Here is a 271,254-nt window from a genome sequence, read left to right on the forward strand (position 1 = left end):
CGGTGGCGGTCCCGGGGACGGGGACGGGCCGCGGGGCGCGCGGGGCGAGTGCGGGGGAGGCGCGCGCCCGCCGCTCGCTGCAGCACCGGGGACGCGCCCCCGCCGGCCGTGCTGCAGCGGGGGGGCGGGGCCCACCGTGACGGGCGCGGCGAGTGTCCAATCAGAGCGGCGCTGCGGGGTGACGAGAGCCAATGGGCGCCGAGGGGGCGCGGCGCGGCGCGGGGGCGGGCCGGCCCACGGCGTGCGGAGGTTGCTATGGCTGTGGCCGGAGAGCGGCCGCGGCGCGGGCCAATGGGAGCGGGCGGAGCCACTGACGGACGCGGGCGCGGGCCAATGGGCGCGCGGCGCGCAGCGCCGGGGGCGGGCGGTGCGGCGGGGGGCGGCGGGGCCGGCGCGGCGCTAAAGGAGCGCGGCGGGCGCGGGGCGGAGCGGGCGCGGCGGAGCCGGCGGGCGGCGGGCGGGCGGCGGCCGGCGCTGCACAGGTGAGACCGCGGGGCCGGCGGCGGGCCCGGGGCACCGGCGGAGGGCGGCTCGGCGGGGCCCGTCCGCGGCGGGGGTGTGGCGGGGGCGGCGGGCCCGGCACACAAAGACCCCCTTGTTGGGCCGGCCGCCCGCGCCGCCTCCCCCGCCCCCCCGCTGCCGGTCCCGGCCCCGGGAGGAGGGGGCCGTTTTCGGCCATTTTCTGCCTTCCCCGCGGGCTCCGGGCGGGGGGCGCGGGGCTGCGGCCGCTCCGGGCGCCGCCGGGCCGAGCCCGCGGCCGCCTCTTTGTCCTTCGGGCCCGGCGAGGGGCAGCGCGGCGGCGGCCCCGGGGCGCTGCTCGGGCCGCCCTGCCCCGGGGGATGCCCCGGCCCCGCCGCGCCCCCCGTCCCCCTTTTGTTCAGAACGTGTGTGGGGGATTTTTGGGATTTTTTTTGCCTTTATTCGCACGTCGTCTGTTGGGAGTGCTGGATTCCTGCATGATAAATGTGCTCATTTGTGTGTTTCATTTGAATGCCATTGTTAGCGGAGGAGCCCTGGGTAGGGTGAGCTGCAGCTTGCTTTGCTTCTGCAGAGGGTCTTTTGTGATGGGCTTTGTGGGATTGAAAGCCCGAGTGGAAGAATGACCCTGAAACTGCCTGTGGTCCCCTGATGTTTAGGTTTATCCTCAGGAACTGCTGTAAACTCAGTTATACCATTCGTATATGACTTGTGTGTGCAGTCATATAGGAATGCATTCATTTCAGTCTTCACCCTTTAATTCCGCTGGGGAACAATAATGGTTAATTTTGTCGTATGAGCTTTATTTGACCTTCAGGTTTCTCTGCCTCTTGGTGTGTAAAAACGGAGTCCTGGCTGCCTTGGGCTGTGTCACACCTGCCCGGGGAGCGCTCAGGACCCGACACCGAGGGGCATTGGCATGTGAGGGTGGCACTGGCGTTCCAGGGCTTTGTTGGAACTTGGACTGGAGTCTGGCTCAGTGGGGTCAGTCACCTTTCTCACTTGGGGTTCAAAGCTCGGTTATTTAATCTGTGGGCTTCTCGAGCCAAATGTGGCGTTCATTGACTAAACCTTCGTTTTCCTGGCGGCGGAGTCCAGCTATCACTTAAGGTGTCCCCTGAACGATTCCATCTTTGTTCATGGAAATTTTCTGTCAGAGGCTCTTCTAAAATACTTTAAATGTTGAGTCATCATATCTTGATTTGAATTAAGCCATCTGTGCTAAGGGATCTGCTCCTCGCACCTCTGAAGAGTTCAGGGACTTCACGCTTGCTTCACGCTAAAGTTGGACAACGTAACAAATCTCTCTGCCTTAGATGGAGACACAATTATCCTATTTAATTATATGCCCTTCTCGGGAGGGTTGGGTTGCAGAACTTCCATCAGGGCACGCGCCAGAGTAGAAAAGGTGACAAATGCAATTTGGGAACCTGCCTGGCTTTGTTCCCAAGCTGCCCTTTGGGTTACCTACTGGAAAAGGCTCCCATAGCCAGTGTGACGTTCTTCAGCAGAAAGATGATGTGTGTTACAAACCAAGACGTTTAAAGTCCTGAGTATGAGGGGTCAGGCTTTACCTCGGTGCTCCCAGATGGATCTGCCAGCCCCAGGAATCCTGGCTGTGATGGCAGTGCCTATGGAAGGGGCAGGAGCCTCTCTTGGCTAGAGCCAGACAGGTGAAATGAATGTGCAGGGGCTCTTGTCAGTCAGTGGTTTTTCTTTCTGCTTCAAATTACCCATGGAGCTGTTGGAAAATCCAGCATCATTCTTTGCAGTGTTTTGAGCCTTGAGGTAAACTTGAGATCTGGAGACATTTTCTGGAATCTGGTGATGTCAGCAGTCAGGACCGAGAACAGGAACAGGCTGTAGAAATGCAAAGTTTTTCAGGAAGAATATGAGCAATGTTTAGCTGCCTTGATGGCTTGCAGAAGCCCCAAGCGTCCCAAGTTCTTGTCTGTAGTTGAAAAATCCATGTTTTTAAAACACATCCTTTCCGCCTTCTGGTTTCTGCAGCAGAATCCACTGAGCAGATTTATGGGTTTGTATCTCTCTCTGTATTTTTGTTTTTCACTGTTCCATCGCAGCTGAGTTTACTGCCAAGCTCCTGCTCCGTTTGCTCTTGTTCCATATCTAAGCCCAGCACACAGGTGTGTGTTTTCCTGCTTGCAGCTCTTGCTGGGATGTCTCTCCCTTGCTGCTTCACAGTTGGAGCCAGTCCCTGCTGGCTGTGCTGTGCTGGGTTTGGGTGACACTTGACAGGTCACCGACCTTGTGTGTGAGCAGGGGCTCGGTTGTGCAGCAGCTTCTCCATGCTGGGAGAAATGCCTGATGCTGCTTCTCCCAGAGACGATGTTGCTGGTGGATCGTGTAATTGCTGTGCCACAGCTGCACGGATCAGAGCGTGGTTGGTGTGTAACGTGCTCCTTGTTTTTCCCTCTCCTGACAGGGTGACTGGGAGTGGACACCTTCTCTTGCCAGGATGGCACAGCGGTCGGGGCAGGAGGATCCGGAGCGGTACCTCTTCGTGGACAGGGCTGTCATCTACAACCCTGCCACCCAGGCTGACTGGACTGCTAAAAAGTTGGTGTGGATCCCTTCGGAGCGCCATGGCTTCGAGGCAGCCAGCATCAAGGAGGAGAAAGGGGATGAGGTGTTGGTTGAACTGGCAGAGAATGGGAAGAAAGCGCTCGTCAATAAAGATGATGTTCAGAAGATGAATCCTCCCAAGTTCTCTAAAGTGGAAGACATGGCAGAATTAACCTGTTTAAATGAAGCCTCTGTATTGCATAATTTAAAGGATCGCTATTACTCTGGGCTCATCTATGTAAGTACTAATTTTGGGATCCATTCTGGGTGCTAATTCAGCTGACCTTACCTGATTCCCAACCCTACTGTTTGGGTAGGTCTTGTCTTTGATTTTGGCAGCCTAAATGCTTTATATCCTCAGCATTTTCATTAGTCCAAAGTCTTTTTCTGTGCTGTGTACCGGTCAAGAACTCTGTCATGAAACAAATAATACAATTCTGTGAGCATCTTTTAGCCGCAGAATGTGAAACGACAGCTTGGGGGGCTCTGCTCGTGCTGCTCCTTGGAGCACTTGCCTCCTGCTGAACCAATCCAGGGAGCAGTGGCAAGTGGCTTCCTTGAGCTGAGGGAGGTGACAAACCCTCACTTTGCTGAATTGCTGTGTTTAATTGCTCATGGGAATGAGCACATCTCTTGTTTTAACTTGCTGCATGTTAAAAATGGCAATAAGAGGCTCTGCTGGTATTTAAAAGATGAAGTTTGAGAGTACTGGGAGTGCAAAATGTCTTTTTGGAACTGAGTATCAGCCTAGTGGCCAGGAAGGGATGTGTTCAAGCGCTTAAAATAAACCAAGAAGATAAAGCTTTTTTTTCCCAGTGGTTTTGAAGAACTAATTGAACATCTGGCTTATCACCATCTTGCTCTGGAGCTGGGAATCACAGCACCCTTGGTGCTGTGTCTGACCCTGCTCCTCCCTTGGGCTCTGCCCTAGGTCTGTGCCTTCAGCTGGGAGCAGCTCCTGCTCTCTTGGCAGGCTGATTGCACAGTGACTTGTAGGGTCAGGGAGTCAGGAACAGCTACAAGGAGACTTTCTGTCTCAAAAGACACTGGAACATCTGCTTAAATGTGTGGTTCACTTTATAAACACTTAAAGCTTAGTCCATTTTATTTAGGCCTGGTAGTTGGCTCGTTTTCCCCTCATTTTCTGGGGATTAGGGGTTACATTTTTAGCTTGACCCTTGGTAATATTTGGACTTATTAAAAATTGTATACAACTACAAAGTGGTTTTTTATATTTGTGTGTCCTTGTCCGTTTCCTCTTCCAAGGCCTTGCACCAAGGTGCTCACAGCAGAGCTGGGTGAAAAATACTTCTGGAATGATTCCTGCATAAGGAAGCTAATTTGGTAATTAATACGGACTGGATTGAAAACTAAAACACGTTGATAGGTCAAAAGTTTTCAGGCTGTGTATCAATCCTGATGATGGCTGTTATGAAATTCGTTACAGCTATCATAGCCCTATTTCATTATGAAGGTTAAAAACCTGCAGGCCTCAAATGTCACAGCAAGCTCTAGTGCAAGGACTGCAGCCAGCACACACAGCCCCGGATGCTTCTGGGGGATGGTGTCAGAACCTGTCCCTCGTGTACACACAGAGGCTACAGGGCTGTGTCCTGCGTGGCTGACAAACCCTCCCTCTGTGAGAGACTGGCTGCTCGTGTGTGTGCAGTTTGTGAGATCCTACAGGTGCCTTAGCTCTGTTCCCTTCCCTGAAGGATTCGTTCTTTCTCTGTTCCTTGGCTGTGTGACGCTGCTGCCGCGCAGGGCGATCGGTGCATGTGGATATTGTGACAGACCTCCCTGCCCCCAGCTGGGAGAAGTTGGTTGGGGTTAAGAAGCTCCTGGATTTGTCTTTACTGGAGGCCTGAGTTACAGGGACATTGCTGGAGGATGCTGCTTTTGCCAAGAACAGTGGTTCAGAGCAGCTGTAATAATTGGCTTCTCGGCTGAAATTAAAACCTGGCTTACTTTGTGAAGGTTTGGAGAAGAGCAGTGGTGAGAAGTGTCAAGGACTGAATGCTGCAAAGATTCACAGGCCAGAGAGGAACTGCAAGAACTCGAGCTGGTGGGGGTTTTAGGGTTGGGGTCTCTCCTGGGGATCCCCACACTTTCATGAATGTTGCTGCTGCTGGCACAGCCCAGAACCACTGCCCCCAATTCCTGGGTAAGGGAATTCTCCTGGTGGAAGGAAAAGAGCCAAAGTTACCTGAGCTGAAGGGAGTTCTGGTGGTTTGGCCATAATGACAGGAGCTGGTAAAATGCTTGATTTCCAGGTTATTTCCCCATTATAACCAAACAAATCTTCAGTGTTGGTGTTGGTCTCAAGCAGTTGAGGTGCAGGTGTGAATCCGATTTGGTGTCTTGGCATTTCCCAACAGGCAGCATGCAGTGTTGCCTTTCTAGGACGTGGAAGATGCAAGAATGTCAACTGAAGCAGACACATGTTTCCTTTCAATCCCTAGAAAGGAAACAAATGAGTTGAGGGATTTGGCCAGTGGGTCCAGTCATCTGCCTGTAATCTCCATGTCCAGATGACGCTGCTGCAGGAACTGGGAGGCTGACTAAAGCCCAAAGTGACCTGGGCACTGATGCTCACTTCCAAGAGTTTCATTTAACATCCAAGTAGGGATGGCCAGGAGTTTCTGGAACTTGCAGCATCTCTAATGCCTGCCAAGTGACATGATCTCAGGCTCTGAGCATCACTGCTGAGCTGTGGGAGATGAACACAGGTGGAGAGTATGGAAGATCAGTGGCTTGTAAAGGCATGATGTCAGTGCTTGGTCTGTCTTTTGGGGGTCTGTTCATGGCAGCACAGAACCCAAAAGGGATCCGGAATTGTACAAGAACTGCTGGGGAGGGTGGTTGGAGTGTAAATTATGGTGATCCCAGTTTTGCTTTGGAGATGAAATAACGTTAATTTCTTGTTCCACTTTTGACATCACCTATTCCATTTCTGGCCACAAGGTTTATTTGGAGTGTAAGTGCTGGTTCTGTGAAGGTGCAGCCACCACAGCAGGTGGTTTATTTATTGTTTTCTCATTACTTCTGCCTTTGCTTGGAGTTTTTACTCTCCCCTGTGTTTCACAGCTAAACTTCCCTAAATCCTGTGCTTTTCTAGGGATATCAGTGTTTTTTATGTATCATTTGAGCCATCTAAATTGATCCTTCATATCCTGCTGGAGTGGGTTTTGGTTCCTGTAAATGCTTATGAATGTTGATTCTTCAGCTTCAAAATGGAACTATTCTGCCTGCCCTGCTTTGGAGTGGCCAGCTTTAATCCTGGCTTCAGCCTGCATTAGTGACATCCTTCAGCTGCAGATCAGGAACTGGAGGTGGTTCACTGGGAGGGCACCCAGGAGGAATACCCACAGGCTTAGGAGGTCCTTTGAAGATTTGGAATAAACATGATTTTGCTCAGGCGGGTTTTGTGGTGGTTCTTGAATATCCTTATCCCATGAACTGAGTTCCAGGTGACTTTCTGGGGGTGTTGATTTAAGAAAGGAGTAGTTCTAGTCAAAGGTTTGGGTCACTGAGGTCTGTACCCTGAGTGAGGAAACATCTTTATTCGTATAAAACCTGCATGTAAAATGCCACTGTGGAGGCTTCTAGATATCAGCCCTAGAGTTTGGTTTGTGCCTGCAAAATATGATTTCATAGGGGGAAGAAGTCTTTAAATCAGATAATGAGATGGAGAAATGAAATCCACTGGTAAGAGTCCCTCAGCCCTGGATGCTGCTTTTTCAAGACCACACTTAATTCTTAGTCACAAGCTGTTACAGACAAGATTACTGCTCTGGTAATTTTCCCTTCACGAGGTTTGGGGTTTTTCAGGAGCCACCTTCCAAACTTGTCATGTTAGTCCTTCTTTTCACTTTAAGGGCAAGATGATCTTTTTTTCTTTTTGAGCTCAATACTAATTTTAACACTAACTATGCCACTTCTAGAGCTGCAAAAAGCAAAGTGGTTCCTAATCACTCCAAATAATGTTTTAGTGCTTTGTTAAGCAGCATTCTGGATGTAAGTTTTGTAGTATTGGGAATTTTGAAGTCATAAAACATCAGAGTGGATTGGGTTGGAAGGGACCTTAAAGCACATCTTGTTCCTGCCTCTGCCATGGAAGGGACATCTTCTACCACCCCAGGTGGCTCAGAGGCCTCATCCAGCCAGACTGCTCAAAAAAGTATGAAAGGCACTTCTGTTGATGAAAATGCAGGTAATTGCATGGATCAGGAATGTAAATACCTCATTCGTACTTCCATGGAAAGCAGCTTGTTCTTGATATTGCAAACCCTGGCATTGGAATGAATAAGCTACTAACTGTTAATACTTCTAAGTCAGGGCTAGGTGACACTTTCCCCAGCAATATAAAGCTCTTTTGATGGCAAGCAAGACTCTTCAATCCCACTTTTAAAGCGTATTTTAAATTTACAAACATCACCTTATGCATCTCTTGTGAACAGGAATTGTTTTGTCAGACCCAGCGGGTCTCTCATGGTTGTACAGGTTGGACACAAGGTACTGATTTTCCAGGGAAGCCCAACTTCGGAGCAGCACATGGCTGTGTTTTAATGGTCTGACTGGTGAGTGCAGGTGAACACCTGAGGAGTTCTGGGATAAATGGCACGTTTCCCACTCAGTGGGTCTAGAAACATTCGAGTCTGAGTAGCTGTTCTAAGATGGGCTGGCAGGACCAGAAGTGTGTGTGGTGCAGTCAGGAGTTCCCACTCCTGTACCCACTGCAGTAGGATGGGATGAAGGAATTGCTCGCTCAAACATAGGGTGTAATTCAGCTGCAGTAAAAACCAAGGTATTCCAAATTCAATGGGCTTTATAGTCATTTATTTTAAAAAATGTTGCTGTTGCCACATCTGCTGTAGGCCCAGCTTTCCTGGAGGAAGGCCTTTGCCCACAGCTGGCTGTGTGGCTTTCTGATACCCCCATAAATCATTGCAGCTTCTCCTTAACTGCTTCCTGACCTCATTCAGTCAGAAGGATTAAAATGAACAGAATTTCTCAAATGCTTGACTTCGATTAACACGTGCCAGTATCCAGATGGCCTCTTGTGGCTGGTGGGGGATGTGGAGGAGCCCCTGGGCTACATTTGGGGGCTCAGGTACCCAGGATGTGTGTGCTGTGGGGAAAGTCAGGTTAGAGCTCACTGGTTTTGCTGTTCCTTGAGGAAGGACAAAAAGCTGGTGAAGCTTGAGGAAAGGTTTAGATTCAGCTTCAGAGTCCCCCAAACTCCAGTGAGCTGTGCATTATCTTCCTCGCCCACTCCCCCGTGTTTTTTTAAGCCAAGACTTCTGAGAAAGCATTGGAAGCTGTTTGTGTGAGGCTGAGAGTTCCTGGAAGCCTCCTGCTGGTTCTGCTCTCCTGGCACAGGGCTGCTGGGTTTTCTTTCCACCAGTGAAGTAGAAAACGTGCTCACTATTGTGCAAGTAAAACACTGCAGCAGGTATTTGTTGCTAATTGCAAGTGTTACCTCTCTAATGGGTCTGTAGCCCTGTTATTTCATTTTTAAATGTGCTTTCCACTGTATTGGAACAGAAGAGGGAAAGAATGTGAGCTATGCCATAGTTCCCAGTTCCAGAGCCTGCTGTGGGTGGCAGCTCTTAGAGCACTGCACTGGAGGAGCCGTCTTTAAGCTGTTCCTTCTGTTAAGCTGCTGCCTCCTGTGAGGCCTGAGTGTAACCTAGAACAATCTGTGGTATTATATAAGCATCTGTGTTCTAATTGCTTTAATTTTCCTGCTGGTCCAGTTGGGAATGTTTTGCGTTACTGAGTGTCAAAGATTGGTGTTAAAAGAAACCGGCAAGAAATGGAGTTTGTTACTTAATTCCATCTTTTTTCCTAACACAAACCAGTCACTGGATCTAATACTCAGTGTGTGGCAGAAGAAACTCTGGGGTTCACGTTGGTGGAACTGCTTTGGCACAAGAACTTTTTTTTGTATTAACTCTGATTTTTGGAAGACTCCTAAATGTGATCAAGTTGAGGGAACTCAGTGCAGGACTTAAGAGAAGTGAATCAATGCCAATCAGGCAAACAGAGGTACGCAAAAGTGCTTGTTCTTGTCAAACTCAGTGCTTCTATAAAAAAGGGTGGATTAAAAGTGTAAAAAGGAGCAGCTTTGTGTTGTGGACTCCTGTCCAAGCGCTCAGGTCAGTGCACTGTGCTGCAGGACAGCCCTCCAGCCCCGTGCCTGTGGCAGAACTGTTGTAAAGCTGTCTGTGGAGCAGTGGGGCTCTGACATGCAGCTCTCCAGGAGCCTTGGGAAAGGATATTAATACTCCTCTGGCCCTGGTGCAAGCTCAGCTCATGTTTTAGCTGTGAGCAGTTGCTGCAGCTGAGGCAGTTCTGAGCCCAGGCTGTGACCCTGAGTGTGTCTGTGTGAGAGGAGGAGCTGGCAGAGCAGGGCATGGCCTGCACTGCTGGGCTAAGGGGGGTTTTTCTCTCTAAACACATCACCTGAAGGCTGTGAATGTGAAAATTCGGCACTGCTGAGCCTCTGCTCAGCTCCTGCTGTAGAGAACATTCACAGACAGGTCATCTACAGTGTGGGCTGAGCTTTTTCTTTAATAGCTGATGTATGTGTTGTGCTGCTTCCCTTTCTCATTCTCCTCCTCAGCTGCCCTGAGTAAATCCATGGCTCTCATCCCCCAGCCTCTCTGACCTGAGCTGCCCAGGCTGTTCCTTACCCATGTTGGACACTCTTTGATTCCAATGTTGTGCCCACCCCAGGGCACAGCCTCACCTTCATCCCCTCTGAGGCTGAAAGGCTGCCTGCCCTTCTTTAAAGCTTGAATTGGATAACTTCAGGGAGAAAAGGTGCTCTGTGAGAAAAACCATGTCTAGTTCAGGGAACTCAGTAGGGCTTGGAGTGTGAAAGGTGGGTCTGTAACCTCAGGAAGTGAAACCAAGCAAGAAAATGCTCTGTTGAGGCAATTTATCAACCTGGAGAGTGTGCTCCACTCAGTTAGTTGTAGGATACTGCTTAAAATGTGTGTTGCTTGCTGGGCTGGGAATGGCTGGTTTCTGTTTCAGGTAATAATGAGAGCTGTCTAGATGCTTACTTCAGCTTAATTATTTATACAGTAATAGAGTGAATCCGTCACTTTTTGTATTTGAAGACTTGGAGAGAAGTGTTGAGCCTGTGTACTTGAGTGATGCAAGCTGATTGTAACAAATGCCCAAACTGTACCTGCATCTTGCTACTGTGCTCTCAAGTGGTGCTTTAAAGAGGCCTTTGGATGTCATGGCAGAAGAGACCAACCTAAGAGCCATAACAGCTTGTTCCTGGCTACAGGAACTGGTGGTCCAAGGGATAGCACCAGGCTTTTTGCCCTTCACTCCTCCTTTTTTTTGCCCTTAACTTCCCTGTGTATGCACAGGGAAGGGGTGATGTGGTTTTAAGGGAAGACAGGCCACGAAAGCCCCCACTGCAGGTTAGGAGCCTGAACTCCCATGTGTTTTCACCTGGGAATAACACCCTCTGTTTCCCAGTTGTTCCCTTCCACCCACCTCCCTCCCAGGATGTGGGGATGGAACAGAGTTTGAAACAGGCCAGTTCCAGGATCCTGAACTCTGCAGGCTGGGACAACTTAGCAGAACCCAGATTACCACATGATAAACTACTGGATACAGGCTGTAAGCATCTGGAAACCTTCAAACTGCACATTTAGTGTCCTGGAGGGGAGCTTGTATAACAAACCTCTGTCAGAGCTCTCCTTTACTTGTCTGGAGCCCTGCCTGGAGAGTGCATTCCAGGGTGTCCTATGGCTGTGGGTTGATCCTGTCTGTTCCTGGGTAAAGCAGGAGTGTGTTCAAACAACCAGCAGCAAACAGCTGATCCATGAGCTCAAGGTGAATCAGCATCTTTGCTTGCCTTTCAATTCTTAATGTACACATCCACCTCTGTCAGCTGAAAAATGAACCAAGGCTGGTTCTCCATCCAGACTGGGCTGTTACTGGAGCTCACCAGTGCTGATCCCAGCCTTTATTCCCATCTGACAATTCCATCAGTCCACATGCTGCAGGATTGTATTCTTTAAATGGGGTGTCCATTTGTTAAGCAGATGTGTGTTCCTGATAATTCCTCCTGTGGCTGCTCACCAAGAAGCTTTTTGAGGGGTTTTAAGCAATCTCTACTTCTCGTGTGTTTGGTTTCCGTGCAAAAAGCCCTTTCCTGCTTTTTTAGGCACAGTGATGTACTGTGAGACTTGCAGTTATAAAACAGCTCTGAAAGATTTTGGTACCATTTGCCTCCCTCCCAGTTACATTTGGCTCATTAAAAGCATCCTTTCTGTGTTTCTCTGCCTACCAAGCCACAAAGACAGCCCACCAATATGTTCATATGTTGCTTCCTGCAATAGATGACAGTCAGGAAATTGGGAAAATTCAGTTCCATCTTCCTATGAATAAATTAAGGCTGTGCAGGGTGGTGCTGGTTTGAAAATGGTCTCATTTTGAAATTCTACAGGGAAACAGCAGGAGAGTGAGCTGGGTAACAAACATGCAGGAAATCAAGGTGTTGGAGTTCAAGGTGCTGCATGCAAAGAGCTGTCATGGCACAGAGGGAATGGTCTGTAATAAAAGCCTATCCTCTATATTTTGTTTCAAATAAATGAATGCCAGCACTGGCAAAATGGAGAATTTTGTGCTTCTTAACTTCTAATTTGGCCCTGTTCAATACAGAACTTCTTCAGTTGACCCTGTGCAGTTGTCCAGGACATTTGTTGGCTTTTCCTGGATTGGCCAAGTTTTGTTGGCATCATTGGGCTTTGCTTATTCTTCCTTCCAGGTTCACAGGTTCATCCAATTACTGCTTCAGGAGATAGCCAGGAAAGGCTTCCAGGTTAGGTGTTATCAACAGAGGTCTGAAGGATTGTTAAGTTTGTTTTTCTAGGTTATTAATTCTTTATGTAGCTAAATAGTAACGTTTACTCCATATCTGTGCTGGGGAAATAAACTAAAGATGCCAAAGCAACTGAGGGGAGGAGAGAAGGATAATCTTCAAAGAGCTGTTCTACCCCAGCACTTACGATTTCTTTTTTTTTTTTAATTATTTAGCAGATCGATTTATTCATGTCTAGGGAATGGCAGTGATTCTGGAGAAAAAACAACACCTTTCCTTTGGGAACATAAAATGCCAAAACAACTGGTCAAAGTTTTGGATGAACTTGCAGAGAAATTGAGGTGTTGCTGTTGAAAGAAGGTCACCAGTGTGGCTGGGTTTTGCAGTAGTTCCCTTACAGCTTAACCAGTCTCTGGTTTGGGAGTTCTGTCCTTGCTCAGGTGAACAACAGCAGCCCAGGGAGGTAAATTGCAAATCTCTGAGGCTGAGTGGGTGAAAAGCAGAGCAGGGCTCAGAGTGCTGCTGGGTGAGAGTCCAGAGCCCTCCCGGAGGGCAGAGCTCTGCTGGCCTCAGCACGTTTTGGTGCCAGGGCACTGGTCAGAGCTGTGCTGGGACAGGTCTGGAGTGGACTCTGGCTCTGGGAATTCCTTTCCCAGGCCCAGCTCTCCCCTGCAGTCAGCAAAAACCAGCTGGCTCTCCTGAGCTGTGGCTGCACTGGAGGAGCACAGGGGAAGCGCTGCTCCGTGGTTCTGAGCTGTGATTCTGTGGTGGGCTTAGTAAACATGTTCTTTCTTCTGGTTACCCTCATTTGAAGCCTAGACCAGAAACCAGGCTTGTGGCAGTTCTCAGAGCCTCCTGTCACTGGTGGTGGTGACAGATGGATGTGGGTGACCTCAGCTGAGCACAGGGAAGGTGGCTGGGAATGGGTGTCCATTGTTCAGCAGTTAATTGGCTCCTTGGATGGTTGTACCAAGCTGTTGAAATAACTGTCCTGCCTTCCCTCCCTTCCAGTATCACCAGTGACCATGAATGAGTTTGGGCAGGGAACTGCTTCTATTTCCAACCAATTCTGTTTGACATTTGTCTGCAGGAGTATCCGGGTCAGTAAGTGAGGGCAAGAGCACTGATCCTGGCAAGAGGGACAGTGGTAGAAAAGGAGGCTGGGGAGGGACTGCCCACTTGCCAACAGACCCATGTTATATTGAGTTAATGACTGATAAGTTGTTCTTTGCCCTTGGGTCAGTTGCCCTGATAAGATCTGTTTCCTTTCTCTTGAGAAAGAAATACCTTGTTTAGGTGGTAAGGCCCTGCAGTTATCATCCAGCAGATCTGACCAAAGCAGAGGGAGTATTTTCCTACAAGGACATAAGATGTCCCTATGTCAGGATATCTGGCTTGAAACCAAGTTCTTTTGCTTTGCTGATGGTGCTTCTGGACTCAGTTCAGAGAACACCTTCTGCCTGTCTTTCCAGAAGCTGGTGGAGGTGTAGAAAGGACAGGGGGCACCTTTTCCTCCAGATAAAATCTTTTATACTTAGAAAAGAAAAAAAAGGCAGATTGGGACTTTCAGCTACTGTGTTCATACCAGTGTAGCAGAAATACTTTTTAAAATGGACAAATATTTTAAGGATGCTGAGTGACCTGGTCGGTACTCTGGGCTCTCAATAGCTGTCAATGCTGTCTGCTTATTCTCCCCATTCTTTTACTCCTCTCAACCTGAAAGGTAAGAAATGTGGTTTTCCTGACCTTCAGAAAGATACCTCCCATTTCTACCAAACCTGGTCTTTATTGCTCACATTCCTGAGCTGGTAAACTGGGAATTTCAGTAATGACCAAAAAGAACACACTGTCCAAGCATGTGAGGAGATAACAGTGAATGGAGAGATTCTGCTTTCTTAGAAGCAGTCGGTTCTGGTTGCTGCTGAAAGGGCCAGAGCCAACCAGATTCCTTGGATCAGGGAACACCCCGGGAGAGCTCTGGTGTGTGCAGGGAGCAGTGTCTGTCTGAGCTCAGCCTCTTATCCCGAGCCAGACCAGGCTCGTCTGTGCCTCCCACGCAGCCGAGTGTCCGTGGCTGCCTGTGCTCCTTCCTCTGCCAGGGATGGATGTTCCTGTGCTAACTTCCTTAGGAATAGCTGCTGTGGAGCAGAGGTGGAGCTGACTGGAGGAGTCTGTGGTGCTTGGATCACAGGGAAATGCAGCCCTGTGGGCATTGCTTCAGTGTGGGCTCAATTCTGTGACACTTGAGGCATTTTGGCTGTGCAGAAATGTCTCAGTAAGAGTCAGTGAAATCAGCAATGTACAATTTGTGCTGGTTCCTTGATATTCTTGGTGTCACTTCTGTGATGGGTCAGTTCTGAAAGCAGAGTGTGAAACACCTGCAGGGCCAGGTGCCAGGGAGGGAATGACCCCTCTCTGGGATTGAGAAGGGCTGATGAGCAGGAAAGATGGACAGATATGAGAAAATAACAGGATAGCAGAAATAATGGGGGTTTGAAATAGGCGTTTCCCTCACCCAGATTATTTACTTGAGCAATGGATATTATCAGTTCCTTTAAAATGAAAATATCTTGGAATGCACATTTTACTGAAGGAGTTGAACATCAAAAGGTGTCCATAAAGCTGGAACTTGGCAAACGGAAGAGAGATTTAAATGTCTGTGGGAAAGAGATCAGATACTCCTCTTCAAATTTACCTACGCTTATTATCTTTAAATTACTTTTTATGCAGGTAATTAAAGAGCCTTTTAAGAGAACTAGAAACCAATAATTTGAATATAGCATGTACTTTGAGTCGGTCTACAAAAAGCACCTCAATTTTGTTTTAAGATAAATATTACAGAACCTGTGAAAAGGCTTTCTGTTCTTTACGACTCTATTTCAATACTGTTTACTAACAGAAATGTTTGTTATTTTTTCTTTTTCCAGACCTATTCAGGGCTGTTCTGTGTAGTCATAAATCCTTACAAGAACCTCCCAATTTATTCAGAGAACATCATTGAGATGTACAGAGGGAAGAAGCGCCACGAGATGCCACCGCACATCTACGCGATATCCGAGTCTGCCTACAGGTGCATGCTGCAAGGTAAGGACCAGTCCCTGGGGATTTAACTGGCCACTCCTTAATGTGCCTGCAGCTTGGAGTTTCCCTATTCAGCTGCATGGAATCAGAATTTTAAAGAGGGGGGGAGAGAACAGTGTTTGTGACTCGCTGAGGCGCAGCAGCAAAGTGACACCGGTGCAGCTGTGCTGGGCCTTTGGTGCGCTGAAGTTGTGACAGAAATACTTCGTTCCTAAAGAAAGAAGAGCTAAGTTTCATGTCAAAAGATGTTGTGCACTGGCTCTGGACGAAGGCAGTGAAAAAGAGTGTGATTGAAAAGGCAGTGCTATAAAAATGGTGTTTTGGCAGCTGACAAATAATCCGAGGTGACAATGGAACAATGGTGTGTTTCAGTTCAAAAAGAGGTCAGGGAAATACTTAACCTGGAGGAATTTCTTTTTTTTTTCTCCTAGCTGATGTATGTGTGTAGTAGAATAGAGTGAGTTTATGGAGGGCTCATGGTTTGAATTTTGGCTTTAAGGCTGTGCTGGACCAACACGAAAACTGAATCTGATGTGATCTGACTTGGTTGAAATGAGCGCATGCTGTTGAACTTGCACAGCTGCATTTCTGACACAGTAGTCTGGAAACGCAGCTCATTCTATCTGATACTGATTGGTATTTAGGGGGCTGTTAAAGATGTGGGGACACCAGCATGTTGCATCCAGACAAGTGGTGTGCACACCTTGGTGTGTGTTGTGCTGTAGCTGTGCATGGACTGGAAGGAGGGGAAAAGCTGTTTGACCTAATTCACACGAACTGAGGAAAAGCTGTTCCTGCTACCAGGTTAACCAACCCTTTAAATGTTAACTTTGTTTTAGACATTTGATATCTTTAAATACATCACACAAGTCTTTGTTTCTACAGTTGTGACTTTGTCTTTAGGGCTGCTTAATAATCAACTGCAGGTTGCTGAGTGTCCTTTCACCTCAGGAGAACTGTGCCAGCAGAGTGGGGTGATGCAGGGACAGGTGGGGGAAGAGCAGCAAATTGGGGCCACCAAGAGTTGTTCTGCTTCCCAATGGATATTTGGGGCTCTGTTTTCATGTGTATTTGTGAAAGAAACTCTGACTGCTTGACCAGAACAGCAGCCTCTAACAGTTCAGATCAGAGGACCCCTAATAAATCCATGTGGAGTAATAGCAGAGCAAACCTTAAGATTTATTTTAAGGAGTTTATTGTAGCAGTCTCAAGTGGTTTGTGATTAAGGGCTTCCCAATCTGAAAGCACCTCTTGAAATGGTCTCAAGAATACATTGAAAAGTTCTTGAGACAAATGTCCTCTAATAAAGTAAGTCAATGTCAGTAGTTGCCACACTCCGGGTGCTCCATATATTTGCTCACATACCCTGCTGGTACTGATTTGTATCTCTGGAGATCTTGCTACATGGACAAATGTTACTGGTTTTGGAAGGTGGAATAAAAAAAAAATGCACGTGGTGGTGTGTGTTTGGTTACAGTCCTCTTTTCTTTCCTTCTGATGCATGGGGGTTTATATTTTGTATCAGATCTCTCTGTGCTTGCTTTCTTTTTGATTTTGATCGTCTGAGTTCTCATTTGAACAAACGAAGGCATAGCTTGGAATAAGAAAAATTAAACCCATGCAGTGGGATCCATTATTTAGGGAATAACTTGTGTAAAGTTAACTAAATCTGTGTTTCTAGTGCCCTTCACCTGTATGGGAGTTGTTTATTTTAGGAAGCATTTGCAGGAGTTAATGAATTTCCCATTGATGGTTTGTCTGCACAACTGCATTGCAGGGATAAATGAAAACTCCAGGATGGGCATTAGTGCTGGTCAGGGTGAGGGTGAGCAGTGAGTGTTTGTGCCAGGTGGAGCGGGGAGCTCTGGCACTGACCCTGCTCCTTCTGTGCTTCCAGGGCCTCAGGGTGGGCCCTGATGCAGAGAGACCCTGCAGGGAACTGAGTTTGTCTCCCTGAAAATAAAACTTGCAATTACAGCAACCAAGGTTTTGTAGTCCTTAGAGCACCAAATGCTATTTGTCTTAACAGTAGCAGATTATTACATTATTCCATTTGTTTTCTGGTTATCAGTGGTGACACAAGGTCAGCTACTGAGTGTGCCCAGGATTTGGTGAGGATGAGTTTTCCCTATCAAGTATTTAACACATTGTGCAAAATGTCTTTAATCTTCTACCTCTGCCTTGTGTTTTAGCAGGCACTCAGCTTTTAACGAAACAGAAAATATGTGTCAGAAAGTTTTGGCTGGTAGAAATACGTCTCTAACCAAGAACTAGCTGGGTTAATCAAAATGCTTCAGATTAATCATCAGAGGTCTCTGCAAGCACTTATTTGCAGCAGAATCCTTGGCCAGGATGCTTTTGCTGATAAGTTACTGACACATACTTATAAAAGTGTTGTTCTGCAGTTCCTGTCTGTGTCTGTGCACGTAGCTGCTCTGAGATAGAGCTGGGATGGCAAAGAGAGGGCTGGGGAGAGGAGTTTTTCCAGTATTATTGCAAGTCATGCTACTGCTGTTACAGCATATCCATAGGTTTCTTTTGATATGAATGACTGCTGTGTGTCCAGTATTTGACGTCTGAAGTTTAATTATTAGGATTCAAACCTGAAACTGAAACCATAGGAATGCAATTCCTTTGGAGAATATGACCTTACCCTAATAGAAATATCCTGGCCACTAATTTAGATTAATGAAAGTGGTTGGCTGGATTTTCCTGGCCTGTTCAGTGGTATTTTGTGCAGTATAATCATGTTTATTTTCCTTGCAGCTAATCACAAACTACTCATTTCCAGGTGTTTGTGAGCTGTGTTTACAGTGATTAACAGGATACCTGGACCTGAGCTGGGACTCTGAGCAACCTGATTCCTTAAACCACAATTTTTCTGTGCTGAGAATTGGGCACAGTGAGTAAAGTGTTACTCACTCTCTTAATGCTTTCATGCCTCTAATTCAGAGCATGGACAGTCACAGCTCAGCTTCCAGTTTCTGCTGTTCTGAGGTTTTGTATGTTTAAATTAATATTTGTGCTTAAATAAGAAAATGGAGATTTCTATTTAGATTATGAAAGCAGAAGATTTTCTGGTCAGCAGAACTGGTGCATGTGCATCTCCGTAGTTATTCCTTGTCTTAAACATTGCTGGAACATTTTCCTAAGCTGGGGATACAAACAGATCCCTGCAGTTGTCCGTGTGTGCTGTGGTAGGAAAAGTCTGTGTGGAAGCATTGCCTGCCAGCCATCAAACCCTGCTCTGTTCTTGGCCCCCTGAAGAATTTCCTGTTTGGGGGGACCTCCTGCCCCTCTGGCTGCCCAGGTCAGCCCTCACCCTGCCCTTTGGGAAGGGAAGAATGGGCTGGAGTTGTGGGTCAGTGCCTGCCAAACACAGAGGGCAGAGGGGTGGGGAAGAGCTCTGACACACAGAATAGATCCAAGAACCCAGTTTGGAGAGGGAGTGGTATTGGAATGAGTTCTGGAAGCTGCCACAGGAGAGGGAGCTGCAGAATTGTTCTCCATGGCTGAGTGTTGCAGATGAAGGGGGTCAGTGGTGGGGCAGCTGGGAGGCAACAGGGATTTGGGGCCAGTTCTGCAAGGAAAAGCAAAACTCAGGCAGTGCTGGATCTCCTGGGTGCTGCCTTTGCTGCAATGGTTGCATTAAAGATTGAGCTGAAGGTAGTCTTGTTTAAGGCAAGCAAGGCTTGGGCTGCATTCTAGTTATGCCAGTCAGGATTTCTCTTCAGGAAAAGACTCATTACCCAGTGCCTGACCGCAGAAGATAATAACCTGCAATTCAGCTTTCCAGACTGGATTTCCCCTCTCTTTCCCCCAGTAATTATTTTTCAAAGTGCTGTGGTAGTAGGGTGTTACTTCACAGGTGGTTTAGTGGATTTCTCCTGCACTTTCCCTTCATTTCCCTGAGGAGAAAGTGAAGCAGGGAGTACCCATATCCCAGGGCTGATGGACTGAAATAAAGCCCAGCAGTGGGGTAGGGCTGCTGTTGGCCCCACAGAGCACTGCTGGACACTTGACACGATCATAAGGAACTGGTGTCCTAATCCCTGTGACAGTGTTGACCTTAATTCCGTTTGGTTATACAATTTGCAAGCCTTGCTAGAGTTTTTCAGTCCTGCTTAAAGTTATGGGCCATAAACATTTGCCACAGACTAGGATTTTCTTTAAGAAAATGAATTTTCTAGGGCTAATAGGTCTGTGGCAATATTTTACCAGCAAGGGAGACTTGATTGTGCAAAAGAAGCACTCATAAATTTTTCACTAGTGTTTTTTCCACAGCTGACTTTCTCTTTTCCCTCTTCCCTTCCAATTTTCCCACTGGATTTCTAGAGGAAGTATAGCTTTGTCTTATTGTGCCTCTTTATTCAGTGACATACAAGTGCTTTGGAAGAAATATTAAGGAAAACTTGTTGACTTTTTGTGGCTAAAGCCCAGCTTGCCTATTAATATTACTCTTGTATAATTATGCTTAGTCTCTTCTTTTTATCCTGCTTCCCTGAGGACATCTTGATGAGCACCAAATTAGCACTGATATTTTAGGCCTGCCTTTAATCCTGTTGCAGAGAAGGTTTATCGGAAACAGCGTAAGACGGGAACACTTGGTGTTGGAGAAGCCAGAACTGCCTACAGGTGCAATACTTCTCTCTTAAAAACACCTTATTGATCTATATTTGTAGTTAATCTTGATTTAAGTCCTCCCTTGGGGGCATATCCACCCCCAGATACGGAAGAAAAGAATTGAAACTAAAGTAAGGCAACTCTTTTCTTTTAAAGGTTTATTAAATCTTCAAATGGAAGAGGGAAAAATTGCTCTGAGACTGAAAAACTTGGGAGTGACGGCTGGTGTTCTCTGTTGTGAGGAGCAGATGGAACCTGATAAATGTGCCATGAATGTTCTTGGGATTTTCATTACATCTTGGCTTCCCAAAAGGGTCCCCGAGGCCTTTTAACGAGTTACAAAGTGCAGGATGATGATCCCAGCAGAACTGGCTGCTTGGTAAATGTCACGTGAAGGATTTGTAGGTCCCTTTATTGTTACACTGGGAATTCTGGGGTTTCACTTGGTCCACTCGGGCAGGTGTGGAATAGAAATACTAAGGTGACAATACCATTAACAGCCAGCTTGCTTGTACACTTCCAGGAGTGTCACATGCAGTGTCTTCATGGCTGAGTGCGGGGAAAGAGGTTCTTGAAGCAAGAAATTAAGTAGAAAAAACTGAAATCCATCATGCTGAAACAGTCTCCTGCCTCATTATTTTTGAATTTGAAGTAAAATGATAAATACTTCTGTCAGCTGAACTTGTTTTGCAATATTTCATCTCCTTCCCCTCACTTTTGTGTTCTGTCTCTTGATATTAAACCTGTGGGATTCAGGGGCTGGGAGTTGTCATGATTTGAATTACTGCACCTTGCTTGGCCAGCTGTGGATGGCATCAGTAACAAGCACTTACTGAACAAGCTCAGTTGAACTTACACAATCTAGTTCTAAAGCTGCATTTTTGACATTTTTGTTATTGCTGGGAAAGTTTTGGTTCTTTACTGACCTTTGTCCTTCTCTGTGTCAAGATGTCCATTGTTCAGCCTCAAGGTTGGGTGCTTAATTAGGAATGATGATATTGAAAGTGAATGAATCTCTCTTAAGGCTTAATTGCTTAGAAGTTGACATCTTTTTTTTATGTAATTTCAGTAACTTTCTTGTATTTACAAATGAGACAGGAGTGACAATTGTTACATAAGGAATTCTTACTTTCTTCAGTGCCTTGGTTTTCTTCCCACTGCTGAAGTGAAATGCTGCAGTAGCTGAGCTACTTCCATGGGCTTTTTTGGTTGATATTCTGAGCAACCAGAGATGACTTTAATTTTAAAACTTGCTATGCAAGCTGGCCTCATAATTGAATTGTGACTGTGCCTACAGACAGGAATTCAAGACTTAAGTGCATCCAACTTGGGAAATCATTCATGAGGTGAATCATTTTGCGCGACTACTCAGTCAGCACCCGCTCCTGCACTGAAGCTTTAGTTTAAATTAAACTCTTTTTATTTCTAGGTGGTTGTGAAATGGATAATTTGCTTCTGCTTGGCTCAAGCCTCGAGATGACAGGCACAGGCAGTAATGCCTTGATGTAACAAAACCTTCAATGTGTTCTAATCTTGAGAGCAGCGTGAGAGCCCTGCCGGGTGCTGCGTGCTGTGCACAAAGCTGGGTTTTGTCAGCCGTGCCTGGATTCCTCTGGGCTGCTGAACTAAGAGTGCAGCTATGCCATAACTGCTCCTGCCAGCACTTGCAGCAGCTCCTTTTCCCTCCCCCTTCCTCTCAACTTAAATTTCTTTGTTATCCTCTGGCAAGGAAGCAACAAGCAGCGGAGTGGTGTTTGTCCCTTAGCGAGAGGGGAGAAGTGAGGGCTGCTGGTGTCCTGCTCTCCTTGGCTCTGACCCCAGGGTCACATCAATTTATATCTTGGTGTATCTCCAGCCTCCTTTCACTTGTCCAGACCTGCTGCTCTCAGGTGCTTGGCTGCTCAGGAATTCCTGGCAGACTTTGTGAGCCTTCCTCAAGGATTCAGTTGCAAGGTGGTGTGCATCTGTTTCACAGAACAAGGTGAATAAAAGCTCATGGCTTTCTGATCACCCTGGGGCATTCAAATTCATCCTGTTCTAAGGCTTTCTCAGTGTGGTGGTAGAGCCATCAGATGGTGTGGAGAACGAAAATGCAGAAGAGAAAGCAGGAAAATATAGGTGTCTACCTCTTTATATATGTCTACTCTGAAGTTGCTCAGGGATTTTCTTGTGGAAAATTTGAGGAAAATACCAGGAAATCACTCTGAAGGGTTTGTAAGTAGAAAAATGTTGAAAATAGAAAAACTGCAAGAATCTCAGAGATGGAATAGCTGATGGACTGTGCTGTACAAAAACATTTGGCATAAAACATTTGGCAGCAGAGCAGCCAGATGTGAGCTACTGGTGCCATCTCTGAGGGTCCTGCTCAGATCTGGGAATCTGGAGACCACGATACTCATGATCAGCTTTCCAGAAGGAGTTTGGTAACAGTCCTAACCAGAGGCTTGTAAGTGACTGCAGTGTGAGGAAAGGCCTTCATATAGGCAAAGAACTGGTTAAAGATTGGTCAATCTTGTCCATTGTTTTGTGCTTTTTATGGTTTGGGAGTTACTGCTGCAAACCCTGGAGCCTGCATTCCTCTGTGCTTGTTGTGCATAAACATCTTGGGAAAGATGAATTCTCTCGGTAATGTAGGAGCTGAAGGGATGAAGGGTCTGTGGAAATCCAAATGCATCTAAATGCAAATCAGGTAGAGAACGTGAGGAGTAAGTGGAAAAGGGATCAATCTAGGAAACGTTTTTACCACAGACTTGACACATTTTCTTTCTGTTTTCATAATACATATAATCAATCTATAATAATATAATATTTTTATAGTATATAGACTTACAGTACACCCCAAGCACAAACACAGGTGAGACCCCACCTGCAGAGCTACCTCCAGCTCAGGGGTCCAGCACAGGGAGGATGTGGAGCTGCTAGAGCCAGTCCAGAGGAGGCACCAGGATGATGCTCTGAGTACTGGAGTTATTCAGCCTGGAGAAGAGAAGGCTCTGGGGAGACCTTAGAGCCCCTTGCAGGGCCTGAAAGGGCTCCAAGAGAGCTGGAGAGGGACTTGGGACAAGGAATAGGGTGACAGGGCATGGGGGAATGGATTTAAATGGAAAAAGCAGAAGTTTAAATTGGAGATTAGGAAGAAACTGTTCTCTGTGAGGGTGGTTCTCTGGCACAGGGTGCCCAGAGCAGCTGGGGCTGCCCCTGGATCCCTGGCAGTGCCCAAGGGCAGGCTGGACATTGGGGCTTGGAGCAGCCTGGGACAGTGGGAGGTGTCCCTGCCATGGCAGGGCTGGCACTGGAGGATCTCTAAAGTTCCTTCCAACCCAAACCATTCTGTGATTTAATCTGCACTTTGTACAGTCCTGGCCTGCCCTGCTTTGGGCAAAGAGGAAATGGAGCAGGAGACATTGAAAAAACAACCAGAATGAACAAAACTGTTCAGTAAGGAAATGACAATTCAGGTCAGATGTAATAGAAGTCTAAATCTGAAGTGGCAGAGGGAATGGTGAGCCTCCTCCACCCATCTCTTCCTATGCAGGAACAAAGAGTCACTACTTGAAATCTGCAGATGACATGTTGAAAACAGCAAAAAGAAGCAATTTTTTTTAACAGCAGAGCTAAACTATGATAGTCTGTGCCTCAGGATATAGTGGGTGCCTAAAGCCTGGGTGAGGAGTACATGGATCAGGAAATTGCAGGAGAATTTGCTGTGAAAGTCTCATGGGGAATCATCCTTACCTCCTATTTTCAATCCTTACACTGCCTGCTGTCAGACCAACATCCTGATTCCAGGTCTGCCTTGCCCTGTCAGTGAGTTTAGTTTGGAGCCTGCATGTGGAAGGACAGGGGGGTTAAGTGGCCGTGGGTGTTCCTTGTGCTGGAGGGTTGGGATTGGGATGGGTTCCTGTTTGCCTCACTGGCCATGGACAGGAGAGGTGGGAGTGCAGGAATCTGCTGCAGCTGGCTCTGCAGAGCCTGATGGCACCGCTGGAAACTGCAGCACAGTTGTGAGTTTATGATGAGTGCGTGGAGCTTAATTAGTCTGTATTGGGTGCTTTCCATCTACTGCTCTGGAGTGTTCAACAGGCCAACAAGAGGTAAATGGCATTGTATCTCTTTTTAAAGCAGAAGTTGTTCGTGGTGACATTCAGCATTTCAAAAGAAAGGGGTTTAAAAGATGAAGTTAAATTTTTCTTCACAAAACCACAAGGAAATATTATTGCCTTTAGTACAGGAATGAGTTCATAATACTGGGTCAAAAATTTTTGCAATGATTATCTTCTTTCCTGTACCCTTGTTTTTCACATACTTTTCTAAAGAAGGACTAAGTCTGGAGGAAAGGTGATACTAGGTGCTGAAAATGGATGAGGAGAAGTTGTTGGTAGGGAGGTGCTCCTCCTGTTCCCCTCCTGCTTCAACGGGCAGATATTATCCCCCTTTTTAGTGTCGTGTACACTTGGTTATTAGATGGAAACAGTGTTAAAACAGCAGTCACAGCCATTTGATAACCAGTGACTCCTAATGAGGGAAGGAGCCCTTCAGTTACCAGCGTATCTGCTGTGAAACTGCTGGATGGGTGTTAGTGCCTTGTACTTCCAGGAAATAATGTCTGTGTCAGGCCTGTGTGCTCAAGGGGGAGAGAGAAGGAGATTTTAAGGATTTCCCCCTGTAAATAGCAGAAGGATTATATGATGCTCATGTTTAGAGGAAGATTCTTGTGTGTGTGCACAAGTTCATGTGAGTAAAAGCTCTTCTGACCTTACAGAAATGAAGGTCGACACTTTTCCTCCAAAGGAGAAGAGATCTGTGACTTTGTCTTAAAAGCTGATGGATGGATTTATATTGTGCAATTGCACACTGTTGTGCTGAACTGGAATTTATTGTGAACTCAGTGGTGATTCAGGCACAAGAGGGTGGGAGTGTGGTGTTTGTCCTCTGACTTGTTGAACTTCTTTAAAACCTATGCAGAATCAAATTGAAAGCAAATTTGTGTTTAAAATGAACATACCACTGACTTGGGTCTTTTGATGAAAGGATTTTAGTGTCTGAACTGTCTCACTTGATTTGAGGTACCCACCCTGCCCTCCCCAAATCTTAATTGCAGACAAATGTTCAGCTTGAACACACACAGCACATGAAGTGGGTTGTGCTGTACCTTTCCACACTCACATGGTGGGCTCGACTGTAAAGGGATGAAAACTCCAGAGCTTTTGTCTCCTGAAACGTCTCATGAGAATGTAGCAGTGGCTTTTGCATGTTCTCTTGCAAAAGTGTTTTGGAATTTCTTGTGTTCACCGCTTGGGAAAAATAGTAACTCCAGTGCTGAAGAGCAGAGGTGTAAGGAGTCTGTGGAGCAAATCTGTGACCAAAAATATTTCCACAAGTTTGTCACAAGACTGGCTGTGGGACTGAGGATATATCCTTCAGAAAAATCCTTACAACTCACTGCCCAGCAGCAGCCAGGCCGAGGCGTTGGAATGGGTCCCTGCACGTGGCTGGCCTTGCTGTGGTGGGGTGATGTGTGAGGTGATCTGTGTCCTGTGTGTGACTGAACACAACACCAAACCATGCCCCTGCTGTGTCACTGTTGTCACACTTGCTCTCTCCCCAAACTCGTGGAGTTCAGGCATAATCAAACAGCTTGGGAAAGAGGTCACTGGAGTGAAAGTTGCCAGCCCGTTTTGTTAAGTGGTTTGTGCTAGATTGTTTGTTTGGAAAGGAGAAGAGCAAAAGTTAAATGAGTGAGCTTACATGGCAGATCTTAAAGGGCCTCCTTGAATCATTGTCTCAGTTGACAGTGTAATCTTTGTCTAAACAAAATTGTTCTACATGGGAAGTAGAACAACTTAAGCAGGATTGATGGAGAATGGAAACCACTGCTATGCTGAGTGCTCTGCAGTCCAAATAAACCTTGTCCAGCCTGTGGCTTGCCAGCTACTACTAATCTTAGGTTACTGCTAAGCAGAATGCAAATAAGAGCTGAAATGTAAGCGTAGGGATGGCCTGTGTGGATTTTCAGTTCTCCTGGGAGGGCTCCTTGGGAGGCACAAGTCAGGAGGGCAGAGACCTGCTCCTGTGTCTCAGCAGCTCCACAGGCATCAGTCCTGGCAGCTGTGGCCGGGGCAGTCGGGGGAGTCTTTCCCTCTGGACTGTCACTGCCCTTCAGCTGAGCTGCAGGAAACCCTCCTGTGTGACCCAGCCCTTGGCCTGGGCAGCGAGCTGGGCCCAGCAGCTGTGCCTGGCCCCGAGCTTGGCACTGTGGGGATCAGGAGCCCAGGGAGTTTTCCCTGATTTTCTCCGAACTGAAGCTGCCTTGTGTGCTCTGCTCATCTCCTAAATTACAGCAGTCCCCTCTTTGAAGAGGCTGGATAAATAAACCCACACCTGTTTGAATTTGGTACAGGGGCAGCACGTTACCTATAAACTGCTGTTCACAAACTTAGCAGCTCTGTTGTAAATTCTAAATTAGATCTACTAGAGCTTCTTTTAATGATATTTAATAAAGGGAGTGAAAGAGTGATAGTGAAAACTAAACCATAGTTAAGGTTCTTCAAACTTAATTAGGGCTAAAAAGTGAAATAAAATTCCAGTTCTCCCTGGTACGTGGCAGGGAAGCTACCCCCAGCTGCATGTGGTGGGCAGGACATAGTCCTGTTTGTTTTGTCCTCTTGTGCTGACTCAGCCCTGGCTGGCAGGGCTGAGCACGTCACAGTTTTCTCCTCAGGAATTTGGGGAATTTCAAGCTAATGTTGCAAATGCCTCGCTCGTGATTTCTAAAATAGTCTCAATTCACAGCTTGGCTGAGTCCTCCCAGGCTGGGGCTGTGCTGGGTGAGGGAATAATGAGCGTGGTCACCTCGTGTGCTGCAGACATGCAAAAACTCCCTGTATCCAGTGCTGTGGGTCACTGTAACAAGTGGCAGGGTAAGCCATGACTGGGCTTCGAGTGACCTCTGCTATGTATCACTGCTAATTATTAACGTAATGGACTCAGCCAGCAGCAAACCTGGAGCGTGGCTGTTATGATTTATCTCAGATGTTCCAGAGGAAAGGATAGAACCACATGTTTTTTTTCCCCCTTTGTAATAAAATCTTTTGTTACTTTAACTCAACAAATAGCAGGAACACCTAGTGTTTACACCAATGCCCCACCCCACAGTGGAGAGGTGTTTCAGTGACCCTTCACTACAGAGTTGGGGATCTCCTGCAGCAAGAGGCAGGAGTGAAATGCTGCTTTGTTAAAAGGGTGTGTGGCAGCTCGAGCTGACAGTTCTCAGCCAGGCAGAGGAAATGCAGGAGACGCTGGCTGTGTCTGTCGTGTATCAGGCTGCGTGGGAAATGCCAGGTGAACACCCAGAGCTGCCAACTGCTGATTGATTTAAAGCAGCTCTGTTGGATTTGCCTTTGAAGCTGGGCTGCAGGAAGAGGGTTGATGTAATTCTCCATGGACTGATGTCTGAGCGGTACTGGGGGCTTTCAGTGTTCTGAGACAAAAGTGTCTGAGCACTGATGAAGCAAAGCTGATAAATATTCTAAGACTTTAAACCACTGGATACCCACAAGGAGTGGACTGCACCTGAATTTAATCTTTCCTCTGGTATAAATTAATGTTACACCTTTTGGGACAAAGAATGAGAATTTCTGCAAGTTCATTGCTTGGCAGTTTGAAAGAAATAAGAGTTGGATGTAAAACCTGACCAACATATGAATGAGCTGATGATGACAAGGCAAGAAGACAAAAACAAATGCAGTTTGAAGGTGCACCACGAGAGGTGGCTTCCCCTGAAGTGTCCTTGAGAATTTCTGACTTCCAGAGGTTCCTTTCAGCTTTTGGAAGGATAGTGCAATGATCCTACTCACCTTTCTTGGAGATACCTGTGATGTTTCCATCCTGTAGTCACCTGAAACCTCCTGAGTGGGTAACCTGACAGTGATACTGTCCAGCTCCCGTAGCACTGCTGGATGTGTCACGTCAGACACTTCGGGCATGTGTAGGTTCAGCTTCTTTAAAACTTTAAACAGTTTTAACTTGGTGAAATTTAGGTGTTAAAACTTGAAATGTCAACTTTGGATCGTTAGCAAATGTCCTGCTTCCTGCCAAGTTCCCTGGAGCGTTTGATGGGTCACAGTGGGCACAATGCTGATTTATTCCTGCAAACTGCCCTGGCTGTGGGAGGCTGCAGAGCAGCGCTGAGAGCAGTGAGCTGCACATGGAGATGATTGCACAGCTGCAGATGGAGGTGAAATGTAGGATAGCCAGCAATCTCGTGGTGCCCACAAGTGTGGCGGGGCACATTTGGCCTGGTAGGTGCCCAGCAAGCAAACTTGTGCCTGTCACTCTTCCTGCTGGCTCTGGGTAGAGGTGTTTGTTGCAAGTCACTTTGCAGTGCTAAGTGTTTGATGATAGTTTAGGGAGTAACCAGGCAACATTTGAAAGACAAACACAAATTAAAAAGGCATGCATCATCTCTGTAAGCAGATCTCTTCCCATGCTTATCAGCCCAGCGGGAAAATAGGAAAAAGAAAATAATTGGAAGCTTGGAATCGAAGAGTGGCAGGTTGTGGGACCACCTGCGTGCTTTTCTTGCCGTGAAGCGTTCATGGCCTGGTCCTGTGAGTGCTCTGGCAGCAGCAAAATCTGTGCTGCTGGGAAGGTCCCTCTCCCCCAGGCACTGACCCGTTTTCACAGAACTTGTCAGGAATGCAATTTTTAAATGACCTTGGGTAGATTGATATCTGAGCCTGTTCACTTACAGCAGAGGGCACACATACAACAGATCCTTGGAGCCTGCATCCACAACAAACAAGGCCATCCACCAGGGAGCTTTTCCTGGGCTGTGGTCTGTGGCACCTGGGGATGAAATACCACCTACAAATAAACAAGCACCCTCCGTTCCCCTCCGTGGGGTCTCTTTTTGGAAAGCCAGTGATGTCTCCTGTTTGAGAATATCAAAGAATTTGCCTCCTCCACCCCCCCAAAAAAGCTGGGATTTTTTTTGATGTCTGTTGCAGAAATGGGGCTGGCATTTGATCACTGCTCTGGAGAGGGAAAAGGAAAGGCTATGCCAGAATGAATGATCCACAAGAGTTTTGTGCTTGGGTTTGGGGGAGGACAACCCTTGCTGTACCTGCAAATAAGAGCCATTTTCCTCTCCATGGTTTTCTGCTGGCTGGATGTGTGGTAGCCCTTTGCTTTCTCCCCAGCCTGAGTTGGGAAAGCAGGTTAAAACTCACATCCATTTTCACTGCTTTGCTGGATTGAACCTTTTTCACCTTGGCACACTTATTTCATGTTCTTACCTTAAATAAGGGGATTGAGAGACAGGGTCTGTATGGAAGTTCCTGTTTGATAAGAATTGTAATCAGAGAGAGGTTAAAGCTGAAAGCAGGCAAGGCACACGTGGAATTGTTTTCATAGATTTATCAATGAGTGCTAATTCAAAAAATGCCTTTCTGGTTGGGCAGGTCACTCAGGGACAGCTCCAAATGGCTCCTTCCATTCATTCCCAGTCAAATCGTGAGAGAGATCTGGACATTTGCAATACTCAAAATATCAATATAGTAAAGGGTAATTGGAGCAAAGCCAGTTGTAGAGGCTGGGTATCTGTGTGCTTGTAAACTCTGCTCTGTGAGAAAGCTCCTGTGCTTGAAACGTTGCTGTCTTTGAGTTTCAGTGGGAAACTTGAAGATAGATTTTTGCTTTTCTGTTTGATTGTCTTATATCAGTTTATAAATGACTACAGTGTGACCAGAGCAGAACAAAGTTATGCCTTTAAGAAAAGCTGCTTTTAAAATACTGTAATTCTTTTCTAGACAGAGTCTATAGGTTGGAACTACAACTTTTCAGAACGTGCTGCCTGAACCAATTACCCAACAAATGTTTAATGTACATCTGGAGCCTTCCCCTGGAGTTAACAGGGGTTTGTTAGGGCTAGGCTGTTTTGGGAGGATATAGCTTGGTGAATGAAGGGCTGTAGCCTCAAATGATTTTGTATTCTGACAGCCAAAACTTCCTGAATTTTATTATAACATCAGAATCTATTCTGACTGGATTTTTAAAAGCCCTTCTGCTGCTGAGCACCAGGTTTGTTTGAGCAGCTGCCAGCTGCTGTCCCCAGAGCTAATTCCTCTGGGGAGGGGAGAGCAGAGTAGGTAAAAATGACTTTTAGAGCTGTAATTCTTCCTGTGTTGTGTTCTGGTAATTCTCCTTGGCCTCTCTTCCAAGGGTTTGTCCCTGTAGTACGAGGGGTTTTGTGGGGCTGCTGCTGCTCCTCACCTGGGGCTCAGATCCTGCCCGTGGGTGGAGGTGAGAGGAGCAGGAGTGAAAGACATTCACTGGGAAGAGTCTGCAGCTCACCTGGGCTGGGCAATGTGCTTTTCACAGTGGCTTTAGGGTGACCAGAGCCTCAGAAGCTGGCACAAGAGGTGGTTCTCATTTTCCATATGCTAATTCCAGGGTTTGTCTGGCTCTGTTACAAACTCCACCAGGGAGCTGATCTGGTTGAAAACTAAATTTTGCTGTTCCATCAGCTACTGTGCATGTGCCCAGTCAGCTGCTGGTTCCAAGGGGGTCATGGGATGGGACACTGGGCAGAGGAAAGGAGACATCAACAGCTGCTCAAGTTGAATTACAGCAGGGGGGGAGCTCCAGCCTAAAGCTGGAAGTTTTTGGAGTATCAGGTTGTATTGCCTTCGTGCTTCCAGATTCTTCCATTCAAAAGGATATCCTAGTCTACAGAAAGTGTTACTTCATCAGCAGAAAATAATTTTTTTTTTATTCTTAGACTCTGCATGACTTTAACTCTGATTTTCAAATTAGGGATATTGGATAAAATCTTTTCTGTGCAACTTGAATGTTGTGGTCTTCAGTGTAGCTTGAAGACCTTGGATGATATTTAAATCCAAGCTGCATAAGTGGTAGATTCCAATGGGACTTGCCTGTTTTGGTTTGTGATTAAAACCAAAGGGTTGTCTTGTGATGTTACTTAAATTAAGAGCTTGGTGTTATTTCATTGCCTCTTAAATGTCCTCATCCTCGTGCTAATATTCACCTGATTGAGCTGAACTGACTTACTGAGCATCTTTGATGAGTGAGCTGAGTTGCTTTAACCCCTGATCAGCCAAGCCCTGGAGTCTGCTCAGAGGAGTTCAGAGCTTCTGCCTCACCCCAGAGAACAAATCTGGCAAGAGCCACACATGGGCTCAGCCCTTCCAGGCAGGCTGAGTGGAATGTAGGTACAGTCCTGAGGAGGGGAACCACCTGCTCGGAAATCAAGGCTGCAGACACATCGTGTTTTCTGGGGGAGGAGAAGAGCTGAAGAAACCAGCCACAAATAACCCTTCCACGTTAGTCATTTTGTCAGAGGCTTTTTCAGAGTGAGTCTGGGGAGATCAGCTCTTCCTTGGGCCAGAAGGTACCTGGCATTTGACACTGTGTGAAGCATCACCCCGAGCTTTCATGTGTAGGTTTGGGTACTGTCAGGTCAGTGCTGGGTGCTGGAACTGGCCATCAGCATAAGGGAAGGATCACAAGGCAAAACCTGAAGCTTGCTGTTGTCTTACTTCCACTTTCACGGTCTGTGAGGTTCAGAGTCCAGATGGACACAGAGAAATGGATTTGGAGTTGATCTGCACTTGAGTGCAGATAATTTACTTTGTAGGGTCTGTGTCCATTCAGGCTCCTGGACAGAGAAAATTAAAAAGCTTGGCTGCACTTGCTGGAGCTTCTGGCAATGACAAATAAATACAACTTTCTGGACTTGTAGATTGTCTCTAGGACTAATTGGGTGAGAAAATTCATTTATGCAGTGTGCCTTGTGTGTTGTTGCACAGTAGCATTGCGTGGTAAATGCACAGGTAACAAATGTCATGATCCAAAGCATTGACAAACACACGCTGCCTTTAAATAAATTAAACTTCAAGGCAAGTGCTAGCTGTGTTAAGTTTTTTTGAAGTTCCAAACTGAAGAGCTCTAGTTTAGAGGAGACTGTGTTTTTTGAGGTAATGGCCTAGCTACAGTGACAAAATTAGAGTGAAGTGATTCCCGGGAAGTAAGAAGGGAAAAATCAACTTGTCACTTTAAAAAAACGCCTCAGTAAATACTAAAGCTAAGAAATACTGACTTTCAACTCTACGCATGGTACCGACTTGGCTTTCATTCCGCTGTTTCTTCTGAAAGAACAGATGATTTGTCCTGTCCTGCGTCACCTTGAGTTTTTGCTGGCGTACGGAGCTCAGTGCACGAGTCACTGCTGGCTGCCCCTAAGCAGGTCAGGGTCACAGAGCTGCACTGCTCTGTCTGTGCAGGACACCCAGCTGCGGCTGCAGCCCTGCCCTGCAGCTGCTCCTGGCACCAAAAACTTATTTTTGGTAGGTCTTGCAAGACCAGCTCCCAGATAGCAAACCCAGAAGAACATAAACAAGTGTTTTCTTAATGTTTCTCTTGTCATACTCCCACTGCTTTTGCCCACTCTCACCTTTCATTTCTTGCAGTCCCAGGCTTCTCCTTTCTTTTTTTTGGTGTGTCTGTGCAGGAGTTGCTACACCTCATGCAGCTGTAGGGAATGATCCGGGAGCATCCCTGCAGGATTGTCAGGAGGGTCACCAACTCTTGGAATTTTTCTTTCCCACTTTTTAATAATCTAAACTAATATTTCAGTTTTCCTGCACTCATTCTGCTGTTTGTTACCCTTCAGGAGGGATTTTTGGAGCTCACATCTGCTTGCAAGACACAGTCACAGGCTGCAGGATTCATGTTCTGCCCCTGGTAAAGCGCAGCCCAGTGCAGCTGCTCTGCACAGCACGCCAGGGGATCACTCCTAGTTCTTAGTATTTTTGAACAACGGGTTCAAAGTACAACTGACTGCATGTTTTTAACATTTCTCAGCCAGAAAGCACCTCCATTTTTTGTCATAGTTGGTGTTAATGCAGTCTAAAACTTGCCAGGGGTGGCATCTGTGCCTCAGCCTGTGGTGGCAGCGTGCACGAGGAACATCTGCCTGCTCTGAGAGACTTGAACTGAAGTGTTTTACTTGCTGCAGGTATATTTGGATGTTTTGATGATATAATTTTTAATATGGTGCTGAAATATATTCTGTGGAGCTCTTGCCATGATGAAATAGCCCTTGCAGGCTGTGTCTGACCTTCAGGAGTTCTTCTCAAAGATCGTGAGCACAGCTCTGCGTGGCACAGAAGTGCTGAGCCACAATGCTGCAGCATTTGGGTTTCCCTGGATGTCCTTTGGACAAGGCTTGCATGAATAAGCTGAATTGTGGGAGCTCTTCAGGCCTGTGTGTTCATTTAAAAAAGGAAACAAAAAGCTGTGGAGGAAAGCACTTGTTTGCAGGAGATGGCAGTGCTCTTTCCAAGTGTGTGGTTGTCAGGGTTGTGTGCTTGAAACTGTTTTCTCCTCACATAAGGTTTTAAATTCTTTATGCGAACAGAATAAGAAGTGTAAGTCCACTTTAGCTGAAAACATATTTAAAAACCTTACTGTGGATGATTAATAAATTGAACCAGAATTTTGACTTCATTATCTGAAATGGCAAAACTTTTAGGAACTTCTAAGCTGTTGTTTGAGGGGTGTGTGCATGTGAACTGGGGATATTATTAAAGGGATATTATTAAAATTACTTCAGAGTGTCCTTAGAATTCTTAAACTGAAAAAATGAATATTAAAAATATTAAATTAAAAGAAACCGTATTGCAAATCACAGAACAGTGTAAACAAACCCCTGTAACCATGTTTGTTCTTGTTTTGCAGACCGTGAGGACCAATCAATTCTCTGCACGTGAGTGACTGCTTTTCATTTGGGCACTTTTGGGGATCTGTATTGTGAGAGGGGGCTTTGGTACAACTGTGGGAGTCAAATCTTGGTCTTTAATCTTGACAGGCAGCGGGAAAAGATGTAGCATGAAGTGATATTTAATATGGGGATATGGTCTTTTAATACTGTAATTCACATTACTGCATTTTCTGGGCATGTGCTGCTTAAGAAATCTAATTTAAAAATGGCAGCGAAGAGTTGTGCATCTGATCCAAAAGCTTTAAGAAGTTCCCATCTTGGCAGTGCTGTGCTGTAACTGCTCAGTGGGAAATGCCTGGGGGAGACAAGAGCCAAAAGTGGCTCTGGAGACCCTGAGCAGCAGCTCAGCTTTGGGTGTGCCTCAAGGGGGGATCTCTGAGGAAGGTGACATGAAGGTTCCCTTTTACCTGAACTCCCTTTTCCCCGCAAGAGCAAACTTCTTCTTAGCTGAGTTTTCCTGGGATCTGGAACTGCAGTGCTTGGGAAGCCAGAACACAAGCCGGATTTCAGCTTGTGAGCCTCCTGAGCTGCTCTGTGCTTGGACTGCATTTGGAAGGGGTGATCCAGCTTCCTTCCCTCTCCCCCACGGACTGTGTGTTCCTGCAGCTTCCTGTGCTGGCGCTGGGAGTTGCAGCCGGTGGGATAAGGATTCCCTGCGTGCTCAGGGAGCGAGGCTGGCTCAAACCCAGCCCTGCACAGAATGGTGCTTTTCACGTTCAGTCCCCTGGGCCAGCCCTCCGTGTGCCAGCCTGAAGGTGCGAGGTGCAGGAGGGAAACTGTCCCTGCTGGGAGCAGCCTGGGGCTCAGGATGGTTCATCTGTGTTGGGAACCACACCTTGGCTCTGTCCTGGAGCTGCCTGCAGGGACCAGGCCTGGGTGGAACACAGCGTGCTCAGGTATCTGAGGGAGAGGGGCAGGTACAGTGCTTGGGTGCCACTGTGTTGGGAGGATCCTGCTGCCTGGAATAGCTCAGTGGGGAGACCAACTGCTGGAAGGAGTCCTGGGTTTAGTGTCCTTCTTGACATGAAGGGATTCAGTTCTCCATCTTCTGCTTCCTGCAGAAGCGTCTTAACTCTCAGAGTCTCTACAGGACTAAGGGTGGATCCTTTCAAGCCATGCTTTTTCCAGCTATGGATACCATGAATACAAGGTTCTCAGGGCCTAAGGACACAGAAGCAAAGAGAGTTCTGTACTTAAGATAAAAGCTGATCCAGTTAATTCAGGCTTGGCTAGGTCTGTGGTTCCTGCTCCTAGCAGGACTTCTGTTTTCATGTGATCGCTATTTCATGTGCCATGCACAAAGCAGCCCTCAAAGCAGGGATGGGATCCCAGAGTGAGAAGAAACGCTTTGTTCTCGTGTGTTTGTGGATGCTTTGGCAGCGTGTGCTTGCCCCAGGTGAATGTTTTGAAGTAGCTTCATGTTTTGTGTCTGTGCATGAACTTCACTCTCCTTTGCATGGTCAGCTGAGCCGCAAGGTTGGAGTGGCAGTGCTGCAGGATTTGGTGAATGTCCAATCTGCTCATTTCCAAGTTGGAAAGCCTCTAAGCTCTCCTGCCTTCAACTTTGTCATCACCTCGCCTCTAAGGTTCCTGTGAGCTTTTGATCCTTCTGTACTGAGTGGACAAGTGATCCCTGTTTGGTATCTGGTACAGAGCATGGAATTCGTGCATCTTGGGCTGGGTTCTGGGTGGCTGGGCTTGGCTCTGCCTTGCATTGCTGCTTCTGGTGAAGAGGTAAATTGTGTGTCCCCCTTCATGCCCCTGGTTTTGCAGGTCCTAGACTAAGGGAGGAATAAATGAAATGCAAGGAGAGTGTCTTAACCACACTGGAAGGGGTTTCAGAAACTCCTGTGGCACTTCATAAGGCTCATCTTCTCATCCCAAACTTGCTGTCTCAGGACCTGGATTACCTGATTGACCCTGATGTTTACTAAGGCTGGCAGCCCTCAGAATACTTTTTCATTTCTCCAGTAGGAGTGGTTCAGGGTAGCTAATGGGGAAAAAAACACCCTTTGAGTGGACAGTTGTGGTGTGCCTGTCATTTCCCTGTCTCTGACTGCCTGGACCGGAATTGTCTGCAGACAAAGCTCTCCCACTTCTTGCTGAAGGTCTGTCTGCTTTGCATCTTCACCTGTCTTCCCTTGCCTCTATTGATGAAGTTTCCTGGTTTTTTTACCTCTCATGGCCTTTAGAGGAGGAGCAGTCACTTCTCCAGTAATGGTATTTGAAGGACACCAGGGCTCTGCATCCAGCCCCCTTTTCCTCTTGGCAGACAGCAGTGCTGCTTTTGGGGCAATTCCTAAGTATGGGATCGGTGCTATGACAAGCCTTTGGGTTCTTGGTCTTCAGAGATTGTCTCTGTAGTTTTCCAGGTGCCTTCCTTTGGTTCTTAGTGAATGTCCAATCCATTTGTACTTACCTTGGAAAGCTTCAAACACTCTGGTCTCCAATTTTGTTGTTGCCTCGCCTGCAAGATGAACGTAAGCTTTTGATCTTCTGAACTCAATAGAGAACTGAATGCTGATTTGAATGTGGCACACATGGCATTTTTATCCTTGGCATGAGAGCGTGTAATTAAATCTGGGGTTGAGGCAGTTCCATTGTCTTCCCCCATGCAGATCTTTAGGAAACACCAGCTTGTTTCCTCAAAAAGGCCTGCACTCCTGCAATCATTATTCTAGTAAATAACAAGCTCTGTGAGGAAGGTGAGTGCAGGTCGATCTTCTTGAGGAGTCCACTTTGCTGAGAGTTCTCTTAATTTTTTTCTCTCTGCAAGCTGTGCTGAAGGATGAGCTGTGTTTCACTGAGATGCTGCAGGAACAGGCTTTTACCTCCATAGCTGCACAGATGGTTCTCCAAGCATGTCTCTCATAACATCTCATTGTTTTGAAGGCAGTGGGGTTACCTGGAGGTTTCCTGTCTCAGCTTCATCACCTGCTAATGTTCCATCAGGAGTTCTGCATAAACTGGTGTTTTTAAAGTCAGTAATATTTTCCCAAAGTCAAATGTACCAAGGAGGTAAAAAAAAGCCTCCACCAAACTGTGCTGCTGCATTCTCTGGCTGCAAAACACCTTGTCCTGACATGGAATCTGGTTCTTAGGAGGGGATTGCTGGGACTGGCAGCTGCTCTGGCTGTCCTGCGCTTCTCCAATCCAGACTTGATGACAGATGCCTTCCTGCTCTTGCTGTAGACAGGAGGTGTCTCTGAGCATGAAGTGCTGTGCTGTCTTGCTCTCTTTGTTACCTTCTTTTCTCTCCCCTTTCCACTCCCCACCTTTTAAGCACCCAAATTTAGACAATTGTGTTGTTGCAGGGACTGTCTCCAGGGCGTGACTGGGAGTTAGTGGTGTGTAATATGCACTGACTCCCTTGCTTCTGGTTTTTATCTTGGTTCATAGTGGCACCTCCCCTTCCCCATCTGTTTGTGTGAGTTAGGGAGTACTGAGCCCAGGAAGAAACTTGGAGAATAAACTTATTATGGATAGGCTTTTCTCAGAGTGAACCAAAAGTCCTTTTCCCATAGCTGGAGGCCTCTGCTGTTCCATGGCATCCCCCTGATTTCCTCAGGAGCAGTGATGGGATTTCTGATGTGCCCTTTGGCCTTTCACCAACTGAAAAACCCAAATATGGCCAGAGACAGGAACATTTACAGCTCCCAAATCCCTTGGACGATCCATGGGTGAGAGCCAGATTATTGCTTGGCTAAAGATGAGATGGGAGGAGCTGAACAAACAGTAATGGTGAGAATTTCTTCTTAGCTTTGAAGTTGGATGGTTTAATCTTGGGCTGCTAACCACTAACAGATGGTGAGAAAGGCTGCTGGAGCTCTCCTCTGCTTGGGAGTTTAGTTCATCCAGCTTTTCAACGAAAAGCAAACGAGCACCCCTCAAAACCAGCACTTTGCTGGGAAGCTGGGCTTAACCAACGTGCATCTCATCACTCCCCCTTGACTGGAGTGCAAATGAAAGTTTATTTTGGACTTTGCCTGTAAATTCTTAGTTTGCTGAAAAGAAAGGAAAATACGTGGAGTTCCAGAAACGTCATGTTCCTCCTAGCTTATAAGTAATAGATATATATATAACATAAGTTCTATATATATATATAAAAGCAGTAGCTTTCAGCCTGTGTTGACTCAGCATCCATCAGTGATTTGTACAGAGATGTGATGCCAACACTGCAACATTCCCAGATCTTCCCGCACATTTTCCCATTTCTGTGGGATGTGAAGTTGTGCTGAAGAGCTTTTCAGGGCGGGTTTTGGTTGGTTTTTTTTCTTGGAGAAGCTCCAGCTGCTATTTTGTGAAGTTTTGGTGTTTCTCTGCTTGCTGAGCATGCCAGGCTGATGACCAAGATGAAGAAATTTGTGTTGTGGTAATTAGGAATTTGGGAAATACTCAAGAAAGTCAACTCTGAAAATGTGCTGCACTGCACTTTCAGAGCCAGTGCGTTCTGAAGTGGAGACTCTTACCACAGCCTTCTGGTATTCCCCAAACTGGGCCTGGGCCTGATAAAGAGGTGTTTAGCAGATGCTTGCAGCCCTACAAGGATATCTAATCTGAACTGGCTTCCGTAGGAGTGATGGGGTGTGGAGAGAATAGAGGCTGCTTATTAAAGGCCAACACCAGCAAATACCAAACATTTTTGTATACAACCCCTGGCTGGAATCCAGCTGGTAACATTCCCTAGGCAAGTGGTGTGGAGATGATGTGAAGCATCAGGAGGCAAAGGAAGCAACTCTAAAGCAGCCACGTAAATAGTAAAGCCAATTAATGACTCTTTTCCAAACTATCAGTTATACCTCTTGCAGAAAATAAGCCAGGTGATTAAGACACCCTTTAATTACAGGTCTTGTCTGTAAATATCTGTTAATTTGTAACTGGCAGATGATCTGCTCAGTTGTGCCTGAGAATAAGTGTCTCCTCTGTTCTTTGCAACTGCTGTTGTGACAAGGACAAAAGGCCATTGTTGGGGCTCTTACATAGGCAGTTACTTTCTCCTCCAAACAATTTAAGTGCATATTTCCATATTTCCATGGTTTGGGGCCTTCTCTAAGTGGCTGCTTCCATGGAAGGAGGCCCTGCTGGCCAGGGGAGCTGTGAGCAGCAGGTTGGGTTCTGTGTGCTGGGAACTTGCCCAAGTGCCAAGGGAGTGGTGCCACTTCTTCACAGGAGGACCCTCTGCTGCCACATGAACTTCTCATCACAGAGCTTGTTCCTGATCAGGAAGGATAGAACCAGCCTGAAATTCCTGGGGCAGAGGAAAGGCTTGAGTGATCCAGGCATCCAAAATGCAAAATCCTGACTTGTTTGGGTTAGCTTTTCAGGAATTTAAATCACAGAGATGATCTCCAACTGCATCTGACCATCCTAACGCATTCCACATCTTCAGGAATATTGTTAGTCTGCAGACTGTGCCCAGGCAGCAAGACAAAGAGAAGCTGTCTTTGAACTGCAGAGCTTCCTTTGGACGTGGGGGTTTGTGTCCCTCTGCCCTGTGCTGCTCGGGCACTTTGTACCTTCTGGGAAGCCTCTGCTCATGGAGTTCATGGCTCTCTGGGGAAGTGGGCTGGAAGGGGGCCAGTCTGTGCAGTGGGCCTTCAGTAAACAACTTTAAACTCATCTGACTTCCCTAAAGTCCATAAAGCATTTCCCAGGTCAGGGAGAGGTGGTGGCCCTGCCACGCCGGGTGCTGTCACTGTCACAAGATGTGTGAATGCCTCAAAGCTGCTGGACAGCAAGGAAAGCAACTGTTCCCTCTGGGAATAGGTCCCTTGGGAGGGGCACTTGACCTGTTCCTGGAATAACACCTGCTGCTGGAAGTGGTGCTGTGGGGAGAGGCTCCCACCCCTGCTTGCTGCCTCTTTGCTTTGTCACCTGCGAGTTCTCTCCCTCTCTGTTCTGCCTGTTCTCCAGAGGAGAATCCATTCAGCAGTGGAAGTGCCTTTTGTGCAAGATTTGGGCTCGAGTTGCTCAGGGAAGGAGCTGCAGCTGGTTGAGTCAGTGCCTGGTTTTTGCTAACCAAATTGGAGCTGGGATAAATTTGCCTGGAGAGTTCTCGGCTTTGCTGAAAATGGCACTCCAGCTTTACATTCAAAACCATGTTAAACTTTAAAGTGCTCATGCTGGCTAAACTTTTCCTATTTTAAATGTGCATGAAGCTGCTTCAAAGCAGCAGCTTTGCTGCTCCAGGGAAGAGCACTTGGACATGGGATCCTGCATAAATTCACCAGTCAGTGTCTGACTTTGTTTGACCTGTCCCTGGAAGGTGGCTTCCAAGGGAGAGATCCCTCAGTTAAGTGATGGAATAACCTTGTAATTCCAACTATAGCTAAGGAGGGTTTGCTTCCTTGGGAGCACTGTTTGGCACAGCCCAAGGCTGGAGCTGAGTGTTTCCATTCAGCCCCATAAGGTTTGGATTCTACCAGTGGAGCTGAGCCTGAAATGAAGGAGGTGAAATAAAGAGCCTCATGCAGTTTTAGCAGAGCTGCCACTGACTGAGGTAAGGCTGGTTCTCAGCCCAGGGCTTTAGTTGTTTAGTTTATGGTAACAGATTGAGTTGTATTAAAACAAGGGGTTGAAAAAGTTGAGCTTTAGCTTCGTTCCGTAACTATTGTATGTGGTGTTACTCAGAGTTTACCTTTTTTGGGCAGGTTGATAGAGGTAGAAGATTTTAATTTATTTTTATAATCCCCGTGTTTGCACTCCTGGGAAAGAACCAAAGTATGCAGATGTCATTATTCCTATAAATGCAAAGGACTTTATCCTAAATCTTCGAATTCTTTCGTAGTATGTGGCAGCAGAGCTATTTGACACGATGCTGCAGGAAATATTTGGCATTCTTGTAAGCTCCAGGGAGAGCAGGACTGGGATGATAACATCCGTTAGTGTTGCTTTTGAATGAGGTCTTGCATAAAGACTCTCTAAAATACCCCTCTGTTAGACTTAGAGGGTTTTTAACACAAGGAATGTGTTTCAAGCTGCTGCTTTTCCTGTGCTTGTGCAGTTTTGCTGGTGTGCCTGCAGCTGACTCTTCCAATCCCGTGCTGCCCTTTTCCAAAGCTGCCCTCTGAGCTGTGTTTATTGTACCAGCTTCTCTGCACTGTGTGTGTTAGAGGAGATTTCCCTCTTTTAAAATGGAATAAACTTTCTTCTTGTGATTTGACAGAAATGTTTCTCTAGCTTTACAGGCACAGCTAATAGTGCATTCCCAAGCTCTGCTGACAATAAGAACAAATTGTATTGTTTTAAAATGTAAATGTATATTTTGCTGTGCTTCTTACTTCTCTTACCTGCTGGAATAGTTTTAGCGTTAGCATATTTTAATACACATCTAGAAACAGGCAAAGCTGCTTTTATTATTGCTCATGGTCACGAATTATGTTAATGTAAACACTGCAGTGAAAGGGAAATGAGAAATAAAGACTTGAGAAGCAAGAATTGGCACCTGATGGTTTGGGGATTTTTTCCTGCTTATCAGCATTCACATTTGTCATGTTTGTGGGGACTCTGGGCTGGGTGGAAATGGGATTTTTCATTAGGTCAGAGGGTGTTGTTCCACTTGTAGCGGTCCCAAAGTACACCCAGTTTCTGGGTTTCATACTGATGGTATCTTGGCAAAAAGGAAACCCAGTTATCCATTAGCCAATTCTCAGAGTAATCTCCTTTGCAACCAGCTTTTCAGGTAGGACCTTCCAGGTTTTTCCATGCACTGAGCAAAGCCAGCCCAGTCAACAAGTTTGCAGGGAACTCCCCTCTGTCTCTGGAAAGCTCGGAGTAATTGAATGCAGTGCTTTCTAATCTTTCATATTCTGTGGTATTTCCCAATGATTGTGAGGAGAAATGGACCAAAGTGGTTTTAGACAGACTGATGGAGCTGCCTCCAAGAAGCAGATGCCACCAGTAGAACAGGGGCCCTTGGTTAACCCTCTGGAATTGCAGCCACAGCTGGGTCAGTGAGGCTGTGGAATATCCCACAGCTCAGCTGCAGGACCATTTTGTCCAGGGTTTTCCAGCCAAACCTGGGGCTTGCTGCTGTTCTGTCAGGACAAACAGCAGCTGTTTCACCTGAAGCTCTTGTGAGGAGTCCCACGAGCTGCTGTGAATAAAGCTTCTTGCTCCTGGGTGCAGAAATGCCCATCCTGCCATCCCTTAGCAGAGGCTCTCCTCTCTTAGGGGCATTCCCCGTGGGGTTGCTGTGATTTTGCTGTTGGAAGGTGAGGAGCAATGAGAGTGTTTGAGTCTGTTCTCTCAAAAATCTGGGCTGGTATCAGTATGCTTCCTGTATGTGCAGAATTAAAATTCCAAGAGCTCTCTCGCCTCCTTTCTGCAGCTGCTGAGTGCAGTGTGAGGATAGGGATGCTCCTCAGCTCTTATCTGATCTAGAAGTGCAGGTCTGGAGGTACTGAATCCCTAAGGAAATGCAGATTAGCTACCAAACTGGGGTGTACAGCACGATGGAAAAGGCTGCAAAAGAAGGTGCTTAAATTCCCCTGGTAAATGAACATTTCCATTATAAGTAGCTTAGAGGAGAAATAAGCAGGCAGAGAAAATGTGTGCTTGTTATTCTTACAAAGGAGTTGGCCTCCAAACTGTTAATTTTTGAACAACTGTTGAATGACAGGAGTGCTTCCACTCTTTCCATGCAAATCCCCATAATAAAATCCCTTTCAGCTTCCCACACGTCAGAGCTGCTCGTGGCAGTCGCTGTCTCCCTGGAAATCTTCCTCCAGTGGTTTGCAGCCATTGAGTCCTGCCTAGGGCACACCTCCATCCCTCTGCGGGGTGGATGTGTCTGAAGATCAGACCTAGGTTAGAAAAAAACCCCCAAACTGGCATTTTTAGAGCCGTACTAACATCATTTGTGATTGCAGGGACGTGAACTTGGTCACATTTCCTGCCCTGAGTATCTCCTGTAAACCTCTCCGTCAATTCTGTCTAAACATATTCTGCTTTAAATCCACCTCTGGCTTAAAAATGAAATGTGCATGTGCTGTCTTTATTGATCTGTGAACTCTGCCACTCTGCACTGATAAATTCATTTCTTAATGGTTTCATGTAGCCCCGTGGCATTAAATATATTTTTAACCTAGAAAAGAGTCAGAGACGAGCAGTGGAAAGAATCTCTTGTTTAAAGTGTGTTTTACTACACTGTATTTCTGCCTCCTAAAGGTACTGTTTCCCTTAACTTGGAAATTCCCATCTCCAAATCCTGGTATATAAAGTATATTCAAATCATGCTAAAAGTGTGTATATATATCTGTCTCATGATTTAAAAATAAAAGTGTATCTGCACCCTGAAAAATTCTGTCTGCAGTGATCAGGGCAGGGGACAAGTGTTTCATGTTACCGTGGGTAGCAAGGAGTTCAGGCATGAAGCCAAAAGCTCTTAATCAAACTGATGTTACACCTTGTATCAACACCTTAATGCTCAGGGGATCTTTAGGATGAAGGAAGGATTTTCAACAAATACCTTGTGGTTCCCTGCAACATCCCTGCTGTTGGGTTTAGGGGGTCAGTGAAGATCTGCTGCACGGGCAGGGCCATAAATGGGATGAAGTGAGGGGCTGGAAACAAAGATTGCTGAGTTGTTGAAGATGAATTTTGAGGAAAATGTCTGCCCTGTTTTGCAGAGGTGAATCTGGTGCCGGGAAGACTGAGAACACTAAGAAGGTTATTCAGTACCTTGCTCATGTTGCTTCCTCCCATAAAGGAAGAAAGGACCATAATATTCCTGTAAGTTGGGATATTTTCTCATTTGTTTATTGCTCTTTTTGCAAACAACCATCTTTGCATTTGAAAAAAAGACTTTTTTTTTATTAAAGATAAACTGTAATATAATTGTGTAATTTTGTCTCAACCATTATTTTCTCTTTAGCAGTGGCTGAAATGAGCAGTTACGCCAAAACTTCTAATGCATGTCAGCTGCTTAATTTCTGTTGTGAAATTAAAGGCTTTATACAAATAAAAGCAAAGCTTTCTGATGCAATAAACCCCATTTTCCAAAAAAAATCGATAAACCCAGGCAATTCTAACTGAATTTAGTTCCCACTGGATGCAGTTTTTAGTACTATATTTGTGAAGAAGCTTTCTGTGCCTTCAAAAATTAACTTGTGAATGGGAAAAATCATCCATCTTAAAAACTGCTGTAGACTTGCTATATCTAGAAGCCGGCATCTAATTAAAAGCTCAGATTTTGTTACACTGTAAACAAGTGAGTATATACTTTTATATCTGAGAATATTGGTTTTTTTGGTAGCTTGAAACTTATTTATATAGAAGTTTCTGATTTATATAGAAGTTTCTTTAGATTTCCTGCCAGGCTTCAACATTTGCACTGAATTTTTAGTGATTGTTTGCTTTTAAAAAACAGGAATGGGTTTGAATATTTGTTATTATGGGCACTTGGATCTCTTTGCAGTGAAATATTAATTCAGCTTTGCTACAAACAGTGTCTAACTGTAATCAAACTGGCACGTGCCTGGTTTTCCAGTGGTAATCCAGGTGCCTGTGGTGGCTGGAGCCTTCAAGCTACATTATCTTATGGAATTCTAGAATTAGAGACGTACAGAATTACAGCAAAGACCTCTAAGATCAAGTCCAGCCTTTGCCCAATACCCCATTGCCACCAAACCATCCCATGAAGTGTCACTTCCACTCATTTTCTGAACCCCTCTGGGGATGCTGGTTCCATCACCTCCCTGGCAGCCTGTTCCAATGTTTAACCACTCTGTCAGTGAAGAAATTGCTCCTCATACCCAACCCGAACCTCCTCTGGCACAACTTGAGGCCATTTCCCCCCTGTAGCAGCTACAACTTCTGTAAATTTAGTGCAGCTTACATGAATTCATATTAAGACATTCCTGAATGTGCCAAGGCTCAAACATGTAGGAACACGAGATGACTTTTGACCAGTCTGTGAAGGGAAAAAAAGTCAAGGATTTGAAGTGGGAGAGAAGGAAAGGTTGCAGGTAGATTTGGAGAAATCTAGTGAAGTGTATGGGGAAACGTCAATTTTTGCTTTAATCAAGAGCAAATAATGTGAGTCTGTGCGTTGATACTCAGACTGGTGCTGGTTTATCACACAGAACAGATGAAAATTTGTCTCTGTGAGTGTTTCCTGAGCAGCCTGAGAGTGCTGCACTTGTGGGCTGCAGGTGGCAGGAGGAGGTTTCTCAGGACTGGAGGCTCAGGGCTGTGTTCATGGCTCTGCCCCGTGTGTTGGGAGGTGGTGGCTCTGGGGCCACTGTTTGGGACATCATCCATCAGAACTGGTTTTCTGTGGAGGTTTTGATTTATGAATATTCTTGGCTTTACCACTAGGCAGCCTTCAACAAACCCAGTATTTTTTAAATTTCTACAGAAGCAAAATTGCCCACAGGTTTTTGGAGAGGAGGGAATTGTGCAGGGTTTGCACCAAGTATTTCTAAATGTACTGTTGATAACTTGGAATACCTCGGGCTGAGAGATGCTTCTGGAAGCCTCTTGTCCAGACACCTTTCAAAATGTACCTTCCTTCGAAGGGAGATTGCATTGCCCAAGCCCTTGTAAAGCTGAGTTTTGAAAATCTTGAGGGATGGAGATGATGCAACTCCTCAGGGAGCCTGTGAAGGCACAGGACAGAAAGGGGAAAGCTGAGATGTGGAGCACAATAGGGGTAGGGGAGTCCCCTGAATAATCTTGGGTCGTGCCTTTCATTCAGAGCAGTACCACAGTGAGCACTGAATTTGCCATATATCCATGAAAAATGCAGAAAGTTTGCCTCACCAAACCAATTTTGAAAATATAAATGAGTCTCCCTTGTTCTGCAGCAATTAGTTTTAGTTATGTGTTGGAAACAAAGAATGTCTAAGCCTCATAGGTGCCACTGGAAAGCTGGGAAGTGTCAGAATGGGGGTTACAGAAGCAGCCCTAATTTGGTCCTGTTTGCATATTCATCAGAAAGCTGTAGAGGGCTGGTGGTGATCCACAGTCTGTAGAGCCTGTGCATTACCTTGTGCACAAGAAGATGCTAATTAGGCTTGTTAAATTAATCCATGACTTGTACCCATCCTGTTACAGATAATTATCAGTGACATGCATATTTCTGAGACTGTTGAATGTCTCATGGATTATTTTTTTTTAAATGAAGCAATTTGTATGCTAAGCCTAGGGTTGACTTTGATTTGCCTGACAGAGTGCTGTAAAAATAGAACAAACCAAAGGAGCAGCCCCAGTCTGACACCTCAGAGCAGCACTGATGTCACTGGGGCTCACCAGGTCCCTTCTCCAGCTGGGAAGGTGGGGAAATGCTCAGCCTCTGTGAGGAGCATCTCTGCCCATCCCCTGCACAGCCTGGCGTGGTTGGCATCCAGCTGCTGATCCATGAGGCTTTTCTGTCCCCAAATCCCTCTTTCCTTAGAGCTGCCAAAGTCCTGCCCAGCCCTTAGCACATCGTGCCTGGAAATCGAGTCAATAACGCAGGGTAGCCACAGGGGCTGGAATTTCAGCCTTAATAGCAATGTTTCCTGATTTTTGAGTGTGGAATCTGTAGCCCCAGTGTCTCATTTCCTGAGTAATCCCAAGATGTTGTCTTGGGCGCTGCGCTCGGATGTGTGGGGAGGAGGAGGTGGTGGTAGAAATGTGCAAGAGAAACTTCAGTAATTGTGGGATTTGGCAGAGCCAGGGGAGACCGCAGCAGCCCCTGAAATTGGGGATAGAGGCAGAGCAGGGGAGGGCAGGGCGAGGTGCTTGGCAGTGGGTTATAAACGAGAGCTCCTCTAAAGGCTGAAGGTGGGGTAGAAGTAAACCTGAATTTCTGGCTGCAGTGAGCTTGGTTGGGAGGCAGAGCTGGCACAGGGACGGTCCTGGTTGGTGTGAAGGAAGGGACAGAAGATGGAAGATATCTGTAAAAAACTGAAAGCTTTTGCTTCACCTTGAGCTCTAAAGAATTTGAGGGCTTGGGGTAGTAGTGGTAAGAACTTTAAAGCTGAGTATTTTGCCTGCTCCAAGCATATTGTGCTTTATTCAGGACCGGCTTTATAAAGACCAGCACTGTGCTTTGGCTCGGGCGCCTCGGGCCGGAGCTGACCCACGCTGGTGTGTGCTGGGCTGGGCAGCTGTGCCAGGCTCCTCAGCCACACAGGAGCCCCTCTCCCCTCCACTCCCAGGAGTTCTGTAGGCTCACGGCTGTGCAGGGAGGGTGTGTGGAGCTGCAGGGGAGGAAGAGAGCGAGGACGGGGAATAGGTGAGCATGGGGAGCAGGGTGATGTGTCTGCAGAGGGTTTGGACAGGTTGAGCACAGGGAGAAGGGAGGGAAGGAGGCTTCTGAACGGCTCCGTTTTGTGGCTCATCACTCCCCTGTGCAGCAGGAGAGGCAGGCTGAGAGAAAAGAATGAAAGAGTGTTTCACTGCCTGTGTTAGTGTCACTTTATTATGGCCAATCTTGTTGCAACCCCTGGGACACCTCCCACTGTCCCAGGCTGCTCCCAGCCCCAATGTCCAGCCTGGCCTTGGGCACTGCCAGGGATCCAGGGGCAGCCCCAGCTGCTCTGGGCACCCTGTGCCAGGGCCTGGCACCCTCCCAGCCAAGAATTCCTTCCCAATATCCCATCTAACCGTGCCCTTTTTCAGCTTAAGGCCACTCCATCGTTGCTGTCCCCCCATCCCTTGTCCCCAGTCCCTCTCCAGCTCTCCTGAGCCCCTTTAGGTACTGGAAGGGGCTCTAAGGTTTCCCCAAAGCTTTCTCACCCCAAACCGCCTCTGTTTTCACTCAAGCCCAGCTTTCATGTTGGTGCTATTTTAAACTTTAGAACTCATTATGGTACTTTCAGGTTAGTGATTGCTTTCAGTGGCTGCATAGCTGAAATGCTCAATTGCTTAATTTGTTTTATTAATTTCTAAAGAAGCACAATTAGTTTTTGAAGGACAGGATCTCAGGTAGGCTCACTCCGGCTGAAGCTGCCCTGGGTTTCCCAAGTGGGATTTAACTGCCCTAATTTAACCACAGGGAAGTTAAATCTGTGTCTGATTGTGCTCAGTTCTGTTTCTAGTAGGACAAGAGTGGACACCCAAGAGTGCAGTTCATCTTTTCTAAATATAAACAAATGAAATTCCTCTGAATTCCGAGCTGTTCCTGTCCTCCTCCATGATTCCAAGAGGGAATCTTTTCCTGGCAGAGTGCAGCTTTGAAAATTCACATTACTTACCTGAACAAGCCAAACCTCTGCCAGCTGCTTTGCAGAGCTCTGCCAGAATCTGTCATTCTGCACTAATAAAGTAAGAGTCACAGAAAGAGGGAGTGCATTTGGCTTGGTATAAAAATTTCTTGTTGTGTGTGTTTCTCCACAATATTTTGCCCCAGGGTCTCGGATATGAAGCTTAAGATTATTAAACTCACAGACTGAGCCAAGGAAGAAAGAAAGGAATTGAAAATTTCTGCAGAAGCTGTGCAGATTTGAATTTTGAAGGGTTTTTATTTCACTTTATTACCTTCACGTTCCTTTTGTCCTTCTTGCTGGCAAAATTTCCAGCTTAAGGTTGTGCTTCTGCTTGTGGTGGTGCTTGTAAGAAAGAAACTAAGGTCTTGTCTCAAATGTGGGTTTGCATTTCTTAAGTGTTTGTAGCACAGAGCAAAACCAACCCCCCAGACTCCTTTGTGTGGCCTCCCTTGTGTTGTTCCATAACCTCTGTGAGTGTTGAAGGACAGTGATCATCTCCTCCATCCAAACCTCCTCACGGTGCCCAAGGCTGGTGAGAAAGGGACTTGGTGTTGGGGTTAATTTTGAAAGCAGTGCCCAAATAATGCAACTCCTGCCCTTTTCCTCGCTGCCCCAGGGCCGTCTGTCATCTTGGGTGTAATTAGTCCTTTGCCTAAACACAGGTTGCAGTATTTTGCACATGCCAATAACTTCTGTTCTAAAATGAATTTGGGCAGTTTCTATGAAACTTTCTGTGAAGTGAGTGTGTAGTTAAACGTGCTGACAGTGCTAATTTGGGATGTGACATGCAGCTGGAATGCCTGCTTGCTAACTTATCATTTGTTTGTTTGCAATGAACAGCCTGAATCACCCAAACCCGTGAAACACCAGGCAAGTGGTTTTTTTTAATGCTTTTAAAATCAAATAGGTGAACCGATGTATATTCTTCTCTTTGTGCTGATAATGTGGGAAACCTCGAAGAAATAGTCAGCTAATAGGAAATTTTGGAAATATTTAACTGGCTTTGAGAGAGGGAAGAGTGAGCAGCTCATGAGTTTCTCAGCATTTGCAAAGGACTTTTAACCACTTTTAAGGCCTGAAGTGAGAGGTTTGCCCTCTCTGCAGCCACCCTCCTCCAAAATACTGTGTGTATATTGGGTAATGTGCTGCTGAGAGAGCGCAGAACACTTTTAAAATATTAAACAAAGCACTAAATAAAAGATTGGGTTAATGGAAGCTACAGAATTCTTTTGATTAACTGTTTTGTCTGAATATTTTTATAGCTTTGCAAATCACGAATGAAGACTTTGATCTCAAGTGTAAAAGGCTTGGCATAAGCAAAAGTCTTCTGAAATCAGAAGTTTCCCCTGACTTTCTAGGACAAGTGGTGTGAGCAGAGTGGGATCTGCTGTCTGAATTAGTGTTTGCTCATTTGAGCTCCAGCTGCTCTCACTGCTCAGCTTGGCTGGAGCTGCTGGGCAGGTAACGCTGCCCATCCCGTGCTCCCGATCCCCCTGTCCCTGGGGACAGCAGCAGTTGCTGTCTGATCCCACTTTTCTGGATGAGAGGAGGAATTGCAGTGCTCCAGTGCTGTGGGCTTTGCCTGCAGGAGGCTTAGGTGGAAGTTGAGGGCAGGGCTGTGGAAAGGGATAAATAATTGCTGCCACGAGATAAATGCTCCACTCCAACCCGAGCTGGTAAGTGATGCCTTTGTCCTGGGCACCAGCTTTTAAATAAAGAAAAAGCTTTGCAGCAGCTCCTCGGGGTGTAACCAACCTTGGAAAGTGAAGCAGCTCCCTTGGGTTAGTTCAGCTGGGTGAGTTCCCCCCTTTGCATTTCTCTGAAGCTGGTTAGTGCACTGTGACTGTGGTGCAAAGGGAAATAGTAAAGGAAGCTTCAGGTGTGGTATATTGGATGCAAAAAGCAATCCCTGGACAGCTGTGATGCCTCTGGGAGTGTGTGGTACCCTGTTAAAGCTCTGCAGCCCAGCTGTGTGTCTGAGCCCGTGGTCTCATTTTCAGAAGCTGCAGAGGTTCTTAGTATTTAACTTAGCCCTCCCTTCTTGCACACATCAGTCAGTTCTAAGGGTTTTTATGGAACTATTTGTCAAGTCCAAAAGCAGACGGAGTGGTGTTTGCTTTAACCCTCCTTTTGCTTAGAGCTGGCGTGTCAGGGCTGACACAAAACGTTTGGTGGTGAACATTTTAACTGTGTCCGTGGAAAATGCTAATCCCGAGTTGCTGATACTGCGTAAGCCATGGAATCATTAACATCTCTGTTTCAATGTCGTGTGGAACTCCAGAGTGGATCCCTGTTGTATGTGAGTAGCATGGAGCTTCCCCTGCCTCCCCCAGGCCACCCCCAAACCCAGTCACTGGGCTGCTGGTTTTTCTGGAACTGAGACAATAACCTGGCCTTGTCTTCGTGGTGCCCTGCATGAACTATTGCATGACCTCACTCTTCCCACAGTTCCCATACTGCTTTTTCCAAGTTCTGGGGAGATGCCTACGCAGGAGCTGTGCCCAGAGGCCAAACTGACACTCTGGAGTTCAGTGTCTTTGCAAAACACTGAGCTCTTCAAAAAGAGAATTGGTTTTGGCCGAAAGCAGTCCATGGAGAGAGGAAAACTCCTAAATCAGGAGCCTTTTTCCACAGCGAGGGGTTTGCTTTCCTTGGTGACAGCTGTGACGAGTCTGTGTGTGCAGCACCGAGCACTGCTCGTTCCCATGGTTTTCACCCACAGCTGAGGATCCAACTTCTTCCTTCAGCTCCTCAGGGATGATTGCAAAAGCGAGCCGCTGAGCCCTTCCTGCCTCCAGTCAGAGAATTTGGGTAAATGTGTTTAGTGCTGCCCTGCAGAGCCCCAGCCCAGGCGGTGCCTCCCAGGACAGACACAGCCGTGCCCATGGAGCAGCCGCTCTGCAGCCAGTGGATTTCTTCTCCAGAATATTTCAGAGTTGGACGTGCCAGCTGTGCCCCACTGGCTGCCTTCGCTGGACGTGCTGGGCTTTATCCCAAGATCAGTGATGAAGGAATGCTCCCTTGGATCTTGGTGTGCCCGCAGGAGCCGGCAGCGCGCTGGGAGGGGAGGTGGGACCATTCCCAGCATCTGAGGCTTTTACATGAGAAACTTGGAGAATATCAATTGCAGGCATCTAGATTTTCTCCAGTTGCAGGTTTTTTGTCAGTTTAAACGTGCTTTTAACCTGTCACCGTGGCAGCCCTGCCGTGGCACCGCTGCGTGTGCTCTGGGCTAGCACATTTATTCCTTCTGCATTTATTCCTTCTTCACTTACTCCAGAATTCAGGGAATATGTAGTCCCAAAGGGAATACATTTGGAAGTAAGCAACTTCTGAGCATATAACTTGAGGTCACATGGAAGAAGGAGCAGCCATTTATTTCCAGGAGAGCTTGAAATATATTTCAATATACAAATAAAACTCTTTTAGGTGTTAAGTGGTGAATTTTTAGAGTTCCTGTCTAAGAATTGACCTCGTGTGGAAGCCTTAGGAGACTTAATGTTTCCTGTTCTTTGATGCTCAGTCTGGGGCCTTTATTCATCAAGACTATAAATAATTGGAAAAAGCAGGTTCATGAACACAAACGTCAGATTTGGAGACTACATTCCAGACAGCTTCACTTTCTTTTTTTTTTTTCCCAAACCATCCTTCAGAGCAGGAAGACAATATATTTTCCTGTGTACATTTGTGCCTCCTGGGCTCTTGGAAGCAGCACAGACTTTTTTTGTTAGCAGACCTCCTCATGGACAGCACTTATAAAAGCTGTTGTGCAATTTCCTTGAGATAAGTATTTCAAATTCTAAATTCATTGGCCAGAACTTACAGAAACATTTAACAAATGCATTAAACATCCTGAGCAATGCTGGCTGGATTGAGCAACTTGAAAGTGATGTTTGTAATTGGCGTTGCTGAGTTCTGCTGTGCTGTTCTGGCCTTCTCAGGTGTGGGCAGGTCAGAGGTGTTGCAATGAGATGAGTTTCAGTCTGGCTGACTGAAGGGGAGTTTCACTGACCTGAAAGGAAGTTTGAAACTAGGTATTTGTAAGTGTGAAAATAGGTGTCCCAGCTGTATTATCAACATGAAGTTTAAGAATAACCCTGCACTAAAATCTTAAAGCAGTTAAATTGGTTTCTCCCCTTAAGCACTCAAGGTCTGTGCCTGATTTCATTAGCCCTAAATGTGAATTTTCTTTTCCATCTTCAGTGACTTTCAACATCCATCAAGTCCTATCTGGTCCCTGCTCTGTGTGTGTGTGTCTGTGTGTGTGTTTTAATAAACAAACCCCAGCCAGAAAAACACCACCAAAAATCCAGCCACGTTCATCCCTGGATGGAGGAGACTCGGCAGCTTTGGGAGTGAGGGGAAGGATGAGAATCCCCTTCTGGAGGTGGTGGCACTGCCACAGCCAGGGGAAGTGACTGTCAGGAGAGGCAGAATGCTTGACCCCTCTTGCTGTGTGATAAATGTGTTTATTTCTCTGTCTGTGTGGTTTTAGGGGGAGCTGGAGCGGCAGCTGCTTCAGGCCAATCCCATTCTGGAATCCTTTGGGAATGCAAAGACAGTGAAAAACGACAACTCCTCCCGCTTTGTGAGTACCTCCTTGTCCCTTCAGAGTCTGTAAACCTGATTGCTGCTTTTGGAGAAACTGCCTTTTTTTAGGTACTTCTCTCATTAGTGTCAGAAGCTTTCTCTGTTCTCTTCCTCTGTGAATCCAGGTTCTTTCACAGTGCCTTCTGCATTTTTGGGGTCACTGGACACCTCCTCACTGGCTCTTGGCAAAACATTATTTTATTCTAACTCCAGCCATCCCTGAGCTGACAGCAGTGCTCATAATCTAACAAACGTCACTGTGCTGGGGAGCTGAGCTGGGGCTTGTGTGCACAAATCCTGCTGGATTCCTGTAACGTGGGAAGGACTGTGGCATCCCCATGGAACTGGGGGAGCCTGCAGCCTTCTTGTCCATAGCTGTGACTTTATCAGTTGATTGGATTGGAGAAAACATCCTGAATTTCTACAGAAACGCAGAACTTGCATATAAAACCCATCTAAATTTACTGATTTACTGCAGGAAAGTCAAAAAGCCACTGTGTGACTTACTCCAGGTGTCAGGCACTGCTGTAGCTGCTCCATGTTTTTGTTGGGTCCCTGCCTCCTCTTCACAGAGTGTTTTGGTGGCTGATAACCACTTCTGATGGGTTCCATTGTTTTAAAAACTGTGGTGGAACTCAGGGTGAATAAATAGCTTTTTACCACTTCTTAGAACTTCCTTTCCTTTGGAAAAAAAAAAAAAAAAAGCCATCTCTTATTTCAGGGGGAAGATGTTTTTAGTACAACTTCAGAAGTGTACAGGAGGTATTAAATCTTTTTTTCTTGCGAGAACAGCACTAAAATCTCAGAACAAATGAAAGATTTCTTGTCTGCCTTTGACATTTCAACAGTTGCTTGGATTTATAATGCATGAACTCAACTCCAGTGATAAGAACTCTGGAAAACTGGATGACTAAATCCATCAGCCCTTTCAGCTGGGAAGGGAGAGCAGAGTTTTACGGAAATTCAGCTTTTTTAATTTTATAGCCCTGTTGTTTATAATATTGCCTGGTGCTTGTAGAAGCTGGGTACAGGATTTATGATATCAACAGGTTTCACTGCACAATGATTCTACTTTGTTACCTGTCTTGCATCCATCAGAGGCTGTACTAATTTAATGAGAATACTTTTTCCCCTAAAAGATGTCAGCATCTGGTTTGTGTTATTTTGAGCTCTGCATTGCCATCATGAACATAATCACTCCGAGGGCTCCAGCTCTGTTTTCATAAAGGAGCAAGTATAATTCATTCCAGATGGTCTCATCTCATGCAGAAAAAAATAAGCTTTAACAGCCATTTTAAGACCTGACTTAAAAAATCTCTCTCCTCCCACCAAGTGAGAGGTGGTGTTGTTCAGCTGTGCAGGCTTGACAGCCTTGCCCTGCTCCTGATAACACCAGGGAGGACCCAAATAAGGCCAGTGGCCAATGGATTTTATTTTGTCCCCTTTTTTCTTCTACCAAGGGCAGTTCTCTTGTGTTGTAGGGAATAAATCTCTGTTTTGCATTGGATAGGAGGGTGAGCTTGCTGGATTTATGTGGCAGCACTAAATGCTTCCCTCTGATGTGGTTTTTCCAAAGCCCTGGACTCAGTGCTGTGATGGTGTCAACAGAATTCAGCCCTTAGATGAGCATCACTGCAGCCTCTGAATGCTAAATTAAAAGATTCCACAGCCAGATTTGCCAGTGCCAGCTGAAAGGCTGTAGTAAAATTGTGCTTTTAAGAAGATGAACTGGACAAGGGACCTCTCCAGTGATGCCTGAACTTGGAAGCAGGGAGTGTGGGTCCCTCTTCCGATGTGTCACCTTGTTCAGTGACTGCATCTCCTCTCAGTTATTTCTGCTGGTGGAGCTGCTAACTTGGCAGCAGGAAATGAGTTAACTTCTAAGGGTGAAATGGAGCAAAATGGTTCCAAATTCTATCAGAAAAAGCCACTGCCTAGAGCTGATGTAATGCTGGATGTTTGTTTTTACCTGTGCCATGGCAAGTCCCAGGCTCTCTGTGCCCATTCTGGGTGAGGTGTCTGTTGCCATTGTTGCCCTGCTGGGGCTGACATGTGCCTCAGGTATCTGTTCTGCTGCCTGAGGTTCAGTAAAATGTCAGTTCGTTCCTCGTGCCAGGTGTAAATACAGCTTTTGGGGATTGTTGCTGAGCAGAAGGGAGAAATGCTGTAGGAACAGGCTGGGCTGAGGGTGCTGTGTGTCTTGGTAGCCAGAAATCTGAGTTCAGGAGCTGCTCCCTGCAGGCCAAGCCCTGTTGTGATCCCCCAAAATAATACTGCTTATCTTGGGCTGTTCCTGTCAGACAGGTACCCTGCAAGTTGTGGAGTAGAATATTTAAGAAGAAAATCAGTAGTACAGTCCTGAGCTGAATGGATCTGCCAGGAAAGCATTGACTTTAACAAACTGATAACACCAGTCAGACTGGAGATAAGGCAGGGTTTGGATCCAGACTGCAAGAGCAGTTTCCAAAGGGCTCTGTATAAGATTTTAGTAGGTGGCTGGGTTCAGATACCATCTGGAGAAGTGCTTGGACAGGTGATAGCAAACTTTGTCTGCTCCCTGATCTCCAACCTATCCCAAAATGATGTGTGTGGATAGAGGGGTGTGGAAGGTGGATGCAGTGAGGATGGAGAGCCCAGTGTAGGACTGGATATTCCCACTGGTTGTTCACATTTTTGCAGCCAGGGCAATACCAAACAATTTCATGAGCGCAAAGTGGAAATATGGGGATGATGTTAAAAGTGGTCCAGCCCCAAACCAGAGCCTGTTGTCCTGTTGGGAATGTTTGTAGGCAAGTGACAAATCAGATGGGGGAACTGAGGTGACATAAAACTGGAATAAAAATCCACTGGCAACTGCTTTATTTCCAAGAGCTGCCCTTCATGGAGAGCACCTGTGGGAAATGTGCTGTTTATTTGAGCTGTGTGTGTGAGAAATGGGTCTATTGTTTAATCTGCTCCTTTCTTCACCAGCTGCTGGAGAAGGGAGACCATGGAGGCCTTTTGGAAAAGGAAGGAGAAATCTTTTGGGCCAGGCAGTACCTGAGGTTCGGGAGTTGAAGCCCCTTCAGGCACCAAAAAGTGCCACAGAAATGTGCACACTTGGAATCTCAGCTTCCCACCTCAGCCAGAGTGTTTGCTCAGGGAAAATTGAGCCTCTTGTTCCGAGGAGTTTTTCCTAAGCCTGGATTCCAAATGTATCTGGACTAGGAGTTCCTTAGTCTTTGGAGTGTGTTTGTGTGCAGCGTGCTCCATTGGAATGATGGCTGAGCAGATGGAAGGTGAAGGGTTTCATCTGAACTTGGGAAATCCTTGATCCATGAATGCATTTGGATTATGTTTGATACAGACAGCATTGTCTTAGTTAAAAAACAAAAATCAATTATGAAAAAAATCTTCTTTTCTTTGCAGGGCAAGTTCATCAGGATTAACTTCGATGTCACTGGGTACATTGTTGGGGCCAACATTGAGACCTGTATCCTTTTCCTGCCACATCCTTGCAAAATGCAAGTTCCCTGCTTTGTTTTGCTTTTAACCCTAGAATTCTTTGGAATGCAGAGGAAGGTTGCCACACTTGGACATTCCTTTGACAGCATCCATCCCTTCCTTGGTTTCAAAGCAGCCGATCAAATATCTCAGATTCAGCGGCTTCCTCCTGCTTGGAAATCCTAAACTCCCAAATTCCACACTCTCAAACCTGCTGGATTTTCAGCCTGGCCTTAAACCCAGGGTGTGTTGAAAAGGGAAACCATGTAAAATGTGCTTGCTCTGGGAACATTTTTGAGAATCCCCCAACGCCTTCCTAAGGAGAAGCTGAGCCTCGAGTCGTGCCAGGAGCTTGGCTGGGAGCAGCTCCTGCCTGGAGAGGGATGCTCCTGATCCAGTGACAGAGCTGGGCCACCTCCTGATTGCTCAGCCCTTCTAGATACCCATGAAGGTTCAATAACACAAGATCTTCTATTACACTTAATTAATTATAATTAATACCAAAGCCAATTCAGTTTTAGCTCGAAGATTTGTTTCTATTTATGAGTGTAAAACCAAGTAAAAATACTGGCACTGAAAGCCCTTCCCTGAAGTTGTTTTCTCTGTGCTAAAAATGTATTGTGTGATTTTGTGTTCAGCCTGTTCTCTGGGAGAACAGCAGTGGAGTGGTGATAAAATGGTGAAATTGGAAGTCTTGGTAAGCAACATGAAGTGAACATTGATGATAAACAATGCTGTAGTTAAGCTTCCATTTGGTTCCTGTGTTTTTAAACAGCTTGACCTGAAGTGCATTAAATGTTTGGAATTGTCAGAAAATGTGATTTCCCAATAAGGCTGGGAAAAGATCTATAGTTATTCAAAATATGCTGCAATGATAAGTGGTGTTTTTTCGTTCACCACAGCACAGGAATGAAGGCAGCTTTTAGGAAGGTCCAGATGAATTGTTTTGCCCAGAGCTTTGTGAAAACAGGAGGATTTAACTCTTGGAGAATTTTTTCTTCATCACAGGGTCTCATCCTTGCCAGTGTCATTTCAAATCCCTGTCCTGCATTCGCTTTACAATATGGAATATCAAGAAATAAAAAAATTAAATAAGATTACAGCTCATGGCACTACCTGCTGCAGAAATTGAATTTGGGAGCTGTTTAAAGGCAGTGTGGATTGTTATGGAAAAATGCAATGCTTGGAAGAAATGACAAATGCACTTTGGATGATAAAGGACCTCTGAGTTCAGCTATGACCTCAGTGGAAGTGATGGAGAAGGATGGGAGCTCGCCCTCACTGGAACTGCAGCTGATCCAGGGCAGACAGTGGTGGCTGCACAGAGCAGGGAAATGCAGGCAACAGCCAAGGGATGGCAGTGCTGAAGTGTCAGGAGTTTGCTGAGATGAAAAGTGCATTTCTGCCAGTCTCAGCTGGAAATCTCTTACTTCCTAAAGGTTCATCTTGGACCTAGTCCAGTCATAGAATCCCAGACTGGTTTGGAGTGGAAGGGGCCTTAAAGCTCACCCAGTCCCGTGGGCAGGGACACCTCCCACTGTCCCAGGCTGCTCCCAGCCCCAGTGTCCAGCCTGGCCTTGGACACTGCCAGGGATCCAGGGGCAGCCCCAGCTGCTCTGGACATTACTCCTAAAATTCTCTTTGGTCTCAGACTAATTCCATATCCTGCTCTGGAGCTCTTGTTTGCTCTGTAAGTTTTTAAGCAAAGATTGCAGGTGATCCTTGACTCCAGGTGTTCCCAGACTTGCTGGAGAAGTCTCGTGCTGTCCGTCAGGCCAAGGATGAGCGGACGTTCCACATCTTCTATCAGCTTCTGGCTGGAGCAGGAGAGCACCTCAAGTGTAAGCTGGAATCTCAGCTGGCAGACCTGTTGGGTGCTGCTTTTGTTATTTCAGTGGGGCAGGACGGGTTTGAATTATTCTTTGGTCATGAATGGTGAGTTTTAAAAGAAGGAGAGGCCAGGTAGCTCTGCTCTGAGTGTGCTGGGGAGCCACTCTGGTGTTTCAAGCAAATATCTCCCCCATGCCAAAGCCCAGTTTGGGCAGGCTCTGGCTGGGAATCCCTGGATTGAGTCTGCAAAGTTCCCAGCTGAAAACAGCCAGCCCTGGTCAGCAGTGGCAGCCTGATCTCCTCCAGCCTACAGAGAAATTTAACCCAAACTTAATGAAACCGTGGCGCTTTCTTCAGGCCATTGCAGTGCTGGGGTGGTTATCTCAACTCTGTTTGGGTATTTTTTCACCTCCTTGGGAATTTCTGGTAGGTTGTGATAAGTGAAACTGATAGAGATACAGACTTCAGAGAATTGATCCACTCCTCCTGTATGAGATAAGCTGGTGTTCAGCATCCTTGATGTGCTGATCATCAATCCCTAAGTCCATCTCTGGGTCTGTTACCTTTCGGTAGAGATCCTCCTTTTAGGATATTCCAGATGGGGATTTGAGATCTGGGTAATGTTCTGTGGGCAGGCTTAATGCATTAAAGAGCTCATGGAGGTTGCTGCAGAGAGAGAGAGAGTCTGAGTCTGGCCTCAGCTTGGGAGGTGCACTTGTGTTTTTAGGGTTTCAGAAGCTGCTGTCCTGGCTGGTAGCCATATCTGAGGAACTGATTTCCTAAAGCAGAGCTGGGGAATGGAGTGAGAACAGAGCACGGGTGGGTGTGAACAGCATTACTGAGCTTGTTTTTCTGTCTCTTCCCCTTCCCCCCAATACAGCTGACCTGCTGCTCGAAGGATTTAACAACTACAGATTTTTATCTAATGGCTACATCCCCATCCCTGGGCAACAAGACAAGGATAACTTTCAGGAGACAATGGAAGCCATGCATATCATGGGCTTTTCACACGATGAGATCTTGTGTAAGTTTTGGAGCCTCTGGAATTTTCAGAGTGTCCTTTTCTCTCTTACGCACAAACACTCTGCTAATTTAATGTCACCAAATTTAATGTTGCTTCAGTGTCTTTGACAGCCTGAAGAAAATGTTTTCTTAACTCCAACTGGAGTTGAATTCAAGCCATTTGCCCAAAAAGCTCAGTACAAACTGTATGTCCTCCCTGAGTTTCTCCTTGGAATTTGGAAGGAAAGAGACACAAGAGAAATTAGTTAAGCTGAGCCCTCTGCCATTAAACTGATGCACATGTCTTTTGTTATCACAGCCATGCTGAAAGTGGTGTCCTCAGTGCTGCAGTTTGGAAACATTTCCTTTAAGAAGGAGAGGAACACAGATCAGGCCTCTATGCCAGAGAACACTGGTGAGTTGCTCACGTCTGGACCGTGTCCTTTGACTTGTGCTGGAGTTCTCTTCCTGCCCTTTGTCCAGTGCACATCTCGACAAGCACAGAGCAGTGCTGAGCATCCTTGGCAGTGCTCTGGGCCAAAATGAGGCCAGGCCTGGGCTGATGGCACCAACAGGCAATTACTGAACCTCTCCCCTTCCATCTCCTCCTGCAGACAAAGGGAAGTGTCCATCAGGGGAATTTATGCTGTTTGCATTGCTGCTAAGCTTTGAACGAGTATTTTGGTTGTAATCTTGTTTATTGCTCTCTCCAAAGACTTAAGCCCTAGGAAGAAGTTCATGCTTAAATCAGTTTGTTTTCTTTGGTTCCTGGGAGCAGTTTTGTTGCCAATGATAAGAGCCCTGGAGCCAAGCACAACTTCCATGGTGCAATGGCTGAAGACAGGAATGCTGGATTTAGCACAGGCTGGTTTCTGGAGTGTCCCAGCAGTGTGGCTGAGACTGAATTTATCAGTGCCTGCAATGCAATCAGCATTTTGAAGGATATATTTCTTCCCCCACCCAAAAAAAAAAGCTGCTGAGGCATACTTGAGGTTTTTATTTAGTACTTTCCAGTGCTTTCATGGAAAGGCAGTTTGGAGAACTGACATCAGTTGGGAGAGCAGTGGGAACCACCATTCCCAGGACCTGCTGCATGGACATGGACAGCTCAGATTCTTGTCTGGGTCTCATTCTGTAACTGTCCCAAATTGCTGAGCACATGGGTCACTTGCAATGCCCCAAATTGTCCTTTCTGAGGGCAGTGGCTGCTGCCCAGGTGGGGGTTGAAGGTCAGTAGTTACTGACTTGGCATTTGGCACTTTTTGTGTTGCAGTGAGGAGAAAAGATGGGTGAGGGATTAATTTTTTGGGCTTTTACTGCTGGTTTAGAGAACCCACCTGGGTCCTTGTCCATGTGGAAGGTGGGATGTGGAAAGATAGAGATGCTTCTTGACTGTCTTCATTTTAGTTGCATTACCATTGGTTTTTAGACATAAATTCTGAACTACAACCCTGGCTATAAATAGATTGATACTCCTGGGTATTTACAGTACTGGATACAAAATTCTGGCTCATAAAGCCAAAAGGATGGACAGCTCAGATCACATTTAAAGCGTATTTTTGTCCTCTTGTATTTAAAAATTTGGGTATATGGTCTATGTTACTGCATCTTTCTGAAGAGGTTGAGTGAACTGATCTCTCTTTCCTTGTCACCTGCATTGTCACGTGTCATTGTGAGGGGTTTCCTTGCATCCTCTGGAGAAATCAGTGTGTCCTGATAGTGCCTCCTCTTGTTTGGAGGCTGGGTGTGATACAGGCCAGGTATTGTCTCCATGGATGGGAAGGAGCTGCTGTGGGCAGTGGAGATGGGAACCAATTCAAAGAACGTGGGAAGCAAATTCTCCCCCATAGATGGTGAATGTAGATAAACAAATCCTGGTCTCAAGTACAGATACCAGAGATGCAGGGAAGCCACAGAGCCTTCGTGGGTTAGGAGGATGAGAAGCTGTTCTTGGAGAATCATTTCATGCTCACCAGATTGGGCAGGAGCCTTTCTGCTGAGAGGGCAGAAGTTCAAAGCAATCTCATGAAGTTCATGTTCACCTCTGATAGGAGCTTTTCAGTATCTTGGCTTTATAATTAATTCGGAATTTTCTATCCAAACTCCAGCAGTAATAAAACATGAGTCAGGACAGTCAGGGTTTTCTCCAGTCACATCTTTTTAATGGTCCTTTCTCACTATAAACAAACAAGGAGCTGCCCCTGCCCGTGGCAGGGGTTGGAACTGGGTGATATTTAAGGTCCCTTCCACCACAAACCATCCTGTGAGCCTCAGATGAATTACACTTATTTTAGAGTGCAAGATGAATCAGGCTGAGACAGTGTGACCCACTCCTACCCTTAGATGTGACAGAACAGTGGAAGTGGGATCAGTTTCTCAGAGGAAGCTCAGAAGTGCTTGGCTGCAGCCTCCTCCAGGGGCTCAGTAGATGGGATGCTTAGGATTACACCTGCTGTGGTTTATTGGTATTATTCTCCCCTAAACTACAGTTTATTACTGACTGGAAAGGTTGGGACAATAAATTCCATGTTCCTGGTTTATGAAAGGAGCTGAGTGTGGTGTTTGGAGTACTCTGGGAGAGGGGACCCTCCTTCCTTTATGGTATCCAGTGTGTCACTGCACCAAGCTCATGGCTACTTAATATTTTCAAGTTCTTGTTTTGTTTTGTTTGTTTGTTTTAAGGACCCTCATAGCACTTTCTCCTTGGCCCCAGAGGCTGTGAGTTTTGTCTAATGTGCTGCTGCTCACTGGTTTTATACTCAAAGCACAGAAATGCTCCTGTTTGTAGCTCAAGCAGAAGGAGTGCTCAGTTTGTGACACTCCCCTAATTTCACTGCTTGTGTGTCAGGTCATGAACCCTTCTAGCAAATACACGGCCAGACAGAGAATCTCAGCATTAAAGGGCAATAATGGTGGTTTTAACACTAAAGAAAACCATAATGCAGCAGAAAGTCTCATGTATTGGTTTGAAAATCTGTTTTATAATGCTGATTTGAAAAAACAGCTTTTTCTTTTCATTTTGACAGTAGAAGAAGCTGTCAGATGACAAAGATAAGGGGCCAAGTACTTACTGGGTGGTATGGAGAGCTTCCTGCTAAAGGGCAACACTTCCCTGGACCTAAAAATACCTTTGGCGTCACTCTCATTTTTAGAAGTGTGGAATCATAACCACCCAACCTCCTGGGCCACGTGTTCAGGGAAAGGGATTGATGCAACAGGAATCTGTAGGGCTGGCGTGGGTAATGCACTATTTAAATAATGGAATGGCATCAGGAGGATTCTTGCTGTTAAAGTGCACTGATGCCTGTGGTGTTATTCTGTATAAAATACTTGGAATCCTGGAATGGTTTGTGTTGGGAGGGACCTTAAAGATCATCCCATCCCACCCCTGCCATGGCAGGGACACCTCCCACTGTCCCAGGCTGCTCCCAGCCCCAATGTCCAGCCTGGCCTTGGGCACTGCCAGGGATGGGGAGTCCTCAGCTCCTTGGACACGGTGACAGATCCCTGTTTTGTGCTGGCACAGCCGCCCGGATTGAAGCAGTTTTTAAGCCGCCTTTAGGATGATGGATTGGATGTGTGACATCCTTTCTTCCTGGGGATGAGAAAGGAGATGTGTTCCCTTTTAAAGTAACAAACAAAGCACTTGTACCTGAGCTGGGGGCCGTTAATGAGCTGCACTCCCGTGGAATCCAGTGCTCCCCAAGGACATCCAGCTGTGTCCCTCTGGAGAGTCTGCCAGCCTCGGGGACAGAGCCCCTGAGGGCTGGGGACCGTCCCAGGGCGCTTGTGCAGCTCCTGAGGTGCCAACTGCTCCCGAGGTGCCCGGGCAGGGTCTCAGTGCTCCCTCCCTGCCTTTGTCCCTTGCAGTCGCACAGAAGCTCTGCCACCTGCTGGGAATGAACGTCATGGAGTTCACCCGGGCCATCCTCACCCCTCGCATCAAAGTGGGCCGGGACTACGTCCAGAAAGCCCAGACCAAAGAACAGGTAAGGTTTAAAAGGTGCTTTAAAGACCAAGTGAAGCTGGTCCTCATTAGCTCCTAACAAAGAAAATTGGCATTGAGTGCTGCTTTGTTTAAGCTTTACTGTCTTTATGAAATGTTCTTATATGGTAAAAATCATTTGTAGAACAGAAGAAACCTTTCCCTTTCCTTGACTTCCTCCTGGTTTCATCCTTTCATGTTGTGACATTATCAAATACTTGGAGACCTTTTGCTTTTATGGAACAGTTTAGAAAGAAATTCTTCTTAACATTGATCAAGCTCCAAACTGTTCCTACTGCTTGTTTTCATTCCTCGCTGGTATTAACTCCATCCAGCTTCTTCTTTTACGGAGTTATTTGTGATAACATCCATGTCTGTGTCCTTTTGATGGCTTTTCCAGGATAAACAAATTTTCCTGTTTGGATTTGCAGGCGGACTTTGCAGTGGAAGCTTTGGCAAAGGCCACCTACGAGCGCCTCTTCCGCTGGCTCGTGCACCGCATCAACAAAGCCTTGGACAGGACCAAACGTCAGGGAGCATCTTTCATTGGAATCCTGGATATTGCTGGATTTGAAATCTTCGAGGTACTTGGAAATACCGCTACTCAGATTTCCCTTTTCCCTGTTTTTGTGGGATCAGGACACGCTGCAGAGGCACGGGAAGCAGCGTGTTCCGAGGTTACACGAGGGGTTTGTTTGGGGTGTACAAAAGCTTTGACAGCCCAAAATCACAGTGCCAGAAAGTCATTATTTAGTCTTTAATCCTTCTTCTACGTGTGGTGGTTGTTCCTACTATAATTTCTGTAATGGAGATTTGTATAATTGTTTCCCACTTTTCTTTAAGTTATATTTGAACTTTGCAGAGTTTTGGAGAATTTCCTTATAAAGTCAAATTTTTGACTCCCAGATCTGTGGTATCTTGTCACTGACTCATTCTTGAATACTGATGCTATTCTTGTAGCTGAACTCCTTTGAGCAGCTCTGCATTAACTACACCAATGAGAAGCTGCAGCAATTATTCAACCACACCATGTTTATCCTGGAGCAAGAGGAATACCAGCGAGAGGGGATCGAGTGGAACTTCATTGATTTTGGCCTGGATCTGCAGCCTTGCATTGACTTAATTGAAAGACCTGTAAGTTTGAACATGAATAATGCTCTGAGGAGGAGGGCTTGGACTGCTGAGTGTGTCTTTTGCTGCCTGCTAATGAGACATTTCTTGTGGAGCTGTCATTAAAAGGGAATTAACTGTAATGCTGGAGTTCAAATCTAAAATACTGTGTATTGTTAATAAATTTATCCAGAGGGGATTTTGCCCTTATGTCAGTGTAAAACACTGAGCTCGAGATGTGAAGCTGCTATTTTTAGACGTTTTTCCCTGGTACTAATGAAGTCATTAATCCTGTCCCTGTCACTGAACTGCGCCATTGTGGTGTCAGAGCTTTGGGACTCAGGTAGAAAGTCTTTCCAAGACTTGTGGTAAACTTCCTTCATTTGAAATCAATAGCAAAATTCCTGAAACTTCCTGTAGAGTTTTCCCTCAGAAAACTGCCTTGCAAATAGGAAAGCAGGATCTTAAAAGTGGTTTTAGTCACTGTGGTTTTAACATCCTCCTCTGGCTGCTCAATTTATGGAAGCTGAAGAGGCTTTAAAGAGCAGGAGGAGCAGATGGGGAGAACAGAGACTGTTGAAAGTTTGTTCTTTCCATCTCAGAACCTGTGACCTTTAAAATTAAACCTGAGCTGTTGCAGTTACTCCTCCCTGCCTTTGTCTGTGTGTGTGTCCTGGGCTGCAGGTGAGCTCCCAGTGCTGCTCTGCATCCTGACCAGCAGAAAAGCTGCATTCCTGTTTTTCTTGAGAAAAGGGAAATCTTGTTTCAGCTATCAAAGGTCTGCACTTTGTGTGTGGAACTTAGAAAGTTCTGCCTCCAAGGAAGGTAAAATCTCCTCCCAAAAGCCTCAGGGGACAAGTGTGGCTCCTCAACGTGCACGTTTAGGCGAACAGCCAAAAATATCTCAAGTTATTTATTAATATAAAAGCAAACCTCAGTACCCCCACAATTGTTCTGTAAATGGGATGCCAGGCACATTGAAACATCTCTCTCCAGATGTGTGAACTTTGCATTCCCTCAGAACCTTTTGGGTATAAACCCTTACAAAGCAAGGCTCTGGTCAGCACCACCAGCTCAGTGGTGTCTCCACAGACATTGGAATGAGTTTGTTTGAACCAGCCATAACATCCCTCTCGACCTGGACTCCCCCACAGCTGGTTTTAACTGAAATGAGGTTTGAATCAGTTTGGATGATTGTTGTGATCTTCAGTGGTGTGTTGGAAATACTAAACTTTAAAATATATATATATATGTATATAAGCCACGAACACAGATTAAATCCAGCTGCATTTCAGGCAAATCCTCCTGGTGTGTTGGCATTGCTGGATGAAGAATGCTGGTTCCCTAAAGCTACTGACAAGACATTTGTGGAAAAATTGGTCCAAGAGCAAGGAACTCATTCCAAGTTCCAAAAGCCAAGACAGCTAAAGGACAAAGCAGACTTCTGCATTATTCACTATGCAGGGAAGGTAAGGGTTAAACATTAAATTCTTGTGTGGAAAGGTTGGTTTGGGGCAAGTCCTCTGCTTTCCTTCCAAAGCCTGGGTGCAAAAAGACACGACTTTTGCCTTGGTTGAAGCAGAGCCATGCAAATCTACACAGAGATTTAGCTGGACTTGGGGAATTTTAGGGCTCCCTGGGTTGGGATGAAACCCAGGTTGGTATCAATGAGTTTTTAGCTGCTGGGCTGGGGTTTATTTGGAAACCACTGGGTTGGCTCTTTGCAGATAAGAGCTTTGTTTTCTTTATAGAACCAACTGTTTAAATGTAAATACTGTAGAGAAATTAAAAAAAAAATCATGCTGCAGCACATCCTTAATTTACTCTCCAGTAATTTAGATCAAGTAATTGGTATCTGTCCTAGAGCTGGTTTTACATCTTCCCAGTGAAGCCTTATTTTGGCAATAAACTGGGCAGCAAGTGAACACCCAGCTGTCAGTAAGCAAGAAGTCAGGTTGCTGAATGTTAAAGAAAACTCCCATTTACTCTTTCAAAAGCATAACAAACTTCTGTGGTACTTTGAAGTGTTCTAAGGAGGCTCAGCAAGCAAACTCTGAACACGCAGGCTTGGTAAGGACAGGCAGGGTTGGACTCTGGGCTTGGAGGTCTTCTCCAACCTTTGTGATTTTGTGATTGTGAGCATTGACAGAAAGAGGAAAGCACCACTGTAGTTTGATGCTGGTAAATAAAGACCTAAAGCTGGTTCTCCTCTGAGCCTGTGCCCCTTGGCTGCTCTGCAGGTGGACTACAAGGCAGATGAGTGGCTGATGAAGAACATGGACCCTCTGAATGACAACGTGGCCACACTCCTGCACCAGTCCTCGGACAAATTTGTGGCTGAGCTTTGGAAGGATGGTAAGAGATCTCTGAGCACAGACTGTTGGGGATTTCACCTTGCTGGATGAGTTGTTTGGGGTTCTTTTTATGCCGGTTCCCTCCTCACCCTCCAGTTCTCCACTGTAAACACCGACAGCGTTCTCTCTCTTTATTTAGTGCCCAAAGTTCACCAGGGAAGCTGAGTTGCACCTCTGGTCCCTTGCACATGTACCATTTCTGAGTAGCTGCTTCTCATGTTCATTACTGGCACTGATCTTCACTTACTACTTGTTACTCTGTGTCCAGTTTAATGTAGAATCTTGTCCAAAACTCTGGGTTGGGACTTGCTGCAGTGGAGTCCTGAGTGTGACCAGCTGTAGTGGTTCTTGCTGTTGGTAAAACATTGTCTCCTGTGAGCACCAGCACAGTTCTTTCCTGTGCAGTGGTGGGTGGTACCCTGGAAATCCACATCTCCTAAAATTAATTTCATTAATAGCACTGCTGGGATATTGTATATTAAAATCCAGTCCTGTTTGAACTGTACCCTGCTGCTCAGCCAGCTTACCTGCACATCACCTGCATGTATTTATCAGCACTTTTACCAACTGACTCCAAGAAGCAGAAACAGCCACATAAATACTTAGCAGGGACTTTTCTATCCTGGTTTAACATCACAGTGTATTGATTAGAGTGTGTTTACGTGTCACAGGATATAAACCCTGTGGTTTGTTACTTGAGGAGCAAATGAAGCTTGTGATGTAGATGGTTAATGCTGAGTTTCCCTCTTGGAGCAGCCACAAAGAGCAGCTTTAATGAGTCTGTACAGATTTTTGGTTGGGGATCTGCTCCTTTCCCTTGGAGGACACACACAGAGAATTGTGTTTTGGTCCAAACCCTGTTCCCACAGACAATTGAAATGTGCATGGAATATGTTGTGGCCTGACTGCTTTTGTAGCTCAGTGAAGTGTGTTTGCAATTGATGAACCTGTTGTTTTTACTAACTCAAGTGTCTTGTGTATCTGCTCTTCTGTCTTTCTGTTTCTGCTGTTTCTCTGCCTTAGAGATTCAGAATATTCAGAGAGCCTGTTTCTATGACAATATTTCTGGTCTTCATGAGCCACCAGGTGAATGGATATAAAACAGTAGGCCTACTAAAGGCAGGGCTGTTGTACCTCCAGGAGAACCATTTTTGCTCGTAGGCTTGCATGAACTTCTCATTTCATGCTGAATTTAGGTAAAACCCCCCAGCCCCCGTGGGGCCCCCAGTGCCTTCCTGTCCAGCTGCTGCTGCACACACACAAAGCATCTCCAGTTATGCATTGCAGATGAAAAGGTTTGTTGCTTCCTAGTTCCATGAGGAGATGTAGAATTGCCTCTAAGTGACAATTCTGGTAGCTCCAAGCATTTGAGAGAATGCAAAAGCTTTGTAACACTATCAAGCTTCTTTCTGCAGTCCAACATTGACAAAACTCTGGGATGTTTTAGGACGTGGCTGTGTCCTTTTGGGAGGAGAGCTCAAGAATGTTTTGAAGTATCAGGATGAGTGCTGCAGTTTTAGTAGGGGTAGAAAGTGAAATAAACTCCTTCGAGCCTTGTTTGAATTGTTCTTTTATTTAAAAACATCTTAATTTTAATATTCCCCTTTGTATATAAGCTGCAGATGTTTTTTGGGGTATTGAGAAATCAAGAAATGCACTTGGAATGTCTTTGAGGACATTTTAGATATTTAATTCAACCTCCTCAGTCTTTTTGGATTCCTCTTCCCAAGTTTAGAAACACAGGGATGTGAAGGTTGTGCCTTCAGATTTTGGGTTTATCTTTCACTGCTCCTGATACATCCCATCCCTGAGGAAACCAGTGGTGTTCCTAAAGGAATCCCTGGCGAGCTTTGTTCCAGGGGCTTCAGCAGGGGGTGATGGTCCAGTCATGCAGTTCCACATTTGCTTTAAACCTAGAGGCAGAGCTTACATTTAACTCCAATAATCCTGTTTGAAGTATAAATCACCCTCTTAGAGCTGGAGCACAGAGGGGAGCAAAACAAAACTGGGCCAGATCAGATCTGTTTGCCAAATTGTAGAAAGTACACGGTGCAAAAAAACCTGAGTGGTTGCAGCCCTTAGTGAGGCCTGGTGGCTGCAGGTTTCTGATATTGACAATCATTTCATCCTCTATAAACTGATTCCCTGTAATCTCTATCCCATGTCTGATTTGGGACAGAATTCTGCTTCAAAATAAATATTTGGGATATGATCTTATAAACACCTTGCCACCGACTTATTTCTCCAATAAGTTTAATTCTTGTGTTCAAAACCCTGTGGAGGATCTGGGCTCTGCTCTACATTCAAGACTTACAACTGATTATTCAAACTTGCTGCCCTGTGTTTTTCTGCTTTTAATTTTCCTTTATTTTTAATAGCCCTTCGGCCAGTTGAATATTAGGAAGAAGTTAAATAGTGTCACTTATTTGTTCTGGTAGCAAAGCATAATTTCCTCTGCTTTGGTTTAAATGAATTTGAAGATAATATGACAATCAAAGCTGTAGCCTACAAATAGCTGCTTGTTTCTGGCTGGCCAGCTTGGATTTCATGGGGAACCCACAAATGCTGGGATTTGCTCAGTCCTAAGAAGCACCAGCTGTAATTCTTGAGGTGTTAAGCCACCTGTGTATTTTTTAGTGAACTGTTTGCATAATTCTTGACGTGCACATGGAATCACCTTCAAGGTTTTAATGACGGCAGTCACATTTCTAATTGTGCTTCTGAAAAACAAACCCTTGAGGTCCTTACCCAAAATGCTCAATAAAATCAAAGAAAAAGCTCTCTTGTGGTGCTTTATGGCAGCTTTGAAGTGCTTTAGTGTGGAGTTTTCCTGGTTTGAAATTTGTCTTTTGGGTAGGGAGGTGTTTGCAGGTGTATTTAAAAATGGGAAGAACTCTTCCGAATAGCAGCTGAGCAGAAGTCTGGCAGACACTTCTTCCCCTCCTGTCACTGAAATAACCCTATTTCCAACTATTCTGTAAATTTCTATTAAAACATGAATTAAACTCAGGTTTAATCTATCTCATTGCCATAAGTGACCCTTCATTTTAAGCACATATGCACAGATGTGTAACTGCAAATGTTCAGCCCAGATATTGTGCATTGTAAGAACTCGGGTAGAAAAGCTGCCTGGAAGCTGGGAATTCTCTCTCCATATAAAGTTGACTTAAATACAGAAAGCAGCTTTCCTGGTCATGTAGAACTGCAAGTAAAGAGCTGGATATTTCAGTCTGTACCTCCTGAAGCTACACTCTCGTGCTGGATAAGTTTGTGGCTTTTGGTCCCCAAGCTTGTGCACAGTGTCCCCGGTCCTGCTGCGGCTGCCTTGTCCCGCCAAGCTTCCGCTGCTGCTCCTCCTGCAAAGCCAGCCCTGCCAAGCCCGGGGGCCACTCAGCCCTTCCCTCTTGTCCTTGCCAGTGGATCGCATCGTGGGGCTGGACCAGGTCACCGGCATCACGGAGACGGCCTTTGGCTCTGCCTACAAGACCAAGAAGGGGATGTTCCGCACCGTGGGGCAGCTCTACAAGGAGTCCCTCACCAAGCTGATGGCCACGCTCCGCAACACCAACCCCAACTTCGTGCGCTGCATCATCCCCAACCACGAGAAGAGGGTATGGGCTGCAGGCCACTCCTCATTCTTGCTTTTTATTACTTTTCACCTGCACTAAGTCCTGCATCCTGTCTGGGCCTTCCTTTTCCGATCACGGTTTGGTTGTCACACTGAGCAGCATCCTCTCAGAATTCCCTGCACGTCCCCTGATTCACACAGTTGGCTTAGGAGAGTAGCCTGAAAAGCTGAAAGTACAGTTTTCCACGAATACAAATTAAAACCATCCTTGTTTTGTTTTGTCCAGGCTGGAAAACTGGACCCACATCTGGTTCTAGATCAGCTCCGGTGCAACGGGGTTTTGGAAGGAATCAGGATCTGTCGGCAAGGATTCCCAAACAGGATAGTGTTCCAGGAATTCAGGCAGAGGTAACAGCAGGAACAGGCTTTGAAGTTCTTAGGAGCTAGAGTTCCTTGTTAAATAATTGAAGACCCCACACTCCTCCCTTCTCCTCCAACCCAACTTGAAGCAAATCAAAACCTCTGTGTGAGGCCTTGAACTTCAAGTGTTTAACTACTGCAGTTTATTCTAAAGACAGTAGGGAAGGGGAAACAATCCCAAATTGGCTGCTGGAAAAACTTGCTGAAGAAATTCCCTAACTGTGCACTTGGTCACTACAGTTTATGCTATGAATTTATGCTATAAATCACATTGCTTGTTGTTGAATGTAATCTTTTGTTTTTCTCATTTGCCTTAAAGGTATGAGATCCTCACTCCCAATGCAATTCCCAAAGGTTTCATGGATGGTAAGCAGGCCTGTGAGCGTATGGTAAGTGTTCATAGCTAAATATTGTCAAAACATTGAAGAATTCCCCAAAATGGTCCTTTTCTTGGTGTAACAACAACATCCTTGCCTGTCTGTTTAGATCAGAGCCTTAGAGCTGGACCCCAACTTGTACAGAATTGGACAGAGCAAAATCTTCTTCCGAGCTGGAGTCCTGGCTCACTTGGAAGAAGAGCGGGATCTGAAGATCACGGACATCATCATCTTCTTCCAGGCAGTGTGCAGGGGATACCTGGCCAGGAAGTGAGTGTGCTCCTGGGACTGGATCTCCCTTTGGGTCTCTAAAACCTCCCTGATAGGGAGCTGTGCATTAAAACTTCCATTTCAGGAGAGGTTTTCTGAGTGTGTTGCCTGAGGAGCTGTAGTTGTATCCTCGGTATTAAGTGGATTTTTGCCTGGGAAGAATTTGCACCTTCATTCCTTAACAATATCTGCTTTTCTCACTCTTGGCTTTGTGGCACACACAGCCCTTTCCAGTGCCTGCACATTCCTTTGTGTCCCACTGGAGGTTCCTGGAAGTACTCTGGAAAGCTGCTTTCTAAAAATTAAAGTAGCTAATTCATTCTGATTTTGTCTTTTTAAGAAAAAAAACCTGTTGAGAGTAAGAACAAACAGCATTTTTAATTATTGGGAATGGTGAATCCAGCTCTTGCTCTGACTGTAGGAGCAAGAGCTCATAAATTCAGTGTGGTTACTGAAACTTATAAATAAGCCTATTTATGGTCTGCAAGTGTTGTAGGGTTGGGTAACCTAAAAATTAAATGATGGTCAGCTGTACTTAACACACACTTTTTTTACTCTGTGTTCAGGGCCTTTGCAAAGAAGCAGCAGCAGCTGAGTGCACTGAAAATCCTGCAGAGGAATTGCGCTGCGTATCTGAAGCTGAGGCACTGGCAGTGGTGGAGAGTCTTCACCAAGGTTCCTCCTGTTCTGTTCTGTTCTGTTTTATTCACCTATAAATAGATGAGTGCAGGGTCTCAGTCTTTCATTTCAAACCTTTGCAGGTGAAGCCTCTTCTTCAGGTCACTCGTCAGGAAGAAGAACTTCAAGCCAAGGATGAGGAGCTGATGAAGGTGAAAGAAAAACAAACAAAAGTGGAAGCAGAACTTGAGGAAATGGAAAGGAAGCATCAACAGGTTTGTGTGCAGGATCAGCTTTTGATATGGGGGACATGAACTGTGCTCTGTCCCGTGTGAGGGAGCCAAGCTGGGGAGCAAAAGGGAATCAGGTGAGCTGGTTCCCACTCTGCTGGAGCATGGAATAGGAAGCTACAGCACGAGCTGTTCCTCCAGGGATGCAGAAACTTGTTAACACAACTGAACCTTCTTTGGTGGCCTTTCCTGGTTTCCAGGAGAAATTCAGTGGCAGTGTCATCTGTGCCTGGGCTGGGCAAGCTGTGGGCAAACACCTGGAGCAGCTCTACAGATGTGGTGGCTTTCTGTGATGGCAGAAATTTGGTGGATAAGGGAAGAGCAATTTTGGTGTCATCTACCTGGACTTGTGCATTTGGCACTGTCCCACAGGACATCCTGGTCTCTAAACCAGAGAGACGTGGAGTTCATGGATGGACCCCTCAGTGGAGAAGGAATGGGCTGGATGGGGGCACTCCAGGAGTGGCAGTCAGTGGCTCCACACCCAGGGACAAGTGGCATCCTCAGAGCTGGGGATTGGGACTGGCCAGAAGTTCTGGTGTCTCCAAGTGCCAGGATCAGCCCATGGCACTGCTCTGCCACTCTGCAGGGATCAGTGCAGGGAGCAGTCCAGGAAATGGTGCTGGAGCCAAAGCTGCTGCTAAAGCCTCTTCTGAAAGTCTTTGGGTTGGGATGTTGACCAGGGAGTCAGGAATTGGAGCAGAACTTGGCCTTTAAGTACCTCTGTAGCTGCCACAGGTGTGATCTCTCACGAGAGACTCTGGAGTGTCATTTTTCAAGCTTTGCTGCCTTTTGTATTTGCAGGTACTGGAGGAGAAGAACATCCTTGCAGAGCAGCTCCAGGCTGAGACAGAGCTCTTTGCAGAGGCTGAGGAGATGAGGGCTCGCTTGGCTGCCAAAAAGCAAGAGCTGGAAGAAATTCTCCATGATTTGGAGTCCAGGGTCGAGGAGGAGGAGGAAAGAAACCAAATATTGCAGAATGAGAAGAAGAAAATGCAGGGCCATATCCAGGTATGGTTCTCAGTGACTGGAGATGGAAAAGGGGGATGGGGAAGCTCCCTCAGCATCTCTGCAGGACAGAGGAATTTGGCTCCTGAGTGGAATAAGATGAATTTTTTTCTCTTCTCTCCCTATGTTCAGTGTGATGAGCTTTGTGTGGTCTCCAGGCAGGTGAGGGTGAGGACAGAAAGTCAGGATGCCCTGTCAGTGTGTGCTGAGAGATAATTAAAGGCAGCAAAGTGCTGCTGAGAGGGCAGGAGCCAGGAATGACTGCATGGGGCTTTGCAGGCTGATGGGATGGTGTCACTTGTGGGAGAAATGTTGGGTTTTTGACTGAATTCCAGTGAACATCATGAAGAATATTCCTCATTTCACTTTACTAAGACAGTGTCATTTCCTCCAAGTTACTTGGTTGAGGTTTTTTTGAAAATCAGATTATTTAGATGCTTCCTTTTAAAAAATGGTGTCCCTGAAAAAGGGAGTAGCTGAGAACTTAGCTGTCTTTCAAAATGTTAAAAGTAGTTGAAGAGGAAATAAACTCCACTTCTCACAGCTCTTGATGCCTTTTCATAGATGTCCATTAATCATATTTAAATGAATGATATTTAAACCCACAAATGACCCTCAGAAGCACAGTGCATTATTGCTTTTTACCTCTTTGTGCCAATAACTGAACTGTCTCAGCTGTGATTTTGAAACAAGAAGAGCAGTTTCCTTTGGAATCTCTTCCCACATCCTGGCATTTTCCCACCAGGTGCCCGCGTTCAGGTGCAGTGTGCTGGGAAGTCTCTGACATAAAAAGCCTGATCTGATTTGGTTGTCATTGATGACAGATTTTTTATTTTATAGTTGGAATTAGGAAGGTGAAAGACTGTGGAAGTGAGTGGGTGTTTCCTAGACAGCACATTTCACCCAAAGCTGGAATTCAGAGCATCAAAAATTCCATGTGTATCCCATGGCCCTTCATTTTCTTACCAGATCATTGATCCTGTAAATGGATCCAACAAGGAAATGTGGGTTTAGTGTGTGTTAGGGTAAGAGGCTTTTCACAATAACACATCTCTGTCACTAAATTAAAAAAAATAAATGTTACCACATGGATAACCTGGAAGATGCACAGATGCAGTTGTGTCTCTTCCCAGGACCTGGAGGAGCAGCTTGATGAGGAGGAGGGAGCTCGGCAGAAGCTGCAGCTTGAAAAAGTGACAGCTGAAGCAAAGATCAAGAAGATGGAGGAGGAGATCCTACTGCTGGAGGACCAAAATTCCAAATTTCTGAAGGTGAGAGCAGTGTGGAGGTGCCAAGGGACAGCTCTCAAAGCTGCTGGCACAGGATCTGTGACCTTTGCACCTGGACACTTGAGGGCTGTGAACAGGGCAAGGCTGAGACGCTGCAGAGGAGTTTGGCCTGACTTCCCAGAGGGAGTTTGTCATGCACTTTCCCTTCATGACTCTCCCAAATCTTAGACCTGGAGGAACTCTTTGTAGCTGCCATTGTTCTTTGCAAACAGTTTTCTAATGCTGCCCTAAAGCCAGGCCTCCTGTGTGCTGACTTCCAGGTCTCTCTTGGAAAATAAGTGTTCATGTTTCCCCACAATTCCAGTTGATCCTTGATACTGACAGTCACTTGAAATGTGCTCTGTGCTACCCCCAGTGGGTTTTGTACATTCCTTTATTTGCATTGCTTTGGGATTCTTCAGGTTGAGTTTAAGAAACTATTTTTTGTTTCTTCCTCCTCCCCAGGAAAAGAAGCTGATGGAGGATCGGATTGCTGAATGCTCTTCTCAGCTGGCTGAAGAAGAAGAAAAAGCCAAGAACTTGGCCAAACTGAAGAACAAGCAGGAAATGATGATCACTGATTTGGAAGGTTTGTTCTGCCTGGAATGGCCTGGGAACAGCTTGGACATGGTGCCAGGAGGGAATGGATCACTTGGGACAGGGAATGCAGTGTCTGCTCAGCCTGTGAAGTGTAACCTGAGCTGCAGATACTCAATAGCTGCTATTTCAGCCAATTCCTGAAGGAAATCTGTGTCTCTTGCAAGACTTGTTGCATCTGGCTGCTCAGTCTCTCTCCTGCTGAACTTGTCAGGTTTTCATTTTTGAGAATCTGTTTCCTTTACAGACACACTCAGAAATTCCTGCTGTTGCCTGTATCCATTAGCACCAGGGGAAAGCATCCTGGCTCCTGGGAAGTTGCTCCCACTCTTCTCTTACACCAGAGCAATGCATTCCTGTAGGAATGGCAGCAGGCACTCTTCAGGCTTCCGGGATTGTTTTTTAACAAGCAAATCTCAATTATTTTGCTTTTCTTAATGTTTTATCTGCCTTATATTTATAGACATACTTTATTTTACAGTGCTTTATTTTTAATGAGCAGCCTGGTCTGGTGGGAGGTGTCCCTGCCCAAGGCAGGGGGTTGGAATGAGATGAGCTTTAAGGTCCCTTCCAACCCAAACCATTCTCAAATGGTTCCATTTATTTCTGATTGTTCTGCCAGTGTTGTCACTAGCTGAACCTGCCCCATATGCAACCTCTCTTGGTTTTATGTTGGTTTTTTTTAATTACTGTAGATACTGTGCAACATTAATGAGCTGCCAAGTCAAAGTTGCAAAAGAATAAGACAAAGTTGCTCTCTGTGCCCTAATTTGGGAATAGTTCTTGCACTTGGCGTGTTGTAGCCTGTCTTGCTACATACTTTAAGGCTGATGTGCTTCTGGAAGAATATCAAAGTTTTACCTTATCTGTATAGGAAGGTGTTGAACTAACAGGGGTAGCAGTGATTGATGAACCTTGTCTTTAACAGTTGCATTCAGAGACCTTAAGATGGGTCTAAGTAAGCTTTACTCACTGGAAAATAATGCTGGAGCAGCTCTGTGCTTAAATCAGGACTAGGAACTTGACAGATGTGTTTGGTTACAGAGCCATTCCGAGACTGATGACCTTAGAAGTGGAAATTAAAGCTTATATTTAAGGCATGCAATTTCTGGGCTAGGAAAGCAGAGTAAAATGATATTTGCTCTTGGAGATGATTCAAGAAGCCATTAAGGTCTCTCTGCTAGAGTCTTGGCACTGCTAGGCACTGATATTTGGGGAAAAAAAATTAATTCAGTTTGCTGTGAACTTTCTCAGTTACAAAACTGGGTCTTGTGACACTGCTCTAACTGTCACTCACCAGGAACTTAATGTAAAAACAGAGGGAAGAGTACAGTTCTTTGGGAATGTGAAACTGTTGAGAGAAAAGCTGTGTTGCTTTGAGTTGTCTGGAAAATCCCAGATAGCCCAGGGTGGCTCTGAGGTGATTCTTGACCATGGCTCCCTTTCCATGTTGAAGATCCTGGTCCAGGAGGAGGCTTAGGAAGGGTGAGAGGGAAATCTCTGCACTGAGGGCCCACAAAGTATTGAACAAGGGTAATAACTCCTGTTATCACATGGAATCCTAAATATATGCCAGTGCCTTTAGAATTGTTCTGCTCAGCAAAACCTTCTGTGGCTGAGCTCTGTTCCACCCCTGCTCAGCAGTGGATGTGGGCAGCACAGCCAGGGTCTGTCTGACTGTGCCACCAGAGTCAAGGACATGTTTGATTGCTGTGGCAGTGCAATGGGATGGTTGTCCCAAAGAATTCCTTAGGGCAGGAGTATCCTGGCTACACAGGTCAGTCACTGGGAGGAAGCTCTCAGGGTTGCAGAGTTTTGCTCAGTATTGGTGGGATGTGATTAAACAGCACAGATACTTGCAAAAATGGTTTGTTCAAGTTCTCTTTAAGCTGTGCTGTTTTCCAGTAGACCTTTTTGAGTCTGGCCTAGCCCTTCCAAAGCCAGGCAAGCCAGCATTTGTTCCAGTCCATAGTTTATCTTCTTTTTGAGTGTTGATTTCTGGGATTGTCTGGCCTAACAGCTCAAGCTGGTCTGTTAGATCCCACTCCTTATTTTCCACCAAGATGTTTCTGTTGCCTCATCTCAAACAATTCACAGTTGTCACAGACTTTCCCCTGACTTTCTGACTAAATCATGCAGTTCTCCTTTGCTATTTCATTTTTCTTCAGACTGGAGAAAGAATTGAGGCAGCATAAATTAAACTTCCCACCCTTCCTGCCACCCCAAACCCCCTGAGGGTGACAAGAGAAACAATTCCACATGAATTCAATTCTTTGCTTCCTTTAGAACGCCTAAAAAAGGAGGAGAAGACCCGTCAAGAGTTAGAAAAAGCTAAAAGAAAACTGGATGGGGAGACAACAGACCTGCAGGACCAAATAGCTGAGCTGCAAGCCCAGATTGAGGAGCTGAAGATCCAGCTGGCCAAGAAAGAGGAGGAGCTGCAGGCTGCCCTGGCCAGGTCAGTGTGGGACAAACCTGCTCCCCCAAACTGAATCTCACCTGGCTGCAATCAGAGCTGGGAACGCTGGAATAGCAGAGCTCTGGAGCAGCTCTGGACCCCTGTGCTGTGCACAGACATGGCAAATTTAAAGGAATTCAGTGATCCCTCAGCATCCTTGCAAACCTGCAAAAAGAAGTTTCACGTGGTGTCATAGCGTTTGGGCTCTGGAAGCTTTTTTAATCTCCCAAAATTCAGCCTCAGGAGGGAAGAATGTGTATTTCTCAGTGGGTTTTAACAAAGTGCTGGGCAGGACAGACTTTATCTGGGTCTGTGTGATACTCCTGCAGTCCCATGTTATGCTGAAATCATCTGTATTTTTTAAGTATAATTTTGCAGGAAGAGGAAATTCTACAGATGGAACATTTCTGGGCACTGTTGAGATCTACAAAATCAGAATACTTGACTGTAAACTAAAGCTTGATCATTCTGATAGTGAGCCTTGGTGGGGTCTTGAGAGTAACTGTGGGCTTTTATCTGTAGTATCTGTTATCTATCCCTGGCAGTGTCCAAGGCCAGGCTGGATGGGGCTTGGAGTAACCTGGGATAGTGGAAGATGTCCCTGCCCATGGCACAGGGTGGCAATTTGATGATGTTTAAGGTCCCTTCCAACCCAACCATTCTATAATTTTTTAGGTTTATTTTATTCTAGTGGAAAAGTTAAGATATTTTTGTAGGTAATTGAGGCAGATAGTTATGAGAGGAGGTGAAATCCCATTAACTGTGGTGCCTGTGTTTGACAGAGGGGATGAAGAAGCAGTTCAGAAGAACAATGCACTGAAGGTGATCAGGGAGCTGCAGGCTCAGATTGCAGAGCTCCAGGAGGACCTGGAGTCTGAGAAGGCGTCACGGAACAAGGCAGAAAAGCAGAAAAGGGATTTGAGTGAAGAGTTGGAGGCTTTAAAAACTGAACTGGAAGATACTTTGGATACCACTGCAGCCCAGCAAGAGCTGAGGTAGGATCATGGTCTGTGTAAGAAAGCACCATTGAAATTAATCTTTGATTTACAAAGGCTGAAATGTTGATTTTTTGATGACCCTTCCTCCAGGACAAAGCGAGAGCAGGAGGTGGCTGAACTGAAGAAAGCAATTGAAGAGGAGACAAAAAACCATGAAGCCCAGATCCAGGAGATCAGGCAGAGGCATGCTACTGCCCTGGAGGAGCTCTCTGAACAGCTTGAACAGGCCAAAAGGGTGAGGAGAAAATGAACTTTCTGCTTCAGGAGTTTTTATAAGTACCATAGGTGGCCTGGTTCCTTCCATGGCAGCTGAGCTAAGGTTTTCCATGGTCACAGAGCTAAGCTGTCCTCTAAAAGTGCATCACAATTGCAGCTGAGATTTATCCTGCTGGTCTGACGATACTGCAGCTATTCAGCAGCACATCTGAGGTGTGTGCTCTGGCCACCAGCACCAGAGCAGGCAGCAGGAGACACAGGTGCATCATGTGGCTCCTGTTCTTGTTCTGAAGGAGGATTATTCCAACACTGCCAAAAGAAGAAGTCTCTAGGTCTTGAAATTAGAGTTGGGGTCATGACAAATGTGTGTGTAGACTACTCATATCCTGTAGGGATGTTTTTATGTAGGGAATACTTCACAAGATTTCTTAGTATTTTTAATTAAGTGAGAAATATAGTTAGACTGTTTTTTACTGGCTTTATTCCCCTAAAAATCTTCTGCATGTCTTGTGCTCCTTGTTCAATAAATATTCTCAATAAGAGCATGAAAAGATGGAAAAATACCCTGCAATCTGAAACAAAGCTCCTGTGACAAGACGGTGTCAGCCCTGGTGATACAGCAAGAATGACACTGAAACATCCCTTATGCCAATTACTGCTTTTTAAAAAGGCTTTTGACAAATGTCACTGCAGTGCTGAGAATTGCTTTGTTCTGCACTTCCAGGCTGCTCTGCCTACTCAAATCAGGGCAGCTTTGGTTCATACCTTCCCTTTTATTTCTGTGAGATGAGCCATGCTGTTCTGTTAATGGGCACATTCCTTCCTCCTTGCAGTGCTACCAAAACAGTCATTTCCAGTGCTGCCATCCCAGATCCTGCCTGTCCTGGTCCTCACTGTTACCTGTGCTGGCTGGGAGAGGAGCCCCCTGAATTCACTCAGTCTTCACCTGACACACACACAACGTCACTCAGCAGCACTTCCAACACTCCCTGCTCACGTCTTGCTGAGCACTTGGCTTCAGTCTGAACATGGAAACCTGATCTGCAGAACCACTTGGAGCAGGAAATATTCACCTTTTAACAAAGTGTTGAATTTCTTCCCCTTTGTCTTTCCTAGTTCAAGGCAAACCTTGAAAAGAACAAGCAAGGCTTAGAGTCTGACAACAAGGAGCTGGCGTGCGAGGTGAAGGTGCTGCAACAGGTCAAGGCAGAGTCTGAGCACAAGAGGAAGAAACTCGATGCTCAGGTGCAGGAGCTGACTGCAAAGGTGTCAGAAGGGGAGAGGCTGAGGGTGGAGCTGGCGGAGAAGGCAAACAAGCTGCAGGTAAGGCTCTGGAAGTCCTAAAATCCTGGAAAACAGGCAAGGAACTCAAAGTTGTAACCAAGTGCAGAAACGGCCTGTGGAGGATGTGGGAGGTGACCTCAGTGAAGGGCTCTCACGGACTTGGGAGGCCCTAAAGTGGTGATGTGCTTCAGATGGAGAAACTGGACAGCTGTGACATCAATCCTGAATGTTCTGGGCTGTGCAAGAGTTACAGTGGCTTTGAAGGATGTGGCTTCCATCCTGGAGAGCAAATCCTACAGGGAGCTCTGCACAGTCCAGCTGGAATACAGGATTTTGGCTTGGCTGTGGAATTGAGTAGATTGAGCTGAGCTTTTCCATAGGTGTGAGCAAAAATTCATGGTGGCCACAGGTTTGCTTTTGTGCTCAAAGCTGGGAGCCTGGCAGGGAGGGATTGCAAGCACAGGCCCATTTTTCTGGGAAATGGAGCAAACAGGCAAAATGCAGCCATGGCTGACCTCTGAAGCACAGCCATGAGGACTTCAGGTAGATCCAGCTGAAGCACTTCAAAAAGGGAACGGCCCAGTTCTCTGTGGAGGAAGCTTTCAGGCTGTCCTCACTGTATATAAAAGTAGTGTAGCCCAAAATAATACACTGGCACCTGGCAGTAACCTCTTCTCTTGCAGTGATGCTTTAAACCCAGCTGCCACCCTGATAATCCCTGAATTAATGCTTCCATGAAATATATGGTCCTAGAATTAAAATAGCATTAAAGTGTGAATGCAGGGATCAGAACAAAGTGCTGTGCTAAGTATCAGAGCTTAATAGCATAACTCTTGCTTTGTTACTGCACTTCAGGACTGACATTCAGCTTCAGTTCTGTAGCCACACCTCAGTATTTTTAGCTGGTCTCTCTCTGTTGGGCTCTGTTGCTGCCTTGCCATACCTGGAATTTGTTGAGGTTTTGTGTTGTGCAGTTCCAGCTCCCAATGGGGTTTGGGCTGTGCTGTTACCTTTGGGCTGCTTGCTTTGCAGAATGAGCTGGATAATGTCTCCAGTCTCCTGGAGGAGGCAGAGAAGAAAGGCATCAAGTTTGCCAAGGATGCAGCCAGTTTGGAATCTCAGCTTCAGGATACACAGGTGTGTGTGCAGCAAAGCTGAGCTTGGCACTGGAGCTTTGCTTCTCAGGGAAATGCTGACTGCTAACAGAAAATACATTTTCATTCATGCTTTGGGAAGTCCCCTGGGTAGAAGCTGAATTTCCTGTTGAGTCCAGTGGATTGGGATGGACTGGGTTGGATTGGGATGGCTCAGCTACATGTGGAACCAAGTTTTCGTTATCTGAGCTTCACTACCTGATAGCTGGTAGTTCTCTTTTATATCTTTGTGGGAGATAAGAATCAAATAAAAAACCCCTTTCCAGGTAGAATTTAATGTCAATATCCGTGGGGTATATGAGGAACAAAACCCTGTCTTCTACTGACAGCTTCAAATTCTTACAGCTGAAGTTCAAACTGTCAGGCTTTGGTTCTTAATTAAGAAAATGCAGCTTTCTGCAGATACTCATGACTTCAATGCATTTTGTCTTCCCTGTATAAAAGTTCTAATGGTGACCACTTAACTGCAGAACTCCTTGAATAATGTTAATCACAACTGGAGGGGTTTGTAGGGAGCAGGATGGGGGAGAGGGGATGGGATGGGGGTTACATTACACCTTTCATTGCTTTGTTAGGACAGAAGTTTCCACCTTTAAAGTGACCTTTATCTTTAGGCAATGCAGAAAAACCTGGAAGCATTGTGCCATTGCAGGATTTGCTGCCCCATGTTCTTCCCAGGTGGTTTAAAATAGGTGCTCTGTGCTTGTCTGAAGAAAGGAAAATGTATTTTGAAGGTGACTTCTGTGCTAGTCCCTTGAAAGGTGGAAAAGCATCACCCATTAACTTCTAGAACAGACTCTGGCATGAATTCCCTGATCAGAAGTAAGCTTTATGAAGGTTTAAAAGTGCCCAAAATGAATGGTCAGTGGCTTTTTGAAAACCCAAATAACAGATGTCTTCATAAAGCATGTCCTTGTCCCAAAATCTGAGACAAAAATAAACCTGAAACTCCACAGGTGGAGTTGTGGGGGTTTCAGAGCACACTCAGCTCTGCCCATGCCTGTGTTCCAGGAGCTGCTCCAGGAGGAAACCCGCCAGAAGCTCAACCTCAGCAGCAGGATAAGGCAGCTGGAAGAGGAGAAAAACAACCTGCAAGAGCAGCAGGAGGAGGAAGAGGAGGCCAGGAAGAACCTGGAGAAGCAGATGCTGGCCTTGCAGGCCCAGGTAAGCTGCTGTGAGTGGAGGCTTGTGTGAGGTGTCCCAAACCGGTGTCCCAGAGCTTTGGGGAACACATCAGGGAACCTCCACAGGTGCTGGAGCAGATTGTGGAATGAAGTTTCCTGTGGCCTTTCTCCATTGCAGTGATGATGTGTGCAGTGATCTGTGATGGGCAGGGCTTTGCCCTGCTTAGCACCCTGGAAACTCCCAGTTTTTGTGTTCCCTGAGCTTGCAGCAACATCTCTTCCTGCTTTTGCACTTTGCCCCTGGGTGCCTTTCCTCCCTCTCGTGATGCACTGAGGGACTTCACTTGTTTTTATTGAATTTCAGTTGGCTGAGGCCAAGAAGAAGGTAGATGATGACTTGGGAACCATTGAAGGCCTGGAGGAGACTAAGAAGAAGCTGTTGAAGGACATGGAGTCCCTAAGCCAGCGCCTGGAGGAGAAGGCTCTGGCTTATGACAAACTGGAAAAGACCAAGAACCGCTTGCAGCAGGAGCTGGATGACCTGATGGTGGATCTGGATCACCAGCGCCAGATTGTCTCCAACTTGGAGAAAAAGCAGAAGAAGTTTGATCAGGTACTCCAGTCTCCTGTCATCTTCCTGGCTTTTTAGGATTTTTAAGCAGCATCTTGTTTTTAGTGTTGCTGCAGAAATGAGCCTTGTATAAAGAAGGGTCTGACAGGAGTGCTGTGGTTATTGATAATCCTGTGAGCAGCTGGCCTTTGTTAAGAGGAACTTGCCACTCCCAATTTTGTGAGCCAAATGCCATCTCTGAGGCTTGTTAGATCAAGTAATCAGCTCTTCATATACAAAAAGAGACTTATGCTGAAACGAAAACTTAAGAGTTTTATTGTAATCCCTCAAGGTAGACTAAAAAAACGATCTGAAGAGTGATAGATGGAAATCATATGAAACTTGAGTCTTGATGAGTAGCTTGCTTTCCTCCTCTCCTCCCAGAGGAGCTGTAGCTGTTCTCTTACTGGTACTTTGATCACGACTGATGGACCAGACAGCTCCTGAAGGCCAGTTAAACTTAGAGCATGAACCACTTCCTGAATAAAACACCTGAGGCAGGAAGGACCTGATTGTGGAGCTTAAGAGATAGATTAATTGTTTCTTCTGTTCAGATGCTGGCAGAAGAAAAGAACATTTCTGCCAGATATGCAGAGGAGCGAGATCGTGCTGAGGCAGAGGCGAGGGAGAAGGAAACCAAAGCCCTGTCCCTGGCTCGGGCCCTGGAGGAGGCCCTGGAAGCCAAGGAGGAATTTGAAAGGCAGAACAAGCAGCTGCGTGCAGATATGGAAGATTTGATGAGCTCCAAAGATGATGTGGGCAAAAATGTAAGTATGGTTCCACACTGGGACTAAGAGGGAAAGCTCCCTGGTGGGAGAAGGGTCTGTGACACAAGAACAGAACTTTCTGAAGCTGACCCAAAATGCTGGAGGAATTAATGCCCAGAATAAGGGGCTGGTCCTTGTTAACACGAGGCCTCTTCAAAAGCTGTGTTCTCCCCCTCTGCATGGAGGATTCCAAATGTCAGTTTTATACTTTTGGATCACTGGAGGTGGGACTGTGGTCAGACAGAACTGGTTATGTGTTGCTGCTCTGATAGATGGGGACAGCCACTTCCTCATTTTTGTGTTGCTGGGTGTATTTTTGTGTGTAAATGAGGGATAATGAGGATTTCTGTTACCTTTGGTCAAGCTGGGTTGCAGGACGTGGTTGAAGCGAAGGCAGAGCAGAACTGTGACCCTTCAGTGTCCTCCCTCCTGCACCCAGCTGAGGCAGCAGCAAAGGCCCCCTGTCACAGCCCCACATGATTATCCAAGAAGCAGATCTGCCCTTCTGCCAGGCCTGGGTGAGGGGTGTGGGTCTGCACTGACCCTATGGGGCCTCTGCTTCAGCCCCCCACTGCTGCTCTGCCTGTTCTGATTCATTGTCCAGCTCAGAGGGCCACAAAATGCAGTCCCTGACCTGTCCTGCTGCTCGAAGCTGCTGGTGTGAGGTCCCTGAAGGACAGGCTGTGATCAGGGTTTGTGCCTTAGGTCCACGAGCTGGAGAAGTCCAAGAGAACCCTGGAGCAGCAGGTGGAGGAGATGAGGACTCAGCTGGAGGAGCTGGAAGATGAACTGCAGGCCACAGAAGATGCCAAACTCCGTCTGGAGGTGAACATGCAGGCTATGAAAGCCCAGTTTGACAGAGATCTGCAAGCCAGAGATGAACAGAATGAGGAGAAGAAGAGGATGCTGGTGAAACAAGTATGTCTGGTTTACTCTGTGTTGTAGTCAGAAGGGGGGGAGGGTCTTTTGCCAGAATTCTGGGCCTCTGTGCTACCAGAAGAATAAAACTTTGCTTAAAGATTCCATCCTATGGAAATCCCAAACCATAGAATTTTTACAAACCATACAATAGTTCTGGCTGAGGACTGGCCACTGCCACCAGGCAGTGCCAGGCAGCTGCTCGTGGCATCCAAAACCACTCACGAGGTTTGGCTGTTGCTGCCTGGGTGTATTCCCAGGACAGGGATATCTCAGTTGCATTTTCAAGCCCATCCTGTTTGATATCCAGGAACAAATCCATGGATGCCGAGATAGACTCGAAAATTAACTGAACAGATTCCCAAATGAAAATCATGGCAGAGCTTCCAGGTTCACTGGACTTGAGAGTTCTGGGAACACAGAGATCAGAAGAGCCTCAAGAAATGCCTTTAGAGTTCCATGTTTGTAAGAGAAGATGGTTCTAAATTAACATTAAGTGTTGAGGAATAAGCCAGCCAGTATTTCAAGATTTATCACAGGAAAACAAAATCTGAGAATCACCAGTGTAGAGATATCTTAGGAATAAACCTGGCCTGGAGGGTTTGGAAGGTCACTGCAGTACACAGTTGCTGTTATCTCAACTGGACAAGAGCTCCTGACCTTGCACTGGGAGGGAGATTTGCTTCCAAACAAAACATTCTTTCCTGTTGGTAACGTGTGGCATTTCTGGCTCAGTTTATTTTTGCATAGGTTTGGCTCAGTCCATGTGGCCTGGCTGTTCACAAACTCCTGTTTTGTTTTGGGAAAAGAAGTTGTTGGTGTATAAATGCCAGTAACAGGCATTCAAAGGGAATGGTTTCATTGTTTCCTTGACACAACGAGGTGATTCTAGTTCTTATTTTCCATCAGAGTTAGTGACATCTGCCCTGGAGCCATCCCCTGTGGTGGATGGGAGTGGTGGGCAGGAGGCTGAAATGGAGATGCTCCAGATGCTGAGTTCTTTCCTCGGGTTTCCCTTTTGCTCAGTGCAGAGGTCTCTGCTTCCATTTGGGATTTGGCCTTGCCATCCGCAGTGCCTTCCCCCTAGCTGCCATTCCGTGGCCTTTTCCCATGGAGAGGTGTCCCTGTGCTCTGGGCAGGCCTTTTGGGGTCCCTGCCCTGCTGAGGGCTGTGTGGCCCTGCAGGGGCTGATCCTGCCCGTGGTCCCCAGGTGCGGGAGCTGGAGGCCGAGCTGGAGGACGAGCGCAAGCAGCGGGCGCTGGCCGTGGCAGCCAAGAAGAAACTGGAGATGGACCTGAAGGACCTGGAGGGGCAGATAGAGGCTGCAAACAAGGCCCGGGATGAGGCCATCAAACAGCTCAGGAAGCTCCAGGTAGGCACAGCTGATCAGGGAGCTGGTTCTGTCCTGGGAGCTGCCCAGGTACTGCTTCCATTCAGTGCAGCTGAAGGCAGAGGGAGAATCAGACTCCACTCATGGGTCTGAGAGTATCTGACCTGGATTTATGCTGTACTCAAAACTTACCCTTTTACAGACTCTCAGAATGGTTTGGGTTGGAAGGAACCTTTAGGCTCATCTCATTCCAAACCCCCCTCCCACAAAAAACACTTTCCACATCCCTAGAGGTGTCCAAGGCCAGGTTGGATGGAGCTTGGAGCAACCTGGGATAGTGGAAGGTGTCCCTGCCATGGCAGGGGTGTGACTGGATGATAATTAAGGTCCCTTCCAGCTCAGTCCATTCTAAAATTCCACTCTATAATTCTGTGGAATGCTTGGAGTCTTGGAATGTGATATTTCTGACCAGGCATTGAAGGGTGGAAGGATGAGAAAATGAACTTCTACAATACAGAAGAACTGGAAATGCCTTTAAGTGGAATGAAGCCACTTAGGGAGAAAAGCTTTATCTCTTAGGGGCTGGAATGTGCATCAGAGCTAGAATGGATCTTGTGGTTGTCCTAATGCAGCCTGGCTGTTCCTTACCCTGCTTTCCACCTGCAGGCTCAGATGAAGGACTACCAGCGGGAGCTGGAAGAGGCCCGAGCATCCAGGGATGAGATCTTTGCCCAGTCCAAAGAGAGCGAGAAGAAGCTCAAAAGTCTCGAAGCAGAAATACTCCAGCTCCAAGAGGTGAGTTGGAAATCCAACAGATTTGTTTTTCTTCCCAGAGTAAGGCAGAGAGTGAAAATACTAAAAAACAAGGTAGTGAGTTGACCAGAGAAATGGGAGCCAGGAGAACTCTGGTTCCCCTGCTCCAGGTCATCACTGAGGTCTTTACAGCTTCATAGGAATCATTCCAGGAGTCTGGGCTTCCTGGATAGCAGGGAAGCTTTACTGCTGCTTAAACACACTCGAGCCTTCCCTACGGTGTGCTGGGTGGTTCAGGAGTCTCTGAGAGGTGCAGTGCTCAGTGTCAGCACTGAAATGGTTCTTAGGGTTTATATATTTACAATTCCCTCTCTGGCCTCAGTGAACCATTTGTGTGTGTGGAGGTTTATCCCTCTGCCCTCTCAGCCCTTTCTCTTATGGGCATCAATGTTGGCACTTTATGTAAGAGCTCCAAGTCTTGCTGCCTCTCTCTCATCTTCCACTCTCGCCCTGTGCTGCCACAAGGTCAGACTGCAGAGTGTCTCTGTGCCTCTCTTGTCTGCTTTAGCTGCAGAACAAGGCCTGCAGCAGTTGTCCAGACTCACCACACTTCCCTTGGAGCCTTCACAGATAACGTGGCACTGCCTGGAGCTTCTCCAGGCGGACTTCGGTGGCCTTCAGGCATCAGTGTGGCACTCGTAGAGCATTTAATTGTCCTTAGCAAATGCTTGAGTGTTTCTGCCACTTAAGGGATTTATAATCTGGGGTTCAGTGCTGTGTGTGCTGTTGTGCTAAAGCTTTTCAGTTTTTATTCTCTTCTTGCCTTCATGCTGAGAGCTCTGTGAGAACCTAAAACATTTGCTTAATTTAGCACCTGCTGTACACTGACTGTGTCGGTCAGAGCATGTGGCACAGTGGTTGCTCCTGCTGCTGAGGGCTTGGGTGTTACTGATCTTCCTGGATTTTCTTCGCCTTGCTTTGTGTAGGGAACAGGGAGAAGTAACCCCATTGCAGTCCCCGGGCAGTGCGGGAATATCCGGCTGATGTGTCCTGCTGGCTTATCCATTAAAAGCCCCCAGGGATATCCCAGTTCACAGCATCTCCCAGAAGCTGTTAGGAGGCCGAGCTGTTTGCAGAAGCTGTAGGGTTCCCGAGGCTGCACTGACTCTTTCCCACCCTCGGCAGGAGTTCGCGGCGTCGGAGCGCGCCCGGCGGCACGCAGAGCAGGAGCGGGACGAGCTGGCGGACGAGATCGCCAACAGCGCCTCTGGAAAGTGAGTCTGGGCTGGGACAGGGAGGCTCAGGCTGGATCCCAGGGAAAGGTTCTTTCCCAGAGGGTTTTGGGCCCTGCCCAGGCTCCCCAGGGAATGGGCACGGCCCCGAGGCTGCCAGCGCTCCAGGAGCGTTGGGACAGCGCTGCCAGGGATGCCCAGGGTGGGAGTGTTGGGGTGTCTGTGCAGGGCCAGGGGCTGGATCTTTCTGGATCCCTTCTAGCTCAGGAGACTCCCTGATCCTAAGTGACCTCCCCAGGAGCTCTGTGGGCTCTGGACACGCCCTGACCCCTTCCCCTGTGCAGGTCAGCTCTGCTGGACGAGAAGCGCCGGCTGGAGGCTCGGATTGCCCAGCTGGAGGAGGAGCTGGAGGAGGAGCAGAGCAACATGGAGCTGCTCAACGAGCGCTTCCGAAAGACCACGCTGCAGGTGAGCCCAGGGGCAGCCGCTGCTGGGGGTGACATCCACGGAGGCTCTGGTGGCACTGAGTGACCCCTGTCCCCTCCCTGCCAGGTGGACACGCTTAACTCGGAGCTGGCCGGCGAGCGCAGCGCGGCCCAGAAGAGTGAGAACGCGCGGCAGCAGCTTGAGAGGCAGAACAAGGAGCTCAAGGCCAAGCTGCAGGAACTGGAGGGCTCTGTCAAGTCCAAATTCAAGGCAACAATTTCTACTCTAGAAGCCAAGATTGCACAGCTCGAAGAACAGCTCGAGCAGGAAGCCAAGTAAGGGGAAAAACCTGGTTGCCTGTATGGGTTAAAGGGCTGAAAGTTCCATGCTGGAAGTTTCTGAAAGGCCTTGGGTTTATTGTCTGGAGACTCCTGTTTAGGGGATAAACTTTACCAAGGCAGCTGTAGAGTAACTGGGGTTGGGAGTTTCAGAATCGATTTGCTTCCTGCCAGCTGGATGAACCCTGCAAGGTGTTGATGTCCCAGAGCCACAAGGTGCTGCAGGAGTTTCCTGGGACAAGGTGAAATGTCCCCTTGAGACCCCTGGTTGCTTGGTTAGAGGAACAGCTTAGGTGGGACAGTTTGAGACTAATCCTGTGCTCTCCAGAAGTCTTTCTGCAGTGAATTATCCATCTGTCCTTTCAATCCTATTCTCAAATTTCACTTTTTTAGCTGGTTCCTCCCCCCATCTGCAGCTGGGGGTGTCCTACCGCCACCTCTGTCCTTTCTGTGCCCTGGGCTCTGCAGCAGGCCCGTGTTACTGGTTAAGCAGCATCTTTAAAGCTGCTCTGTCCAATCTCGTTGTGAGGGCACCCTCTGAGCCCTCTTTCCATACTCACATGGCCCCAGGGCAAAGGCTTTGTGCTCTGAGAGCTGCATCCCTGCATCCCAGGCAGCCCCTGGCACGAGTCAGTTCCATTGCTGGTGTCTGGCATGTGCAGAGAGCTCAGTTACACCTTCAGGAGGGACAGATCCCGTGTTCCCAGCCCTCAAGTACTGGGACAAAGGATGGCTTTGGATTGTTCCAGGGAAAGAGCAGCTGCCAACAAGCTGGTGCGCCGCACGGAGAAGAAGCTGAAGGAGGTTTTCATGCAGGTGGAGGACGAGCGGCGCCACGCGGACCAGTACAAGGAGCAGGTGTGTGGGGGTCAGGAAAACCTCCCTGGGGTGGGAAGGGCTTGTGAAGAGGAATTGGAATGGAAATACCTAAGGGAATCTACAGTGATGGTTAAACCAGCAGAGAAAGCCCAGCAGGGATTCTCCCTGTGTGTGTGAGCTCTGCTGGGCTGGGCTGTTCCCAGCCTGCTCTCCCAGAGCCAGGAGCTCCGCGGTGTTCCCGGGCACTGAGGCTGTGCTGCGTCCCCAGCCGGGGGGAGCAGGGTTGGGGTGCAGCTGTTGGGGTGACCCCGAGTGCCGGCTTTGGCTGCAGATGGAGAAGGCCAATGCCAGGATGAAGCAGCTGAAGCGGCAGCTGGAGGAGGCGGAGGAGGAGGCCACGCGCGCCAACGCGTCCCGGCGCAAGCTGCAGCGGGAGCTGGACGATGCCACGGAGGCCAACGAGGGGCTGAGCCGGGAGGTCAGCACCCTCAAAAACAGGCTAAGGTCAGTGCCACTGGAACACTGGGACTGGGATCTACCCGAGCCCTTCCGAGCCCCCAGACCCTCCATCGTCCCTGGGGAACATCCAGCTGGGAACTGCTGAGATGAGGGAATGGGTCAAACTGGAGCCTGGTGATGGGAACAAGGAAGCTGCCAGATATTCCACAGGGATATTCCTGACAGCTCCTGAGCTCAGACTCCTCAGAGTTTCCACTGGCAGGTTCCCTGGGTAGCCAGTTCAACCCAGCCACAGGTAAATGTGACAGAGGAGGTGGTTCAGTTGTGCCTTTCCAGTGGCTGGTGCTGGCCCCGTTTTTCCTGGCCCTCACTTTTGGGGATGTTGCAGCAGTTTCCTCGAGAGCAGGTCTGTGGGACCCAGGTCTGTGCCAGGGATAGGGGGGAGTCAGCAGGGATGAGGCTCCTGCAGCCCATCAGCCACGCTGAGGGGCACAGAGGGGCTGGGCCTGGCTGGAGCTGCTGAGCTGAGCTGAGCTTCCCTGGCAGCCTTGGAATTTTGTACAGAACCTGCTCTTGTCTCTGCTGGGTGCTCCTACAGAGGCAGCAGTTTAGGTTACTGGAGACTTGCAAATCTAAGGTGAGGTGTAAACTGAGCAGGAATGCCAGAGAGGTGTTGGAGCTCACGGTTCTGGCTCCCTGGGCAGGGAGGGGGCTTTGAGACTCCCTGTGGGACTGAGCTGCCCCATTCCCACATGGCTGAGCAGGGAGGGCTGCCAGGGTGACCTTTCAGTTCCTGAAGGGACTTTGGACAAGGGCCTGGAGGGACAGGACACAGGGAATGGTTCCCACTGCCCGAGGGCAGCGTTAGATGGGAGAAATTCCTCCCTGTGAGGGTGCCAGGCCCTGGCACAGGGTGCCCAGAGCAGCTGGGGCTGCCCCTGGATCCCTGGCAGTGCCCAAGGCCAGGCTGGACATTGGGGCTGGGAGCAGCCTGGGACAGTGGGAGGTGTGGGATGAGCTGTGGCAGGGGTGGGATGAGCTGAGCTTTAGGATCCCCCCAGCCCAAGCCCTGCGGTGCTCTGGGCTGGCCCGGGCTGTGCAGGACCCTCACCCTGCTCTGTTCCCCGGCTCGCAGGAGGGGAGGGCCCATCACCTTCTCCTCGAGCCGCTCGGGGCGGCGGCAGCTGCACATCGAGGGCGCCTCGCTGGAGCTGTCGGACGACGACGCCGAGAGCAAAGGCAGCGACGTGAACGAGGCCCCGCCCGCCCCCGCCGAGTAGCGCCCGGCCCCGCCTGCATGCAGAGACCTTTCCAGCCCCGGGCAGGAGCACTCGGAGCGCCCTGCCCTGCCCTCGGAACTGCCTTGTGGCCGGAAAGCTGCCTTACGACCCTCGGCATGTGCTACAAGGTTCCTTATCATAGGTCAACCATGTCTTAAGGCTCTCCAGCCTCACCACACTGTACCCTGCTTCAGATATAGGTACAACTGCTTTTTTATATATAGTAAACAACCGGGATCGTCTCTGTTCAGTGCATCTCTTTTCCAGATACTCATTGTAAAGCCATTTTATAAAGCATCATGTGAAGGATGAAACTTTTTTTTATCAATCCAGAAGCGTCATTCCCAGCGGGTGGGTGGCCAGGACAGACCCCTTGCCGTGGCTGTGCATGCCTTGTGTCCAGCAGCATCCTTCAGGCTCCGGGCTCGCCGGCCCCGGGCTGGGCGCAGTCTCTCAGATCAGTGAAGACCAAACCGCACCTGTTTCTTTCTTTTCTCCCAATTGTTGTGATCCGCACACAACCCCTGAGTGAACTGTGAAAAACGGCCTTGGGAAGTGTTAGAGGGAAGTGTAGGGATGAGTGAGTAGTGTCCATTTTTATCCTGCAATCCCATTTGAAGTGTTCTCAGCACCTGCTCCATCCGTTCGTGTCCATGCAGTCCAGGCACACCGAGGTGGGTCCCCGTCCCCTGTACAGCCCTGCGTGCTCAGAGCCCCCGGGGCCCTGCAGACACCCAGGCTGGGATAATGTGAACACCAGTGGGAAATAAACACACAGCACAGGCAAAACTAATTTATTAATGTGAGGCCGAGTCAGGGCGTGGGAGGCTCCGGGACCCCCGGCAGCCCCGGGGTCCTGCGGGGCCGGGGCTCGGGGCTCCCGCCCTGGATGGATGGATGTTGCCTGCCTACAGTTAACATGCCAGTGGATGTGAATCCTTTTTTTTTTGTTGTTGTTTTGTTGTTGTTTTTTTATTTTGAGCAGTATTACAGTGAGTAGTTAGCGTTCTTTTTGTTTAAATAGCTGAAAACTGACATTACAGAAAGTGCCTTAGACACTACAGTACTAAGACAACGTTACATATATAATTTGCCTATATAACAATGATTTAATGTATTAATTTTGACTGTGCTTCATATCATGTACCTCTCTAGTCCAAGTGGTATTATTGATATTAGTGACAATGAATCAGTGTTAACTAGGAAACTTCCTCTGCCACATGCTCAAAACCCGTGGATTTCCCTTTTTGGTTAAAAGCTTTAACATCTGTCGCAAAGGTTTTGTTGTGTGTGTTTGGATATTTTTAATCAAACTGGCTGTTGACCACCAGGCGTCTGACTGCAAATATCTTGTTTTCTTGTATACCCATATTTCTAGACAATGATTTTTGTAAGACAATAAATTTATTCATTATAGATGCGGCCGCCTGCTCTGTTTACTTACTGGAAGAGCTCTCCCGAGGCTGGCATAGACCTTAATAAACGAGATATGACTGGAAGCTGCCTTTTCCCTTTTTCCTGTTTTGTTTGTTTGCTTTTTTTTTCCTTTTATTTTGACCTAAATAGAGCATCAAGGGCTTGGTCTGAGCTGAGCCCTTGCCTTTGAATGCCACTGGCAGGGCCCAGCTGGAGCACAAAGGGAGCTCTGAGCTCTCCTGCTGCCCCTCAGGGCCATGGCACAGGCACAGCCCCACTTGTGCCTTCAGCAGGCTCTGGGCTCCTGCCTGAGCAGTTGCATCCCATATTTTGGGGTCCTGGGGTGCAAAACCTGCCCTAGAACTGGGGGAGGAAAGGCCCAGGAGCTGCAGGAGTCTGGGCTGGGAGCTTTTGGCTCCCCCCAGAGAGGTGGGAAAGGGGGGAGGGAGGTGAGTGGGTTAAAAACGTGAGGGAATGAGGACACAGAGCAGGCAGAGGGGCTGGGTGGGTGCTGCTCCCACCCTTTCCAGGGGACCTGTGGCTCCCGGGCCCTGGCTTGGGGCTGGAGCCTCCAGCACCGAGGGGCTGCTGGAGCCCAGGGGTGGGCCCAGGCTCCTGGATGGAACTTGGTCAGTCCTGGGCAACCTTTTCCTCCTTCACTGCTGTGGAAAAGAAGGGATGAGGAAGGGCTTTTCCCTGCTGCTGGCACGGCTGGGAGCAGGGCAGGGCCTGTCCCTGTCCCTGGCAGCCGGCCCGGGCTCGGCTGTGAGCTGGGACTGGAACGGGGCAGGAGGGCGGGCGGGCGCAGGGAGGGTGACCCCGCTGGGCTCAGGGTGTCTGAGGGTCTGGCAGGAGCTGGCAGCGAGTGCGTCCCCAGAGGAACGGGGGGTGCTGGGGTGTCTGTCCGGGGTGTCCGTGCAGGGTGTCCGTGCGGGGCCGGACACGAGCACAGCCCCGGGCTGGGCAGCGGAGCCGAGCCCGGCCGGACAGCGGCAGCAGCGGCAGCCCTGGCTCGGGCCCCAGCCCGGCTCTTGTGCACAGGAAACTCCTTCCAGCTGCTCCACGGAGGCAGAAATCCCCCGGAAGGCAGCTGGAGGCTTCCAGCATGTCGCCAGCTGAAATATTGTGTCCCCCCTGCGGGCCAGCAGCAGAGGCTGGGCCGCTGTGTGCTCAGCCCCAGCAGTGCCCGTCCCCCTGGCCCAAACCGAGCTGCTCTCCCAAGGGCAGGGGCGTGGGATGATGTGGCACTGCCTGAACATCGGCCCGCCCCGGGCCATGGCAGAAACCCCTACGGGACAAAGTAAGAGCCACGGCCACTGGTTCTGCAAAATCCACTGATTCCACATTAAAAGAACTTTATTTTTGGAAGATTAGTCTCATTTGTTTTCATTCTTTTGAAACCACATCATGTCAGTGGCACCAGGGTGGAACGGTACATCCTATGGAAACATGCCAGAGAGAGGCTGAATAAATAAAGCTACAAAGCCCAAGTTATGTACAAAGACCTCAGGCAAAGGTATTATGTTTACAAATCTATGTACAATAAAACAAATGTAAACAGTCAAATGCAGCAGAGGATGCACAGGAAGGAAGGACCATACAAACCCTAATGGCAAAGGGACAATCCCACCTCCACTGCTGGGCCAGTGGGGTTTTTTTCTCAGCATTTGTAACTCAACCACCTGGGAGCTGCAGAGCCCCTGAACGACGATTGCTGAACCCTCAGCTCCAACCCTGGCTCCATTTTCTGGTTCTGTCTAAAAATCCACCGACTCTGAGGCACATGGACAGAGAAACCACACAAATGTGTTGCCTGAAAGACCCACAGGGCTCAGTCGCCCCAAACTGTCACAGGTGATGCTGGACAGTCCAGTCCTACAGCACAGGGGTGATGGGCAGGGCAGGACGGGCCTTGGGGCCAGGTGGAGCAGCAGCTTCCTAAAGCTCCCACGGGGTCGCTGTGTGGAGGGTGAGGGATGGAGGCCGAGTCCAGCAGGGCCACGGAGCTGTGGGGCAGCCCTGGGGGCACCTGAGGGCACAGCCCCTGGGCACAGCACTGCCACCCCTGCACCAGGGCAGGAGCCCCAGGGGGAACAGCTCAGCCGTGCTTGGCCCTGCCAAGGCATCTGGGGGGGCTGGGATGGTCACCCCAGTGCGCTGCCACGCCCCCTCTCCCTCCCTGCCCTGGCCCTCTGTGTGTGTCCAGCTGTCCAGTGGGGATGGGCCAGGCTGGAGCCGCTCATCCAGCCCTGCTGTGACTGCCACTGACACAGCTGGAACTGAGACAGGACCTGGGGCCAGCTCCAGGTGCAAATAGCGCCAGGGCTGATGCCAGCCCCCCAGGGCACTGCCACGAGGCCTGAGGGCAGCAGCTGCAGGGCCTGGGAGGGGACAGGGACAGGAGAACTAACCTGTGAGAGGAGCGGCCAAAGCTCTGTCAGACCTCAGTGAGAGGAGAGGGAAAGCCAAGGGGCCGAGGCCGGGCGTGTCCCCAAGCACAGCAGGACCCCTGTGCCCCCCAGACAGAGCAGGGCTCGGTGTCCCCAAGCACAGCAGAGGGTGGCAGCTCGTGGGGCCAGGGCAGAGAACGTCCACTAGAGCAACAGCAGAAAACAAACTGTATTGACAGGACATGGAGGGCCGTGGGCTCGGGGTCTCCTCTCAGGGCCATGTTCCAGCAGGGTGGGAATGGGGAGGAATCAGGAGCAGTTCTTCTCGTGGTGGGCTGAGAAAAGCATCCAAGTCCAAACTCCTGTGGGCTCATACACTCAGGGGGAGCATTCCCGGCGCCGAGGACGGTCGGGAGCCCCCCAGGCCGGGGGGCCCTTGGTCAAAGCCGTTCACTGCCCTGGGAAGGAGAGAGAGCCCGTCAGGGAGGAGCAGCCGGGGGCAGGGCACTGCTGCCCCTCCCCAGCACCCGGAACCCTCCCTGGCCCTGCTCCTCCTCCTCACGGCGTCCCCGGGGACAGGGCCAGGACAGCACCGGGACAGGGCCCCAGCTCCGGCTGCCAGGTCAGGGCCCACGCCAGGGCCGGAGCCGGCACGTCCTGGCTGAGGCGACTGTCCCAGGAGGACGAGTGGCCCCAGAGCCTGAGCCCGCTGGGTCTGTGCACGATGGGTCTGTGCACGATGGGTCCGTGCAGGGTCAGGCCCAGCCTCCCTCAGCGTCGGCTGCACCCGTCTCTTCCCTGGCACTGGGTGCCCGTGTGCCCGGAGCGAGGGCACAGCCCCCGGGGCGGTGCCTGCCCTGTGCCCGTGTCCCTCAGGAGGGGACACACACACACACACACACACACACACACACACACACACGCTCTGAGGGCGGCCAGTGCCACGGCAGAGCTGTCTCTGTGCCCCAGCAATCCCCCCTGGGATGGGTGGGAGAGGAGCCTGTGGGTCCAGCAGCTTTTCCATCTGACACGGCTCCATCCCAGCCCAGGAGCAATGACATCCCTGATCTGCACTTCCCCCCACACCAGCCCTGCCCTCAGGGAGCTCTGCAATGCTCAGGGTGGGGGAGAGCCCCACAGCTCTGGAGGCTCAGCAGGTCCTGCTTCCATGTCCAGCTCTGCAGCACTTCTCCAGCTCTGCCTTTCTTCATCCAAGGTGAAGCAGCAGCCTGGATTTGCTGGGCCACAGCAAAAGGCACCAAACAGCAGCAGCAGCTGGGGGATACTGAGAGCTGGCACTAAGGCTGAGCTTAGGGAGGGCTTACCCAGCCTTGGGTTTCTGATGGGAACATGAAAAGGCACCAAAAAAAGGGAAAGACATCAGCATTACTGCAGTGGGAGACAGAATTAAAGGAAAATGAAATAACTTAAACACAGCAAGTGTAAAAATAACCAATAAAAGGTCCTGCTTTAGCTTCCAGGAGTGAGCTGGGAAAAGCTCTTGTACTCCAGCTCCGACTCGGGCAGTTCTGGGAGGTCTCTGGAGCCTCCTGCCCATAGTGATTAACCCCAGCCAGGTCCCCCTCCTGCTCCTGCCCCTTTTCCCTGGCCCTCAGACCACTCCAGCAAACTCTGCGGTGCCTGTGCCATGTCCTTGCTCTGGGATTCCCAAGAAACCAGGCTCCAAACAGAGCCAGGAGCAGCATTCCCTGCTGGGAAGCTCCCTGCAGTGGTTGCTGAGGGATGTTTCTGACCTCCTGTCCCTGCAGTGCCATGGGCTTTGTGTCTGTGTCCAACCACTCTGCCCTGACTGCTAATTTAGACTCATTAACCTGCATTTCGAGCTGGACTTTGTACTTAGCACCTCATGCCCAAGATACCCTCAGCTCTAAGTTTCCAACACATCCTCAGTGGAAGATTCTTCTGAAGCTGAACAGTCCAGCTTGAAGGAAAAACAGAGCTGGCAAAGCACACTTGGAGACCTGGAACTGCCCCAGCTGCTCCCAGCTGCCACGGCTGTGCTGGGCATGGACAGTGACACCGAGCAGGGACACTGCTGTCCCCGCCCACACTGTCCCCTCCCTGCTCTACCCCGGCCATCTCCCAGCCACCTGTGCCCTTGTTTGCTTTCCTGTCTGCCACAACCACATCACTGCACACCAAGAGCCACAAAATGCTGCAGGAAAATCACAACCGAAGGGCAAACCTTCCGAATGAACTCCATCAATGAAGCCACACCTCCCCTGAATCCCTGCTGGGACCAGTTCAATCAGAAACATGCACTTATTTGAAGTATTACACAGATCAAGAAAGCAAGCAGCACTCAGGCTTATGTTTGCAACAGGTCACAGCACCAGAGAGGTTTATTTCAAGTAAGGAGAAAGAGCAGTTGCAGCCTCAGGCTCTATCAGGGCCCATTAGTGTGTGACACTACCAACTACCTCGTGCAGTTACCAGAGCCCCCAAATCTGCCCCAAGCCCCAGGTTACACCACATGCAGCCAATCAGTGCAAATGAATTCATTTACCCATGACCAAGGTGGGGAATATGACCTTCTCACGCCTAGTGGAGAGAAAGGGAAAGTTTATGCACACAAAAATGACATTCCTGAGCACAACCCTTGAAGCAACAACTGGGGCCAAGCAAAGGTGTTAAACCAGACCTCAGCAAACCTCTCCTGTCTGACCTCTGCACAGTGAGACTGCCCTGCACGGGCAACCCAGCACAGGACAGGCACAGGATTCCTGCACCTGAGTCACCCACAGCTCCCTCTGTCCCAGGAAAACCTTTAAATAAGGTGGATCTGGGACTGAAAAGTGACCCAGATTTCACAGCCTGGTGTATTCTGATCAGGGCTGTGGGGGACAGCACAGAGACACCTCCGACTGCTGTGTGTGAGCACAGGCACTTCTCACATTCAAACTTCAGCTCGTTTCATTAAAACAAAGCCCAAGAGATTCACAAAAATAACCAGGAATAAACATCAGCTATGAGGCCTTTGGCATTCAGGACTGCAGGAAGGGGAACAGGCACCTCAGGCTGGCTGTCCCAGTGCCAGGGCCCTGCAGAGCCCAGAGCAGTTTTGTTCCCTGGACAAAACTGGACTGACATTAACAACCAATTAACAATAATTACAACAGCAAAAAGCAAGTATCCATCCCGAGGACCATCCTCGGGTGCTGTTCTGCCATTCCCTGGCATCTTGACAGAACCTGCATGTTCCTGAAGGGACCAATCTGCAGGAAACTGATCTTCCACGAGACACTGCTGAGTTTTTAACAAGTAGGAAAGCCCTGACTGCCCCAATCCTGCAGCCAAGCTTTGGTGCAAGCCCTGCTGTGCTCCAGGCCTCCCCTGAAGCAGGGCTGCCCTGTTCCCCACCGAGGGCAAAGAGCAGGGGCTTGGCAAGAGCTGGAGATGCCTCAAATATTTCAACCAACTAAATGGCAGAAGGAGGAAGGTAAACAGAGCTGTAATGGTGTGGCTGAGTTATCTCTGAGCCAACCCCACCACTCAGCCACCAGCTGTTCCTCAGGCAGCAGCTGCAGATTGGATCAGGGCTGCACTCACACCTGGATCAGGGCCACACCCACACCTGGATCAGGGCCACACCCACACCTGGACCAGGCTCCAGCAACACCCGGGGCAGGGAGGAGAGTTGATGGCTGGAGAGGAAGGAAGGAAGGGACAAGAAGGGCAGGCGTGGCTCAGGCCCTCGTGCCCACCCCGCACAGCCACTCTGGGCCAGCATGGCCAGGGCTCGGCTGTGACCCTGGCTGGGGACAGCTCCCAGTCCAGCTCCCAGGGCTGAGCCAGGCTTTCCACAGCAGCCCTGGAGCCTGCACCCAGCACAGGCACTGCCAGCACCTCCTGGCACAGAGCAGGGGAGCAGGAGTGGGTGAAGGGACAGCCTGGGAACAGCACACAGGGGTACAGGGGACCAGGACAGGACAGTGGGGCTGTGCAGCATCTCTGGCAACTTGCAGATAAGCACAGCAACCACTTCCAGCCCTTTATCCTGTCCACTAACACCCCCAGCTCTGCTGCAGCATTTCCTTCCTGGGTTTCTAAGCCTTCCTCAGCCCCAGCCTGCTCCTCCCTCCAGGCAGCCAGCCCAGGTAAGGAGTGTGATGACAATCTGCATAATTAAAAGTGACCCCCACCCCACAGAGCAATCAGCTTATTTGTCACACCACACCTCAATATAGCTGCGCTGCCTGCTAAGAGCTGCCATAATCCCTCCCCAGCACTTCCAGCTCCCTGGGGGATGCACAGCCCCCTCAGCCCTGCAGCACACACAGCCCAAAAGCTGATTTGCACATGACTTTAAGGCTCTGAACTCTGCCTTTCCCAAAGCAGCAAACACCAATGGCTCTAGGAGCTCTGAGTGCCAGTTTTTAAGGTGCAGCTCACCCTGCTCCCCACACGGCTCTGCTGAGGATGAATGTGGGAAGCTCAGCTGGCTGCTCTGGCACTTTCAGGTTGGAAACAGCTCATTTCATTCTCTAAAATACAGACAGGATTGAGGAAGTGCTGAATATCAGCATTAAATGGCACTGAGGTTTAACGTGAGGACACACAGGGAGCATGGAGGCTGTTCTGCCCTCAGTACCTCTGTGCTTTCCACCTTTGTACACCCACTGGGCCTTGTGCTGTGAGGCACTGGGGAAAACCCTACTGCAGAAGCATTTCCCAGTGTCCCAGAGGGAGCTCTGAGCACGGCAGACACACACACACGAGGGCTCCTTGTTCCCGGGAAAGCAATCCCCAGCTCCGAGGCTGACTCACAGCAGGGAGGAGCCACCCCTCAGCAGCCAGAATTCCTCCACCGATGGTTCATCCCTCACAGAGGGGGTGTGAGCACCCAGGATCCCTCCCAGGGAACATCCCTGCCTGCCCCAGCTGCTCCAAGGCAGTCTCCACGTCTGGGGCTCTGCATGCACTTGCCCAGAGCACGCCTGGCAACCCCTCCTCTGCTCCTGAGATGCCCTCAGAGGGCCCACTCCTCACTGCCTGGGGTTGGTGTTGCAGCCCCCAAGAGCTCAGGCAGGACAGGCACTGCCAGCTGAGGCACAGCCACACTGCTTTCCTCTCTGCTTTACAGAAATCCCCTGCAGACTTTGCACCCACGAGTTATTTCTCCTACGGGATGAAAACGGTGGTGGGCTAAAGACGAGCCGTGAAAACTGCTCCAAGGAGCTGCTGCAATGCCCCCCCGGAGGGCAGAGCTGTGCCCTGGCTCACCCCTTGTCGAAGAAGGACGTGTGCCCTGGGTGTGGGTACTTTGTGCCGTTGCTGCTCATCACGGCGCTGTTGACATTCCCTGAAATGTAGGATTTCCGTGATGCCTGGTCCTTTGCAAAATTCCTGCAAGCAGCTAATTTGGATTCTAAGGCCTGCGAAAGGGGAGAGAAAAAAATAATATTAAAAAAGTAATAATTAAAAGGAAGTACTTTGCTGCTTATGAGCCTAAGACTGCCATGATCAGGACTTCAGTGTGATCACCCTTGGCAAAAAAATGGGAACAAAGCTGTCATTTCTTCTGTCACCCAACCACAAAGGAAACACACAGATGCTGATGCAGACTGCCAGGCATTACTCAGCTCCACGAGGGCTCAGATTCTAGAACAGATGAACTTTGAAATAATTACCCAAGATAAGGAAGCCAAATCCTAGCAGAAGTTACCAAAATTTCTTGCTTCAGCAGCTGCTGCGAGCTGATCAGAAGACCGAGAACCTAAAGCAGAATCCTCAAGTTTTAAGAGGGGCTGTGCATTTGGAAAGTTGGTTTTTTCACCAGGAAAACACCTGCTGGAATTTCTTTCTTAATCTTGGCTTGCAAAATAGTCAATTTCTAAAGCTCCACTGCCACCCTTCCCAACAGGCCTGGTGAGGTCTTTCTCCTCAGTGACTCCTGGAAGGAGGAGCAACATCCCGATTCTCTCCTTTACTCCAGAACATCACCTGCCCATTCTGCCACCATCAGAGGCTGAATATCCCTCTTATCCTGAATATCCACGGGGTGTAGCAGGAAGTCCATACCCATTACCACCCCTGTGTGTGGGGGCACTCAGAACATGGCAGATGCCTGCACTGGAAACTGAAATTCATCTCCCCAGATGTGAGGTTTGGGGCTGTTCTGCACAGAATATTCCATTTCCAGGGCACTGACATGCTGCCACAGGTAAGTGAACCCTGTGCATACTCCTAGGAATCCATGGAAGTTTATTTAGGGATTATGGACTATACAGGCAGCTGTAGATAACTCTGGGTGTCACGGATTGTCCCCTGGCCACAGCCAGTGTGGTCTGAGCCAAGGACTCCCTGTCTCAGCTGCAGGCAGGAAAGCAAAGTGGAAACTTCCTGCAGAGACAGGGAGTGTAAGGTTTGGGATGAGGCACAGCCAAACCCCAAAGAGCTTGACCACCCTATAATTGTTCCTAGAGCAGTGCATGAGCTGGAACCCTGTCCCAGTGGCCGAGCTGTGGCTCAGGGCAGCCTGGGAGAGAAGCTTGCTTATTTGGCATTTCCTGTCCTTGCAGAGTAATCACATGGGATTGTCACTAAGCTCCCTAAATCCCCTGCAGACTCTTACTCACAATGATCCCCTTTTAAACATGTCACTGCTAACCCCGAGCTGTCCTGCTGCCCTTTCAACCAAGGCTGAGCTCGCTGCCTCCAAATGGGAGCAGCCAGGCAATTTTTCACGTCCAACTTTGCTAAAACAACTGTCTGTACTGCAGCTCCTGCCGGGCTCAGCGTGGTTACACAGGCACAGGGCACAGCCAGAGCCAGTTCCCTGAGCTTCACTCACACACAAACAAACCACCACGGCTCACCAAGAAGCTTCTGGGAGCTCAGGAGTCATTTCTTGCTCCAAGTGGAAAGCCTGGGTCCTGAACAACACTGCAGCAGATGTTTAAAGCACTTCTTCCCTGCTCACAGTGTAATCCCTTTAAAGGCTCATGCATTTCACTTCCCCACCAACCACAGATGGGAGCACTTGGCTTTCTCCTGATTTATTTTCTCACTTTCTTACCAAAGGTTTCCAGGCTGGTTTTTCTTTGAGTATCTGTGGCAGAACTCCCTGGGAGAGGAGCTCTCCCACCAGCAGACCCTGGCAGGGTGATCCCAGCTCCTCCCTCAGCCAGAGCCTGAGCTCCAGCTCTGCAGCCCAGAGGAAGCTGCAGGCCCAGTTCAGGTAAGAACAAGTTAACGGTGTCCAACCCAGTACTTGAAAAACTTTTACTCCAAATAGGAATTTTGTCACTCCAAATCGGATCAGAACCACGGGATCATGCTTTAAAAATCAAAATAATTTAAAAAAAAAAAAGCATTATCAAATACTAAGCAGTGAATGTGGATGATTTGGCAGCTGCAGAATGTACCCAGCATGGGCCAAGGCCGTGTTGAGATTAAGCACAAGGACAGAAGCCCCAGGGAGAGCCCAGAGTACTCACCCCCACTTTCCGTAGCAGATCTCCCACAATGTTGAGTGCAGATATTCGAGCTGAAGGAGTCAGTGGGCTGGTACCAAACCCATTTGGTATAGCTGCAAACACAGACACTTCTTATTACTTCACTCCTCCACAGTTCAGGTTTGAAAAAAATTTAAATTCATCAGCTTCTACATAAAAAAAAAAAACCCCAAACATATCTACGATCTTGCTGCAGACATTTCATACCATTACCCACAATAACTGCAGGATCACTAGCCAGAGAAAAATGATAAAGCTTGACTCCTGCCCACTGCCCCCGGTCCCATTAGCCCCCCAGGCAGAGTTCATGCACTCTCCATCTGCAAGGCTACTGAGTGCAATCCATCTAATCCAGCCAGAGCTCCCTCTGGAATCGACTCCTTCTCATTTGAAAAATAAAGTATTAATCCCTGTGACTGTCCAGAGCCTTCCAGATGGGAAAAGGGGCTGGCCTAACATCCCACTGCCTCACGGAGGAAACAGGACCCCTGAAAAGGCAGAGTGGTAGCAGAGACTCCAAATTCCTGCCCATGTTCACCCAGCACTGCTGCTGCCTATTTGAGCAGAAATATCAGTCCCTGCACTTCCCTGAATTTCCAAATATCATCAGTGCTCTACAGCAGGCACCCACTGCAGAGTGCAAACCCCTCCCGCCCCCAAAGGCAGTGTCTGAGCTTCACTGTCCTTCTCCATGCTGTTTACTCCTGAAATGCACCCGATGCTGCCCCAGGATTCAAACACAACTCATGGAAGTGTGTGGGATCCACACCCCCACATCCACCTCAGTTCCCTAAGGAGCACAACCAGACCCCATTCCTGTGGGTGATACCTTTTGGGGAAGGAAAACTATTTTCTGATCCTTTTCCAACGGGTGTAGCTGGCAAGGAGAGAGAGGCCTGGACAGCTGAATCCATCTTCTCACAGTCCAGAGTGGGCGAGCTGGGTGCTGATTTTCGGGTTACCTCCTGCTGCCTTTCCCTCACAGCCAGCTCTTGCCGTAGGTCTGAGGATTGAGAGAAGGAAAAACCCCACAAAATCCCATATTAGTGACTGATTCTCTCACAAACACTCTCTCTGTTCATTTGGGAGGGGCAGCAGGAGACAATTCCCAACAATCCAGGATTAGTGCCTGCTGCTGCTTCCTCCAGCAGTGAGGACAGCCCTCAGAGCAGCCCCAGCCCCATCCCACCCCTTCCCATTCCAGCTGGGACAGGGAGGGAGCAAACAGCCCTGCCTGCCCCAGAGAGCTCCCTGTCCCTGGGATGGGGGCAGCCAATTTGCCTCAGGATTTTTCCCCATTTGCAGCGTGAGCTCCATGTTACAAAAACTGCAGCTAGACACAAAGAACTGCTGCTGCTGAGCCCAGCTCCTGCTCAAACACAGCTTGGAAAAACAGGAATGACCAATATATTCCAGTGTTTCCCATTCTCTACATTCTCCTTCCAGTTAATCCACACAAGCCAAAGGCAGTCCAAGGGTTGCATCCAGTTTCTTGATGCCTTGGCAAGTAAAGGAGCAGAATGGAGGGCAGTCCAAAGGAAAGGGACTCCAAGGGAAAAGATGGAGCATTAGGAAAGCCTGGTTTTATTCTCATCTCCTCCCAGACTGCAGCTTATCCCCTACCCCGTCCCCTTCCCTTTCCACAGCTTTCTGCTACAAAGAGAATCCAGCCCAGCCCAGCAATGGATCTCTCAAATCCTCACAAAGATACAAACAAACATTACAAGTGAGTTGTTCCTTTTTGGGCAGAGCAACTTCATTTTCACAGACCTCCCATTCCTTGCCTCAATCTGGCACAAGAGCAAAATTAACTGCACATTACAGCTTTTAAGTTGTCACAAATATTTAGAACTGATTTTAGGTAAAACAGCAGAGCCAAAGTGACAATCTGTCTGGGCTTCCAGAAGAGGATCTGAGGCTGTTCAATCAGAAATGTCATGTTTGAGTTTGACAGTACCAGTTCTTTTAGAGGCTACTGTTCCTGCTTGCTGCCTGGGGGAATAACTCACGAATGCTAAAAATTTCCAAATGACTCATCTAAGAAACAAGATGTCTGTTTTGCTGATTGTTCCAGTGTTCTAGAAAACAGTCCCCTGGGTTTTGCTGGTTTTTCCAGTTTTATTGCCCTAATCTCAAATTACAATACATATATTTCCTCAGAAAATCTTCCTCTTCATATTTAGTACTAAATCCCCGTGCTTCCAATAAAGCTCCCAATTTCTGGGGCACAAACTTGCTTCAAAAAGGGTCACAAAGGAGAATAACAACAAAAAATCCCAACCTGCTGTCAGATTGTGTCACACTTAGGTCCAGGCCTCAAATGAGGAAGTCTTTTAGGAAGCTTCATTTAGGGAACAAAACTGCAAAGCACCAACCTCTAAACTACATAATTGGCTGGCACAGGCTTGTGAGCAGATCACCTCCACTGTCAGAGAAATCCATTTATACCAACCATTAGAAATGCTTCCCCAGCATCCTCAACCTGAAATCCACTGGGGAATTCCCAACTCCCAGTCACATCCCAGAACACCATCCCAAACATCTCTCACTCAGTGGTCTAAACACAACCTTTACCGGAATATCTTAAATAATATATTTAAGGCAATTTCCAAGGGGCTTAGAAGGAACACAGGAGAGATTTTTTTAGGAATTAATTAACCATTTCTCCTGTATTTCCCTGTTGTTTCCTGTGCTTTCCCTTCCTATAAACCCACAGCAAGAGGAACTTTTGAAGCACATTTCCTCAATTAACTTATATCCATGGAACAGAGTATTTTTGTGCTAAAAATCCTGAATTAATCTGATATTAGCTCTGCCCAAATGAGGAAATTATTTTTTGGCTATACTGGACATACAAAGAACACACTGTTAGTAACACCTACAGCATCCAGTTCAAGTCTCATCATGTGAGGCTTTCCAGAAACATGAGCTTTGCTTGCTGCACATCTCTTTTAGCAAAGCAACCCTGCACCAGGACACAGAACCAACCAGACCAGCCATACCTCTTGCTTCATCCTTTAATCTCTGTACAGAGACCAGCAATGACTCCTTGTCATCCAATTCACTTTCTAAAAATGCATTTCTCTCAATAGCTTGGTTCAGCCTTTGTTCAAAGTCTTCCAATGAAACTATTGTTGCCCTAGAAACAAAATCCAGAATATTAGGTTCTCCAGCTCAGCCAGCATAAAAGCTTATTCAAAACCATAACAGAAGAAAAATGTTAGCAGGGCTCCATTCAAGGTAAGCATGTGAAAGCCATGGAAATGCTTCTTAAAAGGGAGTAATCAACTCCAAAGAAACAGGAGAAAAAGATGAAAAGAACATGATAGCATCTGGCTCTCAGGGATGCACCAAAGATGTGGGAAAGAGCCAGTGCAGAGCAGCCAGCTCCGTTTTTCCCAAGCCATGCTCCAAAGCTGTGCATTAATCAGAGCACCAGCTCAGCTGGGGCTGTGCTCTCAGGGCTCTGCACGGGCACAGCCCAGCCAAGGTGGGAAGCAGAGCACTGGGATACTGCCTAAGACCCAATTCCTCCCAAAGTCAGCGTCAAAAGTTAGTCAAGAGCTTAAGAGCCTTGTGGAAACAGGGCCTCAGCTCTCAGATCTTTTTTCCAGATAGCCAGAGGTTCACTCCTGCTCTCCTGAATCAACGGCAGAGTTCCCATTCAGCAGAAGGGAAGCATGACCTCCTCCCAAACTGGGTGTTCCCAGCAGCAGCCTGCAAAGGGCAGGATTGTTCTCTGCAGCTGTTCTGCCAGGGACAGGAGACTCCTCTGGCCTGTTTGATTTAACAGGGACTATGGAAAGCAGGAGCTCCTGACTTCAAAGGTTCTCTGAGCCAGCAGGACCACAAATAAAGTCATCTAGTTGAGAATACCAAAGGCTGTGCAGTGGCCTGGCTGGATCTGGGCTTGTTCCTCACAGGAGCACAAACCACACTGTCCCACTGCCCTTCCAGCTGCAACAGGAACCAGCTGAGGCAGGTGAGGGGCAACTGCACTGGTCAAACAATCCGGTGCCTTGGGGGTGTTTGGGTTTTTCTGATTGTGTGTTATCCTCCCTTTAAGGAACAATAAAATGCTCGAGCTGAGTAGCAAAGAAAAGATCTTTGTAGTGCAAACTTGAAAGGGAGAGGAGGTTTGCAGCCTTCACCTCTTTGCACGTTCCAGGTCATCATTGGCCTGCTCCAGCTCCCTCACATATTTGTGCAGCTGATCTTTGATGGCCCTTGTCTGGCTCAGGTCATCCTCCAACAACGACACCTGCTTGTAACTCTGGGCGTACTGGTGCTCCAGTTTCTCCTGAAACAAAGAACAGGGAGATAAATATCAGCCGCTGGCACTGTCCAAGTCATCAGCAGGAAAAGGGCACAAAAAGTATCACTGTCTTTGCAGAATGCTGATTTGGGACTGCTGGTAATTCAGAGCAGAAACTGGAGAGGGAGAAGGAACACGCTGTGAACATCAGGGCTGGCTGCAGTACAAAACCCCAGACATCTCACCACAGCACAGCTGCCTCTCAGGGATGTGTCCCTGCACCTGCTCCCCACAGCCTGCACTGACAGCTGCCCCAGAAGGCAGAGAGAAATCCAACTGCACAGCCTCCCCTACAGTGCTTCTCCCTTGACAGCACCCACCCTGACACCAGAAATTGTCTGACGTGCCCATGAGCAAAAACGAGCCACTGAAATCTTCACAAAACCTCCAGGCCCACGAACTCATCCTCAGAAGAATTCACTGCCCAACGCCCTCTGAGGGCACTGAGAGGCCTGTGGAGAAACTACTGACCTCATAAAACACATCCTAACCCTACAAGTACAGCTGGCACTGGAGACACAAAGTAATCCCATAAACCCTCCTTCCACTGAGTGAACTTCTAACCTCTGTCTTCACTAAATAAGCCAACACTGCCCAAAATGCTGCTTTTTCAAGATTTCAAGAGAGGCGAGAACTTGTTAACACAGAAGCATCAATTCAGAGCTGCCTTCTGCACATGCAGGTCCTTAAGCAATTCCTGGCTCCACAGATGCGGCTGTGAATGGATGTGGAGACTCCCTGAAAGATGAGCACAAATCACCCATTTTCTGTCTTCTTTGGGGTCTCATAAAACCAAGGAGACCCTGAGGGCCAAAAGACTGGTTTAAAAGAAAGGTGACCAGGCAGTGGCCTGACAAACCCCTTGTGCTGTCCCCGTTGCTATGCCGGTGCTCCCTGAGGAACAAACAAAGCTCCTCCTTGGCACAGCCTCGGGAATTCAAACCAGCACCAACTCCAGGACAACGTTTCATGACGTGAACAAGAAAAATTCTGCCAGAAATGTCCCTGGCCTTATTTGGGGTACATGCCATGCTTCAGTGTGGATCTTAACCAGACAACTCCTTTTCTATTTGGATATTCAGTGCCCAAGAGCAGCCCAGACGATCCAAAAGGAGATCCAAGATGCAGCTGAAAGGAAAAGCAATACTATCACAGAGAAAACCTACCTTTAATGTTTCCACTTCATATTTCAGTCTTTGGTTATCTGCTTGCAAATCTCTGTTCCTCTGCTCAGCTTGCACTAGCTGTGCCTCCAACTCAGCTTCTAATTCCCTGCTTCCCTCCTGGAACTCAGCCAGCTCCTCACGGGCCTCCTGGAAGCTGCAAGGAGAGGATTTCATCAGTGGAAAAGCCAGCATCTCCCAAGTTAAAACAAAATCTGCAGCTCTTCTAAAATAAAAAGCTGAAAAACGGGAGTTTTAAAGCACTTAAGTGTCATCCATGGGCCTCTAAGGGGAAACAGAAAAATGGGGAAACAGAGAAATTACATTAAGCTGAACTATTGAAGGAAATTAATTCTCTTACATCAAACCCAACAGCTACCTTAAATGGCTGTGTGGAATCAAAGCTATTTACAGGATTCACGGGAGCCTGAGAAGCACTTTGTGCTCCATTAGCTTTCACTGCTAGCAGACTTTATGGTACAGACAATGAATTAAGCAAACATTTAACCAGATTTTGGTTAAAAACTGAAGACAGAACAACAGTTTCTGCATCTCTGCACTAGCTGGAAAATTAAAGTTCTTAAAAATCATGCAGAGTCAGGAAGCCAGGACATGCCTACCTCCTACCACTGCAAGTTATTAAATACTAGAAGTAGCCACCCCACATACTTTGCTTATTAAATTTGCATCTTTACCACAGGTAATAGCTCGGCCCTGAGCAGGCAGCAGAGAAAACCACCAAGGCTTTAGGCAACAACACATCCACTGGTGTCTCAGATGGAATTTCTGACACACAAGAACAGCTTTGGGTTCTCCACATGGACAGGCCGCTCCACATTCCCAACACCTCCCTCCCAAAATGCCCCAAACCAAACAAAAAAAGCCACTTGCACCTTGGGTTCTTTGGGCTTGAGGGAGGTTTAACTTCAGCTCAACTGCACATGAGTTACACTGAATGCAAAGAAAGCTTTCAAAAAAAACCCAAACTGGGATCCTCCTCCAGTGCCCCCCACTCCAAAAAAAACTCAGCCCACCTCCCAGTCCCTCCAGAAGTACAGCACTGCTCCAGAGAGCAGCTTCTCTTGGCACTTTTGGTAACAAAAACACCCAATGCCCCCTAAGAGATGCAAACCACTGGTACAGGCAGGGCCAGGAGCTACAGAACACTTGAATCAAATGCAGCAGACACCAAATCAGCCACTTTTCATACCAGTAATTCCACTACAAGAAGCTTGAGGGAACAGCAGTGATACAAGGCAAGCCCAAAGGCGCCTTCTTATCATAAAACATCAAGATACCACTTAAGGCAGCACTTTTAATTACACAAAGGTGCACATGATCATAAAAAGGCTCTGCTCTTGCTCAGACATGCTCAAAACATAGCCTGCAGTTCCTGGCATGGTGACACTGTGCAAGAAACACTCAGCTCCCACAGAGATGGAAATTTTAAAGCTGGAAATCCTTTACAGAGAATTCTCTTCTCACAGGTTCTTTCTAAACCATCTAATAACCACCTTGGTGTGGCCTTGCAGAGGAATAGATTAAACAGTGTTCTGGTCATTAAGAACCAAATTCAGCTTGCAAATCCACAATACCTTTGTTTGTACTTCAAGGAAAGCTCTTTCCAATATGCAGTTTCCTCCTTTGGACTCGAAAAAGTAGGAATTTCTTCACTGTCCATGATCAACACGACCTGCAGGACACAAACACAGGAATACACTCAGGGCAAACACAAGCAACCACCCCCAAAACCTCTGCTGAATCCTGGGCTTCAGGACTTGGCACCCATGTCCAGGATGCCAACAATCCCTCCCAGGGCTCATCCAGCACACAGACCTGCCCCAACGAGCCACAGGATTTTCCCCAGCCTCTGGAAGTGCTTGTGGAGCAGCCTGAAATGAGACCAGAAGGTTTGGCTGTATTTTGTACCTGCCACCGAAGCTCCAGTTGGTGCCACAAGCCCACTCAGGCCCCCAGCCGGTTTTACAGCTATCAGTTTCCACTTCAGTTCATTAAATGTTCTTAAAGAGACTTTGCCTCCTGCCACCACACAGCGACTTCGCCACAGCTGCTTTTAGAGCTGCAGCGGTGAGTAATGAAGGAGGATGAACACTCCAAGTGAGCAACTACAAACAGCTCTGTGTGGAGATCAAAATTCAACTTACTCTTCCTGCAGCAAGTCCTGGCTAATTCCTGCTTGCAGGTAACAGGAATTATCCACATAGTTCTGCTGCCTCAAACAGACACAAGGAAGGTCAGCCTCTCCCATAAATGACATGGTCACGTCACACGGGAGTGTTCCAGCCTGGAGCTATTCAGAGGAGAAGTTTCCCATGCCAAGGCAGTGGAGATCCCCTCGCCATGAGGATCCTCCTTTCTTGGACCTCCACAGGCTCTCAGCCAGCACAAGAAACACAATCAAACATAATTTTTATACTGTTTTATATGGTCCAGGGGACATGAGACAGTGGAGGCCTCAGCACACACCAGGTCTCAGAGCTGATGAAGGTGATCAAATGCACAGCGGGACCAGGAGAACGCTCAGATCCCAGCCCAGGAGATGCACCATTGCTCCACCTCTCCAAGCAATCCTACAGCTCTCCAAGGCATCTTTTTTTTCCTCCTCAAAAAGCCAACCCTCAAATTCTGTCCTTACCACCCAGAAGAAGAACGGGGTGAACCCAACCTCCTCTGTGCTCCAAGCAGAGGCTGTGAACGCCTGCACCAAGCCCATTGATCAGAAGAGCTGACCTAGAAGTCCTGACTTTCACACTCTGGCAGGCATCACTTCTCAGCCAACTCTGGCCCTTCAGGCTAAAATTGTCACACTAATGTGCTCTGTATCTCAGTGACCCACATTTTTGACACCGAAAAGTGGGCCAGAACAATCCCATGCTTCTGTCAGAGGGCAGCCAGGCCAAACACAGCGAGGCAGAACTGGCACATTGGTTCTCCAGCTGAGATTGCAGCTGCCACAAGAGCAAATTTATCCAGAGGGTGCCAAGCACCTCAAAACACCTCAAATCTCGCACTGTGTTTATTTAACTTCACAGCTTTATTGCAGAAGCACATGTGTCATGGCTCAGGTCATCACACTGCCCAGGAGAAATGACGGTGCTTCCTTTCCTGCACTGAGAAGGAAAAGTACCTGTGGAGCTACTCCCACGATGAATTTCAGATAGGGATTTCTTCGTGTCAGCTGTTACCAAGGCAGCTCAGTCACTCCACAGGGACAAAGCCCAAGTCCTGGGCAGAAGCCTGTGGATGTGGAGCCCAGTATTCCTGCCTGAACTGCTGCAGTTCCACGGTGGGAGCAGACACCTGACAAAGCTCAGGTGCGTCCAGCTGCTCCTGGACAGTAATTCCCACTGCCAGGACAAGGCACTGCTGGGTGCTGTCCACAGCACTTGTCCAGCACTGATCCAACCCTTCCATAAATCCCTTCAACCTTTCCCTGTACGGCTCTAAACCAGCACACTCGGAGAGGCTCAGAGCAGCAGGGAGCACATTCATCCCCAAACAAATGAGACAAAGCACAACATAGGCCCAGCTCCCACAACTCCAGAGAAGCTGAGCTCAAAAGGTGAGCAGCCAAGCCAGCTGTCAGCAAAATTCAGGATGTGGTTAGAAAAAAGCTTGTGCAAGAAAGCATCTTACATCATTTCCTAGAAGTAGCTGAGATAAGGCACAAGACTCCTTCCTGTCTGCTCACATGGGGCACACCCTGAGAAATAAACATCCACGGGATCCCTGCAAGCACAGCAGCCTGTGCAGGAACAGGAACAGCTGGAAGGGACTCACAAGGACAGGAGGTGAGTTTGCCCCCCACTCCTTGTCCAAAGATTTTTCCTTTCAGACACTGGAGGGAGGAGATTCAGCCCAGTGCTGGCTCAGGCCCTGGGCAGGAACTCTTCTTTCCAAACCCACCCAGACCTTTTCCAACTCTCTCATCCTGCCTTGGTGAAGCCACCTGCACAAGGTGGTAGCTCATGACTGCCCCTGCTCTATGTCTCCCACCATCCCTAATGCTATCAGCAGGGATTTGGGATCTGCTGACTGCGCTGCATAAAGCCCTGCTGCAGATGCCAGCGTGCACTGCTGAGCTCCAGCACCCATACCCCGCTTTTTGTCACTTGTATTCCCTTGTGGGCATGAGGGGCAGGAGAAGGAGAGAAGAGCACACAGACACGGTGGTTCGTGGCCAAAATACCAGCCTGGGAGCTGGGAGATACTGACAGCTTCCAAACCTGCTCCCAGCACACACACGGCCACAGGAAAATCCTTCACTCTGCCAACCTTTGTCCATTCCCTCAGAATGATGGCACAAAAACACGGACTGTGCAAGCAGAGAGGAAATCCCAGGAGTTAGCAGAACATAACCAGACAATTTAACAGAACCACACAATTCCACACATCTCATGTGTGGGAGAGGGGATGCCCACGGAATACCAAGAGTTGAACAAAAACTGCTTTGCCTCAGCCTGCTGCCTGTTGTCCTGGCCCCGGGAATTCTGTCAGGAGCTGAGAACCAGCACGGCCAGTCCTTCCTATTCAGGGCTCCTTTGCATACGTGGCACTCGCAGAATCCAGCCTTTGACAAACAACACTGAGGCTTTCAGGGAGCAGACAAGACAATGCAGCAGCGTCTTCCAGGGAAAATGAGAGCAGGCTTATGCTGCTGCCCACTCAAATTCATTCCAACACAGCTTAGCATTCACACAGTGCCCTGGGAAAACACAGCTCCGTGGGCACAGCTCCAGCTCCAAAGCTGCTCCCAGACAAGAACTACGTTCAAAACACCGGGGCTCCTTTCAAGCCCCCCTGGACCAAGTCAGCAGGACAGAGCAACTCTCTACTGTGAAAAGGAAAGAACTTTTCCACGCTGCAATGACTCTAAAAAACACAGTGTGTAGGTTAAGAACTTGTCTAAATCCAGAGGGTTTTGTACAGGACAAATCTGTTTTCCCACCTCAAAAGCATCCTTAAAACAAGAGGAGCAGTATCCTCTGGACATCACAAGAGCGAAAGGCTCAAGAATGTACCAGAAGTAACCAATCTAACATGCAGACAGTATTTTTCAAGTAATTTAAGGAATCTTGCATTCAAGGCCAACCCCAAATCCCTCTGGAGCCACCTTCCAGCTAAGCCATGAAAACACAAACACAGCTTGAAGTGTAACATGGTACCTTAAAAAAGCTTCCCGGGCTCTCCATGTGACGGGAGACTGCAGCGAAGGCTGGGATGAAATCTAAGACCAAAACACTGAGCCTGAAATCTAACACGATGTCTCAGCTGGGATCCACCCCTTCCCACAGTCGGGAATCCACCCCTGCCTGCTCTCAAAGTCACTCAGCCGCTCACACGTCACGGCAGGGATGACTTTGAGCACCGCTCACACGCTGCAATTCACCCTGGATGTACCTGCAGCATCTCAAGTGGCTGCATAAAGCATTCCTCCTGATTGCCATTGCCTCACACTCTCCCACTGAACACCAGCTCAGAAACACTGCCATATAAAGAGAATGAGTATTATTTGATCTCCATGAACAGGTCGTTTTTCTTCACAGTTTTCTGCTTTCTTCCTCACAACCCCATTTGCCCAGTATTTTCAGACACCAAACATGAAAAATAAAGCAGAAGCAAAGCAAGGCCACTCAATCAGGACCAACCACAGGGCTGAACTCCCCCAGCTACGCTTGGCTGTTCCCCCCTCCCCTCAAGGCACCGCAAATGTCCACTGACCTTTGGAATTAAACAAGCAACCACCTCAAATAGGACTTGATCGAGAAGTTCTGCCAAGCTCACATGTGGCCTTCAGTTCTCGAGATAACAACCCACTCTGGCTATCACAAAATGTCCAAGTGCCTGTTGGCTGCCGCAGTGCCCCCTTCTCGGAGGCAATGACGCTGTCACCGAGTGCTGGCACCGTCCAGAGCTGCCACGCAGAGCAGGAAGGACTGTCCCCAACCAGCTCTTCTTCCTCTTCCCCTTTTTTGCTGATTCACAGGCAGAAAAGCAGAAGAAATCTTCTGTCCACCATTCTTCACCTTCTCAGACCAAGATGACCAACAGGTAACCCCAAACTCCTGAAGCTCTTGATTTTTTTCCCCGCAAACCCAATCAAGACTCAAAGCAAGGTAAGCCGAGCACTTCAGCCAAAACTCAAAGCAAATGTGCATTGTCTTATTAGAAGATGGAAAACAAACAAGCAAAAGCCATGGATTAGATTCCACCAATCAATTTGGGCTTGTTTTGCTCATCCTGAAATAGGAGCCGGCGGATTTCCATACGCGTTTGGATGTGTGCCTGCCTCCATCACCAGGGTGAAACTGAACCTCTGGGAAGTGAACCTTCTCCTGCAGTTCTATTTTTGAACTGAATGTTCCCGAGTGAACCACAACAAATGCCTCCTTCTCCCTTACAACAGCAGCACAGGAGCTTTCAGGAAGAGAAGAAAGTCACCGAGCACAGCGTCAGCACAATGCTCCTTGCTCTGCTGCAACAATAAATCCTGCATTTCCAATTTGGGCAGCACTGGAGGCAGGAGATAACCAATTCCTACCTGCAGGAACTTGGTGCCAAATTCAGAAAAGCCTTTAAGATAAACTAAGCAGCACACAGTGAAGCCTTGTTATCTCAACAGCCTCATTAATCAAATATACCATGTCTGCTCTACACCACATGGCCAAGAACTCATCTGTCTGGTGAATATTTGATATCCAGTCACAGAAAAACCCTTGAAGAGTGAGCCAGCACTGGGCTGGAAGCCTTGAAACCAGAAGAAATGCACTGATGCAAGAAGCCTCTTCTCAGAAATCAAGCTACAACTACCAAAACTATCAGAATTTTGTATTAAAAAACATTGATGGCTTTCACAAACATGGAAAGTTTCAGATATTTGACCCCTATTCCTTCCCAATCAACCTCACCAAAGTGACTAGAAAAGGAAAGCTGAAGAGGTTGGTGCTCCTGATGCAGGTCCAGGACTGCCAGAGGTGAAGGAAGGGCCCCTGGAGATGTGTGTGTCCCAGAACAACCTGGCCTGTGAGCACGGGGACAATTTGCTCCCAGCTCTGTACCCAGGAACTCCAGAGGGATGAATCCACACAGAGCAGAGTAAACAGCAAACTGAGGAGGAAATTCAGGCTGTGGAAAGGATACACTCGTCCCTGACTGAGCCTCTGCTCCCTCCTAGGCAGGCTGGCGAGGTGTGACAGGCACCGGGAGCTCTGATCCTGACCCACACCAGGCTGGCAGCTGGCACAGGCTGCCACGGAGCTGAACCCCTCTGGAGATCACCCACCCAACTCCACCTTCTCCAGCTCAAAGCTGCCTGCTTGCTCCTTAAACCTTGAGGAATCCCAGGGCATCCCACCCAGCAGCAGCAGCAGCGATTTACCTGAGAGGTTGTGGCACACACAGCACAGAGCCTGCAGCAGTGACAGCTCCAGGTCCCCTGGGCCCCCCTGTCACTCCAGCAATTCAAACCATCCCGATGACAACATCTCCTGGGAAGGCGGTGGCCAGAGGATGAGATGCCTCTGGACACCACAGAATGACCAAGGAATTCCAAGGGAAAAGCACTCAGCACGGATTTCTGCCAAAAGGACTGAATTCTGTTGCTTTTACATCTCTGAAGTTCTACCAGTGTCGGGGGGAGGGGTAAAATGGATTTGAAAAATACCCCCTGAAACGGCATCACAGACCAGCCCCCAACAAGGAGGGGCTCTGCAGCGAGCACTTAACAACAGGAATGTTAAAAATAACCCCCCAAACTCTGTTAATCAGGAGAAGGAACCAGCACAACCTTCCACTGAGCTGTGGGGACAGAAGAGCCCTCCAGGGACACAACCACATCATGAAAAATCTGCTCTGATGGGTCTGGCTGGCTTTGCCCGGGGTCAGGGCAGCACAGCAGTGCAGGCAGTTTGCTGAACACACTCCCCACCTTATCTCGATTATGTTTGTGGTGTCACAAACATCAAGGGCTGCAAAAATACCATATCCTTTCTGCAGTCTCACTTTCCTGGCTCAAAAAACCAACTGTAATGGACTGAGGGCATAAACTGTACTTTGTTGCTGTACTTCTTGGCAGTCTGCTGCCAGCAGTGTCTCCAGAGACAAGATTCCTTGTGACACCAAGGTCACAGACATCATCAGTCCCGTGCTTTCTCTCCACTTTCGTACTTTCCTTTCTCTTCTCTGCCCTTCTTCACCAAATGAGGAATTATCTTACGTATCTGCAACCTCTAAAGAGTCAGGGACAAAAAAAAAAGAAGGTTTTCCCCTGAAGAGGAAGGAAGGCGGCTCAAACAGTGACTCAAACACTGCCTCTGAACGCTTCCTCCACTTCTGGGACTCCCAGTGACATGTGGGATTAAATCTTGTCACCTGGGCTGTGCTTCCACATACGCAACAATACAGAAATGCACAGCCCAGCCAGAAAACAGGGCAGGGGATCTCTTCCAGGGCAGACCTGACACTGTCAATCCCAGACCCACACTATTTACCCACCCCTGCCACATCCTGTGCAGCCACAGTTAACTGGCACCATCAACCAGCCTGTCTGTGCAGCCCCACTGCAAGCATCAAACTGACATTTAAATAAATAAATATTGAAGCACAGAATCATTCAGGTTGGAAAAGACCGCTGAGATCATCAAGTCCAACCTCTGACTAATCACCACCTTGTCAAGCAGACCAGAGCACTCAGTGCCATGTCCAAGAGTTTCCTGAACACCTCCAGGGATGGGGACTCCACCACTTCCCTGGGCAGCCCCTTCCAAAATATCTAAAAGGTTTCTTTTCTGCCTTGGGACAGTTTCTTCCCCTTACAGTTACTGATACCTCTAACAAAACACTGACCTTGGAAAGGCCACCAGCTCTCCGCAGTGTCCAGGAATTGTTTCTTGGGGGGTTGGGAAGAAAAATAAAGGCAGAAAAAAAATTTTCTGAAGTATCCAAGGAACTCTTCTACAGCAGTGTCTTGTATTTAACCACCTCTCAGGCAACAAATGCCACAGGCATCCAAAAGTGCCCTCCACCCCCTGCACTTGTGAGCAAGTCAGGAGAGTGGCAGAGGGACCAGAGAAGCCCTGAGTCACTCCCAGTGCAGACTGGGCTGTGGGTGGGAGAGCACAGCTCTCCTCCTCCCGGGAGGGAGAGGGATGTGCTGGTGGGAGTCACTCGGCGGAGGCCTGGCTCGGGGAATGTCTCTGCCCTCCTGTCAGCGCATCCTTTCCAGCACGTCTGCTGCAATTCGGGTCACGCTCATCACCCGAGCACGGGGCACGGGCTGCTCGGGGCCGGGCACGTTCAGATGAACACAACAGGGCTCTCTGGGCTGACAGGGAGGATAACAGCCTCAGAGAAAAACCCGCGCTGAGTTATTGACAAACATCCAACAGAGATCACAGAATCACAGGAGACCTCTGAGATCATCGAGCCCAACCTGAGACCAAACACCCCCTTGTCGCCCACAGCAGGGCACTGAGCTCCACCGGCCTTTCCCTAAACACCTCCAGGGATGCCGACTGCACCACCACCTCCCTGCCCACTCCAGCATCCAATCATCATTTCCGGGAGGAATTTCTTCCTAAAAAAGACGCTGCGCCCCGGGCATAGGATCGATCAGGGATTTTACGACAACAGAGGCAAACCACGCGTCCGGCTCCCTGTCAGTGACGGGAAAACGCCCACGCTCGGGGCCAAGGCCGGCAGAGCGGCGGGAAGGGCCCGGGGCAGCTCCGAGCCCCCGGTGCGGCCGGGCCGGCCCCGCACCCGGCGCGGTCCCTGCGGTGGGGGCCCGGCAGGGCGGCGGCCGAGCGGGGCCGCGCCGTGACTGACAGCGCCCTCCGCCAATGGGAAGCGGCGGCGCCCGCGCCCGCAGCCAATGGCGCGGCTCGGGGGCGGGCCCTGCCCCGTTGTCAATTCGCAGCCAATCGCGGCGCGGAGCGGGGCCCGCAGCACCCCCGGCCCCCTCCCCGCCCGCCCCGCGCCCCCCGCCCGCCGCGCCCGGCCCGGCCCGCTGGGACCTCCGCTGGGACCTCCGCGGGGACCCCCGGGCCGGCCCCGGCCCCGCCGCTCACCGGAGCGCATCCCCTGTCACAGCCGCCGCAGCGCGCGCCGCCGCCGGGGCCGCCTCATCCGGGGACTGGAGGGCGGGGCCGCCGCGTGATGCAAGAGCCGGGGGGGGGGGGCGCTGTCGTCACGCGGGGGCGTGGTCCGGGCGGTGCCGGTGCCGGTGCCGGTGCCGGTGCCGGTCCTGGTCCCGGTCCTGGTCCCGGTGCCGCCGCTGGTTCGCGTCCCGTTCGCCCCGGCCCCCGCCCCGCACGGCATGGGACACCCCCCCGCCCGCCCCCATCCCACCGGCCGCTCCCGGCGTGAGGTGGTCCCGCCCTTCTCCCTTTGCGGCCTTCGGAAGCTGCCCCCTGCCCCTCCTCCGCCGCTCTGTCCCCGGTGACCCGGGGAGGGCACACCCAGGCGCGGGCACCGCAGGCCCGGGCCCATGGACACCGTCCCTGCGGGTGCCTGGACATCCATCCCCCGGGGCCCAGGACACCACTCCCTTGGGGTCACTGGTCATCCATCCCTTGGGGTCACTGGTCATCCCTCCCTCCGGGCGAGCGCTGGAGCGGGCAGAGGCAGCTCCGCCTCCTTCCTCCGCATCCTGTGCCGCTGCCCCGCTGCCCGCACGGCTCCTCTGCCCACGGAGCAGGGAACTCTCTGCGAACTGAGGTTTTTGGAGTTCCGCAGGGACCCCCGGTGGCCCCGAGCCGAGCTCAGGAGAGCTGACAGTCTCCACGCTGGTTTTCTCATCCCCCGTTTTCCCCGGCACAGCGGCTCCCGCTGCCCCCGTGCCCGACGTGTCCCGCGGTCCCCGGGCCGTTCCTCTGCCGGGCTTCCCGGGCGGGCCCTGCCCCGCAGCCGGCCCGCGGCTCCCCGGCACTGCCCCGATACTTGAGCTGGCTTTGCGCGTTCCATTTCCTGCCCTGTAATTAGCTGCCCGGGCTGTCATCGGCGGCGGGCGGTGCGGCCGGGATGCCCCCGTGCTTCCCTTGCCGCGGGCCGGTGCTGCCGGCAGTGGCCGTGTCCCAAACCGCAGCTGGGACAGCCGGGACAGCCAGTGTCCTCCGTGGGCACGGTGCCACCATGGCACCACCTCTGTCCCCACAGCCTTTGCCGTGTCCCATCCACTTGCACATGGGATTGTCCATGGTTGATGCTCCGATGCTTTTCCTGCCTTTCCCATGGATTAGTGCAGACAAGCTGAGGATGAAGAGCACAGACCTTTCCCCAGCCGGGTGTCCAGCCAGCCGTGGCTGTCCCCTGACACCTTCACGGGCCTTTCTGGGTCACCCTGTGTGACCTGGGTGAGGCACAAGGCCACAAATGCTGCTGAGCTGTGTCAGAGTGCCGGGCCCAGGACGTGCAGCACAGCACGGCCCCGAGACACCTGAATTAGAGGCTGTGACAGGAGGGGAAGCCACAGCGTCCTGGGAGCAGTCATCCTTTGGTGACAAACTGCCCTTGGAGCTGCCTCATCCCTCCTGGGAACAGAGCCTTGTTCCCAGTCTGCCTTCATGCACCTTCTGCTGTGTCTCTGTTCCCAGAGGCTGCTGCTGGTGCTGCCACAGCCTGGACCACCCCGCCCACCTCCCACCTTCTCCCTTCCACTGACCCTCCCCCTGGCTCACTGACACCCTCTCTGGAGGGCAGGGAGGGACACTGAGGCGGCTGTGGAGAATCTGGAGGCCTGTCTGAGAGAGTATCTCCTTTCCTGGGATCCAGCCCTGAGCTGCTCCGAGTTGGGAGGAGCCAGAGCTGGTGGTGCTGAGCTCTGGGGCAGGCTGGGCACCCATTCTTGTGCTCTGAGGCAGGCTGGGTGCCCAGCCCTGTGATCTGGAGCAATCTGTGTGCCCACCACTGCGATCTGGAGCAGGCTGGGTGCCCGGTTTTCCCACTGCACTTCAGAAGCCATAAAGAAATGTCGTACTCTGTTTGCATCGTGCATCCCACATGTCTTGGGGCAGCTTTTTCCTCACCCTTCAGTGACAGAGAAGCTCCTCTGAGGGGACAGAGGTGTGGTACAGCCACTTGTCCCTGGGGACCCATGGGGGTGAGAGGGCTCTGTGCACCCCTGGCTATTTGTCCGTGGGAGGCAGGGGGTCAGTGCTGCTCCACACCGGGAGGTTTGGGGGTACCTCACTCTCCTGGATAATGCTCCACGTTGGATGTGCATGGATCTGCAACCATCCTATAACCCAAACACAGAGATCCTGACGTGGGAGGCAGCTGGGAGTGAGCTCTGTGGACAAAGGGGATTCCTTTCTAGAAAAGCCAAGGCTGTATCTATTCAATCCTAAATTAATTCCTCAAGGGGCACCCACGGAGCAGCACACCCCTGGTTTCTTTTCTCTCCAGCGGCATCCTTTAAACCCCAACCTGTGCTCCTCGTGCCTCTTTTCCCAGGACCAGGCACGGATGCCAACAGCTCCATCAAAGCCACCTTTCCGAGCCGGCTCTGCCCCTGGTGACAAACGCGCGGCGCTGGCGGGGGCTGCGTTTCCCAGGGGTGCGGGGTGCCTGCCTGGTTAACAGCGGGTTTAAGTCAATGTTTGCTCTGAGGTCACCCCCGGCTGCCCCGCATTGTGTGCGGGGCTGTTCCCATGCGGCCGCCGCGGGCCGGGCGCTGCGGGCGGCACAAAGGAGCAGTCACTCAGCATTAGCGGCCGCACAATGCGGCTCCCGCTGCCCCCGCCGCGCCCGGCTCACCACCAAAAACCCCTCCCTGAAAGGCCAGGGACAGACACGGATTCCAGCAAAAGGGGGTCTCTCCCAGGGGTGGGGAAAGCTGCTGTGGGAATTAGCTGGGGGAGTCTCGCAGTCGTGTGTGGGTGGGAGGACGGAGAACATCGGGGGGAAGGATGGCTTTGTGCTGGTGCGGAGAGACCCAAGCGGGGGACAGACGAGGCACAGGGGGGGTGTGGGGGTTCATTATGGGCTGGGAATTGTGGATCCAGACGTGGGGCCCCACAAGGTGCAGGTACACCTGGGAATTTCCTTGGAGAGACACCGGTGGAAGTTCGGGATGGAGAAATGACCGCTGGGACTGGTGTTTGGAGAAGACCAGGGATTTCCTCACTGATCCCTGTCTTGGAGGGTTGTCCAGGACCATCGAATCCAAGCTGTGCCCAAGCCCCACCTTGTCACCAGCCCAGAGCACTGAGTGCCACGTCCAGGTGTTCCTTGGACACCTCCAGGGATGGTGATTCCACTGCTTCCCTGAGCATCCCATTCCAATGCCTGACCACCCTTTCAGTGTAGCAATTCTTCCTGATGCCCAGCGGGTTATCGTCCCCTTATTTTGACTACAGGCAGCCGAAATGCAGAGCAGACCCCACAGGACAGACCCCTCCTGCCTTCTGCCACTGGAGCTGGGCAGCTGCACTTCGTGCTGAGCATCCTCCTCTTGAGAACCCACTTGGGGTTCTGGTTGGCAACTGAGTGCTCCAGGGGGTGGTGGAGCAGCTCCTCCTGCAGACCCTCCACTCACAGCACTGTGTGGTCAAATGATTGGAAAAATCATTAAATCAACCCAAACGGAGTGTTTAGCGTTCCTTTTACTGAGCCTTTTCTTTCTGTGCTGCTCCAGAGCTGCTGCACGGTGAGAAGCACATGTCCTGCACATGTCCCAGTTAAAGGCAGCATCACCTCTGCAATCCCAGCCCTGCAGGAGCCAGGCTGGGAGGAAAAAACCAAACCGTGACACCACTGGGCAGCCTAAACCACGGGGAGCATCCCATTTGGGTAAAAGGCTCCAAAACCCAGTTCCAGTAGGTTTTCTCCTGGAACTGTAGGATTTCTATGCCTTCCCCCCTGGAATGAGGCTCGAGGGAGCTGCCTGGAGGGGGTGGTGGAAGGAGTCAGGCAATCCCCGCTGTGCGGGGGACGCTGGGGTTACAGCATCCCTGCGGTGACCTGGCTCATGGCACGGCACAGACGGCCACCGGGACAGTGCCAGGTCTACATCGGGCTGGTGTGATCCCCCAGAGGGGCTGGGCGGGCACCGGGGCAGGGCGACAAGCCGGGGACAGTCTGGCCGTGTTTGATGGCAGGGTTTGTTGGTGGGTCCCCCCCCGGGTCGGATTTGTTGCTCCCATCCTGGCCCCGGTGCCGGGGAGGGACTGCAGGGTTTGGGGCTGGGCAGAACCCCCAGCCTGAGCCCCGGGGGAGCTCAGCCCGGCCGGGCAGAGCTCTGTGCAGGGCGGGGGGAGCTGCCAGCCCCAGCTGCCGCTGCTCAATAGTCCCTTCTTGTCCCCGAGCATCTGCCCGCGGCCCTCAAAGCCGCATTGTTTCCCCATTAGGCACACGGGATTCCCACTGCGGCAACTCCATCCCGCTGGGAAGCGGCATCCCGGAGGGGCCGGGCTGGGATGGGAGGTGGAGACCAGGGGGGATGGACGTGGGGGGCAGCCCAAGGCCAGGGGAGGGGGACACGGGCCAGATCGTGCCACTGCCACATCCAGGGGGCTCCTGCAGCCCCTCAGCCTCTCAGGGTGACCTTGTTTGGTGAGGGAAAACCCCTTTGGTGGGGAATAACCGATGAAGGAGCCCCTGGAGACTGGAGCTGCCCTCCCAGGCGTGGGAAAGCCCAGGGAGCGTGGGGCTGTGTGGCTCCGCACGGACGGGATGGGACAAATCCGCGATATTTGGTGTCAGAATAAGACTCCAAGGGAGTCCAGTAAGGCTCCCGGCAGGCCCAGGGACATCCCCGGGGGTGCTGGCAGCAGCAGGGAGGCAGGGGCAGGTCAGGGCTGTGACACCGCACAGCCCCTTCTGCAGCCTGGGACCGGGGAGCGGAGATCGGGCAGGGTTTGAGGCGCACCCAGCTGCTCCTCGGTGTGGGATAAGCACGGACCCCGTGGGACGGAGGAGGAAGAGCAGATCCCATCGATCCTGGTGATCCATGATCGATCCCAGCACCCCAGCCGGTGGGGACCGTCACCTCCTCTCCTCGGCTGGCGCTCCTCGACTTGCCTTCAGTGCTCCCTGCACTGTGTTTTTCTGGTGCCAAAGCACATCCGTGAGCACCATCTCCTGGGCACCGCGGAAATCATAGAGGAGAAGCTGAGGGAGGAGCTTTCGTTGTGTATTTTGGGCTGTCTTGGTTAAACTGGCATCCAGGTGGTGGGGTTCCATCCTGCCAGGTGCCTGAGGAGCAGAATGGACACCCTCAGAAGGAAAAGACACTGATTTTCACACTCTAATTCAAGCAAGGCAAGCGTGGGGGAAGACGGATAAGCTTGTGTTCCCTTTAAAGAGCTTGGATTCCCCTGAAGTTTCCAGTTTTTCCAGCTGATTTGAGTTTATTTTGACAGCATAGAACTGGATATAACCCAGGGCCCAGGACTCCTGGACTCTCCACCAGCACAGTGCGGCCCTGGAAAATTAATTTTGCTTCACTGAACTTCTCCCCCAGCTTGGAACATCTCCCTGGGCTGGGATCAAACATGCATTTACTCTTTTCCTGCCTTCACCTCATTCCCACCGATGCCAAGGACTCGCTGTGTTTGAGCTGGGGCTGGGAAGGGTGAGAGGAGAACGAGTTGAGCAGAAACTCCTATAAACCTCAAGTTTGGCCAGGGGAAAACCTGAGGGGGTTTGGGAGGACTGGCCATGAGCTGGAGGGATGGGCAGGCACCAGGCACCCCTGGGGGATGGGGAAAGGGTGCAAGAGGAGTGATGGATGCAGTGTGGGAAGGATGGAGGAGAGAGGAGGCGCAGCCCCCCCTCTGCACTGCAGCCAGCCCTGCCCTGCCCTGCGCTGGAGACACGCTGGGGCCACTGGGCAGGGACACCAGCCCACCACAGCCACCCTTTCATGGGCCATTCATGGCTCTGGGAGAGGAGAACACGGACACGGGCATGGTGACCCCTCAGCGGCTTCTGGCAATCACTCAAGCACAGAATTCCCAAGCCAGAGGCTCTGCCCAGGGGGTTGTGCCCGCGTGGCAGAGCTCCCCATGTACATCTGCCACCAAAATTCCACCCGGCATTTCTCCCCAGGATCCTGGCCCCAGCTGAGTGCAGGGATGTGGGACACAGAAACATCCCCGTCTCATCATTCAGCATCTGGGGAATTGCAGCACGGATTTGCTATGGAATCATTGAGACCTGCAGTGATTTTTTGCCTGGCAGCAGGCTCAGATATGGAGCAATCTTGTGGCTTTAAATGTGCTTTGAAAATAAACACTTCCACATAACTCATCGTGCCTTCTCCACACCTGGCCTGGGGAAAGTTTGGGTGCTGCTGTGGAGCTCCAGGGCTGTCTCTGCATCCTCCTGTCCTTGCCAAAGGCTGCAAAGCTCTTCCCAGATGTTGCTGGGGTTTCAGGGAAGGGACCTTGGCCACCCCAAACCCTTCAGCGAGGGCTGTGTCCTCCTCTGGGTCAGAAATGTCCTCTGGTCACTGGCAGCCAATGACCTCAGCACAGAGAAGGTCTCACCTGTGGTCCCTGGAGAGGAGCTGAGCCTGGAGACACTTTCCTGCTTGGATCAAAGGATCCTGGAGCCTTTGAGGGGGCTGAACCACTGGCCAAGAGCTGGACTTGTTAAAACCTAGGGAAAGAAAATGCAGGCAGTGTTTAGGGACTTGCTTTGCCCCTGAAGTTGGTTTCTTGTCCTTCAGGCACCGTCAGACTCAGCCTTGTGCCTCAGGAAAGGTCCTGCTGCACGTGGAAGTGGGGCAAAGGCACCGAGGAGAGCCAGGGAAAGAGCGAAACTGCTGACAGAGCTGGGGCTCTGATATGCCCAAATCCCTTTGATTTTGGCGTGTTCCAAGCAGCAAAGGGAGGCAGACTCGTTTTTCCAGTGCCTATGTATAGAGCCATGAGCTCATCGTTTCCAGCTGCGGAGAGCATTCAAAGTATGGGAAACAGGAATTTCCACCCCACCTCGGCCCCAGCGGGAGCAAAACTGGGGCTGGGGAGATGCCTGGCTGCCCCAAATCTGCTCTCACTGGCCCAGATCACTCACTGGAGATCCGGGTGGGTGCAAGCAGCCCTGGCACCTCCAGCAGCTTCCAGAGGGACTAGGGGAGGGGGATGTCTGTCCCAGGAGGGAGCAGGGATGGGGATGTCTGTCCCAGGAGGGAGCAGGGAGGGGGATGTCTGTCCCAGGAGGGAGCAGGGAGGGGGATGTCTGTCCCAGGAGGGAGCAGGGATGGGGATGTCTGTCCCAGGAGGGAGCAGGGAGGGGGATGTCTGTCCCAGGAGGGAGCAGGGATGGGGATGTCTGTCCCAGGAGGGAGCAGGGAGGGGGATGTCTGTCCCAGGAGGGAAGGTCTAACCCTAGCCCCGGCACAACCTCCCTGGAGAGGTTTCACCTTTGTTTTCTGATCCTCTCAATAAAACCGGGATAACAAGCGGAGCAGCTCGACCCCTGAGCCTGAGAGCTGTGGAAGGTGTTGATGTGCTCAGGGTGTCCTTGCAGGGAGGGATGGGGATTCAGGGTTCCAGAGGGCACCCCTGGGGACACCAGGGTGCCCTGGTGGGGCTGCACCCACCCTTCTCTTTCCAGAAACCAGCCCTGAGCTGTAAGCAGGGCACCCACGGGTGACAGATACTGCTGCCCACGCCCCAGCCCTGCCCCAGCCCTGCACGGCGCACGGAGGCACTGCAGGGCCTGCCTCGCTGGGGTTTGGGTACCAGGGGTCATCTCCTTTTCCACAGAGCCCCGAGGACCTTCCTGAAGCTGGGAATGTTCCTGCAGAGCAGCTCCCTGCCCCAAGGCAAGAGCTCCCTGTGTCATGGAATGGTTTGGGTTGGAAGGGACCTTAGAGATCAACTCCTTCCATCCCCTGCCATGGGCAGGGACACCTCCCACTGCCCCAGGCTGCTCCAAGCCCCAATGTCCAGCCTGGCCTTGGACACTGCCAGGGATCCAGGGGCAGCCTGCTCTGGGCAACCTCTCACCACCCTCACAGGGAAGGATTTCTTCCCAATATCCCACCTAAATTTCCCCTATGTCAGTCTGAAGCTATTCCCTGTGTCCTGTCCCTCCAGCCCTTGTTAACAGCCTCTCCCCATCTTTCCTGGAGCTCCTTCAGGCCCTGCAAGGTCACACTGAGGTCACCCCAGAGCTTCTCCTCTCCAGGTGAACACCCCCAGCTCTCGCAGCCTTTCCTCCCAGCAGAGCTGCTCCATCCCTCTGCGCATCCTGGAGCCTCCTCTGGGCTCTCTCCAGCAGCTCCAGCTCCTCCCTGTGCTGGGCCCTGGGGCTGGGGCAGCTCTGCAGGTGGGGGCTCACATGTCCAGGTTTCTCCTGAAGCTTTTCCCTGATGAGGACCTCAGGACTTCTGGGGCATTCAGGCAAATCCCAGTCCCGTGGGTGCATGGCCACAGTGAGGGAGGGCTTGTGGGCAGCGCCCTGGGGCCACTGAGCCCACCCCAGCACCTCCTCTGGGTGTAGCAAACAGCATCCAGATCCCTGTGGAGCTGCCTGCAAGATGAGGTGTGGGCTGAAAGTTCAGGCTGAGGGGTGACAGGGGGGCTTGGAAAGAGTTGGGATTGAGGCAGGAGCGATCCAACCTTCTGGAAGTTTTTACAGGTTTTTCAGGGAAGAGGCTTCTTGGCTCCTTGCCCGAGGGTCAGCTGAGGGACAGGCGGCTCCCTGGGACAGGGGTGAGGTGTCAGGGAACCTTCTCTGAGGAGGTTTCCACCTGCACGTGGCCAGTGGTGGCCAATGAGCCACCTGAAGCTGCTGAGACGGCCAAGCATGGGGCTCCTGCCTGCCCTGAGCCCACGGAGCTCCTGCTGCACCTGGACCACGGTTCAGGGAGATGCTGGGAGACGTCAGGGCAGGGACACAACAGCAGAGCCCCCCTGGGTGCTCGAGGGTCTTTGCTGGGTCACTCACTGTCACGCGGGGCTCCGGTCCTGTCTGAGCACACGGGACAGGGACTGCAGGGCTGGGGGGAGTGTTTGGGGTGTGGAAGGGGAGGGGGCTTGGGGACAAGGATGAGGGCAGCGGGGGTGAGGAGCCCAGGCCAGGTGCAGGACCCGGTGCAGGATGCGCAGCTCGCCCAGCCCTGCAGCCCCAGAGGGGTCCCGGCACCCCTTCACTGCCGGATTCCTTGCGATTGACCCCACAGGGACGAGCCCGGGGACACCGGGGAAGGCAGGACCGTGCCTCCCGTCCCTGCCCCCGACGCCTGACGCCAGCTCCTCGCCCACTCCCTGGCCAAGCGGGCCAATGCGAGCCCTTTAAAGCCCGAACGGGTTCCTCCGCATTCACTCGGCGGAGCTGGCCCTGCCCTGTCCCCGCTCCAGCCCTTGCACAACGCGCTCTCCCCAGACGCAGCCGGCACCGGGTGTCCCGAAGGTGTCCCGCTGTCCCAAAGGTGTCCCGGTGCTCTCCCGGGCCAGCCCCGTGCCTGGGGACAGCCGCGCATGGAGGGGCCGCTGCCCGGGGGCCCTACAGCAGGTAAGGGGACTTTGGGGCGCGGGGGAGCAGGGGCTGAGGGCTCCTTGGGGAGCAGCAATCGCTGATCCCTCCTGAACCAGAGCAGGAGCCTGGATCTGTTCTCGTGCCTGAGGAGGGGGCGGCTCGTGGTGCTCCTGTGGCCGTGCCGGGGCAGGGTGACTCCCCCGCAGGAGGAGGGCAGGGGATGGCAGAACCTCCAGATCGGCTGGGAGGGTGTCCGTGGCACTGTCACGCGTGAGAAAAGGGCTGCGGGCTGGGCTGGGTCTGAAAACGCCGCCAGGTTCTGGAAAAACCTGCAGCTGTGATGAAGGTCTGGTTCCTGAGCTGGTCTGAGAGAAGGGAGCTGAGCTGAGCATCTCCCCTTTCCCTTCTCTGCTCTGCGCCGCCCCTTCCCTGCCCGGGGAGATGCAGGGCAGAGCTTCAGCCCCAGCCCAGGCACAGATCTGGGGCTCAGAGCACCCCACAGTGCCCCGTACCGGGGCTCAGAGCACCCCACAGTGCCCCGTACCGGGGCTCAGAGCACCCCACAGTGCCCCAAACCCGGGGGCTCAGAGCACCCCACAGTGCCCCAAACCCGGGGCTCAGAGCACCCCACAGTGCCCCAAACCCGGGGCTCAGAGCACCCCACAGTGCCCCACACCGCGGCCAGGGCGGGGCAGCTGAGCTCTGCGCTCCTCTCTGACTAACCCTGACACAGCTCCAGCCTCTCTGGCTGCACCCAGCTCCGGCCTGAGCTTGGACAAGGCCTGGAGATGCCATGGCCTGGCCACCAGCCCGGGCCAGCCCCCAGCAGCCTGGAAGCAGCCCGGTGTGGGGTTTGCTGCCTGCCCTGGCTGTGTCACCTCCCCCTCTGTCCCCTGTGGCTCCCGCCTGCTCCACCAACCTGGCTGCTCCACGCTCCCCCCGTCCCCCCTGAGCTCTCCGGGGTGGGAGCATCTCCCGGTCCTTGGCAGGTTCCATGGTGGGGTGGGAATTCCCAGCTCCCAGCAGCAGCAGCAGCTGGGCACAGAGGCACTCGTGACACAGCCTGTGCCTGGAATGACACGGTCTGCCCCGGGAATTCCGCACGCACGGCTCCGGCCAGGGGCTCAGCCCTCGGCCCCTGTGGTTTTGCAGCCAGGGTTTATTGCCCTGGAGGGCTCTGGAGCTGAGATCCTCCCGTCATCTGTCCCTTGCCCCCAGGGCCGCACTGGGAGGTTTAATGCTGCTGAGAGTGCCCTGCCCTGTGCAGGCCATGCCAGGCGGCCGTCCCCTCCTTCTGCGAGGGTGAAGGGCAGCGGCAAGAGAGCAGGGAGGAGGAGGAGGAGGGATGAAGAGATGGACTGTGTTAATCCCTGTCACCCAGCCCCTGATTAACCCCTCGTGCCTGTCCCTGGCAGCCGAGCAGCTCCCGCGGCCACCACAGCAGGGATGTCGGAGACCTCCTCCAGCAAGGACGGAGCCCCGGCCGAGTGCCCCGTGTGCTACGAGAAGTTCCAGCCCCTGGAGGCCACGCACCGGCGGCTCAGCTGCGGCCACACCTTCTGCCACGACTGCCTGGTGAAGTGCCTGCTCTCGGCCAAGCTGGACGGGCACATCCAGAGCAGCATCATCTGCCCCGTGTGCCGCTACGTCACCTTTCTCAGCAAGAAGAAGGCTCTGTGGCCACCCAGGGCGGGCACCAACCCCCGCGCGCTGGAGATGCCTCTGTCGCCGTCCTCCTTGTCCCAGCTGGCCAAAAGTGAGGCCAGCAACACGCTGGTGGTGCCCAGTCACTTCGTGATGCCGGTGCAGAGCCTGGAGCGGTGCTCGGCGGGCCCGCAGGGGCTCCCGGGGGTGCTGGCACGGGAAGCTCACATCTTCGTCATCAGCGACCACGGGATGCCGCTGGTGGCCGCGGACTGCGGCTCCCTGGGCGGGAGGAGCAGGGCGGACACGGCCAGCTCGGTGTCGTCCAGCCCGGCCCTGGGGCTGAAGTGCTGCCAGTCGCCCATGGCCCTGGCCGTGATGCTCGTCCTGACCGTGGCCATGCTGGCGGCCGTGCTGCCGTGGCTGCTGCTGGTCAAGAGGGACTTGTAGCAGGGATGGGATCAGCTGGGACACCAGGGTGGTGTCACTGGTGCTAGGATGGAGCTGGGGCTGGAGCCTCTCTCTAAAGGCTCCTGGAGAAAGCCCAGAAGCAGCTTCAGGTGAAGCTCTCTCATCTGAACGGACTTTCAGACCTTCCTGCAGCTCTCCGGGTGCTCACGATGTCACTGGTGGCATTTTCTGTCCCTTTTTGTTGAAATATGGCAGGACACACCCTGCTGGTGGCTTCCTGCAGGGTCTCGGTGGAGAGGATCCTCCTGCACCCTGTGACAGCCCCTGCAGGGCCCGAGGGGGCCGGGCTGGTCCTGCCCAGCTCCTCCCCAGCTCCGGGCAGGCTGCGACTGGCATCAAGCACAGCCAAGGGCTCTGTGCACCGGAGGGTGAGGGCTGCCAGGCTGTGGGGCTGCTGGAGGCCCCCAGGCTCCCAGGATGTTTGGATCATTGCAATGCAGCCAGCCTGGAGCAGAAACTCACGGCTTCCATCCCAGGGATGGATGAAGCAGAGCCTGCAGCTGCCGGGCACGAGGGCAGTGAAACCGGAGGACGGAGAGAGTGATGCTGGCCCTGCTGAGCTCACCCTCCCCTGTGCCAGCCTCCCTGCAGTGCCATGGCACGGGAAGGGAGGCCAGCTCATCCTGCAGGCAGTCCCAGCCGTGCCCTCCCTCACCTCTCTCTGAGCTCCCCAGGGTCGTGGCCGTCCTCCCATTGTCACAGTGTCCCTCCTGCCCTGGTGACCCGGGGACAGGGGGTGGGGTGGAGGGTAGGGAGTAAACCCAAGTTCTGACCACCATAAGGAGGCAGATTTGGGATCCCACCCTGCTGTCCTTGCCAGAGCCCCGTGGCAGAGTGACATTTCCTTGTCCCTGTATCCCACTCCTGAGGTCTCACACCCAAGGACCCATTTTCACCTGTGCCAAACAGGCTGGGCACTGCTCAGCCCCCCAAACCTCCTGGCTTTGCCCTCTTGGGACTGGTCCCACCTGAGGGGACCCCAGGGTCAGCCCCCAGCCCAGGGCCCCCCTTTGGGAGGGCAGTGGGCAGCAGGGAGGCACAGCTGGGATTTGGGAATCTCTGTGCCTGTCCTCAGGGGAGGGGGAAGGGGGCTGCTGGACACCCCTGCTGGTGCTGGGGCCACTCGTGGCATCTGTCCCCAGCCCAGTCTGCACCTTCCTCACCTTTGTCCTCCTGACCCAGTCCCTGGTCCCGTGGGTGCTGCTCTCGCTCTGTCACCCGGGAATGTGTCACTTCACGGGCACTCAGAGTGAGCAGGACATCCCTCAGTGTCACCCCAATGCAAGCAGGGCATCCCTCAGTGTCACCCCAATGCAAGCAGGGCATCCCTCACTGTCCCCCAATGTGAGCAGGGCATCCTTCAGTGTCACCCCAATGCAAGCAGGACATCCCTCAGTGTCACCCCAATGCAAACAGGGGATCCCTCAGTGTCCCCCATTGTGAGCAGGACATCCCTCAGTGTCACCCCAATGCAAGCAGGGCATCCCTCAGTGTCACCCCAATGTGAGCAGGGCATCCCTCACTGTCCCCCAATGTGAGCAGGGCATCCTTCAGTGTCACCCCAATGCAAACAGGGGATCCCTCAGTGTCCCCCATTGTGAGCAGGACGTCCCTCAGTGTCCCCCGATGTGAGCAGGACGTCCCTCACCATCACCCCAACGTGAGCAGGGTGTGATCACCCCACAGGAGGTGACAGTGGGGCACAGGGCTGGCACAGGCTTCCCATGCTCCCAGGGGAGGGACAAACATGTCCAGCAGTGCCACCGAGGTGGCTTTGGGACCAGCCAGAACTTTTCAGGGCAGCAAATAAGAACCACATGGGGCTGGGAAGGGGCAGCAGTGTGGGGCAGAGGAGCTGATGGTGTCCCCTGCCATCCCTGGGGTCACAGCTGGGGACACTGCCCTGCTGGGTTGCTGCTCCCTGTGATGGTCCTGCACTCTCCCAGCCCCGCCTCAGTGTCCCCACCCAAACCTGGCGTGCCATGACCCCGACCCCTGCGTGAAGCACTGGGGAAAAGTGCCTGAGACACCGCCCTGGAACGGAGACCCTGTTTCATAAGAAATGATGACCTGATCGTGACGTGTCCATGCCTCATTATTAATAATGAACCCTGTTATTAGTCTGTCTGGGCAATTAATGCAGAGTGCCAGGGCACCAGCCCCTTGGCACAGGGCTGCTGGGAGGTGGCCCAGGGTGGTTGCAGCCCTGGAGGTATTTGGGAAGGCAGTGGGGACCGGGAAGAGCTCCAGTGGCAGCACCGGGAGGGGATGGGAGTGGCTTGTGCTGTGTCAGGGGCAGGCACAGGACCGGGGGAGGGGGGACCGAGGCTGGGGGCTCATCCATGGGGAGGGTTCGGGGGCATCACCCCTGCGGAGGAGAGGAGGGTGTTTCCCACAGGGTGGCACTGCTCGGCCAGGGATGGCAGGGCCAGGCAGCTGGAACTGGAGATATCTCGGGAAACGCCGTGCCGAGCACCCCGTGCCCACCTCGCACCGCCTTCCTCATGCCTGATCTGTCCCTGCTCCCGTGCCACACCTGGCCCCGGTACCCTCGGGCTCCTGGCACACAGCTCTGCTTGGGGTTCCATCTGGGAGCTGCTGGCTTCTCCTGGCCCCATCCTGTGTGCCCTGGGTGCCCTGGCTCCATCGTGCCTGTGTGTCACTAATGTCACACCCCAAATGTCCCCTTGAATCACAGCCCACCCTGCAGCTCCCATCAGGCCCAGCCCTGCTGCCCCTCTCCCCTTCCCATCCCTGGAAAGGGCAGGATTCTCCCGTCCCCTGTCTCACGGGTGACACTGCAGCCCTGTCCCCTGCCCAGTGTCCAGGCTCTGGTCAGCAGCAGCCAGAGGTCACCCAAGGCCAGTGGAGTGCATGGGCCAGGTGACCCCGAGAGCCCATTAGGGCAATTATGGCCTGATGGGAGTGTGGGGAGGGAGCCAGGGGCTCTCCTGCGGCTGGGGAAGGCCGGGGCTGCGCACACAGAGCTCAGCTAATGGTGCTGGCGTGGCTGCAGGGCCGGGGACAGGATGAGGGGCTGGGAGGTGCACGGACAGGCACATGGATGTGCACAGCTCTCCATGAGGGATGGGCAGCAAAATGGGCGTGGGGATGATCCACAGGATTATCCGAGGGAACCTAAGCCTTACCACCACACTGTGACCCTCATGAGCCCCTCCGTGGTGATTTGCACCTCGAGCTGTGCAAACCCCAGGTCATGGTCCCAGTTCTAGGGATTCAGTCCTGGGATGTCCTCACGGACAGGAGAGGGTCCCGGGGAGCCGCGGCCAGTGCTGCAAAGGGACAGAGCCTGACCGGCTGAGGGGCTGGCCAGGCTTCCTGAGGCAGATTTAACATTCCTCCTGCAGAACATCCACCAGAAGCTCTGCCAGTCCTGAGTCATCCTCCAGCACTGCCTCACCCACCAGCCGTGGATCCTCCTCTGCAAGAGCGGTCCTGCAGGCAGGGAGCACGCCCTGCTCGCTGGGCTGGGGCTCCAGTTGGTGCTGGGACATCCCCAGGTGTCCTCCGCCACCTCCTTCCCTTCCTCTGCCTAAATCTGGGCTCTGTGCAGGCCCTGCCATGCCCCAGCTGTGCCCGTGGGTGTCCCTGAGCTCGGCTGGGCTGTGGCCGCTCCGTCAGGGTCCTGGCAGATCCTGGCTTGTGCCATTTTGCTGGCTGCAGAGCACACCTGCCCGCCCACACTCCAGCTCCGGTCTCTGCGGGATGGCAGCAGGCTCTGAGCCCCAGCAATGGCCGAGTAATGCATCATTAGCAGCAGAAGGTGGCACTTTTATGGCACGGGGATGGGAGGAGTGGGAATTGTGCAGGCCCAGGAGTGCTCGCTGGGCAGGCACGGCTGCAGCTCCATTAGGAAGCGGCCTCAGGGAGCCCCGGCTCCATCAGCCAGATCTGGCCATGAATAATAGAGGAGGAGGCTCCTCCAAGCTCCCTGTCCTGCCCTGCCCTGCCCTGCCTGGAGAGCCACGGGCAGCTGGGGGCTGGAGTGGGGCTGGGCCGGTGTGGGACACGGACAGGAGGTGACACTGACCTGGCTGTCCCTGCCCCTGGGGCTCTCCAAGATCCCGCTGGCTCCATCTCCAGCACGTGGCCCATTCCCTTTTCCACTGTCCACCCTTTTCCACTGTCCATCCCGCGGCCCTGGGTGGCTCTTCTCCCGGGGCTCTGCAGGACAGGGGGGTTTCCTGAGCCTCCATCGAGCCTGGAGGTTTGGCAGTGCCCGAGGGGCTCATCCCCACTGTGACACCAGTGCCCACGGCAGGGGTGGCTCACCGCGACGAGGTCCCCGAGTCCTCACTGAGGGATCACGGGGACAGGAGCGGGGCTGGAGCTGTCCCTTGGTGAGGGGCTGATTTCTGTCCCTGTGGCTGTTGGCAGAGGGGCAAAGCTGAGGGGCAGAGGAGGGTGGGCCCAGCCCTGCCCTTCTCGGCATTGCCGGTGTCACATCAGCACCCTGGCGCACGTCAGCACCCTGGGACTCCTCCTGCTCAGCTGCCTGGGCTGGCTTTACACTTCCCTGTGTCATCCTTACAGATCCTTTTTGTCAAAAACTCGGGGATCTACCATGGAAAACCCCTGGAATACCATCAGAGGTGTCTGCACTCTCCTTCCAGTAACGGCTGGCAAAGACCAGCAAATGCATTTTCTGGGAAGAGCTGCTTTTGAATGGGTTTTGCCTTAACTCATGCCCCTTTTTGCAGCAGGAAATTGAGCTGGAAAAGCCATTTTCCTTGTCTCCGGAGTGATTTATCTGCTGGCTGATGGCAAATCTCCCCTGTGGCAGAGCTGTGCCTGGCCAGCCCCGGGGTGCTGCAGGGCACCAATGCCCTGGGCACGCCCAGATCCTGGGACAGGAGCCCTTCCTGCAGCCAGCAGGGTTTGGAATCCCCCATGGGATGCCTGAGGGAGGGATTCAGGGGTTCAGTGAGAAGCTGAGGAATGTTCCTGTGGGACAGGAAAGCCTGGCGTCACTTTACTTAACTCAGGTGTGGACCCTCGTAGGAAACCCTCCTTGGATGCCTCAGGGGTGGGAGCTGGCAGCTCCTGGCACAATCCAGGGTTGCAGGTGGCTGCTGTGACATCTGGGATCTGCAGGGACCCTTGTGGCAGCACCTCCTTGGGGACAGCTGATGACTGTGACTGTTGGAGAGAGATGTCACCTCCAGCCACGCCTGGACCCTGCCTGGTGGAAGGGTTTGGTCCCAAAGTTTTCATTCCCTGTGCACTGGCTGTGCTGAGAATGGGTGGGGAGCAGCCACGAGGCCCTGTTGAGCATCAGTAACTGCAGCCACAAATTATTTGGTGGCCACTCAGGGGAAGCAGTAGCCACGAGCCCCAGATGGGCAGCAGGGTCACCCAGGATGGACAGCAGGGTCACCCAGCTGTCACTGGTGTGGTGGTGGTGGGTTTCCTCCCAGCCTGGCTCTGGAGCAGCAGCGAGTTCCAGGATGCCCAGGGATGCTGAGGGATGCCCAGGGATGTTCAAGAGATGCCTGGAGATTTTCTGGAATGCCCAGGGATGCCCAGGGGTGCTGTGTGCCTCCAGGAGCTGCCCACCAGCTCCACACATGGTGCTGCAGTGAGTGAGCCCCAGGCAGGCTCCGCTGGCCCTGGTGGCACTGGCTGTGGTGACACTGGCTGTGGTGACACTGGCCCATGGTGATACCGACCCATGGTGACACTGGCCCATGGTGACACTGGCTGTGGTGACACCGGCTGTGGTGACACCGGCCCGTCCCCCATCCCCGTGGAACCTTCCGAAGGAGCAGCAATGAGCTCATTCAGTGGGAGCCCCGCCGGGCTCGGAGAACATGAAGGGAGCCCAAGCCGGTGACGGGGCGGGGTGGGACCCCCGGCACTGGCCAGCCTCCCCTGCCCTGGCGGCCCCGGGGACAGCGGCTGAGCCGCAGTGACACCTGATGGGACAGGAAAAGGAGCTGGCCCGGAGTGCGGAGGGCGCAGGAGCTGCTCCTCCTGCCGAATCCCACCCCAAAGCACCCCTCAGCCCCAGCACCTCCAGGGCTGGGGAGGGTTAAATCCCAGTTCGGAGCCCATCCCTCCAGCTCGGCTGTGCTGGAACCAGCTGGGACCGGGGCCGTGGCAGGGACCGGGCATCCCCCTGCTCCCGGCTGGGAGAGACGGGGGTGGCTGCAGGAGGGGCTGTGCTGGGAGAACCAGTTCCTCCAGGATGCGCGAATCCTGCTCGTCCCCCACCCCAGCACCCGGCTGCAAGGGGCTGGGCAGGTCCGGCGGGCAGGAGGAGTTTGGGGTCCCCTGTCAGGTCAGAGGGTGCCGGTCCCTCTCCAGCCCCCGGGGGTGACGGGTCAGCAGTCCGTCATTTTCCCGGGCAGCCCAGCATTTTCCCGGACAGTTCATTTGATGAAAGCCCTGGCTGCAGGCTCTGTCCTTCCTGGGGTGTGGATCTGGCCGCGCCTGGCGCGCTGCCCTGGCGAGGGCTGGCTTTGCCCGGGACAGAGGGCACTCGCTGCAGAGATAGCACCGCTGCTTATCTCGGTGATAAGGCTCCTGAACGCCCGACACCAGCTTCCAGAGCGTTAGGAACCTGCGAAAATCTCGGAGTTCCTCTTGACATGGTTTTATATTTGCAGGGAAAAGAATTCATTAAAGTCCCACTGCCTCATTGATCGCAAATGCAGCAGAGACAACAGTGCCTGTATTTACTAAAGATTTTTTTTAAAAGCTTCCTTGCACTGGAGGGGTCCCTCCACGTTGCCAGAGAGGGGTTAATGATGCTGGCATTTGCCACTGATGGCCTGAATTTTCCCACAAGTGCTCCGCCAGTTTCCAGCTCTCACCTTGCCTTGTGTGAGAGCTGCTCCTCCACGGAGTCACTGCAGCCAGAGGTCCCTGTTCACCCCACCACCCCTGCCAGGGGACAAACAGATCTGGGGAGGAAGGCAGCAGCTTTAAGGAAACAGTCCCAGAGAGATGGCACCAAACTGGTGTTCCCAGAACAGAACAAACCCCCTGGCACAGGCTCTGCATCCCTTAGTGGGCCAGCTCTCTGCTGGATGCTCTGGGGAACGGGGAGGAGGTTCCTGTCCTATCCAGGGCAGGATTGGGGCACAAATGTGCCTCCGTTTCAAACCGAAGTCATTTCAGCGCTTTGAGGCTGTGGGTCCTGCCCAGCCCAGCTGCGGAGGGGAGCAGGGAGCTTTCCTGCCCTGCTTGGAAGACAGGATGGTTTGAGAGCTACAGGGAACACCAGATACCTCCTCGTGGCAGGGCCTGAGGTGCCAGCCCTGCCACCAGCCTCATGCCCCAGGAACTGGAGGCAGAGGAAAGCTGCTGGTTCCCCCCCAAAGCTCCCACACTGAGCAACACCCCCCAGACCCCACCGCCCCTGCTGTGGGGGCAAAGTGCTAAAACCAGGGCCAGCAAGGACACCAAAGGCCTGATGTCACCTGCAAAGTCCTGCCTGGCCCAGGCTGGGGGCTGGGCAGTGGGGAAGGTGAGTGTCCAAATCCCTGAGTGCCAGCACTGTCCTGCCAGCTGGTCTGCAGAGAAGAACCAGATTCCACCTCAGAGCAGATTCTCCAGGGCAGGAAATCACAACAAAACAAATTCTGGTGAAGTTTTAAACAGTTGAGAGAGGTGTCTGCAAAGGAAAGTGCTGAACAGCCTCTAGGTTGTTACATATTCCATAGGTGTTATAAATGCTTCCATCCCACACAAGTGTCCTCCTGGTCAGCTGAACTCTGCATCAGGAACACAGGGGAATGGAGATGTGGGAGACCAGGAGACCTCTCCTCTCCCCTGAGCTTTGGATTTGGAGTGAGCCAGGGGTTTGTTCCCATGCTGAGCCAGCCCTGGTTTGGCAGCTGAAGCGCTGAATCCTCTCCTGGCCTTTGCAGCTCCCCAGCAGCTCTTTGGACTGAGGTCTGAGTATTTCCTGAAGTGCCCTTAGAGAGTGCCTGGGACCTTGGGTAAAACAGAGCTGACACCTCCAGCTTTGGGATTTTGCTTTGGGAACCCTCTGTCCTGCCTGATTTTGTTGTCTGTCTCTCCCATCACTGCACAGAGCAGGTCCCAGCCCGGGCACTCAGCTGCACCTCGGGCTGTCTGTCCAGGTGTGAGCCCTGCTGGACGATCACACTCCTCCAGTGAGGTTGGCAGAGCTGTCAGCCGGACCCTGTGGGTCTGTGGCCCTTGGTTGGGACAGTGGGAAGAGGCTCTGTGGCCACCAGGCTGCTCGTGCTGTGCCCTCTGAGCCCGCAGCGGGCAGGGGGAGAGTGCAAAGTGATTGCAGAGGATGCAAAAGGGGTGTCCATCCTTCAGGGGGTGTCCTGAGTGGCCGTGGCAGTGTCCCCAGCACAGCAGAGGGACACAGCTCCTGCTGTGCTCTCAGTGCTGGTTGTGCAAGAGCAGCACAGCAGAGTCCTTGTGCGGAGCTGCTCCTCTTCCTCTGCTCACTCCCGACATCCACGCTTGTCCTTTCCTCTCTCCCTGTAAACAGAGAGTGGAAGGAGCTGGGAATGCTTTAAAAGACCCTGATAATTGCTGAGAAGTTCAAGATCTTTCAATAAAGATGTGAAATCAAACACGGACTCAGGGGACCATTTCCCACCAGACAGACCCCAGACAGAAGCACCAGGGATGCCCAGGATGCCCAGGGATATTTAGGATCAGCCCAGCTCCAGATACGAGTGAGGCTGGTAACATTTCAGCACAAAAGGAGGATTTTTCCCTCCCTGGAAGATCCAGACTCAGGAGCAAACACCCGGCGCTGCTGAGGCTGGTATTCCCCTGGTCCTGGTGCCCAGTGAGGGATCCATGGCAGTGATGCCATCCAGGGGATGAGGGAGGGAGCCCAGACTGCTGAGGGCAGGTCCAGGTCACGAGAGGGGACTCCTGGAGTCACCCCACAGCATTTTGGGGTTGCAGTATCAGCGCAGGAAGCACTGGAGGCTGCTGGGCTTTGGGCCACCGGTGTCACTGGGGTGACTGGGGGAGCACAGACTGGTCAGGGAGCAGAGGGAGCTGCTGGTTCCTGGTGCCCATGTGGGCTCTGTGCCATGGCCACGGGGCTGTGCCAAACCCAAGGATCTGGAACAACCCCCAGCATGGAGCAAACAGACCGAGCACAAAACCACAAAAACCCAGAGGGAAAGATAAGCCCTTGAGTCAATATCACACTGGGCCTGGGCCAGTGCTCCCAGTGCTGCCCAGCACCGAGGGATGGGGACCCACAGGTGCTTCACCCACTCCTGTCCTGCCACTGGGGCTGTCAGGAGTGGACTCTGATCCAGCCTGAGGGATTTGGGGACAGCAGAAGAGGGAAGGAGCTGTGTCCCTGGGATGGAAAGGACATTGGAGACCATCAGAGCTGGTGCTCTCGAGGTGCTGGGGCATGCAGGGTCATGGGACAGAGGGTCAGGAGAAATCCCACGGGCCCTGCCCATGAGCACACACAACTGGGAGGTTTTCCCTCTCTTGCTGGGCCTGGCTGTGCATGAGGGACATTGAAGTCACCACGTCCTGCCTGTGCCTGTGTCCCTCTGTGCCAGCCTGGGAGAGGTGGAGGATGCTGAAGGCACCTTGCACACAGAGACGTGTCTGGGTTTGGTTTGTGCCCACATTCATCCTCTGGGCGACTGTCACAGACCCAGGTGGAGCAGAGAGGGGAAACGTGCGAGCAGTGGCGTGCGGGATGCTGGGCTCCCCCAGCGTGTGGTGGTGCACGGGGAGCCTCTGCTGCTCCACGGGACTGGGTACAGGCTCCTGAATGCACCCAGGAGGTCCAGGCACACGGCTGACAGCACTTTCCCGTGTGGCAATCACCCTCCACCCCTCTCCATCCCCAAACCATCCCCTGGCCGTGCTGGTGAAGCACACAGCATCGTCCAGTGCCAGGTGCTGGCAGCGACTTTGCCCCCAAAAGCTCCATTCGGGAGTGTCTGTCCCACCAGCCCGGGAGGCAGGAGGGACCCGCGGGGACAGGGATCTCGCCCCAGGTCCCGCGGGGGTCTCTGGGCGACGGCCCCGGCTCCCTGGATGCTGTCCCTGAACGCCACACCCAGGCACGCACCCAGCGAGGGACAGACCTTGAAGGGTGACAAAGCCCTCGGCCGGGTTTTACAGGCTGGATTGACAGGCTCAGCACCGGCAATTAAAAATCCCCGAGCAAATAAAGGAGGGTGTGGGTTGCTGCTGCCCTTCCTTCTCTACAGCTGCAGGATCCGACTGATGCTTGTCCCGGGTTCTTATCCTGAGGCACATCAAGGAAATTCCTGAAGTACCTAGTCCGAAGGGCACAGGGGTGGAAAAACACCCGGAGACCTGGTGAGGGCAAAGCTGAACTCCTGGCCTGGGCACCCTGGCGAGTGCAGGGCTGTAAAACACCGAGACCCACACGGCAGCTGCCCCTCACAGGGCAGAGCCAGGAAAACCTCGGGTCTGTCTCTTGTGGTCACTGCCAAGAGGAGAGGAAATCAAGGGAAAAATAAGTAAATGACAAAAAAGAATCTCGCTGGTTGTGAGAGGCTTTACAGAGAGCTGTGCAGGGCAGTGTCCCTGTCGTGGCTCACAGGCGGGGACAGTCATGGCAGTGAGATGCTGACAGGGAGCAGAGCTCTGACACTCACCCGTGTGCCAGTGGGGACGTCTCCCCCATCTCTGCCTCCTCGCTGCCTCACTCTGCATTGAACCCATCCCTCCTTGGCTGGCTCTCGGTGTGGGTGCACGGTTGGCTCGTGGCTGGGGCACCCTCCTGCTGTCACCTCCTTCTGCCACGTGCAGCACCGAGCACTGTGGGGCTACTCCTCATTAACCTCGGGCTAATTGGCTCCCCCATCCTGCCCAGCACAGGAGGAACATCCCCGGGATGCTGGCAGCCAGGAGAACACCATCCCTGCTCTCCAACACTCAGACACCTCCAAGTCCCCTAAGATTTGGTGTTGCTGCTCTCACACTGGGACAAAACGGAGCCCTCTGGGCTTCCCAGGTCAGACCAGCCCCTGCAGGCACTGCTGATGCTCTGTGGTCCCTCTTGCTGTAGGACCAGGCTGCAGACACCAGGCAAGACCTGGCCTTTCTGCCCCTTGGGCAGCTGCCAAACCAGCCAGGCATGTTCTAGACAAGCCCGAGATTAACAAGGCCCAATCTCAGAGCCGATGTTCAAACATGGCACTTTGTACGAAGTTTCCGTGTGCTCAGCATTTGTCACCGGGCTCTTACAGCCCATCAGAGCGCTGCCTTGGTGACACGACTTTCACCTGGGTTTCACTGCTCCCCATCTCTCTGCTGGGAAAACATTCCCTGTAGGGAAAACCCTGGCGGCAGCACCCAGGGTGTGGTGGGGTACACAGGGGCGGCTGGGGCTGCTCCCTCACACCTTACACAGAGGTTCTGGTGCTAAAACCTGGATTATCCTTATTGACTTCCCCTGTTTGCCCAGGGTGGATGGCCGGGGTGGCTCATGCTCCTTGTCCCTCTGCTCCACAAAGCTGCCACGAGAGAGCAGCAGCTCTGCAGGACCCTCCTCTCCCAGCACCATCTGATGGGAAGCGCCGAGGAATTACACCCCAGACAACAGCCCCCTCCAAACTCCACCAAAACCCCCTCCCAAAATCCATTCAGCTCATCAAAACCAACTTCCCGTCCATCGTTAATCCATTCCAGAGCATTTTAAAATCTACTCTTACTCCTGAGAGCGCCTGTCACCAGCAGGAAGCTCCGGCTGCCCCGCCAGGAGCTCTGCATTCCCCCACACCAGCCAAGCATCCCTGTGCATGCTGAGCTGTGGGTACCTTTCCCCTGAGCGTCCATCTGGCTGCTCGATGCTGTGAGGACCAGCAGGCCCTTCCCTTCGGTCTCTTTCGGGTGCTCTTCACCAGCTGAGGGATGCTTTGGATCATCCCAGCTGCCGCTCCGAGGGCAAGTCCCCGCTGTGGCTCCGTGGCTCAGCTGCACCCCAGCTCCCGGAGGGGCACCTCGATGTTGAAGGTGTACCAGAAGACCCAGAAGACGAGGCTGAAGGCCAGCAGCAGGGCCCCCAGGTAGACGAAGAAGTCCCAGGAGCTGATGGGAGCCAAGATGCCCAGGAGGAGGATGAGGAGCCCCACGGCGTCGCAGAGCAGGGCCAGGAGGGCGATGGCAGCGCAGCGGCCCAGCAGCCCCCGCAGGCGCATGGTGCAGCCCCGAGCCCCTCAGCGCGGCGGGGGGAGCAGCATCCCTGCGCTGCCTCCCGTGCCTCTGCTCCGGGCTGCCAAGAGGAAGTACAAATGTCACAACACACCTTGCAGAACAATCGGGAGGCAGCACACGATACAGCTTTAACCGTTTCATGGCCCTGCCTCTGCCTGGCCCCAGCAGATCCCAGGGGAATTCCATGTGTGCCCACCCCGGGATGCTCTGCGGTCATCCAGGTGTGGCTGCTTCACATCCAGTCTGTCCCAGAGGTGCAAATCTGCCCCTGACCAGCCCACAGCCCTGGGATTTGAGACCAGGGGCACCTTGTGTGACTTCTGGGCAGCATCCACCCAGGGAAGTCTGCAGGACACTGGCTCTGACATCCCAGAGACAACCTGGACACATCCTGCTATTCCCCTCTCCTTACAGGTAAACTGAGGCACAGGAATTTCTCCAGAATGCCAAAAATACATCACCCCTGCAACCCCTCCAAAGAGCAGGTCTTGCTGGAGAGCACTCATCAGACCACCTGTGCCACTGCCCATCCCAAAAATGTGACACCAGGCAGCCAGTGAGGAACCCCCGAATCAGCCAAAATTCCCCAGAGCTCCTGGCTGGTCTCTGAGCAGGCAGTGGGACTTTTTGGGATGCTGCTTTCTGCTCCCAGGTTATGGTGTGGCACTGGGAACATCTTTGCTGTCCTTCCTCTCTGCTCTGTGCATCCGTGGCAAACTGGGGAAGGTTGTGGGAGGTAAAGAATCTGGTCCTGCCTCCCAGTCTTATCCCAACCTTATCCCTCCTGCCTCCCAACTTTATCCCTCCTGCCACTCCCAAACACACACAGACAGCCCTGAGCAAACCCTCTGTTCCCTGGGCAGCAGCTCCTTCCCCTGAGCAGCAGAAAAAAACCCTGTTCCTTCTGCAGTTTCCATGTGCCCAACATCCAGTGTAGAAATAGGAGAGGGTTTTTTAGGGTTTCAAACTCACTGTGAGCACTGAGAGTGCCCTGAATGTTTTACTCTCATCGTTGCTCACTAAGGACAGGGAAGGCTGCGGGATTTTGGGGAGGGATGGGCAGGTGCAGCTTGTCCTGGTGGGATCTCATCTGTTCCTCAAGTGGGAGGAAGCACCAGCAGCATTTCGGGGTGCAGGATGAACTGGCAGCCTGGGTGTTATCCCGACTCAGGTATTCCAGCATCCCAGTGGGAATCTGGGACGTCAGCCCTTGTGCCTCACAAGCCTGAGGCTGTGTTTCCAGGAAGGAGCGCTGGAAAGTCTCAGGGGAATGTAAAGGTGTGTTCACAGGCACCAGGGGTCACCTGCTTCCTCCCACCCCTGAATAATTTACCCCAGCGGCTGCAGAAACCTGATTGCACCAAGGGTGAACCCAGTGAATGTGACTGAGATTATGGGATCATGGAATGGGTTGGGCTGGAAGGGACCTTAAAGCCCACCCAGTGCCACCCCTGCCATGGCAGGGACACCTCCCACTGTCCCAGGCTGCTCCCAGCCCCAATGTCCAGCCTGGCCTTGGGCACTGCCAGGGATCCAGGGGCAGCCCCAGCTGCTCTGGGCACCCTGTGCCAGGGCCTGCCCACCCTCACAGGGAGGGATTCCTGCCCAATCTCCCACCCAGCCCTGCCCTCAGGCAGTGGGAAGCCATTCCCTGGGTCCTGTCCCTCCATCCCTTGTCCAAAGCCCTCTTTGAACCTCTTTCGGTACTAGAGCTAAACATCCTCAGAGGGGGGTCTGCCCCAGGGGTGTGCACATCTCGGGGCAGGTTTGGTGCTCTGGAGGCCCAGGACAGACACCTGGAGCAGGGCTTTCTCCACATTCTCCACACCGAGCCTGCCGGGCGGGTTTGCTGCGTGACCTTTGAGATGCAGGGGGAATATTTCCTCTTTGAGCTGCTCTGCAGAGATAATGACTTTTGTAATGGTTTTCCTGTTCTTTTTATAGCACAGGGGAAGCTGGCAGAGCACATCTGAGCTTTAGTGAGACATAATTATGTTATGGAAAACCTGATCTTTTCTCTAAATGCGTTTTCTTTGGTCTGATCCAAAGCACCACAGTGGGATTCAAGCAGGCTTCAGTGGGAGAGAAGAGGAATTGCAGGGAGCAGCCAAACAGGGATTTGGAGGTGCATGGGAATGGCCCAAAGGTGTGAACTTGCCCGTGGGCTGATCAAAGGTCCCTCTAGCCCAGTCCTGTCCCAGCAATGGCAGGAGGAGACAGCGTGTGAGTCCACCCCTCCTGGAATCTGCTCCTCCTGGACTTCTCCAGCATCCACCACTGGTATGTTATGGAATTCAGAGGGCACATTCTTCTCTCTTGCTTCTACTGTCTCTCTTTTTAATCTGTTCTCCATAAAACCATTCAAACCCACGGATACTCCCTGTCTCTGTAGCCCCCCACGTCCCAAGGAGGTAGAGGCTCACCCGTGCCACAACAGAGGCAGAAATTCATTTTCCAGCATCTCTGTGGGGTTTTGCTGGGCCATAGCAGGGCGTGAATTTAATGTCAGCTCCTAAAGAAACCCTTGTGAAGAGCCTTCAGGTTATCCTGCATCTCTCTTTCCCTCAATTGCTCCAGCTCACTTCAAGAAAAAGATGCAATTCCCAGTGCTGGGAGCAGCTCCAGTGCAAAGTTCCCTCCCTCCCAGGCAGGGACCAGGCATTTGTACCCCGTGCTACCAAGGGGGAGTTCCCACTTTGCTCCTGGACTTCCAGCTGCAGTTATCCCCCAGCTGTTGATCTGACTTTCCCTTCATTTACATTCCTGTCCCTTTGCCTCCCTGTCCCACCACAGATCTGGGCAGCAAAAAGTGAGCTCCACCTGCTAAATCCTCTCCTCACCAGGCTCTGCTGCTCCTTGGGCTGTTTCCTTTTCCTGGGCAGGCTCCATCCTCTCGCCAGGCCCCTTCCCGAGCCGCTGCTGACCCCTGGACTGAGGTGTTCACTCAGCCCCTCACCCAGCACCCAAACCAGCCCCAGCCCCACTCCTTGTCCTGTCCTCTCCCTCCCCTACCCCGTGGGTGCCACACCACCCCCAAACTCTGTCACCACACCCTCCCCACACCGCAGAGATGTGACACCAGCGCAGCCCTGTCCAAGTCCCCTGGGAACATTTTCCTTTAATGAAAACTCTTATTCTTGTTATAAATGACCAGTCTGGAATCCAGTTCAGTTCTTGGTCTCAGTGACTTCTTAGCACATGAACTTTTCACTTGGCTGTGTCCTTCTCCTTGGCCATGAGACGTGGCCAGCAGGAGCCCCCTCTCTCCATTTGGCAGTTCCAGTCCTCCTGGAGCATCCCCTTGGCCCCGCAGCCCTGGCTGAGCACAGCTCTTTGCAGCAGGACCCATTTCCAGGTGCCTCCTCCATCCTGGGCAGCTCTTGGCCTCCCACCTGTGCCCAGATCTGCCTCCAGGTGGGATCTGGGGCTGCTCTTCACGTCACTCCCTGATTTCCCATCACGAATCCTGCTGTCCATCCTCTCTCTGGCTGCAGCTGCCCCGAGCAGGAGTTTTGGGTGAGCATCCCCCGCCCATGGCAGCTGAAGGAGCAGAGGCTGGTGCCCCGTGCCAGGGCAGGATTGCAAACAGCAGCAGAGCGTGTCATGGCACGAGGGATGGCTGAGGAGCAAACAGCTTTGCTGGGTCCTGTGCCAGATCTTGTCCAGCCCCGTCACCAACCTGGCACAGGCTGGCCAGGGACGCCTGCCCCAGTCAGTAAGCAAAGTTCAGGGCCAGGCTGAGCCCGGGGCAAAGGGACTTGTGTGCTCAAATACTCCTAATCCAGCTGTGCCGGCTGCCAGGATGGGATGTGTCACCTCAAGCTCTGCCCACACGGGTGGAGGAGATCCCCAGGCAGCCATGGGCACAGACTGGGGGTAGCCTGGCACCAGTGCCAGGGTGAGCCCGAGCTCCCTGTCAGCCAGGCTGTGGAAACACAAATGCTTCAGCTCTCAGGCATCTTGGACCATATTTTCAGGCAGAAATGTTGATGTGGCACCAGTTTCAGAAATGAGGGAGTTCCAGCAGAGATGGCCAGGAGGAGGTTGAGAGTTTCCTGGGAGGGAATCAGCCCCAAGCACAGTTCCCACAGCTTAGACCATTCCTGGACACATCTCCCTTGTCCCTGCCCTGCCAGGTGCCTGGAGCAGCAGGATCTGTGCCCTCTGCAGGGTCTGTGCCCCTCTGCAGGATCTGTGCCCTCTGCAGGGTCTGTGCCGTCTGCAGGAACTGTGCCCCTCTGCTTCTGCTGTGTCTCCTGATGCTGTGCAGAGCCTCCAGCCTGTCTGGAAAATTAGGGAGCTTGAAGGAATTGTGGCTCCAGCCAACGGCTCCTCTCTGCTGATGGATCCTGCAGAACCTCCTGGGGGAGCTGGGTTCCTTTGGGGTTTTGCTTCAGCCCAGGTTCCTTCGGGGCTTTGCTTTACCCAGTGAGTGCTGTTGAGTCACTCTTTGGACAGGGAGGTGATGCAGAGACCTTGGACCTGCCTTGCTGGGCTCAGCTGAAAAATCCTGCTCCTTTTTTTCCTGGGATGACTTGGATGAAATACAAAGTTCATTTTCACACTGGAGACCATGTAGGGAAGAGACTGACTGGGATGAAATCCTCTGGGGAGTACAAGAACGTGTTTGTTTTCATGGCTGCTCAACACAGGTTGCTGGAGGGAAGGGGAACCCTCTCGGGAAGGTCCTGGCTGCCCTCAGCGGTTGAAGAAGAAGGACTTGAGGCTCTGTAGGAACTGTGACTTCTGCCTCTGCTTCTGCTTCTTGCGGATGATGGGGATCCAGACCAGGCCACAGACCAGGAGCATCAGTCCCAGGGACAGGAAAGCCGGGCCAGACATTTTGTAAACGTCTTTGTTCTTGGGCAGGAAGCAGGCCAGGCTGGTGATGACCATCCCGAAGAGGAAGATGGCAACTCCCACGGACACCACGATGACGGGTTTGTGGTAAATGTCCCACTTGCTCCTGGATGCGCTGGTCCACACAGACTCGCTGCGGGAGCTCATGCACAGGGTGCTGCCCGTGTTACTGGTGATCAGCTCCTTCGACTGGGGGGACTTCTCGCTCCCATCAGGGCTCTTGGGGGGGATTTCCATGGTGGTGGGATCGGAGGAGGAGACCTGGGATGGACAAAAGAGAAAGCAGAGCAGGGCAAGTGATGGAGGATGGAGGGTGCTTCCCTTCGGTCATCAGTGAGTGCAGCCCAAGGGGAGGTGGGGAAGGTTTTGGGGGTCACTGCAGGGAAAGAAGAGCATCTCACTGATAAAATGGTGGAACAGGCAGTGGGATCCTGCAGGCAGGCTGGGCAGGAGGTGTCTGTGGAGTTCCAGTGCCCAACCATGGACAGTGGGATCCCTGCAGTCCCTGTCCCTACACCTTCCAACTCCTGCATGGATCCAGTGGTGTGGCGACCAGATGGGCATTGAACCCCCACCTGAACCTCCCAGGGCTCTGGGCTGCCTTCAGGGGATAACGGTGCTGCAAGCAGGGCTGGTGGTGCTGCCTGGTCCTTGGACCTGCTTTCCCTCCCAGATCCCAAATTACATCCCCAGCACCTTGTGACATGGTCGTGTCCCTGTGCCAGGGGGGTTCTGTGGCTCAGCAGCTGTGCAGGAGGTGACCCCAGAGCCCTCAGCCCCAGCTCTTTTCCCAGTGCTGCTGATCCATGTGGGAGCAAGTTCCACATCAGGCCAGCCCCGCTGAGGCTGCAGGGCTGGCACAGCTCCAGAGGCTGGAGGAAACCTGCCCAGGGCTGGGCCACGCTGGGCTCAGTGCCCACCTGGGGATGCTGATGGCTGGGTGCCAGCCAGCACCTCCCTCACTCCTTCACCTGTGTCCCTGCCAAGCTTTGTGGTTACTCTGAGAAGGGACAGATGTAATTTTATCGTTTAGTCCCCCCAACAGAGGCACTGCTGCAGAGCCGGTGCTGTTGACATCTTCGGGGATGTTTCAGGTTCGCCAGACTTGGACAAACAAGCATGAAACAAAAGCCAAGAGCAGTGGGCAGGATTTGCAGCCCTCCTGTCTGGAGTTCTCCCTGCTCTCTGTTGAAAGAGGAGCAGGGGAAGGGACACTCTTCTGATATAGAATCACAGAATTCCAGAATCCTTTAGGTTGGAAAAGCCCTCCCAGATCATCGAGTCCAAGCTGTGCCTGATCCCCACCTTGTCCCCAGCCCAGAGCACTCAGTGCCACCTCCAGGAATTCCTTGGACACCTCCAGGGATGGGCACTCCAAACCTCCCTGGGCAGCCCCTGCCAAGGCCTGAGCACCCTTTCCATGGGGAAATTCCTGCTGCTGTCCACCCTGAGCCTGCCCTGGCCCAGCCTGAGGCCGTTCCCTCTCCTCCTGTCCACTGAGGCTCTGCAAGGGCACAATCTTTGCTCTGCTCCCACCTGCACAACCTGCCCTGGGATCAGCCCAGTCCTCCAAAACCCCACCAGCTGCCGCTTCTGATCCCCCTCTTCCACTGCAAACCAGACTCTTCCTTAAACTTCATCCTGGCATTTCTTGTCCTTTCCTCAAAATGTCCATCATGGATGGGTTTTAAGAATAAGCCACCGTCTAATTTTAATTTGGCTTTGTAGTTGGAAATTTGCTTTATTCTCTGGGATTATCCCACGCCTCAGCAGTCTAAAACTTGATGGGCTGTTCCATCTTTTAGGCATCCCATTCCCTTCCTCCCTGAGTGCTGCCATCCTGATTCTGCATTCCAGGGCAGCAGCTCTGCAAGGCACCCTCCCTCTGTGTGCAGAGCATTAATGTCAGGCTGCTGCAGAAACCATCAGCTGCCTTTCAGTTGTGCATTTCCACTAGAGAGGATTTATTCCCCCTTTTATTTCCTGGCAGAACCACCACTCTCACCACAATTCCCAGGCCCCGGTCATTTTCCCAGCACTTCCTGGCAGAGCCTGGTTTTCGATCACACTTTTGCCCACTGTTGGCTAATGAAGGATTTCACTCCCTGCCAGTGCCTGGAGCTTGTTTGGGAGCACTGGGAGGATTGGCAGCTCTTGGGAGAGCTAATGCAACTCCAGTTCCTGCTCTGCCCCTGCTCCGTCCCTAATCCATCACAGACGTGCTCGGATGCGCTGGATGCCCTGAGCAGCCTGCCAGGAGAGTGCTATCGGATTTCTCCCTGGTTTTTAACCATTGTTGTTGGAAGCAGACGATCAGCAGATGACTCTTTGCTGTCTTGAAAATGCCTCCAGAGCACGTCTCAGATCTCACACCTGGTGGCTCTGCTGCCCTCCTGAAACCCTGGGCAGCTCTTGCTGCTGGGGTCTCTCCTTCCCCTCTCCATAAGGGAGACCCTCCTGGAATTGTTTTTCCTCCCTTTGCTCTTACAGTGCTTTGTGTGGGGACATTTGGTTTCTGAACTGGGAAATCTTGGGGCCCTCCTTGTGCCAAAGCACAGCATCCTTGGGGATCCTGGATCTGGGACTCCAGCCCCACATCCCTCTGGGAATCAGCAGTCATGGAAGAGAAAATTTTGAGTAAAAGTGAGCTCTGCACTCCATGGATGTGGCTTGTCCTGATCCCTGCTGGGGAGAAGCGAAGAGCCCAGCCCAGGCTGAGGCCAGGCCTGGCCAGGCTGTTCCTGAGGGTCAGACCCTGCCAGGAGACAAAGTGAGCTCTGCTCTGCCCGGCACCAGTGGCCCAAACTGGGGGGCTGGGTGGGGGGCACACATGGGTGTGCACACACTTCCCCACCTGGCTGGGTGACATCGAGATCCTGCCCCACAGACAGGGACCCCCAGACCCTTCCCATGGCCCCACGGCTCTCTAGGGCTTCCAGTGGCCTCTGGATGGCTCATGATGGCAAAGAGCAGCACCAGGGCTCTGCAAAGCTTTGGGGTGACACCCAGAGGGTTGGTTTGTCCTTCAGCCAGGAGATGAGTCCACCCCAACAGGCAGCAAATCCTCACTGGGTCCCAGCTGGGAGGAAGCTAAAACCCTGGGGAATGGAGGAAATTGAGACACTGCTCTGGAGTGTCTCAATTGGACTCTTTATTTGGTCCTGATGTTTAACCTCAGTCCAGGACCCCCCAGATGACAGCAGTGGGTCCGTGTGTTCCAGGAGAAGGGGTTTGCTGCTCTGGAGGATCCGTGTGGCCATGGAATGGGAAGGGAGGAGGCTGCTGCACTCATGGGCGTGCACTAACTCAGCAGAAACTTTTTGTTGGACGTTGGTGCTGGCCAAATTTCATCAAGAGTGGCTCTCAGTCAGTTCCTAGTGAGAGATGCACATTCAGTGACCCAGCACACCCGAGGTCCCCAAGAAACCTGGTCAGCTGGGGACGGGGGCTGCTTCCTGCTGGGGACCTGTCCTGCCGCAGCTGCCCCGAGAAGAGCAGCCCCACAGCCCCGTCTGCCTCAGGCACCTGCATGTGGGGAGGTGCTGGGGCGGACAGAACCCAAACCCCTGAGGGGGAAACAGCACCCAAACCACCAAGGGACCAAGTGCAGAGCCCACTCACCATCCTGTGCCTCTGCTGTCCCCTCTGGCACTGGGGCGTGGTGGCTGCGGGTGGGTGGTGGCAATCACGGTCCCCTGAGCACGCCACGGAGTGACCCCACCGCCGGCTCCTGCGGGCACAAGAGCAGCAGCTCAGAGCAGCTCCAGCTTTGTGCCAGCCCCAGGAGGGCTGGGTTCTGCTGGGCTGAGCCCTGAGAGAGGACAGGGAGGTTGTGGGGTGCCCTAAAGCCCCATTCCTGTCCCCATGCCTGTGCTCAGGAGCGGGCTGGCGGTGGCTCTGTGGGCAGCTGTCCGGGCAGACTGGCTGGTGCTGTCCTCAGACCCTGCAGCATGTCAGGGGATTTCACCTCACCTACAACCCCTACAAGGTGTCAGCTGTGAACTGAGACAGACCCCGAGTCCCTTTGCTGGTGGAGTGAAGCTGGGCTGGGCCCTGCATCCCTCGGGAGCCGCTTCCCAGCACTGCTGGAGCCTGGGCGGTCGTGGAGCACACTCAGGGATCTGCTGGGCAAAGAACACCTGCAAGTCCCTTGTGGGGCTCAGCCAGAGGAGGACCCCCAGCCCTGCCAGGCTGTATCCCCTCCCTTTCCAGCAGCCCCAGAGCCAAACCCATGGAAACCCATCCTACTCACGTGGCGAGCAGAGAGGGATGGCTGCAGCAGGAGGCCCCTTCTCCAGAGCCAGGCTCATCCCAAGCCCCACATCCCTCTGGGTGTTGTCTACTGGGCTCTGTTGAGTCTAATAAACAATGGAGCATCCCCGCTCCGATGATCTCACCAGCCTATCAGGATATTTTTTAACTCCTTGTGTCCCCGCCCCTGGCTCCTGGGCAGTGTGCCTGGGAGGGTTGGATAAAAGGCTGTGGTTTGGGAGGCAGGGCAGGGCCTGGAGCAGGAATCCAGCACTGGGGGGGTTGATGCTGATCCCGACTTGGATCATCAGCAAGTTCCTGAAACATCTCTGAAGTGCAATTTCTGCCCTCTCAGAGCACGGAGTCGTAGCCAGCAACTGCAAAGTGCTTTGAAGCTCGTCAGCGAGGCATTAGAGGGATGCAAGGTACTAGCAATTATCTATTAATTAACATCCCGAGTCCATTACAGGGAGGAGGATGGAAGAGAGGGGTGCTTCTGGAATACTGCTTCCTTTCAGGATCCCCCAGCCAAAGTTTAATCCCCTCTCGCAGCAGTGTGGGTCCGCCTGGTGCAGGGGAGGGACCCAGCAGTGCCGCTGCTGCTGTCCAGGGCTGGGCTCCAGCACTGGAACCTCCACCCCTGAGGGACCCTCTCTGGGTTGGTGCAGTGAATAACCAAGTCTAAGCTGCACCCCAGACCTGGCCAGAGTAGGATGGGGTGGGAAGAGGTTGTGGGGCTCTCCTGGGCATGGGCATGACCCACAAGGGTCAAGGCTGGGCACAGAGGCAGCACAAGGGGCTGAAAGGGGAAGAGGGGGGTCCAGAGGGTCAGTATGAGGGGACACCACCTCTCCCAGGCGTGGGGAGCTCATGGGAAGACAAGAACCTGGCTGAGGTCCTTCAGTACAGCTCTGTGCAGACCTGTGGCCAGCAGTGGTGGCCGTGGGACAGGCTTTTGGGAAGGGGCAGCTGGGGCAAGAGGCTCCCAGCCTGAGGCAGGGGTGGGATGAGCTCGGGCTCCTATTCCTGCTCTGTCCTCACCTCCGGGTGAGTTGTCTGAGCACAGTGGCCCTGACACAGAGGGGTGAACTCCAACTCCACTGCCCATCCATCTGGGAACCAGCAGCCAAAGGATTCAGGTGTTTTAGGGGTGTTCAGGGAGGATTTATGGGAACAGACATCAAGATTCTCTAGAACTGGAAGAGCTGAGTGGATGAGGTCCATGGAGAGAAGTTTTTGTGCTAAAGGAACCGTTGGCATAAAAAAGGGGGAAGGTTTCATTTCAGCAGCAGCAGGATCCATTTCTCACCCTGGTTCTGCACCATCCCCAGGCTGAACTGAGCTGCTCCTGCCCTGCTGGGGATCAGCCAGCCTGTGCTCACTCAGCTGCCCCAGCGCACGGCTCTGCTCATTCCAGCCCCCCAAACTCACCCCGTGCTCCCCGCAGAGCCCCTGGCACCTCCGTCCTGCCCCGAGGGCCCCGCAGGCAGCAGGAAGGGTCAGGCGCCTGTGGGACGAGTTAGTGCCAAGGTCCCCCGGGCAAGGCAGCAGGAGCTGGACATTCCCCAGGGATGGTTCCTGCCCTCCGGGGCTGGGGCATGTCCCGTGTGCTGCCGCCTGTCCCGAGGGGCCATCCGTGGGCTGGATGAGCGGGATGAATGGGGGATCCCTCCCGGGATGGATGGGGGATCCCTCTCGGAATGAATTGGGAATCCCTCCCGGAATGGATCGGGGATCCCTCCCGGTCCTCCCTCGGGCAGGCGCTGGGGGTGCATCCCCCGCTCCAGCCGCCCCGTGCCCCCTCCCCGGACAGGCTCAGCCCGCAGGGACCCTCCGCGCCCCATCACCGCCTCCAGTCCCGCGTCCCTGTGGTCCCTGTGCTGTCCCTGCTGTCCCTGTGCTGTCCCTGCTGTCCCTGTGCTGTCCCTGTGGTCCCTGTGCTGTCCCTGTGCGGTCCCTGTGCGGTCCCTGTGCCGTCCCTGTGCTGTCCCTGTGCTGTCCCTGTGCTGTCCCTGTGCTGTCCCTGTGCTGTCCCTGTGGTGTCCCCTGTGCTGTCCCTGTGCGGTCCCTCTGCGGTCCCTGTGCCGTCCCTGTGCTGTCCCTGTGCTGTCCCTGTGCGGTCCCTGTGCTGTCCCTGTGCTGTCCCTGTGCGGTCCCTGCTGTCCCTGTGCTGTCCCTGTGGTCCCTGTGCTGTCCCTGTGCGGTCCCTGCGCGGTCCTTGTGCCGTCCCTGTGCTCTCCCTGTGCGGTCCCTGTGCTGTCCCTGTGCGGTCCCTGCTGTCCCTGTGGTCCCTGTGCGGTCCCTGTGCGGTCCCTGCTGTCCCTGTGCTGTCCCTGTGGTCCCTGTGCTGTCCCTGTGCGGTCCCTGCGCGGTCCTTGTGCCGTCCCTGTGCTCTCCCTGTGCGGTCCCTGTGCTGTCCCTGTGCGGTCCCTGCTGTCCCTGTGGTCCCTGTGCGGTCCCTGTGCGGTCCCTGTGCTGTCTCTGTGGTCCCTGCTGTCCCTGTGCTGTCCCTGTGGTCCCTTTGCGGTCCCTGTGCTGTCCCTGTGCTGTCCCTGTGCTGTCCCTGTGCGGTCCCTGCTGTCCCTGTGCTGTCCCTGTGGTCCCTTTGCGGTCCCTGCTGTCCCTGTGCGGTCCCTGCTGTGTCTTTGCGGTCCCTGTGCGGTCCCTGCTGCCACCGCGCGGGGACACGGAGCGGGACCGCGACCTGGGGACACCGGCACAGGCTGAGCCCACCGGGGACCCCCGGCACAGGCTGAGCCCACCGGGGACCCTCGGCACAGGCTGAGCCCACCGGGGACCCCGGCATAGGCTGAGCCCACCGGGGACCCCCGGCAGCCGCAGAGTTTGACAGAGACAAGCGCCGGGTTCTGCCCCCGGGCTGGGGCAGCGCTGGATGCACAGACGGGGGAAGGAGAGGCTGGAGACCTGCGGGAAGGGACCTGGGGGTGACAGCTCAAAGGGCCACCATGTCCTGCGGGCATCAGGGCTGGCACCGCCAGCCAGGGGAGGGGGGGATTGTCCCGCTCTGCTCTGGGCTGGGGCAGCCTCACCTCGAGTGCTGGGGGCAGTTTTGGGTGCCACGTTGTAAGAAGTACCTAAAGCTGTCAGGGAGTGTCTAAAGGAGGGAAGTGAAGGTGGGGAAGGATCTGGAGGGGCCGCACGAGGGGCTCTGTCCTCAGTATATTTAGAGAGTATATTTAGAATCATGGAATATTCGGAGTCGAAAGAGACCCCCAGGATCACCCAGTGCATCCCCTGGCCCTGCACAGACACCCCAACAACCCCACCCTGGGCATCCCTGGCAGCGCTGTCCCAACGCTCCTGGAGCTCTGGCAGCCTCGGGGCCGTGCCCATTCCCTGGGGAGCCTGGGCAGTGCCCAGCACCCTCTGGGGGAAGAACCTTTCCCTGATCCCCATCCTCAGACCTCCCTGACTCAGCTCCATCCTTGGGTGCTGTCCCTGTCCCAGGGAGCAGAGCTCGGAGCTGTCCCTCGGGTGGAGCTGCAGCCCCCGGGAGCTCTGCCCTCAGCCTCCTCCAGGCTGAACAAACCAAGGGCCCTCCCTCGGGTGACCCCTCCAGACCCTTCCCCACCCTCATTCCTCTCCTTCGGACACTCTCTGACAGCTCCACATCCTTCTTTTCTCGCTCATATTGTGGTGCCAATATTTGTGCTGCTCAAACCGGGACGTGGCCTGCCACAGTCCTTCCCGCTGGGACAGGAGCCCGCTTTCCCATGGATGTGGAGCTGCTGGAGGCGTCCAGCACCAGGGAGAAGGGCCATGGAGAGAGCCGAGCTCAGCAGGAAGAGGGAACACAGGAGCAGTAGATGGTGCTGTTGCCCTGTAGGATGATGCTGGCAGGGGCGGGAGAATCCCAAATCTCAAATCGGGAGTGCTGGATCCATCCCAGGCCTCTGGCAGGGGAACCTGAACACCAAAAAGCTTTCTCCAGACCCTCTCCCCCTCTGTCCAGCAGTGTTACTGAAAACCTGCAGTGCAGCTGGCTTTGCTGGCCCAGCACCCCCATCCCAAGGTTTCCCAGGACCTGCATCCCTCCCCCAAAGGGCAAAGGGATTTTGTTGTGGGTTTTTGTTGCTTTTTTTTTCTTGCCTGTAGAGACAATAATGCAGAAATCCCATTTTCCAGTTGAAAAATTCCGAGCTCCAAAAGGGAGGTGAAGCAAATACGTTAAGTCAAACTACAGTGGAAAACCTCAAAGGTTAATTTAAAATTTGATGTCAAGGTAGTAAAGGGCCATTTTTGCATGAGGCTGTTATGTGGAAAGGGGACAAGTGGGTGAATCCAGCAGGATGTTGTTACTTCAGAGGAGAAGCCATGAGAGGGAGCTCAGAGGGGTCAAGGGTCTGTGTGGTGCTTTTTTTCCTCAGCAGTGAACTTTCCCTGAGGTAGAAATTAGGAAAAAATCCTGGGATAAAGGGGCTGGCAGTAAAACTTGGGTGAGTTTCTGTGTCCAGTTCTGGGCTCCTCAGTACAACAAAGACAAGGAGCTACTGGGGAGGGTCCAGTGGGGCAGTGGAGGTGATTTGGGGTCTGGAGATTCTGATGAGGAGGGACTGCGGGAGCTGGGCCTGGTCAGGCTGGAGAAGGGAAGGCTCAGAGGGGATCCCATCAACCCATACAAACATCTCCAGGGGTGCCAGAGGATGGTGCCAGGCTCTGTTCAGTGGTGCCAGTGACAAGGACCAATGGCCATAAACCAAAACACAAAGAATTCCACCTAAACATGAGGAAGAACTTCCTTCCATGGAGGGGACAGAGAACTGGAACGGCTGCCCACGGAGGGCCTGGAGCCTCCCTCTCTGGAGACATCCCAACCCCCCTGGATGTGTCCCTGTGTCACCTGCTCTGGCCAGGGGCTTGGACTGAGTGATCTGCAAAGGTCCCTTCCAACCTTAATAATTCTGTGATCCTGTGAGTTTTGGGCTCCTTTGTGAAGTGCTGGCAGAGCAACAAGGGGACCTCGAGCACCTCCCAGCCTTGCCCAGCCCAGGGGAGCTTTCCCAGGACAGAGTCACCTCCAGCTGTGGGAGCCATGCAGGAGGATGGGGACATCTGTGTGCTCATCACTCCAGGCTGGGCAGAAACCTGGCAGGGGAGGTGGCAGGTGACAAATTTGATGGGAGTGGCCTGGAGTTGTCGCAGAAACATCTCGAAGGACCACGGGGTGAGTGTGTCACCAGTGTCACATCGTCCCTCGTGGCACCAAGTGAAGTGGGAGGGCTTCAGGGAGAGCAAGCCAGAGGTGTCACTGCCCTGCCAGCCCCGAGGCTCTGCTCATGGGGGACTTGGGGACAGCTCCAGGCTGTGCCCTCGGTTTAGCTGAGCTGTGTGGGAGGGTGAGAGGAGCCTGAGCTGTGCCAGGATGCTGCATTTTCCAGGTTCAGCGTTTCAGACGTCCCCACCAGCCCACAGGGAACTGTTCTTTATGTTTGAATTACTACAGGGGGAGAGATAACGACGTCATAATTAGGTTTGCACCTTTGAAATCTTCTATTTCTTTTGCAGCTTGAATATTTATGCAATCACAGAGCTTTGCATGTCCCAGTTCTCCACATTATTTATTTATGTTCAACAACGACTGTACTTGTTAAATCACAATGTTTTCAATAAAAGAATATGAAAAGGGAAGAATAAAAAACTCACCTCAAGCACAGAAGTGCTTTTTCCTCCTCTCCCCTGAGCCTCAAGCCCTTACCTTGGATCCTTTCTAGCTGGAAGCCCTGGGGATCTCTTAGCTCCAAATCCATGATAAGTTGTACAAATACAAATAATTTGTTTCTCTGAAGGAGAAAAAGGCTGGGCCAACGTGGGAACTGGGGATTTCTACTGAAGAGCCTCAAACCCAGTGATGGATTCCAGCCCTGCACATGGGGAGTGTCCCTGTGGGCACGGGGACAGGGCTGGGCCCTGGGTGCTTGGCTGGGCCAGGGGGAGGCCAAGCCCCTCTCCCACAGACACACCAGTAACCCCATGAGAATGGATTCCAGCAACACCGGTTACTGCCATGGATCCGGGCATGGGCTCTGGAGCAGTGTGGGAGTGGAGATGATTGTCCTGATCCACATCTCAGGGAGAGGGCAGGGTGACAGACTGGGGGGAGCTGGGACAGCCTCACACATTGGGAGGACACGAGGTTTTCCTGCTGTGACCCAGGAGGAGTGGGAATGGCTCCAGGGGTCCCTGCAGGTGGGGTGGGTGCTCAGTGCTGGGGTCAAGAAGAAGCAAATCTGGAGGAGCATCAGCCACGCCGAGACCAGGACAGATCCAGTCAGGGATGAGGAATGGATGGACTTTCCTGGGCCTTGGATTCCAGCAGATGTAGCTCCAGCCAGGGATGAGTGGGGCTGCTCAGGGTGTGCGGCTGGTTCATGGTATAGGGCTGCTCCAGGGTGTGGGGCTGCTCCAGGCTGTGGGGTTGCTGCACGTTTGGGGCTGTTCCAGGGTGTGGGGCTGCTCCAGGGTGTGGGGCTGCTCCAGGGTATAGGGCTGCTCCAGGGTGTGGGGCTGCTCCAGGGTGTAGGGTTGCTCCAGGGTGCGGGGCTGTTTCATGGTTTAGGGCTGCTCCATGACGTAGGGCTGCTCCAGGGTGTGGGGTTGCTGCATGTTTGGGGCTGCTCCAGGGTGTGGGGCTGCTCCAGGGTGTAGGGCTGCTCCATGGTGTAGGGTTGCTCCAGGGTGTAGGGCTGCTCCAGGGTGTAGGGCTGCTCCAGGGTGTAGGGCTGCTCCAGGTTGCGGGGCTGCTCCAGGGTGTAGGGTTGCTCCAGGCTGTGGGGTTGCTCCACGTTTGGGGCTGCTGTAGGACACAGCTGCCTGTTCTGCAATAAAGAAGCTTCAGCCATGATATTCCTGCAGCTTCCCATTAGACTTGTCCTTGAGGATTCCTGGCCCTCCTGCCCACCCTGTCAGCCCGGGCAGGCAGCTCCCACAGCCTCCCTCCCTGGCCACAGCCTCTCCCACCCTGCTCATCCATGACTATCGTTTGTGCAGGGCACAGAGCGAGCAGCCAAGGGAAATTTGGGAGCATTAGAGTTTGGGATGATTTCTGTTTGGAGCTGCTCTGTGCATGGATTAGGGATTAAAATAAATTTAGGAGGCAATCACCCCCCCTGCAATTAGATGAGGACGTTGAAACAGATTTACTGTTGCTTGCTCTTGGATAAGTGGCTGCAGGAAGACGTGGCTGCTTTAAAGTGTCTCCTGTATTTATCTCTTTAATCACTTTTTTAAGCATACATGGTTTATTGTTTTATTGATTGGACAGAGCTTTGAATAATCAATATGGCTTTGAGAATTTGCTGGGAATGACAGAATTGCAATTAAGCAGAGTATGTGGAGAGAGCCTTAACCCATCTCATTAATTAATGAGGTCACTTTTTCAAGTGTTTCATAGGAGCCCTTGGGAAAAGAAGGTGGCAATTTATTGTAATCCCTGGAGAGGATTTTTCTCCTTCCTCATGCAAAGTTATCTCAGACTCCCTGCCCTGTGCAGGGACCTTCGTGTGTCCTCCTGCAGCTTCTTTGTGCAACAAAGAACAGCATCAGAGTGTGAAGGAATTTCAGCCTGTCCAGATGTCAGGGACTTTTCCTTCGTGCAGCCAAACCCCTGGCCCTGGGTCCATACCCAGGAGCTTTGGAATCAGCCCTTTCTCCTCTCCCCCGTCCGGGGAGGCACCTCCTGAGGGCAGGGAGAGGCAGTGCCTGCTGACACATCTCTGTGTGAGCTGTGACCTCGAAAAGGCTCAAGTATTTGGGGTTATGCAGCTTTATTCACACACTTGTTTGGAAAGAGTGGGTGCCTGGCCAGGGCGTGGCTCTGGATCCCACAGAGCGAGGCAGGGGTTGTTTGGGGCAAAATCTGCTGTGGGGAATGAAAAGATTCTGCCAAGCTGGGTGGGCTGGACACAGGGCTGGGAATCAGGAGCGGAGCAAGGCAAGCAGGGCCATTCCTCATTTCCAGACTGCCTGGAACAGCACAGCAGCTGCTCCCGCTCCCTCCGCAGATGGAAACTCAGGCACGAGCACATGGGGTGGCTCCTTGAGCCAGTGGAGCATTTAGGGAAAAGTGATTCATGCTTATATTTGCAAATAAACTCCTGTTCTGTCTTTGCTTGCACTTTGCAATCTGTGCATTGCTCAGGTAGGAAGAAAACTGCTGAGAGTTCCCAGGATGGTTTCCAGAGCAGGAGATTTCACAGCAGTTCTGTGCTGCTTGTCCAAACACCCTCAGCACAACCTCATTACTCATCTTCCTCTTCCACAAAACTTGGTCCCCTCCTCATAAGGACCAAAAAAAGCACTATTTTAGGCTTTTTCAGTGAATTGCTCATGATTAAAGAGATAGTTGGGAATAGTCTGTGATGCTGAGAAGTCTCTGTATGAGATGCTGAGCAGTGCTTAAGAAAGTCAACTGTATTTGTGCAGCAGAAATGGGGCTGTGACAATGAAAAGGAGACAGAGAAAGCTGGTGGAGGCCGCTGACTCATGAGGAGAAAATGGTTTCAGCTCGCCAGGCTGAGATGGAGAAAATGTCTGGGTCAAGTTGGGTCTTGTCTGCTTTGTGAGAGGGCAGTGTCGTGAGGGAGTCACAGCTCACTCTAACAAGAGAAGTGCCAACTTATTTATTGATATAAAACAGTAATTTAACAAGATTCAGTGTCAGGGCACACTTGATTATTTACTGACAGAGGACAGGGTCAGGCAGAACTGTCAGGGAGCCCCTGACGTTGCCATGGGCAGTTCTTGAGTGGTGGTGGCTCTAAGCAAGGCCTCCAGAAGTGCCACCAGATGTGGTGACAACGAACCTTCAGATTTCATAAAGGCTGCTGATGAGAAAAGGGTTTTGCACAGGTTGTTTTGAAAGTGTTGCTGCTTGATTTCTGAAAAAGCACAGGGATGCTCCACTGGCCAAATGCATGGTTTTGACGGAATTTGATGGAATTGTTTCCCCTGCTGGGCCAAGAGCCCCAGAGCATGGAGCTGATGGAGACCACAGCTCACCTCCAGCCTGGACAGGAGCGTTTGGCACCGAGGGCAGACTCGGGGCTGTACCAAAGCCCTGCTCAAGGACGAGGTCTGGTATCAGTGGAAATCACAGCCAGGAGTGGTCAGTGGGTCCTTTTGACCCGATTTGGCTCCAGCAGGCACGGATCCCTGGGAGCCATCCAGGAGCCCTGTGGCACAAGGCCCTGCAGAGGTGGCACTTGGTGACAAGGTGGGATGCTGTCAGAGGTTGGACACAATGATCTTGGAGGTCTTTCCCAACCTATGACCCTGTGATCCCAAGGTTTGGGGGGATTTTCTGGAGAAGCCAGCTCAGTGCTGATGTCCCAGCCTTGGTCTCACTTTGTTTCTGAAGCGAGTGGCAGCCCTGGGACTGAGCTTGTAGGACAGGGCTATGTCAGAGCACCGATCCCTGATTTCCCTTTGATAATTCCCTTCCCCAGACAGCAGCACTGATGGAACCAGCACAGTTCCTCCTGCTCTGGCAGCCTGATGCAATGAAAACAGGAGCTGCTGCAGGCTGACACACACTGAAATGGGAAGGGCTGGGGAGAAGCTGAGCAACAACAATAACAATAACAATAATAATAATAATAATGTAAAGATTTAATTTATTAGAATTGTCCCGAGTCACTCCCAATCCCTGATATTTATTGATGGCCATCAGAGGATCAACCAAACGCAGCGGGAGTTTTTGCATGTTTATTGTGCAGGCACACACTTCTCTCATTGGGGTGACAAGGTGGGTGATAAATAGCACATATTAAATACACAGTGCTGCTGGAGGATCCATCCATCTCCTCTGGGAAATCGGCTGTGTCAAGGGAGGAAAAGGCAGGCAGCAGGCATGGCTGGGGGAGGACAAGGTCTCCAGCCCTATTGATCCATGGAAATGCTGTCTGTGGCCAGGACTGGGGCAGCCTGGCCCAAAGGGAGTCAGGGCTGCTGGAGAGTCCTGGCTGGGGAGTGATTCCCAAGGGGGAGCACAGTGAACATCCTCAGAGTCACGGGATAATTCAGGTGAGGGGAGAGCACAGGTGTCTGGCTGGCAATTCTCTGCCTCCCTATCTCCACGCTTTCCTGCTTTTCCAGAACATCACTTCCAAGTCTCACATTTCCCATGTATTTCAGCTGTTTTATCATCCTGGAATTCCTTTTCTGCCTGTTTATTTCCTGTATTTCCAGCATGCATTGATCCGAAGCCTGTGGAAACCAAAAGCAGGTCAGTGGGACAAATTAATTCTCTCTGTCCTCTGTGCTAAGACTTTATGACAAGTGGCTAATCATCTTTGATTCCTCTGCTACTGCTGGTAATGACATTAGCCACGATTAACTCATTTAGCTCATCTGTGGATTTAATATCTAATTCACCAGCACATCAGAAGGGAACGGGCTGAGATGTTCAGGAAGCAATAACCCCCTTTTCATGTGCTTGCACTTTGTTCAAAGCAGTTCAGAACGACCTTTTGGAATTCATTGATCAGTTGTGAAAATCTGTGAGACCTCAGTCATCAGGTTCTTGTCTCGGGGTGCTCCTGATGAGTAATGGCAATTAATGCTTTCCAGAAAAGGGCAGGGTGGAGGGAGTGCCTGTGTGGGCTCAGGGAAGTGTGGAGCAGGATGTGCTCATCATTCCCAGGCACCTGAGCTCCCACAGACCATAAACCCTCTGATTTCTCCTTGGTCCACCACTGTGGGCTGTGTCCTGCGGAGGGACGGTGCTGGATCCCCTTCACCGAGCAGAGCAGGCCTGGAGTGGGCTGGGATCTGCTGGGATCTGCAGTTTGCTCCATGAGGGAGGAAAACTGAGCCCATTCCAGCTCCAAATGGCTCCATTGTATCTGCTTTACATAAGGAGCTATAAATACTCTCTCTGCTTGCTGTGTGCTGATTTCCCTGTCTGCATTTTTAATTGTGGTGGCAGCTGTGGCATTTTTAAGCTCAGTGGGGAGAACTGCCTGACTGGGGTGTGCTGGGAGGGGCCTGAGTCCCTCCAGGCCAGGGACACAGCCCAAAATATGGTCAGGTCCTGGCCACTGCCCTCAGGTTTCAAGAGGAGAAGGGTTTGGAAAGGCAGAAGAAATGGGATCATCCAACTGGAACCACCTGGGCTAGTGGAAGGTATCCCTGATGCCTCCAAGGGGAAGGGACCACAGTGGGGACTGGCAGGGAGAGACCCACAAGCCTCTGTAAATCACAGCAGTGACAGGAACTGTCTGAGAATGGAGTTAATACAGGTATCTTTTATAATTAAGACATCAATTAAATTCTTGAAAATCAGGCAGAAATATCAAATAGCATTAACTGGAAAATTTCCAACTGGTGTATCCCGTGGCCCTGTGATGGGTGGGTTAATTATCCCTCATTAAATAGACTTGAAATTGATATCAGTAGCTGTCATTTCAGTTTGGCAAAGGTGGTGGCAGTTTATTGTTTTTCCAAACTTCCTGTCCCGTTGTTCGATGGACACAGGACCCAGGAGCCTCCCTGGGCAGGAGCTCTCCTGTCCCCAGCCTGGCCGTGTCCCTGCCAGGGAGCAGGGAGCCTGTTAATCAGCACCTGGCTGTTGGTAATGACATTATTTATTGCAACATGAAAACGGAATAATAATGGAAATCACCGGGAAGGAACGAGCCTGGCAGAAGGAGGGTGTTCATTTTGCTCTGTGGGCTTGGACAGGATCAGTCCCTGGAGCATTTTCCTCGGATTGGTTCTGCCTCTGCTGAAGTCACTTACCAAGTGCTGGCTGTCCCTGCTAAGCCACTGCCTCAAGGTCACCAGCAGCCCCTGCCCAGGGGAGTGCAGCGCTGCAGGGCCTGAGGTCACGGCATGAATAAACACCCTTCCCTTGGAATAAATCTCCTTTATTCCATGTGCTCTGAATGCAGCCGCTTCCCTCTGGCTCCAATTTGCAATTTATATGCCAGTGTTTTCACTGCTGGAAGAATCAATACACCTGGACAAGGCTTGAAATCAGCAGGAGCCGGTGCTGGCCGGAGGAGAAGGCTGGAATTTATTCGGAAGGTGAACTCCCAAGTTTTTTTCTGCAAATAAAATGGTGTGGAAGACCTGAGGGGCAGGGTGAGACCACAACCCCAAGCCACATTCTGGGACATGAAGACTTGCTGTCTCCCATCCCGTCCCATCCCGTCCCATCCCATCTCATCCCCCCTGGTTGTTTTCCTTATGGGCCCATAAAACAAATTTTCCCAGGGCTCAACCCCTCCCTAATTAACTTGAGGCTGAAGCCCCTTGGCTTTAAGTCTTTCTGAGTTCCCAAGTCATAAAAAAAGGGAATCTGTGTCTGGAGGGCCGAAAGATTGGGAAACACAAAGCTTTCCATGTCCTCTCAGGCAGGATCCCAGGAGCTGTGGCTTCCACGTGAGGCATTTCCAGGCTGTAATGAAATCCTCCTCTCCCTCCGAGCAGAAGGCATTCAAAACAAACAAGCAAATCTTAGAAAACTCGAAGGTGGCTTGATTATTCTGAAGCATTTCCAGTGCTGTCACCTCCGGTGGTTTTAATTGCGAGCTCCGGGATGACGGGAGTTTCTTTCAGCCCTGGGATCAGGCTTTGTTTGGTTTTTAAGGAGTGGGGGTGGGAAATGCAATCTCTGAGTGCTGTGACACCAGAACACTCACCCAGTGTGCTACACAGGAGTTTCTTCCCATATGGAGTTATAGAACCCTCAGATTCCCGCAGTTTCCAACATCCTTCTTTTATGGTTAAAATATTCAGCCGATTATTTCAGTTTTTAATAAAGATTTTCTTTCCTAATTACAGACTTCCTATTGAGTTTTCTAACCTGAACTAAAGCTTGGAGGACAGCAGGGGTGGGAAAGGATCACAGGATCCAGCCCTTCACGCTGGCACATGAATATTTCCACCGATTCTCTCACAGTTTCTATCCTGTTCTTCTTCTTTTCCAGTTGAAACGCATTGCTTCGTGTCCTGTCCATGCTGGATTTGAAGCACTGCTCTGTTCCTCTTTGCAGCTGGAGAGTCACTCTTTGCATTCAGTCTGCCCTACATGAAATGAATCCAGCTCGTGCCTTTCACAGTTCTGATTTTCCTGCCTTCCTCTCTTGCCTTGTCGTGAACTCTCCAGTTGCTCCACATCTTTCCCCTGCTGCAATGTCCTGCTGCTCCCTGGGCCTTCACCCATGCTGAGGAGGGAGGCAGAGTTGTCTCAACCCCCTGCAGGTGCTGCTGCCTTTCCTACACCCCCAAAAGGTTCTCCTCTTCCTCCAGCAGCAGGACCTGAGCACAGATCACAGAATCATGGCTTGGGTTGGGTTGGGTTGGGAGGGACCTTAAAGCTCATTCAGTGCCACCCCTGCCAGGGGAGGTTCAGGTTGGATATCAGGAGAAATTCAAGGCCAGGTTGGACAGGGCTTGGAGCAGCCTGGTCTATGGAAGGTGTCCCTGCCCATGGCAGGGGTTGGTCCTTTCCAACCCAACCCATTCCATGATTCCATGAAATTGCTTTATTGGAAGAGTGGTTAAACACAGGAACGGGCTCCCAGGGGAAGTGGTGGAGTCACCATCCCTGGAAGCGTTAAGTGGACGTGGCACTTCACGATAAGGTTTAATGGGAATGGTGGGATTTGGCTGAAGGTTGAACTCCAGGTTTTGTCTTGCAGGTCTTTTCCAGCTTTAAAGGCTCTGTGATCTCAGCCTGGTGCACGTTGGGAACAACTTGACTGGTTCTCCACCAGCCCAGGGCTGACCATGAGGATGTGTTTGTGGCATTGCAGGTCTGTGACCTCCAGGTACCTCTGTCAAGATGTGCAGCTTGAGATGTCCGCAGAATGGCCACGGCCATTTGCGAGAAACATTTTTTGGTTTTCAGCATTTTGGTTTTCAGCTGCCCATAGCCCAGTGACCCCAAGGTGATCTGTGGAGCTTCTGCTACCTGGAAACCTTTTCTTGTAGGAACATGTTGGGCACAGAGACCAGAGCTGGGGACTCTGCTCACACCCTCGGCAGGTGAAGGGAGGAACAACCCTGAGCCTCTGAGTGGCTGCAAGGCAGAGGGGATGCTTTTAATAAAGTGCAAAGCACGTGTTTGAGATGAAACAGAACCTCCCCCCTCCCCCGGGATTTGTGTGCTAACCACAAAAGAATGGCCATTAATACTCTCCCAGCTCATATCAGAAAGTTTCCCGCTTTATGAAAGCTTTAATAAGATTACCCATAAACTTTATGTGTTTCGGAGCAGTCCAGGAAATTACAATTATCTTGTGCTCGCTCCAGAATAGGTAACGCCATCGACAGGAAAAATGTCATCGCCTGCAAAGGTGCCCAGCCCAAAGGCATCATTAACGTGCCGGGTAATTTGCTGTAATTAAGGCAGAGCCGTGCCCACCTCAGGGAGGGGTCGGGGCGTACAGAGCGGGGTTTAGTGCTCTGCTGAGGGATCCTGGTGCCCCCGGGTCCAGCAGAGCCTCGGGTTGTGCCCAGCGGTGCCATCCCGCGGGTCCCCGCACGGAGCTGCCGCTGCTGGGCCCCGAGGCTGTGCCACAGCACAGATCCCCACAGCTCCGGGATGAAGTTGCCCATTGAATTTTTTCCTCCGCTTCCCGTTGTGGCGGCGGTTTCCCGCGGAGCTGCCCTGTCCCTGCCATTCACTAGGTGGAGATCTTTAGTTGTCCACCGGCTCTGGGTTTTCACTCAGTGCGGGCGGGAGCTGCTGCGAAACTCGGCTGATGAATTTTCAGATGCTCTCTCAGATCTTTAGTTCTCCTCTGGGACGCGCAGCTCTTTCTGCCGGGAACACACGGGCTGACAGGAAACAGGTCTGTGCGGCTCCGCTTGCAGAACCTCCCGTGTTTGAGTTGTATTATTTAGTGGCTGATGAGAATGAAAACACTTGGAAGGAGATTTGCCTAACAAACTGATGAAAAGTAAACCAGAGCATCAACAACGAGTGTGAGCAGCTCTGTACAACCAGCATCGTGTGCTGGAGAGAGCCCGATTTCAGCAGCTCTCCCACAGGGATGCTCCAGCACACCCTGACCTCAGGAGGGCTAAAACTCTCTCAAACTGAGCTGTTGCAGAGTTCAACCACGTCATCTTCAGCAGAGATGTTGTTGTTAAAGATAAAGCTCTCTCAGAGCAGCCTCAGCAAGCAAAGCAGCACCAACCCTCCTGTTTTCTTTGCAGGGAGATGGCAGCTGAGATTGCCAGGGCCAGCAGGATTAAGCATCCCTCTGTTGCAAATTTCCTGCCAGCGAGAGCAAAGGAAAATGAGATCCCAAGGGTGGAAGGGCAGTGTTTCTCCACAAGAATTCTGTCCACTGCAGCCAGGCACTAATTAGGGACCAGCTGAACCCTGAGTGTTGTCAGAAGGTGAATATGAATATTAAACCGGCCAAACTCCCGTGCACACAACGAGGTGCCTTAAACCTGACAATCACATTTCTGATGAAACAAAATGGGGAGGGATAAAAAGGCCAAAAGGATGGGGCAGCAACACAGGGCAGGTCTCTGGCCTTTTGTTTAGGCATCCACATGGAAATGTGGATGAAAAATGAAGGTTTGGTTAAGGAACGCTTTAATGTTTTTATCACGAGGGAGCGTTGGAAAGCGTCTCGGTCTTCACTTGAAAGCAGATGTTCAGCTGGAAAGGAGCATTTTGTCAAAAATGGTTTAGAACCTATGTGGATTTGGGGGCAAATCTGTTCAACTCTGCTGAAACATCTTCAAGCCCTTCTTTCAAAGATTGAAAGATATCTTGCAGAGGGATCTTTTCCAGCTAAGTGTTATTAAAATGCTGTTGAGTGGCTCATGGCAGCCTGTTTTTCCCTGGATGAGTTGTGTTGGGAGTGTTTTTCCTCTCACCACACTGACCTGCAGCCTCTGCACAACACTCGGGTGCATTTCTCACTTAGCAAGGGAAAATGTCTGTGGGTAAGGAAGAAAAGCAGTGGAGCTGTGAGCTGGGGCCGGCGGGAGTGTGGCAGGGTCCTCCAGAGGCCGTGGTGGCTCTCCAAGTGTCCTGGCAGCTGCAGGAGAGGGACTGGGATGCGGAATTGCTGCAGGACAGGAGCGCAGAGAGAAGGAGCCAAGGGAAGAAAGGCAGCTGAGCAGAGAGAAAATGAGGTGAGAGAACTGGGGTAGAGGGGCAGGAGCTGGGTCTGGGCACAGCTGTGATGTGTGAGGAGTTTTCTGTTGGATCTCAGGATGGAATTCCTTGCTTGGAATGCTCCTCAGCATGGGAGGAAGGGAGTGTTCTTCAAAGGAAACACTTTCCTTGGGAACATTTCCTTGTTTTTGCAGAGAGCCACTGGAAGCTACAAAAAAAACTTTTGAGTTTCCCCTTTTTCCCCCCTTTCCCCCATTTTTTCCTTTTCTCCCCCTTTTCCCTTTTTTCCCCCCCTTTTTTCCTTTTTCCCCCCTTTTTTCCCTTTTCCCTTCCTCTGTCTTTGCCTTTGTAACTGCCTCTTTACCTTCTTTTCCCTTTCTTTTTCCTCTCTTCTTTCCTCCAGCTGACATTCCCAGCCAAGGCAAGCACATCTCTGCTCCCTGCAATCCCTTCTGTCAGCAAGACTGACGGACGTGTGCAGATGAGGGAGGGCTGAGGAATTTCCTTGCCTCCGTGCCACAGATCTTCTCCGGAGCTGAGCTGCAAAGTGGCCTCTGGAAATCCAGGGCAGACGAGGATGGGAGAGTAACGGCCTGGGATATCTGATTCAAGGAAGAGGAGGAAGATAAGGGGAATGTAGCACCTCAGTGTGGGAACAAAGCCAAGGATTCCTCATTTCCTTCACGTTTAGCTCCATTTCCGTGCAGGGGAGAGATCAGAGTCCCTAGAAATTACCCTTCCGTCTTCCTGGAGGGTCCGGGCTGCCCTGTGGCCTCTGGGGAGGGACTCAGCTCCTTCCAAGGGGTCATTCCTTCCTCAAAGCAACATTTGTATGGCCGGACTTGTTCCCCCTGTTTCTCCAGTGACTGCAGGGGGAGCTTTGGCACCAAAATTAGTCTGGACAGCTCTAAGGCAGGGGGAAAAAATGCCCATTCTGTTGGAAATCCGGGAATCAAGCCCCAAACGGAGGAACTCTAAATCCAAGGGTACAGGCACTGGCTGGTGCTTGGCTGCTCAGAGAGGAGCTGCTCCCAACACAAAGCTGGGCACGTTTTTCAGTTTGCTTGAAAAATAAACTCAGAACACCTTCAGTTAAGCCCAGCTTAAGTTTTCAAGTCCTTGAAAGGGAAGGGGGTGTGGAAGGGTGGGGGGAGCAACAGGCCACTGGTTACTCAGATTCCAAGACCCCACAACCAGAGGGGTGGTTTAGGAGGAACATCTGGTGGGAGCCACTCTGAGAGGGAGCAACTCATTTCCAGGATTTCTGATTCCCAAGGAATATCTGTCATTTTGGAGACAGTTCCTTGTGCTATCCCCACGCTTCCCAATAGATGAGAGCCTGGACTAAAGCTCCAATAAGGAGCAAACCCAGCTCGTGTTTAAGATCCCAGCTGGTTTCCATCAGCAGAGTTTATTCATTTTAGGCTGAGCAGAGAGATGCAGGAAAAGCAAGTGAAGCTGCAGAAATCAGTTTGGTTTCTGAATAAAGCTGTATCTTAATGAAGAAACAAATTCAGTGCTGAAAAACACCAAGTGAGAGGAGTTTCTGTTACGAACTTTCACATTGAGAGGCTTCTGTTCTCTTCAGGCCACTTCTTTCTTGGGAAGAACAAGAGATTTTGGAAATAAGGCTCTAAGATTCTCAAAGCTCCACTGTGCAAGGCCATGAGCAAACTGCTCAGATTCACAGATCTGTTCAATCTCCACGATCTCAGGTTTTGATGATTCTCATCCTGAAGCATCCAGCAGAGAGCAAACGTCAGGAGGAGCAGGAGGGGTTTCTGTCTGGCTGCAGGAGCTGTTTGCCAGTCAGGTGGGTGCCCTGTCCTTCACAGAGATGATATTCAGAGCAGATATCTTGAGTGAAACTTGCAGAGAAGAAGATGCACCTGACACACCAAGGGAAGGCTTTGGATGACTTATTGTCACAGCCTGGCAGAGGCAAAACAGCTTCTTCAAGGCAATAGATTCGACCTGAAAACATTTTTGGATGAGAAAGAGCTGCTATTCCTATGGAGGAGTTGGACTAAATAAAAAAATGTACTTTTCTGGAAAGAAAACACCTTCAGAATCCTCTTTGAAAGCTCTCAGTGCTCTCTGAATCTTGGAGATGAAATAAACCCCAGGGTCCAACAAACGGCACTTTTCCCTTGCTCTCAGCTGGCCTCAGGATGGGCTGCAGGGAGCTGGCCGAGGTTTCTGTGCTGCTCCCCCAGCAGGGCAGGCTGTCTGCTGGAAGGATGCACGGCCCCCATCCTGTGCCCAGTACCCCCCAGGGATGCTGCCAAAGGAGCTGACCTAAATGTCAGTCTGTGTCTCACCCAGGCTTGGCCTTTCTTTTATCCTCACACCCAGCAGGCTGCTCACACCCCGCTGTCCTGCTTCAGCAGCTCTGGAAAAGGTCTGCAGGAATTCCTGGTGCTCTGCCCTTCACCCTTCAATCCCCTCTCTCCTCTCCTACTGTGTCCCTTCCACTGGGGACAGGGACGGATTTCTCCCTGTGCTGTGTGCAGGCAGCTCTGTGTGCACACAGGGCTGTGCTGCCTGAAAAAGGGAGTTTTTTCATCTGGGAGGCAGCTTTAGTCTCGTGTCTGTACCTCAGCAGCGACTCCTGGCAGGGTGGGTGTTCAGACCCCCAGGGAGGGGTGCAGGGGACCCCTCTGCCTGCCAAGGGACCTTCCCTGTGTGTCCCAAGGAGCTCCCTATCCCAGAAGATCCCGTCTGAATGGCAGTGTTGGCATCCCCAGGGACAAAGGGTGTGGGGCAGTGTGACTGTCACCCACAGGGTACAAACTCAGCCCTGGGCTGGGCCCTGTTGGCCAAAAGCACCGACGGGATCTGGCTTGGCTGGAAATGGCTCTGAAGTCAGAGAGGGGCAGAGCCCAGCAAGGTTCAAGAGCCCTGTAGGGGACATGAGAGCACCAGGCAAGGAGGGACCAGAGCTGGGTCCACTTCCCTAATTTGCCCACCCTGCCAGAAATTCCGGTCACTGAGGAAGAAGCTGATGTCTTCAGACACCAGCACTCCTGCCAGCATTAATTTTCTAGTTGGCAGAGAAGGCCAATGACAAAAGCTCTTGCCAGGAACAGTGGAGAGCAATTTCTGGGGCGGTTGATCTCCTATTCCAGGCAGCACCAGTGTCACAGGTGGTGGAAAAAGCAATTACACTGCAAACACCACGGTTGGAGTGGAGCCTGAGCCCCTGGCACTGACCAGGCAGGGACAGAGCTGGATGGCACGGCCATGGTGACAACATCCTGCTCCCAGTGCTGCAGCACAACAAACCACCCCAGTCTGGGGCAGGGCCCCGTGTGTGTGAAGGATCCAGCAGCTCCCATGGCCTGCAGGAGTCTGGAATTATGCTGGTTCTAGGAAGACTTTTCCCATGCAGTCCCACCTGTCCCCTTGTGTGAGGGCTCAGAGAATGCAGTTGAAGTGTCAAACCCTGCCAGAGAAGAAAGCTCCCATAAGATAAATCACCACAACAGGGACTGAGATAAGCACAGATGGCAAAAAGGAAGGTGCTGATTCCAGGCCTAAACAGAGGTGAAGGTTTGGAATTCATACACAGGGCAAAATTCCACAGTGGGAAAGGAAATCACTGCTCACCCCTGCCAGCCCAGGTCATGGGAATGTCTGGGGTACCTGGAACTGAGACTTCATAAAGGTGGTATCTCCAGAAGAACAACTTGGTGAGCCTGAGGAGAGCAGGGGGAGGAAGGACCAGCTGTGGGATGCATGGGGTGGTGATAGCTTCTGCTGCATCCCTCTCACTGTCTGTCTTTCCCCTCCCTTCCCTCTTCCCATTTCTTTCTATCCCTTTGCCTCCCATTTACTGTTAAATAAAATCCCTTCTATTCACTTTGGCACGTGGTCTCCGCTGCACCTCAACCTGGCCAGAGGCACCTCTTAGAATCACATCATAACTTTGCTCCTTCATCTCCTCCTGTCCCTCTCCCTGTCCCTCTCCCTGTCCCTCTCCCTGTCCCTCTCCCTGTCCCCCTGCTGCCTGCTCAGGCTCCCCATGGTCTTGTGGCTCAAATGCTGAGGCCACTGACCTCCTTTTCTTCTTCTTGCTGCCCAGTTTGATATTAGCTCCTGGCCAAGGAGAAAATAGGGCAGCTTCTTTGGCTGACCTCAGAGCTAAGACAGCCGCACAGAAGAACTTCTTTGGAATGCCCAAAACCTCCAAGAAATGGGATGGGAGCAGCAGGGGAGGCTGAGACAGCTTCTGGATTTTGTCCTGGTCTCCTGGCTGCTCTCAGTGCATTTCTGCCCGTTGCTCCATTCAGGGGAAAAGCAGGGGCTGCAATAATTCTGCATTTGGGGCAGCGGGACCAACGTCAGCTCCTGGTGGCCAGCAAGAGCTGGTGGCAGTTTCTGGTGTCTCTGCAGGCCAGCTGGGCTGTGCTGGCAGGGCCACAGGGAGCAGCCTGAGGGAGGGGATCATTCCCCCTCTTCTCCTGAGGTCACATCTGAGGTGCTGTGTCTGCTTTGGGGGCTGGAGCACGACGGGGCTGTGCTGAGGGGAAGGCTCAGGGTGCTGAGATGGTTTGGTGGTGAGAACAGAAGGCTGAGAGAGGCTCCTGCTGTTCCTGAGGGAGGCTGTGGGATGGGTGGAGCTGGCTCTTGCTGGAGGTGCACTGTAAAGGACAGGAGGGGAACAGACACAGCCAGCAGGAATCTCAGTAAATGTGAGCAAAAATGAAGTTAAAAATGGGGGACAGCCAGCCTTGAAGTAAAGGTGTGATCTCCATCCTTGGATGCTTGAAACTTGAGACCCTGAGCAACCTCCTCTGACTTTGCTGGCATCCCTTCCTGAGCAGGGCTTGGACTGGAGACCCCTGGCAGTCCATCCTGGCATGAATTATTCCATGAATCTGTGATTTGAAGACTGTCTAGGGAGAAGAATGGTACTGGAGACCTGATCCCAGCAGGGGTGAGGCCACTGACCAAAGAGGAATTGCTTCCTTGGTCTCCTACCCCAGCTTTGTACTTAATGTGCACCTTGGCTGCAGGAGATGAGAAATAACTGATCCATCCATAAAGGAAATTCAATTAAGCAGCAGCCCCAGCCTCGTGAATATTTAAAGGACTGGAGATGTGCTGTGAAGGGCATTGGTTGGGCAGCTGTGCAGAAAATCCCTTGTAAGTCTTTAATAAAACTTTATGAGGCAAAGAGCAACAGAGCACCAAGGAGGGAGAGCAGCTCTCCTGCGGGAATGGCAGCAGAGCCTGTGACACCCCTGGGGCTGGGACAGAGGTCCCTGGGCTCTCCTTGAGCTGGACCATGTGCTCAGCAGGGCAGGGATGTGAATATCGTGCTGCCAGCAGCAACAGCTTCCTGGAGAGGCAGCCTGACTGCAGGGCAGCTGCTGCCTGTGGAGAGCAGGGATCTCACAGCTCCCAGCCCGTGGAGAGCAGGGATCTCACAGCTCCCAGCCCATGGAGAGCAGGGATCTCACAGCTCCTGCCTGTGGAGAGCAGGGATCTCACAGCTCCCAGCCTGTGGAGAGCAGGGATCTCACAGCTCCTGCCTGTGGAGAGCAGGGATCTCACAGCTCCCAGCCTGTGCAGAGCAGGGATCTCACAGATCCCAGCCTGTGCAGAGCAGGGATCTCACAGCTCCTGCCTGTGCAGAGCAGGGATCTCACAGCTCCTGCCTGTGGAGAGCAGGGATCTCACAGCTCCCAGCCCGTGGAGAGCAGGGATCTCACAGCTCCCAGCCTGTGGAGAGCAGGGATCTCACAGCTCCTGCCTGTGGAGAGCAGGGATCTCACAGATCCCAGCCTGTGGAGAGCAGGGATCTCACAGCTCCCAGCCTGTGCAGAGCAGGGATCTCACAGCTCCCAGCCTGTGGAGAGCAGGGATCTCACAGCTCCCAGCCTGTGGAGAGCAGGGATCTCACAGCTCCCAGCCTGTGCAGAGCAGGGATCTCACAGCTCCTGCCTGTGGAGAGCAGGGATCTCACAGCTCCCAGCCCGTGGAGAGCAGGGATCTCACAGCTCCCAGCCTGTGCAGAGCAGGGATCTCACAGATCCCAGCCTGTGCAGAGCAGGGATCTCACAGCTCCCAGCCTGTGCAGAGCAGGGATCTCACAGCTCCCAGCCCGTGGAGAGCAGGGATCTCACAGCTCCCAGCCCGTGGAGAGCAGGGATCTCACAGCTCCCAGCCTGTGCAGAGCAGGGATCTCACAGCTCCCAGCCCGTGGAGAGCAGGGATCTCACAGCTCCCAGCCCATGGAGAGCAGGGATCTCAACAGCTTCCTGAAGAGGCAGCCTGACTGCAGGGCAGCTGCTGCCTGTGCAGAGCAGGGATCTCACAGCTCCTGCCTGTGGAGAGCAGGGATCTCACAGATCCCAGCCCGTGGAGAGCAGGGATCTCACAGCTCCCAGCCTGTGGAGAGCAGGGATCTCACAGCTCCTGCCTGTGGAGAGCAGGGATCTCACAGCTCCTGCCTGTGCAGAGCAGGGATCTCACAGCTCCCAGCCTGTGCAGAGCAGGGATCTCACAGATCCCAGCCTGTGGAGAGCAGGGATCTCACAGCTCCTGCCTGTGGAGAGCAGGGATCTCACAGCTCCCAGCCTGTGCAGAGCAGGGATCTCACAGATCCCAGCCCGTGGAGAGCAGGGATCTCACAGCTCCTGCCTGTGGAGAGCAGGGATCTCACAGCTCTGGCCTGTGGAGAGCAGGGATCTCACAGCTCCTGCCTGTGGAGAGCAGGGACACATCCAGAGCCTGGGGAGCTGAACTTCCAGAGCCAACACGAGGCTTCCTGCTCACACAGGAGGGGTTGGAGAGCAGAGGGTCCCTGCTTTAATATTTGCCATCAGTGACATCTGGGAGCAGCCCAGGATCCCGCCCTGCTCCAGGGACAGTCACTGTGCTGGCACTGGTGGCACCACCGTGGGCAGCAGGGGTTGCTCAGTGTGTTCCTGTGGGACACACAACCCTTAGCACTCATCAGTCATCATTTAAATGTTATTCAGTAACTTAAAAAATGTTTTTCAGGCTTCTGGGATGGCTTCACCCATGGTAAGGACGATGGGAAGGTCACAAAGTTCTGCTGCAGGGTAGGAAGCAGCACCCACCGCACTTCCCTGGGTTCCTGCTCAGGGATGCAGGGACAAGAAGGCAGGAACACGGGTCACAGCGACCTTCCCAGTGCCTGTTTGCCCTTCCCTGTCCTCTGTTTTCAGCCCTGATGCACTTCTGGTTTCAGAGGAGGCCTGGCACCAGCCCCTGTGATCGATGCTTTGTGCATGGAGCTCTTCTGGGGTTTGTTGTCGTTGTCGGTGCTTCTCCCAAGGGAACATCCTGCCAGGCAGTGTTGGTGCTCCCAGCACTGCTGGTGCTCTGTCCACACCTGTATGAGGTGACAATTCCAGCAGGTGCCACTGTCAGGTGAGGCCAGTGTGCTGTCCCTCTGGAGTGTCCAGGACAAGGACAGGACAAGGTTGTAATTCCCAGAGCACTTTCCCATCTCCTGAGACAGAGCCCAGGATTTGTTCCAGTCTGGGCTTCCAGGACAGCTGCATTTCTTGCCCAAATGAGATTTGCTGTCAGTGAAGAAGATTCCATCACGCTCCAAGAGCAGAGCTGTCTGCTGGAATGCTCATCCTGGCAACCTGAGGCTCAGAATTTGATATGACAAAGTTCAAATTAGCTGCCTTGTTCCTTCCTGGAAATGCCACGGTGCATGAAGTTCTGCCTGCGTTCATCCAGATCCACTGGTAGATGTCTCTGTCAAAGTCTAACTTTGGAGAAGAATCCTTTGGGATGAAAGGCACTGAATAATATCATCATTATTTATCTGCTCCTGAAATTAAAATCAGGTGCTCCAGCACTTTGGAGAATTTTCTGTATTGGCCGTTGAAGAATCATCTCCAGGGCAAATCCTTCTCCAGCTGAAATCTAGGATTTAACACATGAATGCTGCCCTTTGCTGGAGGCAGGAATGTCTAGGAAATGGACCTTGAAGCAATAAGTAAATGCAGCAGTTTCTCCTGGTGTGCAGCTGCTGAAGCAGTGAAAGACAGAGAAATATGAAGGACAGGCTGCTGTAACATATGAGCTCTGTCAACAAAAGAAATGTCATGTCAGCCTTGGATGAACACCCTCAAATCAACAGCGGACACTGGATTGACTCAGCTGGTGTCAGGATGTCCTATTAAGAGATGGATGACTTCAGAGGGAGAATTTCTCAATCCATTTATATGAAGAATTTGCCTCTAAATTCAAAAGGAGGTTCTCAGCAGAATTGCTTTAAAATTTATAACCCAGCATCTGTATCTCTTTTGTTTCCCCGGTGAGGCAGAGGCAGGAAGGTGAAATATTCCCAGAGTGGGTCTGGACCTCACACTCCTGCCCAGACCCTCCACATTCCTTGCTGTGGGACCCATCATTCTCTCCTTGTCCCTGGCACTTCCTCTGGTTTGGCCAATACAATCCAGGGCTGGATCATAATTCACGTTATGGGTTTGGGCCCCAGACTGCTCTGGGCAGAGGCTTTGGGAGCTGCCAATCCTTTGGCCAGGCTGGTTTTTCTGTCCTGAAAGCTGCAGTGAGGAGAAAATAATGTGCTGGAAGGAGGATTGGGAAGTGCCACCTGTCTCTGACCCCTTGGATTTCCACCTGTGCTCTTTATTTTTTCCAAGACACCAGGCCACCAGAATGGTTTTCCACTCTTCCACTGGGGATATTCAGCAGCGACTAAAGGAAACAGGCTGAGTTCAAATGGCATCTAAGCACCTAAACTTAGGCATCAGTGGCATTCCTCCAGCCTTGTTTCAACCCCCTGAGAGCTGGGCTGGGAGCACTCCCGGAGATCCCTGCAGGAGTAGGTGTGCAGAGCTGAGTGAAGGCTCATTCCTGCCTGGTGCTCACAACATCTCCCACCTGGGCAGGAAAGGCACCAGGGAGTCACTGAGGGCTCATCTGAGCTGAGGGAGACCTTGGCTGGTGTCCTTGTGAGGGTTTAGCCTTGGGATGGCCTGGGGTGGCAGCATTCCCTGGTGCTCCTTTCCATGGGATAATTGGTGCTCCTGGGGCCCAGGGAAGGTCCTTCACCAGCTGAATGCAGCTGGGAGTGGTGGGGAGGAGAGGAGAAGAGAGGCACACCTGGGCTTTTGACCTTCCCAGTGAATATTCCAAGTGCCTGTGAGTGGAACCACTCCAAAAGGGCAGCTCTTGTCCCTCTGAGCTCCTTTCCCAGCAGGCAATCCCAGGCCATTCATTCCCAGTGCCTCATTCACCAGCTGCAACCTCAGCACAACCTGGTGTGGCATCAGCAGCCCCTGGTCTTGTGGCCACATCCAATTTTCCTGACTTTCCTTGTTTTTGAGCAATCACATGGTGGGATCTCAGCTGGACTTCCATGGGAAGCTTCTGGTGTGGGTGTTTTGCCAGCAAATGCTGGGCACTGCCTCCTGCCATTCCAGATGGATTTGTTTTGTTTTCACCCAAACCCTGGTGTCTCTGGCCTGTGTGGGGTCTTTTCATCCAGGGATGGCTTTAAATAGGGCTGCCCAAAACCCCCCTCAGCATCAGCAATGCTTTGTGAGTTTGTCAGACGTTCAGTTTCTCAGAGGCTGCTTAAGATTTCAGTTTAACCGGTTTTAAGTCAGATTTAGAAGTCATGAACACAGCTCACTCATCTGCATAATCTCTGGATTGTTATTCCTGTGTTGAAAACTGAAAACTTCTGCTGTCAGTGCTGCCAGAGCTGATGGTTCTCCCCAGAGTGAGGACTGTTGTAAAGAATTCATGGACCACTGCACTCATCATCAGTGGTATCCCAACAAAAACAGAGGGAAATGCTAAAGGGACATCCTTACGGTCTGGTTTGGGTTTGGTTTGGCCCCAGGCAGGGATGATCACCGGTGTGACGTGGGACCAGGGACCTCCAAAACTTCATGTGGCAGAAGCTGCACAGATCTCAAGGTACCTGTCCCAGCTCCTTCCTGTCTGTGCTGTCTCCAGCTGGCTGCAAACTTGGAGCTTTATGTTTCATTTGCAGGGAAAAACAATCGTGCTTTTAAAACCCTGTATGGAAAACATTTCTCTTTCCCCAGCTCCTTGGGCTCTGCCTGTTCTCTCACCGGTGTCTCATGCTGAAGAAGAGGGAAATGGTTCTTTTCACAGCCCTCTGAGCTGAGACTGGGCAGATGTGTGACTAAACCTGCCCCAGGACACAGCTGGTGTCCTCAGCCAGATCTTTTCACGCTTTGGCATTTCTCAGTCTCGTTTTTCTGCTCGCAGTGAAGGCAGCCCCTCCCCGGAGCTGGGAACCATCACGGGCCTGGTTCTTCCTCCTGCTCTGCCCCACAGAGCCCGGGGCTTTCTGGGCTGTGTAAGGGACAGTGACAGGTACACCCAGTGCCACCCCCTCGGGAGGGCAGCTGGAGGCACAGCTGGCTCCCAGTGCCTTCCCACTGCCTGTGCTTCATCTGCGCACAACAAGGGGTTAATCAGCAGCTTGCTCCTGCCCCCAGCTCATTGTCACTGCTGTGGGCACTGGTCACACCCGCAGGTGTCCCTCCTGTCCTGTGCTCCTGGGGAGGGGCTGTAAGGGTTAAGGAAGGCGTCCAGGTGCACCAGTAAAGGTCTGGGCTTCCAGCCTCCCTCTCTGTGCATGAACAGAGGTTTGCTCAGGTCAGGGGACAGTGCTGGGGTGGGGAGAGCTGGCACTTCGTGGAATAACCACGGGATGCTTTGGGTTAGAGGGACCTTAAAGCCCAGCCCATCCCATCCCATCCCATCCCATCCCATCCCATCCCATCCCATCCCATCCCATCCCACCCCTGCCATGGCAGGGACACCTCCCACTGTCCCAGGCTGCTCCAAGCCCCAATGTCCAGCCTGGCCTTGGGCACTGCCAGGGATCCAGGGGCAGCCCCAGCTGCTCTGGTTGCTCTGTTGTTCATGACCACAAAGGGACTTGTCACTCACAGCATCAACCACCCCAAAAGCTCACCTGAGGCTTGGGGCCTGTTTTGGGGGTGTGAGGCCACCAGGAAAGCAGATGGGGTGGCAGGGAATGGGGTCCTGGGTGTGTCATCACCCTGTCCCTATTGCCCCCCAGCCCATTGTCTTGATTTGGGGATTCCTCTCCTGCACCAAAGATGTTCTCGGGGTCTGTTCCCACAGGAAAAGGAGAAACTGGAGCTGCTCCAGGTCAGAGGATGGGGTTTTGTTACTGTTCAGTTGCTCCTTGTGTCGGTGAAGAAGCATCGAGGGAGTGCAGAGGGTGTGGGGTGGACACTGGGCCCCTCTGTCCGGCCTTTCCCATTTTTCCCTCCCTTCCCCAAGGGTCTGACTGTGGAGTGCAGGAAGGAAGCACAGACAGCAGCTACACAAGTAAAATAAAACAAAAACTAAAGCCACAGAAACACTGATGGCAATTAGTGTGTGTTAGAAGTTATGAACTGGAGATCACTGTCACGCCAGAGCAGCTGGGAAAATCTGTGGCTGGCACAACAAAGGGATAAAAAAAGCATAAATTTTGATGAACATAAAGAAATCAATCTGTTCTGAATTTGGGAAGAAGCGGGGTGAATAGTACATGAGGAGGATGAATTATTTTCCGGTCCTTTGACAGGGAAGGATGATGTTAAACAATATTTGTCATCAGGGAAAATATCTGGCAAACACAGAAAAACCTGTGCTGAGGAGCCCCAAAAGGGAGATCCCTGAGGGTCAGGAGGGTGTTAAAGCCCTGCCAAATTCCAGAGGGGCTTGGGAGATTGACCCCAGCCATGGGAACACTGGAGAAGCTGAGATGGGATTCTGTCAACACGGGATTATATTTAACACCAGTCAACAACCTCAGGGAAAGTAGGTCTCATCTGACTAACCTGAGCTCTTCTATTTCTAATGATATGCAAAACAGATTGGTAATGATATCTACAGAGGTGTGGTGAAACATTTCATAACACCAGGATGGCAAACCAGCACAGTCCAGGATCAATAAAGCCCAGGCTGGGGGAATGAGGGATCCAGCACCTTCTGGAAGGGCAAAAACATTGATTTTTCCTCATATAACCAAACAGCCCGAGCTAACCACAGAGCTGCTTCTTTCAGAGCCTGTTTACCCACAAAATTTCAGTTTGGAGTTAGTGGTACCTTTCTTTAATACCTGCTTTGTAGCAGTATCAAAAACTGTTGTGCATTTCCTCTGTCTGGAGTGTTTGTCTCCTTCCCTGGAATTCAATTCTCCTTTATCAGGAGCAGATCTTCCCTTAGTTCTGCCTTCTCTTCATCTCCCAGTTTTCTTGCTTTGAGAGGTTATGTCCTTAGCAGTAGAATTTCTGTTTGAGAGGCCCAGGGCAGGATTAATCAGAGAGATTTCGATGTCTTCAGTGCAAATATTTACATCAGAGCTGGGCCAGGTTCCCTTTCCAGCTGCCAGAAGCAGCTGCAGGTGTTTCATGCACATCCTCTCATGCTGGGGTGGGTGTCAGTGCTGGGGCATCTGAGCCGTGCTCCACAAGGCTCTGTTCTTTCCTGCTTGGTAAGAAACTCCGGGATAACAAGCTCCGATGTTGTTCTCCACAACAAATCCCACTCTCTGTGAAGGAAACAGCCCTGAAATGAGGATTTGCTTCCAAAAAAAAAGTATCACCAAATTATCCACGCAAGATTTTGTTTTACCGCCCAGTGTCCTGCAGTAGAAATGATTTTCTGACTGCCTGATCTGGATTTTAGATCTCTCCAGTCTGGCTGGGCTTTCCGATCTCTGGTTCTTGCACCTGGAGGTGCAGTGGGAAGTCCCAGTCCCTGCTCAGAGCTGGAATGGGAATCAAGACTGAACACCCATTGAATCGTGGCCTGATCCCTGGGCTCTGGAAGAGCCTGGAAGGTTCTTGAACAGAATTTTGTTCCTCCCCTCTTTCAGGATTTTATAAAATGACTGTGGGTTTGTTTTGTTTTTTTTTTTTTTTTTGCAGGTATTGTGCCTCTTCCCAAAAGCTGATGCTGTCTTTGCAAGAAAAAAAATTTTATATATATAAATAATCCTTTCTTTAGCTTCTCACAGGCTTCTTGAATTGCTTGTTGTTGTCCTGCCCTTGGAACATCCTCTCTCGATTTTCCTCTGCACACTCCTTGCATTTTGACAGCTCAGTCACCGGCAGCTTCCTGGTCTTTCCCCCAAAGTCCATCAAACAATCTCAAACTGTCTGGCCACCAGAAAACTGTTGTGGTTTTGGTAAATTTAAGCGAAATCCGTTTTTCTAGGGTTGGAGCCCTGTTGTGATTCCCTCAAATTCGGAATTCCACCGAACTGGGCCTCACTCTGGAGTCTGCTCCTCCCAACTTTCCAGTTCCTCGTGGATATTTTTCTCTTTCACTCTGCTCTTCACCACCAGAAGTGAGGTTTGTTCGTTTTCCAGGTATCTGCACTGACCTTCATGAAAGACAAACTTTTCCCTGAATTTCTTCAAATTTTTTGCCACCTTGCTGGAAAGCCTCAGCTGTGCTTGCACCCTGAGCTTCTCCCTGCACTCTTCTCTCACCCTCCCTCCCCTACCCCATTTATTTTGGGGCAATTTCCCCCTTTTCTACTTTGATTTTTCCCCCTTTTCTACTTTGATTTTCCCCTTTTCTACTTTGATTTTTCCCCCTTTTCTACTTTGATTTTCCCCTTTTCTACTTCGATTTTTCCCAATTTTCTACTTTGACTTTCCCCTTTTCTATTTTCATTCCCGTGCCATGGTGGGGCCTGGGTGAAGGTTAAAAACTTGACTCAAAAATGAGAAGGAGGAATCTGTGAGGGAATGAGAAATTCCTGATAGATTGAAGATGCTCTGATGGACCAGGAGGTCTCAGCATCCCAGATTTCTCTCTGCAGCAGAGGGAAATCAAATCCTTTGCAGTGAGAAGCTCTGGAGGTCCTTGATTCAAGGATAATCATTATTTCCCTCCCCAATTCCAGAACTTTTAGAGAGTGTGAGTAAAAACCATCCTGAACTCTTCCACCCCATAGCACTGCCATGATCCAAACACTTCATGTGTGTACGTTTGAGCAGTTACAGAGCTTAACACAAATTTATTGGGATTTTTATTTTGCAAATTTGTTTCACACCCAGTTATGCATTTTTAATCGACAATTTGTCCCGAGCTCGCTTGAATACCAATTAAAATTCAATCAAAATACACTAAACTAGCATTGTTAAATGGACTTTAAATTAAGTATAAGCAGGGAAAAGTCTATCCAAACTCAGTCTGCAGAAAAAATTTATCCAAATATTGCTGGTTTGGGCCAGAACTCCCTCCCCCACTGCTTCTGGTGGGCCTGGGATGGGGCTGAAGGGTCTGCACATCCCAGAGGCTTTCCAAATCCTTTATTGCCAGTGGCTGACTCATGCCAGGGCATGGTGCTTCCCAAAAACCTGGGCATGGAGCGTTTTCCGTGTTATAAATTGTCAGATTGGCCAGACAAAATTCTGGCCAGCATCACCTCACCTCAGCACAGCCCCAAAGATGCTGAAGTGGGAAAGACTCTGCTCCAGTGGCAGAGCCTGCAGGAATTGGATTTTAGGAAGTTGTGAGGGATGGGAGGAAATGAAGGATTTGGCTCAGGATTCCTGAGCTCTGCCAGCAGAGTTTCCCTCACAGAAAAATCCCAAAGCTTTCACCTAAATCTGCTCATGAAGGGCTGTAAATTTTGTCCTGAGAGGATTTGTTTCTTGGCAACACCTTTCACCCTGCATTTTTCATGTTCTTTGGGAGCTGGAAAGGAAGAAAAAGTTTTGAATGAGATACCAAGAAATCCTACTGGATAACTGTGGTGCTTAATTAGATGTTAATGGCTTTTCCTCAGTGCAGCAACCTGTGCTCTTTATCAAATGAGAAGCCTCTTCCAAGAGGTTAATTTGGGAATATCTTGTAATAAAGATGAATATTTGTGTAATAAAATCGGCGTATCTGTGTCCTGCGAGGGAAATACTCAGTGTGGGAGTTTAGCAAGGTCACTTGGTGCTGCAAGTGCTGCTAAAATAGGAATTCATCCCCGTGTAAACATTAGTTATATTAATTGGGGAATTAGTTATCTGACAGCGCTTAAGCAATTCTCATACCGAACTCAGAGAGAGCAGAGAAACCCCCGAAAAGATAATTGAGATGAGACAATGCCTCCTTTAAAGATCACTCACCATTTAAACTTCTTTAAATAATTAATTAGGCTCCGAAAGATCATTCAGAGAGCTGCTGAACTCTGCGTGGAACACGAGGACCTAATTTAAGGCAGAGCATCAAACGTCTGTTCAGATGTTATGGAAGTGGAGGTAGAGCTCAGGAAACAGCATGAACATGGAAAAAGGCCCATTTTAATGACATTCCAAGAATTTCTTGCAGAAACACCTCCAGAAATGATGGGGAGGCAACGAAAACAGCGACAGGAGGCATTTCCAGCACCTGTCTCAGAGTTGTGCCCTCAGACAAGTGAAGAGAAGGAGCAAAAACCTCTCTGGAGCTGAACGTGGCAAATTCCAGAGCATCCCTGAGCCTCTGGAATGGGCACCACGTCCTGCCCAGCCCTGGGAGGGGACAGGCACCAGGTGAACTTCACCTCCTGAACCTTCCAGCTCAGGCCAGAGTCACTGCCAGGGAATTTGTGCCACGTTGTTTGGAGAGGTTTCATTGGGATGTCACCATCCATGGAGCTGGCAGCTCCCTGGGGCACAGATCGCATGGATGGGGACAAAGAGGAGGCTGAAGGAGCCTCCTGGCAGTTCCTCACTCTTCAGAGGGTGGTGACAGCAAGGACAGAGCTGGGGGGACAGGAGGGGACGGGGTGGAGGGGACAGAGTGCAGGCAGGGAATGGCTTCACCACGACAGCGGTTCAGGGTGGGAAGGGTTTCAGAGACTCAGTGCAATCCCTCTCCATCCTTTGGAGTTTTCCAGATGCTGACCTAATCCATTTCCTGACCTAAAGCCCACCCTGCTCTGAGTGGGCTGTGGACTCCAGTGGTCCCTCACAAACATTCCCATGTTTCTGTGATCCTCTCAGGGCCATTGGAACACTCCATGCCCACCCATCAGAGCTCCCTTCCCCAGCTGCAAATCTGTGCTCTCCACGCTCCAGGCTGACCACAGAAATTGTGGGCAAATCTGGGGAGAGAGGGCAAGATTTCTGCTTCTCCTGAACACCCAGAAGCACCGAGACACAGAACGATGAGGGTCAGCCTTCCAAACAGTGACCAAACCCAGGAGTCCTGCTTTCCCTGGGAAAGAAGCCTCTGCTGGCAAAAGAAACAGCGTCCAGCTCTCCTGACGTGTGAAGGATTCACCACCAGCTGCGTTGTGCACCTCAAATTTCACATCACAATCAACTTCATTTGATTAATTGCAGTTGTACGACTTTGTGGCCATCACTCTGTGATGTTACCAGAAACCCAACCTGGGCCAAACCTTGGCTCGAAGGACAGTGGCTCTGCATCTTCCTTCAGGATGCTGGGAAGCTCCTGGCTGTTGGAAAGGCAGTGAACAGCCTGGTGTCCAGGGTGAAGTTTCCAAGGAATGTACAAGGAAAAGTCTCTCGAGGAGGAGCAGCCATGGCTGGGAGCTGCTGGCCTTGGGAGAGACATCCCATCCCATCTCATCAGGATGGATCCCTGCGAGCTCCAGCTCTCTGCTGGATTCCTGCAGGGTGAGGATCATCAAAACCTGAGTGTGGGGACCGAACAGATTTGTCCCTGAGAGCCGTTTGCTCATGGCCTTGCACAGTGGAGTTTTGAATATCTTAAAGCCCCTTTCAGTACTCAAGGGGTTTGCAGAGAGCTGGAGAGGGACTTTGGACAAGGCCACGGAGTGGCAGGAAAAGGGGAATGGTTTTAAGCTGAAAGAGTAGGTTTAAGTTAAATACTAGGAGGAAATTCTTCCCTGTGAGGGTGGCAAGGCCCTTCCCAGAGGATGCTGTGAGGAGCAGGGTGGTGGAGGGCTGTTCCCTAATGAGGAGCAGTTTGTGGTGGCTGATAGGAACTATTTTACAGCAGAACATAATCTACTGTAACACTTTATTATGCCTAATGCAAGGGGAGAGTAAACAGGGCTGCCGAGAATTAAAATCAATCGCATTCTCCTCTCCACAGCCATATCAGCTCGTCAGTAATTACTTGTTTGTTGTCTTCATTGTGAATCCCAACAATTCCAAGGTTGTTAATGCTCCAAGAGAGAAAATGAAATTACATATTCAATTTATTCTGCACAGAAACAAATTACCGGGAAGAAAAGGGGATTTATTTGCATTCCTGCAGTGGAGTTGGTGCCATCCTGTGGGATGGAGCTGCCTCCCTGCTGGCTCCCTGGGGCTTGGGAATCACCTCCCAGCCCCAGAAGTGGGAGCTTCACTGGTGCCCAGCTCACCAGAGCTGCCTGGGAGCCCCATCCCTCGGCCCTTTTCTGGGAGAGAGGAGCTGTTTGGAGACAGAGCGGTGACACCTGGTGATGCTGACGTGCTGATGTGGGGACACTGACCCTTGTGATGCCCAAACCTCTGTCCCTGGCACTGGGATCACACTTTCAGGAGCACTGGCTGTTTGTCTGTGTCTGCAAACATTTGGGCAGCCAGGGAGAAGGGAGAGTGTTCCTGCACTAAAATGTTTGACTTGGCTTAAGCTCTTTACTCCAGGAAATTCTTCTCTTTATCCAGTTAATTTCTACAACGTTTAAATTTATCCTTCTGCAAATCTGACTTAAATATTAATGGTGCTTTGCATTCCTGGTGCTTTTCATGTGCTGAGCTTAAATGTAGGGCTGGAAGAAAAAGTGGTTGGGGGGCAGAGGTTGCTTTTAACATCTTCGACATGCTAAAATGTAGTAAATCACCAGCAGGACCTGCTTCCACTGAAAACCAGGCTGAGTTTCACCTCCTGGAGCCAAGGTCCAGCCTCAGCGAGCCTCTCTCATGGTCTGGTGAGCAGAGCAGGACAGGACACCTCGGCTGAGGAGGACACAGAGCTTTAAAAGCACCTCTGATAATTAAATATGGATGGTGCTCAAGCTGGAATGGGATTGAGTGAGACACCCAGGGAAAAAGTTCCAGAGGCAAGGTCACTGTTTGGTGGCCAGGAGCAGAGTTGGTCTGTAATGAGGCTCAGGACAGCTTTGAACCCATTTGGCAGGAAAAGAACTGTCAGAGATAGGGAGAGGGACATGGATTCCTCTGGGAATGGTGTGTCCTGCAGCTCGGGGAGGAGCTGGACACCAGCACACGTGGGAAGAGGGATGGGGACTGAGGAATGAACTCATCACTCAGCATCTGCAGTGGAATGGGATGGGATGGGATGGGATGGGGTGACATGGTTCAGGATTACAAAGATGTCACTTCTGTGCTGGCACGAAGGCTGTTCCTCTGGCCAGGCCCATCAGCGCTGGATGGATGTGAGTCTGTGTGGGGGAAATGCTGAGTGGGAAGTGGGACCTGGACACTCTGCATGTCCCCAGATCCTGCAGGGCCTTGGGCAGAGCCTTGGCTGCAGTGACAAGGTGCTGGTAGCCAGCTGTGCCAGCCAGGCTGCTTCCAGCAGAGAGAAAAGCTGGCACTGATGTGCCCAATCCCTGCTAAATCCCACCCTCAGCCCCTTTGGCAGTGCTCCAGATCCAGGACCTGCCCACTTCCTTCAGATTTCTGGATCCAGGTGTTGTTCCTTGTGTCCCTCAGGCTGTGGTGACCTGTGGCAGCTGATGATCCATCAGCTCCAGCAGCTCCTGAGGTGCCCACAGGGATTCAGGATGAGGAATCAGCCTGAGGTTCCAGGGGCTGTTAAAGCAAAGCAGCTGCACCACGTTGAGTCTGCTCCAGGCCCAGGGAAAATGACAAAAAGGGAACATTTGCCAGGAAAGAATGCAGAACTAAGTGGGGAAAATACATTTTAATGAAATGCAAATATGTTTCCCGGCATCTAGGAGAGAATTAAAAGCATAAATAAATAAATGAAAACCGGGAGTGAGCGTTCAGCACCAGATTTGAAGCTTTGCTTAAAGGGACAGGCCCAGCTGATGCTGCTGGGGCAGCCCCTGGCTCTGCTCACGGGGGAGGGAGCGACACTGCTGCTGGCTTGGCAGAGTCTCTGCACATTGCTGAGCACTCTCTCTACCCTGGTTGAGTTTAGGTGGCTCTAAAGCTCGACTTTAAAGCCTGACTGGAGATTTTTGGAGGATCAGTCCAGCTGAGGAAGTGCTGGTGCACGTTCTCCTCCCTCAGCTCGCCCAGGCCGCTCCCGCAGCTCAGTTTGCTGCAGGTGTGACCGAGCCCTGCTCTGGGGCTTGCTTCTGGCCTCAGCAGGGCTGGTTGTGCTTCCCCAGCTCCACACCATTCCCAGGAGAGCCTGGCAGGCACCAGGGATGAATCCATTTGTCCAATTCCCTGCTTTAGGCCTATTTAACCTCACTGACAGCACTGACTCACACCCTGCCCACGCCCCGGGGCTGGGCTGCAGCTCAGACCCTTGGAAGGGGCAGCAGGATGCTCCTGTCCCCATGGACTGTTTCCATCCCCATGGATTGCCCCTGTCCCCATGGATTGTTTCCATCCCCACGGATTGTCCCTGTCCCCATGGATTGCCCCTGTCCCCATGGATTGTTCCCATCCCCATGGATTGCCCCTGTCCCCATGGATTGTTTCCATCCCCATGGATTGCTCCTGTCCCCATGGATTGTTCCCATCCCCATGGATTGTTTCCATCCCCATGGATTGTTCCCATCCCCATGGATTGCCCCTGTCCCCACGGATTGTTCCCATCCCCATGGATTGTTTCCATCCCCATGGATTGTTCCCATCCCCATGGATTGCCCCTGTCCCCATGGATTGTTTCCATCCCCACGGATTGTTCCCATCCCCATGGATTGTTTCCATCCCCATGGATTGTTCCCATCCCCATGGATTGCTCCTGTCCCCATGGATTGTTTCCATCCCCATGGATTGCCCCTGTCCCCACGGATTGTTCCCATCCCCATGGATTGTTTCCATCCCCATGGATTGTTCCCATCCCCATGGATTGCTCCTGTCCCCATGGATTGCCCCTGTCCCCACGGATTGTTTCCATCCCCATGGATTGCCCCCTGCTCCCAGACAAGGCCAGGGATGCAGGAGGGAGAAATCCTCTCCTGCAGCCTTGCAGGGCATGCTGAGAGCCAGAAGTGCTGATTTCTCTGCATGGCTCCCATGCAAATGTTTTGCCTCTCCTGCCCTGATTCAGCACTTCTGCAAAGCCCACGAGGAGCCTGTGGGGAACTTCAGGCCCAAATAACTTTGCAAGTGTTATTTTCCTGAGCAACATTATTCTCGTTTAAGACTACCCTGTGAGCATAAAAATCTCTCATAATGATTTCCCTGTCAGCTGCTTCTTTTCAAGACCTTTTTCTCCTTCCTCGAAGTGCATGACACACTATGGAAATTATGTAAAGCTCCTGCTCTCCGTGGCTATGAATAGTGTTTTCTGTTCTGTATTGGTTTATATTTGGGTCTGATAATCACACTCATATTTTAAGTTTAACTAAGGCACAATTTCTCTAACAAGGGCAGCAAACAAAGCAAGGAGTTTAAGCCGAGCAAACGAGTGCAGAAGTGGATCCTTTACTTTCTTAATGCCTCCCTGCTTCAAATTATTCCCTGCGCGTTCCATTTAGACAACGGATACAAATGATTTGTAGGAGTTTTCCACCCCCAAAACATAATAACACAGCGGGGCTGTGCTGCTCCCAGCTCCACTCGTGCTTGTTTCAGAGCAGCTCCACGCTTTTGTGTGGCAGCCTGGCCCATTTGTTCTTTATTAAAAAGAAAATTAGCATGAAAGCCAAGCTCTCACTTAATGGGCTCCAGCGCTGCCTCGCCAATACTTTTGTTAAACCAGTCCTGGTCTCTTCTGTAATTCTGCTTTCCCAAATGGAAGAGGAAATGGAAATGCTGCCCGTGAGCAGGGAGAAAAGCAGGGAAGTGTGCTTGGAGTGTGTGTTATTAGTGCTGGGCATGCCACGGCTCCCTGAGCTCATGGAACAGGGAGGGAGCGAGGGATGGGGCTGGAAAATGGCCTCTTCTAGGCTGTGCCCTTCCTACGGAGGCTTTTGGGATTTTTTGTATGGACATGGAGCATTTGGAGGCAATTCAGAAGGGGTTTGCCATGAAAATGACCCTTCTCCAGCAAATCCACCTTCAGCTCCAAGTAAATCTAGAGATATCCGTGAGTCTGGGCTGAAGGTTCCTCACACTGAGTCACCTGGAAAGGAAAACTTCAAGGCAAAGTTTTCCTTTCTGTGAAGACAGGGCAGCAGTTTTGGAGCTAAAGCACCAAGCATCCCAATTATCTGGGGATATGGAAAATGGCTTGGGATGCTCCAGGAACCCATGGGATTCATCTTCCTGCACACCCCTGCAAGTCTCAGCTTTGCCATAAACACTGAGAAACCATCACAGAATATCCCAAAATGGAAGGGATCCCCAAAGATCAGCAAATCCAGCTCCTGGCCCTGCACAGAACAGTCCCAAGGATCCCACCCTGAGTCTGAGAATGGAAATTGCCTTTATTTTTTGAATCCTATAAATGTCTTCTACCCAAGGCTTGTAGGACAGAGAAGAACTGCCCACTTTGAACAGTCTGGACATTTTTTCTGGGAATTCAAGTCCTAGAAGGAATTGCCTTGTGAAGGAGCATCTGTTTAATGAAAAACTCCTTTCATAAAGTTGGCTTTTCTTTCTATTTTTTCCATAAGGAAATGCAAACTCTGAGAAAGAACTTTGTGTTTCCTTGGCCAAAGTTGAAAGGTAAATGTGATTTGGTTGGGCTTTTTTTGGATGGCTTTGGTCAAAAACGGACCGGTTATCTTCATCAACAATGAAATTTTCAGCTGGGCCTTGGGAGGACTCACTCATCTTGAAGATATTTTCCAAGGGTGAATCTCTCAGGACCTAATTCCAGATACTGATGCTGACAGAAGACAAAGTATTTGGAGCATTTAACTGCCTCTGCTGCTTTCTGCTTGGATTCTCGGCGTGGTCAGATAAATCCCTTTGGAAGGCAGTGCCCAGACAGGCTGTCTGTCTCTCTCTTGCCTTGGCACAAAGTTGACAGAGGACCTTTGAAAACCCATTTTGGGAAGTCTGATGAAGTGATTCCTGATTTCTCCTGCCGGGTTTAAGAACAGCCCTTCCCCTTGGGATGAGACCTTTGGGGTCAAGTGTTGTCCTGAGCTCCTGTGCCCCTGCTGTGCCCTGGGCTCAGGGTGTTGGCCTGACCTCTGCCAGGTGCTAAGGTCTGGTTGGGGTGGAACTGAATGATCTTTAAGGTCCCTTCCAGCCCAAACCATCCTGGGATTCTGGGATTCCCTATGAGGACCCAGCAGCTGCTTTAAGGGTTGCGTTAATGACAGGAGTGTCACCATCCCCTACCTAATGTTGGATCCATGTTCTGGGTGTCTCATTTTGGGGTTTGCAGAGAGCTGAGGGTACTTCAGTGGGCAGGCTGAGCAGGTGGGGACAGCGGCACATCCTGCAGGTCCCCGCTCTGCCCAGGGTGCTCAGCAGGTGTCAGGGACAGCCCCAAGCTGTGCCAAGGCAACTTCTCTGTTCCAGCCCTAACTCTGCTGCTGCAGGCATGGCAAGAGCACGGAGAGGGACAGATGGACGTGGTGACAGTGAGTGCTGGGTGGTTCCATCTCCCTTTGGGGCTGGAGCTCTTCCAGCTGGTTCTGTGGGAATGCACGGGGCACAGCAGAGGTGAAATCCCTGCCCAGGTCCAACCTGGATGTATCAGGCAGGAAGGTCCCTTTTGGGACCATGAGCATGAGAATGTGGTGAGCAGTCTGTGGTGTGTGTGGTGAGGCAGCGTCCCAGGAATTCCAGGGCCACGGAAATTCAGTGCTGCCTTTACTCTGCTGGCTCCCAGCACCGAACCCTCAGCAGGAGAAGGGGCTGCTTGATTTCAGCTGCTTCCCATTTGTCCAGAATGTCCCACAAAGCCTTGGAGGGCAGCCCAGCCAACATCAGAGAGCTGCTGACATTTCTAATGCACACAAAGGTCCCCTCTGCCCTCGCATTTCTGCAGGGCTCGGGTCTGACCTGTGACTCTGCCTCAGCCCTGGCTGTTACCAGCGGCTCAGGCTGGGCAAACGTTCAGCAGCTGCCTGCTTCTCGTTATTTACTGACTGCAAGCCAAAGGGCACAAAATGTTCCTCTGTTCCTTCACAACAGGCAGGGGAGCTCCTGGCTGCTCGCAGAGTGAGGGATGTGATCACCAAACCTCTTTCCCCTCATTATTTCTGTGAGTTTTGTGCTGTAGCAGATGGATCTTCATTAGGCTGAGTACAACTTTTAGGGAGAAGCTGCTTTCATTGTTAAAGCAGCTCTTGCAGCAACCCCGGCTGTTTTACTGAGATTTACGGGAAAATGGCTGAGAAATACAATGGCAAAGTAAAGATGCCTTTAACCAGATAATGGGAAAGCATTTCCCTCTCTGGAAAGGTCGTGCACAGTAAGTGGGAAATGGAGCTCAAGTGGCTCTGGGTTAGGTTGAGTGTCTGGGTAGGGATAGGGAGGATAAATCACAGGCAGGCACCTCTGGAACGAGCCCAAAGCCCTCCCAGAAAATCACATTTACCAGGTTTATTCTCAGGATAGAACCCCCAGAATTCCAAACTGATTGCTGAGGGGCCTGGGCTGGTGGCCAGGAGGGACAGACAACTCTGGAAACTCAAATAGGACCTGGAAAATGTCTGTAGGGGGTTGCAGGTCAGTCTGGCTGGGCAGGGGGAGGGAGAGCTGCTCCTCACTGCGCTCAGGGTTCCCTAAGTCACCTGGACTGTCTTTGAAGTGTTGATGTCTCCTGAGGGAAGGCGCAGCAGGTGATGATGGGGCGATGCAGGGTGCTGAAGGCTGAGGCTCCAAAGCAGCTCAGGCTGGGGCTGCCAGCCCAGCACAGCCAGTTCTGGGGCCTCCAGCCTCAGCCTCCGCTGACCCTGCTGCTCGAGGCCAGCTGGGTGGAAAACAATCCTTCCCTGGCACCTGGCAGGGAACAGGGTCATGCCAGGAGTTCCCTCCGAGGGCACAGGTGAGGGTGTGACTCCCTTTCTCCTGGGAGGTTTGTCCTTTCATCAGTTTGATCCCTTGCAGGAGCCCAGGCTGGGCTGATGAGTGGACACAGGGGAGTGACCACAGCCTGGCCACCACCAGGACCCAAATCCTGCTTCCCTATTAATGCAGAGGAAGCCAATAGGACAAGGCAGAGTTATAGGAACAGAGAGTTCTGGTTGGGAGGGACCTTAAAGCCCATCCAGTGCCACCCCTGCCATGGCAGGGACACCTCCCACTGTCCCAGGCTGCTCCCAGCCCCAATGTCCAGCCTGGCCTTGGGCACTGCCAGGGATCCAGGGGCAGCCCCAGCTGCTCTGGGCACCCTGTGCCAGGGCCTGCCCAACCTAATCTAATAAAATCCTTCCTTATATCTAAATCTCCCCTCCTTTAGACAGGAACTCTTCTCCTGGCATTCTCCAGGAACTGTGGAGACACTGAACATCCCCTGCTCCAGGCATTCTGCTTTGAAAATCCATGCATCTGCCCTGCCAGGAGAGCAGAGCAGGGAAGTTCTCTCCTCCAGGCTGGGCTGGGCTTGGACATCCCCTGCAGGAACGTGGCTGTGCAGTCTCTGTCCCAGTAATTGCTGAGCAGCCCAGACATGGAGCTCCTGCTGTGCTTTCCATCCTGAGCTGCCGTGGGTTCTGTTTCCATTCAGGATCCCTTGGCAGCCCTGTTATTTTGTGCTCTGCATGTGTCACTCTTTCCAAGCTGGAGCTGCTCCATGTTGAGATAGACACTGATAAATGCTGTAATCACATGGGGCTGTCTGAGCAAAGAGTTTTGAAACCACTTTTTTCCCCCTCCTTTTATTTATTTATTATTTTTTTTCCTCTAAGTGTCACATCTTGTGCCGTTTTTGCTTTCCCTTTTACAGCCTTATTCTTTCTCTGGAAACATCTGCTGAGGGGAAAAGGAGGGGGAATGAGGATGATTTGCAAGTCACACACGGCTATGAGGACAGACACCATGAGAGCAAAGATTCTCTATAAAAAACTGTGTCCTGAAGTTGGGAAATTCCTTCATCCTGAAGGACATCCCTGAGGTTTGGAGACCTGAGCCTCACAGAGACTTTTTTGAGGAGCTGTTTCCCAGGACAAGGGGAATGGGTTCAGACTGACAGAGGGGAAATTCAGGTTGGATATTGGGAAGGAATTGTTCCCTGGGAGGGTGGGCAGGCCCTGGCACAGGGTGCCCAGAGCAGCTGGGGCTGCCCCTGGATCCCTGGCAGTGCCCAAGGCCAGGCTGGACATTGGGGCTTGGAGCAGCCTGGGACAGTGGGAGGTGTCCCTGCCCATGGCAGGGGTGGCACTGGCTGGGCTTTAAGGTCCTTCCAGCCCAAACCATTCCATGGCTCTGTGATTACTGTGTCCTGCTTCATTTGTGCCTCTTCTTTCCTGGCAGATTTCTCTCAGGGCAGAGCAGCAAAACCTTTCAGACCATGGAAAACAATGACTTGAAACCACCTGATCGGACAAATCCTGGTTCATTCTGGCCTGGGATGCACCTGAAGCCCCAGTGTCACTTTGCACCCTGGTGTGACATTGGGAGGAGACGCTGCTGGGGGAGCCCTTCACAACCAAAGCTCTTGGTGTAAGAGGATCTGTCTGGGCAGCTTGTCACAGGTTTGTTATCAGATATTTTGGATCTATCTGTTATTTTCATGCCCTTCCATAATCCCAGCAAAGCCTCTCCACTGGAGTGATGAGAATTCCTGGGAGCAGGCAACTTTTATTCCTTTGGGTGCAGCGAGAAATGGAGCCACTTCTCGAGCTCAGCATCTCCCAGCCTCTGCAGGGAACTCCTCCATTTCTGCCCATCCTTAAATTCAGCTCCCACTCCTCCCTGGAGCCACAATCTCCCCAGCACCTCCACACTGCTGGCTGTCCAGCCACACACGGGGTTTTCTCCATCATTCGGTTGCCTGCACGATTCTCTTGCCTCTCTAGGATCTGTTTTCTTTGTTACTCATTGTCTGCACATTTTCTCTGCTCATTTCTTCCCCCTCAGTAAGAAAGGGAAGCCTTTGAACAGGGTGCTGACTAAATACTTCTGGGTCTTGTGCCTTTGCCTGCTCTGTTTTGATCCCATTGCACAAAAGGATCAAAAGGGAACACGTTTTCTCCTGGAAGATGACAGCAACAACGCTGAAAGTGCGGGGAATGTTGCCTCAGAGGCACAACCTCACTCGGGGAGCTGTAAACATCCCTTTCAACTCCGAAAATAAGAAAGGTGTTGCCACCTCCTTGTCCTCTTTGATCTTTGCCTGCTCTGTGTGTGATGGTGTCAGCAGGGATGGGACTGTGAGAGAGGGAATTAGGGAGAGGTGGGAGGAGGTGAAGAGCCCGTGTCCAGCTCTGCCCCTGTCCTGACCACACTGGACAGGGAGAATCCCCCAGAGCAGGACTTTCCTGGTGTCCAAACCTCAGCCCAGCAGTCAGAAAGGTCCAGTGCTGCTGGATGCCTCAGAGATGAGGAAAACTGGTCAAAAATTCATATTTTCTTGGGAAAACCAATCCAGGTGATTTTTCTTTCACGATGTTCAGCGCCTTCAAATCACCTGTTGCAGGATTTTTTCCTTAAAGAAGTTTTTTTACATTTTTAAGCACCAAAAAAATGCTTCTTTTCCCTCCCTTTTTGCAATTTTTATTTCCACTGTTCTATTTTCCTGCGGAATTTTGCCAGCACTGGCAGACTGGCAGAACTGTGCAGTTTCAAAGCTCTCTTGTCACTCTGCCACCACAAAACAGCCAGGATTTGGAAAAGGCAAAAGGGGGGGAAAATATGGAAACACTCCCCGCTAGCAGAGTAAATGGGGGATGAAAAGATTTAAAAAAAAAAAAAGCAGCTTCAAAGAAATGCAGAATTAAAAATAAACCTAACAATCCTGCTCATTTGGGGGAAGTTTGCACTGCAAAATCTGGTTTTCAGCCTCGGGAACGTTCTCCAGCAGATCCGAGCCCTCTGCAGCTCCCTGCAGGTCCTTTGCAGCTGCGTTCCCCTGTGGGTTTGGGAGAAGGGAAAATATTTGCTTGAGGACTTTCTGGATGCCTTGGTGTGCAGATGGTGGCTGCAGGTGCCCCTGCATCCTCTGGAATAGGCAAGGAATAATTCCCACTCCCTGAGCAGCTTTTGGGGTGGCTTGCTTTTGTTTTCCTCTTTCCCTCTTTTTGGAGCTTTTATTTTTGAGGCTGAAATCTGAAATTGTTGCTCATAGAGGTTGTGGAAGTGTCCCAGGCCAGGCTGGATGGAGCTCAGAGCAACCTGGGATGGAGGAAGGTGTCCCTGGCCCTGGAACTGGATGAGCTTTAAGGTCCTTTTCCAAACCCTTCTGGAATTCTGTGCTTGTAAATCTTTATTTAGGGGAAGCAAATGCATTCAGGAACAGAAATGCTGCCTCCAAAGTGTTTCAGGAAGTGCAGTGGGAGCAGAACCGACCCCAGCAGCAGCTGGGGCTGTGCCCTGTCCCTGATGGTGGCCATTTGCTCTGGAGATCCCATAAATCTGTGGAGAGCCTACAAATGTGTGGAGATCCCTGAATCTGTGTAGCTATTGCTGCTCATCCCTGCCTGCCTGCCGTGGGAGTGGGACAGTTCCTGACAGCCTGTGGGACCCTTCCCTGCCTCCCCCAGCTCCTCTGGAATTCAGGGCTGCAGGATTTACGTTTCCAAGCTTGGCTCAGCTGCGCTGAAACCATCCCCCCGTAAAATAATAAAGCATCACTTCAGCTCTGAGCTTTCTGCCACCCCTCAGGCTGCTTCTCCAGAGCCCTTTTTGGTGTAAAACACCCCCTGTAAAACCCCACTGTTCACCCACCCCTGGGAATAGGGAATAATGAGAGCTCCAACTCCGAGATGGGAGCAGCAGCCTGACCGTGCTCCTTCTGCAAGGGGTTCTCTCCTGTTTTGTTTGAAATTAAAACAATGCTTAACCTTGCTGATTTGTCATTTAGGCCCCTGAGAAAATAGGCTGAGGAGTAGCTGGCTTGCTCCAGCGGGAGATGGAATAAATTTGAGTTGAATCATGGAGTGTTACTTACAGAACAACAGCAAATGGAGTGTGTGGTTTATTGTTAAACAAGAGCAGAGCTCCTGAAATGAGGTTAAAAGGAATTCTGTCAAGGGCCTGGTGTGCAGCTGTTTCCCTGGCAAAGGAGAAAACTGCTCCAGAGGAATTAAGTGGGGAGCATTTATCAGTTATTGATGGGAAATAAGCCCTGCAAACCCAGCAATATCAACGAGGAGATGCAGCCAAGGGGCAGGATCGGGTAAAAAAAGTACAGACAAGTCTCCAGAGTGAGGGAAATCAGAGAAATTCCAGCTTCTGGGAATATTTGCAAGACTTAAAATCTGTAGGACCTCTCTCCATCCTTCCTGGGGACTTGAGGTTCCCATGAGGACCAGATTTTCTGGACCCCCGAGGAGCCAACAACACGGAGTGAGAGGGACAAGAACTTGTGGGAGCTGAGGAGGTCTGAGAGCATGGCCACACCCTTGGGAAGTGAAACAGGGATTCCTGGAGCTGTGAGCCTGTGGATACAGCCCCTGGAATGCAGTTACACTGCTCTCACTGTGCTGGGATGGGAGGAAAGGGAAAAAGGAAGGTTCCCCTGCGCTCCCCAGCAGCCTCTGTGTGGCTGCTCCATAAATCAGCTCGGAAGTTTCGAGGCCTTGCAGCACTTGGGATGTGAGCAGACTTAAAAGGCCTTCCAGGAGTTTTCCAATAGGATTTTACAGGTTTTCTTCCACCTGAGGAACAGCTTAATGTCATCTGGAGGGGAGGGGGCAGAGGTGGCAGTGCCAGCAGAGTTTGGGTCACAGGGTGACACCCATGGCAGAGCCACTCCCTGCAGGCAGTGCCAGCCAGGGGCTGAGCCCACCCCAACAGGAGACCCCTGGGGCACCCCCTGGGGAGAAATTCCATGGATGCAGCCAGAAATCCCACTGTGGGACCCTGCTGCACCCCTCCAGCTTTGGAGACACATGTGGGGACAGAGCAGGGGACAGGGACAGCACCCTCAGCCACCTCAGGCTCCACACGGGTCCTTCTGCACATGAAGTTCACACGTGGAGCAGGGAGAGAAACGGGCACTGCAGGCCCTGTGTCCTGGAATCCTGTAACTCTGCCCTAATTCCTGGAAAAATAATTAAGGAAAGTGGTACCTGGAAAAGACGTGGAGGTGAGTAATGGTCAGCCTTGATCATCAGAAACAAATTGGGTAAAACCCATTTAATTTCCTTCAGAGGCTGAGTGCAAGAGCAAGAGATAATTCCTGCCCTGGTGCAGCAGCACTTTTAACTCTCCTGGTCATAAAATCTCCATGAACAAGCTCAAGAAATACAGGAGAGATGAATGGACCAGGTGGGGATGCAGAGCTGGGCAGCTGAGCAGGATCACCCAGCAGAACCAGGAACTTTTCCAGCCTCTGGCAGCTGATCCATAAGGCTTTCCCTGGGCCTGGGGCTATTCCGGATCCCTCCTGCATGAGCTGGGCTGTGGAACACAGGATGCTCCTGTCCCTTGGTCAAGGGCTGGAAAGGACTTTAAATGACCTTGAGACTGTGGAAAAGATAAAAAAGAAGAAAAAAAAAAAATCTCTAATCCAGAATTCAGTAAGGACAAAGTAAAACCCAGCTTTGAGTTGGGATCCAGCTGGGGATGGAGAGGGGATGTGACATCCCCCAGCACTGAGGGTGGGCACTGCCCTGGCTGTGTGCAGAGCTCAGGACACCAGGAAGGGCCCAGCTGGGACACCCTGCCCAGTTTGGACTGGTCCCAGAGTCCCCAGGAGCTGCAGGATGGAGACGTGAGCCTGCCCCTTCCGGGCTCCCTTCAGAGGGTGATTCCCAGTGATCTGCCAGGGAATTCTTCCCCAGCACTCACCTGCTGAGCTGCTCTTCTCACAGGAGGGGGGCTCGAGGTGTTTTCTGCTCTGCCAGGGACACTCCAGGCTGGACACCCTCAGGGCAGGGTCATCCCTGAGCTATTTGCAGTTCCTGTGGCACGCTGGGCACCGACCTGTGAACGCTGGCAGTGTTTCCTTGCTGCGCAGCCCAAGCGTGGCCAGACTGCTCCAAAAGTGGCAGAAAACACGAATTCCTGTCCTTCCCTCGTGGGCCTGCAGTGCCATTGACACTCGGAATGCTCACTGAGCTGTTGCTGATGGCTTTAGCTAAAATTTGTGTAACTCCTGCTCTCCTGTCCTGTCTAATCCCCCGGTGAGAGCTGAGTGTGTTCCAAGGGGCACCCCGGGTGATTCTGCCCTTTCACTCCTTGGATAAATGTGGAACCACTTCTCCTGCCCACATCATTGCCTTTAGGTTAACACCATGCTGCAGGCCGTGGAATAAGTGTGGAAATTGTTTAAGGGGCTGCAGAGGTGGCTGGACATGTTGGTGCCTCTGAAATAGAGCTGGCAACAATCTGCAGGGGAAAATAACCATTTTCTTACCTCATTCCCTCCTGACTGTGAATAAGCCTTGTGCTGAATCTTCCCTAAAAATTGTTCTTCTGGGTTTTAGCACAAATAGAACAAAAGTATATCCTGGGCAGTAGAAATCGTGTGGAAATTGCTCCACAGGTACTTTTAGCCTGGCAGCCAGGGTTAGGTAGAAATGCTCACCTGCTCTGGAGTGGTGCCAGCCCTGCAGCACAGCTCCACATTTATGGCACCTCAGGGATTTCAGGATAAGGCTGGAAGTGCTCGAGGGGGAAGAGGTTGTGCTCTCCCACCTCTTCACTGAAAAGCTCTCTACAGCAAGAGACCCAGAGCAACTCATTCGCTTCCAGGATTTCTTTTCCCAATTTCTTTTTAACTGCAAGCATCACTGACTTTCTTTGGCTTTGAAGCTCAGGAAGAACCCTCTTCCAGCTGATCTGTGGATCTCTTGTCCATTCCCAACATCTTTAGCACCAGAGACCAAGCGTCCAAACTGTGTGGCTGAACTCTTCCCTGTTCATCAAGGTGCAAAGGGAAGGGGGTGAAGCTGGCACAGCTGGACACCCTCCAGGGCTGTCACAGTGTCACGGGCAGCGTGTCACTGATCCAAGCCCTGCAGCAGCAGCTGGAGCAGGGGATCAGCCAGCCCAGCTCAGCAAAGCCCAGCTCACAGCCCAGGCTCCAGATGGATCCCAGCGGCTCCGGAAGGAGTCGGTGCCAGTGCCCCGTCCCTCTGCAGCCGCTGCAGGTGGGGCTGAGCCAGCTGAACAGGCAGCTCCTGCCATTTGGGATGCCCTGGGACATCCTGCTGCTCCTCCAGCTGGCTCTGCAGCGACAGCCTCCTGCACAGGCTGGGGCCTGTCTGTCAGCCTGCGGCTTCTGTCTTGCTTACTCCAGGATTCCTGAGAAGGCACTAAAGCCCTGTGGGGAGCGAGCACCTCCGTGACTCTGTCACAGCACAGGGGAATCAGTCCCCACCCCAGGCAAGCAGATGTTTTGCTCTAAGCGCCTCCCGATCACAAATGTTTATCCTCTATCTTATCTGGCCTTTTGACACTGCTCTGTTTTACCAGCAGAGCTCCTCAGGGGTGCTCAGGACTCTTTTTTTTCATTGAACATCCTGTGAGCAGCCTGAAGTGCTGGGGAGGAGAAGCTGAAATCAGCACCTTTCCTCTTCTGTGACCTTGGAGGTCTCAGTTAACCTCTCTGTGCTCAGGGTCCTGGCAGGGAGGATGGAGGTGAAGAAATGCAGGACTTCCCTAGTCCAGGTGCTTGAACTGCTGCAGAGGGAGGGAAGGGTGAGCTGTGGGAACAATCCAGGTGGCAAATGGAAGATTCACCTTTGCTCCGCTGCTCTGGGTAAGGGTTTTGTTCCTGAGTTGTTCAGATCAGCAGGAATGGCCAGGAAAGCCTCACTGCAGCCGCAGCACCTCTTTGAGAGAGCAACCCCTGGTCCCCCTGGTGCTCTATTCTAGCATCAGCCTGGTGCTGACCAGACACCCGCAGCAACTTTTCCTCCCTCGAAGGAAGAAACCACAAGCAGAGTGCAAAGCTGTATGGAAATGACAGCCAGAACTCTCTGAACTCTCATTTGGGAGCTCATTTACTTTCTGCTGATGCTGCAGCAGAACCCCCCTTCCCACAGGCAGAGGCTTCAGTTCTGTCAGGTTGAGTGACCTCTCACGTCTCAGAGAAACATAAATATTGTATAAAACACTGCTCAGAGCCTGGGCTTTTGAGGCACACAGCAGCCTGTAAATGAACAGTGTGTGTGTGCACAGCTCACAGCCACACACATCCCGATGGCCCAGGGCAGTGGCTGAGGCCGGGTCTTGGTGGGGCACAGAAAGTGGGAAAATCAAACAACAGGGAACTGGAGAATTGAATAAAATGTTTTTGCAGAAGTACCAGGTGTGAATAAACATCTCCATGTGACTCTGAAGTGCACAGAGAGGAGGTGGATTGCCTGCACCGTGTGCAGTGCCAAGATTATTTGCATTTTGCTGTCTTCTAGGAAATGTGATCGTTTTACTGCTTATCTCTTCCTGAAAGGACACCTCATTTACTGTTTGAAGAGTTCTGAAACTACCCTGCTCCCAAAAGAACGTGCCCTTGCTGCCACATCCACCTCAGCTGCCACTGTTGGGGCTGAAAGATTTTACTCCTGGGCCTCAGCTTCAGCCAAGCCCAAAGCTGGAGCGCTTCAGGAATTGATCTACATGGTACCTTAGACATAGACATGAGTGTCATGGAATCATGGAATCACAGAACCATGGAAGCATGAAAGGGTCTGGGTTGGAAGGGACTTTAAAGCTCATCCAGTTCCAATACCCCCCTGCCATGGGCAGAGACACCTCCCGCTGAACCACCCAGGAAGATGATGGAATTTTTTCCAATAAATCCCTGACAGCTCTCAGCCAGCTCACAGCAGTCTGGCACTGCAGCCTAGAGGCTCAGGTGCCCCAAGCCTGGCTCGGAGCTCCAGATGTGCCCTCTGAGCTCCAGATGCACCCTCTGAGCTCCAGATGTGCCCTCTGAGCCCCAGATGTGCCCTCTGAGCAGCTGGGCTGTGCAGCCCCTGTGAACAACCTCCCCACCAGCCCAGGCTGGGGCTCATATGGCTGGAACAGGATCCTGCCATAATTCCTTTCTACCTCAGTGCTCATTTACACCTGAGCATTTCTCCTTGTCTGGTGAGTAATGTCCCTCCAAAGTGACCCTGACAGATCCCACAGAGCCGGTGTAGCAGAGCAGCGCGCTCAGGGCAGCGGGAGGTGGGAATGCAGAGCTTCATTAAGCAGTCAATCAATTAAAGCAGCTCGGAGCCGCAGTCCGGGTGAGGGTGGTGATGGAACCAGGCTCGCAGAGCAGGCTCTGCCTCTGGCAGGATGCTGAGCCTGACTCCGGCTCCCAGCACAGACTGAGTCACCCCCAGAGCAGCTGCCCCTCGCGAGGGAAGCTGGGCAGCAGGAGAAGCCTAAAGGTGGACACCGAAGTGCAGATGCCCTGGCCTGGAGCTGAACTCACAGCTGATGTTTCCAGCCATGAAGAGCAGGACTGAGCCGCTTGCTGTGTCCTGACTGCTGCCTTCAGTTTGCACCACCCCACTGCTGTGTTTGGGGGGTTGATGCTGATACCTGGGCCTGCCTCCCTCCTCCTCCTCTGCCCTTTGCCAGGGCTGGAGAGCCCCCCACACCCGTGTGCAGCCCGTTGTGTCCAGGAGGATCTCAGCCCCTTTGCAGTGCTGATCTGCAGTGTGTCTGATGGGCTCTTAGTGGGCTCTCTAAACTCGCCCGGGTCCCTCTCAAGGACGGGGTTTGCAGTAACCACAAACACACAGGGCAGTGGCACTGTGCCAAGTGACGCTTTCTCCTCGCTGAGGATCTGGGCAAAGTGTGGGCAAATGGATCTTTAACAACCACCTGGCTCCCCCTGCTCAGCCTTCAGAGCCTGCTCTGGAGGCAGCAATGGGCCCTGCTTTGGTTTTGTTGCTCTTCCTTCCTGCTGTCCTGCCTGCAGAGCTTCTTGTTTGCTGGCCCATCAGGAAGAGATGAAGATGAGGCAGAATCGTGTTTGTTTTGTTGTTTACACTCAAGCCTTGGATGCAGATGCCACAAGGCCCTTACTTTTCTCTTGTATTTCATCATCTTACTCATCCTCCCGAGTTAGGAAGTTCAGTGTCTGCTGCAGCTCTCCAGCCCTTTGGAATGAACCGAGATACAAACCCTTTCTCAGTCCCCCAGTGTCCTGAGCTCAGGGATTGGTTTGTCCTTCACCACTGTAAGAACAAACCTGATAAATGGACCAGATGAATGGTGACACCTTGGTCCTCACCACCTCCTACTCAACAGGGTTGGATTCAGAAGGCTGGAGAGGGACTTCCCACAAGGTTGTGGAGGGACAGGACAAGGGGGAACAGATTCAAACTGCCAGAGGGCAGGGCTGGATGGGATATTGGGAAGGAATTGTTCCCTGTGAGGGTGCCAGGCCCTGGCACAGGGTGCCCAGAGCAGCTGGGGCTGCCCCTGGATCCCTGGCAGTGCCCAAGGCCAGGCTGGACATTGGGGCTTGGAGCAGCCTGGGACAGTGGGAGGTGTCCCTGCCATGGCAGGGGTGGCACTGGATGGGCTTTGAGGTCCCTTCCAACCCAAACCTTCTGCTGGAGGGGGAGAGGAGCAGAAACCAACTTGAAGAAGATGTGGCAGAATGAGACATTTTGGTTAAGAAACTTCTGCATTTCCATTGTGCCCTGAGTGGGTTTTGTGGCTGATCCTGCCTGACTTGAGAATGCCAGCAGCAGCCAATATCTGCCCCCTGTCCCAATAACTTATCAATTTCCTCTGTCAATAAACCAGAAAATTGTCAAGAAGAGGCCTGAAAAAATGTCCCTCTTTAAAGAAAAGGGGAAAAATGCAGGGGCAAGAGAACGTTTGTGTCCCAGCTGTGGACTCTCAGTGCTCTTGGCTGTCACACGCCTGCTTAAGGAGTTATTAATCCCATTAAATACCGCATAAAGACAGGATCTGCCGAAGGATATGAGCTGCTAATAAACTGTAATAATTAATTACATTTACTTTCACTTCATTTTAAATTGTCTCAGACCCTTAATGGTGTCAGCACTCTGTGCCCGGGGGGTGCCAGGCAGAGCCCAGGCAGCCCCGGAGCGCTGGGAGTGCTCCCGGTGCCAATTGCCTGGAGAGGCTTTGCCAAATTAACTGCAAATGCTTGTTAAAGCCCTTCAAATTTCCTCTGTCTCGAAGCCACAGAAAACGAGCTTTGGAAGTGTGAGGGAGGCTGGGAACAGCTCTGGGATGCAGGGGGACTGCTTGGTTTTTAGGAAGTCCCTCCTGGCAGCAGCAGATGGACCCAAGGTGCTTCTGGTTTCTCAGGAGCATTCAAAGCCCGCACAGGACCCTTGGGAGCCTTCACAGAATCACAGAATGAACCAGGCTGGAAAAGACCTTTGAGATCATCAAGTCCAGCCTATGACCCAACACCTCCTCATCAACCAAACCACGGCACTGAGCCACATCCAGTCTTCCTCCCTTCCCTTCCTCAGGGCTGGAGCTGCGCTGGAGAAACCTTGGACAGCAGCTGTCCCCCGCCTGGGACAGGACAGCCCTGTTCCTGCTGTCCCCCAGCCCTTCTGGAGTGGTTATTTAATGACAAACCTCTGCAATCCCCCCCCAGAGGTGGGAAGAAAGGATCTACCCCTGCTGCCAGGGCCTCCAGCGCTCCAAGAGATTGTGATTTCCTGGCCACCCTCTCGAGGAGGAACCTCCTTCCCCACATCCATTGACCTGGGCAGTCCCTGGGGCTCAGCTCGAGCTGTGCCTGCTCTGGTTCTGACATGGTCTGTACCTCCTGTCCGGCCCATGGACCTTCCTGCACCGACCCTGGGGTGGTTCCTGTCACTCTGAACTTCCCTGATTGTCCCTGGAATGCTGACTGAGCCTGTGACTGCTGTGGAACTGTGTCCTCCCACCCAGGACATTCAGGACACCCAGGACACTGTCCCCACCTGTCCTGTGCCACTCCTGGCTCCCAGATTATTCCCCTTGTGGGACAGCCCTGTTCTTGCTACACACAGGGTTCAATCCCTGGACATAATGTTCATTTAAGTGGCTCCCTTCCAACCCAGAACATTCCATGATTCTGTGTTTCACCTGCAGATAGCTCCAGGCTCCAGGAAAAGACTTTTCTTTTCCAGAAAACTTCTGGAAAAGACTTGCCCTGCTGCCTGAGCAATCACCACCCTCCAAAATTCCTGATGTGGCCTTTCCTTGTGGGTTGTGCCTGCTCCTGTGAGTGTCACTCGGAGGTGAACAAGGAACATGGAGCCATCCTTGGCATGGGGGACAAGGGAAATCTCCCGGGGTGTTGGGGAATCTCAGAGCACAATGATCCCTTTTGGGGTCACACAAGGGACATCAGCGTTCCCAGGGTGTGACTGATTGGATCTACAAAGGCAATAAATCAGTCCACGGCTGTTGGTTTGTGTGTCAATGGATTCCAGCCCGGATTTTCTCCTGTGACAGTGCTCTGCTCACCCACACCCCCACAGTGACATGGGGACAGCTGGGGCCAGTGGCAGCTTTGGCAGGTCCCATCTCCAATCCAGGGTTTGAGGGATCCTGTGACACATTCCTGCCCAGGACCTGCTGTGCTTTTCCCCTGCTGTAACTCCTGTCACGCAGCATTAACTTCCTGCAAGTCCTCACTTGTGTGTTGTGTCTAAAAGGGGAAATGGGAAAGAACATTAGCTCTGGCAAGATCCTGGGAAATCATCGTAAGGCAGGCCAAGAAATATTTCGAGGAACAACTTGCTAACTGTACAAGAAACACCAACAAATCCTCCTGAAACGCAGCAGCAGCAGCAGCAGGAGCGCTGCCAGAGAGGCTCCAAGGCCACTAAATGAGCGAAGCATGAAAGGAAAAGCTCAAGGAAGATAAGGCTGGAGCAGAAAATCCAGATGAATTCTTCCCATTGATGCTTGCTGGGGAGGAACTGAGGAAAATTCTGCCAGCGGAACTTTTCTTTATGGGTTAAGAATTGGAGGAACTGTCTCAAATTAAGGAAATGAGTACTTTGAAATCCTTGCTGGGGTTTGGAAGTGGAAGGCTCAGGGATAAATACGATAAAAGGAAAGGATTGGGCATGGCATTTATCAGGGCAAGGGCTGCCTTGCACAGCCATTAGTGCTCTTTGAAGGAGGAACAGAGCTTTTGCAGGAGGATGACTTGAATGAAGCAATGGATTATCCAAAAACTTCCAGCAGAATCAGGTGCAGAACTCGAAAAACAGAGGGAACAACAAGAAGGACGCTCCAAAGGGCACCGTGATCTCCACAGGGGGAAGATGGAACTGAAGGGAACTGTTTCATCAGAAAAAAATATCCTGGGAGGTACAGTAACAGTCCTTAAGACTGGCACCAAACAGGTGAAAAGGGCATGAATAGCCTGGTTTTTATAACCCCAAACCAAGAAGGAACAGTTTGTAACACACACCAGTGAGTTAGGGGGAGAAGAAAAGGGCATTTTACATACAGCTTCTCATTAATTAAACTGTGGAACTCTTTGCTACAAGATGCTTCGAGTTGTGAAATGGTGCATGGGTTCACGGAGCAATTAAAAACCTGTTAAATTGTAATTTATAGCATCTTGTTCAAAACCTGCCTGAAGTACAGAGTGACAGCAAAGAGGGGGACACAGGGAAAGACTTGGGGGCCTTCCTTCCTTCCTTCCTGTACATTTAGGATCATTTTTCCTTAAGCAACTTTCCCCCTACAATTATTTACCCAGGATTTTAGCAGTCATTTCCACTGATCAACGACAAATCTCTCTGAAATTCTCCCTATTCAGCCCTTGTTCATCACCTTAAACCAATCAGGATTTCCTAAAAACCCCACTAGCAGCAGCAAATTTCCCATCAGTATCCAACTGCCCTCCCAGGTTGTATAAAACCATCTTTGTGAAATCAGGGATGGGCAGGGACCAACCTCGATGTCATTAAGCTGAGGTGGAAAGGAGGATTTGGCACCTCAGACAGGGCACCTGGGGAAAAGGGGAATCATTTCTCAGCCACGTCCCATGGCCAGGAAAGCCCTACAAAGCCAGAAAAAGAGGCAGAATTCAGAGCTGGGATAAAAATGTGCAGATTTGGGGATATCAGGGCTCCTTGTCCCCTTTGCACCCCCCAGGCTCCCTCAGTGCTGCTCAGCCAGCCTGGTTTGGCAGGATTTGGTAACTGTTATTTCACGTTCAAAAACTTAATTTGCTCCATTTCATGTGTGCGAGGGTGGAAGGTTTCATTGAAATCAACCTCTGGCACAAAGGGCTGGAAACAACCCCTGGGTGGGATGTGCCAGGAATCGATTCCTGCCCTTTGCTGGTGGCGACAGTGCAGGGAGTGGTGGCTCTGGTGTGTGCCCGGGACAATTCACAACCAGGATTATGAAAACCCCTCCAGGAACTTGTCAGGGGAGGCTTTAGAGCTCTGGGAAGCGCAAAAAAAGCAGAGCTGAGTGAGAACTGGGAGTTTTTCCCCAGGGAAATTTCTAAGTGAGACAAAATTGTCATTTGCTCTGCATTTAAGTTTCCAGGCAGCAGCTTGAAACCAAACCAGGATTTTCGGGTTTTTTTTGTCAGCTCTGTTTTCAAACGGAAAAGTTCCGTTTTTGCTTTGCCTCCTCCGTGTTTCCCTCTGTGAGAAAGCCACAGAAACAACAAACAGGGAGAGCAGCTGAAGAAATAACAACGTTTTCCCTCATAAAAAGGAAGATTCCCAATAAATCCTCAGCCCTTCTGCTCTCTCTCTACAAGAAATATTTCTTCACATTGTCATGGGCACAGAAAGTTGAGGCAAACGCTCTCATTCTCCAGCTGAAAAACTGGCCTTCTCCAGTTTAAGATTGGGAGAAAAAGAGAAAATCCAATAAATATTATGCTTGGCTTCTTCTCACCAATGTTTTCCCATTGAAATACATGGAATGGAAATCTTCATTCGTCACAGTTGCTGGAGAAATTGTTTTATAACAAATCTCCCAGATGTGAGCAGTGACAACGAACCCCCAGAAGGCATTTCACACAAATAAAATCTCATCTGGGCACGGAGCTGGGGCGGCAGCACCAGAGGAAGCTCCAGCAGAGAGCTTTGCCTTTGAAAACAAAACAAAACAAAACAAAACCCAGCAAAACAAAGCAAAATAAAGTGCTGAGAACTTACTGCTGACTTTGGAGCCCAGGAGGGCTGCAAATCATCTCAGAGGGCAGGAGGTTCATCCCCTGAGCCCCTCAGCCCTGCCCGAAGGCACAGGGAGCTGAGGAACCTCGGCTCTGGTGGGCGCGGGTTCATCCTCAGCCAGCAGCAGCACTGAGGTGAGCTCGGGCTCATTTCCAAGGCAGAGAAGTTGCTCAGTGCTATCAGACCAAGAATCTGATCACACCACGCTATCGAGCGAGCAGCCCTGGGACTGGAACCAGTGTGGCTCACGAGCTCTGCCACTACACTGAGCCAGAGTAATGAACTCGTCACAAAATGCTTTTACCTCTTGGCAGCAGGGACTGAACCTCTGAGACCTGAGTGATTCACAGCCCTGAACCCACCTGAGAAGGGGCAGAGCCCTCAGGGTAGCAGAGCCCTCCTTGGAGTCACTCTGGAATCGCCATCCTTGGCTAAAGGGCTAAAAGAGAAACCCAGCCCCGTTTTGAGCTGAGGATGTTGTGTGGGTCCCAATGGAGGTGGTTGAGGCAGGGCTGCCGGGTTTATTGGGCTGCTTCTCTGCGTTTAGAAAGAAAAACCCCGAGCCATGGCAAAGGGATAAATCCCTGCCCCTGCACAGGGAGCAGGCAGCGGGTGCCAGCTCGCTCTGCATCCGAAGGGCTGCAGCTGAGCTCCGAGCCCAGCCAGGCACTGCCAACACCAGCAGGCTCCTCAAGGACAGCCCTGGCCCTGGGGCTCTGCTGCAGCCAGCTGGGCACCCTGCCCTCGCCCTGCCCTCGGCCAGTGGAAGGGCAGAGGAGCACGAGGAGCTCGCAGCTGAGACCGGTTTGGTGCCGTGCCAGGGAAAATGTCACGGACCAGACTGCCCTGGTGAACGGAGCAGGGCTGGGTACATCTGCCAGGGCTTGGGGCGGGCATCTGCACTGAGCAGTTGGAGGAAGCACAGGGGTCAGACCCATCAAAGAGCCCTGTTTTCCATGAAATCCAGGCTCATGCTGTGCCGGGTTCCGCCTTGTCCCTTCCCTGGGCATCAGGGGCTGGCTCAGGGAGATGTGGCCACAGGCTGTGCCCACAGCACTGCTCAGATCTGGGCAATCCTTTCAGCTTTTCCCCCACGAGGGACCAGGCACCCCCTGGATGAAGTGTGGATAAAGCTCCCGTGGCACAGGTGGAGGGGGAGCTGCGTCCAAAGGGAAAACCCAAACCACTGCCGTGCCTGACAGGGAGTGACAGCAGCGCCTGGGCTCATGGGCCAGGCTCCCTGGGAAGGCCAGTGGCCCTGGGTGGAACTGGAATTCCAGCTCTGTGGAAAATCCCCCCTCGCCGCCCCCTCGCGCCACCTCTCTCTGAACACTCTGCAGGCTGTGAGAATGATGAGGACAATAAAATGTGCTGCTCAATTATCCCGTAGAGGAGTTGCTGTAATTCCAGCCCACGATCCCACAGCCCCCCGTGTCCCATGGATTAAAACAGTGGGCATTACACTTGCTGGGAAGAGGATTAGGGAAGCACAGGAGGCGGAGGGGCAGCTTTTATTTAATCTAATGGTTGTTCTGCCCGATTTCCTGCAGGCTCTTCTGATTTGCAGTGAGCAGGCAATGGAGATCAGCTGGATTTTTAAAGCCTTGCTGACACAACTCCTGATAAATAAAGATGAGCTTCCACCAGCGAGTATTCTCTGGGAAACAAAGGATTTGTACCTTGGGATCTTCTGGCCAGGGCCACAGGAGCGGGGAGAGTGTGGCAGGCAGGAATTAACATGCAGAGCCTGGAACTGAATATTTCCAACCATAATAAGCAACAGGAAAAATGTGGAGAGCTGCAGAAAATCGGTTTGAAATGCAGGCCCAGGAAGGATGGGAGCCCCTCTCTCCAGGGTTGATGTCTCCTGGGGACACAGGGCTGTTTGGTGGCTTCTTGCTCCCCCTGTGTCACCAGGGGAGCCCCAGGGAGGGTCCTGCTGCAGAGGGACACAAGTTCAGTTTGCCAACGTGCCTGTCTCCCTCGGGATGTTCCCAGCAGCTCGAAGAGAGGCTTGCAAGAGCCTCTGGGGTAGGGTTTCACCATGACCGTGAGGTGACAACGCCCAAACGCAGGTGGCAGCGTCCGGGCATCTCAGGGGGCACCACCTGCCCGGGGCTGCGTACCCAGCTCTGTGGTTTGGGGTCTAAATGCAGGTTCCTGCAGCCCCCTGGGAAACTGTGGTGCCCAGACAGAGCTGCTGGAGTGCCAAGGGGGAATTCCAAGGCGCTGTGGTGAACCTTGCTGCTTCCCTCCTAAGGCAGGAGCGGGAGGGGAGGATCCAGTGGGACTCAGCGCTGGACTCTGCCGGGGGGAATTCCTCTGCTCTGGGCTGGTCCCTGGCTGGGCTTTCTGCCTTCCCCTGGTGTGTCCCTCTCCCAGAACTGGCTCTGCTGTTCGTCCCCCCTCCGAGGGTGATGGGTCCTGAAGGGCCATTCCCATGGAAAGGGACAGGTTTTCCCTTGGAAAGCTCCCAGGGCAGGCAGGAGGGATCTGGCTGTCCCTGTTGGTCTGACACCCATGTGAGCGGCACTGGGCGGACAAGTGTGATGACAGAAAGCCACTCTCTGTCCCTTCTGCTGCCCAGGCATGCACAGGGAAGGGTCTGGAGCCCGAGTCTGAGGATGTCTCACATTTGGAAGCCCCAGCTCACAAGAGAGGCCGCTCACAGCTCATCCAGCACCACCCCTGAGCCACCTCATTCCATTCCCACAGCGATTCAGTCTCTGTCACTGCACGACACCAGTGAGTGGAATCAGGGATTCCCATCCAGCCGAGCTGGGAGCCCACGAGCCACGGGGCAGCCATGGATTCAATTGCTTTGGCATCCTAGGATGCGCTTCGTAATTACAAGTCTGCTTTGAAGCCTCCTTCAAGGGCCAAGGGAACAATTTTTGATTTATGAAATAATATCTTTGCCTTTTCTAAAGTAAATATTTGGTGTCTGCTAAGGTTAACTCTGATTCATATCTTGCTGCGGGGGGAGTTCTGTAATAATGTCCCCGTGTTTGTGATAACAGACAAGAGCTTTGCTAGAAACGACGGAATTCAAGTACCAACCAGTGTTGCAGCGGAGAATCCCGAAGGAGAGGAGCCAGGGAAGTGGCTCCTGTTTATTACTGCTGGAACATTAGCAGCAGCTGGGTTAGGTCACCTAAAGACTTCTGTGCTGGATGGTTTCTAGCTGGCCATAACTTTCCAAGGCTTTGCAATTTTCTGCTTGTCATCACTGTTTCTTTATGTGTGATCCTGCCTGATTCATTTTTTTTTCTTGGAGAGAATATCTTAGGAGAAAACACAGCTCCTGCATCCCCTTGGATAAACCAGGTGTGATTGACCTTCCCTGGGCAGCAGAGCACTGCTGTCCCACTCTGAGTCATTTGCCTGCTCCCAGGAATCCCAGGATCATTGAAGTTGGAAAAGCCCTACAAGATCATTGAGCCCCCCCTTGTCCCCAGCCCAGAGCTCTGAGTGCCACCTCCAGCCCTTCCTGGGACACCTCCAGGGATGGGCACTCCAAACCTCCCTGGGCAGCCCCTGCCAATCCCTGAGCACCCTTTCCATGGGGAAATTCCTGCTGCTGTCCACCCTGAGCCTCCCCAGCCCAGCCTGAGGCCGTTCCCTCTCCTCCTGTCCCTGTTCCCTTCGAGCAGAGCCCGACCCCCCCGGCTGCCCCCTCCTGTCAGGGACTTGTGCAGAGCCACAAGGTCCCCCCTGAGCCTCCTTTGCTCCAGGCTCAGCCCCTTTCCCAGCTCCCTCAGCCGCTCCTGGGGCTCCAGACCCTTCCCAGCTCCGTTCCCTGCCCTGGACACGCTCCAGCCCCTCCATGTCCTTCTTGTCCTGAGTGTCCCAGAGCTGTCCCCAGCACTGGAGGAGGTGCCTCACCCACTCCTCGTGTGGCCCCTCCAGACCCTTCACCACCCTCGTGTCCCTCCTTTGGACACTTCACCCTCCTTCGGTGTCACCAACTTGTTCATCTGCCCCAGCGCCTCCAGGCCGCACAGAGCAGCTCGGGGACAGTGAGGTCCTGGCAGGGTTGAGGGACAATAAAGGCTGGGATAGGATAGGCTGGAATGACACCTGATCCCATGGGAATAATCACAGATATGTGCCTGGGAGTCACACAGAGCTTGGATTCCCTCATGGAGACCTGCACGATGGGAAAAGCTTGGACTGGTCTCTGCTGCTGTTCACACATTCCTCACCCTTTTTATTTTCACCTGCTAATTCCTACATCGTTTCCTTATTTGAAATATCTCTTTTTTTGAGCTCATTCTGGGAACCAAAGGAACACAAGGCTCAAGCAGAGTTTGACCTGAGGAAGCAGGAGCCTGGTGGCTGCTGAACGAAGGCAATGTCCTTCTGGCTCTGCCTGCAGTACAACAGTGTCCAGCTCTGTAGCCTTGTCCCTCATCAGGTGACCCCAAAGTGCTCCACAGCCACTGTCACTGCTCTTGTCAGGGGTAGAAGAACCCACTGCAAGTTCATTTTAAATGCATAATTCCTCTAAATTTCCGATGACAGCTCCAACCTGCATCTGATTTTTCATGTCTGGGCTCAGCCCAGAGCAGAGCGCTTTGTCTCCATGAGGAAGTGTGGAATTGGACAGGCTATTTTTGAATTATGGGGATCTGGGAAAACATTCTGCATTTCCCTGCAATAAAGCTTCGATGCTGTTGTTGCTTATTTATCAGGAGAATGCCTTGGAGCAGAGAGTCCAACTTGGAGTCACTTATCTTCAGGAATAACTCACACATGAGATGGTTTTGCCCTGTTAAAATTGATGGAGTTGGAGCTGGCTTAGGGGATCCATGCAAAAAGCTGGAAATGCAAACAGACACAGGCTGCCCAGGCAGGGAGTGCAGGTGTTCTGTGGCAGACAGGGGAGATGATCTCCCTGCAGCCTGGCACACGGAATCCCACCCTGTCACCCTGAGGAGCGAGGGAACGGTGGTTGTGTGACAGAAATCCTGCTGCACTGAGCAATTCCCGCTTGGGAAAGTTAAAACTTTGGCATCCAACCCTGTGGGGCTACAGAGGGAGAAGCAGAAGGTGGAGATGTCATCAGACTATTCATAACCACAGGCAGGGAACAGCCACTGCAAAAGGATTTGACAAAATCAGCATTTCCTGAACCGAGGCCTCCTGCTGCTCCTTTGAGTGGAGCATGAGGAGCGCTGGCAAAGGGCCCTGTTCCTGCTGGCACAGGAATTGTCACTGGAGCTCTGGTCCAAAACAGGACAGGCCAGCAGGTCCAGTCCTGGGGGCTGGGAGAGGCTCAGCAGCAGAGAAGGACTTGTGCTGGGGAGAGTCCTTTCTTCTCCTTTCCGGCTCAGTCCAGTGGGATGGTGCTGAAAGGAGCGGCCCTGCATCCTGGATCCCTGGGTTTGCTCCTTCCACACTCCCTGCTCCCTGCCCCAGCCAGAGGCTCCTCCTCTTTGGATTTCCTTTGGTGGGACCAGCTTTTCACGCTGCACTTTCCTTCTCCAGCTGACAAACCTGGCAGGGGACACACCCAGACTTGCCAGGCTTTGCTGAAAATAATTCCCATCAAACCTCTCGTGGTACCTGAACCCTGGTGATCACAGAATCACGGAATCATGGAATGGTTTGGGTTACAAGGGACCTCAAAGCCCGTCAAATTTCACCCCTGCCACGGGCACTCTGTTCCAGCACTTTAAATCCCTTTCCATGAAGGTTTTTCTCCCAATATCTAATCTGAACCTTCCCTGGCACAACTTGAGGCCATGGCATGGTGTTGTTGAGTTTTACTCATTGCAGCCCTTTTCAGGACAGGGTTTATGGTTTTATTCATTTCAACAGGAACTTCCTCTTCAGGGGATATAAAATCGGGATTGGACTCTTTACCAGACACCAGACACCATCCCTGGAGGGGCAGGACAAGGAGTGATGGGTTCAAACTGAAAGAAGGGAATTTTAGGTTGGATATTGGGAAGGAATTCCTCCCTGTGAGGGTGCCAGGGTGCAGCTGTGGCTGCCCCTGGATCCCTGGCAGTGCCCAAGGCCAGGCTGGACATTGTGGCTTGGAGCAGCCTGGGACAGTGGGAGGTGTCCCTGCCGTGTTCCATTGGGCAGCTCCCTCGGGAATTCTGCCCCTAGGGAGGATTTCCAGGCAGTCCAGTCACGAGCCTGTGCTCAGAACTGGGGGCTGGAGAAGCCTGGTGGCCCAGGCTGTGGTGATACTCATCCATCGAGCCAAGGGAGCAGCAAACAGCACTTGGAGCCTGCCAAGGGAGGTTCCAGCATTTCCTGGAGGAGGGGACATGCTGCAGCTCTGAAGAGAGGGTGGAGAAGGCTGGAATGTGGAGTGGATAGTCCTGCTGGGAAGGAGAGCACAGTCAAAAATGTCGACCTTGTCAGGAAAGTCATAAAATTGTTTTAAAAAAATGAAATTGTTGCAGAGGCTCATTTTCCTCCTCTCTCACCCTCCTAAAGCTGAGCTTCCAAGTGGCCCTGCTGCTGAGAGAGCCACAGACGCCCGATTTGTGCCCCTGCGGACTGTGAGGTGCTCTGGCTGCTCTTCCTCCCAGCAGCTGCGAGCTTGAAGGATCATCCTCAAGCCCCAGGGCTCTGGTGAAAGCTTTGCTTCAGCTCGGATGATGCAGCAGCGAGGGCTCTGCTTGAAGGCCGCTCTCACGGCGACAGTCATGAGGGGCTGTTGGCAGCAGGTGCCAGCGTCCCTTTCCTGGCAGAGGGACATTCTAGCAACGAGCAAACCCAGATTCCAGCTGCCTGGCCCAGCTGAGCGCTCAGCCGGTGCCACCTCGGCTGCAGAGAAGGATGTCTTTAATATCGGCGCTGGAATATGACTCATCCGGGCATTTTTTTTTAAATCTTTTTCCAAGGAAAAAAACAAGCAGAAATTCTGCTTTGTGCTCTGTCACGAGGAGAGGGATGGGATGAGAGGTAATTGGATCCTGTTGCTTCCTAAACAGCTAAATATTTACATATAGGCTGGGCTATTAATCACGGCCCCATATGGCAGCAGAGCTTTGCCGAGCACTCCTGGGAGAGCTGCTGGGAGCAGTGTGTTTGTCTCCCAAATGCCTCCCTGACAGCTCCACTTTCATCACAATCAGCTGTGACACCATAATTACAGATTTGGGGAGGTTTGCAGCCTCCCCGTGATTGATTGTTTGATACACACAATTTAGAAGATAGATGTTCTTATTTAAATCAACTGCTAAGCGAGGGAAGTGGCGGCCCGGGGAACAAACGGGAGCATCCCAGTGGCCAGGACGAGCCCCGCATCCCTGTGCAGCCCCCTCTGCTCCCAGGGCTCCTGGCCAGGTCCTGGCAGGTACATAAAGGTGCTGCTGCACATTCAGCCTCTGGCCCCTCCTTGCTGGTGACACCACCACGCTGCTCCTTCAGCTGTTCCCAGGCCTGGCCAGGGTTTGGTTCCCTGGAAAGCCTCGTGTGAAGAGGAAAAGGGAAAAGGTCCTGTCTGCTGTGGCCACCGCTGGCCACTGATGGACTGCTCCCAGCTCCAGCTCGGGCTGCCCTTCCCCAGGGGCAGTAAATCCCAGGGAGGGACGGGCTGGATGAGGTTTCTTCCCATTTATTTCGTGTTTTCCAGCTGCCAAGTTTTTGGAGCAACAACACGCAGTGTCCAGTTCGTGTGTCAAGGCTGGGGGTTTTTAATGACCTTTTTTATGGCCTCTTTTGCAGATCCCAGTAACTCATCCTGGGTCCTCCTGCCTTATTCCATGCTGGTCTGTATTTACAGCGTCCCTCTTTTGCCAAGGGCATGGGAATGGAGGGGAGGGAGCACAGGGAGGGGAGGGGAATCACACCGGGGGGATGGAGCTTTGCCAAGGAGCTGCTGGAGGGATCTTTGTTCTGCTTTGGTCAGCGCCTGCAGGGCCTGCACCTTATCACAGGGGGCTCTCACTTCTGAAAGAGCTGCTTGAACAAAACCCAAATACAATTATTTCATTTTATTTTATTTTATTTTATATTTTATTTATTTTATTTTATTTTATTTATTTTATTTCTATTTTATTTTATTTAACTTTATTTTATTTAACTTTCTTTTCTTTTGTTTAACTTTATTTTCTTTGACTTTATTTTATTTATTTTCTTTTATTTTATTTTACTTTAACTCTATTTTATTTTATTGAACTTTATTCTATTTATTTTATTTATTTTATTTTATTTGTATTTATTTTGTATATTTATACTATTGATTAGTATTATATTTAGTTTATTAGTACATAATTAGTATATATAATTATTATACAGGATATTAGTCTATCATTAGTATCTACAGTATACTATATATTGTAATATTTAGTCTTATACTCATTTTTTTATCTGAGAAAGTTCCCCCTGAGCTTTCTTTTCCCAAACCTTTCTCCTTTTACTCAGGTCACCTCCTCACTCAGCCTGCCCCTGCCAGGCAGGAGTTTTTCCGTGTCCATGCAGAACTTTGGATGTTATTTTGGAGAACGTGGTCCCAACTTTCACACTGCTCCAGTCCTGTGTGGCTCCTCCAGCCCCTCGCTTCCCTATCCCAAATTCCAGCGGCTTCAGCGAAGCTGCTTTGGATTTGCACCATCTCAGAGAGTAGGAAATAATGGAAGTGAAGTCCAACGTCAATTAATGATTTCTCCACAGCTCTTACAGAATTGCTTCAGTAATTAGATGCTCAAGTAGCCCCTGGCTGTGCACAGACATGGAAACGGGGCTTTCAGAGTTATCTGGAGGTCTCAAAATGTAGCTGGGAATTAGCAGGGTTTTCAAAGTGTTTCACTCTCTGCAAATGCCAGAGATGCTCAGAAATGGCCTCTCAGTGCTGAAAGTGTCCGTTTGCAATTGTGGGGAGCAATTAAAAGACCTGAATAAATCCCACTGTAAGAAAATTCTCTGTGTGTGTGTGTGTGTTAAACAGGATCTTTTCCTTGATGCATTAATCTGAGGTTAGAAGAAATATTCACCACTTCCACTAAGGAACAGAATTTTATGGCAAATAGACCTCTCCAGGCTGAACTTTGCAGTAGGCTTTGAGCTCAATTTATCTTCTGGATGGCAAAATTTAGCTTGTTTTGCTGTAAAAAGTCCAGGTGAGACAACAACAAAAATAAGATTGGTTTTTTTCTTTTTTTTTTTTAAGAAACCTCAAGACAAATATGATTTAGTGGTGGTGATATTTGCTCTTGACAGAGCTAATGCTTTGGTAGCCTTTCCCTTGACCCCTGTAGATGGCATAGCCAGGAATATTTAAAACGTGATTTATGATGTGCTCTGTGTGACTTTCCCAGATGAAGCTCAGAGATGGATTTGGGGAGAAAAATACCTCACGGAAGGCCTTCAGCTGCCTGTGCCCTGTCCTGAGCAGGGGAGGGACTCGTTCTTTGTTGCAACAGGCAGTGAAGGAGGAGGACAGAGGATTTCCCAAGTGGGATGGGAAAATGGGAACCCATTTCCAGCATCAAAGAAGGGCCAAGTTAAGTGCCAGAGAATTGTAAAACCATGGAATGGTTTGGGCTGGGAGAGACCTTAAAGATTGTCCAGTCCCACCTCCTGCCACGGACCTAAACCCTGGAGGGGTCTGATGAGTGGGGGTTGTTCAATTTGCACAGAATCCCAGAAGGGTTTGGGGTGGAAGGGACCTTACAGCCCATCCCGTGCCGTGGCAGGGACACTTTCCACTGTCCCACAGCCCTATCCAGCCTGGCCTGGGACACTTCCAGGGCTGGGGAGTCACTGGAGGCGCTGGGAGCAGGAAAAGCCATGAATGAGAGGGTGCCAGGCCAGAGCCAGGAGCTCGGGGCTGTGTTTAGAGCCCACCAAAGCCCTTCAGCTGCATTTCAGCTCCTGCCTTTGCCTCCCAGCTCCTGAGTGTCCTTGGACTCTCTGCCTGAGGTTTCTCTCATCAAACAGGAGTGGCATCAATCCCTGAGCATGGTGCTGTGTCAGGAGGACAAACCTATTGATGATTATAAAGTGGTCATCAGGTAACTATGGCAACAGATATTCTGCCTTTTTGCATCTCACAAGAGGAAAGGAGGAGCCCGAATGTGCCCTGAAACCTCCCCGGCACCCCGAGCTGACTCATCACTTCCCAGCCCCTGCTTCCCCGAATTATTCCAGAAAAAGTTGTTTCTGTTGGGTTGGAAGCAACGGAGTGAATTTTTTAAAAGCACCTTGCTTTATTGCTTGCTGGCCAGATTATTCCCAACGTCACGGCTTCGGCTTGGAAAGAGTCCCTAATGTTGGATGGCAATAAAACAGAGAGCTGAGGCACGGAATTTATGGCCATGAGCTAATGAAGTGCAGGGATGGATGCTCAGTGTAACCCTCGCCAGCTCGCAGCGTCCTCCCAGCTCCTTGCAGGGGGTTTGGATAATCCAGGAGCCCTGAGCCTCCTTGGTAATATCCAGCATTTTCATTTCATCCAAACAACTTCAGCCACTGCAGAAAGGAGCCGAGACGGGGGAGAAATTGCTCTGTGAGGAAACAGTAATGGCATGAAGAGGGAAAGCTTATCCAAACTCTGGGGAAATAGGGGAGGCTGTTATTTGTTATATTGGTGAAAGATGAGAGCATTGCAGGGAGAGGATGAGCAGCTGCACTCACACTGTGCATCCCAGGAAGGTGCTGCAGCTCCAAATCCAGGCCTGGGTTGGAAAACATGGTGCAGGGCATGGGGAGGGTCCTGAGGAGTTCCTGGGAGCTTGTCCAGGCTGAGCTGGGCACTGGCAATGCCATGCCTTGATTTTGGGGATTGTCTGACCTCCATGGCCATGGAGATTCCTGGCCCATCCCTGGGGCCATCCTGGTGGGGCTGCTGCCAGAAGGGAGTGGAGATCTCTGTGCCTCTGTCAGGAGCCAGCCTCACCCTCGGTAAGCGGAGATGGAAATCCCAGCAGCCCAGGTGGGTTTATTCCTCCCCTTCCCTTGTCCAGGTGGAAGAAATGAGGAGACCTCATTGCTCTTGTGCTTGAATGACAGACCTGGTGAGGTCTGAGTTGTTCCTGTGTCCACTCCATAAAAATCCCAGGAGCTGCAATCAGAGCAGTTAAACATCCACGTGAAGCTTGTCCTTATTCCTTCCCCTGCTCCCAGAGCTTCCCAGTAACTCTCATTCCCAGTGGCTTCCCTCTGGCAAGACCAAGGCTTTGCAAGCCAAGTGTGCTTCCCCTCTCGCAAAGGACGCATTTGGGGACACTGGGGTGGCACCTGGCCAGGGATGCAGCAAAGCTGAGGAACGAGTGACCTTGGCTGCTGATTTGCCTCTCTCATGGGGGGCAGGGCTGGCACTGGAGAATCTTTTCCCTTGCTGGAGATGGAGGGAGCTGAGCTGAGACTTCCCAAAGTGCTTGAATTACACCTTCCTTGTGCTATTCCTTCAAATTCCAGAGACGTTCTGTGGCCTGAGCACCTTTCCTTGTGTAAACACATTCTGAAAAGCTGAAAAGTCTCTTAAATGCTTTAAAAATCTGGTTCACCTTGCCTTTGGCTGACAGGAATGTTTGCACTTCACAGAGAGGCAGATTCTAGGTGCTGTTTTCACTCAAACTCCCTTCGTGCCATAAACTGCCCTGGACACATCTCCAGGTCAGACTCAGTCCAGGGATGCTCCCAAGCTCTTGTGTTCAGCTGGAAATGAAATGCAGGAGAGAGCAAATGATTGAGAGCTGCTGGAAACCCTCTCAGGGCCACTCTGAGCTTCCTGCAGGAAAAGCAGCCTGGTGATATTTAACTGGTTTTGGCTGGCCAGGCTGCTCTGGAGGGAAGGTGACGTTCCTGGGCTGTCCAGAGTCACAAAGCTCTGGAGATGCTGCCACACAAACCTGTCACATTCTGCTCCTGGCTGCTGCACTGGAGTTTGAGCTGCCCTAAAAGCATTGCAGTAACGAGTTCCCGAAGGTGGAGTTGGCTGAGGGTGTTTTTGGTTCACTCATCTCAGAGTGACCCTCCAGCTTTTGCACCCTGGGTCTCCTTCCCTCCTCAGCTGTACCAGGGGTAAAAATCCTGTAAAAGACCCCAAAGGACTCTGTTCCTCCAGAGCACCCTCTCTATTGCTCAGCAGCTTCACCTGAAACCAGAGCCTTCTTCCTGTTGCACTGACTGAGGGGGCAAGGCAGGACCCCAGATCAGTGTTCTTGGAGAGCACATCTGCCCAGCTGTGTTTGGGGCCAGCTGTGGGCAGACCTTCCCACACATGTTTAACCCCTCATGTTCAGCAGGAATTGAGCACGTGGTGCAAGGACAGCCCCAGGGCCAAAAATCTGCTGGTGAATCCCTTCTCCTGCTCATCCCAACCTCCAGATTCCAGCGGTGCCAGGCCATGGAGCACGACCACAACCCTTGGGGTGGGCACGAGCTTCTCCCTGGGGCAGGAGCTGTGAGGAACCTGGTAGTGGGACCCTTGCTGTGAGTGTGGGACCATTATAGGGAATGGTGCCTCTCTGACAGGGTTTGGGGTGTCCCTTGGCCCCAGCACAGGGGGACAGAACCAGGGCAGAGCTGCCTCTTCCCAGCTGGGACCAGAAGCCAAGGAATGAAACCATTCAGCTCATCCACCTGAGCAGTGCTGGCTGCAAGTGGGGCACTTGGGAGGTCACAGAAGTTCCTGTGCAGGGAGAGGCTGAACCCCCTGCCCTGCTGAGCTTTCATCCCTGGGCTCCCCCTGAGCTGCTCTCCCTGCTGGCAGCATCAGCCCCATCCCTCTTTGATTTATTCCCAGTTTGGCACCAACCCCAGCAAAGCCTGGTGACAAACCAGCCCTGGAGGGAGCACGCAGTGATTTGTTTCCAAGGAGAGGGTTTGCTCTTTGATCTCTTGGCTCCAAGGGGAAGGGAAGGACCCTCACATCTCGTTCAGTGCTTTATTCACTCACATGTAATTAAGATCTCCTGCATCTACAGCTCGGCCTGCCTTTAATTAGAGACATTTCAGCACCACAGGCGCTGGCACAAACAGATAATGGAGCTGCCTCTGTGCACTGCCAGGAGACAAAACCGACCGCGGGAAAAGACAATTCCCCTGGAAATTAACTGTGCACTCTGCCTTGGAATTCACTGCTCTGTCCCCCACAAGGCTGAGGGAAAGGAGATGAAAAGCCATCCCCTCCTCCTGGGGTGCTGGCCAAGTTCACAGGGCCAGAGAGGAGCTGTGCCCATGTGGGAGGCACTGACAGCTCCTCTAGAGCTCAGCTCATGGTGGGATGGGCACCAGGTCCTGGCTGGGACCTTCCGGGACCCACCGGCTTCTGAGCAGGCTCAGCTTAGGGCAGTGATGAGACAGGCTCGGGCTCAAGCCACCCTACACCTACCCCATGCCCAGACCAGGGCTGGTCTCTGTAGGAGGAGGGTAAATCCTAAATCCTTCCTCCTCCCATCCTGTGCTGTTTTGTCCCCTCCGGACCTCAGCTTTAGAGCCACCTCTGAGCCTGGTTCTGAAACACGGCAGGAGGAGGAGATCCTGGACAAAGCATGGGGCACTGCTGTTGTCTGTGAGCCTCACGCACTTTGATTTAAATCCAGCTTTGTGAGCTTCTCACACCCTCAGATTTGGGGGAAGAGAGTAAACCAGGCAATAAAGGAAGTTGCCACTTGGGAACGCTTCTTTTTTTGTTATTTTTCCATTATCTCCTCCGCGAGGGAGAACTGTTCTGTGCCAGAAGAGCCGATCTCCTGGGTGGGGAGATGGTGCTCTGCTGGCAGAGCTCTGAGGTATTCACCTGGGCAAGGGAAAGATTGCTTTCTTCACTGGACAGTACTGAAGAGCAGCTCATTTTCCCACTTTTTCTGAGCACAGAGGAGCTTGGCTGCTCCGTGCTGCATCCAGAGGATCCCTGGGCCAGCCCTGCCCTGGAGCTGGGGTAGAACAGGCAGGAGCAGAGGGAATGAGGCAGCGCCAGCAACACCAGCAGGAGCTGGGAGGAGCTGGGAGCAGCACACAGGGACAGAATCACAGAACCCTCAAGGCTGGAAAAGGTTTTTAGGATCATCCAGCCCCACCATGTTCACCACTCAATTCTCTCCTCAAGTGCGACATCCAGATGTTTTTTGAACCCTTCCAGGGATGGTGGCTCCACCCTGGGTAGGAAAAAGGGTGACCTGGGCTGTGCAGGTTTTTGGGCAGAGTTTTGAGCTGAGAGCAAGGCTGGGAATGGGCCCCTCTCCACCCTCCCATGGCTGAGGGTGTTGGCTGGGCCATTTCCAGGGAGTTGCTCCTTGCCACTGAGCAGAACTTCTGGGATTCAAGTTCAGTTTGCTGTTTGATTTTGTATTCTAATTTACATTCAGACGAGACAGAGCTCAGAGCTCAAGGTTTTGTTTTGTTTTTGAGTTGTTAAGAAAAATGTGTGGACAGATCCATCCCAAGTCCCTGGTTTTACGGGAATGCTGCTCCGTTGGCTCAGGAATGGGCTCATCTCGATCAGCTCTGTTGATATTTCACCCCTTGGGCCACTGAATCTCCTTTTTAGTCAGCAGAGAAAACTCATTTCAGCTTTGCCCCTACAACTCCCCTCAGAAATCTGCCACAGGATGGGATGGAGGGCACTTTTCTCTCCCAAAGGAATACTGGAGGGGATCAAAGACAGGGATTTAAGTGGGAACCCACAGCTCAAACTCCATCCAGGCAAAAACAAGGTGACAGATTTACCAGGACAAAGAATTCCTCACTAATTACATAAATATATCCTCAGTTCTGGTGGCAAAGGCACAAAACAGCTGGAGCCAATTACTGAGAGGAAAAAAGAGTCAATCTATGGCTAAATTAAAAATAAAGAAATTAATACAATTTAATGAGTTTTAACTCCACAGAAAGTTGAAGAAGGATGGGATATTTTGATTTTGGACTCATTACAAACTACAAAGTGGTTTGACAGGAGATGTTAAATTTCCCAGAAGACCACTCTTTAATTAATTTAAAATCATAAACCAATTAACATATTTAATACTAAACACCCATACAATTAATTTGGCACTCAGAGAGGATGTGTGGTGTTTAGGGAAAGGAAAAGAAAAGCTGGATTTCTCAGAGATAAGTAAGAAGTAGATTTATTTAAGCACAAAATTCGCAAGGAACAGGATGAACACCCCTTCAGGTGAAAAACTCAGCTCTTCTTCCACACATCTGATCTAAATTTCCCTCTTTCAGTCTGAACCCACCCCCCTTGTCCTGTCACTCAGTTCCTCACAAGGTCCCTGTCCCATTTCCCTGCAGCCCCCTCAGACCCTGGAAGGGGCTCTGAGGTCTCCACTCAACCTTCTCCTCTCCAGGCTGAACATTCCCAGCTCTCCCAGCCTGGCTCCACAGGGGAGGTGCTCCAGTCCCTTTATCAACTTCCAGGTCTCCTCTGGAATTGTTCCAACAGTTCCTTGTCCTTCTTACACTGGGGACACCAGAACTGGGCACTGTTCCAGGTGGGTCTCAGCAGAGAGAGAATCCCCTCCCTGGCCCTGCTGCCCACACTCCTTTGGGTGCAGCCCAGGATTTGTTTGGCTTTCTGGGCTGTGCCATCTTTTCCCCAAACAGCTCAGAAGTTTTCTGGGAACTGATAAACTTCAGCTGTGGAGCTGAAAGAAAAGATGCCCAGGTAAGAGAATTCTTGTGTCCGGGTCTCACCTCCTGTCTGGTTTCAGGTGACTCTCCCAGTAACCCCTGCGGATAATTTGTGTTCATCTTCCTCTCTCTTCCTTTGATGGGCAAGTGTTTATTTTCTTATTTTCCAGCCTGAGTGGGGAGAAATGGAAGATGCCTGGAGCAACAGTTTTCCAGGTCATTAAGAAGCCAATCAGAGAGGGGCTGAATCTTGGGGTGATGTTTTTCACCGGCATCAGAGAAGGAGGGCATGGCCCGTCCTATTCAAGCAGTTCAAAGAATTCTTCACATGGAGGAGGGAGCACCAAGTTTAAGGATTGGGAGAAAAATAAGGAGAAGATCAAATAAACTTTCAAACCTGGCTGTGTGTGATCTCAGAAGCCTTCTGACAATAACATGTTATTCCTCATCATTACTGAAAGGTGGAATTAAAACTGCTTTAGTGTTTAAAAGTGCTTTTCTGGACTGCAGCACACCAGCATTTCTCCTACATGGAGCATGAAACTGGGAGTTTCTGGGTTTATAACACTGGTTTGGAAGGCAAGGAAAAGCTCCCCCAGGTGCAGTTTCCCTGCAATTCCTGCTGGGAGCAATCCCCAGCCTGGCCCTGGGTGAGCACAGCCCTCATTTCTGAACACATCCGTGTGTGCTGGGCTCTCTCTGGACACTGAAAGTCTTATAATGCTAATGGGAATTCTCAGCTTTTTGTGAGGTTTTAGAATTCTCAGGCTTTAGAAGGCTGAGGACAGGGAACAGAAAGGAGTTTGTAAGGAGAAATGGAATTTTGAAATAGTCCTGGTAACAGAGGCCACGTCCTGAGTGTCTGGGGTACAGGAGAGCTTTGGGTCAGAAAATCCCGGAATCATGGAATATCCTGAGTGGGAAGGGCCCCAAAGGGATGGGATCAACATCAGACATCCCTCACAGGGACTTGTTAACCTGTCCAGAGTCCAGAGCACTCAGCGCCCAGTCTGGGAGGGATGAAGCAGGGATGAAGCCTGACTGCTGCTACAGCCACTTCTCCCTTGTTACTGTTTGTTTCTGTGGGAATTGCCTCACTTACTCGAAATAATTTAAAATTTTGTACACAAAAACCAATCAAGAACCCAAATTATCTCCTTTTTAAGCATGGGAAGAAATGCAGAATCAGCCTGAAATCATTGTGAAAATAATAAAGGCAGATTCAGCGAGAGACTAAAAAGCAGAGCAAGTACAGCTGTGAGCTGGTCTAGGTTTATCTCAGCTACTGAGAAGCAGACAAAAGGTATTGGTCTAGCTCAGATTTAATTTTTTTAACTAACAGTTGCATAGAGATTGGGGAAATAATGAATATTCTGCTTCAGCTGCTGCACCAAAAAATTCAGAAGCAAAATGGCACATGTCACATTGAAACGAGATTGGTGCTGCTTCTTTGTAAGTGGGATGAAGATTCCCTTTAAAAACACTATTTTTAGTCAACTAAAATTTCCCATTGACACGAAGTGAAATGTTTGTCTCCTTTGCAGAACTTGGGCCTCCTGCTTGGTGTTTTTCCTTCAGTGGGAGGGGGGGGGGTGGGAAATTTTGGAGCATTTCTTTGCCACTTTCAAATGGATTTTGCTCCGGAGTATTTCAGGTTCCTTGTACTTTCACTTCTTGTTAAAACAAGGACAATTAAGTCTGACCATGTTTGAGGATGATTTGGGTCAGGGTGACCCCAGTCCCCAAGTGACACCATCTCTGTGGCCACAGCGGCCCAGGACAGCACCAGACATCCCCAGCAGGAGCTCCAGGCTGGGAAGTTCAGGTCCCTTCCCAGAGGTCCATCCTGACCCGTTGGGGACCGGCTGGGACAGGGTGTCCTGGCAGGACCCCTCCTCTGTCCAGCCCTGGAGGGAGCTGGTGACAAATGGAGCTCTCTGATGTGCCGATTGTCTGAATGATGTGTCCTTCCCCCAGAATGCAGCCCATAATCACAGCAATTACACATGGCAATCATTAATAATTGCATTTCCCTTCAATCAATTTTTACTAAAATACAGCTTTTGTGCCAGATTCCAGTTAATTTTTCCCATAGATGTGTCTCAGGCCTTGGCAATATTCCTGTGGGAAGATCAATCAGAACCCAGGACAGGATGACATGCTGCATTTCTTGGGGGATCCAAGTTTTAATTAATTGTTATTCATAAACTAATTATTGGATTTACAAATGAGTTCTTGGGAAATTCATTAGCCCTTGGAAGCTGCGTGTCAGCCATTTGCAGCAGGATGTGAGTCTGCTTTTCTTCGGGAGATGAAAATCCGTGCCTTGAAATGCAAAAGGGTTTTTTTCCCTGGAGCTCTGGGGCCCTGGCCAAGGTCATCCTGCACCCTCCCCCTGCGAGGTTCTGGCGTTTGGCCGGGCTCAAACTCGGGGTAAGAGCAGCTTTGGGAGACAAATTCTGCACTGAATGGAGAGAGGAGTGGAGTGTGTGCTCGGGACAGCTCCAGGAGAAAGCTGAGGAAAATGTGCATCGCTTTTAGCCGGACTCCTTCCCACAGGGAGCAACCCAGAGCTGGGTGGGAGCTGGGACCTTCCTACCTGAGCTGAATCCCAGCCTGGTTTGGGGTAGAAAGGACCTTAAAATCAACCTCTGTCCATGGGCAGGGACACCTCCCACTGTCCCAGGCTGCTCCCAGCCCCAATGCCCAGCCTGGCCTTGGGCACTGCCAGGGATCCAGGGGCAGCCCAGCTGCTCTGGGCACCCTGTGCCAGGGCCTGGCATCCTCACAGAAGGTGCTGAACAGGAATCAATGGAATTCTGAGGGGCAGCTCCGATCTCTGCTCCCTGGGACAGGGACAACACCCAGGGAACGGCTGGAGCTGGGCCAGCAGAGATTTAGGTTGGATAAAAGAGAAAGGTTCTTCCCCCAGAGGGTGCTGGGCACTGCCCAGGCTCCCCAGGGAATGGGCACGGCCCCAAGGCTGCCAGAGCTCCAGGAGCGTTGGGACAGCGCTGCCAGGGATGCCCAGGGTGGGATTTGGGGTGTCTGTGCAGGGCCAGGGGATGCACTGGGTGATCCCTGTGGCCCTTTGAAATCAGGAAATTCCACGGTTCCGTGAACAGAGGGACAGCCCTCTCCCCCCTCTAAAGACAGCTCTGAATTCTATTTTTTGGTGTGCCTGCATTATTTTACCTTTTTACCTCCTCGCTCTGCCTTCCAAGATTTTGCCTCACTGCTGGAAACTGCCAGCTGTGCAGGCCAGATAAATCTGCATCATTTTCATCAAGCAAAGGAGAGAAGAAATGTTGATTGCAGGTTGATTTGGGACCTGGGTCCTTGTGCCAGTGCCTCGGCAGTGGGGAGAGGCTGCACGGGTGCACCTTGCAGTGAAACATCGCAGCCCTGCTGTGGGCTGCTCTTTTTAGCAGCCTGTCCTCAGCCAGGGGTATTAATTGTTTTCAAATATCTGAGATGTCTGAGTTGTTCTTGCCTGAGGTGACAGGGAATTCTATTAAACCCTGTCAATTCTATTAAATCCTGTCAATTCTATTAAATCCTGCCTGTTCCCATCCGGGCGCTAATGCAGGGATGCCTCTGACTCGTGGTTTTTAACTGAGAGGGTTTGAAGGTGCAACTGCCTGAAACCCTGGAAAAAGGGGAGTCTTTGAAGAACATTTATCTCCTGACCACATCACCTTTCAACCTGGGACTACATTTGGGAATTCAAAATTTGCTGGGATGAATGTTCTGAACGGAGCTTCCCAGAGCCCTTCCAGGCAGAGCCAGAGCTGCAGGAGTCAAAGGTCGTATTACAGGGAAAATCCCAGTTCAAATTAAAATCAAAAGTTCCTATCAGTGCTCCTGAAGTGGATGAAAAATGTCCTTGTTTATCCTTCTGGAGTCTGCAGAAGCAGCAGAAATCCGTGTGCACTGCAAACCTCTGTGATTTGTCAGCTCTCCCAGAGCCCAGCACTTAATGGATGGGAAAGCAGAGCTGGCATTTCTAATCCAGTCCCCTGGATGTTCAGGGGAGGGAAATGTTGGCTTGGGAGCATCTGGGAATGAAATGGGGGTCCGGGCACTCTGCTCCTGTCAGGGAATTGCTTTCTCTGCCTGTGGCCCATCCTGGCAGCTCCCACATTTCCTTGCCAGGTGTTGGATGTCCATGAGGAAAACAGGAAGCTTCTGCTTCCCCGAGAGAACAGGAAGGTGTCAGAAACTAAACAGAAGCTTAATTCCCCGCTCTTCTTTAACTCGGGCTGCTTCATCTCTCTCTTTTACTTTCTTTTAATTTTTTTCCCAGCTGAAACTATTTACTGATTCACAAAAAGTTCTGAAAGTGCACTTTTTAAGCACATCCACTATTTGTCAGGGGAAGCAAAAAGAAAAAGAAAGCCGCAGAACCAATGCAAAAAACCAGCCAGCTGTTGGGCTCACATTCTGCTTTCAGCCCCTACCTGGGATTGCCTGGTCTGGGGCAGCCACCACAGACACCACAGCTTTTTGGGGGGGTTCCTGTCACACGTGGCTTCTGTGGCCATATCCCTGAAGCACCTGAAGGGCAGATTTTACCCTGTGATCGATTCTCAGGTCACGGGGATGTTTTTAATCCCTGTTTGGCACCGATGGGTGCATTTGAAGAGCAGGATCAGGAGCTCCTGGTGATGACAGGCTGTTCCCACCCCTCTGAGCCTGACACTGACCCCCTCTGATGGATGCAAACTCTGAAGGAGATGCAGAGGATGCTTGATCTTGCTGGAGATGGTGCCCTGAGGGAGATGCTGCCCATTAATGTCCCCCAAATTCATCAAACAAGGGGGTTCAGGGGGTCACACACCCCAGGACAGCTAGGGTAGGGGTGGCAGGAGCAGAGAGAGGGGGTGGTGGCACTTCTGTTGGAAAAGCCTCCCCAAAACGAGGGGATAAAGGCCTTTTTAGAGGGGAAACCACACAAGGAGCAGCTGAGGGCTCTCGGTTTGTTCAGCTGGAGGAGACTGAGGGGAGACTCATCCCAGTTACAGCTTCTTGTGAGGGGAAGAGCAGGGGCAGGCACTGAGCTCTGCTCTGTGACAGGGACAGGACCTGAGGAATGGCCTCACCCCTCCCCCTGGTGTCAGGGGAGGGCTGGGGTGGATTTTGGGGAAAGGTTCTTCCCCCAGAGGGTGCTGGGCACTGCCCAGGCTCCCCAGGGAATGGGCACGGCCCCGAGGCTGCCAGAGCTCCGGGAGCGTTGGGACAGCGCTGCCAGGGATGCCCAGGGTGGGGTTGTTGGGGTGTCTGGGCAGGGCCAGGGGATGCACTGGGTGTTCCTGTGGGTCCCTTCCAGCTCAGGAAATTCCATGAAAACAGCCTTTAAACGGGAGTGCAGGGAGGGACCCTGCACTGTGCAGCTCCTTTAGCCTGAGTGTGGGAAGATTCTTCAGCTGCAGTTGATTCCCACCTGCTCCTCACACACCTGAGGCCAAACCTGCTGGAAAAATGGATTCATGGCTCAGTGCAGGCTTGGGGGAGCCTTGAGCTGAATGTTTAAACACTGCAGCCCATCCACAGCCAGGGCCACTCTCGCCATGAGCGAGGAGTGACTGATGAGCAGAGAGAAAGCCAGCAGGGAACAGTCCTGCACCCTCTGCTGAGCCCTTGAACTCCTTCAGAAGTGCTGGGAGAGCAGAGCAACCCTCCCTGCTGCATAAACCCGCACGGAGGAAGGAATGACAGCAGCTAAAATGGGCTTTTTTTTAACATACCTGAACTAAAATTAGCAGCACCCAGTGAACAAATCCCTGGTGCTGCTCTGAAACCAAGAAAAACCCTGCCCAGGCTGAGCCCCAGGGCCTGGGAAGGTGCAGATGTGGTGGGAAGAAGCCTCTTGTTGCTTTAATAAGAAAAACACTCTGAAAGCAGCAGCTCTGCTCTGAAAGTCATCGAGGACAGCCCAACCTGGGATCCTGCAATGGCTTTTTTTAATGTTTTATAAACACCTGTCCCAGCATTAGCAGCGTTTTGGAAGAGACCTCCAGGAACAGAAAGAGTCAGGACACATTGCAGATGAAAGGGAGCAGAATTAGAAGAGATGGATGAAAATACTTATGCAAATGAAGCTTTCAAGCCCGTCAAGAAACTCACCACGACACTCATTTATTACTTTATTAAGACAGCAGATGGCAAACTGCTAATGAATGTGGAAGCCATCAAGAATTTTTATAAACAAACAGAAGGAGGAGGCTGGGAGGGAGGAACAGCTGGGTTTGGCTCCAGGGCCAGACCCAGGTAAAGCCACGGGATTTGGGAACAGCAGGAAGCTGGAGGGGCCCGAACCAGGGTGATGCCTGAGGAGGTTTGGTGGCAGCACTTCCCAAAAAAGGCTCCTGGGATGATGTGATCAGCGCCCTGCCCTGGTGGGCACAGAGCAGGAAGGGAAGGCAGAGGGAGGAGAGGCAAACCAGAGCGCAGGGCCATGAGCCAGCTCCCATTCCCAAAGCACACGCAGCAGTTTGAGGGTCATGAAGCACCAAAAAAGGTTCAATAACAGCTGCAATCAGGCCTCGGGCAGCTCTGCCCTGTGCTGAGCCCATCAGGCAGAGGCTGAGCAGCGGCACAGACACCAAAGCCATGGGAGGTGCCCCCAGAGCCACCTCACAGGACAGTGCTGGCCCCCAGCCCCACTCCACAGCTGGCCAGGGGTTGCTCCTCAGCCTGGCCACTCCCTGCAGCTTTTCACTGCAATCACCTAAAGGTGCATCAAACACCGCTCCTGTATCAGCAAAATCCTAAATCCTCTGAGGATCCTCAGCTCCTGGCCTGCAATGCAGATTTCCCTCGTTTGACCACTTATCTGCTGGTTTCATCCCAGCTTTCCTGACCAGTTTATCCATGGATATCATGCAGCCCAAGAGGCACTGAAAGTCTCCATGGAAATCTGCCATGAATCTCCATCCTGGGGAGGATGGGCTGTAAAACCTTCAGCAAGATGAGTCCTATCCTGTTCCACTAAAAATCGGAGGCACAGACAGGCCATTGAACCCAGGTGAGACCCCCCTGTTTGGGGACAACCCCAGGGAAGGCTGATGGCTTTAAACCAAATGTCATTTGGGCTCCATAATGAGTATAACAGGTCTCAAAATAGGGATAGAAAATCGAAATACTGAAAGAAAGGAGCATTCCACACATTTCAGAACACACCCTCCCCTGTGACATGGCATCTTTAAGCCCCCTGTGACAGCTCCAATGCTCAGGAACATCAAGGGAGGCTTTATCTGATTTTTCTCTGGCTCTTCTTTGTCACCAGACAGGTGAAGACAAAGCACTTCTTGTGGCAGCACAGCATGAGATGCAAATGAAACAAAGATCAGCATTAGCAACACAAAAAGGCAGAAGCCACAGGACTTGCAGATGGAGATTTTGTGGAGAACAATCCTTAATTCAAGAGAAAAACCACTACAGAGTGTTGGTAGCCATAAATCACCCCCAGAGCTCCTTAGGAGAATTGCAGACAGGAAAACAGAGACTTGCAGCCCATCAGCAGCCCCTTGGGAATGCCAAAAAATGCAGATTTGCTGGAGAAATGGGAGTCACTGTGGTGGGAAACACCTGAAATGTAAGGGAGGGAATCACCTCTACAGGGCACGGGTGAATCAAACCTGTAAAGGGCATAGAATGAACAGGAATAAATAGGAATAAAAGCGGTCGAAATGACTCTTCCCTTGTAGGCTGTTGGCTTGGAGAGAGAGCACAGTGGCAGCAGCTCCTCGGGAATAAACGTGACACATTTATAGGTGATAAATGTGTGTGACACGTGGCAGGGGTGGAGGTGGTGGCCCAAGGTTTGTCCCCAGTGCTTGGAGACCTCCAGGCTCACTCAGGGTATGAAAAGGATCTGCTCTCCCAGGAGCTGGGAAAGGGCCTGGAGCAGCTCATGCAGAGGTTGCTGATGCTCCAGGAGGAGGCTGAGCCAGGAGGGATCAGAGCTCAGGAGCTGGCTCAGGAACCTGCACGTGCTCTCAGTGCCCCGTGCAAATCAGGGAAGCAAAAGCAATCCCATAACCAGTCCTTGAGTAACTGGGGGATGCAGCCAGGCTGGGAAGGGCAGAAGGCTTTTCTTGCACTCTAATGAGCTGATCTGACATCTCATTGCTCGAGCTGACACTTATTTCTGGAAATCTCAGCTTGTTTTGTTGCCATCAGCCAGGCCTCCCATAATTTCCTCAGATTTCTCCCTGTCAGGTCACTTCAGAGTTTCTTTGAAATAAAGACAGCCTTGTAAATAAATGGAGGCCAAGGCGCTTCCCAGGGAGATGAGACAAGGCCTGTCAGGAGAAGAAATGAGGATTTGGAGCAGAGTCAACAAGAAGCACGTCTTTTGTTGCAATTGCTAACTAAGTGTAATTAACTTCCTGATGAGGTGCAGGATCTTAAGGACTGATTGGAGTTATAGACTAATCATTATTCATGAGAAATTAAAAGATACTACTTACAGGGAGCTGCATGCTTAAAAAAACCTGTAAAAGCTCACTGAGGCAAACACATCCCTGATCCAAGGCTATGGGTGAGCTGTTGGATGGATTCCTCCTGGCCAGGGTGGGGAGAGGAGAGGAACCAGCTCCCCTAAATTTGAATCCCTGAGGGAGGCTCCAGGGGGAGGGGGGTCCATCCCATTCCATTTCAGAGCTGTGCTCCATCAGTGACCCTCTTTTCCAGGATAACACCAATCCTGTGTTGTGCTCCAGGATTCTCCAGCGTCATTCCAGGCAGGAGAGCGGTCCCGGCTCAGAGCCCATGGCCCGGATCACCTGAGGCAGCAGTGGCTTTGCTCTGCTCAGTGCAGGAAAACACCCAAAGCTTAATTCATCCTTCAGCACCAGCAGCTCCCCTTTCTGCCCACAGGGAATCAGCCTGGACTGTCCCTGAACTGGGCTACCACTCCCCTGGCACTGGCACGAGAGTTTTTTGCCTTCCATACTATCCTGATCCTCACATCTCTGGGTCTTGAGGATTGTGGCACCGTTAGGAATTCCCCACGTTTGTCCTTAATTCCAGCATCACAAACGAAAGGCTAATCAGCAGCAGCATCCAGAGTCTCCAGGCCTCCTGCAGCGCTGAGCAGATCCAGGGCAATTGGAGCTGTCTGCGCTTGTTCCTTGCAGGAAGCTCTGGCTGATTATTCCTGAGCTGCTCCTTTTGGGCAGGGTCTAACGGGAGCTCTGGGGAGTGCCTGAGTTCCCTGGCGGCTCCGGGAGCCTCTGGCAGCCTGACAGGGCCTCTGGCAGCTCCAGGTGTTCACAGCAAGTGTCAGCTGGAGAAAGAAATCATTAATTTGGAAGGGACTGACCTAACAACGCAGGCAGGGCTTTTCTGGCCCTCGTGCTGCTCACCCAGGGAAATGAGTCAGCAGAGGAAAAGGAATTGCTTTATGTGCACAACACCTGAGCTTGGTCCCTTGGAAATGAGCTGTTCCCATGGATTCCCAGCCCCCAGGAGCTCCCTGCATCTCTGTGACTCATCACAGCCTTACCCACAAACAGGCAGCCGGAGGGGAGATGAGTTTATCTCTCCAAGTCCTGGAGCAGCTCCCTGGGAACGCAGCTGAACGGGAGGGTTTGAACAGCCCTGGAATCATGTCAAGGAGGGATTGTGTCAGTCTGAAAAAATACAGCCCAGTTTTGGGTGTTTGGGCAGGTCTGTGGAGGCTCCAGCTCTGGATGTGTCCACTGGACACTCCCGTATTCCTGCAGAAGGGAACAGGTAAGGGGTGTGAGGAAGGAGCTGTGCAAACCAGCTCCAAGGCTCTTCTTCAGTTTTCCAGTGCCAGGGAAGCCTGTTCAATCTCCCCCCTCTGCTCACCAGCCAAGAGAAAGGAAGGATCCTCCAAAGGAACTGCCAGCACTCTTCTTCCCACTTGGTGTTTCCTTCCTGGAACAGCAGTCCTTGGGCTGAGCAGGGATTGGGAGCCACGGGAATCCCAGTGCTGTGAGAAGGGTCAGGCATTCCCCAGGGCCGCTCCCGTGGTGCAGGAGGGCAGGGCAGCCTGAGGAACAATGGTTTGGCACTCCTTCCTTGTCCCCTCTGTGACAGCCCCTCACTGCAGGGGCAATGAAATTCACTCTCCAGCACCTTCCCTGCCCTTCACATCCATCTCCCACAGGGCAGGGACAGTGAGAGGGGACAGTCCTGCCCCAGTGAATGCAAGGACCGGGTGTGTGATGGCAGGACAGCCACCAGCACAGGGAGCTGGGAATAATCCTCGAGAATGCCCTTAATCCCAGTCCCTGCTGGTCTGTCCTGCTCCTGGAATTCTGTAAAACTCCATCCTCCTCCCATCTCCTCCTTCTCCTCTCTGTCCTGCCACGTTTGTTGTCTCTAAGGTGACACCAGAGATGACTGTGCTGGGAACAAAGCACATCCCTGTCCTTAAGTAGTGACAGCCCCACCGTGGCTGGTGAATATGTTGAATTCCTGCCCCAGGACCCACCAGAAAGGGCTGAATCCACCTGGGAAATAACTAAATAGTCCTGTTGTGCCCCATTTGGGAGGAGGAAAGTAAATGGAGGTGTGGTGACACTAAATATATTAAATGAATGTGTTTAGTTTTGCCAAGTTGCTCGATAATGAAATGGAGACCCAAACAAGCAGGAGATTCAATTCCAGTCCCATCATATTGTGCAGAAATGCACTGAACTGGCATTTTTATAAACAGAGAGATGCCTCTGTTACCAGAAGGTATCAGCAGGTGGAGGAGCAGGTGTATATAATGAGAGTGAAATTCTGGGAATGGGAAGTTTATGAAAAAACAAAATGAAAACCCAAGGAAACCAGAGATGAGTTCTTTCCTTCCTGAGGCATTTTTGAGGCCAGTGTTGAAGCACAGAATCCCAGATTGGTTTGGGTTGGGAGGGACCTTAAATCCCACCCAGTGCCACCCCTGCCATGGGCAGGGACACCTCCCACTGTCCCAGGCTGCTCCAATGTCCAGCCTGGCCTTGGGCACTGCCAGGGATCCAGGGGCAGCTACTGCTGCTCTGGGAATTCTATTCCAGGGCCTGCCCACCCTCACAGGGAAAATTCCTTCCCAATATCCCAACCTAAACCTGTTTGTTCTTTGTCAGTTTGAAGCCATTCCCTCTGTCCTGGCCCCCACTGTCTGTGTTGCATGGAACATTCCCTGGAAGTGTTCTCCAAGCTGGGATTTTATCCCTCTCTTCCTGGGGGATTGATGCAAGCCCCATTTCTCCTTTCAGAGCTCACCCACTTCCACAGTCTTGGCTTTGCCATCTTGCTGCAGGCAGGGATATCCCATTCCCCGCTGAGGGGCTGGATAACCCCCCCGCCCCGTGCAGCAGGGAATGAATCAATAGGATGGGACAGGCAGGGATGGCGGTAACTGGACAATCAGAAAGCTGGAAGTGACACAGGCAGAACTCCCAGAGGAGCCAGCCAAGAGCAATCCGTGGGTCGGGTTACAAAGGAGCTCCTGGAAATGGAGATAACAGATGAGGGGAGAATGGAGCATTTGTCAGAGCAGATAATTGGGATGTTCAATGGCTCCATGGAAGTCCTGCACTCCTAATTGCCGCAGCACCTGCGTTCTCTGGCTGGCACAGAGCTCCAAAACTTCAAGGAGATTAAAAAAAACCCACAAAAGGCTGAAAGTTTCCTGGCTTGCAGGCAGCTGCTGTGTTCAGCTTCCTTGGGATACTGTGCAGGGACAGCTCGGAGCCATCCCAGCAAGGGCACCGGGCACCTGCTGTGCTGTGGGCAGCAAGCAGGAGATCCCACTGGGCGCTGCAGAATGAGCTAAAGGTGGAATTTTTCTTCTTCCAGTCGGTCAAGGAGGCAGCTCCTGAGGCAGGACTCTCCCTGTTTTCCACTGGAGTGGGATGTTCTCCCTCAGCCTGCACTGTGTTCCCACAGGGATTGACTGGGAAAAAAAGCAGCAACCCCCAAACCCTCAAAGCCTCCCCAGGTGTCCCTGAGCAGTTTGGAAAGCCCAGGACTCCTGGAATTCCGTGCAGCTCTGCAGAGCTCCGAGGGGTGCAAGCTGCCAGCAAAAATCATCCTGTTTTAATGAGTTCCCTTCATTTCCTTAAACTTTATTTGCCATAATCCCCTCTAATGAGTTCCTTCTCAGCAGGATGAGGGTTGCAGACAGTGTTGAGCTCTTGGCTCATCCTGTTAGCGCAATAAAACACGAGTTGAAGGTGTGGGCAGTGTGGGTCAGCTCATGGGAAGGAGATTTTCTGTCCCCAAGGGAAGTGCCAGTGCCACCAGTGCCTCTCAGGAGATCCCAGCGGGAAGGAGGCCCTGGAGCTGTGCCCATCCTGCTGCACTGGTCCCGTTCAGGGTCACTGGGGGGGATCTGGCAGAGGATGGGGCTGAGGAGGAGCCTGTGAAGCATCAAGCAGCTCGTGGGTAGAACCTGCTTTGAGTGGCTGCACTGCTGCTGCCACAGCCCCTGCGCTGCCCCAGGGCCACTCTGGACTGCTGGACACCCCAGGACACCCCTGGAAAACTCCAGCCCACGGAAATGATCCTCTAGTTAAAAAGGGAGCACTAAGGCTGCCTTTCAGCCTTCAAAGCATTCCCATATATCCAACAGATCCTGAATCCAGCATCCCAGGCGTGTCCAGCTCAAGATTTCCTCAGTCTTTCAGGCTTTCCTTAAGCCTTTTCTCTCGGAGCCTTTCCAGGATCCCCAGGATGTGCCAAGCACAGCCCCCTCTGCACACCCACACGTGGGCTGGCTTTTCATTTCAGGCTGTGCTAATCCCCAGATCTTCCTGCAGTCATGCAGAGTTCAGGAATATTTTATTTATCAGAGGATTGGACTTCAAAATTTAACCTTTCTGTGCCTTGAAAGGTGTCCTCTGGAGGTGACCCTTCCAAACAGACTTGGCTGCCTCAATACAGGAATATTCTTCCACTTCCTCATCAGCTTTTTCCAATTCTGTCAGCTCCCATTTATAGGAATTTATGTATCAGGTCATCAAGGGAGACCTGGCGGGTTCTTATTTTTGTTCCAATTAATTGCAGCCTATGGAGGGGCTTCTTAGATTTACACACTGGCTTTGGATGGAGTTTTAAGCTTCCCTTTGGATCAGGTGAATCCAAGGAGATATAAACCCAGAACAAATCTGGGCAAGACTGTTAAACAATTTATTTATTTTTTCTCCATCAGATTAGGCTTTTTCCATGGATAGGCTCTTGTGACAGCACCTGAGCTTAGAAGATCTTCGTGGCCCAATTGATGCAGTGACCAGCCCAGTGCTTGGATGGGGCTTGTGCTACCCCAAACCTACTGTAAATATCCCAAATCTACGGCAAATATCCCAAATCTGTTACAAATATCCCAAATCTACTCTACCAGTGCGTGCCAGAACCTCTCCACTGGTTGCAGTGGTCACTCACTGGTCAGACACAGCCTGAGGAACAGTTTGGGGATAACAGAAGGTGCAGAGAGGCTGGGAAGAGCCTCAGGAGGGAGCGCAGGGCTCACTCAGGAACGAGCCCAGCTTGGGGGCTGCCAGCTCTGGCTCCCCCCCTGCCTGTGTGGGGTTCAGAGAGAAGCCCAGTGTGGCTCCTGCCCTGTGCATTCAGTGGGATGGAGCAGGATCCAGGGGGAAGGGACTCGGTGGCTATTTGGAGCAGCTGGAGGCGTGACAGCTCTAGGGGAGAAGCCATCAGGAGCCCCCAGGTTTCTCACCCACCTCTGCATCCGTGGGAAATCAGCCTCAGAGCCCGGTCCCTGCTGGGAATTTCCCCTCCAGGCACAGCTCTGGACCTGCTGCTCCTCACAGGAGCATCCCTGGCTGTGCTGCTCGGCTCAGCACCACCTCCACCTGCTGAAGGTTCTCTGTCTGCAGGGGAAGAAATGGTTTGGCTGAAAATCGGCCCAAGGGTTTGATCCCAATCCGCTTCCTGGGACAGAGAGATGAGCAGGGGACAGCCCAGGGATGGCCAAGGCATCAGAGCAATGTCACACAGTGCTGAACCTGCCCCAGGCTGGGAACAGCAAAGGACCTTTTAGTCCTCTGAAACATCACAGCAGGTCCCCAAGCTGTCTTTGTAGAGAGAGAGGGGACAAGGGACTCTTTCAGGGCTTCTGTGGCACTCTCTGTCTGGTCTTTGTGCTCCTCATCCCTGGCTCAAGCCTCAGAGGGCTTCACCCCCCACTCCAGCTCAGGGCCACACTTCCAGCAGGATTTTTTATACTGGCTTCATTCCTCTGAGAGTATCAGGTGTTTTCAGCTCCATCATGGATAAACCTCGTCCCTGGCAGCCAGGGGAGAGGGGAAGGGGTCACTGAGGGGCTGGGGGGTTGTGCCACCCTCCCCCTCGCAGCTCCTGTGGAAGAAGATGAGGCCTCGATGTTCAGCTTTGTGTTTTGCTCCTGAAGGACATTCCCATGTCAAGGCAGAGCATTTGTGCTTCCAGAAACAGCTTGGGTCTGCTCTCTCTGCTCCCTCAGCCTCTGCAGAGCTTTCTGGGCTGGGTTCCTGCAGGTTCCATTTTATTTCTTAGGCATTTTTAAGCAGAATTATTTTTTATTTTGTTTTCGGTCCCCTTGTGAAGGAGAATTCGGAGAGCTGAGGACTGCCTTGGCATAAGGAGTCTTCCCACATCTCCTGGCATGTTTTCCTCCTCTGTCTTGGTGAGGCAGAGGGAAGGAATTGCTTGGTTGAGAGTGCTGGGTTGACAGTTGGCCTTGATGAAGAATCAGAAGTGTTTTCCAACCTTGCCAATGCCGTGATTCTAAGCAGGGAGCCTGGAGGAGCCTGGAGGAGCCTCTCTCTCTCCTGGCTCTCTGGACTGCTCTTCAGGCTTGGATGGGGAAAAACCCAGAAAAACCAGCCTGGTTTGGGGACTTTCAGCCTGAATCCAGACTAAGGAGCACGGTGAAGGCAGGAAATTGTCTGGGAATTGATCATTCTTACACTGATGGTTATTACACTGCTCATCAGCACACTCCACGGCCTGGTTTGAGCTGTGTTGACCTCGAGTCTCCTGGACAGTGCTCAGGGCTCAGCATGGACCAGAGACCAGGCCCAAGGAGCTTTTTCCTGTGGCGTTCAGTGGCAGCCTGTGAGGTGGGGAGGCCCTGAATCCCTGGCAGTGCCCAAGGCCAGGTTGGACAGGGCTTGGAGCAGCCTGGGATAGTGGAAGGTGTCCTGCCCATGGCAGGGGTGGGATGGGTGATCCTTAAGTTTCTCCCCAACCCAAACCATGCTGGGACTCTGGATCTCTGGACAATGACCCCTAAAGGCTGCACAGGCCAGAAATGAGCAGCAGAGTGTCCCTGAACACACGGATCTGTCCCCAGTCCTGGAGTGAGCAGAGACCAGGGGATTCCCCTTGGATTCCCTTAGTCTTGGCTGCCAGAAATGGTTTTTTTTCAAAGGCAGCCAGGCACATAAAAATGCAAATAAGTACCCGGTAGGATTTTTAAAAGCACATAATCCCTGGTAATTTTGTGGGAGGGAGGTGCCTGAATACAGATAAGGATCTGGCTGTAGGTTCCAGGCATTTACAGAACCCATCCCAAGGGATGCCTCCCTACTCGGTGAGATACCTACAGAGCTGCTTCTGCCCTGGAACCAGTTTCAACACCAGTCTCTGCCACTCCTCAGAGATGCTGCCGGGTTTCCCAAGGACTCCCGGCACACAAAAATCCCAACGTTTCTGTAGAGCAGCATTCCCTGTGATTGCTGCAAGGCATGTGGCTCTGCCAGAGGCACAGTAACAGCTGAAAGCTCTGGCTTTGGAATATTCAAATGACATGCAAAATGCATGCAGAGGCATTACTCCTTAATTAATCTAAATAATTGACTATTTCAGAAGTGTGTCTGATCTCCTCCTGCAGCTGCCTCGTTTACTGAGCCATTGTTCTGTGGACATCCATCGGAAAGATTTGGGGAATGCACAAAATACGGGAGCGTTTGACAGTGGCAGGAGTAAATATGCTTTTTATCCAAGTCCTCCAGAAGCAATTAATTAACATTATAGCCTCTGAAAAGGGAGCTCTCCATAAATCACTGTCACTAAACCAACCTGCTCGGGTCTCTGCAACAAAAAAATAGTTTTTTATGTGCTCAGACATAGCTGAGGCTTCTATCCCTGGATGATCAAAGAGGGCTCGAATAAATACATTCCTTGGGAAAAAGAGCTCCCAGGCAGTTGACACTCCAACAAGACTTGGAGTGCATGTTTTCCATGCTAACAGAGCAAACGTCTTCATCCTCAGTGAGATTCTGTCTGCAGCGGGGGGTTTGTGAGTGTCCCACTCTGCCTGGGAGGGAGGGCTGGCTCCAGGGCTCCGTCTGCTCCACAGGATCTATAGGATCTGTAGGATCTACAGGATCTGTAGGATCTACAGTATCTGTAGGCAGCTGCTTGAGGTTTGATCCTGCCAAGAGCCACGTTAAAGAGCTGCACTTGGGTTGGAACAACCCCCAGGATTCATCCAGGCTGGGATGAGCAGATGGAGCAGCACCTTGTGGGTGCTGTGGGTGCTGTGGGTGAGAGCTGGGGCTGCCCCAAGCCCTGACCACCCCATGCCCTGGGCTGAGCCACAGCGTGGGCAGCAGGGGAGGGGGGCAGAGCTGAGCCCCCACCTGCAGAGCTGCCCCAGCCCCAGGGCCCAGCACAGGGAGGAGCTGGAGCTGCTGGAGAGAGCCCAGAGGAGGCTCCAGGATGAGCAGAGGGATGGAGCAGCTCTGCTGGGAGGAAAGGCTGCGAGAGCTGGGGGTGTTCACCTGGAGAGGAGAAGCTCTGGGGTGACCTCAGTGTGACCTTGCAGGGCCTGAAGGAGCTCCAGGAAAGATGGGGAGAGAGGATTTCCAAGGGCTGGAGGGAGGGACAGGACCCAGGGAATGGCTTCCCACTGGCAGAGGGCAGGGCTGGGTGGGAGATTGGGCAGGAATTGTTCCCTATGAGGGTGGGCAGGCCCTGGCACAGGGTGCCCAGAGCAGCTGTGGCTGCCCCTGGATCCCTGGCAGTGCCCAAGGCCAGGCTGGACATTGGGGCTGGGAGCAGCCTGGGACAGTGGGAGGTGTCCCTGCCATGGCATGGGGTGGGAATGGATGGGCTTTAAGGCCCCTTCCAACCCGAACCACTCTGGGATTCTCTGATTAAGTGCATTCTGTTGAAGCTCATTTTGCTCTCTGATTTATAGGACATCTCCCAGTTTTCTTTGGGCAATTCAAATCTCTGAGAGGACTTCAACCAAAAAAACCAAACCAAGCAAAGAATTCCATTGATGAGACTGAGCCATGCGGGGTGAGAAACCCCCAGGGCCTGGTCTGGTTTGCACAGGTTGGGAGGTTTGCTCATCCTCTTCTTCATGAAATAACAGATTTAACCTAAAAAGTTAATCTTCCTTTTAGTTTTGTTGTTCTTCCCTGTTGTCAGGAGAATGGCACTGACTTGGAGGAAGGTCAAACGTTCATGATTTTATTTTCACGCCATAATTTTTTTTAACCTCCCTTTTTATCATTTCAGCCCCTTTGTGATGATATCATTTTCTTCCTTGCTTTGGAAGTATAGCCTGGTGGAGAGTTTGGGTAGGATTTATTGGAAAATGGAGAGTTTGGGTAGGATTTATGTGGAAATGGGCCTATCAGAATTTGTTACCTGGTGATACCAGAGCTCTCCTTGATTGCAGACAAAATCCAGTCTGTTTTAAAGGCAATGATCCCAAGGACAGCCCTTCCCAATACCTTGGAAGGGGACATAAGTACGGAAAATATCCTGGGTCCAGCGCAGTCTGTGGTGGGAAGAGGTTCCCAACTGTGGTCATTCAAACAACAAAATAGGAAGAATATTTTCTTCTAAGAAATAACTCCCAGCAAAGGAAGAGACTGTGATTTCTGAAGAGCTTCCATATGTATTTTAAACTCGGCTTTGGGAATCCAGCCATCTGTCCAAATATTGAAATTCCTCAGCCGTTTCAAGTGGGAGTTCATCAAGCAAAAACATCCAAGGGAGCTCCCACGCCTGCTGTGTTCCTGGGCTTGGGCCACAGCCAAACACCATTGACACAATTTTCTTGCTTTTGCATCTTAACATTTTTTTTTGTTGGCTGCAAATCGTCTCGGAGTGGGAGCAAAATAGAGCTGTCACTGTGGCAGGGTCACGTGTCCTGTGGAGCCACTGCAGGTGAGGACAGCATTGTCCATGTGCCCATGGATGGAGAGAAGGAATATTCTTCACAGAGGCTCCTTGTCCCTCCAGGAAGCGCTGGAGAACCTCAGGAGGGTCTGGTTGCAGGGGCAAGGCCTGCTCTGCACCACTTCACTGCGTTTTCTTTCATACTTTACCTACAAAAGTTCTGGTTTGCTTTTCTCTTCCAAGTCTGGCTGTCATTTCAAGGTGAGGAAAATAATGAAAGTAGAGGAAGGAGGAAAGTCAGTCCAGAGCCCTCTGTGAGAGGGCTCAGCAGGGCAAGAACAAAATGCTCTCCTGGCAGCTTCAGGAAGGATCTGCTCTGGAAAGGTCACTCCCCTCCCAGCTGGAGCCGAGGTTTCAAAGCCATGACTGTGGAAGATGCTGATTTCCACAGGTTCTGACCCAGAAACTGAACCATTGCTTTCCCAGCCTGATCCAAAAATGCCATGACCGGGGATTGCAGGAGAGGCCAGGAGCAGCATGGGTGGAGGTGTCCTTGACACTGCCATGGTTGGGAAGGGAGTGACTGGGCCCAGGGTGAGGAACTGCAGGTCTGGAGGGGAATCATGGCTGCTGCACCCACACAAAGGATGGCAAAGGATGAACAAGGTCCAGGCCTGGCAGGACACCTTGGTGAGTGGTGGGATTTCAACCATCTTCTCCCTCAATCCTGTATCCATCAGCCCTTCAGAACCTTTCAAATGTCCCTGTCCCAGGTCCTGGTGGGGGAAGACTTGTCAGGAGGCATGGGGACCTTCATCTGCCTCGAGTTCCCCAGGAATGGCTGCTGCGCCTGGCACAGCCAGGAGGAGGTGGGCAGACCTTCCTTGGGGGTTTCACTCAAGGCTTTGGATTTCCAAGATTTGGGATTTCAGGAGATATTTTTGGTCAAAGCCACAGAGGGTGGTCTGGTAGAATGCAGTGGATGAATAAGCAAGGAAGTCAAGGCTGGGACCTTCAGTGCCCCTGTCCTTTGTACAAGCCTGGCTCTGAGATATCCATGCCAGCAGCTGTTAGGCTTTTCCAATACTTTTTACCAAAAAAACTGGAAAAAGACCAAAGGATTAGTGGGAAGAAGCAAAGCAGCGTGTGACAGGCCTGGGAAGTTTCCTTGGCAGAGATCTCAGGTAATGGAGCAGACCAGGAGATCCTGGTGACACATCAGGCAGGGGGGAAATCACCCAGTTAGGAGGAATGTTCACGCCTGCCCTGGAGGCCACGACCTGGGGCTTTCCAGGTGTTTTGTCCAAGGGACATCTCTCCATAGCTACATTTAATCCCAGCAGTTCGCCTGGCACTGATGAACTGGCCTCCTGAAAGGCATTCCCAAACTGAAGCCAGGATGGAATTTTTGTGCTTTCCCACTTTTCTCTGCCCACCAGGACTCACTCTTCTTGCCCCCCACCTTGGTATTTGGCTTGGTTTGTTTTATTCATAAACTCAAAATAAAAAGCTCTTCCTCTTTTTGGTTTTTTTGAGTTTTTTTTTTCAATCCGAGGATTTGGGAAGTTCGTAACATGTTAAATCTCTCTCTAATCTCATAAATATAAATGACAATATTGTGATGAACCAAAGAGGTGCAGACAAAGCAGGATCATTAAATCTGGGACTTTTAATGGATAATACATTCCTTCATCTGAGACTGATGAGGAGAACTTTGCTTTCTGTATTTTCTCTCTCATGAAGAACTGGGGATGAGAAAAATGAGATGCCTTCAATGCTGCTTTTATCCAGTTCCAAACATCCAGAACTGCTCACTTTTAGGGTGAGCAGTTCCTAAATTTTATATTCCTAAACTTTGGGCAAGGTCTGACTGGGACATGATGGAAAACCAGCACGTGAGATCTTATGGTCCCAGCTGTGAGGAACAGCTGGATCTGGCTAGAGTGGGTTTCATCCACTGCTTTAACCAATGTTTGGGAAGCCTCTTCACACCAATGTTTGCTGTCTTCCCTCTTTTTAATAAGGAACATCTTCCCTGAAGCAGGACACCCAGGGAGGGCATGTGCCAGTCCTTGGAAGTTTTTGGGATCCACAGAGGACCTGATCTGCTGTTGAAGATTGTCCTGCTCTGAGGGGAAGAATGGACCAGAGACATCCAGAGATCCTTCTCATGGAATCATGGAATATCCCCAGCCAGAAGGGACCCACAAGGGTCATTGAGTCCAGCTCCTGGTCAGGACACCCCAACAATCCCACCCTGTGCCTTTTCCATGAGCTTTCTCTCAGAACAAGCCAAGAAACCCTAAAACACCACCTTTCCATGGCCCTCTGGCCTTTCCTGGAGCAGGAGCTAAAACTGATGGAGGTATCAGCCCATAATTTATTGCCTGGAGCATCCCACCTCTCCAGCTTCATCCCAAAGGTGCCGTGGCTCCCTCTGGTTCTGGGGCACACTGGAGGTGTCTGCAGCCCGTCTCATCCCTCTCTGACCTCCTGCCTCGGGTCCTGACACAAGTCCCTGACAGGAGCTGCAGTGAGGGGGTGCCAGTCTCTTCCCCCAGTGCCAGGATGAGAGGAAATGGCCTCAAACTGAGTCGGGGGAAGTTTAAACTGGATATGAGGGAAAGTTTCTTCGTGGCAAGGGACATCAGGCATTGGAAGGGCAGGAGTGGAGTCACCATCCCTGGAAGTGCTCAAAAGCCAGCTTGAGGACATGGCTCAGAGGTGAATGTGGTGGTGGGTGGATGGTTGGGCTTGACGACCCTAAAGTTCCATTCCAGCCTCAAGGACTCCTTGATTCTGTGATGTCAGCGAGGTTTGTTCCATGTCCCAGGTGAGGGCCTGCAGAGTGGGGCTTGACTTCTGCTTCTGAGAAGAGGGGAAGAACCTGCAGTGCCCAGAGCCCAGAGCTGGGTGCAGGAGGTACCTTTGGAAGCAGCTTGGAGCAGCTGCAGGATCCCAGTGCCGTCACTTTATGTAGCTCAGGCTTTGAAGGTTTAGGTCTGAGCTGTTCTTTCTTAACTTCCTTTAGAGAAGGAGGAGAAGGAGAAAGGAGAAAGAAAAGGAAGGAGAACAATCCAAATGATTTTCCCTCTGTCTGCGGACAGCACAATGAACACTCAGCTGCTTCTGTACTGGATCTCTCACTGCATTTTAGCAGAGAAACTTCTCCTCCTCTGGTTTTTGGTATTTCTGGGGATCCAATTGCCCTACCCTGGCAGGCAGGGGCACACGGAGCAGGCCCAGGATTAGGAATTCAAGGGAGAAGACCCAGAAGCCACCAGCTGAAACACCAATGTTTATGGACGGAAATCTGGCTGAGCTGTACCTTCATCCACAGAAATACTTCACGGGACAATTGCTATGTGGAATAAATTGCTGGGATCCTTTCCCATCTAATTACACCCCAGCCCACGGTGGGATGCTCAGGGTAATCAGGATCAAACACTGCACAGCTGTCTGACAGCATCAAAGACAATGTTTGATGGCCAGAAATCCATTCCTGAGCAGACATTTGTGCACTGAACCCGGCCATGAGATGAAATTCATTCCTCACAGAGTGGGCTCTGAAATCCCCCTCCTCCTCCTGCTGTACAAACACAGAATTTGCATTGATTCAGGAAGTCTTGCAGCCTTTGAAATTGTGTGTTAATTAAAAATGCTCCATTCTCAGGAGAACAGGGGGAAGGTTTGAGCAGGAATTGCCACAGATCTTGCTGCAATTACAGCATCAGATGCAGAGACTCGGGGGTGTCCCTGAGGGCACTTCCAGCTCTTTGGAGCATTCCTGGGAAAGGCAGGGAAGTGCTGACACAGCACTGGGGTCATCCCAAACTGCCCCTGTGCTCAGCAGTGCTGCCTTTAGTGTCACAATCATGGAATGGGCTGGGTTGGGAGGGACCTGAAAGTTAAGAGTGACTTTTCATCCCAGTTTTTAATGCTGATGCTTCCCCTTTGAAACAATAGGTCCAAAAATGGCCTTTCAGAGCCCTGCCCTTCCTCCATCCCTGCTGGCATCCTTTGGATGGGGTCAGGAGGGAATCTCCAGGGTCATGCCCTTCCTGAGATGTTCCAGTTACGGCCATTTCCATTTTTCCAGTACAAACTCATCCCAAAGCAGCTCAGTCCCTGCTCTCTGTATTTGCTGTCCCTCTCATTCCTGCACTCTCTTTCCAAGGAAGTCTTCACCTGCTTCTCTTGTGATTTCCAAGCATTATAAAAGAGGACATTTATTTCACATTGCAGGCAAACTTGTTTGGAGCAGCAACAATAGTAAGAATAGGCAGCAGCTGTGAAAAACATTTTATTTTCCTTCTGAATAGCAAAAGTTTCTCATTTACCTTCCAGCCACCCTGGGAACACACTGCTCTGGAATTAAATACATGTTACCAGCAAAGAATCAGCGGGTCAAAGGAGGGATTGCTTCAAAATCCATTTCACTGCTTCCCAGCAAAATAAAGGACTTGGAAAATACTGCAGCCAGCTCTTCTGTAGTGCCCAGATTGGAATCAGCCTCTCCAATGCCACGGAGAGTTTCTCCCCAGAAGAAAACCCTGCCTGCTCTTGACCTTTGTGAGCTGACTGAACATGACCCAATTCTTCTGGAAGCCACCAGATGCCACCAGGCTTCCAGCAGCAGAGTCCCTCCTGCCGTGGCCCAGGGGGAGAGGTGGCACTGCAGCAAAGGAAGGCTGGGAGTGACCTGGGGAAGCCACCAGTGAGGTGGGGATGAGCAGCGAATCCTGACCCCACGTGCTGATGCAGCCTGACCCACAGCAAAGATTTGGGGTTTTAAAACAATCCTTCAGTGTCCAGGTCAAAGGCACAAAATGACCTTGGGTGAGTCTGTTTGATTAATAAGGAAAATGTCATTAGAAATGTTTCCCTCTCTCTGCACTTCTCTTTTTCCTCCCCTATTTTGGCTCATTGCAAAACCTGACAGTAATTTGTCACCACAGCGTTTTGTCAGCTGCTGACAGGATCTGCTGGATTTTCTGGGCAGCAGGCAGAGGTGCTGACGGACCTGAAATGTTGCTTGGGCTGAAGGTTGCCCCGGTTTCAATCAGAGCTGTGACCCAAAAGTCCCTGGGTCACCTGGTGTGCCTCTGAACCATCCAGACATTGATTGTCCTTCATGTGCTGCAGAGCTTTGCTTTGGAGCCGATGGAAAGATGGAGAGGGACATTTTACACTGGCCTGGAGTGACAGGACAGGGGAGAGTGAATCTCAGAATTAACCAGGCTGGAAAAGACCTTTGAGGTCATCGAGTCCAACCTGTGACCCATCACCACCTTGTCACCCAGCCCACGGCACTGAGTGCCACATCCAGGCTTCATTAAACACCTCCAGGGACGGTGACTCCGCCACCTCCCTGGGCAGCCCATCCCAGTGCCCAGCCACCCCTTCTGTGAAGAAATTCCTCCTGGTGTCCAACCTAAACCTCCCTTGGCACAGCTCAAGGCTGTGTCCTCCTGTCCTGTTGCTGGCTGCCTGGGAGAAGAGACCGACCCCCACCTGGCTGCCCCCTCCTGCAGGGAGCTGTAGAGATGGACGAGGTCCCCCCTGAGACTTCTCTTCTGCAGGCTGAGCCCCTCCAGCTCCCTCCGCTGCTCCTCACACCACTTGTGTTCCAGACCCCTCACCAGCCTTGCTGCCCTTCTCTGGACACTCTCCAGCATCTCCACATCCTTCCTAAATTGAGGGGCCCAGAACTGGACACAGCACTCGAGGTGCAGCCTCACCAGTGCCCAGTACAGGGCAGGAATCACTGTCCTGGTTCTGCTGGCCACACCATTCCTGATCCAGGCCATGTGGGCACACTGCTGGCTCATGTCCAGCCTGCTGTCCATCAGTGCCCCCAGGTCCCTTTCTGCCTGGCCACTGTCCAGCCACTCTGTCCCCAGCCTGTAGCGCTGCAGGGGTTGTTGTGGCCAAAGTGCAGGACCTGGCACTTGGTCCTGTTGAACCTCACATTATTGGGTTTGTCCCTTGGATCCAGCCTGGCCAGATCCCTGTGCAGAGCCCTCCTACCCTCCAGCAGATCCACACTCACACCCAGCTTGGTGTCATCTGCAGATTTCCTCATGGATCAGTAAATCAGAGTCATCCAGGGCACCCACAGCACAGCAAACACTCGAACCGTGGTCACCTTCTCCTGACTGACACCTTAAATCCAAGGTGAGCTGCCCTTCCAGCAGCCTGAGCTGATCCTCAGAGCCCAGGAGAGCAGCCTGCCCTGCACTGGGCTGGGCTGGGAACACTTAAAACTCTGGCCTTAACCAGCTCCTGTCTCTGGACACTGCCTTGCGCTTGCTGCCTTCCATCTCGGGGCTCCTTGCCCTTGTTAACACCTTGTTCACTTCCCCCGGCAAGCAGCAAACCGGGAGCATTCCCAGGGCAGGACCAAGCTGCTCAGCAGATTGATTTGTTCTGGAGTGGAGCTGACATCAAAGGGCCTCCTGGAAGGATTCTTCCCCATCTGCAGGAGGGTTTGGAATCACTGCTGCAGTCAGAGTGGCACTGGGAGCAGAGGCAAACGCTGCTGACATAGAGAGGAGAGAATTTATTGCAGCTAATTTGGCAGAAATTATGCCCTCAGTGAAGGCATCCCAATGCCTTGGGTGCAGGGGGAGCAAATATCTCCTGTGGTGAAGTGGCAGGTGGACATCGGAAAACAGGGATGCAGGACATGGATGTGATGCAGGACGTGGATGTGCTGTGACCTGGGCTGGGCACATGGAAAATGCTCTGCTGTGGTGGAACTGGGAGCTCATGGACACCAGGACGCCCTGGTGGGGTGAGGATATTTGGTAACACCTGGGTCTCAAATCTGCTGCATCAACCCTTTTGTCTTTGTTCCCAGGGGCCTTCAGAGAAGGGATTGGGCTGATGCTGGAAAAGAGGAAGAGTCCTCTCTCTCTGTGAAGTTCTGTATTGATTGAAGGATTTAATCTTGACTTTTTAGATGTTTATTTTTGCGTGTTGTAATAAATTCTAATTAAAATCTCTTTGTGGATTTTTCACTGGGCGGCTCTGTCATTAGGGTCTCAGGGTGCTTTGTATTTCCTGATATTTAATCAGTTCTGCTCACAGGCAGTTTTCCCTTTAAGCTCACCTTCACAATTGCCTGTGCTGCTCACAAAAATACAAGTTTATTAAACAAGCTGGGAGCTCAGAGGACCAAAGAAACCCTGCAGCTGCTGGCTCTCAATTTCCAAGTGTACATTACCCAGAACAGTTCATTGTAGATGCAGAGCGGGGAACTCATCTCTGTCTGCTCAGGAGCACAGAAATGGAACCATCGATGCAGACAGGCTCAGCACAACTGGGGGCACTGGAGTCCAGAGTATCTGGAACTGTCCCCTGGCTCCTGTGTTCCGGCCGTGGGATCCTGTGGGATCCTGCAGAGCCCTGCCTGAGGAGCTCAGAGCTTGCACAGGGGTTGTGCTGGAGACACATCCAGAAAGGAGGATTCCCAGTGGAAGTGAACTTGGCAGAAGGTTTTGGTTGAGGGAGGAGATGGGGACAGAAGCCAGCTCATGTTCCACATGTCACCCCCAGACTGAGACGTGCTGTGACACCAGGCAGGGCTCTCTCCATTCTCTAAGCTCCGTCAGGGAAAAACCAGAATTTGGCTTTAATTTTGGCCTGGAAACCAGTTTGACCATCCCCAAACATGGAGCCCCTTCAGGAGCACATCACCACGGTGGAGATTCCTCCTTCCCAGCACAGATCCTGCTTCCTTTGGTCCCATGCAGCAAAAGCATTTCCTCAGCCTGGCTTGGGGCAGCTCCGAGGAATCTGGGAAAGGTTTAAAAACCTACCAGAGGGACAGGTGTGGCACAGAGGGGTGGATGTGGCACAGAGGGACAGGTGTGGCACAGAGGGACGGGTGTGGCACAGAGGGGTGGATGGATGTGGCACAGAGAGATAGACCATCACTGGTCCCGTTTCTGGAGCTGCAGGGAGGCTCTGAGCTCTGCTGATGTTCTGCACCTTCTGCTTCACCCCAGAGCTGCTCCTGACCTTGTTTGTTTGCATTTTTCCTTCCAGCCCTGCCACAGAGTGAACTTGGACTGCTGGGTTTATTTTCACTCCCTTTCCCACCTCAGCAGAACCATCGATTCCACGTTTGCATTTTTTTCCACAGGATGAAAACCTTTTCTATTCACAAACCATCTGGGCTTTGTTAGGCTTTGTTTAGCAAAGCTTGGATCTGGAGCTGCAGCCTCCTCAGCCCTTCCCCAGCACACGCAGGCAGTACCTGACCCTTGCTGACAGCTCTGGCAGATCCCAGATTATTCGCCAAGGGATTATTCATCCAATATGCCCATTATCCATGGAGCAATTTTCCCATTATTCCCCACATTCTGCTGGCCCACCAGCTGCATCCCAAACCTGGCAGCTCCTGCTGCTCTCCGCTGTCCAAAAAATGATCCCATCTGCACAAACCCAGCCGGGGAGGGCTCTGATCCTCTGGACACCGCTCTGGAATCTCAGGTCCCAAGGGCTCTGTTGGGACAGCCCTGCCCAAGGTGTGTGCTCAGCTCTCTGCTCAGCTCTGTGCTGCTGGAAATCCCAGGAATTCTGCTCCAAGAGCTCCCAGGGCCCCACATTTTGGGTTACCCAGGCTCAGCTCAGGGTCCAGCTCTGACAGCAGAAATCCTTGGTGTTGGGACCCCCAGGGACATGGGGGAGAAGCTCCCCACACTTGTCATGGGAGCAAAAAATCCCATTCCAGGTGCTCCACGTCATTCCTTCCCCACAATATTCCTGGATATTAAACCTAACCTGGCTGCTGGCTTAAAGCACTTTCCTGGCAGTGGTTATTTTTCATTTTTTCACATCTTAATTCTCAGATTCGTCTCTCGATTCATTCTGAAGCACAATTATCATGCAGCTAATGAAATAAGCAATATTTTCTCATTCCAAGAAATCTCGTTAAGCTAATTAGCAGGCTCCTCTGGCAGCCGAGGTTGGTTTTACCCTGTTAAGTGTGTGTGGGATTTATTTCTTTGCTTGTCTAGGCCCTGTCCCCTCCCTCCACGTGTGAGGCAGGAGGAAAGGATGGATCTGTGTCCTCCTTGGAGAAGGGATGGGCAGAGAGCCATGTCAGAGTCCAGGACTGAACTCCCCGTGTTTGATGGGACACCCTGAAGGGACTCAGCTCACGGCACTTTTCCAGCTCCCTGCTGTCCCTCCAGCCACCTTTCCCGAGGTTCTGCTCCCTCTCCAGGATTTTTGCGCCGTGCAATGTCACTCCTGCTGGGAGGGACTGTTTGTGCCTGTCCTTCCTCGTGGGTCGGGGCTCAAACCAGCATCCAGTTAGGTGGAGTTGTGTTGTTCAACGATGCAAACCCCTGTCTAGACACCCTCGTTTCTGTTTGATTATAATTCAGCTGGGATCAGTTCCTGGCACTGTGACATTAAATCAAACAGAAAAAACCCACCTGGATGCTGCTGCCTCCATCTCTGTAAATCAAAGCCAGGAAATCAATCCTGGAAATCACCATGGGGGGCTCTGGCATCCTGAAATTTCATGTAGATCTTCAAGGATCAGTTTGCAAAGGGGGTGCAGGACCCCAAGAGTTTCAGGTCTTTTATTGCAGCAAGTTCCAGCTGTGTGGAATGCACGAGGTGCCCACAGCACCTCACCAAACCCAGAGTTTGATTTGGCAGAGCAAATCCAGGGTTAAACCCGACTCTAACACAAAACCCTAACCCCTGATGAGCTGCTGGGTGTGCTGGGACCCTGCCCAGGTCTGTGGGATGTGCTGCACAGAAACGGCTCTGGGCTTGGGAGCAGAGCTGGGTCCCATTTTACCATCTCAAATGAAGGGAGAGCGATCCCAGGAGGCACCTGCAGGAGGTTCAGCTTCTCCCTGATGGCTCTGAGTGCTTTGATGCATCCGTGTCACCCACAGGGAAGGATCAGAGTTAAGGATCCAGGCCCAGACAGTGCAGACAGCCCAGCCTGGGGGTGCTCAGGGTACAGCACAAAACCCCAAGGTTTGGGTTGCTGTGTGCCAGCTGCTTTTCAGCCTCTCAAACAGAAGGAAGTAAAAGCTGCATTTTCACTGATTCCTGGGAAATTTGACCCAAGACCTTCACAAATGTGTCAGGAGAAAAGCTTTGAGCACTTTGAGACTCCACGCTGGCAAAGATTACAGCTCCAATCACCTTCCTAAGCCAGCCTGAAGCTCCCTGTGCTGGGTCTCAGTGACGGCCACGCTCAGCAGAACCTCCTGCTACTTCTCTGTGTCTGTTAATTATGGCCTATCAGGACCCTGCCAATGCCAGAGCACCCTTTGCTCTTTGTGACGATTATGGCACTCCTGAAGTTGGAAAATGTCCCCCTTGCCCATGGAAAAAATCACCCCACTGGCTCCAAGTAAATTCCTGATTCATGAGGGCTGCAGACCTCTTCCCTCGCTCCCGAAAAGCCCATCGGGATCCTCCAAGGAGGGGCTGGGGGCTCAGTGCAGAGCAGCTCCTGTCAGACACCGAGCAGCAGAGCAATCCTGTTGACAGGATTCGGAATTAATTTGATCCAAAGCACTTCAGTGTGAACAAAGAAATGAAATCATCTGCTATAGGTCAAATATTGCCCCGGGAGCCCAAGGGAAAACGGAGCGTCTCTGCAGAAGAGGGAAAACAGGTACTGGGATCACATCAGCCCCTGGAAAAGTGTCTGACAGGAAATCCCTCAGCAGATAATTATGGTTAATCTGTGCTTTATCTATGGTTAATCTGTGCTTTAGCTGTGCTTTATCTATGGTTTATTTATGGTTTATCTGTGCTTCATCTGTGGTTTATCTGTGGTTTATCTGTGGTTTATCTGTGCTTCATCTTTGGTTTATCTATGGTTTATCTGTGGTTTATCTGTGGTTTATCTATGGTTTATCTGTGCTTCATCTTTGGTTTATCTGTGGTTTATCTATGGTTTATTTATGGTTTACCTATGGTTAATCTGTGTTTTATCTGTGCTTTATCTATGGTTTATTTATGGTTTATCTGTGCTTCATCTTTGGTTTATCTATGATTTATCTATGGTTTATTTATGGTTTATCTATGGTTTATCTGTGCTTTATCTGTGGTTTATCTGTGGTTTATCTATGGTTTATTTATGGTTTACCTATGGTTAATCTGTGCTTTATCTGTGGTTTATCTGTGCTTTATCTATGGTTTTTCTGTGCTTCATCTGTGGTTTATCTATGATTTATCTATGGTTTATCTATGGTTAATCTGTGCTTTATCTGTGGTTTATCTATGGTTTATCTGTGCTTTATCTGTGGTTTATCTGTGGTTTATCTGTGGTTTTTCTATGGTTCATCTGTGGTTTATCTATGATTTATCTATGGTTTATCTATGGTTAATCTGTGCTTTATCTGTGGTTTATCTATGGTTTATCTGTGCTTTATCTGTGGTTTATCTGTGGTTTATCTATGGTTCATCTGTGGTTTATCTATGGTTTGTCAATGATTTGTCTATGGTTTATTGATGATTTATCTATGGTTTATCTATGGTTTATTTATTGTTTATCTCTGGCTTATCTGTGGTTTATCTCTGGCTTATCTATGATTTATGTATGGTTTATTTATGATTTTATGACGGTTTATCTATGGCTTATCTGTGGTTATCTCTGGCTGTCCATGGTTCAGTGGAGCACCTGTGCCTTTCAGCCAGGCCCGGATCTGATGTGTCCCCACAAAGTCCCTCTCCAGCTCCCTTGGACAGAGAGGTATTCAAAGACCAGGAAGGGTAAGAGCCAAAACCTCCACTTTGAGGAATAACTTGCCAAAGCAGCATGAACTACTGATAAACCCCTTTTAGGTTCATACAGAACAGAAACTCTCCCAGAAATTGTAGCACCGAGGCAGCTGGGAAGGGAAGGCTCAGTTTTAAAGGGACTCAGGGCTGGGCTCACCCATCCTGATGGCAGAAAAAACTGAGGAAAAAGTCAGGAATAAGCATTCCATCATTCCTTTTAAAATTGTACGGCCCAGGCGTGAGAAACTGCTGCCCCCCTGTCCCCTCCCCTGAGGAGCAGCTGCCCCCGTGTCCCTGTGAGCCCACGGTGCTCAGAGGTGGCAGCAGGGAGAAGAGGAGCTCTGTGCTGGCTCCCAGCTGGCAGGATGGCACCAGGGGACGATGCTGCTTTTCCAGAGCTTTCCCAGATTGTCACTGAGCCCAGCTCAGGAGGGTGAAGGGACACTGGGCAGGAACATTCCTGCCTGGAGGAGCCCTCGTGGCCATCCCAGTGGGTGTTCTCTGCACGTGGGCTCTTTGCTGGGCTGCTCCTGCCAGCCCCGTCTGGAAGGAATCCTCTGCACAGATTTCATGTGGGAAAACCTCCCACGTGCCGAAGCAGGAGGGTCCTGGGGACAAACGGGAACGGCAGCGATCCCAAATGCCACGGAGCCCCTGCCAGGCTGCACTCCCACGGCACCCCCAGCCTGGCACAGCTCTAGGGCTAGCTGCTCTGTGCCAGGGGCCTTTGCAGACAGCTCTGACTCCTGAATACAGCTTCACCTCTGCATGATAACAAACAGCAGGAGGGTGAGGGAAACATCCACGTGGTTACGGCATTTATGAGCATTATTTACAGCAGCCCTGCACAGCCACGAGGACACGGCACGTGTGACAGATGTGCAGGGCTCTCTGCTGTGCTTTGTCACCAGCAGAGCTCCTCGGGAATGATGATGAGTTGTTCCTGCGAGACAGCAGCGATCCCTGCTCGTCTCAGTCCATGCTAACCTTTGGTGGCCTTGCCTGCGGTGCCCACAGGAGGCTGCGCTGGCAGTCGTGTCCTTTTCCCGCAGTGAAGATGTGGATAATTAGTCCACAGTTACCTTCCTGCCCTACTTTGGAAGTGACATTTACTCCTGGAGTTTCTCTGGCTGCCGCTGTTGAGCTCTAATTAATTCTGTGCTGCTCGCGAGGGCTCTGCTCCAGCGCTGGGGGAGCCTTGGCCACCCATGGAGCTCCTTCTCCTTCCACTCACTGAGGCACCAGTAATTGGCCTGACTCCCTCTGCCCCTTCCCAAAGATGTTTCTTCATCTGCAGAGCTTGAAGGGATGGCAAATGTTAATGTACAATTGTTGGAGCAATGAAAATTTCCTCCAGGAAGCCGCTGATCCATGAGCTCAGTCAGGCAGCGGCCACCAGTGAGGGACACTGGGTTACAGCCCCTGATCTGCCACGGAAATGGCCAAAAATCGTCACTCATGAATGCCCCCAACTGCTGAACGCATCAGAGCAAAGCAGTGCCGAGCACTTTGCACATCCCAGTGGGAGAACTGAGGGGCTGACAGGGGAAATCCCTCACAGCTCAGGGCAGGCCCTGCAGAGAATCCCAAACATCGCGAAGCCAAAGGGGGAGATTCATCCAGAGCCTTTCAAGCTCTCTGCAGGGCTTGGTGCTGTTACCACGTCCTGATAAAGAGCAGGGAAATCAAATTTCCAATGAAGGGAAATGAATGTTCTCCTGTCCAGACACCTGAGCTCCCTGGGCAGCACCAGCAGCGCTGATTTTACTGCTGTGGCTGTGGCCTCTCACAAGTGCGTGGTTTACACTTTATAGATAATATTTATAAAATAGCGTCCGTGCTATTTTATGGGGAGGGAGAGGGCATTTCCCACAAATTCTGAGCGGTGGATGGACAGAAGCACCCAGTAAATCAGCAGGGAGGAGGAGGAGGAGGTGGGAAGTGTGGAACAAACGCTGTCACAAATCTCCGGGGCTGTCACGCTCTGCCATCGGGGGGGCTATGCCTGAGTGACTGCTGGGCCTTCGTTTCTGTGGGCTGGAGCTTTAAATCTCCACTTTCTCCCTTGGAAATTCTGGGATCCCAGCTCCAGGGGCCTGCAGAGCATGTCCAGCCAGGGAAGCCCTCACACAAAGGCTCTGCTGGAGGAGCCTCGTTTGCTTCTGTCCTGCTGAGCAGGTTTAGGGTTAGATTTAGGATTAAGGTTAGGGTGAGAGTTAGGGCTGGTTAGGTTGGCTGTTAGGGTTAGCGTTAGGATTAGGTTTAGGGTTTGTGTTGAGGTTAGGATTAGTGTTAGTGTTTGGCTTAGCACAGGGGTTATGGTTGGGTTTAGGGTTAGGGGAGGTTTAGGCCTGGAGTTACAGTTCGAGGAGATTTAGGTTTAGGATTATGGTTTGGGTTTGTGTCAGGGTTAGGATTAATGTTAGTTTTAGGGTTTGGTGTAGGATTAGGATTATGTTTAGTAGGGCTGAATGCTCTGACAATGCCTGAGCCTGGATCACCTCCCAGATATCAGACTCCTCCTAACAGGGGAAGGAGCACACATGCATCAGGATCAGGGGGCTTGAGGTGCCTGTCCAGGCAACCCCACACCCACAGACCCCCAGCAGTGCACAGAGACCACCTCATCCTGCAGGATTTAGGGGAAATCCATTAAGCAAATGAGTATTTATGGTACAGGAAGGGTTTATTCATCCAGGGCTGAATATCACATCAAAGCACACAAATGGCCAAATACTTTCCTTGACATCTGGGGTTCCCTGTGAATTAAATGTAGAGAGGCAAATGATTTTATGAGCTTGAATAGAGAATCACAGAATCCCAGGATGGTTTGGGTTGGAAGGGACCTTAAAGCCCATCCAGTGCCACCCCTGCCATGGGCAGGGACACCTCCCACTGTCCCAGGCTGCTCCAAGCCCCAATGTTCAGCCTGGCCTTGGGCACTGCAGAATCACAGAATCCCAGGATGGTTTGGGTTGGAAGGGACATTAAATCCCATCCAGTGCCACCCCTGCCATGGGCAGGGACACCTCCCACTGTCCCAGGCTGCTCCAAGCCCCAATGTCCAGCCTGGCCTTGGGCACTGCCAGGGGTCCAGGGGCAGCCCCAGCTGCTCTGGGCACCCTGTGCCAGGGCCTGGCACCCTCACAGGGAGGAGTTTCTTCCATATATCCAACCTAAACTTCCTCTCTTTCAGTCTGGACCCATTCCCTCTTGTCCTGCCCCTCCAGGGCCTTGTCCAAAGTCCCTTTCCAGATCTCTTGGAGCCCCTTTCAGCCCTGAAAAGGGCTCTAAGGTGACTCTGAAGCTTCCCTTCCCCAGGTGAATACCCCCAGCTCTCCCTCCCCACTGCAGACCAGTTCACTCCAGTGCTGCTAGCCCTGTCCAGCACAGGGAGCAGCCTCACCGTGCCATGCCAGGCATGGGGCAGGGGGTGGCAGTGCCAAGCTAATGCTCCCCAAGCCATGCCAGGCGTGTGGGTTTGTCCCTGCACGTGCCCTGCAGCCAGGAGGAGATGGCACCTCCTTTGTGCTGCCTCCCGTGCTGCAGAGCCCGCCTGCAGCCATTCTTTTTAGTGCTGATGCTGCTTCCTATGGAAACAATTTCGTGCTAATAAGCTCCATTTATAATGGTAAGGAATGGTTCGGTGGGATAATTGTCACTAAATACCATTCATGGCTTTGTTGCTTTTCCTGCATGTTGCTAATTACTCTGCATCTGAAATAGCACCCAGAGAAGCCACTGAATGCCACTGAATGGGGCTCTGAGCACTCCGAGAGGATGAGGCAGGGTATGATTAGAAATATCAAGGCCCTAATCCTGCAGACAATGCCCTGCTCCCTGTGTCGTCACAAAATCACAGCCTGTGCAAAGGCTGGGGAAAGGCAGCGTTCACCCGGCCCCAGGGGCCCTGCAGCGATGGGACAGCAAGTTCCTGCCACAGGGGCAGTGTTCGGAGAATGCCAGAACCCCAGAACAGGTTGGGTGGGAAGGAATGTTAAAGATAATCCCATTCCACCCCCTGCCATGGGCAGGGACACCTCCCACTGTCCCAGGCTGCTCCCAGCCCCAATGTCCAGCCTGGCCTTGGGCACTGCCAGGGATCCAGGGGCAGCCACAGCTGCTCTGGGAATTCTATTCCAGGGCCTGCCCACCCTCACAGGGAACAATTCCTTCTTAATATCCAACCTCAATTTCCCTTCTTTCAGTTTGAAGCCATTCCTCCAGTTCCTGATGAAGGGTCCCTCTCCAGCTTCCCTGTAGCCCCGTTCAGGTCCTGGAAGCCAAGGATGCAGCTTGACCACCCCCTGCTCTGCCCACACCTGGGCAAAGGCCCCTCCTGGGTTGCTCCTTTCAGGGACTGCACAACTACAACAGACCCTGAGCAGCAGGAACTGAAATCCGTGCCTGGTACATCCCCCGTGGCCAGGAGGGTGGTCCCATCACTCCCTCAGATGACTTGAGCTGAGCTTAACTTTTAAGACTCATCCAAGCTGAAAAAAGCATTTGTCATTGGTCCTCACCAGTTCAAGAAGCTGAGAAACCAGGTCCTGGCCCTTCCTGGTGGGAAAACAGATCCCTGGGATGTTGTAGCCATGGATCACTATGGTAACATTATAATTGACATTTCTGGGGGATTATGGAGTCTGAAAGTCATAAACTTAATGAAAGTATGTTTTTATTGCACTTCAACTTCATCTCTGATTAAATCAAATTTGCATAATGGAAAGTTATTACATTTCCACGTTTCTAATTTCCCTTCCACCCCCCTCCTCCTTTGTGCTTCTTTTGCCAAGTGTGTCTCAGGTTCTGTTTGCAGCCAGGGCTCTGAAGGTTGCCTAAGCCACGGCTTGGGTGAAAAATGGTTTTAATAATTTGTGCCAGAGGAGCCCAGGAAGTGAAGCCCCGAGAGCTGGATGCTTTGTGGTGCTCTGAAAGCCTCTCCTCTTTCTTTCTTTCTCTCTCTTTCTCTTTCTCTCTGTTTCTGTTTCTGTTTCTGTTTTTGTTTCTCTTTCTCTTTCTCCTTCTTTCTTTCTCTTTTTCTCTTAAAGAGAGTGCTGCAGCACCTCTGCTATTAAGTGCTTGTTGCAGCAGAGAGGTGCTGCTGAAAGGTAATTCATCAAGGAGAGCTCGAAGCGCTCTGGCCCAGCCTCACCTTTGCCCGGAGCTTTAAGCAGTGTGCGTGTTTTTATTTTCAACAAACAAAGCTCCCAGCCCTGCCAGCAGGTGAATGATAACATCCAGGGATGACCCTTCCTGAACGCAGCTGGAGCAGGACGGCCCTGGGAGAAGCCTCGTTGGCCTTGGCTTTGCCAGGAGAGTGGGACAAACTTCTCCAGGCGCACCAAGCTCTGCACAGGCCCCTGCTGTCACCTCCCCTCTGCTTTCGGTCCCACACGAGGCACAAGGCTGGCCTGTGTATGCTCTGAGGGTCTGAGAGCCCCACTGGAGTCTGGGTTCTCCAGAAGTTCCAGAGTCTGTGGGATGAAGGCAGAGAGCCCCAGCCCTGCCCTGGGCTGTTTCCTGCCCTCTGGGGCCGATCCAACAGCGGGATGTGGCACAGGCGCCGCTCCTGTGGAATGGGGTGTCCTCCGCTGCAGGCGTCACCTCCCAGACCGTGCCTCGAGCACAGAGGGACTGAACCCTGTGGCACTCGAGGGTGGCTGGTCCCATGTCCTGGCTGGGTGTGTGGCTCCCTTTCCTGAGGACATCAAAGCAGGTTGGCAGCACGTTCCTTCAATTCCTGCCTCTGCAAGAGGAGAGGGGAGAGGCAGGAGCAGCCCTGCCCACACCCCTGCCAGTTCTGGGGTTGGGAACAGTCCCCTGTGTGAGGACACAGAGCTCTCCCTGTGGCCACCTCCAGCAGGTGGGCAGGGTGAGGGGTCCTGTTTGCCTTCTCAGCTCTTGGGGTGACCATTCCCACCCAAATTTCCTCCCCTCCCCGCTCTCCCTTCTCCTCACGCTGCTCCCTCCTCCCTTGTCCCCTCCACAAACACTCACACACACTTCTGCTATGATCAGCCTTTAGGATTTCTGCCATTTTCCCCCCATATCCCTCCCTCCAGGTGGTGTTTGCTCATCACAGAGGTGTGGGATGAGTAGGCTCGATTTTTAATCCCCACCCCAGAGGAAATCACAGACCTTTAGGATCTGACAGTTCAGCTGGAATCCAGCCATGTATTTTTATATAGCTCAGATGTATTTTTGCTATGCTCAGTAACAAGAAAGCTTCTTTGAGTTTTCTCTGGGTTGGGTTTTTTTTCCCTTAGAAACCTGACAGTATCTGTTAAAAGAGTGCAGCTGAAAATCCAATTTTTCTTTTCTTGTTGGCACAATTTTGACAGGCCTTATCATGAAGCAATAAAAGCCACTCTCTGGGGATTAAGGGCAGTGGGGCTGGCACCACTAATGAAAATAAACAGGCATTTCCAGCAACCTTTAGCTAAAGACCTGTCCTGCAGGGAGAAAGCCTCGTCCCAGGAATGGGGAGGGAAAAAGCTGCTCCATCATTTGCCAGCCCTGAGGGACAGTGACAGGACAGGAGGGTGACAGCCCAGCGTGGGAACAGGGAAATGCTGTTTGCAGCACAGGATCTCAGCCCTGCGTGGGAGTGCTGCCATCAGGGACATTTTTCCAAGGAATGAGAGAGTCTGAGGTGTGGGACGTGGTGGGATCTCCCCTGCTCATGGTGGCAGCCACTCCTGCAGAGAGTATGAAATCCAGGGATGTGGGAGCATTTCCCACCAGACATCCCAGATTAATCTCACCCCGTTCCTGGGCATTCACCAGGCACTGGACACCATCAGTCACTGCAGATCCAGCCGTGCTTCCCACACTTTCCCAGGCCTTGGGAAGTTCGCACCTCCCCAGAGCTGCCTTAACTCCATCCCCCCTTCAGAGATGTCCTGCAAAGCCCTGGTGTCCCTGGAGTCCCTGGCCTGTCCCTCTGAGCCCAGAGCAGCCCCACAGCACAGCCCAGGGCACTCCCCAGTTCCTGGGGAAGGGCCAAAGCTGGAGTTTGGGTCCAAGTGCTGTAAATCCAGGCATCCACTGGATTTCCCACCTCCCTCCTGCTCCATCCCAGCGGCTCAGTCTGGTCCCAAGGCCTCTCCCAAGCTGTCAGTGCAAACCATGGGCTCCTCCTGACTCTGTCACCTCATCCTGCCCCTCATCTCCCTCAGCAAAGGAGCTGGAGTCAGAACTTCCCTGCCTCCCACTGCCCTCACTCCTTGGATTATCAGTTTTGGTTAAAACCCCCCAAATCTGCTCTCTTCCCCACCAGGCTTAGGATTTACTCCTTCCTTTTGGGCTCCTCCACCCCTGAGCAGCAGGGATCCAATTCAGGGAACAGAAAAGAACCACATAATCCTGCTGGAGTTGGAAACCCCACAGGGATCATCAAATCCAGCTCCAGGCCCTGCATCCACGGCAGGAATGTTGTGCTGCATGAATTTAGAGAAGAGTAGGAAGGGAATATTCTGGGCACTACCAGAGGTGTGTCTGGTTGCCTCCAGGCAGAGGAGGTCCAGCTACAAAACACCAGCTCCTTGGAGAACACTCCAGTCAACGCTTTTCTCTCGCAGAAAAAAATGAAAGAAAGATATTTCAGCTTTCTGTGAAATTTCCAGCCCCTGCTCCAAAGCACAGAAGAGCTGGAATTATTCAAAGAATGAGTTTCCAGTGTTCCTTGTCTTATCAAAACGAGGCCTTTTGTCTCCAGCTCGGGCTCAGAAATAGCAGAGTTGCGTGGATGAAACACAGCAGAGAGGTTCAGCCTCTGCCAGAACCCCGACGTGGAAAATTTCAGCCCAAAGATCCAAGTCTGGCAGAGGAGGAGGGAGCTGAGGGCAGGGCTGTGCAATGGAAAGCACTGGCAGCCTTTAAATTTCCAGTCTTACTGGTGGCCCTTGTAATATTGGCATTTCCAGTTCAGAGGGCTCTGTGGGTGGGGGCCAGCCCTGGTGATGCTTTGCCAGGGATGGAGGACAAATCCCAGCTCCCCAGGAGATTTTCCAGACCCTGAGCCCTGGATCCAACGAGCAGCTTTGTCACCAACACTGTCCCCTTGCCATGTGCTGATCCCATGGGGACAAAGCCCCTTTTTTGGGAGCCAGGCCAGAGTCCAGGGGCAGAGGGCAGAAAGCCACAGGTGGGCAGGGCTGGCCAAGCTGCAAATTTTAGGGAAAGGAAGACTCCTGAGTGGTTCCCCCTGAGCTTTTGAGGGCTGTCCTGGGCCTGACCATGGCTGATTTTGGCCCCCCATGGGCCTCCCCGGCTGGTGGTGCCGGGCCAGCCTGGCCACCCGCCTGTGTCACCTGCTGTGTGAAAGGGGGACACTGTCCTGTCCCGGGGTGACTGCTGGGAGGGAAAGGAGCTCAGCTGGCCAGGCCACCAAGCTTGGAGGGGAAGGGGCTGCGCCTTTGCAAGGACATCAAAGGGTGAAGTTCCTCCTGAACAGGATCTACAGATGTGACCTTGGGGCCACCCCGTGCCAGATTCGATGGAGTGAGGAAATCCCAGAGGTACCAAGCAAAGGTTTGAGGGATGAACTTGGTGGAGGCATTTTGGATTTGTCCAGAGACTGTGACCCATGAGGGAGGCTGGCTGTCACCCCCTGTGTGAATGTGGACCCAGGCATCCCCCAGTGCCCCAGAGCACTCACCCTGCAGCATCCCAGCCATCCCAGGAAGGGTGGGAGGAGGCCTGGCCACGCTGCCAGGACCTCTGCACAGAGCATTTGTCACCCACTCCTGCCCAAGGGCCGGGCCCTGCTCGCTAATAGAGAGGGAATTCTGCCTCTGAAATGAAAAGTGGAAGGGAAATGATATTTCTTCATCCATTGTGCTTTGCTAATCGGTGGAGAGAGCTCCCATTTATAACCCAGAATCCCAACAGGAATTGCCTTGCCTGGCCCAGCCCACTTCTAATTCTCCCGGGCATCTGATTGCTGCTTCTCAAAGGCTTTTCTAAGAATGACAAAGGAGCTAAAACCTGGCACAAAGCACCAGCTCCAGGTGGAGCCCTGAGCGGGGGCAGAAGGCTGTGTTGGAATCTGTGTTTCCATCCAGCTCCTGCCAGGACACCGGGGACCGCTAAGGACACAGGGCTGTGGCCAAGGGACAGCAGTGTGACACTGCTGGCACAGCACCGCGGAGCCACAGCCTCTGGAACCATGGCCTCTGGAGCCACAGCCTCTGGAACCATGGCCTCTGGAACCACGGCCTCTGGAAACACAGCCTCTGGAACCACGGCCTCTGGAGCCACAGCACCACGGAGCCACAGCCTCTGGAACCATGGCCTCTGGAGCCACAGCCTCTGGAGCCATGGCCTCTGGAGCCACAGCCTCTGGAACCACAGCACCACGGAGCCACGGCCCCTGGAGCCACGGCCTCTGGAGCCACGGCCCCTGGAGCCACGGCCCTGGAGCCACGGCCTCTGGAGCCACGGCCTCTGGAGCCACAGCACCACGGAGCCACGGCCTCTGGAACCACGGCCTCTGGAGCCACAGCCTCTGGAGCTGCCCTGGGCAAACTCCACACTCTGGACTTTCAGCAGGAGAGTGTCTTGAGAATACAAGCCCAGGAGGAGGATGAAACACTGAAGTGTCCCTCACATCCGTGCGCAGCCAGAGCCGAGGCGAGGCATGAAATGGGGCTCAGTCTGCTGGGAGTGCAGTTGGTGACGTGGAAATGCTCTGCCTGCCTGCTCAGGGAGGGACTCAGTCACGCACGAGGGACAGTGCCCAGGGCAGGCTGGCACATGGGCACGGGGCTGGCAGATGTGACAGCACCAGAGGAGGGTGGGGCCCTTGGAGTGGTGACTCTGCTCTCCCCAGTACCCTCAGGGCCTGGAGTGACAGGAGGCATCCTCTCTACTTAGAACACGACACGAGCTTTAGCAAAGTGGCACTGCACCCAAAGGAGCAAAAAGGGAAAAATCCAGGAAAGCTGGAAGTTAAAAAAGGGTATTTTCTTCATGGATTATTGTTAAATTGATATTTTTTAATCCCAGTGAGACACAAGCAAAGGTTATGGAATCCTTCTAGAAACAAGACCTGTTCTTCTCTGCTCTCCAGCACTGAGAATTCCTACCCACCATCGTGCTCAGTGCCTGGAAAAGCCAGGGAAAAAAGCCTTTGGCGAAGCCCGGACAACCACAACCCAGGCAGGAACAGGTTAAGTCTGTGCAGCTGGTGGAATTCAGAGTAAATCCTTTGTGTTAGCAAACAAGCTTTTGCAAATCCAGGTTCCTCCTGTGTGTTCTTAAACGATCCTTTAAGAGTTAAACAAAACAGTGACTGGTGCCTTTTAAACACAAGTGACCTTTCTCGTGGTTCCTTTTCCCAGGTAAGTGTATTTTCATGTCATTTCAAAGTCTTTAAGGTCTGGGAAGTGAATATTTGGAGTGTGGGGTTTTAAAATATCTCGTGAGCAAAGGTCCAATATTGACCAGAGGCTGGATTAGCTCAGGCTGGGATTCCTGTGCTGCTCCCGAAGCTGTGCAGGCTTCAGCTCCTTGTGATGCACACCCGGAGCACATCCCAACCCAGGGGCACCAGGAGGGAGCCCTCGGTCCCCTGGTCCTCCCCTGCAGGGCACGAGGCCACCCTGAGCTGCTGCTGTGGGGCTTTTCATAGAACCCAAATCCCAGAATGGATCGGGCGGGAAGGGACCTTAAAGCTCATCCTTAAAGCCATGGGCAGGGACACCTCCCACTGTCCCAGGCTGCTCCCAGCCCCAATGTCCAGCCTGGCCTTGGGCACTGCCAGGGATCCAGGGGCAGCCACAGCTGCTCTGGGCACCCTGTGCCAGGGCCTGCCCATCCTCACAGGGAACAATTCCTGCCCAATATCCCACCCAGCCCTGCCCTCTGCCAGTGGGAAGCCATTCCCTGGGTCCTGTCCCTCCCTCCAGCCCTTGGAAATCCTCTCTCCCCATCTTTCCTGGAGCTCCTTCAGGCCCTGCAAGGCCACACTGAGGTCACCCCAGAGCTTCTCCTCTCCAGGTGAACACCCCCAGCTCTCGCAGCCTTTCCTCCCAGCAGAGCTGCTCCATCCCTCTGCTCATCCTGGAGCCTCCTCTGGGCTCTCTCCAGCAGCTCCAGCTCCTCCCTGTGCTGGGCCCTGGGGCTGGGGCAGCTCTGCAGGTGGGGTCCCACCTGAGCACAGGGGCACAATCCCCCCTGCCCTCCCTGCTGCCCACACTTTCCCCTCAGATTGAAATTCTTGTTTGTTAAAAATCTCTGCTTCTGCTTCCATGCCCTGATTTCAATGAGGAGCTTCAGGTGCTGAGGGGGTCACCAGGCCCTCGCCAGCTCTTCCCAGTTGTGACTGGGCTGTGACAGACCATCACCTCTGCCTTTCTGCGTGGGAAACAGCTCCTGGCAGCAGATGGGAGGGATGAGAGTCACGGGAGAAGGTCAGTGCAGGGCTAGCTGTTCTGGAAAGCTCTGCTGTGCTTCAGGATTGAACTTCTGGCTCAGGACTTCTAAATCCTTGGCCTCCTGGTCAGCTGGCTCAGCAAGGGTGTCCCTGAGCAGGAGGCTGCAGGCAGGGCCTCCAGGAGGACTTTTGACCCCTTTGGCTCAGTGTCCTCATCCACCCAAGGGGGTTTTGCTCCATTTGCAGCACCCTGAGAGCGAGGTTTGGGAAGGACTTTCCTACAGCTTGGAATGCGGAGCTCCCTCCACATGCTGCTGTGGCTGTGCCCTCCTGGGCATCTCCCTCAGCATCAGCAGAAGGACAGGATGGAAACCTACATTATCCAGCTGCTCACTGAGGGAAAATGGGGATTCCTGAGGATAACAGTCACCCACCAGGCTAGGGATGTGCTTCCCTGAGTGGGTGCAGTGGGACAGGCTGTCCAAAGCTGACAAGGAAACCCCTGCCGAGGTGGGAGCAATGCCCAACATCATGCTGCCATCCTGCTGAGCCTGGAGAGGCTCCAAGGCACCTGGATCACCAGGAGACGAAAGGCATGGAGTGTGTGAAGCTCCAGATAGGAGGGATGGAGAGGGAACAAACACCAGGGAGCTTTAGCAGGAAGGGAAGCAGTAATCCCTTGGCTGCTTGACAAGGAGCTGCCAATTTTGCAGCAAGCGATGTCTCCAGCCTGCAGAGTTGGATAGGATTGTCCCAAATAACCAGGTTTCCATTAGAAAATTCCCATTTCTTTGCCCTTTGAAAGAACATGAGCCCAGACAGCCCTTGCAGAGGAAGAGCTGTTGCATTGCCCAGGGAGTTGTTGAGCTGTGGGGGGGAGCAGCCTTTAAAGGAATAATAAATATTTCTGGATCTGCAGTGGAGGCTGCGGAGCCTTACCCAGGTGCCCTGGGATGGAACACGCTCTAGGGTGCAGGAAGATGGGGGAATTGGGGTTGAACAGCCTCAAACTGGCTAAAAAACCCCATTTAGAGGAGCAGGCCCTGCTGTCTCTGCCAGCTTTGGATACCAGTGGGACTTGTGAGCAAAACCACTGCAGGGCAGGGAAATGAAGTCCTTGACACATCTTCTGGCATCAGGGACAGCATTTCCTGCTCGGGCGCACCATCGGGAGCGGCTCGGAGGAGAGCACCGGGGGGTTGTCACGCCAGAGGAGTCACAGCCCAATAGGAAAAGGGCGGCAGTGGCTGCCCCTGGCACATCCTCGGTCCCCAGCAGCATCCCCGGTGCCCGCTGGGAGGGTCCCACCCTGGGAGGGTCCCGCCCTCGCTGCGGAGGCTCCAGGGCAGAGCCGAGCGTGCCCCTGTCCCCGCGGTGTCCCGAGGGCAGCGGGAGCGCTGTGGCCGGAGCAGCCGGCGGTGCCGGGCGCGGGGGTGCGGCCGCTGCCCGGGGTCACTCCCGCCGCTGCCGTGCCCGCCCCGGGACGCTGAGCCCGCGGATCCCCGAGCCGGTCCCGGCGCGGCCCCTGCGGAGCGCGGCGGGGACGGGAGCGGGATGCTCCAAACGGGGCGGGGACAGGAGCGGCGGGGCCGGGCCGAGCCGGTCAGTGCGGGTCAGTCTGAGCCGGTCAGTGCCGGACACTGCGGGTCGGTGTCGGTCGGTCTGAGCCGGTCTGAGCCGGTCGGTGCCGGCCAGTGCGGGTCGGTCCAGTTCGATCCAATTCGGTCCCGCCCCGCTCGGCCTCGGCCGGTGCCGGTTGGTTAGTGCCGGTCGGTCCCGTTCGGTTCCGTTCAGCTCCGTTCGGTCCCGTTCAGTTCCGTTCAGCTCCGTTCGGTCCCGTTCAGTTCCGTTCGGTCCCGTTCGGTTCCGTTCGGTGCCGCGGGCGGTGCGTTACTGCCCCCTAGCGGTGCTGGCCCCGGGCCACCGCCTCCGGGCGCTGCTCCAGGACGGCCGAGCCCATCCCTGATCCCATCCCATCACCCCTGATCCCATCCCTGATCCCTCATCCCTGATCCCACCCGATCCCATCCCTGAACCCATCCCCGTCCCACCCAGTCTCACCCCAATCCCATCTGACCCCACCTGATCCCATTCCCATTCCACCCTGATCCCAACCAATCCCATTCCCATCTCACCCAATCACACCCACTCCAATCCCACTGCCACCTGCTCCCTCCCGCTCCCACCCTGATCCCACTCTCCTGATCCCATCCCGCTCTCACATGTTCCCATCTGCTCTCACCCCATCCCATTCCCATCCCATCTCTATCCCACCCAATCCCAACCGATCCCATCCCACTCCCACCTGATTGCATCCTACTCTCACCCACTCCCATCCCACTCCCATCCCACTCCCATCTGCTCCCATCTGCTCCCACCCAATCCCACCTGCTCCCTTTTCCATCCCATCCCTATCCCACCCTGCTTTCAGCCTCTTCCATCTGGAATCTGGATTGTTTTACTTCCTCCTGCTCCCGGTCCTGGCAGTGAAAGGCTTGTGGAGAGGGAAGGAAGATCAGATCCATGCTGGGAATCATCCCTGGAGCTGAGCAGCTTTGCAGCTCCAGCTGTACCAAAATCTGTCCCTGTCACCATTTTTTCCCTCTCAAAATACGAAATTAGGGAACAGCACCGTGGGCTGGCCCTGCCCCTCCGAGTGACAGCCACAGTGCCATGGCCCTGCTCTGGGAACAAGGATTCCCATCCAGACAGGACTGGGAGAGGAGAAATTTCCCTTATTTGGGAAATCACGGCTGAGCCAGGTTTCCAGTGGAGCATCAGGAACTCAGACTGCGATTTTCCTCCTCAAACCTGTCTGCTGAGAGCGACGAGAATGGACAATAAGCTTCATTCAGGAACAAGTGCTTCCTGGGATGAATGCATTCCGCAGGGATCCAGCGTGCTGCCAGCAGCTGGATGTGCTGCAGAGCCTGCTGAGAGCGGATGGGAAAGGGAAGGACCAGGAATACAGAGGCGCTGGAAGGAGCCTTCCTGTCAGGAGAGGCACTTCCAGACAGAAACGAATAGGGAATGTTAAAATACACAGGGAAATCAAGGAGGAACCGGGAGGGGGTAGAAAATAGATCATGGAGTTCTGGAGGAACAGCTGGAGTAAATTAAGGCAGGTAATTGGAGCAGGATAAGGTGGGTGAGCAGCAGGGCTGGAAGGAGCTATTCTTAGCACAGGCATTTACTCAGCAGCACATGGAATCCTGCTCTTGGCTTGGGGCTGGCCTGGCAATGGTTTTGGCTCTTGGCTGGATCCATTCCTTCTCCCAAGCCTGTGGTGACGCCTGTCCGGAGGTGTCCGGAGCTGGGGAAGCCACGAGCTGCGGGGAGGTGGCAACCCCCCTGCAGTGCTGTGCTCCGGGGGAGCGGTTTGGCTTTGCTTTGCAGCCCAGAGAAGCAGGGATTGATCCTTTTTTCACTGCGTGTGCTTCAGCTTCTGTTCCATCCTCCAGGAGCTGCCCAGGACTCCTGGGCTGTGACACAGCATCATCACCTGGGGACAGCGACCCTGTCGCAGCTGCTGAGAGCCGGGGGAGAGCTGGTGTCCCCCACACGGCTGGGGCTGCTCCCAGGGATGGCCCTCAGGCAGAGCTGGGAGGGGACAGGGCTGGTGGGGAGCTGGGGCACCTTCCCCTGAGCAGGGACAGCCGCCACCCCTCCTGCCAGGGGGCTGGGTGTCCCCATGGGTGGGCACCTGCTGTCCCCAGGTGATGCTGAGGAAGCAGCACTGGCTGTTGGCAGCCGAGCTTCATGATGGCAGCAACTTTTCCAAATGTTTCCCGGTGCTGGGAATGAGACCCTGGGTGGATTATTCCGAGGTGTGATGGCTCGTTCCCATCCCCAGGCCATGGCAGGGGTGTAGCGGCTCATTCCCATCTCCCTGGTGCTCGTTGTTGTGGCCGCACTGAGGATTTGTTATTTGAGCTCAAATCCCTGTCGGTGTCTGCAACAAAATTCATCAGTTTCATTCCTCCGAGCAAAGCCACAGCCTCAGAGGTAACAACCACTCAGGCCAGTTAAGTCTCCTCCATTTGATCTAAAATATCAATTAATACAAACCATTGGAATGAAATAACCCTGCTCCAAACCCTTCTTCTCCCTCAGCTGTAGGAGAAAATCCCGGCAAACAATTTAGAGTAAATACCTTCATTAAGCACCGAAGGGAGGCGGTTGGGATTACAGCGCGTCTGTAAACAAGGGAACAACCCGGCTGATCTAATCTCCTCCAAGAACAAAGCGAGTGTCGAGGGGACGCGGCTGTGTGTGACTAATAACGAGCTGATAAGTAAATAATAACGGCAAGGACTAATTAATGGCTGAATAATGAGGGCAGGGGATGGGGGAGCGCTGCTGAGGGACCCTGCCTTGCCCCCCTCGCTGTCCCTGGGCACGAGGGGACCTTCCCAGTGACGATCTGCTGTGCTTTAGCAAACCCAGTGACCGTCCTACAGAGCACTGAGCCCAACCCCTGCATCCAGCTGAGGGGACACTCCGGGCCCCAAGAGGGGCGAGCCTGTGGGTGCCTGGTGGCACCGGGAGGGTCAAAGCCGACCTGGCTGGGAGCTGGGAGCTCAGTGAGGAGGAAATTCCAGAGGGCAGAGACTCCTGAGGTACCACCTGGGCTTTGGCTCTGCCCCGAAAAGAGCAGAAGAGAGGGGCACAGGTCACCTGCCCCCAGCCCTGGCTCTCCCTTGCTCAGAGCTGTGCGGGGGCTCATGCTCACAGCAGACCCTCCCCTGGGTGGGTGGAGATCACAGAATCCCAGAATGGTTTGGGTTTGAAGGGACCTTAAAGTCCATCCAGTGCCACCCCTGCCATGGCAGGGACACCTCCCACTGTCCCAGGCTGCTCCAAGCCCCAATGTCCAGCCTGGCCTTGGGCACTGCCAGGGATCCAGGGGCAGCCCCAGCTGCTCTGGGCACCCTGTGCCAGGGCCTGGCACCCTCACAGGGAAGGATTCCTTCCAATATCCAACCTAAATGTCCCCTCTTTCAGTCTGAACCCCTTGTCCTGTCACTCAGTTCCTCACAAGGTCCCTCTCCCATTTCCCTGCAGCACCTTCAGACCCCGGAAGGGGCTCTGAGGTCTCCACACAACCTTCTCCTCTCCAGGCTGAACATTCCCAGCTCTCCCAGCCTCTCAGGATGCCCAGGCTGGACGCAGTTCCTGCAAGATGAAGATGTTTTGTGCTGTGCTCAACCAGAGCTGGAGATACCAAACTGTGTCTCCAGATCCCTCCAGGTGTTTCCCATCTCTCAGCCTGCCGTGCTCGGGTGTTCCAGCAGCGTTCTGGTGTTACTGGGGAGTGCTGCTGCTTTTCAGCCTGTCCCAGGACACTCCTTTCTTCTGCGAGCAGGGAGCTGCTGCTGCTGGCGGCATTTGGAGCTCCTGGATTGCCACTTCCAGGAGATACTTCTGGGAGCCCCAGGGCTGCCTCTGGGTGTGGGCTGGAGCGTTCTCAGTGCCACATCTGGTTTTTCCTCAGCTGAATTTTGCCCTGCTGAAACTCCATCAGAGGTGGCTCGCTGTGACCTCAGCCTTGTCCAGCAGCAGCCATGTGTGGACAACGCTCCTGGGGAGGCTTCCCCAGCAGGATCCTGTGCTGAAAGCAGAGCAGAGACATCTCCCAGCAGGAGAAGAGGGCTCTGTCCCTCAGCCTTGTCACCCTGTGCTCTTTCGCCCCCACCCAAACCTGTCTGGGATCCAGCAGCGGAGCTGGAAGCGGGATCTTTGCCGGGAATGCAGCGGGAACTGGGCAGCAGCAGCAGCGTGGAGCTGCTCCCACACACCTGCCCCTCTCCATGTGTCCCTGCAGCCCAGAGGGGCAGCAGCTGTGACACAGCACTGGGGACGAGCTGTTGGCACGCAACTGCCGGCAAATGAATTTCATAAATCAAATTACTACCTCTGCTGCGCCCCGGAGAATCCCTGAAAATTTAATGCATCTCCTTAAAACATAAATAGGAAAATAAAGGCAGGCGGGCAGAGAGCGAGGCTGGAGCTGGTGGGGAAAGGGTGGAGGAGAAAGAGCAGCCTGGGAGTTTAAGGGAGGGCAGCAAACGTGTGTAATTTTGTTTGTTTTGCCGGAGAAAAATGAAGATCAAGAGACCATCATTATCCTTGGGTTAGTAAAGCTAGAAAAGACCTATTGCTTGTGCATCCTGAAAAATCCAGCTGGTTATTTCCGGGGGTGGGAAGGGAGCTTCGTGCTTGCTCTTCCGAGAAGAGCAGAAACACATTGCCTGTGCTGATGGCATTTTGTCCCTGGAACTCATCCCACAGTTGATCACTCCATCACAGCTCAGATTTACTCCAATAGCTTCTGTGTTTTATAACATTTACCAACAGTTTCGCTCTGCTTGCTGCAGACTCGAGGAGTGGGCAGTGTCCCTCAGCACGGCTCATCCCCCCTTGGCCTCAGGAGTTTTGCTGTTCTCCCTGAAAAAGGATTTGTCAGCAGAGGTCAAAGCTTTTATTCCTGCAGGTGACAGAGCAGAAAGAAATGGCCAGGCCATTCTTTGGGGGATGAAGGAGCCTTTTAGCTGCTCTGTCCTGGGGCACAGGGTTTGGCTGGCCTGGAACTGTCTGGCTCTGACACCTGAGGGGCAAAGCTGAGCTCACCAGGGCCAGGGTTTGTGTGATGGGCTCTTTTCCCCAGCCCCTGTCTGCTCTCACTAAGGAGAGCTCCCAGCCCAAGGAAATCCTCCTCCAAGGAACTTAATGAAGTGGTGTTTGCTACCTGTGAGCCTGGCTGTGGGTTAACGCTGCTCAGAGAGGGAGGGCAGGGCCAGCAGGGCACAGGGACTGAGCCCAGAGCAGGGCAAAAAGGCCTGGGAACCCCTGGGGGAACAAAGATCTCCAGTCTCTGGGAAAAGGGGTCCCAACACAGCTCCCAGGTGGTTCCTGCCCCTTTCAAATGTCCCTCCATGTCACAGGGGGACAGGACATGCTGCAGGAAGCCTGCAGAGCCCTGGATGTGCCTTGCTGCCTCTCGAGCATGAAATCCCCCGGCACTGGGCAGCACTGGCACATTGGAGAGCCCTGGCCCAACAAAATCCTGGGAGTTTCCGACATAATCCAGCTGCAGTCCTTAGGGAAAGGAAAGAAGGAAAGAAATCCACAGCTCCTCGCGTGCCTGCAGGCTCCAGGCAGGCTGAGCCTCAGAGATCTCCTCAGACAGGAGCTGCATTAGTGCCTAACAGCCCTGGGGGTGTTAGTCGGGGTGGATTTGCCCGACAGCCTTTCCAACCCGGCTGTATTTCTTGTGGCAACGAGTTCCCCACCAGCGCAGTGCTCAGTACGTGCTCCCAGCTGGAGCCTGCCGTGCTCCGCTGGCTCTGTTTCCCTGCGGGCTTCGCATCACAGAGCAAACCTCAGCACTCCTCGGGAAATTTCCATGCCAAGCACCCACTTTTCTCCTGATAGATTCCCTTAGTGCTGGGGGTTAAGAGGAGGGGAGAAACCTGAGCTGCTGTTGGAAGGTGGCACCTCACTCCTCACTGACAGCAGGTCCAGTTCCACCCCTTACCATGGGCAGGGACACCTTCCACCATCCCAGGCTGCTCCAACCTGCCCTTGGACACTTGCAAGGATGGGGCAGCCACACCTTCCCTGTGCCAGGGCCTCCCCACCCTCACAGGGAACAATTTCTTCCCAACATCCACTCCAAACATTTTCCATTTCTGATCTGGACCTTTCCCGTGATTTTTGGCTGTCATCACCCTCGATTTTCAATCCTAAAGACCCAACAAAGCTCCTTTGACTCCCACCAGGCATTCCTGGTCTGCAGAAGCTTCCACACAGCTGCAGTTTCAACCTCATTTTCTCCCCTCTCCACACCCAGAGGAGTTTCTCTGGGAGAAATCTGCGATGCCAGGTGGGGTGACACTGGTGAGACAGGCACAGCTCCCACAGATCCACCTCCTCCCACTTTGTTTAGGAAACATCAAAATGCCTTGGAAGGCTTGTGCTGCTCCCGAGAACTCAGAATCTTCCCTCACAGAGAGCAAAGGGCTTCTTTGTTGTTGATGAAAGCCAGAAGACATCTTGACCCCTTTTCTGAGGAGCCAAATTGCAGGAAATGTCTCTGAAACCCCACAAAGGAGAGCAGGGGCTTCTTTTGTGATTTCCTGCTCACGTTCCACAAGATTCATCCAAGCAGGGGTGTTAAAGCCGGAGTCCTGGCCAGCCTCCAGCACAGGTAATTACAGATCCACCGACCTAAATATCTCCCCCTGAGTCAATTAAATGTGTTGTTCTTTCCTCCTGTCCTCGGTGCCGTGACAGCATCCCAGGCAGAGTCCTCAGACGTTCCCGTCCTTCCCAGAGCACATTTGATGAGGCACAAAATGATCTGCACGGGTCCCTCCGTGGGAGCTTTCCCTCGGAACGCTGCTGTGGAGGTGAAAGGGGAATTACAGGATGGAGGCTGTGGAGCTGTAGCCCACCCTCACGTCCACCAAGATGAAATCCAGCCACACCTCCCTGGATGCTGGTGGGATCCATCCAACCCAGGATATTTCATGATTGTCATGCAGCTCAAGACATTCCAGCTGTTTCTTCTGGGGAGACAGGGAATGGACAAACAGCACCAAATTCCCCCTGTGCCACTGCCTGGGCGCTGCCAAAAGGCCACGACGGGGAGAGGCAGAGCTCTGGGTAACAGCCAGGGGAGGCCAGCGGGGAGGAGAAGCCGCTTGTCCCAAACGCTGTCCCTGCAAAGTCTCTGTGAGCCTGAGGCTGGTGACACCCAGCTGAAAGGAGCAGCCACGAGGAGCCAAGGAAGCCACTGGCTGCTGGTCACCCCACACCACCCCCCAAGGCACCCAAGGGCCTGACAGCAGCACCTCCAGGTCCCCAAGACACCACCAACCAGCTGATCCTGAGGTCTGTGGGTGACACCTCGAGTGAAGCTGTGGAGAGCACA

At 51.6% G+C, this 271,254-nt stretch overlaps 4 protein-coding genes and 1 long non-coding RNA gene across 13 annotated transcripts; 2 read left to right on the forward strand and 3 right to left on the reverse strand.

Moving 5' to 3' along the window:
• Nucleotides 1-441: 441 nt before the first annotated feature.
• Nucleotides 442-92,049, forward strand: MYH10 (myosin heavy chain 10). Of its 4 annotated transcripts, XM_039562338.1 has the most exons (43): nucleotides 442-482; nucleotides 2,921-3,298; nucleotides 14,842-14,998; nucleotides 33,377-33,404; nucleotides 43,049-43,151; nucleotides 48,455-48,484; nucleotides 52,110-52,202; nucleotides 55,613-55,676; nucleotides 57,430-57,528; nucleotides 58,398-58,541; nucleotides 58,839-58,934; nucleotides 62,390-62,508; nucleotides 62,936-63,088; nucleotides 63,465-63,638; nucleotides 64,910-65,083; nucleotides 65,855-65,969; nucleotides 66,992-67,054; nucleotides 69,386-69,579; nucleotides 69,823-69,944; nucleotides 70,276-70,345; nucleotides 70,443-70,603; nucleotides 71,170-71,278; nucleotides 71,365-71,496; nucleotides 72,316-72,522; nucleotides 73,653-73,790; nucleotides 74,253-74,376; nucleotides 76,671-76,842; nucleotides 77,625-77,837; nucleotides 77,931-78,075; nucleotides 79,173-79,379; nucleotides 80,373-80,477; nucleotides 81,506-81,658; nucleotides 81,983-82,231; nucleotides 82,783-82,995; nucleotides 83,701-83,913; nucleotides 85,124-85,285; nucleotides 85,910-86,038; nucleotides 87,182-87,270; nucleotides 87,573-87,696; nucleotides 87,781-87,989; nucleotides 88,742-88,850; nucleotides 89,143-89,315; nucleotides 90,406-92,049. In XM_039562338.1, the coding sequence occupies exons 2-43, from the start codon at nucleotides 2,954-2,956 to the stop codon at nucleotides 90,548-90,550; spliced, it is 6,024 nt and encodes a 2,007-aa protein (XP_039418272.1). In that variant the 5' UTR covers nucleotides 442-482; nucleotides 2,921-2,953; the 3' UTR covers nucleotides 90,551-92,049. The 4 variants fall into 4 exon arrangements, with proteins under 4 accessions (XP_039418272.1, XP_039418273.1, XP_039418274.1 ...); XM_039562339.1 differs by lacking the exon at nucleotides 48,455-48,484; XM_039562340.1 differs by lacking the exon at nucleotides 66,992-67,054 and having other exon boundaries at nucleotides 90,406-90,550.
• A 1,237-nt stretch (nucleotides 92,050-93,286) lies between these two features.
• On the reverse strand, nucleotides 93,287-117,503 carry NDEL1 (nudE neurodevelopment protein 1 like 1). Of its 6 annotated transcripts, XM_039562343.1 has the most exons (10): nucleotides 112,499-112,997; nucleotides 108,908-109,005; nucleotides 107,316-107,469; nucleotides 105,986-106,134; nucleotides 104,837-104,973; nucleotides 102,664-102,837; nucleotides 101,817-101,908; nucleotides 99,601-99,752; nucleotides 96,884-96,918; nucleotides 94,722-94,814 (listed from the first exon to the last, which is right to left on the reverse strand). In XM_039562343.1, the coding sequence occupies exons 1-10, from the start codon at nucleotides 112,523-112,525 to the stop codon at nucleotides 94,807-94,809; spliced, it is 1,026 nt and encodes a 341-aa protein (XP_039418277.1). In that variant the 5' UTR covers nucleotides 112,526-112,997; the 3' UTR covers nucleotides 94,722-94,806. The 6 variants fall into 6 exon arrangements, with proteins under 6 accessions (XP_039418276.1, XP_019147499.1, XP_010407853.1 ...); XM_039562342.1 differs by lacking the exons at nucleotides 96,884-96,918; nucleotides 112,499-112,997 and adding an exon at nucleotides 117,401-117,503 and having other exon boundaries at nucleotides 93,287-94,814; XM_019291954.3 differs by lacking the exons at nucleotides 96,884-96,918; nucleotides 112,499-112,997 and adding an exon at nucleotides 116,178-116,967 and having other exon boundaries at nucleotides 93,287-94,814.
• A 3,413-nt stretch (nucleotides 117,504-120,916) lies between these two features.
• On the reverse strand, nucleotides 120,917-124,077 carry LOC120410972. The gene is made up of 2 exons (XR_005603356.1): nucleotides 123,821-124,077; nucleotides 120,917-122,525 (listed from the first exon to the last, which is right to left on the reverse strand). It is a non-coding gene; the product is annotated as an uncharacterized LOC120410972 (long non-coding RNA).
• Nucleotides 124,078-126,611: 2,534 nt separating this feature from the next.
• RNF222 (ring finger protein 222) lies at nucleotides 126,612-130,951 on the forward strand. Its single transcript, XM_039562593.1, has 2 exons — nucleotides 126,612-126,797; nucleotides 128,177-130,951. The coding sequence occupies exon 2, from the start codon at nucleotides 128,208-128,210 to the stop codon at nucleotides 128,853-128,855; it is 648 nt and encodes a 215-aa protein (XP_039418527.1). The 5' UTR covers nucleotides 126,612-126,797; nucleotides 128,177-128,207; the 3' UTR covers nucleotides 128,856-130,951.
• Nucleotides 130,952-144,223: 13,272 nt separating this feature from the next.
• PIRT (phosphoinositide interacting regulator of transient receptor potential channels) lies at nucleotides 144,224-146,177 on the reverse strand. Its single transcript, XM_019291925.2, has one exon. It carries the CDS (start codon nucleotides 146,157-146,159, stop codon nucleotides 145,761-145,763), a length of 399 nt encoding a protein of 132 aa, XP_019147470.1. The 5' UTR covers nucleotides 146,160-146,177; the 3' UTR covers nucleotides 144,224-145,760.
• Nucleotides 146,178-271,254: the final 125,077 nt, after the last annotated feature.

Source organism: Corvus cornix, chromosome 18, assembly GCF_000738735.6.
Source record: "Corvus cornix cornix isolate S_Up_H32 chromosome 18, ASM73873v5, whole genome shotgun sequence".
Lineage (NCBI taxonomy): Eukaryota > Metazoa > Chordata > Aves > Passeriformes > Corvidae > Corvus > Corvus cornix.

What these genes read in the sequence shown, in the direction of transcription:
- MYH10 (XM_039562338.1), top strand. Translation starts at nt 2,954, where the DNA reads ATGGCACAGCGGTCGGGGCAGGAGGATCCGGAGCGGTACCTCTTCGTG. An exon ending in AAGCCCAGACCAAAGAACAG is followed by an intron (nt 62,509 to 62,935) that starts GTAAGGTTTAAA and finishes TTGGATTTGCAG; the next exon opens with GCGGACTTTGCAGTGGAAGC. An exon ending in TGGAAAGGAAGCATCAACAG is followed by an intron (nt 71,497 to 72,315) that starts GTTTGTGTGCAG and finishes TTGTATTTGCAG; the next exon opens with GTACTGGAGGAGAAGAACAT.
- NDEL1 (XM_010409550.4), bottom strand. Translation starts at nt 112,525, where the DNA reads ATGGAGAGCCCGGGAAGCTTTTTTAAG. An exon ending in ATGAAGTGGAAACATTAAAG is followed by an intron (nt 106,135 to 107,315) that starts GTAGGTTTTCTC and finishes TCTTTGTTTCAG; the next exon opens with GAGAAACTGGAGCACCAGTA. An exon ending in ATCTGCTACGGAAAGTGGGG is followed by an intron (nt 99,753 to 101,816) that starts GTGAGTACTCTG and finishes CCCCTTTCGCAG; the next exon opens with GCCTTAGAATCCAAATTAGC.
- RNF222 (XM_039562593.1), top strand. Translation starts at nt 128,208, where the DNA reads ATGTCGGAGACCTCCTCCAGCAAGGACGGAGCCCCGGCCGAGTGCCCC.
- PIRT (XM_019291925.2), bottom strand. Translation starts at nt 146,159, where the DNA reads ATGGAAATCCCCCCCAAGAGCCCTGATGGGAGCGAGAAGTCCCCCCAG.